The sequence below is a fragment of the Cajanus cajan genome, chromosome 3 (genome assembly GCF_000230855.2).
Source record: "Cajanus cajan strain Asha chromosome 3, NIPB_CcT2T_4, whole genome shotgun sequence".
NCBI classification, from domain to species: Eukaryota; Viridiplantae; Streptophyta; class Magnoliopsida; order Fabales; family Fabaceae; genus Cajanus; species Cajanus cajan.
Window position 1 is genome coordinate 72,052,090 of NC_138519.1, and position 288,358 is coordinate 72,340,447.

General features: G+C 32.1%; 19 protein-coding genes, 3 long non-coding RNA genes, 2 other non-coding genes and 1 pseudogene across 29 annotated transcripts; 17 read left to right on the forward strand and 8 right to left on the reverse strand.

Annotated features, from left to right (window-relative positions):
- Positions 1–6,505: 6,505 nt before the first annotated feature.
- Positions 6,506–9,203, reverse strand: LOC109816410 (omega-3 fatty acid desaturase, endoplasmic reticulum). Its single transcript, XM_020381423.3, has 8 exons — positions 8,810–9,203; positions 8,622–8,711; positions 8,347–8,413; positions 8,116–8,208; positions 7,737–7,922; positions 7,576–7,656; positions 6,966–7,103; positions 6,506–6,847 (listed from the first exon to the last, which is right to left on the reverse strand). The coding sequence occupies exons 1-8, from the start codon at positions 9,103–9,105 to the stop codon at positions 6,656–6,658; spliced, it is 1,143 nt and encodes a 380-aa protein (XP_020237012.1). The 5' UTR covers positions 9,106–9,203; the 3' UTR covers positions 6,506–6,655.
- Positions 9,204–31,240: 22,037 nt separating this feature from the next.
- On the reverse strand, positions 31,241–37,508 carry LOC109816409 (U-box domain-containing protein 44). Of its 2 annotated transcripts, none has more exons than XM_020381420.2 (5): positions 36,910–37,508; positions 35,902–36,699; positions 34,200–34,506; positions 33,531–33,995; positions 31,241–32,544 (listed from the first exon to the last, which is right to left on the reverse strand). In XM_020381420.2, exons 1-5 carry the CDS (start codon positions 37,348–37,350, stop codon positions 31,430–31,432), a joined length of 3,126 nt encoding a protein of 1,041 aa, XP_020237009.1. In that variant the 5' UTR covers positions 37,351–37,508; the 3' UTR covers positions 31,241–31,429. The 2 variants fall into 2 exon arrangements, with proteins under 2 accessions (XP_020237009.1, XP_020237010.1); XM_020381421.3 differs by having other exon boundaries at positions 35,902–36,729; positions 36,910–37,049.
- A 6,227-nt stretch (positions 37,509–43,735) lies between these two features.
- Positions 43,736–47,672, forward strand: LOC109816400 (jacalin-related lectin 3). The gene is made up of 6 exons (XM_020381409.3): positions 43,736–43,957; positions 44,343–44,795; positions 45,723–45,950; positions 46,048–46,419; positions 46,682–46,903; positions 47,232–47,672. Exons 1-6 carry the CDS (start codon positions 43,736–43,738, stop codon positions 47,523–47,525), a joined length of 1,791 nt encoding a protein of 596 aa, XP_020236998.1. The 3' UTR covers positions 47,526–47,672.
- Positions 47,673–48,287: 615 nt separating this feature from the next.
- On the reverse strand, positions 48,288–52,941 carry LOC109816420 (internal alternative NAD(P)H-ubiquinone oxidoreductase A1, mitochondrial). 2 transcript variants are annotated; one of them, XM_020381434.3, is made up of 9 exons: positions 52,391–52,941; positions 51,486–51,699; positions 50,920–51,080; positions 50,741–50,806; positions 50,417–50,580; positions 49,657–49,771; positions 49,239–49,418; positions 49,002–49,164; positions 48,288–48,638 (listed from the first exon to the last, which is right to left on the reverse strand). In XM_020381434.3, the coding sequence occupies exons 1-8, from the start codon at positions 52,844–52,846 to the stop codon at positions 49,012–49,014; spliced, it is 1,509 nt and encodes a 502-aa protein (XP_020237023.1). In that variant the 5' UTR covers positions 52,847–52,941; the 3' UTR covers positions 48,288–48,638; positions 49,002–49,011. The 2 variants fall into 2 exon arrangements, with proteins under 2 accessions (XP_020237023.1, XP_020237022.1); XM_020381433.3 differs by having other exon boundaries at positions 48,288–48,689; positions 52,391–52,940.
- A 10,847-nt stretch (positions 52,942–63,788) lies between these two features.
- LOC109816427 (nuclear transport factor 2B) lies at positions 63,789–66,096 on the reverse strand. The gene is made up of 2 exons (XM_020381441.3): positions 65,950–66,096; positions 63,789–64,378 (listed from the first exon to the last, which is right to left on the reverse strand). Exons 1-2 carry the CDS (start codon positions 66,050–66,052, stop codon positions 63,942–63,944), a joined length of 540 nt encoding a protein of 179 aa, XP_020237030.1. The 5' UTR covers positions 66,053–66,096; the 3' UTR covers positions 63,789–63,941.
- A 20,532-nt stretch (positions 66,097–86,628) lies between these two features.
- On the reverse strand, positions 86,629–89,406 carry LOC109816425 (nuclear transport factor 2B-like). Its single transcript, XM_020381440.3, has 2 exons — positions 89,287–89,406; positions 86,629–87,331 (listed from the first exon to the last, which is right to left on the reverse strand). Exons 1-2 carry the CDS (start codon positions 89,387–89,389, stop codon positions 86,829–86,831), a joined length of 606 nt encoding a protein of 201 aa, XP_020237029.1. The 5' UTR covers positions 89,390–89,406; the 3' UTR covers positions 86,629–86,828.
- Positions 89,407–90,280: 874 nt separating this feature from the next.
- On the forward strand, positions 90,281–91,464 carry LOC145956453 (F-box/LRR-repeat protein 13-like). The gene is made up of 2 exons (XM_083072052.1): positions 90,281–91,207; positions 91,291–91,464. The coding sequence occupies exons 1-2, from the start codon at positions 90,281–90,283 to the stop codon at positions 91,462–91,464; spliced, it is 1,101 nt and encodes a 366-aa protein (XP_082928178.1).
- Positions 91,465–92,558: 1,094 nt separating this feature from the next.
- Positions 92,559–95,110, reverse strand: LOC109816405 (uncharacterized). The gene is made up of 3 exons (XM_020381416.3): positions 94,796–95,110; positions 94,062–94,139; positions 92,559–92,770 (listed from the first exon to the last, which is right to left on the reverse strand). Exons 1-3 carry the CDS (start codon positions 94,875–94,877, stop codon positions 92,688–92,690), a joined length of 243 nt encoding a protein of 80 aa, XP_020237005.1. The 5' UTR covers positions 94,878–95,110; the 3' UTR covers positions 92,559–92,687.
- Positions 95,111–100,081: 4,971 nt separating this feature from the next.
- LOC109816417 (PHD finger-like domain-containing protein 5A) lies at positions 100,082–103,084 on the reverse strand. Its single transcript, XM_020381429.3, has 2 exons — positions 102,937–103,084; positions 100,082–100,614 (listed from the first exon to the last, which is right to left on the reverse strand). Exon 2 carries the CDS (start codon positions 100,590–100,592, stop codon positions 100,260–100,262), a length of 333 nt encoding a protein of 110 aa, XP_020237018.1. The 5' UTR covers positions 100,593–100,614; positions 102,937–103,084; the 3' UTR covers positions 100,082–100,259.
- LOC145955874 (uncharacterized) lies at positions 103,057–103,784 on the forward strand. The gene is made up of 2 exons (XR_014432616.1): positions 103,057–103,162; positions 103,619–103,784. It is a non-coding gene; the product is annotated as an uncharacterized LOC145955874 (long non-coding RNA).
- A 12,938-nt stretch (positions 103,785–116,722) lies between these two features.
- Positions 116,723–123,117, forward strand: LOC109816424 (gibberellin 2-beta-dioxygenase 8). Its single transcript, XM_020381439.3, has 3 exons — positions 116,723–117,303; positions 121,444–121,768; positions 122,623–123,117. The coding sequence occupies exons 1-3, from the start codon at positions 116,837–116,839 to the stop codon at positions 122,851–122,853; spliced, it is 1,023 nt and encodes a 340-aa protein (XP_020237028.1). The 5' UTR covers positions 116,723–116,836; the 3' UTR covers positions 122,854–123,117.
- A 7,222-nt stretch (positions 123,118–130,339) lies between these two features.
- LOC145956454 (uncharacterized) lies at positions 130,340–130,948 on the forward strand. Its single transcript, XM_083072055.1, has one exon. It carries the CDS (start codon positions 130,340–130,342, stop codon positions 130,946–130,948), a length of 609 nt encoding a protein of 202 aa, XP_082928181.1.
- An 11,145-nt stretch (positions 130,949–142,093) lies between these two features.
- Positions 142,094–149,255, forward strand: LOC109814771 (uncharacterized). 3 transcript variants are annotated; one of them, XM_020379281.2, is made up of 11 exons: positions 142,094–142,686; positions 143,114–145,294; positions 145,446–145,563; positions 145,677–145,759; positions 146,491–146,735; positions 146,878–146,964; positions 147,098–147,197; positions 147,717–147,924; positions 148,042–148,114; positions 148,802–148,856; positions 148,940–149,255. In XM_020379281.2, the coding sequence occupies exons 1-11, from the start codon at positions 142,600–142,602 to the stop codon at positions 149,081–149,083; spliced, it is 3,381 nt and encodes a 1,126-aa protein (XP_020234870.1). In that variant the 5' UTR covers positions 142,094–142,599; the 3' UTR covers positions 149,084–149,255. The 3 variants fall into 3 exon arrangements, 1 of the variants encoding a protein (XP_020234870.1); XR_014432617.1 differs by lacking the exons at positions 148,042–148,114; positions 148,802–148,856; positions 148,940–149,255 and having other exon boundaries at positions 146,906–146,964; positions 147,717–147,748; XR_014432618.1 differs by lacking the exons at positions 147,717–147,924; positions 148,042–148,114; positions 148,802–148,856; positions 148,940–149,255 and having other exon boundaries at positions 146,868–146,964; positions 147,098–147,134.
- Positions 149,256–154,254: 4,999 nt separating this feature from the next.
- On the forward strand, positions 154,255–159,584 carry LOC109814784 (protein PMR5). The gene is made up of 5 exons (XM_020379293.3): positions 154,255–154,663; positions 155,129–155,300; positions 155,779–155,957; positions 156,439–156,597; positions 158,991–159,584. Exons 1-5 carry the CDS (start codon positions 154,320–154,322, stop codon positions 159,331–159,333), a joined length of 1,197 nt encoding a protein of 398 aa, XP_020234882.1. The 5' UTR covers positions 154,255–154,319; the 3' UTR covers positions 159,334–159,584.
- A 1,152-nt stretch (positions 159,585–160,736) lies between these two features.
- LOC109814772 (asparagine synthetase [glutamine-hydrolyzing] 2) lies at positions 160,737–165,884 on the reverse strand. Its single transcript, XM_020379282.2, has 13 exons — positions 165,618–165,884; positions 164,501–164,639; positions 164,077–164,172; positions 163,725–163,866; positions 163,422–163,612; positions 162,824–162,985; positions 162,641–162,721; positions 162,315–162,536; positions 162,080–162,214; positions 161,908–161,988; positions 161,736–161,822; positions 161,511–161,618; positions 160,737–161,223 (listed from the first exon to the last, which is right to left on the reverse strand). The coding sequence occupies exons 1-13, from the start codon at positions 165,695–165,697 to the stop codon at positions 161,008–161,010; spliced, it is 1,740 nt and encodes a 579-aa protein (XP_020234871.1). The 5' UTR covers positions 165,698–165,884; the 3' UTR covers positions 160,737–161,007.
- Positions 165,885–193,479: 27,595 nt separating this feature from the next.
- LOC145956455 (uncharacterized) lies at positions 193,480–200,022 on the forward strand. The gene is made up of 6 exons (XM_083072056.1): positions 193,480–193,972; positions 195,688–196,712; positions 197,175–197,299; positions 198,671–199,039; positions 199,237–199,331; positions 200,016–200,022. Exons 2-6 carry the CDS (start codon positions 195,689–195,691, stop codon positions 200,020–200,022), a joined length of 1,620 nt encoding a protein of 539 aa, XP_082928182.1. The 5' UTR covers positions 193,480–193,972; position 195,688.
- Positions 200,023–213,190: 13,168 nt separating this feature from the next.
- LOC145955875 (uncharacterized) lies at positions 213,191–220,553 on the forward strand. The gene is made up of 3 exons (XR_014432619.1): positions 213,191–219,740; positions 219,857–219,961; positions 220,331–220,553. It is a non-coding gene; the product is annotated as an uncharacterized LOC145955875 (long non-coding RNA).
- LOC114916933 (small nucleolar RNA SNORD25) lies at positions 213,676–213,760 on the forward strand. The gene has a single exon (XR_003805603.1). It is a non-coding gene; the product is annotated as a small nucleolar RNA SNORD25 (small nucleolar RNA).
- Positions 214,114–214,202, forward strand: LOC114916934 (small nucleolar RNA snoR31). Its single transcript, XR_003805604.1, has one exon. It is a non-coding gene; the product is annotated as a small nucleolar RNA snoR31 (small nucleolar RNA).
- A 2,848-nt stretch (positions 220,554–223,401) lies between the features above and the next one.
- LOC145956595 (uncharacterized) lies at positions 223,402–226,043 on the forward strand. Its single transcript, XR_014432836.1, has 3 exons — positions 223,402–223,726; positions 223,850–223,960; positions 224,618–226,043. It is a non-coding gene; the product is annotated as an uncharacterized LOC145956595 (long non-coding RNA).
- A 10,022-nt stretch (positions 226,044–236,065) lies between these two features.
- LOC109814789 (putative protein phosphatase 2C 25) lies at positions 236,066–238,171 on the forward strand. The gene is made up of 4 exons (XM_020379297.3): positions 236,066–236,546; positions 236,813–237,151; positions 237,474–237,653; positions 237,788–238,171. The coding sequence occupies exons 1-4, from the start codon at positions 236,166–236,168 to the stop codon at positions 237,938–237,940; spliced, it is 1,053 nt and encodes a 350-aa protein (XP_020234886.1). The 5' UTR covers positions 236,066–236,165; the 3' UTR covers positions 237,941–238,171.
- Positions 238,172–248,703: 10,532 nt separating this feature from the next.
- LOC109814774 (mitogen-activated protein kinase kinase kinase 18) lies at positions 248,704–250,164 on the forward strand. The gene has a single exon (XM_083071229.1). The coding sequence runs from the start codon at positions 248,873–248,875 to the stop codon at positions 250,157–250,159; it is 1,287 nt and encodes a 428-aa protein (XP_082927355.1). The 5' UTR covers positions 248,704–248,872; the 3' UTR covers positions 250,160–250,164.
- A 434-nt stretch (positions 250,165–250,598) lies between these two features.
- LOC109814788 (clathrin heavy chain 2) lies at positions 250,599–263,984 on the forward strand. The gene is made up of 30 exons (XM_020379296.3): positions 250,599–250,734; positions 250,839–251,043; positions 251,174–251,262; positions 251,384–251,462; positions 251,578–251,705; positions 254,866–254,964; positions 255,059–255,167; positions 255,448–255,527; positions 255,603–255,830; positions 255,917–255,982; positions 256,581–256,697; positions 256,855–257,052; positions 257,248–257,364; positions 257,477–257,536; positions 257,857–257,943; positions 258,551–258,634; positions 258,738–258,872; positions 258,950–259,012; positions 259,089–259,193; positions 259,305–259,417; positions 259,544–259,796; positions 259,889–260,025; positions 260,103–260,381; positions 260,472–261,474; positions 261,717–262,202; positions 262,326–262,496; positions 262,614–262,799; positions 262,981–263,103; positions 263,209–263,319; positions 263,406–263,984. Exons 1-30 carry the CDS (start codon positions 250,693–250,695, stop codon positions 263,565–263,567), a joined length of 5,115 nt encoding a protein of 1,704 aa, XP_020234885.2. The 5' UTR covers positions 250,599–250,692; the 3' UTR covers positions 263,568–263,984.
- A 6,767-nt stretch (positions 263,985–270,751) lies between these two features.
- LOC109793197 (putative xyloglucan glycosyltransferase 12 pseudogene) lies at positions 270,752–273,081 on the forward strand (annotated as a pseudogene). The gene is made up of 2 exons (XR_014432837.1): positions 270,752–272,734; positions 272,870–273,081. The product of XR_014432837.1 is annotated as a putative xyloglucan glycosyltransferase 12 pseudogene (transcript).
- Positions 273,082–274,228: 1,147 nt separating this feature from the next.
- On the forward strand, positions 274,229–276,376 carry LOC109812927 (uncharacterized). Its single transcript, XM_083072057.1, has one exon. The coding sequence runs from the start codon at positions 274,229–274,231 to the stop codon at positions 276,374–276,376; it is 2,148 nt and encodes a 715-aa protein (XP_082928183.1).
- The last annotated feature ends 11,982 nt before the right edge of the window (positions 276,377–288,358 follow it).

The window sequence follows — 288,358 nt, forward strand, 5'->3', positions numbered from 1 at the left end:
TTACCGATTAGATTTGTGAAGTATCATTTTTCACTCGGAAAATTTTCTAGCATGTTATAAATGGATCGGAATTTTACCGAGTGGTTTCGCGAAGTTTCATTTTTAACTTAGAAAATTTTCTACCATGTTATATGGATCGGAATTTTACCGATTAGATTCGCGAAGTATCATTTTTAACTTAGATAATTTTCTAGCATGTCATATGGATCGGAATTTTACCGATTAGATTTGTGAAGTATAATTTTTCACTCGGAAAATTTTCTAGCATGTTATATATGGATTGGAATTTTACCGATTGGTTTCGCGAAGTATCATTTTTAACTTAGAAAATTTTCTAGCATGTCATATGGATCGGAATTTTACCGATTAGATTTGTGAAGTATCATTTTTCACTCGGAAAATTTTCTAGCATGTTATATATGGATCGGAATTTTACCGAGTGGTTTCGCGAAGTATCATTTTTAACTTAGAAAATTTTCTACCATGTTATATGGATCGGAATTTTACCAATTAGATTAGTGAAGTATCATTTTTAACTCAGAAAATTTCCTAGAACGGTATATGGATCGGAATTTTAACTTGGAAAGTTTTCGATTCTTTAGTAGGAAATTCAAATCTAGTTCTAAATTGATTTATTGCTTAGAATCGTAGAGAAGAATTAGAGCGAAGTAAAAAAGGAAATATTAAATTTCAAACATCCAGTTCAACAACCTACAAATAGGAAAGCATAGAAGTTCCAACATAAGCATCACCTCGTACAAAACACTCGAGGATCACAAAGGTAGAAGACTACATAAACATCATCAATCATCTTCAGGAGGATTCACCAACTCCCCGTTCACAATTTCTTTAAAATAACCGACACCTCCAAGGTCCAGATCGCTGTGCAGAAATTTCACTTGAGTCGTCGTGGCATCGAAACCCTGCACGAACTTCTTCAGCGCATCCATCTTAGCAGCTTCAAGGTCGGCCTGCAACTTTTCAATCTCAGACTTTGCCAAGGCCAAATCGTTCTCGAAGACTTGCGCTGCATCCGCATTGTTGTCTCGAGCTAGTCGAACCCCCTCTAATTCTTCCTCAAGGGACGACTTCTCGGAAGCCCAAGCCTTCTTCTCCTCGTCAAAACCATGTCGAGCCTCAAGCAATTTGTCTCGTTCATTAGATACCCACTTAAAATCGGCTTTGCTCTTGGCCCAGCTCTCCTCGAGGGACAAGATCCTTTTTCCTTGCAACTTAGTTTCCCGCACCAACCCGCGGATCTTATCTTCGTTAACAAGTGAAAGAGCAGAGAGGCGATTAGACAATGATTCGATCCCTTTAGCAATGGAGAATGAACTCATTTTCTCCAAGTCCCCCTTATCGCCGTCGAGCAAGTCGGTGCAGCGAATATGAGCAGCATGGTTGAACTTCTCATCCCAAAACGACGCGACGGTGCTACGCTTGTGGCCATGATCCACTGGATCCCAGTTTTCGCCGAGGCAAGCACTAATAGTCCTTTCAGTAGATTGGACCTCGGTATCACCCTTGTCAACCTCGGTGGCTACCACTGTTTCCAGGTTCACTACCGAGACAGATTTCTCGCCCTCGCGCCGACGCTTGTGGGAGGATTCGCCAACACCCCTAGCCACAGTCACAGGCCTCTCGGTCTCCACACCCTTCTCGGTCGCCGATTCGCCGACCCCAGCAACTTGGGAAGCTTTCTGTTGCTTCCAGAGCTTGGCCAATTCCCAATTGCTCATACTCGCCATCTTATCTGCACAATAATCAAATAAGAATTACGTTCTAGCGTAAAAATAAAGCATCACAATAACATACAAAGGGTGATCGGCGAGGGACCGATTACCTATATATATTTTCAATTCATGGGGCCTACTTTCTAAATCTAAGATTTTGGCGGTGTTGAAAACCGTTTTCAACTCCTCAAGTTTCCTAACATCCTCTTGATCATTCTCAGGAACCTTCTCGGGACTTAACCCACCACAGGGGTTAGTTTTCTCGTTCCAGTACAAGGGATACCCTTTAAATAAGTCCTCGTTGCCAGGCGTACAACGAACTCGAAAATAAGATTTCTTGAAGTCCTTATAGGACGATTGAAAAAGGGTCAAAATTCCCCGACCTGATACCCCATGGACGGACACCCAACCACTGCGTTTATTGACATGACTTTCGAAGAAATAAAAAAACTTCTCTGTAGTCGGTATTATACCGAGACCCCCACATAAAACTTCAAAAGCTCGGACAAATGCCCAACTATTGGGGTGCAATTGAGTAGGTGCCACATTCAAGGCGCTCAGGACCCCCTTTTGGAAATCAGAAAGTGGCCACCTAACCCTAAGTTTAGAAATTAAAGTTGCATAGCAAAATGTAAAAGTTTCAGTAGCATCACCCCTAACACACACAGGTTCCCCGTCCACACAAGGCTCACAAACAAGCACATTATCCTCAATGCACACCACATGCTCCCTACCAAAACTATCCATTTCGGCCCACGAATTCATTAAAGATGTGCAACGAAGCACATCACCTTTAACCCACTTATACATATCCCCATAACTTATGGCCTCCATGGCATAAGCAGATTTGGACTTAAAAGGGGAACTAAGGGCTCTCTATAAACAAGAAAGGCCAAAGGGGGTTAGATAGGCGTACCTAAAGACACAAAAACAACTCCTTTTCACTTAACAAAGGCCACCAAAACGCCGTACACCACTGCGCACCACCGCAGTTCAAAGCGAAGCAGAGGATCTCACCGGAGAAGAGAGTGCAAACAGAAAGAAAGGCAAATGAGTTAAAAAAAATGAAGGTCACCCCTATTTATAAGAGACCAACGATCGCGTGTGGGGGGGAGAACCCAAGGGTCACAGCGCGCGTGGAACGTTGCGACCCTAAGCCCAAGAGACCAAAGGGGGGGTCCCACACCATTAACTTGAACAATACGTTCCGCCACGTGGCACAATCATTACTCACACCTCTGCGACGCCGGCCTTGCAATAAATGCATGTCCTTTCTCGAGTAAGGTGAAAAGACACCTCTTTTAGGGTTCCGGGAAACCACGGTCCCACGTGACGACTTGATTCTCGGCGTTCTCCCGACACCTATTCTCGGCCCATGGCCGTGGAGGCTGTACCGTCTAGATCAAAATCCGACTTGACCTTCTGCTCGGACAATACCCGACCAGGTTACCCGGCTACAAGCCTTCTCGCCTTACAAGCTCAAGGCTGGAAGGCAAGTGTACCGTCCAGGTCGAACTCCGAGTTGACCTTCAGCTCGGACAATACCCGACCAGGCTTCCCGGTTACAAGCCTTCTCGCCTTACAGGCTCAAGGCTGGAAGGCAAGTGTACTGTCCAGGTCAAAATCCGATTAGGCTTTCTTCTCGGGTATTCCCGACTAGTGTATCAGGCCACAAGCCCTCTCGCCTTCTCGACTCAGGGCTAGAAGGCAAGTGTGCCGTCCAGGTCGAAATCCGACCTCCACCTCTATTCGGCAGTAGGGCGACCATGCCTACTCGGCACTAACCCGATCGAGAGCTCAGCACAGACCTAGTCGGTCATGACTCGACTCGACCTGGGGAACTCGACTCCTCTCGCCTATAATGACTAAGGAGGCTACTCGGCATTAACCCGACTGGGTCCTCGGCGCAGACCCAGTTGGTCAGAACCCGACTAGACTTATCCCCTTTTACCCCGCACCATCAAGATAAGAACGGTTAGGGAAATTCCGTCATTCTCGGGGCCAAGAGGCCCGTGAACGACGTACCATAAAACCCAAAACCCTAGAGTTGAGAAGACAGATTACACTTTTGAATGTTCTGGCTTTGAAGCACGATCTAGGAAAAAATTCTAGTCCACCTTTTGGCCGGAACATATTTAAAACATCTAAAATAGAATGAGAGTATTAAAAATAATTATTTAGTTGTCTGTTTCAATCCTCCTCTTCCCTTTGCGTTAGAACAACATTAACTTTACATGAATGCAAAAAGAAAGCAGTGTCAATGTGTCGAGATTCTCTCCAAACGCGGAATCGGTCACACTTTTTCTGTTGTCATACCGAAATGGATTCTCGCGATCCAAATTTTTATCTGGATTTTTTCCAAGAAAATTTTCATGGTCAAAAACTCTTTTTTTTTTTTATAATTTTTTTTTAGTATTACTATTAGTTAAATTCTTTCTCTATTATTAAGGTGCAAATTTTAGTAAATAGAAATGTCGCACAAGAAAATCTAGATCCGTGAGAAAGATTAAAATCTCTCAATTCAGCTGTTTACTTTTTTTATATATATATTTTTTATTTTTTATAGATAAAATCTATCCACCAAAAAAGATATATATTTGAAATTACATTATAAATTTGTAAATAATTTTTTTTTAGAAAATAAACTATTTTCATGAAGTTAGAAATTTAAAATTTAAAATTATTTCACAATAACTTTCATTTTTAGACTAATTTACTACATAAAATTGATTTTTTTAGTTGTATCTAAATGAAATTAAATATCTTAAAATCATTTTTCAACCAACTTATTCAAATAACATTTTATTTTAATTATAATCAATTATAATAATAATTGGTTAATTATTTTTATAAATTAATTGATTATTAAAATAATCACTCATGATAGGAATTAGCCTGATTTAAAAAAAATCAACATTTAAATTTTTTTCTTTTTATATAAAAATTAAACATGGAGACACTGACAGTGTGATCAATCCCTCCCAGGATATATCCTTAATTAGCTCTGAACATGTGATCTTTGTCTTACCCAAATTTGCAAGAATATATCGATCTTTAATTATATCCCTGACAACTAGGCCACCCATGAAAGTAATTAACATTATTAGTCTTGGGAGAACCAGAAGTATAGTGGTTAATTTTTGGTGAATACCCAATTCTAATCCTTGAAAAAAAAATTAGGAACTTTTATCTCTATATAACTGACTATTTTTTAGTCCTTCAAGAATAAATATATTCAATGAATTGAAGGACTAAAATGTCTCGCATTAATAATCTTAAAGGATTATTTGATAATTTTTCTTTAAGAACTAAACCAGGTTGAATAGTTTTTTTAAGAATTTAATTAAGTATTTCTTCGTAAAGTTTGTAAAGACATAAGATACCAACCTGTGTGACGAAGGAAAACTAAAATTAGAATAAAAAAAATGCAGATCAATTAATGAAAATGGGGTTTGCTATAGTAACTAATCATCTCCACTAATAGCACTATTTATGGGCCTGAAAGGTAACCCTCTTTCTGCAACATTTTGTCGTTACTATTGTGCTTTTTTTTTGTTTTTGTTTTTTTTTTTTAAAACAAAGAATGAGAAAGAAAGGAAAGAGGAGAGACAAAAAAAGCATCAGTTCCACCCTTTGGTACGTTTTTTAAAAGGGAAAGATGGAATAAATAAATAAAATATCCAAAGGTATATATAATTAATCCAGTTTTTAATGGAATGAAGAGGAAAAATCTTCTTTGTGTAATAAAAACACAAAATTATCTTTTATTTTATTTTTACTTTTCTTTTATTTTTTACTAGCTAGCATAAAAAATTTACTATGTGTCTCCATATAAAAGTGAGCAATTAATAATAAAAGAATTTGAGCTGTGAGCCATTTTTAGATAGTTGTAATTGTAAGAGTGGTTTTTAGTTTTGAAGAAGTAAAAAAGGAGAAAGAATAAAAACTAAATAATAAAAAAATGATAGAAAGAGTGGTTAGAGACATAGTTATAAGCATAAAATTGTTTAAAAAATATGTACATGAAATGAGTTGTTATTCTCTTTATCATTAGTATAGATACAATTAAATAAGAAAAAAAAATATCTTTCTTCTAAAATAATCTAACAACCATTTTATTCCTTTTCCCTTTTAATTTCTTTGAATTCCTTTTTTGAACCAAACATATATTAGCTAGGAGTAAGTAAAGGATTTCAGTTATGTTTAACTGTAACCATATCTTATATTCAAATGAACTCCATGATCTTATACATTCTACATGTTCCCTAAAACAGTATTTGGTATCCCAACCTTCAATCACTTTGTGTGATTGAAATAAAAGTGACATTGCTGTAAGTCTGTAACGTGATTTGTGGCAGTGCTTGATGCAGACATGCAGTACTACGTTAGTTATAACGTCATTTCACAACATCTGTCTTTTGTACTGTCAAAACCACAACGTCGAAAAGTGTTGGGTTAACATTCTGAACATATTATGGAATTGGAAAAGAAATTTTGATTACAGTACTCTTCCCTTCCTTTCTAAGGAGCAAGACACACTTCAAAGAGTAAAATTAATTCCCTCTAATAATTGTTACTTTCAAAAGGTTGAAATTTTTAATTTTATATATATGTATATCATTTTATCGCATTACTCTTACTTTTCTCTTTAAAACCAAACCATTAATTAGCTAAGGTGTATACTAATCTGGTTGGGCTTTGTGGGTGTAATTTTTGAGCGAAAGCGACGTGATTCTTGTGTTTCCAATATATGCACACAATTGATGGGGGTATATTGAAAGATAGATTCTCATTTCTAAGATATAGTTGATGAAAGCATGACCTAATTGATTTCATGAGTAGGTAACAATATTCTGATTAAGCTACATTAGCAATAATATTATTCTAATGTGAAACTGGTGAAACTAGGTAGCTTCAAAACTTTAGTTGGATTTGGTCCAAGAATCTTTGCGGAGCTCAGGATCAGTCTGGTAGTACACAATGTCTCCAGAGTCGCTAACGAAGTGATCCTGACTTATGCTGTGAAGCAAGTACTTCACCAAATGGACTGGCACTGGCCCAGATTTCTGAGGCTCACGATAATACTTTCCAAGCACTGCTTTTGCTGAATTAGTCTATAGTAAAAGTAAATAAATAAATAAATAAAATGGGTCAATTTAGGATCATAGAAGAAGAAAATTAATTAATGTGTGAATTTTTAGAATGTGGGGTGTGAAATAGATGAGAAAATACCGCTTCTACCAAATGATAATGCGGAATTTGAGGGAAAAGGTGATGAATGACATGGGTGCCAATGTCATGGTGAATGTTGTTGATCCAACCGTAATCACGATCTATGGTTGTAAGACCACCTCTTAGATAACTCCATTCCTGTCAAATTACATGAAACAAAATATAATGTTTGACACACTTTTTATTAATTAAAATTATAAAATTATTGTGATTAATTAACTAAATAGATCAGCCAAACTAAAAAAAGATGTTAGAAAGAGTAAATTATCAATATTTCTTTCCTAAAGTGAAAAGGGTGTACGTTAGAAAGTAAAGTAAGATAATAAGTAATAACTATTAAAAAATTAACTGTTGAGGTTTTAATCATTAAAATATATAAAGTTGGTGAAAATAGTTAAAGGAGGAGAATAGGGTCATGACTCATGAGTTCGACGTTAAAGTAAGTAAAAACGTAGATCTAACTGCTTTCTTGATATTCGATTAATCTTGGACTTTTTAAAAATCTCTTAAAATTTAATTAAAAAATAAATTGTATCAAACATGCAATCCTTTGGACTCGGGTTAATTTTCGGTATTGAAGATAAAAAAAATGAGGTTGCACTAATGTTACCTTGCCACGGTACCACGGTAGTTTCTGACTGTAACCATGATGATGCAAGTACGTGACGAAGTCCAGCCACATGACGAAGATCTACACATGTTTGAAAAAGTGAATAAAAATTGGACATGTGTTCATAATTAATTGTGAAGAGTGTGTCAGAGTGAGATTACCAAATAGGGTACCCCATAGAGCTTGAACATAAAAATTGGACCCATTACGATTGATAGATAGACAAGAACACATAGCATGATGCTCCAACACAGAGTTGAAGTCGCCACATCTTTTCTCTCACCAGGGGAGAACAAGTTGCTGTAGGGGCTGAAGTGAGAACCTTCTTTTCCAGGGCTTCTACCCCACTGAAAGAAAGAAAAAAAAAATGGTTCATAGTTCATATAAAAAAATTTAATTGTGAATTGAATGTGCATAGAATGGTTCAAAATTCAAGGTGAGGTTATTACGTTAGATACTAGGAATAAAGAAATTGAGAGGAATGATTCTGTATATAGCAAAATAAAATAATGGTGTGATTCTGGAAAAAGAGGCTCTCACCAAATAAAAAGGGTATGCAAAGACGGGGAAAGGAACAGTGAATCTCAGCATTCTTGTCATGTTGTCTAGGCTCTTGTAAACCTTCTCTGTCAGCTGACATAAAGTCACAAAGACACAATCATGAACCCCCTCACATCTCTAGATTCCCCTTTCTCTTCAATTGGACCAACCAAATCTAACCACAGATTATTCAAATTAAAATTAAAAATGAAAAACAAAGCATACTCATACCGGAACCCATGATTCATCATTCTCCACATGTCCATGGTTTTGGTGGTGAGTCCTATGGCTAATCCTCCTTCAAAACCCGTGAATTATGAAATGGTTAGGGTGTTATCAAATCAGATTAATTAAAGATTCCACATTCCAAACAAGGATCACTTGAGAATTTACGCATAAACAATTAATTGTTACTTTGACCGATTCATATCTTAAAGATTGACCTGAATCTAAATATGTTTTTAATAAGCAAAATGAAGAAGAAAAAGTTGGGAAAAGAAACGAACCATCCATGGTATGGTACAAGAATTGAGGAATGCAAGATGTGGCCCACCAGGCTATTCAACTTGAGACTGTTTGAAAAACTTCCATGGCCACTGTTCAACAAATGCATGGAATTAATTAATTAGCATTGAACATATGAAAAAAAAAAAAAAAAAAAAAGAGTCATAATATAATAAATTAATTAGCATACCAATCATGTCCAAGGACAAAAAGGGCCCAAAACATGGTGCCTTGAGCAGGCCAATAGAGAGGCCAGAAGAGCCAGGTATTGAATCGAATTGCAGCATAGAGCAATGCAAAGACTATGAACACATCCCTCACAACATAACTCACAGACCTCCATGGATTCTTCTCCCAACAATGCTTGGGAATTGCTGCTCTGATATCTGCAATCTTAAAGGGTGGTGGAGCACTTGGATCAAAACATGTTTGATCCTCTAGAACTGCCCCATTACCAACATGTTGCAGAGACAGAACCTGAACCATTTTGGCCTTAATGTCTCTCTCCCTTACAATGTTTTTGTTATGGAGAGGGATTCTAGCTGTTTATATAACACCAGTGTAGAGCCAGATGTTGATGAATTCTTTCAGATGGACACATGGGCTCATATATATACAACACTAAAAAGTAACAGTAACAATATTAATAATTAATAATAAAAATAACACCAATTATACTTTAATTAATTCATTTACTTTTATACCCTTTATTTGTTTTGCTTTATGAATCTATGTTCTATCGCTGTTCAGATATATGTGTCCTTAATGCCTTGGTTACACCAATCAAGGATGTTAAGATATATATACTAAATTACTAATTATGGAAACATTGAAACAAGAAGTTGTTTTGGATGCATCAAATTTAATTTATATCACTTGTTTAAGTCGTGATGATTTCGAATACATATCAAATTAGACAGAAAATTTGTGGATGTTATTTCTTAATAACGTAGATGCTCTTAATAACAAAAATATAAAAAGCCTTATTTTGTTCACCACTTTCGGATTACGTAGTCAAAGAAGTGAATTTAAAAAGGACTTCAGTTTTTATTTTAATTATTATACTACTTTTTCTTTTTGAGTTACTTGTTTTTTTTTTGCATGTTTAAGTTATCTATTTCGTGACTCTTTGAATATGGTGACATGTGGTTTATTGATTATCTCGTTCATAATGAGTAAATATAGTAATTTTTGAAGATGCTTAATTTGGGCCGGTATTAAAAAAATTATACTTTAAATGTATTCACAGAGATATACAATTATATGAGTTAATAGTGTCATGTCACTTGCTTATTTAATGAACTAAAAATAAAATAAAATAAAATAATTTAAAAAATATGATTGACTGTCAGTGTAAAAAACTTTACATTGACAGTGTATGAATGATTAACTATATATATATATAGTAAAAAATATATATTTATATATATATATATATATATATATTTTTGTAAAGATAGGAAAGATTATAAAGATAGTCGTAGTGAGAATTGAACCTAGGTCCTCATGATTCTAACTACCCCAACCCCTCCTCACCTAACCACTAGGCTATATATATATAAGTTTTCACATAAAAAACAAAAATTTTACTAAAATAATATATTTAGGATGAAAATATAATTAATATATGACATATTTTTTTATTTCAAAACAGAAAAAAAATTTAAAATATAAATAAAATATATCCTATATACTTTTAGTCTTTAATAAGCGAACAAAAATAAAATAATTTTTAATAGGAACTAAAATAAAAATTAATTTTTAAATACCAAAAATATATTTAAATTTTGAGAAAGGTGTACCTAGAGTCTTTTATATTAGTTCATGATGTGTACCTGGAAATTTTGGAATTTTTATTATTAATTTATGACTTGGACTTGTGATTTTCGCATTCTGATGAACGATATAACTATACTACTAATATGACTTCTAGAAAGAGTTTTGACATTTTAAAATAGTTTTATAATATTTATTATATTTTAAAAAAATTATTTACTGTATCCTAATAAAATAAAATAATTCAAATTTAAATCATTTTTAATTATAATTCATGAGGTCAATTTTGAATATATAACCAGATTAATTAAGTGATAAAAAAAATTATATTGTTTCAAATGAATTTTTCTCTTAAAAAGTGGCCAATGTAACCATGATAACTGGACTTCCTTGAAGATGAATGCTAAATCTGCATGAGTATCAGAGTATTTGTAACGAGCATAAGGCTAAGGAGGGGAACCATCCCTCAAAAGCCGGCCCAAGAGGTTGGAGAACCTCCCGCCTTATAAGGACTCCTTGGTGAGGAGACCTCCCCGATGTGGGACTTGTTACATTACCACCCCCTTCGAAAGCCAGCGTCCTCGATGGCTGCACTCCACGGTACTTCACTCACCGGCACTTCACTCGGCCTTCTTGCCGGTCAGAACCCTCCGATGGTCAGAACCCTCCGTGGGTAGCCCTTCTCGATTTGGCTGGCTCTCAATGAAAGCACCATTGTAACGAGCATAAGGCTAAGGAGGGGAACCATCCCTCAAAAGCCGGCCCAAGAGGTTGGAGAACCTCCCAAGAGGTTGGAGGCTAACGAGCATAAGGGCTACCCACGGAGGGTTCTGACCATCGGAGGGTTCTGACCGGCAAGGGCCGAGTGAAGTGCCGATGAGTGAAGTACCGTGGAGTGCAGCCATCGAGGACGCTGGCTTTCGAAGGGGGTGTTAATGTAACAAGTCCCACATCGGGGAGGTCTCCTTACCAGGGAGGCCTTATAAGGCGGGAGGTTCTCCAACCTCTTGGGCCGGCTTTTGAGGGATGGTTCCCCTCCTTAGCCTTATGCTCGTTACAATGGTGCTTTCATTGAGAGCCAGCCAAATCGAGAAGGGCTACCCACGGAGGGTTCTGACCATCGGAGGGTTCTGACCGGCAAGAAGGCCGAGTGAAGTGCCGGTGAGTGAAGTACCGTGGAGTGCAGCCATCGAGGACGCTGGCTTTCGAAGGGGGTGGTATTGTAACAAGTCCCACATCGGGGAGGTCTCCTCACCAAGGAGTCCTTATAAGGCGGGAGGTTCTCCAACCTCTTGGGCCGGCTTTTGAGGGATGGTTCCCCTCCTTAGCCTTATGCTCGTTACAATGGTGCTTTCATTGAGAGCCAGCCAAATCGAGAAGGGCTACCCACGGAGGGTTCTGACCATCGGAGGGTTCTGACCGGCAAGGGCCGAGTGAAGTGCCGATGAGTGAAGTACCGTGGAGTGCAGCCATCGAGGACGCTGGCTTTCGAAGGGGGTGTTAATGTAACAAGTCCCACATCGGGGAGGTCTCCTTACCAGGGAGGCCTTATAAGGCGGGAGGTTCTCCAACCTCTTGGGCCGGCTTTTGAGGGATGGTTCCCCTCCTTAGCCTTATGCTCGTTACAGTATTACATTTACAAGGTTAATTAATTTGCATTTCACTAATAGTAGTATATATGGTTAATACACCTACTAGCTTATTCCTTCCAAATACTTGTACTTGTTACCTTTTTCCCATTCATATTCTTCTACGGCTTTTTTCAACTTTACCTCATTTTCAGCTTCAGTTTCATGCCTTTTGAATAGGCAAAATGAATGAACTTTAGATATATATAATATTTTTAATAACATAACATGCACCTTTATACCAAATTCAGTCATAGTTGACTTCTAAACTAATCTTTCAAATTGTTAGTAATATTATTTTATAGCGGACTTTTACATATGACGTAATTTGAGTATACTCGGTAAAATTTGACGTATATGTTAATTGAAAGCTTATGAGTTAAGATTAAAAAAAATGGATATATATATATATATATATATATATATATATATATATATATATATATATATATATATATATATATATATATATATATATACGAGGAGGGTTCAAACGACACCGGTGTAACTTTTACTAAGTGTTACACCGCTCAATAACTTTATATTAAACGTAAATTTTGAAAATTCAACCGTTAGATTGAAAGTTCATATCTGTTAGATCATACATGTCAAATTTTATATTAATTTAAGATGATTTGATACTTCATTCTTATAAAACAAAATTGACGTAATATATACATTTTAAAATATACTAAAATATGAACACTTTGATTACCTTCAAGTTGTTCAATTTTAACAAAATTTGACATATATGATCTAAGAGATATGAACTTTCAATCTAACAGATATATATATATATATATATATATCACTACAATAAAATTGTCATACAGTGACATATATCCTATAATAACATTATATATATCACTAAAAATTACTTTTACCCACATAATAATTGTAATATATGTTAGTATATTATTAAAAAAATATGGATATAAACTATAGTGACACACAAAATATGTTGTTAAATATCATTTAAAATTAACATTAAAATTGCATGTAACTATATGTCAAATAGACATATACTTACATATATTGTACCTATAGTGACATTTTTTGTATGTCATTAAATATAACATTTCTTATATATATATATATATATATTGAATTTAAATATTTAATAAAATTAGTTGATAAATATAAAATGACATAAAAAGAGTTTTTATAATAAGAGTGACAGAAAGATATGATAATAAAATGATTTATAAATTAAAATGGTACAAAAAAAAGTTCAAGAAAATTATTGAGGATAAAAAGGGAAGAAAGTTAAATATAAGTTTCTTTGATTTACTCATGAAAATAACATTTAAAATTACATACTAAATAAATTTATTTTAATTAAATTATCTTTCAAAATAGTTAGGTATAATTTTAATTAATAATTAATAACTTTATATAATAAGATTTGTATCTAATTAATACATAATTAGTGGTTAGGTATAATTTTAATCAATAATTAATTATTATTAAATATTATTTATAATATGTTTTAACCTTTTCTAAACCAAAATAATTGACCAAAAATATCTTTCATTTTGGCTGATTTTTCATTTTCTTTTGTTTCTGAGAAAAACTCTTTCATTGTTTATAATTTTATATAATAAAATATTTATTTGTTATGAATTTTGACAAATTCAATTGTGGTTAAACTAATGATTCATAAATTAGGACGTGTATTAGATTATGATTTCAATATATTTTAAAAGATTTTTTTATTATAAAAATAAAAGTTTTGTGTTATTCAATAATTTTTTAAATAAAAAGTTATGTTATTCAATCAAGATAATGGGTATTTTTTTTAAGAGTTTAGGATTGAGGCTTTTTTTAAGAATCAGTCAAAATATGGTGGTATTCAATCAAGACTTTTTTTACTTAAAAAAAAAATTGTTGCTATTAAAAAATATAAAAATTTCAATGAATTATTTTCAATATTGAATTTTGTGAGATTTTTAGTATAATTTACATATAATACACTCACCAAAACTTTTAAAATTTTGCATGACTTTTTATTTTTACCTTTTATTTCTACTTCCTTTCTTTTTCTCTCTCTTAAATCTTTTATCTCATTTTTCTTGTTTCTTTCTCATATTTTATTTTTCTTTTCTTCTTTTTTCCATTGTCTCATTTTCACTTTATTCATCTATCTCATTTATCTTTTTTTCCTTTTCTTCTCATATTCTTTTTTTTTCTTTTTCTTTATCGTCTTTCTTGCTTCTCTCTCTCTCTTTCTCTTTTTATTCATATCTCTCATTTACCTTTTCTTCATCTTCTTCTTCTTCCCTATCTTTATTTATATATATATATATATATATATATATATATATATATATCAATTGATATATAATTTATTAATTTTTATTTTTTTAATTATTAAATATTTTAGATGATTTTCGTGTTATTAAATATTATCCATTGTTAAAATTTTTAAATTATTTAAATTTAACTACTTATTTTTAATACAATTTAATATTAAAATATAAATTTTTGAAACATATATTAAAAAGACTTTTGAAGTTATGGTAATGACCCTCAAATAAAAATGAAAATTTCAATTTATGTCATACATTCTTAAGAAATGTGATTGAGAAGATATTTAACTATTAAATCACACTTTATATTTTTTAAGTCATGACCTCTATATCTATTTAAGATATAAGTTGAACTTGTATTAACATGTAACGTAACTTTTTTCTCAAAGAATGTCGTTCCGATGAATTTCTAATTAAATTAGTTGATGAAGCGTCATCTTCAATTGTAACGACCCAGCTAGTCACTACACACGGCACAACACACCGGAAACACCAGACAGATAGAACAAGCATATAATATAGGATCTAGAATATATGTATATACAAGGTTCCAATCCGACTAGAGTTAGAGTGTACAACAAAATACATCAAAGCTACTACACCAGTAGCTAAAACAACAAAATGTCTAAAACAGATCAGCTTCATCAGCCCGCTACAGACCTATCGCCAACCACCAACCTATCCCTGCTCTGCTCCCATACAAAGTATGATCATTGCAGTCCAAACATCAAGGAGACAACAAGGGTAAGCTAGTGTAAAGAAATCAACATACCTATATAAATATGTGAATAGAAACATCTACAGCTATCAGCACACTCGCACAGCATATACTACACCACAACAATTTAGCAATATCAGCATCGCTCAGCGGCTATAACAGCACCACAATAGTGGCTAACAGCACCGACATAGCGGCTAGAACAGCACCACAATAGTGGCTATAACAGCACCGACATAGCGGCTAGAACAGCACCACAATAGTGGCTATAACAGCACCGACATAGCGGCTAGAACAGCATACAGCTCCGAAATTATACAGCACAGCACAACAAAACAGCATACAACACAACTAGGTAGTATTCAACACAGCCTACTACTCACACCTCAGCTCATCATTCTAGAGCACAGCAAAATCATATAATACAGCATTTAAATTCATCAATAACAGCCAGCTCAGCACAGCATTAACATTTATTCAGCACATCATAATCATCATTTTCAGCAAAGTTTAACGAATAAAAGCATATCAATTCAACATTCTTCTACGCGCCCGGCGCACCCAAGGTCGCGCCCAGCGCAGCTCAAACAGAGAGCATCAGGGGCCAACACGCCCAGCGCAAGACTGCTCGCGCCCGACGTGGCCCCTCATGCACCTGGCGCAATTGAGAATTGTGCCTAGCGCTTTCCAGGCAGAGACTCCATGGAGTCCCACGCGCCCAACGTGCCTGGACCCGCGCCCAGCGCAGGGAAGGCAGAGACCTCCCCTTGGTCTCACGCCCAACACAATTTGAATTGCGCCCAGCGCCCTCCTGGCAGAGACTCCCAAGGAGTCTCGCGCCCAGCGTAACCAGGGTTGCGCTCAGCGCAGAACCACCACCCAAAATGTTGCCTGCGCGCTCGGCGCGATTCCTGACCCGCCTAGCGTGGGCCAACCAGAGGCTCACCTTCTCAAGCTCGCCCGCGCACACATCTTTGCGCCCGGCGGGATTGTCAAAAGGAAGCCCCCAGGTGGTCTCGCGCCCGGCGCGAAGAACGCGCTCAGCGCAAGGCTCAATAGCAACCCATCCAAGTTCAAAATTTTGCCAAAAACCCTACGAGAATCAACAGAAAAACCACATGCATTCCAGCCAAAGTACCACATTTTCAACCAAGAATTCAAAAACACCAACCTTTTTCACATGCAACCATAAAACAAGAAAAACCCAAAATTTCTTCAAAACCCCACAAAACCCGAAAACCCCAATTCATCATTTTTCAGCAATCTCAGCCCAAGATCATCCATCAACAAGCAGCAAATGAATATCTAAGACTCATTCCCAACCAAAACAGCAAGATAACTAGCTTCCCTTACCTCGGTAGAAGAAATCCGAGCTTCGGGACGAGAAGACAAAGAAGAACGAGCAGAAATGAAGCTTGAACGGAGAACAACGGAGGAATGAGAACTTCAACTAGCTTCTAACACCAAATCAGCACCTACACCCAAGAATCCAGGAAAAACGGAACCAAGGCAGCAAGGGTAGGAAAGTGAGTAAGAGTGAAAGAGAGTTAGAGTGGGGAAGGGTGGAATGGGAAAAGAAAAGATAGGGGTCTCACATCAATGCTATTCGTCAATGAAGACCATAATTTTTAGCCTAGTGGTTGGGTGGGAAGGGGTTGAGGTAGTTAGAAACATGGAGATTTAGGTTCAATCCTCATTGCGATCATCTTTGTAATATTTCCTATCTTTATTAAAAAAAAATGAAGACCATAATTTTAAATATATTATTAAGATTCAAATGCATAAAAGAGAATATATCAATGTATGAATGACTCATATAATATATGAAGAAATATTAATTAAAAAAATCTGAATTATAAAATTTTGATTAGAATCCATGTTTTAAAAGTTCTTTAAGAAAATCTTAAAAGTCATAATATTTTTATAAATTTTTTTTAAAATTTATTAAATTCTAAAAAATTATATTAAATTTATCTTTGAAGATTTCAATTCAATTCACCTCTTAATATCTTTAATTATTAGTTTGACAAGGGTTTTGATTTAAAAAAAAATGGTAATTAAACTACAACCCATAATCTATCGTCACACGAAAAACATGAGTATCAGCGGCATTAAACTCAGGTAGGGTAGTTACACCCCTTCTAAGTCCAAACAACAGATAGGCATACAATGTTATCATGAATCAGACACTTGTATGTGATTAAAAGTCATGCGAAAGAAACACTCAAATATATTTCATTTCATTCAAATTATATATAACTTAATAATAATATGTGAGTCTAAATAATAAATATTCCTTACTTATACTCTTTGTTCTATTTTGTCTTACGTTTTGATGTTTTTATTTATTTATTTGTAATATTTAATATTTTTTATTATATCATTAATTATTATTAATTCATTTTTTTTAAATAATATGTTTTTCTTTTTAATACTTATTTTATGGATAAAAATCTAAAAGTTTAAGAATATATTAGAAAATTACATAAAATATATATAAAATAAGACATATTAATTGTATTTCTTTGGTCTTATGCCAAAATTTTAAGGACTCAATGTTTTAGTGCACATCAAAACAAGATAAAATATGAGTGTAGAATGGGATAAAAGTAAATAAACTTTAATCATGCTCGATGTTTGGTGCACATCCTAATAATAAATCAGATATCATTATTATATATGCTTTGTATTTAATATATAATAATAAAATATTATATAATTATATTTGAGTAACAAAATTTCTGTTTTATTAAAATTATATATATATTTTTAGAAGATATGTATTAATTTAATATTTTAATATTTAAATTTAAAAATATAATTTTGATTATACAATATAAAATTATTTTTTATTTACATAGTTACTTTTATTAAAATGTATAATATTTTTAAAATTATAATTACTCTCATGCTTTTCTAAAAATCATTTAAATAATAGTTTTTTTATTTAATATTCTAGTTAATAATGTACTTTATATTAACATGTCAAAATTATTATAAGTATATATAAAATAAAACATTGAATGTAAATTTCATAATATATGTTATATAAATTAATATTTGCATTATAATATATAATTGTAGTTAAATGTTTTAATTAAAGGAGGGTTAAGGGAAGGTTATGGTTTTTAAAAGAATAGTTTTCTAATCAAATCCTCTTACGCCTCTATTTTCACGTACGCGTCTTAGAATTCATAGAACGAGTATGAAGAAAATATTTCAGAGTCATGCACCCGTTATCTAGAGATTATCCAACTAAAAGGGAGTGAGAAACCTTGCTCTAAGTGTGGGTTTGTATATTGGGTAATGGGATTGACTCCCAACCTTGTCTTTGTTGTATGCTCACGTGTGAGAGATTTTTCCCAATTGTGTTTGTTTCACTTTTTGTTCTTCTTGTATGTATAATTAATTGTATGAATTGCTTGAATGAATGATTAATATTAATTTTTGAATTATTGCATGATTTGAGATCTCTGAGTTTCTTGGGAAACCCTAAGGGAATGCATTTGTGATTGTACAAGGAAATAATTGGGTATGTAGTTATATGTATAAATTGTGTCTTTTAGAAGTGTAACATAACCTATAGAAAGTTCTTACAAATTTGATTCAGAGAAAAGAGTTTAGGTGTGAATTGTGTCAAATTCTAAAATTTTTGGTATAAACATATATTGGTATTTATTTGTGTGTGACTAATGAAATTGAGTTATAATTATTGTATTAGAAAGTAGACATTTAGAGCTACATTTTAAACTCAAAAATCACATAAAAATATTAAGGAATGACCAAGTTATGTGAGTTAAAAGATGAATCTCATATTTTATGTGTGAAATGTAGCGTGCATATGTTGCAAGCTTTTCGAGTAGACTTAAATTGCATAATTAAGTTTTGTGATCTTCATGAAAGTTGTATCCTAGGATGCTAGCTTTCAAATGTTGTTGGAATCACCTAAAAAGGAGATAACTCAAGTTATGGTCAAATTAGTGCATAAAGGTCTGGTTATCAGATTTAGGTTGAAATGTTGCGGTTTTGTATTTATTTAAAATATTAGATGGCATATTTAGCCCCTGAGGTCAACATATATAAAAGTTAGAGACAATATTTGTATTAACTTCCTAATAAAATTAAGATCAACTTAATAGCATTTATATAATTCTAGCTAAGGTGTTTGGACCATGTGATATCGTAGAAGATTAAATTATGAAAATGTAGTATGAGTGTACCATTGATATGACAAATTGTGAGCTATGTATAAATTGATTGATGTGTTTTGACATTGATGCATTTGATGTGTATGGATCTTGTGAGGGTCATATGATGAAAAGTCTAAGCGAGGCTTAGCCATGATATGATATGATAAGATGTGTGATGTGTTATGGTATAGGACCAAGTGAATGTAATGCATAGAGTTTGTTTGACATGCATCATATGCATAAAATGTGTAGGGTACAATATGGAATACACCATCAGGGAAGGTCCCTTGTGCAAAAACTTGGGACCAACCTTGGGGATAGCTCGGTTCGGAAGTCTCAGTCCTACCCTTGTGAGCAAGGAATGTATCTTACGTGACTGAACTCTCTCGACCAAACCTTAGTAGTATGTCCTTCTAGTGAGAGTGCACAGAGGGTGTGATTCGACATGTACTCTTAGACTACTCTACATGTATTGCTAGCGACAATGCATAAGTGTGATATGTGATGTTTTACTGGCGCTACATGCATGATAACATATAGTCCGTGTCCATTGCATAAGAATTATATTCATATCTATCATTGATTACTATGCTATGAATGAGTTAAATATGATGATGTGTAACTATGTATGTTATATCACGTTTTATGTATTGTTTGTGTTTGGCTAGCCGGTTTACATTTTTGCACCATGAGCCAGAATGAGATGTTTATCACTTTCTTTTCTTTTGTGTTGTCTTGTGATTTTTGTAGTTAATCATCAGCATGGTGTTGAGGATGTCAATGATGAAACTTAGTCCTCAATGTTGGGTTTTGCTTTGATAGGACACATGACACAGTAGAATTAGTTATGACTAGTTAGGATTTGATTCTTGCTATTTACTTTGAGTAGTTTGATTTGTATTTCCATTGTAATTGTTATTTTCGCTAAGTCTAGTTTATGTTAAAATGTGATTCTCTCTACTTGTGTGAACTTTGAGTTTATTTATTATATTGAGGTTATTCAATTTTATATTGTATTATAGCATGTGAGGTAGAGGATGTCACAACAAGTCAACATAATTCTTAGTTCAATTCACAAGCAACAATGAGTCAAAATTTAATTCACAATTCTCAGTCTACACAACATAAGCCTTAAAACATAAAATAACATACCTAATATTTTGCAAGAGTTGGAACTAGGTACAACACCAACAACGGGCAATAAAACAACATATAATAATCGAAATGAGATAGAAAAATGTCAAAGTAAAAAAAAAAAAAAACTTATTAAATAGTAAATATATTTGAGAAGTTGAGTAATGAAAATCATATCATAAAAAAAAGGTTTGAAGTGGTACTTTGTATTTCCGTAGTTTGAATGGTGAAGGTGAGTCGTTATTGTCACTCTGTGAACACATGTACAAGTGTGACTACATTTTTGTCTTCGTCAACTAACAGAACAGAGATGATAAGTCACAAAATCCAACCATTAATGTGACAATAAGATATGGAAGCAGAGAAACTCTCGCAAGAGCTAACCTTAACTCTATAAACTTGTAAGCATAAACACACACACACACACATATACATAGACTTACTCCATTCAATAACTCATGTTCTATATCAAATTTTAACGATCTAATCATTGAATTTAAAGCTCTTAATGCATAGATCAAGTCTGCATTAAGAACTTTAAATTCAACGGTTGGATTGTTAAAATTTGATGTAAAAAATAGGTTATCGAACGAGGTAAGTCTAAGTAGACTTATTCTTAGAGTAAACGGATCCCTTCTCTCTCTATATATAATTATTATATTTTAATATATCATTTTATAACACATTATAGATTTATATTAATTTAAACTATTTTAATTATTAATTTAATAGACTAGTCTATAAGTTTGTGGACTAACTTGACCTGAGACCATTTGACTTGTCAAACTTAATAGATCGGCCCAAAATGACCTGATTTTATTTAATTCATCATTCTTAAAATTTAATACAACTACTTTTTTAGTTGGTTGAATTAGTTCATAAATTATATTCAAATTGCCAGCTCAACCTTATTTTTAATTTGAATAAGTCTTTGCATTTATTATGAAAGTGTTTCTTACGTGAAAGATTTAATTTGAATAAGTCTTTGTATTTATTAAAAAAGCTATATATGTTTGGAGATTTTTTTTTTGGTGTGTGGAAGATTTAATTTGAATAAGACTTTGTATTTATTACATTCGTGCTTGATGCATTTACAATAAAACAAGGAGTGATTTGGTCACAGAAAATCTTAAAATGTCTCCATCATTTAATTTGGTTTCCATCCATTTGGATAAGTGGAAAATGTATGTGTGTTTCACCTTTCCCATCAAATATGTAATGTAAGAAGTACCAATGTCTTACGAATAAATTAAGGATATATATATATATGTATATATATTCTCGTTTTCATTATATATACTTATAGGAAAAAAAATGTATAAAGTACATGTGTGTATCTTCCCACGTGACAAACACGAAATACTAGTACGAAAATTGGAGGAGACTTGATCATATAAAAAAAAGAAAATTAATTACTATTTGTTACGAAATACATGTACAAAATAGCAATGCTCTATAAAAAAATGATGTTTACGTTGTTGAAAATGAATAGGTTCACTCGTGCTTGATGCATGTACAATAAAACAAGGTGTGATTTGGTCACTTAAAATGTCTCCATCATTTAATTTGGTTTCCATCCATTTGGTTAAGTGTAAAATGTATGTGTGTTTCACGTTTCCCATCAAATATGTAATGTAAGAAGTACCAATGACTTATGAATAAATTAAGGATATATATATATATATATATATATATATATATATATATTCTCGTTTTCATTATATATACTTATAGGAAAAAAAATGTATAAAGTACATGTGTGTATCTTCCCACGTGACAAACACGAAATACTAGTACGAAAATTGGAGGAGACTTGATCATATAAAAAAAAGGAAATTAATTACTATTTGTTACGAAATACATGTACAAAATAGCAATGCTCTATAAAAAAAATGATGTTTACGTTGTTGAAAATGAATAGGTTCACTCGTGCTTGATGCATGTACAATAAAACAAGGTGTGATTTGGTCACTTAAAATGTCTCCATCATTTAATTTGGTTTCCATCCATTTGGTTAAGTGTAAAATGTATGTGTGTTTCACGTTTCCCATCAAATATGTAATGTAAGAAGTACCAATGGCTTATGAATAAATTAAGGATATATATATATATATATATATATATATATATATATATATATATATATATATATATATAAAGGGAGAGAGGTTATAATAATCCGGTGTAACTTTTATTAAATATTATATTGTCTAATAATTTTATATTAAATATGAATTTTGTAAATTTAATCGTTAGATTGAAAATTCTTTACACTTAAATTATACATACAAAATTTTATATTAATTCAAGATGATACTATTTTTATAAAACAAAATTAACGTAATATATTCATTTCAAAATATACTAAAATATGAACATTTTAATTATTTTCAAGTTGTTGTTGTTGTTTAATTTTAACAAAATTTGATATACACATATAAAGTGGTATGAACTTTCAATCTAACAGTTAAATTTACAAAATTAATAATTAATATAAAGTCAGTGTATTTTTTTTTTATAAAAAAAGTTATACTTCCACCTTAAATTCAATAAGGTTTGATAAACATTGCACTATCCCCTCAATATAAATGGCATTAGCCGCCTATAGCAAAATATATTTAAAAAAAAATTGTAATGGTAAAAAACCTGGACCAAGTATTTTTTTTTTTGTTTTTGTTTTTGTTTTCATAGTTCATTGTTTTTAGAAAAGAAAGAGTGTGTGACATGTCGTCCTCTCCCTGACTTTATTTAATCGGTGCAGCTAAAAAGCAGTACAAGTTCCTGCAGCTGCTACCATAGAGAAGGGCAGTGTCCGTGTTTTCTTTCTTTATTTACTTTTTTATTACAATATGCAGCCTAATGCCAAACCTCGTGGGGGAAATTAACAGACCAAACCTATTTTGGTTTTGAATGTGTGTGATTAGGGGGGTTGTATATGCTTTTTCGATTCCCTTTTCATGTTTATTCCCTCTCAGATATTATAATCAGGCTTGCCCAATCATGATGATGTCTAAAGTAAATTTATAGACATGACATGGTTATATACTTGCTTTAAGAATGCGTGTCGGAAGAATTACTTTATTGAATTTTAGTGATGTAAATGTTTAATTAATAATTTTTAATAAATAAGTTAAGTTTGTAAAATTTTATCAAATTAAAATTGTTTAATATTTTGTTATATTAATTTAAATGGATGGTTAATTATAAAAGTATAATTTGAATTTATATAATAAAGTATTAAATAATTTTTAAATTTCATTAAAATATGTAGAGTTCAATCAATGCATTAAAATTTTTTTAATTCAATGGTCAGATCGTTGAAATTTAATATGAAGAAAGAATTATTAAGTGAAGTAGGTCTATGTAAACTTATTTTTGAAGTAAGTATATTCCTCCTCAATAATTCATTGTTCACATCAATTTTCAATGATTAAATCATATCAACTAGGTTCATTGTCGACTAACAAGGAAAAACTATTTGAGTTTTCAATGTGTAATTATGGTGGATGTACATGTTTTTCTTCTTTTTGTTTCCATCTTCAACTTTACAACAATGGTTGATACATTAGTAAATGATAATTAAAACAAAATTTGAAGTTTTTTTTATTTTATATTTTAAATAAGAATTTAATGTTATATCATTTTGATAATATATATATATATAACTTTTTTCTATAAAAAATAAGGTTTAAATATGTTTAAAATCTCTTAAATATGTGATATATTTGTTTTTTATCTCTTAAATTTAAAATTAATTTTTTAGTTTATATAATTTGATTTGAAAAAAAAAACTTATTTTTTTCCTCGGTTCAATTGTTGTTAATAATTTTGTCAAATAAAACTTGGATTTTACTAAATCTGTCACACAAAATTCACTTGTATCTTTATTATTAAAAATATTACATTAAAATTAATTAATATTATATAACTGTCTCAATCAATCATTATCAAATATACTACAATAATTTTAAGGGATAAAAAAACAATTTCTTTTAAATTATAAAACTAAAATCAATTTTAAATTTAAAGAACAGATAAATTTACTTTAACTTTAAAAAATTGAAAATATATTTAAACCTAAAAATAATAGCATAATATATGTTTTTCTAGTGTAAAACTTCAACTTTACTAACTTTACCTTTATGCAAACGTGTGTGATCATAAAAACTGAGCTCATTCTTCACTTATCAGGAAAGTAATCAGATCAAAGCAATCATCCTTTGCCTTGCCTCTTTTACCTTTCCTTTTGTAGCTTTTTCCGATTTTTTTACGGAAGTAGAATTTTTATAAAAAAAAATTACCAAAAACGTATCTGTTACACTTTATTTATACATCTAGCATCATTTACTGTTCACACTCAGAATTCAGTTCCTGGGAAACCGAATTCTGAACTTAATTTTTTTTTGTGATCAGAATTCGGTTTCCCAGAAACCGAATTCTGAGAGGTTTTAAATTTTTTTCATTTTTTTTTGTTTGTGGACCAGATTGCACGAATCTTGAAACTGGAATGGCCTGTTCTGGAAGCAGAACGGGCCGTTCCAGTTCCAAGATTCGTGCAATCTGAGCCACAAACCAAAAAAGAAATTAAAAAAATTAAAAATTACTTAGAATTCGATTTCTTGAAAATCGAATTCTTATCATGAAAAAATAATATTGAAGCTCAGAATTTGGTTCCCGGAAAATTGAATTTTGAGTGTGAACAGTGAATGATGTTATATGTGTAACGACCCGACAGGTCACCACACTTATAACCGCAGCACACCGGAAACACTAGACAGAATAGAACTAGTATATAAATATAGGATCTAGAATATAAATATATACAATGTTCCAACCCGACTAGAGTTAGGGCATACAATATAAAATACAATCCAAAATAGCCAGATAGTGGCTTAAAGTCCAAAACATCAGCCAATTAAGACTCCCCGTCCTTTGCCAGCTATAAGTCTGCTCCTATCACAAATCTAGCCCTGCTCTGCTCCCATACAAGTATGATCATCGCAGTTCAAACACATGAAAACAACAAGGGTAAGCTAGTATAAAAAGAACAAGATATAGGGAGAATTTTAAGTAATAACAACAATTACAACCATCAACAATTAATCAATAAACATCCTGTCAGTTATTACCACATAGTTTATCAATACACACAAAATGCGTCGTCACGCATATCACCTCAGAGATCTCCTACAACACCTCAGCCTTTCGGCCTACAACACCTCAGCCTTTCGGCCTACAACACCTCAGCCTTTTGGCCTACAACACCTCAGCCTTTCAGCCTACAGCATCCAAAAGCAACACACAGTGCAACACAATTGTTCAGCTCAACATATCAACTTACAACACAACACTACTCAGCAACATACAACACAACTCAACATCATCAACTTCATTATCTACTAGTCACCCCATCATATTCATTTCAACTCAACTTAGCATATAGTAAAATTCCACCTTCGCGCCCGACGCACTCATGGTTGCGCCCAGCGCAGCACAACCAGAGAGCACCAGGGACCAACATGCCCGGCGTAATACCTATTGCGCCCGACGTGAGGGAAGGCAGAGACCTCACAATATCTCACACGCCCGGCGTACGAACCTGCGCCCAGCGACGGGTATGCAGAGACTTTCTCCAAGTCTCACGCTCGGCGTAATATAAATTGCGCCCAGCGCCACCTCTGGCAGAGACTCCCATGGAGTCTCCACGCCTGGCGAGACAAAGCCAAGCCCGACGCCACACCAGAACCTCAAAACTTGAGTCATCCACTGATATCGCGCCCGGCGCGGTTCCACCACGCCCAGCGAGGGCCATCCAGAGACTCACCTCCTCAAGCCCGCCCGGCGCATTCACCATTTGCGCCCGGCGTACTTGCCTAAATGAAGTCTCTGATGGTCACGTGCCCGGCGCGAAGAACTACGCCCGGCGTGCTATTCAGCAACAACCCTCAAACTTTCGAAAATCTCATCAAAACCTGCAAAATCAACTCCCCAAGCACATGCAATCGGTTCAAATTATCACATTTCCATCCAAGAACCCAAAAATACTACCTTTTTCAACATGCAACAACAAATCAAGGGTTTCCCCAAATTTTCTCAAAAACCCCGAAACCCCCAAAAACAAGTTCTCATTCAACACAGCCACGAATCAACCATCAATAAACGTCTAATGAGTTCCTAGAACTCATCCACAGCCAAAAATAGCGACAAAATAAAGAAAATTACTAACTTCCCTTACCTCGGGTGAAGATTCCGAGCTTCGGGACAAAAGACGAAGAAGGAGATTGAAGAAGGCTTAAACGGACGGCAAGGAACAATCTTTAGCAGCTACGGAGGAAAGAAAAGCTTCGGATCACCTACTCAGTACCACCACCTTTGGGACAACAAGAATGAAGAAGAAGAAGAAGGTGAGGGTGAGTGAAAGAGAGTAGAGAATTAAAGGAAAAGTCTTCGGGGAGTGAGAAAAGAAAAGAGAGGGGAAAAGGGTTTCACAAGATGTGTAAATAAAGTGTAACATGTGCGTTTTTGGTAAACAATTTTTAAAAAAATTCTACTTCAGTAAAAAATTCAGCTTTTTCCATCTCCTAGATTAGATAGGAAGTTGCAATGTATGACTTTTAACATTCACTAGTTTGTAATAATTGTACATGTTAGGTTTTTGTTTCACCTAGGGATGATCATGGGTTCATGGAGTGGATAGTAGACTTCAATGTTTCATCAAGGAAAATCTGTTATATACTTATTTTATATTTGTGTTTGTATTTATTAAGTAAGTACTTATAAATTTTATAAATATTTGTGAATATTTATAAATACTTATAATTTTTTTTAAAATAATAAAAATAAAATATTATAAATAAATTTAAACTTATATTTTATATTAATTATAATAAAATATTAAGGATAAATAATTAATATTAATTTTTAAATTTTTATTTAATATTAATTTTGTTGAAATATTAAAAATAATATAAAAAATTACAAGATAAACATATGAACATTTTGGTAATTTTATTTAACGGATACTTACAAATATTGATACTACTATACTTGTTCCCGCTCCATTTATAAAGAAAGAAAAATACTATACACAATTCTTGCGAGTATCCATTTAGACTACGCATTTTTTATCTATGACAAATTTTATTCATAAATATTTAAGAGTACAAATTTTTTTATCATCCATAGTTTCACTAATAACAATTATTTCCAAGAGGAAAGAGGATCCTGAATGTAATTTTTATTTTTATGTACTAACTTTTAAAATGAAAACAGTGTAAAAAAAGAAGATAATAGTTCTATACTCATTAATTTTTTTTTAAAAAAAACAACGGAATAATCCTAAGATTTAAACATCTTTTTCCTAAAATCGCAAAGTTTTATTTGATTTAACTTATTTTGAAAAACTCTAAAAAAAACTTATTTTGAAAAAACTATCACTTAATTGTGTTTATTAATTTTTAAAAATAAGTAGTTATTTTATTTACCTTTTTAGATTATATAAAGATAAAATAATTTTTTTATTTTATAAACAGATTTTTTTTTATATATATAATTTTATTAACGCCTTTGCTATCAACTTATCACGGCTTAAGTTTTGTGAGTGCAAATCATACAAAAGTTTTTATAGTGTGTTTGGATGAAGAATTTTACAAATTCAAGGAATTTTAAATTTTTGGTATTTGAATTACTTTGATTTCAATTTCTATCATTTTTAAAATATTTTGTTTGGATGAGTTAATTCAAATTTCTTAAATTTTAAATTGTTAGGTTGCATATGATAATTTTATTCCATCATAATAAAATTGATTTTAAAAATATATTTATATGTTGAAATTTTTAAATTAAATTTTATAAAAATAAATATTAATCCATTTTTAAATATTTAATAATTTTAAAAATTAATATTAGATAATGTTTAACAATTATAAAAATATTTTTGAATATCCAAATAATTAAAAGAATGAAGAGATAAGATAAAATATATAGGTGAAATAAGAAAAACAAATATGAGGAATTTCAAATTTTCCCATTTTTGGGAGAATTTGAAATTCTACTATTTTAAAGAATTTCACAAATGTTTGAATTTCAAATTCTTTGTAAATTCCTCATCCAAACAAAACATTTCACCTCAAGGAATTTGAAAATTTTCAAATAAATGAATTACCCTATATAAATTTCTCATCCAAACACACCATTAGTGTATTCCGAAGGAAATTAGTCTTCAACCCAAATTGCATACAAGTTTGGTACTGACGAGAGTAAATGAAACCTAAAGAAAAATGTTTATCCATGTCCTAAATAAATTGTACATATTTTCCTTCTAATTTCTTCTTTTATACTCTTTAAAACAATACGCGATTCTTTATAATAAAGAACTGTTGAGTTTTATAGTAACAAACTTGTACAAAAATTAGATCTCACACATTACTTTTTAATATATTAACACTAATAAATGAAAACAATCAAAAGTTGTTTCAACTTAAATAGTAATTTTAAATTTAAATTTAAATATGTAATTATGTTAAATAATCAAAAGAATGTTTGATGTCGTGATTTTACCTGCTTTGAACAAAATTATTACGAGTTGAAAATATAGGTTGTTTACACAAGAAAGGAAAATAATTAATTATAAAAAAAGGGTAAATGATAAACCAAATGGTTGTATATCATAAAGGGATTATATGGACGGATTTTTGGCCAACTCGGCATTCTCAACTACTAAGACAATTAAAATAGGCCAACCATACAACATGGTTATTGATCTGGTTGTGATGGTCTCATCACCCTCGACTATTAAGATAACAATCATAGTGCATTTTTGACCCAGTTATGATGGTTTTGGCACCCTCAACTATTGAGATAGCAATCATAGTGCATGGTCAACCCAATTAAGATAGTTTCGACACTCTTAACTATCAAGATAGCAATCATAGGGCATGATCGACCCGAGGTGATATCGACACTCTTAGCTACCAAGATAGTTGAGATAGGCAACCCTAATATATAATTGACCTAATTGTGGTGAGCTTGACATTCTCAGTGGTTGAAGAAGTCGAGATGGTTGAAGTAGTTGTATCTCTGAGACATCACAATGTGGATTAGATAACTAGTGAAGAGAATAAACAAGGTTAGGAGGTTAACTTGTCATTAGCAACCACATTACCTAAATGGTAATCAAGAACCAAAGTTCATCATATCTAAGTACCTTATGATCAATATAAATAGTTACACAAATCGAGGTAAAATTATTTTCATTTATTGTTTACTTAGATATTTGTACTAAACCCTAACTTGAGTATTAGAGTACCTTTTGTAGGTACTCTCCTTTCAAAATTGCAAACCACAGTGGAGTTAGAAGACCTTAGATTGTAGAGACCTATTAGTGTATCTTCGAGCAAGTACATTTTGGCATCCACTGTGGGGTCCGAAGACAAAAGGCTCCAAGCAACGAACACCACAACTCAAGATGGTTACTACATAAAAGAACACAATTGTTGAAGATTCCCGTACATGAAAGAACACAATTTCATGGATAAATTTAAAAAGGTGGGTTTAGAAATCCAAGATTCGAATCTAGTTGTTGCCTTACACCACCTTACAACGACCTTAAAGCCTGAGTCATTCATTAACAGTCTTTACAAGAAATTGCCCCTTAACATGGATGACCTTAGTCGGTGTGCCAACAAGTATATGCAGATGGAAGAGCTATTGAAATTTCATAATCAAGCTCGAGCTGAAACATCTACAATCAAAGGTTGAAGATTTGATTAAGCAACAAGATTGAAGATTTGATTAAGCAAGGACAGTTACAATAATTCATCGACTGACCTTCATTGACCTAGGAAAATGATCAACCTCGAATCCAAGACCAGGATGACATAAGGAGAGGGGAAAACAAAGCTTCAAGAGACAAAAAGTTGGTTGAGAGAGAGAAGGGTGGACAATCCTCCATAACAAACTCAAAGGATAATCAAGATAATAGTCAGAGGTTTTGCAGGAAGAGACTCAACTTAGCCCATAAGAAACATTTGAGGATCGTTTAGAATATACTAGCTGTTGAAACCTTTTATTACCAGGAAATTGGAATAAACTTTATTAGTCAGTTTTTTGTTCTTGACCTTAATACAAGATTGTTTAACAAACTTCACTAAAGAATTGAGATTTCTCTTAAATAACATAAAATTTATCGCCTAAAGAATTAAGGTTTAAATATAATTGGAGACTATTGAATTAACGGTATAATTTCTAATATTAAATAAAAATTGGAAAGGATTTATATGAAAAAGGTTAATGAAATCAATTTATGATGGCTCTTATCATTATATATGTTCAAATTCTTTATTGCTTTGTTATATGCTTTTCTATAAAAATTTTGCATTTCATTCTATACAATTTTTAATTTCTTTTATTCACTTATTTAATACCAAAGTTATATTAAACAACTATAAACTCAAATCCTTGTGGATTTGATATTTGAATTTTTATTTTTTTTATTACTTATGACAATTGATATATTTGTCAAATGTGTATCAATGATCTTAAATGATTTGCAAGGAAAATAATTATATTCGATAACTAAGAACTTTTGGTTAAAAATATGTTAAGGTTATAAAAATTATATGTTAAAGTTAAAATTTCTCTATATTGGTTAGCAACATTTATTCAAGATTATCTAAAATCTATTTGAATATAAATTAGAAGTACTTTTAATAGTTTTTATATTAAAAGAAAAGGAAAAACTCTTTATTTTCGGAAGAAAATATTTTAAAATGTTTACTATATTTGTATCCAACCAAGATCTTAATCAACAGAATTCCCTTAATTACTATGTAGATATTCAGAGTACCACATTTATTCAGATCTAACTTGATCACAAACAAGCATACACTTGTTCAATTTCTTCCTCACTCTTGTAAAATGAATGTTTACAATAATGACATTACATAGTTAGTGTGTAGAATCATTCTTGCGGATAAACTCTTTCCGACTTCTATACAAACAATAGGGAAGGGTTGTTGTTTAATTACACAATATTTGAATGAGTGCAACTTTTTGCTATCTCTGAGCTCGAGTTTGACTCGATGTTTTTCCACTAACTCCTGATAACTGCTTTAGAAGGGTGAGAGCATCTTGAGCATGTTTCCTTGTGTTGGTATTCCCATGCTTGAAGGCTTCAACCAAACCTCTCACAAGAGAATGATTCAGTGCATGCCGATTGCTCATGCTTTCCACTCTTAATATCTTTTCTATCATCCAAATTGTCTTCTCCCTAAGCTCCTCAGTTCTAACCTCAGTAAAAAGAGTGATGAGAGAATCAACTGCACCCAGTTGCTCAAGCTCATCAACAACCCTTTTGAAACTGCGAGATGTGTAATCTGATACTAGAGTAGACAGTGCATCCACTGCAGCAAGCTGAACATCAGTGTCATTGTCATTGAGGGTATCAACAAGGGGTTTGATACAGTTGCTCTTGAGCAGGCACAGCTGACTATCTTCGTCACATGCTCCGTTGTGAATAGGACATGTGGAGGGTTGACTAGCACCTCTCCCACACACGAGCACAAGAGAAGAGCAGAACCCACCAGAAGATGGTGGTTTAGAGTCTCTAGCAGTAACTGACATTCCAAATTCTGACAAGTTCTTCAATCCAATGGCAGCAAGTCGTTTTACCTTCGGTTTTGAAGTATAATCCAGCTGCTCACAGAAAATCGCCATGAGACGATTTTCTCTGACCATATTAAGAGATTGTTGATCAAGATTCCTTGTGAAGTGAAGCAAGAGACCTACAAGACCTTCCTGCATGCCTGATGCAGTATGAGAAAATCTTGCATTTGGAACACGCCGCTGGTTCTTGAGAGTAACAGCAGTCCGTTCCACAAAATCACCTCCTAAAAGATTCTGTACTTCACCTGCTGAGAGGGAAAGATTGGAAAGTATCTGTGCTGCATCTGATCTCTCATCACTTGTAGATTGGTTATTTAACAGTTTTTCTTTGAGTATTGTAAGTTTGTTTGACAGTCTCAACTCATTTGCAATATTTTGACTAGACCATTCTGATAGTAATCTTGTAAGCTTAAAAGCAACCACTCTGTGTTCAACTTCTGGATGTTCAAGAAATGGTAAGACCGTTCTAAACCCACCCTCGGACATGATATGACTTGCTACTAACTCTGAATAAGATAAGCAAAAGTAAAATATCATTCACCTTTATGTCAGTGTGAAGACTGAAGATGGATATTTCTACTGCACATGGCTACAACAATAGATGCGATTTCCCACCACAAAAGCAGGGTGCATATCATTTTGTTCAACTAGTCTAATCTAAAACTATTTTGCTTAAGATTAAAGGCTAAAAAAAATGTGCTAAAAAAATATTAAAGCATCATCTAGAAAAAAGAAAGGAAGGGGGATAAAACAACTTCAAAATTAACAAGGAACTTTACCTGTGGAGTATAACTTCAGATATATGGATTTGTTGAAAGTTGAAACTTAGGTATAATGCAATTTGAGTTACTTGATGCAAAAAAATTCTATCATAAAGGTCTAATAATTACTACAGATATTTTGAGTTTTGACATTAAGAAACCAAAAGGAATAAAATGTACCTAAATATGTTGAACAGGGCTACACACACAAACTCTGGACAAATAACAAAAACTTTAGATCTTTGAATTTGTTGAAAGTTGACACTAGTACTTTAGAGGTAATGCAATTTAAGTTACTTGTAACTTGTAAGTCCTGCAGATATTTTTCTACCGCAAAGACCTAATGGTTACTGCAGTTACTTTGACATTAACAAAAAAGGAATAAAAAGTACAAGAAATAGAAATCGAAAGGAAGTGAATTATATTTGAACACCACAGGCACATTAACAGTTGCACACACACCAAAATCAAAATGCACCATCTCAAAAGAGGTAACTGCTTTCTTTCCAATGATATAATCTCCGAAAGCTAACTTCTAAGGAAGTTGCCCAAAACAGCCTGTATTCTATTTTAATGAAGAAACTGAAACCTAATATCAAATTAAACAGCTTAAAGGTTGAGGTTGTGAAATCAACTTGATTTAGAATACAAGAAAGAGGTGAATGAATTTGTGAAGAAATACAAGAGATCAGAACCACCTTATTAACTTAATGCAAGTTGATAGAAGTTACCTGATGCCTGAGGAGAAGATGCAATACCACAAAGAATGCGAAGAACTGTCACTTGACACTGGGAGGACAAACAGTTTAAAAGCCCCAAAAGTCTTAAAACAATAATTTCTGACTGCATTGGGTTTCCGTTTTTGTCAGCAGATGCTAATTCCCAATGCCCTGGCTTAGATACAATATTCGCAATTGTTGAAGCAGCTAACGACTTCAGATCATATGATGGATCCAGCTCGTCAAATAAAACTTCTATAAGAGGTGCAAGGACTGAAGACTCAATAAGGATGGTTGCATTGCCATCCAATGCTGACAAGTTATACAATGCCTGCAGACTTGGTCCCCTTCCTTCTTGACTAGACAGAAGTTCAACAAAAACTCTGGCACCTTGCCTTGCAATTTGTTCTTTACAGCTATTTGTCAGGGTCATCCTTCCCACCAGAGAAGCCATATCTATCTTTACACCAACAGAACCTGCTCCAGATTTCAACCAAATTACAATTTAATATATTTACTCTTAAATGCTTACCCAAAACGGTATACAAACATCACCAACATTCTATTTTGGGGCTCTATAGAAAAAAAATAAATGTCTGCAGAGAATCCTTTAATTGATATATTTTTAACATATAATCATCAGCATGTACTCCATCTGGAAGAGGCAGAAGTGATACATACCATCATGTAACCGTGAAATTAATGGTCCAAATCTTCCAGCTGCTGCTAAACATTGAACATTATCCTCTACCCTCTCAATCCGACTTAAGACTTCCTCAGCTGAGTTAGACAAAGATGGATACTCCATATTTCCAGCTATACTCGAGAGAAGAACTAATGCACCTTTTTCTGATGCAATTCTCACACAACAATCTTCATCATTGCAGAACTCTAGTAATAACTTGATAGCATATTCTCTCTCTTTCTCAGAGCTCCCAATAAGACTATGTACGGCCAATCTAGTGATACCCCGTTCAAGCATTATTTTCTAGCAGTAAGTAAATTTTTTTATCAGGAGCAGTAGTAATAGTACATGAACCAGAGTAGTTACCAAAAACAAGCATATGTGCCAGAAACCAATGGAAAAATATAGCCCAAAAAGCAAGGGTTAGCACTTAGCACAAACATCAAAGAAAATAATTTCTTACCCCTTTTTTTTTGTTGGATAATTTGTCTTTGCCACTCATTGAAAATGCAAAATTATTACTCAGTTTTCCACAACAAAAAGGTGAAAACAGGCAATTTTTGCAAGAGATACAATTTGAAGAACAATTGAAATTGAAATCAGCAGAACAGCTACCTGTTAATGTTTTCTTACTTTCTCACGTAGTCATGCATCAAAGTAGTTAGAATTAATATATGCTTAATTGTACTTTAGTCTCTTTAGTTTAGACTTGTGCGACTTTTGTCTCTCAAATTGTTTTATGTCAATTAAGATTATTTTTAAAATTAAGCAAATTTGATCATGTTGTCAATTTTCTTCTAACTAAATCCCTCAATTTTTCTTTTCTCACGCAAAATCTTCACAAATTAAATCAATTAATTCGTTTTAAACATTCTTTTACTTAAAACTCATCAATCAAAACATCAAATTTCACCCAAAAAGAAATCCTCAAATTTTCCTCTCTTCAAAGTTCAAACCCAAATATTACATGCTATACATTCCAAAAAAAAAATTTATCAAATTTTCACTAAATTTGACTACTAAACTTTTTTAATGTTATTTCGTATCTCAAACCTTCTGTAAAGCCCCAAATATTTGAATATAAAACAATAATTTGAGAGTTTAAGACAGAAAAAAAATGATGACAGAAACAAAGTGTTTAATTTTAAAAATAGAACTTAATTAGCTCAAAAAAAGAAAATTAAGAGACCAAAATTGCATGAGTGCAAATTGAAGGATGAAAGAATAATTAAGCTTTTAATTTGCTATGCATGCTTGAAGTTGAAAATAACACGTAGATGCCTAGATAGTACATAGTGACAGCAAATAATAGGAAGAAAAATAGTTTAGAAGGGTGTAGACGGTGACTGTTTTACATAACCAGGCATGAAGTATGAGAATCTAAGGGAAAATACTCTTCCAAATTTAGCAAACTTGTTTTCTTACACCCAAAAAATAATTTTAAGCAATAAGAGTCTCTGGTAAAGATAAAAAAACTGCAGCAAGCAAAATTTGTATGATTTAAACAAACCCATTAATTCAGAGTTTTGCTATCCAAGTTAATTCTCTTGCCATAGTCCTATTTTCCTTTTCCAGACCTCGACATTGCACTCGACATATTGGTTGGTGAGACTTGCGTAATCTTGTTTTGTTCATCAGTTGAGAAAATTGAAGACACAAAAAGCTCGGAAATAAGCATAGAAAATCAATAAAACTGACCCTGCTTTCTTCATCCTTGGCTATGCTAAGTAAGGTCATTAGAGCTTTGCTTCTCAAATGTGATCCAATAGTTTTAGAGTTATTACTGAGCACAGTCACTATCAACAGCACAACACCAGCATTCCTGATTATGTATCTTCTAGTGGGGTGCTCTTCAGAAACCTTATAAACATGATCCAGAGCACGCTCAACATGATCAACAGACAAGGGTTCCTCACTCAGATACTGCACTGCAGATTTGATTTGATACTCAACAACCCTGCCAACCCACTCTTCAATTGCCCCAGCCAAACCAATGTTGGGCTTAAGCTCCAAGGACTTAAGAACCGTGCCGGTGATTGGACAAGTGGGCTCACGGCCGTCCTGGATGCAGCGTTCAAACCAGTACTCAATAGCAGTCCTCTCATACGCCTGAGAAGACTCCAGCACAACCACAGGGTCCCTCATGACTTCCTTGGTCAAGGGGCAGAGGAAACTCTTGAACGCAAAAACAGGAGCAGCGGCATCATCAACAATTTCAAAGTCCCAATTGGGGGTCACAGTGACTGGCTCCACAGACCAGTTACTAAGAATCCTCTCCAAGGACATCAAGACCCTTCTCTCGGGCACAGAATGGGATCTGAAAGGATCATTCTTGAAGAGCTTGACTTGGTTACAAAACTCAGCGCGATCACCAGGGTCAAACCCCAAAGCACGAGCCAAATCCATGACAATGCCACTCTGCACAGCTTTGCTGCTCTCTCTCCCTTCCCCTTCCTTTTCCAGGGTACACCGAACCCTCTCTTCGTTCTCTGTGACCTATCATCAAATACCACAAGGTTGGTAGCACTGTTGCATCATGAGTTAAAAATTGCATGTAATATTGCTTGATAATTTTAAGATTAAAATAATAATTTTAAGAACTAATAAAGAGCTGAGTTGGTTTCAGAGAGTGGTATAAATTATAATTATAATCTCCCTTAATACAGAGCATACTGCAGCATTTTGTATAACAGAGAGAGAAAGTACTTTGAACTGTGCGAGCTTCATGTCCCGGGAGAGGTCGGAGGCCTTCTTGCGGAGCTCGTCGTCGCCGGCGTCGGGGAGGGCGGAGGCCAGGAGGGTGAGCCAGGCGGCGAGGGCGGTGGCGCGTTGTTGGAGGGCGGAGGAGAGGGTTTTGCAGTTGACGAGGACGAGAATCTTGCTGCCGTTGTTGTAGACAGAGACAGTTTCGGCGGCCTTGGAGAGCTCGGCGGCGAGCCCCTTGAGGGCGGTGTGGAGGGGCGGGGAGTGCGGGGGCGGCAGGAGGAGGAGGAGGAGGTGGGAGAGGCGGTGGGCGAAGGCGGCGAAGCGGCGGGGGGCGTCGAAGGGACGGTGGTCCGGCGGCGGGGAGGAGATGTCGGAGAGGGAGCGGCGGATGGAGTGGAGGGCGGGCGGCGGGGACGGGGACGGGGAGTAGTGGATGGACATTGTGTCATTGTTTGTTGTGTGAAAATTGAATTCAAAGGTTCACAGAATTTGAGGAAGAAGGTGAAGATGAAGAACCAGCAAGAGTCAAGACTTTGACAACTTCGCTTCCATTACCGTTGACTTTTCAAAATTAACTCACTTCTTTTTTAAGACCACAATTCATCCACGAAATATGTTTTATAACACCCACTCTAAGGTACTAGTCATTAGTGCTTATCTTAAAATTAAGGGACAAATTTTTTAACAAATTATTATTGGAATGATATGACGTGATAAGAAGAGTTGAAATTAAGGGACAAAATGACGTGATAAGAAAATTGAACTGCGTAACAACAGCAATTCATTTGTTAGGAGTGTGTGCATTCAAGATTTACTCCATTTATGAATTACTTATAAAAATTTCTATTTTGGCAGAAATTTAAAGTTTTGGTATAAGATTTAAAAAATACAATTATTATTCTGATTAAATAAAAAATATATTTAATATTATATTAATACCGTAAAATGATAATCAAAGTGAAATAGATTAAAAAAATATAAAAATATTAGAAATATCAAAGTAAGTCAATTTGGCTATATGGGTTTATATTTTAAATAAACTAATTTAATCTGACTCACTTTTTGGTAAACTGAAAAAATGTTGACTTGACTCAATCCACTAAAAATTGATGGATTAGGTGAATCAACTTACCATATTTATAAAAAAAATAAAAAAATTAGTTATATATTCTTATTTTTAATAAATAAAATAAAAAATTATGATTCTTTTTATCAAGAAATCAAGTCTATCATTGATTCAAATATAATTACGTAAGAAAATATCGATCAAAATTTCAAATGTTCACTACAAAAACATAATTGCAATGGGTTAAATGGACCAATCTGACTCTCTCAGGTTTGTAATGGGTTAAACATTTTTTTTTGTATCTTCTTATCCTTTCTTTTGACCACAACTTGGGACTACAGGTACATGAGATCCTTCTATTTGGTATTTTTTTTTAGCTCTTAAAGTGGTCATAAGAACCACTACTGAAAGAAGAAGAAAAAAATCCAAGAAATATCGTTGCTCGTTAGAAGGATCTACATTTATTAAAAATAATTGTGAAGAGTTATTGAATATTTGGATGTAAAATTCCGCAAAAGGTTTGAAGTAGTTTTTTTTATTTTTGGGTGAGGGAGGGGAGGAGAGGAGTGGGTTGTTCTGTAGACCTACCCATAAGCATGAAAACACTTTTTTCATTTGAAAAAAAAAATGAAAAGTATAAAAATAATATACAAAATAATTTTTATATCATCACACCAAGTGTGATTAAAATTAGGAGTTCTCAACTCTAATGACATTAGGTGTAAAATTGGTAGCATTGAAAATGAAAAGATAGAATTGCATATGATTTTGTCACATCAAACATGGGTTCAATGACATCAAGTGTGAGGAGAGAGAATTGTTTCTACTTGAATTGACGTCGAGTGCTAGTGTTGTGGCGTTGAGTATGAGTTAGGCCCGTTAAGGTCGAGCGTGGATTTTTGACACACTAGGCATAAGAGACTTAGAGACTCTATACCTTATCCACTTTGGGTGCAAATGTATTGATGTTAGGCGTGAACGAGATAGAAGGCCCATGTCTTAATAGTGTTAGGCACATTGGGAATAGTGTCGGGCATGAGTTGTTTGATAAAATGTAATGTTTTAAGTTGATTTATAGTTGAAGAATGATGACTAAATTATATGATAAATGTTGTATGAATATAACTCAATATGTATTCAATTGATATAATGTATAATGATGTTTAGGTTGCAAAGATGTAAGCTGATAGATGATTAAGTTACAAAGTTGTATGATGTTATAATTTGATTAAGTTGTTAGGCATGTGGTGAAGATACATGTTTTAGTTGAGATACATAAAGATTAGAGGAAATATGTTGTTTAAGCTGTTCCCTTTAGGATTTATGTGGAACAATATGGAGGTGTGGTCAATCCATATTGTAGTTAAAATGACCAACTGAGTAAGGTACAAAGTTGGGAGCTTAGTCCCTAACTGAGTACTAAAAAAATAGTATTTGGAAAGTAGTATGTAGGCTAATCTCATATAAGACAGTGTTGCAAGATAATGTCATGGTAAGCTTATACCCAAACTATTCTACCTTAACAATAATACTAAAATTCCTAATTTAAGTGTAAAACTTGAGAAATCAATTTATGTTGTATACTAGACACTCTAAGAAGCCTAATGTTACTTGACTTGATTATGATAGGTCAGGCGTTGTGGTTCAATAGGTCTAACCATTTAAACTGCTCATCTCTATTGTAAAAGATTTCCTTAATTGATATGCATGATGACATATTAGTGCTCATTATTGATTATCGTTAATATATATATGTACAATTATATGCTAAAGTTGTTAAGTTGTTGTATTGTAAGTTGCCGAGTTGTTTGTATGATGATGTTGTTAACAAGTTGAAAGTTGTGAATGTTGAGTTGCATTGAATATTGATGAAGTTGCCTATGTTGTATTGTTTAAAGTTGTTTGTTGTGAATACTATGTTGATTCTTTTCACAAGTTTACTCTTTCTTTTATTTGTGATTGAAATTGTAATGTCATATTTTGTATGGAATAGGACAAGGTTAGTTGGATAACTTGTTCAGCTGGTGGAGGGTCATGCAGTTGATAACTCTATTTTGGAGATGTCACTCTAATGTGATTTAATGGTTGTATACACACTTGACCAATAATTAGGGATCTTTTCTATACAGTTATGTAATTCATGTAGATTATATATGTGTACAAGGTGTGTATCTGATCCCATAAGGGAATTTTATATTTTTAGTGTTGTATTTGTTGTCCTATACATGTATAAATTGCATGAATAATCGGGTAATTGTTGCATGAGAGAATCCTAAGGTAGTTAAAATTTGTTTGCTAATTTTATTGCGTAGTAATTAAACTATAATAATTGTAATGATTTGTCGAATTGTTAGACTTACCAAATATAGTGTTACTAATTAACAATTTTCACAAATTTTATTTAAGTTTCTTTATTAATAAGCATGTAGATAAATCAATAAAAAAAAAAATTTGGTTTAACCTATTGTGGTCCTAATTGAAATAATATTATAACTTGAATAACATTATCTCTAATAAAATATATCAAAATTTAAGATTTTTTTAACCACAAGTATTTTTATGAACCATAATTTTGTTTAAGTTGACAACTTACAAAAGAGATATTAGTTCTCTCTATTTTTTATATGTTTTACATTTTATTGGATATTCTAAAAGGTTAATATCTCTAATTAATTAATTTAGAAAATTAATTTAGTGTGTTTATTCAAAATTAGAAATTTGTCTTGTCATCTATGATTTGATTTCACTTTATTTTAAAATGCCTTTTGGTACTATTTTAAAAGTTAACTTTACAGACTATGATAGAATTTCAAAATACTATTTTTTATTGTAAATATTTATATTTTGCAAGTTTTTTGTGTGTTGCTCTATCTTATATATATATATATATATATATATGTATGTATGTATATGAGTAAAGATTCGTTTATTCCAAAAGTAAGTTTATTCAAACTCATTTCATTTAATAATTCATGCTTTATATCAAATTTTAATGATCTAATTGTTGAATTTAAAGTTTTTAATGCATAGATTAAGTTTACAAATTTTAAAAAAATTTGAAAACCATTTGATACTTGATTTCATTAATTCAAATTAATAAATAATTATAAAAATATTTTATACGTTGATTTGAATTAATGAAAAGAAGTATCAAATGATTTTCAAATTTTTAAAAATTTACAGATTTTATCTATGCATTAAGAACTTTAAATTCAATGGTTAGATTGTTAAACTTTAATGAAGAACGTGAATTATTAAACAGGGTAAATTTAGATAGACTTACTCCTACATTAAACACACGAGGAGGGTTCAAACGACACCGGTGTAACTTTTACTAAGTGTTACACCGCTCAATAACTTCATATTAAATGTGAATTTTGAAAATCCAACCGTTAGATTGAAAGTTCATATCTCTTAGATCATATATATCAAATTTTGTTAAAATTGAACAACAACTTGAAGGTAATCAAAGCGTTCATATTTTAGTATATTTTGAAATGTATATATTACGTCAATTTTGTTTTATGAGAATGAAGTATCAAATCATCTTAGATTAATATAAAATTTTGTATATATGATCTAAGAGATATGAATTTTCAATCTAACAGTTGGATTTTCAAAATTCACATTTAATATAAAGTTATTGAGCGGTGTAACACTTAGTAAAAGTTACACTGGTGTCGTTTGAACCCTCCTCTAAACACACACACACACATATATATATATGTGTCTAATGGTTAGATTTACAAAATTCAAATTTAATTTAAAGTTCTTGAGCGATGTAACACTTAGTAAAAATTATACCGGTGTCGTTTGAACCTTCCACGTATATATATAATCATATTTAAATTTAACGCCCTATACAAACTATTAAAAATTCTCCGCTACTAGGCAAAAAGAAAATGAAGAATGAAAAGGAGGGTTGGAAATTCTATTATTATTATTATTATTATTATTATTATTTAGTTAGTTAGTTAGTTAGCGAGGAAGAAAAAAGTGGATTTAGAATCATAGATCGAAGCCCAAAGAATATGTAGCAAAAATATATGTACCAAAAAACATAAGCCCAAAGAATATGTAGCAAAAATATATCTACCAAAAAACATAAGCCCAAAGAATAATACTGTATAACGATTCACACGTTATACAACAATACAACTGCCTTTCTTTCTTTGTTGACGCTACAATTTTTATTTTATTTTTTAACCAATTCACTGTAGTGGGTCTAATGATTGAGAGTTTAATTAATTTGTATAATAGCATGAGCTCTTAAGCTTTAAGTGTAAAAAAAACTAAAAAAAAACTTTTTTGTCCCTACTACTGTATTAAAAAAAATTACATTCATTTTTTTTTACGAGAAAACCATAAATTTTTTTTTATCAGTTGATTATAATAGTTCAGCTAAATGGGTGAACAGATTATCTATTTATTAAGCAATGAGTATCACTAATATCTCAGCTTTGTAATTATTTTTCCTATCAAAATTTAAAATTAATTTACTAATTTATCTTCTTCCAATCTTATATTAATACATGTATCTCCCATTTGTTTTTTACATTATGCTTCAATTAATAAATTTGATATGAGAATGAAATTTCAACATTTAATTTAAAATTTAAATATTAAAGTTGGTTGGAGGCCATCGAACTCTAATCCAGTATTTGTCATTAATAGTTCTATAATATTTTTACCACTCACAATTAAAAAATAATGTGATACAAAAATAAAGTGGTAAAAAAATTATAGAAATTATTTAATTTTATAAAATTAATTATTTTTTAAAATATTAAAGTTACAAAAATGAATGTTATTAATCTTTATATAACTTATTTGATATAAAACTTTTTAGAAGTTAATAGTCATTTTGAAAATAATTTATAATATTTTATTTTTAAATGTATAATACCTTAAATAATATCTATTTATATTAATTTTAAAATTAATTAATTAACTCCATTTAAAAATACATACGAGTGCACAATCCTACAACTATGCCAATATCAAATGCCCATAATAATTAAATTAGAATGATTCAAACAAGAGACATTTAAGTTCTAAATATACATAAAGTGATAAAGAATTGTTAAATTATTTATGAATGCGAGACTTGTTTGTATCCCAACAATATCACTTATATAAGTCTTACTAAACTCTAAGTGAAAAATACACGTGTCTATATATAATATATATATAAAATTATATCATAGATGGACCGCACCTGCTTCATGCTTATAAATATTCTAAATATAAAATTTATGGTGCGTAACATGGAAAGTTCTATCCATTTCACTTAGAATTTTGTCGTGAAAATGGAGAATAATATTGTGTGAAAACACTGTTGGTTATGTGACTGTCACAAATGCATGAGACTGTCTGTGTCAAAAAAGAAACATGAGACTCATTTCTATGGGGAACCTGATTCTCTTGCCTTTCAACTCTTTCCCTCCATGGTGGGTTCCAGTTAACTTCTTCTACATCACGCACAAACATATACCTTTTTACTTCCATGAACTTCTCTTAAGCATTCCTCTAACACACCCTTTTGCTGCCATAAATTTCTCATAACACATACCCTTTCCATTCACTTCACTTCTGGTTTCTCCATCCAAATTCTATTTGTCTTTCCCCACAAGCAGAAGAAGATGGTACTCCATGCATAAGCCAGTTTTCGTTTGTTATGAATCAACTCATTCTTTTGTTGTTGAAAAGTATGTGTTGAGCTACTTTTTTTGCCTTACTTTTCTAACACCTTTGAATTAAATGATGTTTCGAGTGCAGAGTTTTGAGGAGAAGCCTGTATGTGTTGGACCATGGGGAGGCAGTGGAGGATACCGTTGGGATGATGGTATATATTCAACAATTAGGCAATTGGTGATTTCTCATGGGGAAGGAATTGAATCCATCCAAATTGAATATGACAAAAACGGTAGTTCTGTTTGGTCACTGAAATATGGTGGAAGTGGAGGCTATAAAATTGACAAGGTAAATTTTCCATGCCCTTCTTGTTCTTGTTGAAAGTACAAGTAGGCTAATTGATACCTAGAAAAGTGACATAGATATGATACAACATGAACATGGGATACGACAAATTCTATGGTTATAATACAAAGTACAAATTAACACAAGACATCAATCTTAAATCAAAAGAAAGAATTTTTAAACATTATTAGTTTAAGGTACCTTAGGTACGTGCACTTTTTTTACCTTTTCAACTAATCAGAAATCATTCTTAATATTACTTTCAAAATACACATCTAACATGGTTACAACACATCGAGTTGACAATCATGAAGTTTTTATGCTTCTTTGGTTGCTATTTATAAAATTAGTGCATCATATCGATTCTATACTTATGATTGTGCTGCAGATCAAGCTTGATTACCCAGATGAGTTCCTGACATCAATTGATGGATACTATGGTAAGTTACGTCAATTTGGACCAAACTTCATTCGGTCGCTGAGCTTTGCGAGTAACAAGAAAATCTATGGACCCTTTGGAGTTGAACAAGGGACATATTTTTCGTTGCCAATGACTGGTGGCAAGATTGTTGGGTTCCATGGCAGGTACGGTTGGCGCGTCGATGCCATTGGAGTCTATCTGAAGTCCTCTCTGCAACTAAGCCCTTCCAAAGCTTTGTCTTATTCACAGAACTACATGACTAAGTCCCCTGAGAATGGTAGTTATTCTGTAATACAAGGAAGTGTTGGCCAAGGCTATGATATTGTTCTTGCTTTAAAACAGAAAGATGATTTTGGAAATTCTCCAACTGCGAAGATTTCTAGCTTCAAAGAACCAAAGAACATTGAACCAAAAGAAAAGGTTAGAAAGATAAAGTGACCATTCATGAATATTCTCTCTTTTAAGTGTTACTTTTCTTCTCAACTTCAGCTATGTTAGGAGGATATCTAATGGTGAGCAAAAGGAATGGAATGAGGTAGAATGTAATAGAGTCAAGTGGGTTGGAACAAAGTTGCTATATTGCCATTTCATTATGAATAGAACTTAAATGCAGTTCTTTAGATATTTTTTAGTGATATTTTCTAATGAAAATTGAAATATGATCTCATTAATGTATGTTAACCTTTATTGCAAACTATCATTAGTGCATTAAGAAAAAATTGTTTTTGTCTCTCCAATTTTTGGATAAATTTGTTTTTAATTCCTTAAATTTATAAATTTAGGATAAATTTATTTTTAGTCTTCAAATTTAAAATAATTATTTTAATGCAATATTAGCTTAGATTAATGTGATGAACACCAATAGGTAAATTTTATATGACAATATTTAATAAATTTTCTAATAAAATTTGAGTATAAAGACTAGAACAATTTTTTTTTTGGAAATTAAACAATAAAAATAATTTTAAATTTGAGGAACAAAAACAAATTTATCTTAAATTTGAGAGACTAAAAATATATTTAACTTTTAATTAGAAAATACCACCAAAAGTACATAAGTAACTGTATCAAGTTTTTTTTTTCTTTCATTTTTATGATGGACAGAGAAAAACAGAATTATTCCATGAAACCATCCACATTTGGCGGGTGAGACTAGAAAAGTATTTGATGGAATGGGATGAAATGCATTCCATCAGGTTTTACTTCATTTCATATTTTCATTCTATTTTAAACAATCCAAAGAATGAAACATAGTATCATTCCATTCCACTCTATTTTATACATTTTCCATAATCCAAACATGGCCAGAATTTGCATCAAATGAAACTGAGAATATATTCACTTCAGATAATTTACGTGGAGAGGGAACCATCAATGGTTGAAGGTGTAGTGACATACGGGCCTTGGGGTGGCACTGGTGGATATGTATTTGATGATGGACCCTACACAGGAGTTAGGCAAATTGACTTGTCTCGCAATGTTGGAATTGTATGGATTAGAGTTTTGTATGATCTAGATGGGGAGGCTGTATGGGGATACAAACATGGAGGTGCAGGAGGATTCAAACATGAAAAGGTAAACTAAGAGTTAACAAGCCTTTGTTGTGCACTTTTACCTAATAAACTAGGCAATAAGATTGATATGTTACCATTTTGTGTGCACCATGTTGCAGATAGTATTTGATTTTCCATATGAAGTCTTAACACATATATCTGGCTACTATGGATCTCTGATGTACATGGGACCTGCTGTTATAAGGGCACTAACTTTCCACACCACCAAAAGGTCCTACGGACCATTTGGAGAAGAAAGTGGAACTTATTTCACAACAAAGCTGAAAGAAGGGAAGATCGTTGGAATTCATGGTAGAAATGGCTTGTTTCTAGATTCTCTTGGTGTACATGTGGTGGAAGGAAAATTAATAGTGCCAGTGGCAACACCTCCTTCCATGGAAATCATCCCAAGAGGACCAAGTATTTCTGATACAGACAATCCTCAATGGCCAGCCAAAGCTGTAGTTGCCAAATCAGTACCAATTGAACCGGTATTCCTTAAATCATTTTATATTCAGAAATGATACTTATACAACAAAATTGTACAACATTATTTCTTATGTCTGTCTCTTTATCATTATGTTCGTTAATGATAAAATAGAAAGAGGTAAACACAATAAATGATGTTGTGTGAATTGTTGTATGTGTATCATTACTTTTTAATATTTTACTTCTTGATACATCACCTTTTAGCATGTATATTGAAGTGAAGAGGATATTCTATTCACTTATGCTCCTTATTTCACATTACAGGTTTCTCGTGGTGTGATTAAAGAACCAGCTCCATGTGGACCAGGTCCATGGGGTGGGGATGGAGGTAAGCCATGGGATGATGGAGTCTTTTCTGGGATTAAGCAGATTTACTTGACAAAAGCACCTGAAGGAATTTGCTCAATTCAAATTGAGTATGATAGAAATAAGCAATCTGTATGGTCTGTAAAGCATGGTACTCATGGAGGAAATACCATGCATCGGGTATGAATCTGAATTCATTCTCATTTTTCCCACTTTCTTTTACAGTAATTAGTATATGCACATATAATAATGTAAAAAGTTTTTACACTATCTTCTAATCACAAATTGTAGTGCCTGTTGACTTTTACAATAATCATCTTAAAAGTCATATCGGTTATTATCTTTTATTGATTTACAATATAAAGATACTTAGATTTTAAAGTCTTGTTTTAAGCACATTCCATTTGTTTCATACTAGTCATTTATTTTCTTGGATTATGCATGATTGCTAACAAAAAAGGACTAGACTAAGCATTCTTAGTCTTACTTGTGCCTATTGTGATTTTAGATAAAATTGGAGTATCCACATGAGGTACTGACTTGCATATCTGGCTATTATGGTCCAATCACTGCTGATGAGCAACCTGTAATCATAAAGTCGCTGACATTCTATACTAGTCGAGGACAGTATGGTCCATTTGGTGATGAAGTAGGGAAATATTTCACTTCAACCACAACAGAGGGCAAGGTGGTAGGTTTACATGGGAGGAGTAGCATGTACTTGGATGCCATTGGGGTCCATATGCAACACTGGCTAGGAAGTCAGAAAACTTCAAAGTCATCCTTCTTCAAGATATTTTGATTTGTGAAGAGCAATAATGTGCAGAGTGATGAGATGATATAGCATGATTACTTGTATTCTATATAAATCATGTTTGGTAAATGTTCCAACAACTATAGATTTGTTATCCAATGTGAATGATGTTGGTGTTAATTTCTTACGCCTCAAGGTTTGGTTTCAAATTTCATTTAATATAGGTTTAATTGCATTTTTTTTTTCTTACAAAGTTACACAATCTCACAAGCTTCAAAGATTTTTATTTTCACGAATTTTGACCCTAATTTACAAAATATAGCAAATTTTGCCTTGAGATATTTAAATCGCCACGATTTTGTGGCAATTTTTCCTTTAAACTTCTACAATTTAGACAATTTGCAAAAAAAAAAAAATTAAATTGGGGGACAAAAATCGTGAAAAACTTTTTAGGGGCAATTCGTGAGATTTTGTAATTTTGGAGATAAAAAGTGTAATGAATCCTTTATTATATTTTCAATGCAAATGCTAAGACCTATGGCACTAATAAAGGAACTAAGTTATTTTTTTAGTATGAAAAATTTAGTCTGTGTTCGATTCTTTTCAAGTTGAAAAAGTATGTCTCCTTCCACTTCTGGTAAACACCTAAATGATGTTATCTAGTCTAAAATTCAAGTGTTATTTCAATACTTCAACTAAGAACTCTATAAGGCACTTGCAATTGGAGGAACTAGTTCCAATAACAAGAATGACCTATAACAATTCTTTTCCCATTTCAATAATCTTCTGACAGAAAAGAGATCAGGCAAATTTAGGTAACTGAACTGGTATTATTGCAACCACAAATTTTATGAACAGTATTTGCAAATGAAAATTGATTTCTTGGTTTTCAATAGGTATAGAAACACTTAGGATTTCTAGATTTTTGATTAATAACAAGCTACAGGAAAGAAAAAAGTGTGGACAAAATATTGCATCGGCTTCAAGATGCAACAAGTTTCATTGTCTTGTCCTTCAAGCCCATTTCTCAACATCCTCTTTTATTTGCCACTGTTTTTAACAAATGGAATAAACGGAAAATGTCATGAACTAGTGCAGTTCCATGCTGTCCAAGTCCATTGTCCAGTAAACTGAAATTCATCTCATGATAGTTCCTGGCTTCTAGGAAGAACCCTCAATGCAACCAAGCAAAAGTGTTATCATATTAAGATCCTACCAACAAGTCCAAACCCGAACAAAATTACATAAAACCTTAGGAAACAACACTTAAAGTATGATTGGATAAATTTCTTTAGATACTTTTAGGAGAGAAAAATTAAAAGAAAAAATGAAAGAAATTTTTATATAATCTAAAACTAACTTATCATAAGTTAAAAATAAGTTTTTAAAGAAGCTAACACGAAATAATTTTTACAAATTAGCTTAAAAGAAAACTTATTTCATTTTTCCATCCTATTCTTCTATGAAAAGTGTCTTTGGAGAAATTTATCCAAACAAATCATTAGGCATGCGGGAAGTGATTACCTCAAGATCTTCATAATCTGCTTATATCGCGGCCAAATACAACAGTTGTAATCCAGTTGACAAAAACATAAAATCTGTTCCTCCAGCTGATAACACGTGTGATATATGCCGAGCGCCAAATAAAAAAACTCAGAAATCCTGCAAGAGCCAACCCTTTTGCCTCCTGCAAGAGCTTGGTAAGTGAGTCACACCAAGTTTTTGAAGCACCAACAATATCTCAGGAGTGATAAATATTACCTTGCCCTGCCTAAGGTCAACAAGGGCCTTGTATCTTCCAATTGTTGCCATGCTTCCAAGGTGCTTGTAAACAAATGGATCCCCAAATTCTATTTCTTTTGCCTTATTTGCATGGCCTGCACCTGCTTTACCAATTTTGTTTAATAGAGCTGCTAAGTATTTACCTTGCCTCTCTGCCACCTGTGGAATTCAAATGGCAATGTGTCAAATGACCAACAAGCTTTCTTGCAAAGAAGAAATCAGTAACATTACTTCATATTGATGAACCATAACAAATAAGATAAAAGAAACAGTAACTATAAAATGTATCATATTCAAATCTTACCTTAGCCTAAAACCAAAACTACAAATGGCAAGAATTTAAGGAATGAACTCAATGAAGGAGTGTGCAGGAGAAACTAATGAATATATCACTTACTTGAGCTAGTGCAGGAAGTGTTGGTCTTCCAGTACTTTCAACAAATCCACTGCAGTCACCTATTGAGAACACATCTTGTACGGAAGGAACACGAAGCCACTCATCAACACCAATCCTATGAAACATAAACATTCAGAATTTGCTTTGGGATAATTGATATAGAAAAGTTTGGTCAGTGGTCACTAATCTCTATAGATACCTGATCCAACTTTCCTTATATGACATATAAATTCTAATTCCAACCACAAATGATATGCTAATTTTGTAACTTTAACAAGGTTGTCACGGGGAAGTGAATGTGATAACTATGAAGCATGAAACCTCCCTTGTTTGAAATGTCGCAGTGTCAGACACATTTTTGAACACCGACCCTTGCAGACACTTCTAATTAGGTCTCTAATTAAAAAATATATTTTTTATTAGCTTGGACACTTCTACAGACACTTGAGTTGACACTTCCTTTTGAATGGACACAGTATTCTAATTATAAAAAAAAAGTCTTTTTTAAAATAGAAAATATTAAAAAAAAAATGTCTTACTTTTTTTAGGCCTATTCTGGTAGAAAAAATATAGAAGGTTGGTTTAAAAAGGTGAATATACCATCAATTTAGATACCTTATTATTTTATTCATATTTCATTTCATTAGTGTCCCTCTCTTTGTGTGTCTATGCAATGTCTCGCTGTCTTTTTATTTTAAACATTAGTCGTGCCAGAGTTTCAGTGTTTCTTAATGTAATAATGTTGAGTAACAAGACTAACCTTCCACCAGGAGCTTTTGGGAGATCCAAAGATTGAATTATAGGCAATGGACCAACACCAGTGGACCACACCAACAACCCATATGGAACCTCAGAACCATCACTAAGGACAATATTCTGAGGTTTAACATCTTTCACAATGCCACGAACAAGACGAACTCCTGACTGAGAGAAACTACAACATTGGCAAAATATAATGAAACTAATACAGAAAAGTTTTAACAACTAGCTAGCTTTTCAACCAGTTTCACACAGTACTACAATGATGAAATATTCCAAATTAATGCTGAAATGCCTTTGCAATTTGCATCAATGTGTAACTCACCTTTGTCAATTGCTTGGTAGCATAGCGCCTAAGCCGGTCATCAAAGGAAGACAATATCTCATTTGCCTAACAAGGCACGAATAATTTGGTTAATAACATAAACTACCTCTTATAAGACAATTTTTGGCTTACATAAGTTCACATATCACATATCTGATGCCTGATGGTACTTAGCATACCTCAATTAAAGTGACACGGATGTAATCCTTCACATGGGCATATCTTTGACGAACATCTTTCATGATAAAATCACTAAGCTCACCACTGAATTCAACTCCAGTTGGACCACCCCCCACAACCACACAGTGCAAAAGCCTATGTTTTTCCTCTTCTGAAATCCCTGAATACAAGTAAAGCACAAATAAAAGTGATGTACAACCAAAAGTATAAAATAATAAAAAGGCTAAAATATACTTGGGTCCCTCGTCTTATATTCTTGGTTTCAGTTTTAGAAGTTGCACTTAAATTCCTAAAAGTATTTCTATAATAACAAGTTGGTTTTTCATCAGTTTACCACATTAACTCGGTAACACTTGGCAAACTGTGAGAGATGCCATGTCAGATGGGAGTTTGTCACGTCCATCAAGATTAATTTAAGAGATCAAAGTAAATCTTTTTAAATACAAGAGAACAAACTGAAACTAGAAGATAAAGGACCAAAAATGTACTTTGGCCTAATAAAAATAACTGTGATAGTGTGATGGCTAAATATTTGCCTAACATGTAAAACTATAGTTTGGCAAACCTGGAACATCAGACAGCATCAAGTTTAGGAGCAGCTTCCTACGAATTTCCTGTGCATGGTGAACTTCACGAAGAAAGATGGCATGTTCTTTGACTCCTCGAATTCCAAAAGTGGAAGGTTGTGATCCTAATGCAATTACTAGTTTATCATATGAGATTGTGAATTTCCAGGGAGCTATTGTCTCTACTCCTTCAGTCACAGTCTCACAGTGAACCTTCAAAACCAAGATTCTCTGTAACTAAGCCACACTGATATGCTACCAATACTCCTAGTAAAACCTATAACAGTAGCATACCAACAAAAAACTTTCAATCTAGTAAGTGGCAAATTTTCATCACTTAAGGTTGTCCACACATTCCAAAATCCATGCATCCTAAAGTTTTATTTTATAGTAAATTTCTATGTAACAAAAATCACGAAGTTCCTATAGTTGGGTGGAGGAAGTTGTAACACACGTTGGCATGAACAAAAAGAAACATTGGTCAAACATTTCCATTTAAAGTCATCAAATTACGTAACCTTTAATCTCAGAAAAAAAAAAAAAAACTAAAGAAAATCATTCATCACCCTAAAGTCTTTTTATTTTTTTATTTTTTAAGCAACATGAATCCAATAGTAGTTGTAATTAAATAATGTTAACATTTCCAATTGAAGAGTATGCCCTCCAATTGTAAGCATACCAAATATTGTTGCATGGTTCGAAATCATATGGTCCAAAGCCAATTTCCATGTAACATGTAACCACATTTTTCAATTAATAACTTGTTACATGGAGATTATCCTGGTAATTATCCCTAATCATGTAATAATTTATTGTAAGCATGCCCTTCACGTGCAAACTTAGAAATTGGATAATACCATAGTGCTAGAAAATACTTGTAAGGAAACAAAACTAGCTAACACACCATATGGTTATGTGCATCAATATGAGTACAATTTGCGAGGAAGAAATAAGACCCGGGCTCTCTAGAAATAGCTGGTTGGATCCTTCCAATGGGTTCAGCAACGGATCTAAACTCAAGAGTTCCAACACATGTAGAGGCCAACAGGGGTGTGAAGACCATGTGGTTGCGAGGTGAGACACAAACAATGTCATACAGATGAGGGTCCAAGCCCTTCATGAGTCTGCACCCAGCCCATCCTGAGCCCAGCACCACCACACGGGGCTTCTCATGGGCCCTTGTTGGTTCCAAACCTGAATACTCAACGGGCTTTGCACAAGGCTTCTCCTCAACGGGGTTGGAGCTGAAGTGGGAGAGGAAAGTGAAGGAGGGCAAAAGACAAAATGGGTCAGTGTTTTTGGGACGTTGAGATGATGCTTTAATGGTGGAAAACTTGGAGAGGTTTCTTAACCAAGACATGATGATGCTCCTTCTAGTTAGTTTGGTCTCAACCTCAAATGGGTTTTAGTGGATTTTGTGTGTGTAAGAATGTGTAAGCATTAGATATGCATCACAAAATTTAGATAAAGTGAAATAAGTGTAAGAAAGTTCCATACATGTGGGTTTTGTTTTCGGTTATTAACTTGGTGTAAGGGTGGGCCAGGTTTGTGTGCTGATGTTTGGATTTAGTTGCAAGCATTGGCACCTCATGTTATTGACAAATGTCATGTGATTTTTCGTGAAGGATAATAAGAATTTTCCATACACACAAGAGGAGTTGTTTATCTGTTTTTTTCAAATGAATATCACATAATTAATAGATGGTATTCGCTTGGATTTTTTCCCCTCATTATCCAACAAGAAAGTTTGAAAGAATAATCTTTTGCTAACTATTCTATGGCATTGTAAAAGGGGCATATGTGGTCTGTAGCTCCAGTAGTTTGCATAATCAGAATTAACAACAGCACAAGTAATACCTGAAGTCTCAAAAGCCTTTAAAGTGCTAAGTTCTTGCCGCAAACCTTTTGAGTTTTGTCATTTTGTGTAATATTCAGTGATGGAAGTATTGTTAGATTCTAGAATAGATATATATATTATATAAGCTGCACCTGCACCCAAAAACTGAGGAAGGAGACGTGTGACTTTCCAATACAAGAATTTCCTTGCTTTTGCATACTGATTTCCCCCATGCAAGTCACCCTTATAATTTTATCATGGAGATCATGGGGGAATATGTTTAAATATTTTTAGGAAAATATATTAGCTTTAATAAGAATTTTTTATTTATGTTTTAAATATTTAAATTTAATTTTTTTATATTATTTATAATTTATTTATTTATTTTTGAATAGGATAATATCAATATTTAATTCTTATATTACAATTCTATAATAAAAACAAAATATTAATTTATAACTTATAATAGTAAAAATATATCTTTTGTAGTTATTATTATTAAACTATTAAACATGTAGTAATATTTAGATATTTAGATAAATAGAAAGAGTTTTTCTAGTGTTTGCTTTTCTTAAAGCATGTTTGATAAAAAAAAATACGTACCACAAATCCTTTTATAAATAAAACTAAGAACCCTCTCTACACTACAATAAAATGGACTTTTAGTGGCATTTAATATGATTTTTAATGACAATAAAAATTGTTACAAAATCTTCTACCAGCATTTCACATATTAGCCATTGTTTATAGTGACGCTAAAATATTTACCGGCAATTATTCTATATGCTGGTAAAGACCCTCACAATGGTCGGGAAAATTGTATAACTTTTTGTGTCATTTGTTACTACATTTAAAATTGCTGCTAAAAGTTTAAGAAAAGATTATAATACTCTTTAATTATCTTATTTCTAGTCGATGTAGGACTTGTAAGATAAGTACAAATACTTTTTAATTACCTTATTTCTAATTGATGTGGGAGTTAGAAGATGAAGGTTATGTTCTAAGTATATATTCTTTAATTTTTTTAATTATCTTATCTCCTAAATACCAACTTAGAATAGTAAGTTATAGGCCTAACTCAACCTTATAAAACATACTTGTAAGGTGAGAGTTATCATTTACTTATATACTCTTTAATTATTTTATTTCTAGTTGATGTGGGACTTAAGTTTTTTCTAACAAATAATTGTTGCTAATAGTAAATTTTGATGTGATGTAAATACATTTTTAGTGACTATTATAATAGTCATTAATATTTTTATTAAATAATAAAATAGAGGAAATTAATTTATTGTCATTAAATAATTGTCGGTAATACTAAATTTTGTTGTAGTGCTACCTTATTATCATAATAGTCTTCTATTAGTTTCTCATTAAAAATTAATGAAATATACTTATTATAACTCTTAATAACTCTTATTATTATTATTATTATATAACAGTACCTCATTATCAAATAATTAATTAAATTAATAGGATAATTAAATCAAACATGAATTATATAATAAGTCACGTAATATATTTTTTCCAACAAATTCTTTTATATAGAGAGAGTTCATGAATAAAACTAGATCATATTCCTTTGACAAAAATATATCTTTAGAAAATACAAATAAAAAATAACTCAACATTGATATTTAGAGTCAAGGTTCTTACAACCTATGAAAATGGAAGTCGAAACAAATTTTTCACAATTTTTTTCACTTATCTTTGATAGAGAAAATTATAAACTTTAGACGGTAATAATAGACGCATATCTAGAAACTCTATATCTTATGAAAGTCATAGGAGAAGATTATGACATTATACATACTAATGTAAAAAAGACACTTCATACCTCTTTGTATTTTAAAAATAGAAATCACTTAAAAATGAAAAAAAAATAATTAAGATTAAATAATAGTTGATGATTAATAATAAGAAGTTTTGAACGATTTTTGAGTAGTTAAAAAAGATAAAATGAAATATAATATAAATATTATAAGTACAAAATTGTCTAAAATTTTCTATATCAAAAGAAGATATCATCTTTATTATTAGTATAAGTATATAAATATAGATTTGCAAATCATCATTAAAATAAAAATTTATTAATTAATTATTTTTTGAAATTTTAAAAATTAAACTTTTAATATTCTGTTTTTTCAGTATTTTTCTTTGTTTTATTATTATTGAAATAGTTTTACCTAATATGTTTTTATATAAATATACCTTTTTATTAGACATGATAACTAATGTTATATAAATTAGAGGGTTTTTTTTATAAAAAAAAAAAAGTTAAATAACTTGTAACTTATAGAAACTTTTAAACCAGAAAATGAAATTTAATAAAAACAATTTTACTTTTTTAAGTCTTTATTTTTAACTTCAACTTAAAACTTATTTTTAAGTGAAAAAAACTAGTCAAACATTAAAAAGTTAATATAATTAATGTTGCCTAGGGTTCATACACGTGACATGCAGACAAAACGCTTATGGATAGTAGTAATTAAATTTATTATTCTTCATTATATAATTAATCTCTTATTATTTTATTGTCATGACTGTCCATGTATTTCTTTTATAACAGGGCACGTGAAAATATTTTATTAATTTTTGAACGATCAAGATGTTTAAACCATTCCTTTTCTTTTTATTCATCCACAGTTTTTTACTCTTCCTCTAAAATCAAAATACATTGTTTATAATTAGTATAATGGTCTCAATTCCTTTAATTAAGATATCGTTGTTTCAAATTTAAATCTTGTGATGAAAAATACATAGTTAAAAAAGTTAGAAGTTTTCGAAAATTAGTTAAGTCATTTGATATACTTCACACCAATAACTTGCTATAAAAAAAACCAATTAATATAAAGTTTCTTTTTTCATAATTAATGTAAATGTTTCTTTTCTTGAGAACTTAATATAAATGTTAAACATCCCATTGACCTCATACATCAAACAAAAAGGATGCATTAACTGAAATAATGTGATCTAATTAACGTATTGCCAGTAATCTCTCAGCCATTTCTTCATGCATTTCCTCCCCATCTAGCCCCATTCCATGGATCGTGCTCTTGATTTGCAGTTGTTTCACTATAGTCTTCAAGGTTTATTGCTTTCAATGACCTTCCCACCATACTCGGAGCTTCATGATCTATACAATCCAAGTAAAACAATGTTTAATAGATATGAAATATAATCACACTGCTATTTACCATTTCTCATAGTCAACATTAAAATTAACCAAGATGTTATAATTGCGATATTAAGATGGAACTAATATCATGATTTTACTCATCTTGAACAATATATCAAACAAAGTATTAATTCCTTTTAAAGTTATCCATCAAAGGGTTAGGGAGATATAGAAAATAATATATATGAAATGAACAGGAAACTCACTTGAGAAGAAAATAGGGCTCCGAGCTGTGGCAGAACATAGTATAAAGAGCAATGAAGTTATAAAAAAGAAGAAGAAAAAGAAGCACATGCTTATGCGAGTTCTAGATGCCATTTTTTTCCCTACCCTAGCTATATGTCAACAGAGATATTTATAGACGAGAGTGGACTATGTTTAAAGTCTTTGGGACGCGTGTGCAAATACAATTGGAGGAAGAAGTTGAATCTCATTAATTCGAATTACGATGTGCAAGTTGCATTGCGTTGGATTCACCGACATGTTCGATCACGTAAGGTCAACGAGCCCACCAACACACGGGTGCATTCCTGTATAGAAAATGAAAATTAACGTTGTTTCTTTTTCAATTTCAAAACATGTTTTAAAGATATACATGCAAAAACATAAAAATAAAAGGAAATGAATGCAATGTTTCCTGTTTAAATAATAAAATTGTTCTTGCACTTATAATTTTTGTTTTCTAAGTGTGAGGGTTTAATTTTGAATGTGTTTGGATATTTTTATTACTTATATTAATATATATGTATCAGCTATAAAAAAAATGATGATTTTTTTTCCTTCTATACATCGGTGAAAAATCCAAAAATTTTAAATTATTTGTAATAATCAAGTATTTAAATTAGTGCGAGTAATATTCATATATAATATAACTTGTTTTTTAACTGCATTTTCAATTATGGAGCAACTTTTGTATATTATATTGAGAAAAAAGTATATAAATGTCTTGTTGAGACTAGGGATGATAAAACTAAAAACACCTATATACATGAACATCTACATATAAAATTTGTTATGAATTATAAATGAATAATTATATAGATACTTACTTAATAATGAGACAGAAACAAGTAGTGAAATATACGTATTCATGAGTATTCTTACTTTAAAAATATTTTTAATTATATAAAATAATTTGATTTATTTTTATAATAAGTATATATCATAAATTATTTATTTTTAATACAAATATATGTTATCAAAATATTTTTTAATGTAAGTATGTATTTTAAAATTATTTTTTTAATTTAATTTTATTTCTCATCTTTTTATTTAAATCTTTATATTTTAATAAATATTTATTGAAATTCATAGATACTTGCGAATATAAAAAAACTTATAATGCATTAAAAGAAATGGGTGACAGGGAACTACTATTAATTTGGCCTGCCCCACCCAATTGTCATTCATAAATGCAAATTCATCTTTGGATACATAAATTAATAAAGGTACTTTAAATATGTTATTTTAAATATTTGAAACATTATGATTAAAAACATTTAAAATTGTAATGACTTAATTTTTTATTATTAATTTTTATATTTTTATATAATTTTTTAATATACAAATTTGTTCTAATTTTTGTAATTTACATAAAATAGATAAATTATTAAAACGAAAAACAATTAATAAACTTGCCTAAGTAAATTATAGATTTGATTCCTCTAAAACTAAGGTACTTATTTTAGAGAATGAAATAAATAAAATCAATCATTGATTAAAAAAAATTAAGTTGGCAGTACTTGAAGCTCTTACCTGATCATGGAATCGGCTACAGTAGAAACGGGTTGTCTTAGAATGGTTCATAATGCCAAGTCATCCACTTTTGATGAGACTGAATACGGAGATATCATTAAAAAATAATGTAAAGAGATACTTACCACATTTCCAATGGAAACGACTCATTTGAGTTGCTTTATGCATTGAAAAATGAAAAAAGTAATTTTTAGTGTACCATGTCAGCATTAAGTAACTAAAACAAAAATTTACTCCAATAATAAAAAAATTTAAGAAATTCAACTTTTAGAATTTTTTTCAAATCATTTATGAACCAAATTAAATTTTTTATTAAAACGGACAATTACACTACAATAAAAGAAAATAAATTATGAGAAAAAATATACAATAAGTAGATATTAAAAATAAAATAAAGTAATAGTAAATACATAAACATTATACGAAATTAATTTTCATCATTATTATTTCCGAAACGTTCCCAAATATGTTCAATAAAGATCTGCTTGAAGTTGGCGGTGTATTCGTTTGTCATGAATGTCTGCTCTCCTTTGAAGGTAGGTTGTTTTAAAATTAGGATGAGCACCTATAGATATTTCAGATCTTGACATGTCATCATCTACACCATCATAATCAATATAATTTTGATAGGTGTCTTGCTCGTCCTCGACAATCATGTTATACAATACGATACATGCATAAATTATATTTTTCATTATTGCGACATCCCAAAAACGTGTCGTACCTCGTATGATTGCGAATCGAGATTGAAGCACTCCGAATCCACGTTCTACATCCCTTCTCATTGATTCTTGTTGTTGGGCAAATAATTTTCTTTTTTCCCCCTGTGGCATGGAGATGGTCTTGACAAATGTAGCAAAGTCTGGATATATGCCACCTACTAGATAGTAACCCATATTATATTGGGTTCTATTCATGGTGTATTGCACTGTCGGAGCAGTTCCTAAAAGAACTTCGTTAAATACATTAGATGCATTTAACACAGTAATTTCATTATTCGAACCTGCAGTTCCAAAAAATGCATGCCCTAAATCCACAAGTCTTGTGATGCAACAGCTTCAAGAATGATTTTTTTATTTTAGGTTTTTTTTTTAATTTTTAATTTTTAATTTTTAATTTTTTTATTTCTTTAACCCAATGTCTCTTTTTCTTCTTCTTGAGAGTTTTTTTTTCTTTTTCTTCATGCTTCCTTTTCTTCAACTCCTCTTTCAAACTCCTTTTGATGTCGCCGCCTTCGCCACGCGCGCCAGGTCCAGACAGAACGTCCACCCGCTCGCAAAGCTCAGGAACGTCCACCCGCACGCCTTCGCCGTCCAACCGCACCGCACGCCTCCGCCGTCTAATCCTGCGCATCTGCCGTCCAACCACTGCCTCACCACCGCGCCTCCTTCTGTTCACAAAGGTAAAGAATGGTTGTTTTACTAAGCAACCCTCTCTCTTCTGCAAGAAACTCCTATTGTCACGTCACACCCCTCCAATGGTAAGAAACTGAGATTAGAGTTGCTTGATGGGTCAAGCAACTCCCATTAGAGTTGCTCTTATAACATGTTTAAACTATGATGTTAATTTTTCTCTTACATAACCAAATTTAGTTGTCCTCAATTTAGCAAGAACCTCTATATCAAACTCATTTTTATTACATCTCCCATTATATTGTGTACTAAATTATTAATGATATGGGTTGAATATTTTCCATTAAAAAAAGTTGTCAATATAATATATACGTAGAAATGCAACAAATCTTTTCCATATAAATGAGAATAACTATTTTAAAAGTGAGAATTTTTAATAAGTAATTTTTAATGATTTTTTAAGAGTTTTTTTTATAATAAAAGTATTTTATATGAAATTTTCTTAATTTCTTATATTTTTAATTAAATTTTAATATTTAAAAAAATCAATTTAAAAATAATCCTATATAATCAAATTAATTATTTACCAAAATTTTAAAATATATAATTTATTATTTATTTATTTTTATTTTTTATTATATATAATTTGTATTTTTTTTATGACAGGCTCTCTTGATGCTAGAATATCAATGTTAATTTTTTTTTTCACTCAAATTACTTATTTTTATCTTCATTCTATTTTGGAGGAGTTAAACTAAAATATTCATCCTTAAACGAGAATAAATTATTTATTCTTTACGAATAGGGTATAGTGTTGGACTCAATTTTTTAACAAAGGTATTAAGTTTAAATTTTATAAATAAAAAAATATCGTTAAGAAGAAATTTTTTATTAAAGATAATCAATCATGTTTTTTTACATAGATTATTCATCAACATCAATGAATACTTTATACTAAATAACACGAATTAAAAAAAAATAGGATACCAATTTATTGAATTTGGATCTCAACTAATACAGCTGGGTCCAACTAGCTGATCAATAAAAATACTCCAAAGATTTATTTATTAATAATTTTATAACATCTTGGACGATCGGTTCATTTGATAGATCTATTTATTTTTATTCAAGCCCTGTGAGTAGGATAAGACTCGACACTATATATCTATTTTCTTTTTATATATTGCTATTATTGGATATGTGATTAGAATTGTATATTTCTATTAAGTAATGTAACTTTTAATCTTTGGGTATGGATATTTCACCATTAATATTTGTCTTAATATTATATTTTATATCACAAAAATATTAGTCTGTTTCAAAACTTTTGTTATTTTAACCTTTTACACACAAATTAACAAACATTTAATTTATATAAATTTAGACTACATCATCCTATTTATTTACTTACAAATATTTATAATATTTTTAACTACTTCATTTATATTCTTACAAAGTAAATGTTCTACTCAAAATAATATTAATTAATGTTCCACTTAAACTAGTCATAATTACTTGATTATACATAAAAAAAATTATACTACCTCTATTATTTTATAATGATCGTTTAACGTTGTTTTACACAAATTAAAAAATATAATAATTTTTTTTAATTTTTATGGAATGATTTGAATATTTTTTTATTATATCCTCTTTTTTTTACTTCATAATTAATGTATAATAGTTATCCTGTATAAATTAATTAAAAATTAGGTGAGATATAAGTGTATAATTGATAATATCACAATTAAATGTTGTTTTAAATTTTAAAAATAATTAATAAATAGAAATAAAATTTTACTAAAATTTCGATAGATAAAAAAGGATGAAGGGAGTATAAAGTAGTGTTGAAATACTTAGAAAAACCAAAATGTTGAAACAAAACTAAAAGTTAGAAGAACCAAAGATTTGCAACGAAAATAGTAATTGTAAAATGGCCAACTATATTAAGTCAATCCTAGTAAAATGTGTTAACACAACCTAACCTAAATTGGTTATGAGAAAAAAATTTTGTGATCAATTAGCTTGTTGAATAAAGTTAAGCTTATTTTTTTATATTCAATTTGTTTTTATAAAAAGTAATATTACTTTCAATTCTTATTATAAAATCCAAATTTTAAATTAATGTGATCCTTTTTAAAAGATTTGATGGTGAGATGTTAGGATCCAATTGTAAGATATGAAACTTAAGTCACATATTAGAAGTATGAAATTCTAGTGTGGAATTTATAAGTTCTTAGAATCTCTAACAACAATAACTAGGTTTTATAGTGCGCTTCTCCCCAAGGACGTTCTCTTTGTTTGGTATCAACACCTTTCACCATGACTCGATCCCAACTATAAATGAGTGACAATGATGACAACAATGGAATGTGTTTGCTTGGGACTAGTTAAAGGGGTTAGTGCACAGCCAACACACGTGGACGTCAAAGTTGCAAAATGTTGTAGGATGTTAAAATCCAATCGCAAGGTATGGGACTTGAATCCCAAATTGAAAGTACAAGATTCTACATATTTTAGTGTGGATTTATAAGGTCTTAAGTTCTCTAACTACGATAGCTAGCTTTTTAGTATGATCCTCCCAAGGTTGTCTCAAGCTTTAATTAATTTTTTTTCTTTATAAAAATACTCGTATCAAAAGCATTTTTTAAATTTAACAATTAAGTGAAATTCATTTAATTTATGTCTCTTAAAATATAAATAATCTTATTTTGTTAGAATGCAAAAACTGTAGAAACATATAATAAGTATATCATTAATTTAGGGATAATTTTAGAAAAACATAATTATTGATCTTAACCAGTGATTTAAAAACCGGACCAAACCGGCCGGTCGGACCGGTTGGACCGGGAACCGGTGGTCCAGCCAGTCTGAATCTTAAGTTAGATCGGTTATGCAGTCGACCCGTTTCAAACCGGATTGAACCGGTCAATTTTCTGGTTCAACCGATGAACCGGTGGGTCAAACCGGTTCAACCATTTTTTTTTTTAAAAAAAATTTAAGGAACCATAAACTACAAAAAATAATAATGAAAATTGAATCTCTTAATAGAAAAACAAGGAGTCTTATTAAATATAACAATGACTACTTGTTCTAATATATTTGTTTGCAATATATACAACTTAAATAACTTTTATAGTATATTATTAATTTTAAATTATATATTTAATAATATAATATTTATGTAAATATTACATATATTATTTTGTGATATTAATTGCAAGCATATTATATATGTACATATAATTTATATTTTTAATTTGTATTAATATACCGTTTAACATGTAATTTTTTATGTATTTTTTTACAAAATAAAAATAAAAATAATTTTAAATAAGATAGAAAAATTGAAATTTAAAATAAGATATGAATTTATTAAATATTATAAGTATAAAATATATTTAATGTGAATATTTTTTTAATATAAATAAATAAAAATCGAGTCATGCGGTTCAACTAATGACTCACCGGTTCAACCTTTGACCCACTGACCCAGTACCTTAACCGGTTCGATGACCGGTCCAGTTTTTAAAACTACGATCTTAACAAAAAAAAAATTAATTTTTATTAATTAACCTTTGTGAATAAATTATGTAAATCCTCATAGATAGTATCAACTTTAATAGATATGATAGATTTTGAGTTTGAAAATTATCAACAGCCTAATCCAACTCGTACTATTATTTCTTTTAGATCACTATTTTAGTTTCTTTTAATCTAATATAAAATGTTAGACTATTGAACCAGTTTGTTAGAGTAAAGTATTTTTAACACTTCTAATAAACATACCTTCCCATTCTTTTTTATCTGTTGAATTTTTTGGTAAAATTTTATTTTTATTTATTCGTCATTTTAAAATTTAAGAAAATATTTATTATTATATTATCAATTATATTTTTATATCTTATCTAATTTTTAATTAATTTATATATGATAATTAATATATATTTATTATAAAATAAATATAAAAGATGGCATAATAAAAAAATATTAAAATTATACTATAAAAAAATTAAAAAAATTATTACATTTTTCTCTTTTGTAAAATAACCTTAAACAATTAAGCAACATATGTGACATTAAAGTTTTTAATCTCTATTACGAGATAATCTTTCAGCAATTTATCCTTGAAGGTGTTTTCTTTAACCAATTAAAAACAAAATTTTTAAATACAGTATAGTATAGTAACATATACAATTACCAAGCAAGCATTCAACAATCCAATGAAAAAGAACCCATGTTGGGTCTTAATTATCAAATGAAAGTTTTAAACAAGCTTTTTCTAGTGACTTTTCACGTGTCATTTAATGTTGGATATTAGATGGTATTGCGTTCATGCATAGTTGATACGGAACATGTCATTCATCACATAAAACCCTCCTCCTTGCGATTTTGGCATCAAATGGAACACCTGACTGAACTTGAGAGATTGCTCCACAGTGGAGACGGAATGGTAGTGCAGTTGGAAAGGGAGCGAAGTGAGTTTGGTAACGATGTTGGAAGTGCTTCGGATTTCCTGTCCTTCCAAGGTGAGCATAGAATCTTCCTGATAAAGATTTCCTAAGCCTCCTCGATTGGTGTCAAAGGTGGTGTAGTAGTGCTCCACAAATGTTCCTACCAAAGTTTCCTCTTTGTTGGAGTAGTAATCTTCTACAAATGTCTTTGCCAAAGTTTGTGGATCCATATTCTCTACCTCTCCCCTTCCCAAACCATATTTAATGGCGGAAGGTATTTTAAACCTTTTTACAGCTAACATGTGTGTCTCATGACCTGTAAGTATGATAAAGATCTTAAGAATAAATTATTCAGACACTTTTGAAGTTTCATCATATTACACACAATTCTTTACTTTCTTTTAAACATTTCCAGTGAGTGTTCAGTTTATTAATGGTGTTGTTATGAAATATCATAGTAATATTTACCAAACATTCCGTTTAAAAATAATTATAAAAAATGATATGTTAAGAAAAAGAGATTGATTTAAAATAAAATTCTAAAAATATCATTGATAGATAATAGTTTTTAAAAGTATTATTATTTAACATGTCATTATTCTAATTTATAAAGAGAATAATATTCATTATCATGTGTGGAAAAAGCTTTTACGTAATAATTAATTTAATTAAAGGTTACATCTAAGACAATTTTTTATTAATATATAATTAAAAATTTATACATGGATAATATATAAAAAATTAAAATCTTAAAAGTAATTAAAATCTACACAATTAATATTATAATTTAATTGAAATACAAGACTATGTAAAGATTTTTCACATTGCCTTTCAATCATAAAGGAACATATACAAACCAAATTTAGCACAAATCAATTTAGAATTTCATTCGTCCATTTTTTTATATGTTTTAGAGTAAATTACGGTGATACTTTATGATGTTTCACGAAATTATAAAGGTAGAAAATGTAAGAGATTTTTATGCAATTTCACAGAATCTCAGAAAGTGTCAATAATATTTACTCAATATTCTAAGGAGACATTTGTTTCAAGTAATAAATTTTTTATTCTTGAGAATATGAAAATGTGAATATTTATTCGTGTGTTTATTAAAAGATTATAAAAAGATATTCTTGAGTATATTTTATTTTAGTAATGTAAAATATTTATATTTGACATGTTTATTATTCTCATGCTGAAAGATGGCATGGGTATCGTGTATATATTATCATGAGAATGAAAGTTACTTTTTTTTTTTTTTTTCTAATAACCACCTGTTTTCACTTATTATTCCTCATTTCTTAATTTATTTTCATTTTTTAATTAAAAAATATATATTTTTCTCTAAAACTAATCAATGTCCATGAAACATGTTCATGAGAATAACATTTTTAGGTATAATATTCGGAATAAGATCCCTAAAAATACATTATACCTTAAAATAAACTCTCTCAAAAGAAAATAGTTTATCCACTAATTTTATATTGTCGTCACATAATTAATTACTATATATTAAATTTATTAATTTTTATAATAATTATTTTAAAATTCATTTTTATCAAGACTGCTCATATTCTAGTTACATGTTAGGGAAAAAGAGAATGTAATATGTAATTAAGTAAAATTGTTATAAAAAAAAAAGTCATTCATGATAAGAGAACTTTGTGTTCTTTGATTAATTTACTTCCCTTCCTTAGATCGAGCCTTTCAAAAATGCAGCAATATGACTTTTAATTAATAACCACAAAAAAGGATCATCACGAACTATATCTATCAAAGTCTTCCTTACAAAGTTGGAGCGTTCCCTCTCGTATACATATAGTTTATAAATTACCTATCAAGTTAAAGGGAGATATTTAAAATAAGATGAAATGAAGGGAAACTCACTTGAGAAGAAAATATGGCTCTCATCAGTGGCAGAACATAGTACAAAGAAAGTTAACAGAATGAAGGAGAAGCCCACGCCATTAATTCGAACTCCAAATCCCATTTTTTTCCCTACCTCTTTATCCTATTTGGGTCAACTAATAGTACTAATCCATGATTGTATTTATAGACGAGAGAGGAATATGCCTCTAAAGTCTCTAGGACACGTGTATCAAGACTATTGGATGGGGAAGTTGACTCTCCTAAATGCAAATTAAAATGTACAAGTTGTGATGTGTTAGGTTCATCAACCTCTAAACAGACAAACATGACAATATCACACAACTTTAACGTAAGGTCAACGGCCAAACAACACACAATGATGGTAGTTCTAGTCATACATTAATATTGGTACTTGTAAAATTTTATTCGGACCTTTTTATAAGGATTTTTTTTTATATAAACAAAATGGTAATGGATTTTATATTAATACTTGGATACCGGTAACAGATGTAGGTAAATATACACTCAATTAAGATATAGTCTAAAGTCAAGAAAAAATTCTGCAAAATTTCATGACGATAAATGCAAGTATAAGTACTAAAGCTCCATTTCTCTCTCTTTATATATACAAATATATTTGATAACATACACTTACTTTTGTTTCTTAGTTGGAATAAAGTAACAAAGTTACCACATAATCTCCTTTCACCGTTCACCAATGATTTAGGAAAATGACAGAAAACAACTTTAGTTATTTGAAACAAATGTAACTGGAAATAATTAAATCACAGGAGTTTGTTTTTATAATATTGATAAGAAGAGTATAATGTGACTGATTACAAGTATGGAAGGTGAATAAATGAAACTTGTACGGGTAGGGATGTTTAGCCACCTTCTTATCGGTTGTCGAAAGGCCGAATCAGGTGGCCGATCGCCAATCGGTTACCTGGTTCGGCTCATCTCTATTAGTTATCATTAATAAACCATCAAAGGTTAATTAACTGATTAAGAAGTATTACCTAACACGGTAAGGCTTTACAGGGCCCATAAGGTCCAGGGCCCACGAATGTCAGTATAAATAGCTCAGGTCAAAAGGTAACGTCACTGTTCATTAATTACCCTAGATTTCTGTGCCCGTGCTGACTTGAGCGTTGGAGTACCTTTTGCAGGTACAAACCCTTTCACTCATATCGGATTGGAGCGTTCGTTCGGCCTTCAGAACTCAGGAAGACTATCGGTGTATCCTTATACAGGTACATTTGGCGCCCACCGTGGGGCCGAACGAAGTTGGTTGGAAGTTTGTTGAGAAGAACGATGCCGATAACTAGGAGAACAAACACGCAAGATCGTCCCATTGAGGAGCATGTGGAAGTGGTGGATGAGACCGATCTCTCTGAAACAGTGCGTTTGCTGAAACAAGAAATGGAATTAATGAAACAACAAAGAGAGAAGGATGCAAGGGAGCTTTCGGCTTTGAGGGCTGAGAATGAAGCATTGAAAAGTCAGGATACAACATGGAAACCTACTCATGTTACTAAAACACAAACTCAAGGATCGTACCAGTCTCATGCGGTACATACGTCGGCTCCTCATGCTTCGGCAGTAGCCCCTGAAAAGTTTCCTTCAGCTTTACCCACAGTGGGTCGTCCTGCAGATATGACCACTGTCGGATCACACCGGCACCCTTTTACCCCTTCCATTATGCAACTCCCTTTAATGGATAATTGGAAGGCTTTGCCCATTGACAAATATGATGGTACTACTGATCCTGATGAGCATTTAGATGTTTTTCTGACACAGGTAACCTTGAGTACAACAGATGATGCTGCGTTGTGTAGGATTTTTCCTACGTCTCTTAAGGGCAGAGCTCTCATTTGGTTCACTCGTCTCCCACCCAATTCCATTGACTCGTTCAACACATTGTCTTCACAATTTACTATTCAATTTGCGACAAGTCGCCCTCATAGTCTAACATCTTTGTCTCTGGTTGGTATCAGACAGGATAAGAAGGAGTCTCTTCGGACATTTATGGATCGGTTTAATAAGGCTACGTTGGAAATTCGAGATCTTAATCCTGCTGTTGCATTACATCATCTCACAACCGCATTAAAACCAGGACCGTTCGTTAATAGTATCTGTAAAAAACCTCCTTTGGACATGGATGATTTAAGAAGAAGGGCTGATAGATATATGCAGATGGAGGAATTGGCAGAATATCGTAGTCAGGCCCGAGCTGAATCTTCTGGCAAGGTAGACAAGCAGATAGAACAACCACACAGGGGGCGAGGGAAGGAGATATCTCTTCGGGATCGGCCTAGTCGGGGCCCAAAATACACCCAATACACTCCACTTAACACTAGTCGTTCGGTAGTACTTGAACAAGCTTTGGCTTCCGAAGTGTTAATAATTCCGAAGAGAGCATCCACTCCCCCACGGGCCGATACTAGTAAATCTTGCCGATATCATCGTAATCGGGGACATTCAACTGATGAATGTGCGGCCCTTAGAGACAAAATTGAAGATTTGATTAAGCAGGGTAAGTTGCATAACTTTGTGGACAGGTCAGGTTCGTCCCAAACTCGCACATATCAACCCAAATATCAAGATCGGTACAAGCAAGACCGTTCCGGTAGAACCTCTGATAGAGCTCGGCGTGAAAGAAGTAGATCACGCGAACGAAAAGATGACTCGGCACCATCGCATAGGAGAGTCATTAATACTATTGCAGGAGGATTTGCAGGTGGAGGCACAACTTCTTCGGCTCGGAGGAGGCATCTTCGAGCCATTCGATCGGTGAATTCCATTCATGGACAGCCTTCTCGGCGGTTACCAACAATAACATTCACCGATGCTGACTTCAAAGGCATTGATCCAGAGCAGGACGATCCGATGGTTATTAGTGTAGAAATACACAATTGCATCGTCAAGAAAACATTGATCGACCAGGGCAGTTCAGCGGATATATTATATTGGAACACATTCAAGCAGTTGGGTATTTCTGAAAAGGAATTGCTCCCTTATGATGATCCGTTGGTCGGCTTTGCAGGAGAAAGAGTCAGTACCAGGGGATATATAAAACTTTTCACACGATTTTGTTTTGATGAAAAGGAAAGTAGAGAGGTTCAAGTGAAGTATATTGTGGTCGATGCTAACACTTCGTATAATATTCTCCTCGGCAGACCATCTTTAAATGCAGTAGGGGCCATTGTCTCAACGCCACATTTGGCAATGAAGTTTCCGTCTGACAAAGGAAATGTAATCACAATTCATGCCGATCAAAAAGCTGCTAGGGAGTGTTATTATGCTAGTCTACGTGTCGAACAGATGGAAGAAAGGAAATCGAAATCAAAAAGAGCAAACGACGTGAATGTTTCGGCATTAGTAGAGCAGCATGTATGGGATCTTGATCCAAGAATGAACAACGAAGAGCGTGTGGAGCCAGTAGAGTCAAAAGTACATTTTCAGATAGGTGCAAATCCTGACCAGGTTACGTACATTGGTGCCGATATGAATGAGGAACACTGTTTGGCCCTATGTAGGGTTATAATGGAAAATAAAGATCTTTTCGCATGGACGCCTTCCGACATGCCTGGAGTGGATCCCAAGGTCATGTGTCATAAGTTATCCATCTGTGCCGAGGCTAAACCAATTGCGCAACGAAAAAGGAAGATGGGGACAGAAAGAAAGCTTGCAGTTGAAATGGAGGTTGCTAAGTTACTTGATGCCGGATTTATTCGGGAAGTCCACTACACTACTTGGTTGGCGAATGTAGTGATGGTAAAAAAGTCGAATGGGAAGTGGAGAATGTGCACTGATTACACAAGTCTCAATAAGGCATGTCCTAAAGATGCCTATCCGCTCCCAAACATAGATCGATTAGTTGATGGCGCCTCGGGTCATGGAATTTTAACTTTTCTTGATGCTTATTCGGGGTATAACCAAATCCCCATGCATACCCGAGATGAAGAAAAAATAGCTTTCATCACTGATTCGGCCAATTACTGTTATCAAGTAATGCCTTTTGGGTTGAAAAATGCAGGGGCAACATATCAGAGATTGATGAACAAAGTTTTTCAGCACCAAATAGGTAGGAACATGGAGGTGTACGTAGATGATATGGTTGTTAAATCCATAAATGTCGATCGGCATGTGCTAGACTTATCAGAGGCATTCCAGCAGTTACGCAAGTATGATATGAGACTCAACCCGGAGAAGTGCGTGTTTGGAGTGTCTGGAGGAAAGTTCCTCGGCTTTATGCTGTCGGTAAGGGGTATTGAAGCTAATCCCGACAAATGTATGGCAATCATCAACTTGATAAGTCCTCAAAGCCTCAAACAGGTCCAGCAGTTAACAGGTCGGCTTACAGCATTGTCACGATTCCTCCCTTGTTTGGCCGAAATAACCAAACCTATTGTGGCATTGCTGAGAAAATCAAAAAAGTTTGAATGGTCTGACGAATGTGAAGGGGCCTTTCGAACTTTAAAGGAACGTCTCGGTTCGCCGCCTATACTGTCAAAACCCGACTTGCAGTTACCGATTGTGGTCTACTTGTGTGTTTCTAATGATGCAATAAGTACCGTTCTAGTTCAAGAAAAAGATGGACAACAACCTATTTATTTTATTAGCCGAATGCTACAAGAAGCTGAAACGAGGTACCAACTTTTGGAAAAGGTGGCACTAGGCCTTGTCCATACCGCTCGGCGTCTCCGACAGTATTTTCAGAGTCACCACGTTGTTGTTCGAACCAATTGTCCGATATCTAAGGTATTGCGCAAACCAGAATTGGCGGGAAGAATGATGGCTTGGTCGATTGAATTATCAGAGTTTGACATTGTATTTGAGCCTCGAGGGCCGATCAAGTCTCAATATTTGGCAGATTTTGTCAATGAATTACAGCCAAAGGGCTGTTTTGAGAATGATTTATGGACGATGCATGTGGATGGTTCTTCTAATAACCAAGGTAGTGGAGCTGGTATAATTTTAGAAGGACCTACAGGATTAGTTCTTGAACAGTCGTTACGATTTGCGTTTAAAGCCTCAAATAACCAAGCTGAATATGAAGCACTGCTGGCAGGGTTAAGGTTGGCCCGAGAAATTGGGGTTAGCCGGTTGGAATGCTGGACAGATTCAAAAGTTGTAGCCGAGCAAGTGAATAATAATTTTCAAGTAAAAGATGCAAACTTATTGAAATATTATCACTTGTTTCAAAGAATGCGTGACACAATTGAAGAAGTTCAAGTAAAGCACACGCCCAGAGAGCGTAACGGAAGAGCAGATCAGCTGGCTCGGTTGGCAAGTAGCACGCGAAAACCTGGTCAGCTGAGAACCACGCTACACTTAGATCTTGAAGCTCCAAGTATGGTCACTGCCGAATGTTTGGCAACCGAGAGGTCCAGTCACACCTGGATTACTGATATGGTAGATTATCTTCAACATGGAAGAGTGCCGACTGACTCATTGGCCGCTAGAAAGCTTCAGACTCAGGCTGCTAGGTATACCATGGTGGGTGGAGAGCTATATAGAAGAGGATTCTCGGTCCCATTGTTGAAGTGTGTTGAGGCCGAATAGGCTGATTATATTCTAAGAGAAATCCATGAAGGCATATGCGGTTTTCACTCAGGAGGAAGAACTTTGGCTGCCAAGGTGCTTCGCGCTGGATATTATTGGCCTACTCTCCGGAATGATTGTTTGAAGTTTGTCAAACATTGCACATCTTGCCAACAACATGGAAACCTCATTCATGCTTCGGCTGAAGAACTTCACGGCATAAGCTCACCGTGGCCATTCGCGATGTGGGGTATGGACATTCTAGGTCCCTTCCCGATCGCCAAAGGACAGTGCAAGTTTCTATTAGTAGCTGTGGATTATTTCACAAAATGGGTCGAGGCCGAGCCACTTGCCAGTATCACAGCTGCCAATGTTCAAAAAATTTTATGGAAAAATATCATTACTCGCTTCGGCATCCCATATGCACTTGTTACTGATAATGGTTTACAGTTCACTGATCAGAAACTTAATCGGTTCATCCAGGATCTCGGTATCAAGCACAGGTTTACTTCGGTTGAACACCCGCAAGCTAATGGGCAGGCCGAAGCAGCAAACAAAGTAATACTCGGCGAACTGAAGAAACGGTTGGGGGATGCTAAGGGAGCTTGGGCGGAAGAGTTGTTGGAGGTTCTATGCGCTTACCGGTGCACGCCCCAGTCCACGACTAAAGAAACACCATTTCGGCTAACATACGGTACCGACGCCATGATACCTGTGGAGGTCGGAGAACCATCTTTTCGAAGAATACATTTCGATGAAAATACTAATGATATGTCTCTCCGAGCGGAAGTGGATATGGTGAACGAGGCTCGTCTCAGAGCAGAAATCACAGCTGAAGCTTGCAAACAGAGGATGGCTCGTAGATTTAATTCTAATCTTATCAGAAGAAGTTTTAAAGAAGGCGATCTGGTATGGAGAGCACAAGGATCGGCGAGGCGTAATCCGAAAGAAGGAAAGTTGGCTGCTAATTGGGATGGCCCATTTCGGGTCCGGCACAGCTTGGAAAACGGTGCATATAAATTGGAAGAACTTTCGGGCAAGATCATTCCGAGAACTTGGAACGCATCTCATTTAAAGACATATTATAGCTAGTATATGTTGTAACAAGATCTTGTGTAAATAGATGGTGTACTCTTTTCCTTGATCGGTCTTTTCTCCCCTTATAAAAAAGTGAAAAGGGGTTTTGGCCGATGAGGTTTTTAATGAGGCACCTGTTAATGAAATCTATTCAGTTCTTCCATTCTCATGGTTCAGTTTTCGTTTCTTCGCTTCTCAATCAACAACAGGCTTCCCTCCCGAGTTGTTCAACTCGGCCAAGGACGTGCCTTAAAAAATATCGCAACAGGCTTCCCTCCTGAGTTGTTCAACTCGGCCAAGGATGCGCCTTAAAAACTATCGCAACAGGCTTCCCTCCCGAGTTGTTCAACTCGGCCAAGGACGTGCCTTAAAAAATATCGCAACAGGCTTCCCTCCAGAGTTGTTCAAACTCGGCCAAGGATGCGCCTTAAAAACTATCGCAACAGGCTTCCCTCCCGAGTTGTTCAACTTGGCCAAGGATGCGCCTTAAAAAGTCTTGAAACAGGTTTCCCTCCCGAGTTGTCCAACTCGGCCAAGGATGCGCCTTGAAAAATCTTGCAACAGGCTTCCCTCCCGAGTCATTTAACTCGGCCAAGGATGTGCCCTAAAAAATATATATGTATAGTGTAACACGCTTTCCGCACAAAGTACAAACCGAAGCATATCCGTTCAGTTTTATCAAAAGAACATGTACAGGCCGAAGCGTATCAGATCGGTTTTTATCAAAAAAGCTGTATAAACCGAAGCATATCAGTTCGATTTTATTCAAAAAAGTGTTACAAACCGACGCATATCAGTTCGGTTTGACCAAAAATGAGTTTTAAACCGAAGCAAATCAGTTCGGTTTTATCAAAAAAACTGTATAAACCGAAGCATATCAGTTCGGTTTTATTCAAAAAAGTGTTACAAACCGAAGCATATCAGTTCGGTTTGACCAAAAAATGAGTTTCAAACCGAAGCAAATCAGTTCGGTTTTTATCAAAAAAAGGTATACAAACTGAAGCACATCAGTTCGGTTTTATTCAAAAAAGTGTTACTAGGCGAAGCTTATCAGTTTGGTTTGACCAAAAATGAGTTTCAAACCGAAACAAATCAATTCGGTTTTATCAAAAAAGTTGTACAAACCGAAGCATATCAGTTCGGTTTTATTCAAAAAAGGTTACCAGCCGAAGTTTATCAGTTCGGTTTGACCAAAAATGAGTTTCAAACCGAAACAAATCAGTTCGGCTTTATCAAAAAAGTTCTACAAACCGAAGCATATCAGTTCGGTTTTATTTAAAGAACATATTTCTGGTGTATATCTCTTTGGTTTTATTAAAGCGAAATTCGAAACAAACTCGTTCAGTTTTATACGCACACAAATGGTTACCCATTCGGTTCTAGATACGAATGCAAGTGGTAAATCTATTCGGCTTTGTGTAAGAATTCAAGAAGTGTATCTTTTTAGTATTTGTTAATAATTAGCGAATAATAATTCAAGGCAAACTGCTTAAGAAAAACGATTTCATTCAAAAGAAGAAGGCTCTATCGGCCTTCAAATTACAAATAAAGCATTTCTATTACAAAAGAAAAATAATTACTCTTCCGGCGTTCGGGTGGACTCAACTCCCATAACGGTATCGGGATTTTCCTCGGTATCGTTAGTAGGGACAGGATTCTCCTCATCCAGTGTATCTTCCTCGGAGCTCTCGACACCATCTTCCACTTGGGGGGCAGTGTTAGGATTATCATCATCCAGTTCGGCTCCTTCAAGCATATCGGCAAAAGACATCAAGGACCCTTGATAGAAGTCCTGAGTCATGTCAAACTCAAAACCTTCTTCAAATTGACCGAAATGCTTAGCCTGACGAACGGCCTGTTTGAATCCAGCCTCATGTTGAGCAATGATTTTTTCTTTAGCTTGCTCTTTGAGGGTGTCATATGCAGCCTCAGCCTCCTCCAATCGGCGATGCCCTTCATTAGTTATTTTTTGAAGTTCCAGACGAAGGGTATCATTGTCACGCCGAACAGCATCTAACTCGGCAGCAAGATCCCTATTCTTAGCAGTCACCACTTCTTTGAATGAAATCGCTTCGGCTGCAGTTTTTTCGGCCTCTTCAAGATTTTGTTTCAAAGTTTGGACCTCGCCGAGAGGTTCCATGGCAAGGTGATGAGCCAGAGCTAAAGAGCGTGTCTGTACCTCGCAAAATAATCTCCATTTTGTTCTCACATCCAAAGATGATAAAAATTCTTGCCCAAATGGAGAGACAAGATCAGACCGAATCACCGATTCGGAGGGAGTATCCTCGCTCAGAAATGACCGAGACATCAATGGAGGAGGCACCACAATAATGGTTCGGTTCGGAGAAGATTCAGGCATTGATTTAGTCTTCTTGGATCGCTCCGGGTGATCGTCAGAGCCCTTCCTTTTCTTGTGTTCTCGGGCGACTTCCTTCCCCTTTTTGCCCTTCTTTTTGCGTTCCGGAGGAGGGGGCAATCGGTTATCAGTGTTGGGACGGGGGGAAGATGCAACAGCCGAAGTGCCGATTTCCCCCGACTGCCGAGCCTCCTTCACTCTTGCAGCAAGAAGATGTCGAATATTCAGGTCATCAGCACCACTCTTAGTCATGATTCCTGCAAGAAAAATTAAGTAAACATCAATAGGAATTATGATGATAAAGGTGAGAGGACAGACAGCATACCAATTAGGTCGGCCCACCAACGAGGAGACACTATCAAGTTGATAAGCGACCTAGTTGGCAAACGCTGAGGAAGGCGCATTAATAATTTTAAGTCTATTCGTTCTTCGGCTGTCAGCATCTTTTTCGGCACTACATCGTATGGCCGAGGGGTACGGGTCCAGTATAAAGGGAATAGGCTCTTCCCATCATCATCAAAAAAGAAGCGTCGCCCGTTCGGCCGTATGGTCACTCGGAAAAATCCGGCCTTGAAATTCTTATACGATGAAGTAAAACTATCCAACAAAAGCCGATCGCTTACTCGGCTTAGGGAATGCCATTTCGCCAAAATAGTCGGTCGGGACGAATAGAAATATAGAAAAAGAAGTGGAGAAGGTTTAATATGGAGACATTTGCACAGGTGTTTGAAGCCCTGTAGTTGCGCCCAGCTGTTAGGATGCAATTGAGTAGGGGCCACGTTCAACACTCTCAGCACTCCTATAGTAAACTCGTCAAATGGCAATTTGACTTTGAGATCCCGAAGAAGACAGTCATATATGTAGAATGATTCCATCTTTCCACCACTTTGATCAAGGCAGACCATGTCAGGGTTTGGAAAGGCATTATTTCGGCATGACCGAATCCCAATCGGATAGGGATTTTCGTTGGTAGCAAAGTTTAGACAGTTTGTGTAATCTAGAAGATTAGTAATCATCTGTGTATCTTGATACCGAGAATAATAAGAAGTGACTTCCCCGTTCACCCATTCGTATCCAGGCACATCGGAGGGGCCGTATCGTTGACGGGTTGCTACCTGAGTTGTTTTTTCTTCGACTTCTTCACTTCCACTAGTAGAAGTCCCTTCTGAAGAATCGTTGCCTTCATCTAGCATTTCGGCATCAATAGGGGACTGAGTCATTTTGGAGTGGCTTGATCTACTGGACGAGGACCCCTCGGAGGACGATGACCGAGAGCTGTCAGCCGAGGAACTTGAAGTATCAACCATGGTAATAAAAACTTACCAATCTCCTCACAAAAGCACGAGGGGCAATCGGATCGGCTCCTAAGCGCTCGGATTAGCACAACTCGGATTAGAATAATGCGTGCGAATGGCCCTACAATTTAACCTATTTATAGATTTGAAGGAAAGCGGGAAATTTTAAAAGTGTTGAAAATTTATAACCGTTTGATTTCCGAGATTCAACGGTTATAAATGCGCGCCTCTTCATCTTACCCTAACCGCCATCTCCATTTTACCCTTAAAGAAAAATTCGTTTTCCTTCAAGGCTGGGGGGCAGTGTACGGGTAGGGATGTTTAGCCACCTTCTTATCGGTTGTCGAAAGGCCGAATCAGGTGGCCGATCGCCAATCGGTTACCTGGTTCGGCTCATCTCTATTAGTTATCATTAATAAACCATCAAAGGTTAATTAACTGATTAAGAAGTATTACCTAACACGGTAAGGCTTTACAGGGCCCATAAGGTCCAGGGCCCACGAATGTCAGTATAAATAGCTCAGGTCAAAAGGTAACGTCACTGTTCATTAATTACCCTAGATTTCTGTGCCCGTGCTGACTTGAGCGTTGGAGTGCCTTTTGCAGGTACAAACCCTTTCACTCATATCGGATTGGAGCGTTCGTTCGGCCTTCAGAACTCAGGAAGACTATCGGTGTATCCTTATACAGGTACAAAACTCAAAAGACTTAGGTCTCAATACAAAATAGAATAGAAATTTAACAAGGACTAGCAATCACGATCCGGAAGACCATTGTCGAAATCACATAACCTGATTCAATAACAGTAAAGAATTCAAAAATAGAAGATACAGAAGGAAACAATCAGGGAGAAATAGAACAGATAAATTTTTAGAGAGAAACATACCACGTGCATAGCCTACCTCAAAGCTCGTAGTCCTTCAAAAATACATTCACTCTCTTACGCCTCATGCTTTTCCTTCACCCTTTTCCTTGCAGATCACGTGCCATGTGGCCTTGTGGTATAACTAACTTTCCCTCCATATCCCGCTTAGCATTTCTTAGATTCTCATTTTTCTTGCACGTTACAATACTCCCTCCATTGCAAACAACCTTGTCCTCAAGGTTGAATTCTAGAAACGACTCTTGTATCTCATCTACATCTACATCTATATCCTCCCAAGTGGCAGCAACAACATCTATAAAAAGTGAAAGACTAATTTTTATATAATTATCTCAAATAATATTATATAATTGTCTCAATATGTCACTTTTATATACATGTTATTAATGACTTGAAAAATTAATTATTTTTATAAAAAAAATATAAAGACTAAAATTATTGATTTTAAATTTGAAGAACCAAAAATAAATTTAATCTAAATGTAAAAGACTAAAAATATATTTAAATCATAATTTTGTTTAATTCAAACCTGACATGACATGCATGTGAGTTGGATATGACTCGAAACTATATATTTATTTTCTTTTTTTATATATTTTTATTATTGAATATGCGATTATACTTTCTACGTAGGTCAACGTTGTAATTCCATTTTAATATAGGTTTTTTCTTTTCTTTTTATATTTATTTGAATAATTATTTTAAAACAAAATTATTATTTTCATTTTTAAGTATTGTAACTTTTAATCTTTGGGCATGGATATTTCACCATAAAATAAAACTTTGGTTCTTCTATCTTTTTACATACAAGTTAAGAAACATTTCTATTTATATACATTTAGATTAAATTATCCCGTTTATTAATTTACAAATCTTTATAATATTTCTAACTACTTCTCATTTATATTCCTATAAAGCATAATGTTTCATTTAAACTAACAATATTGAAGTAGTTTTAATTACTCAACCACACATAAGGATATAATTAAAAAAAATATTTACATAAAGTTGTGTTAGAATACTAAAAGAATCAAAATTATGAAATAAAACTAAAAAGTTAGAAGAACCAAATATTTAAAATAAAGAGTAATTGTAAAATAGATATGATGTCAATCCTTGTAAAATGAATTAACTCGACTTAATCCAAATTTTTTTATGAGAATTTTATTTTTGTGATTTGTTAGGTCGTTAAATAAAGTTAAACTCACTTTTCTTTCTATTTAAATTTTGCAAAGGAAAATAAAAAGTAATATTACTTTTTATTTTTATTATAGGATCCAAATTTTAAATTGGTCTTGTCCTTTTTAAAAGACTTGATGATTTAATTTGCAAGGTATAAGACTTGAGTCACATTAAAAGTATAAGATTTAATTTTAGTGTGAGGTTTATACGACTATAGAATCTCCAACAACAATAGCTAGATTTTGTGATGTGCTTCTCCCAAGGTTCTCAATTGGTATATATCACAGCCTTCCACCATGACTCATAGCTACAAACGAGGTAGTAACAATGACAATGCAATGTTCACCGAGGACTAGCCCACGTTGGCACTGGAGTTGCAAAATATGTGATGGGGATCAATTACAAGATAAGAGACTTGAGTCCGAAGTATGGAATTGTAAGAAATTTTTATAGGGTTTTATACTCTTCAATAGCTAGCTTTTGTGGTGTAATTCTCTCGAAGTTTTTATTAATTGGTATTATGTTTCCGGCTTTAATTTTATAGTTTTTACAAAAATACTCTTAGCACTAACATTTTTTGAATCTGACAATTAAGTGAAATTCATTTAATTTATATCTTTTTTTTTATCAGCAAAAATAGATATATTATTGTACTGGTATGGCTATTCGGCCACCTGGCTCGGCCATTCGGCCACCTGATGGCCGACACGCAATCGGTACCCGAATGGCCGAACCAGGTGGCCGATTCCTGATCGGCAACCAGATGATCCATAAGTTCAGATTCCTACTAATAAAGAGCTAAGGATTTCCCCTAATTAAGGATTAAGAGTTAATCACACCAATAAGCTGATTAGAGGCGTATTACCTAATATGGTAATCTCGTTGCAGGGCCCATGGGAGTCCGGGCCCATAAATGTCAGTATAAATAGCTCATGTCACAAGGTAACATCACTGTTCATTAATTATCATCGATATCTGTGTTTTATCCTGACTTGAGCGTCGGAGTACCTTTTGCAGGTACCTCTCCCTCATCGAAATATTCGATTGGAATGCTCGTTCGACCTTTAAAGTATGAGAAGATTATTAGTGTGTCAATCAAACAGGTACAATTATAAAGGTACAAGGGGTAAAAAAAAAACTCGTCCACGAATAGAACGTAATACAAAGATATAAAATAATACATAATAATACATAAATAGATGTTTATGTATGATCACCCCTATCATTTAATATTGCCAACTAAAACTGAGTTGTATATGCATGTAGAATATAACTCGTGATCTAATACCCCCTCACTAAAGCAAAACTTAACTCACGTAAGCCTTTTGCTACTTTGTCCCCTAGTGCACAGTGGGGCCCAGTGATTAAGCTTAGAGTTTCATCGTGATGGATATGAGATATTCCCTTCACTCTCCATCCACTTCACGTTACTAACCCATATTCCCATAGCATTTCTTTTGGTGCAAGTTTATTTTAGAGGGTACTAAAATCCTCTATGACTAGGACCACATAAAGAATAACACGTGTTAATTTTGTTAAAAATTATATTTTTTAAGAATATTTTAATATTTACTATTTAACCCTCATTAATTATATCATTTTAAATAATAGTCCCCAGTTTATTTAAAGGTGGGATCTATGATACACCACTTTAACAAGTAGTGCATGGTAAACCATTAGTTTTGACCATAAGATTCATCTAAATAAAAATTTTCAAATTTTCTACTGAAATATTTTTTTTAAAATTACCCAAAAAAAACACGTGTTACGATGTACTGACACAACTATTACTCACGTTCAGAACGGGCCGTTCTGATTTCAAAACGGGTCGTTCCAGATGAAACAATAACACATGAACAATGGATCAGCACGGGCCGTTCCAGATGAAAAAAAAAACGCATAAAGAATGGATCAGAACGGCCCGTTCCGAAATCAGAACGGCCCGTTCCAGATTCAAAAATAACACATGACTAGTTAAACTAGAACGGACCGTTTTGAATTCGGAACGGGCCGTTCTACCTATATATTTGTCATAAGACTTTTTTTAAGCAAAATAATATTTTTTTTTCATTATACTAAATTACATTTAAAATTTAAGTATAGTTTTTCAATAGATAATGCTTTTCTATTAGAATTAGAGGTTTACATTAATTATATGCGTAAATTTCTAATTCTAATTAGAAAATAACACCAAACAAAACTTTCTATTATAAATATAATTTTCTCTCATTTAAATTATTGCAAAAATTTGTTAGTTTTAGTTATATATCTCAACATTTTTGTCTTAAAAAAATGATGTTACCAAATATTTTTAAATTTGATTTACATTACACTAGTACAAAAGATCCCTTTTACGTCGGGTATTTGAAGCCTTTTACGTCGGAAAAGCATCAGACGTTAATACGGGAGATGTAAAATTTACGTCGGGGGTCAAAAACCGACGTAAATTTACGTCAGACATGCCAAGGTCCGACGTAAAAAAGTCATAAAAATTTAAAAAAAAAAACGAGTGCAAGTAGAACGGCCCGTTCTGCTCGGAGAACGGCCCGTTCTGCTCGGAGAACGGCCCGTTCTCCTTGGAGAACGTCCCATTATGCTTGGAGAACGACCTGTTCTCCATGGAGAACGGCCCGTTCTGCTTGATAGACCCAGGCAGTGGTCACTTCCTTCTGCAGCTTCACAAACACGAAATGCAACACAAACATTATTACGAAAAATACATCCCAGAAAACACAAACATCGGTTAAGGAGTGGTCACTACCTCATAGAAAAATAGATGGATGTATGGTTAAGCCATTTCCATCAACACGCGAAGAAGAAACAACGCAACTCCGAAGAAGAAAAACAGAAAAACGTGAAGATGAGGAAGACAACCACGATTTGAGGAGGAGGCGGAGGGATGAGGAAGAATCCACAACGCGCGGGAGAACGTGAAGATGAAGAAGAATGCCACGATTTGAAATCTGTAGTGCGCGCCCTTCATTTAAGGAGTTATTTACGTCAGACGAAGATGGGTCCGACATAAATGAGATAATTTATGTCGGCTGCTTTAGCTGTCCGACGTAAATTATCTCATTTACGTCGGACCCATCGATGTCCGACGTAAATTTCCTCCTCTTATTTATGGAACTGCCACCGCGTTTTTACAACGTCGGGTGTGCTAGTTTCCGACGTAAATGAAGAGACGTAGTAGCTCCTTTTTCCACTAGTGTTAGTTTAATTGCTTTTAAGGTGCATAAACTTTCGTGGTTTTGTTGCCAATGCCACAAACATTAGGCGTTGATTAAATGTCACCTAGTGTGAGGAGAGATATTCATTTTTTGTTTGGATTTGCATTTGGTGCTAACGTATGTGGCGTTAAACATAAGTTACACAAAGGCCCTCTGCCTAATTAGGGTCGGGCATGAGTTTTGTCATACCAGACACGAGAGAATAGGAGACTCTTTGACTCAATGACATTAAGTAAAGAGAAACCTAGGCCCACCAAACCCATTGAGCTCGCTGAGCTCAGAAGCAAACAAAAATCCAAAGGCCCATGAAGCCCAAAACTAGGCCCAATAAGCTTAAAACCTAAAAATTCTTATACTAAGGCCCATAATACAAGACCAAACAATATAAACTCCTACACTACCAAATATATGAGAAAGGTGGTCATCAATGTAAAGCCCAAGTAAAGAGAACCCTAGGCCCACCAAACTCATTGGGCTCACTAAGCTCAGAAGCAAAGAAAAGCCCAAAGGCCCATGAAGCCCAAAATTAGGCCCAATAAGCTTAAAACCCAAAAGGTCTTATACTAAAGTCTTATACTAAGGCCCATTAGACTTTTTGGGTTTTAAGCTTATTGGGCCTAGTTTTGAGCTTCATGGACCTTTGGGCTTTTGATTGTTTATGAGCTTAGTGAGCCCAATTGGTTTAGTGGGCCTAAGGTTCTCTTTACTTGGGCTTTACATAGATGACCACCTTTCTCATATATTTGGTAGTATAGGAGTTCATATTGTTTGGTCTTGTATTATGGTTTTAGTATAAGACTTTTTGGGTTTTAAGCTTATTGGGCCTAGTTTTGGGCTTCATGGGCCTTTTGACTTTTGATTGCTTCTGAGCTTAGTGAGCCCAATTGGTTTGGTGGGCCTAAGGTTCTCTTTACTTGGGCTTTACATAGATGACCACCTTTCTCATATATTTAGTAGTATAGGAGTTTATATTGTTTGGTCTTGTATTATGGGCCTTAGTATAAGACTTTTTGGGTTTTAAGCTTATTGGGCCTAGTTTTGGGCTTCATGGGCCTTTTGACTTTTGATTGCTTCTGAGCTTAGTGAGCCCAATTGGTTTGGTGGGCCTAAGGTTCTCTTTACTTGGGCTTTACATAGATGACCACCTTTCTCATATATTTGGTAGTATAGGAGTTTATATTGTTTGGTCTTGTGTTATGGGCCTTAGTATAAGACTTTTTGAGTTTTAAGCTTATTGGGCCTAGTTTTGGGCTTCATGGGCCTTTGAACTTTTGTTTGCTTCTGAGCTCAGCGAGCCCAATGGGTTTGGTGGGCCTAGGATTCTCTTTACTTAATGTCATTGAGCTAAAGAGTCTCCTATTCTCTCGTGTCTGGTATGACAAAACTCATGCCCGACCCTAGTTAGGCAGAGGGCCTTTGTCTAACTTATGTTTAACGCCACATACGTTAGCACTAAATGCAAATCCAAACAGAAAATGAGTATCTCTCCTCAAACTAGGTGACATTTAATCAACGCCTAATGTTTGTGGCATTGGCAACAAAACCACGAAAGTCTATGCACCTTAAAAGCAATTAAACTAATGTAAATCAAATTTAAAAATATTTGGTAACATCATTTTTTTAAGACAAAAATGTTGAGATATATAACTAAAACTAACAAATTTTTGCAATAATTTAAATGAGAGAAAATTATATTTATAATAGAAAGTTTTGTTTGGTGTTATTTTCTAATTAGAATTAGAAATTTACGCATATAATTAATGTAAACCTCTAATTCTAATAGAAAAGCATTATCTATTGAAAAAATATACTTAAATTTTAAATGTAATTTAGTAGAATGAAAAAAAAATATTATTTTGCTTAAAAAAGGTTTTATGACAAATATATAGTTAGAATGGCCCGTTCCGAATTCAGAACGGTCCGTTCTAGTTTAACTAGTCATGTGTTATTTTTGAATCTGGAACGGGCCGTTCTGATTTCGGAACGGGCCGTTCTGATCCATTCTTCATGCGTTTTTTTTTCATCGGCCCGTTCTGATCCATTATTCATGTGTTATTGTTTCATCTGGAACGGTCCGTTCTGAAATTAGAACGGCCCGTTCCGAACGTGAGTAGCAGTTGTGTCAGTACATCATAACACGTGTTTTTTTTGGGTAATTTAAAAAAAAATATTTCAGTAGAAAATTCGAAAATTTTTATTTAGATGAATCTTATGGTCAAAACTAATGGTTTACCATGCACTACTTGTTAAAGTGGTGTATCATAGATCCCACCTTTAAATAAACTGGAGACTATTATTTAAAATGATATAATTAATGAGGGTTAAATAGTAAATATTAAAACATTCTTAAAAAATACAACTTTTGACAAAATTAACACATGTCATTCTTTATGTGGTCCTAGTCAGAGAGAGTTTTGGTACCCTCTAAAATAAACTTGCACTAAAGGAAATGCCTATTCCTATATGTCCCCACCCCCACATGCCTTTTTTATATGGCTTCCACTACCAACTCATAATCTCAGCCATTTGTCCCCATCCTTATTTGCCACCTACACTCCTCTTTCCTCCTTCCTTTATCAAATTATCTCCTTCCTTCCATGCATCTAGTTACATAAGGCTTGAATGCATCAGGCCAATTCAAGCCTTAAGACATGTAGCTGGGCTGACCATCCATTGATCAAAACTATAGTAAAATAGTTCGTTGTTGATCTTTAGCTATGACCAGACCATGTAATCAATGTTATTTTTCAACCTCTTCACATCTACATTTTCCCCTTTGAAAATTTTGTTGTTCCTACAACGCCATATGCACCATATTATATCACTCCTTATAATATCCCACTTTGACCTTTCTCGTTGGGTAAGACAGAGATATGGGTACTGACATACATTTTCAAGCGTTGATAGAGGAAGAACAGTTGATATTGAGATCCAAGACCAGCAGTGGTTCCATACTTTATCAGTAATCCGGCAACAGAAGAACAAATGAGAAGAAGTTTCTTGTACTTTGTGAAGTCCCACATCGGTTAGGAAGGAGAACGAAGCATGCCATATATATGGGTGTGGATACCTTCCTTGTGTGGACGCGTTTTGGGGTGGCATGCGTGCCATTGCCAGAAGCAAAATCGTGAGGGCTGCGGCCAAAGCGGACAATATCCACATGCGGGTTGCTGGGCTGTTACATTTGGTATCAGAGCCTGGACTCGGGCCGGTGTGCCAACGAGGGCGCTGGACTCCCTTGAGGGGGGTGGATTGTGAAGTCCCACATCGGTTAGGAAGGAGAACGAAGCATGCCATATATATGGGTGTGGATACCTTCCTTGTGTGGACGCGTTTTGGGGTGGCATGCGTGCCATTGCCAGAAGCAAAACCGTGAGGGCTGCGGCCAAAGCGGACAATATCCACATGCGGGTTGCTGGGCTGTTACATACTTCATTACAAAATGCACAACGCCCTTGAGAGTCGCTTAACATAACACCTCTCGAATGCAAATTTTTTATTGTTGGTAGGGTGTTTTGAACCAATCTCCACATTAGAACTGCTGCTGTCGGTGGTATTTTCAGTTGCCAAAGCCCTCCACATACTCTGTTAGTTTGGCCAATATGTTGTTAATTATGAAAGGCAGTATATGCAGAATGAACTAAGAAATCCCCCGTGCTATCAGCCAACCACACCCACTTGTCTTGATCTTGTTTTACTAGGTTTACTTGTGATAGTAGTTGCTGGAAGGTAGACCATTGTATTTGGTCTCTTTGAAGCTAAGTCCTCCTCCAATAGAACTGCCAATTCCACTCATTCTCTACCCAATTACCCATGTCTACCAATTTATTATGCTTTTGGTTAGAGTTGATATAGAACCGAGGGAATGCATTCATTAAGTTATCACCTCCTAGCCACGAGTCTTGCCAGAACCTTATCTTTCTACCACCACCTATTTTTCACCTCACTAATTTATCAAACCATTGTTGCTGGTCTTGTCCGCCACAGGTCTTTTTCAAGTCTGTCCACCATTCTGAAGAGAATCTTGCTTGTCTTCCATCACCCACATCAGCTAGGCTAGAATATCCACCATATTTTGAGGTCAATACCTTTCCCAAAAGGCTATCTTCATGGTTAAAAAGGTTCCATCTCCACTTAGCTAGAAGTGTTGTGTTGAAACTCCGTAAGTCCTTAATACCCAAACCTCCCATACTCTTTGGCATTGTGACTTTATCCCACCTAACCCAACAAATTTTCTTCACATTTTCATCCCTACCCTACAGGAAATTTCTTTGGATGCTCACTATCTCCTTAAGTACTATTGTTGGTAATCTGTAGAAAGATATAAAGTATAGAGGGGTGGATGACAAGATAGAGTTTATCAATGAAATTCTTCCAGTTAGAGAGATTGATTTGTTCTTCCATGTTGCAAGTGTGTTCCTTAATTTTACTAACATCGAGTGCCATGTGGAAGTTTTCCTTGCAGTCGCCCCTATTGGCAAGGCTAGGTAGGTGAAAGGAATGGTCATAAGTTTACAATTCAGCAGATCAGTATACCTCTCCAATGTGTGCCTGTCCACTCCTACTGCTCCAAGTCTACTTGTATAGAAGTTCACCTTGAGCCTAGAGATTAACTCAAAACATCTCAACATACACTTTATTGATATCACATTTTCCACTAAGTGTTCTCCCAAGAAGACTGTGTCATCAACATATTGGAGGAGATTTACTAGAATCAAGTTCTCACACACTAAATACCCATAAAACTTTCCTTTCTGAATTACGTTTTGCATTAGACCTGTGAGGCCTTCTATCACTATTGTGAAAGGAAAAGGGGCGAGTGGATCGCCTTAAAATGTAAAAAAATTTATTTTTAGAATGCAAAAAATTTAAAAATTAAGTTAGAGATGGTTTTAGAAAAAACATATTTATTTATCTTAATAAATAAAAATTAATTTTTCTAGAATAAGTTATTTCAATCCTCAGAAGTAGTATCAAGTCAGATAGATATGGCAGATTTTGAACTTAGAAAATTACTGGCGCAGATAATCCAGGTTGTAACTTTCTTCTTTAGTCTGATATCACATGTTTGACCATCAAATCAGTCGTCAAGGCGAATAAATTTAAACACTTCTAATACCATAAATATATTAATTAAAGTTTTTAATCTCCATTACCCGGTAATCTTTCAACATTTATTCTTGAAGGTGTTTTTTAACCAATTACAAACAGAAATTTCTAAATACAACATATATAGTAACATATACAATTATGAATTATGAAGCATTCAATGGAAAAGAACCCACGTTGAGTCTCAATTATCCAATGCTAGAATATTGGATATGGCATTATGCATAGTTGATACGGAACATGTCAGTCATGACATAAAACCCTCCCTGCGATGTTGAGACCAAATGGAAAACCTGACTGAACTTGAGATGTTGTTGTTGTTGGAGAGGGAGTTGGATGCTTCCGGTGACGAACACAAGCAAACCGTCATTGACGCCGGAGGGCTGCCAGTCGACGGTGGAGACGGAGTGGTAGCACCGCTGGAAAGGGAGGGAGGTGAGTTTTGCAACAACGTTGGAAGCGCCTCGGATCTTCTGGCCTTCGAAGGTGAGCGTAGAATCTTCTCCATAAAGATTCTGTAAGTTTCCTCGGTTGGTGTCGAAGGTGGTGTAGTAGTGCTCCACGAATGCTGTTACCAAAGTGTCTCCTCCGTTGGTGTAGTAGTGTTCTACAAATGCCTTTGCCCAAATGTCTGGATCCATATTCTCTATATCTCTCATTCCCAAAGCAGATTCAATGGCCGAAAGTATTTTATGTCTTTTTTCAGCTAACATGTCATGACCTGTACGTATAATAATAATAATAATAATAATCCTATAAGTAAATTATACAGATACTTCTCAAGTTATGATATTACACAGCTATTTACTTCTTCTTTTTTAACATTTATGATAAGAGACATTAGTGTTCGGTCTAACAAATGATAAGAAAATCTAATCCATATGCATCATAATAAAATTGTCATGCAATCTATAGTGATACAAAAATTATTATTAAAAATTATTTTTATTTACACAATAAATATAATATATATTAATATATTATTAAAAAATATGAGTATAAATTATAATAACATATAAAATATATTATTAAAATTTATTTAAAATTAACATTAAAATTATATATAGTTATATTTCAGATAGATATATACTTACATATATTATACTTATAATAACACTTTTTATACATCACTATATATAATATTTCTTGTATTGACGTAATAAGAGATATTTATCAAACACTCTGTTTAAAAATAATGATGAAAAATGATGTATTATAAAAAGATTAATTTAAAAAAAAAACTTTATAATTTTTTTTAAAATAATATCATTGATGGATAATAGTTTCTAAAAATATTATCATTTAATATAATTATTTTAATTTATAAAAATAAAAATATTCATTATCACGTATAAAAGATTTTTTTGACTTTTATAATAATTAATCTAAAGGTTACATCTGAGAATTTACTTATTTATTAATAATATGAAAAATTATACATGAATAATATATATATATATAAAATTAAAATCTTAAAAGTAATTAAAACTCACAACAGCACATTGTCTTTCAATCATATATACCAACATATACAAACCAAATTTAGCACAAATCAATCTATAATTTCATTAATATGTTTTCTATATGTTTTAGAGTAAATTACGGTGATACTTTCTGATGTTTCCGGAAATTACACCGAAACATCTTGCTTTTTTAATATTTGCAATAGTTTCTCCAAAAGTCATAATATAATATTTTTCAAATAATTAAAGGGATTTAATATTGTAACGTTTGAAGGATGTTAGTGTAATAATGCTTTTCAAATAATTAAGAGGGTTATTATAAAGGTAAAAAATGTAGGAGGAGTTTATGTAATTTCACAAAACATCAAGAAGTGCTAATAAAATTTATTCTACATTCTAAGGAGGCATTTGTTTCGAGTAATAAATTTTATTTTCAGAATATAAAGGTAAGAATATTTATTATCGTATTTATTAAAAGGTTGTAAAAAAAAATTTCAAGCATATCTTATCTTAGGAATGTATATAACATTAATTCATATTTGATATGTTTATCATTCTCATGTCGAAAAATGGGTATTATTATCATTCATGTTTTTCTTTTTCTTATAAAAACTTCTATCCATTTATTATTCTCCCTTTCTTCATTTATTTTCATTTTTTAATTAAATAAAAAATAATTTTCTCTAAAATTAATTAATGTCCACCAAACATATTCATACGAATAACATTTCTAGGTATAATATTTTTGGAAATGAGATACTTAAAAATACAATTATACCTTAAAACAAATACCCTTAAAAGAAAATAGTTTATCCACTAATTTTACATTGTCATCACATAGCTAATTACTAAAGATCAAGTTTATTAATTTTTACACTAACTATGTAATAAATCATTTTTACCATGACTATTGACCGCTCATATTCTAGTTACATATTAGAGAAAAAAAAGAATGTAATTAAAAAAAGTCATTCATGATAAGAGAACTTTGTGTTCTTTGATTAATTTACTTCCCTTCCTTAGATCGAGCCTTTCAAAAATGCAGCAATATGACTTTTAATTAATAACCACAAAAAAGGATCATCACGAACTATATCTATCAAAGTCTTCCTTACAAAGTTGGAGCGTTCCCTCTCGTATACATATAGTTTATAAATTACCTATCAAGTTAAAGGGAGATATTTAAAATAAGATGAAATGAAGGGAAACTCACTTGAGAAGAAAATATGGCTCTCATCAGTGGCAGAACATAGTACAAAGAAAGTTAACAGAATGAAGGAGAAGCCCACGCCATTAATGCGAACTCCAAATCCCATTTTTTTCCCTCTCTTTAAGCTACCTATTTGGGTCAAGTAGTAGTACCAATCCATGATTGTATTTATAGACGAGAGAGGAATATGCCTCTAAAGTCTCTAGGACACGTGTATCAAGACTATTGGATGGGGAAGTTGACTCTCCTAAATGCAAATTAAAATGTACAATTTGTGATGTGTTAGGTTCATCAACCTCTAAACAGACAAACATGACAATATCACACAACTTTAACGTAAGGTCAACGGCCAAACAATACACAATGATGGTAGTTCTAGTCATACATTAATATTGGTACTTGTAAAATTTTATTCGGACCTTTTTATAAGGATTTTTTTTTATATAAACAAAATGGTAATGGATTTTATATTAATACTTGGATACCGGTAACTGATGTATGTAGGTAAATATACACTCAATTAAGATATAGTTTAAAGTCAAGAAAAAATTCTGCAAAATTTCATGACGATAAATGCAAGTATAAGTATCAAAGCTCCATTTCTCTCTCTCTTTATATATATAAATATATTTGATAACATACACAAGTTCCATTTATCTCTCTTTATTTATATAAATATATTTGATAACATACACTTACTTTTGTTTCTTAGTTGGAATAAAGTAACAAAGTTACCACATAATCTCCCTTCACCTTTACCAATGATTTAGGAAAATGACAGAAAACAACCAGTTATTCTTTGTGTTGCTACTATGCCAAGTACTATATATTTCTAGATTTTCACTCCCCACTTTGGCCACTGACCAAAAACCCCTTTTGGATTATCACGTTCCAAAAGATTTTCCATTTGATTCTAAGAAAAACTTTGGAGAAATCATTAATTTCTCGATACTATCTAATGAAGTATGTGTGTAACTATGTTGGGATATATATCGATATGGAAGGAAAACAAAGAAAGGGGAAGTTGGTGACGAAGATGAAGAAATTGAGAAGAGACGAACTGATTGAGTTGCCTGACTCTGTTCTGCTACATATAATGAAATTCATGGACACAAAATATGCTATTCAGACTTGTGTTTTGTCAAAACGATGGAAAAACCTTTGGAAAAGTCTCACCAATCTCACATTCAATTCTTCACACTTCAGCACACTAAACAAGTTTACCAAATTTGTGTCCTTTGTTCTGTCTAATCGAGATGACTCAATTTCCCTTCTTGATCTAGATTTCAAGCGCCATGGTTCGGTTGAGCCCAAATTCCTAAATAGACTCATCAAATATGTTGTGTTGCACAATGTCCAACACTTGACAATTGATGCAAAGTTAAGTTTCAGAGCAAATTTTGAGTTTCCCTCTTTCATCTTTAATTGTCAATTTTTGTCATCTCTTAAGCTTTGCATTAAGGGTGTTGCTTCAATGAAAATGCTTCCCAAATCTCTGCAATTGCCAGCACTAAAAATCTTGCATCTTGAGTATTTCACTTTTACTGCATGTGACAATGACTTGGCTGAACCATTTTCATCTTGTTACATGTTGAGTAGTTTGGTCATGGGACATTGTTCTTTGCATAATGATGCAAAACGTCTCAGCATATCTAATTCCAAACTTTCTAGTTTGACTATACTCAGTTCCTTTGAGGGAAGAGTTCGTGATACTTCACTTTCTACTCCAAATCTTGTTTCACTCACTATCATGGGTTATTCTAATCAGCAACTCTCCTCCACATGCAATCTTTCTTTCCTTGAAGAAGTGAATATTCATGTGGTTAGGAACACTGACTTTGTTACTATAATAAGCTGGTTGCAAATGTTTGCTAATGTAAAAACAATGACACTCTCTTCAAGTACCCTTGAAATATTACTAAAGGTAAGGTTTATGTCAAATTTTTTCCATTACTCAATATTGAATTGCAAGAATATATCCATCAAATTATGTCTCCAATTTTGTAGGATCTCTCAAATCCGGGTTTGGTGAAAAGTCAACCTCCTTCCTTTGCTAGGTTAGAGTCACTGAAAGTGGAAATGAAACAATATTCAAGAATATCTGATAAGAATAAAAAACTGACATCGCAGTACTTGCTTCAAAACTCTCCATTCGACACAATTGATATCATAAATTACTGAAAGTGATATCTTTATAATAAAGTTTGTGCTTCATTTTCTCCTTATCGACTATTAGATCAACAAATATTAGTTTTCTATTTAGTTTGTTTTTGGCCTTTATATGTTGTTCTATAAAGACCATCTATCTTGTATTTGGTACGCAATTATCATTCTATTATAGATGTATTCAGTTTTAGAAGTTTTCTCCGATAATATTGACTTCATCTTACAGAAAATTAACTATAGGGTGCTTTATTGTGAGAGTGATGTTTATACCATTCATTATGATGTTCTTATTTACTATTGATTGAAGAAATATTTGAAGTTTAAGAAATTATCACTATGAAGAACAATGTGTTTTGAAACATAGTTTTTTTATTCTTTTGACATTAGAGAATGATAGTAAGTAAAATCTTCTGCAACTGAATTGATCCATGCGGCATAAAAAACTACATCCAAATAAAAAACAAGCTCAACCTGTATGAACTAGCTAGAGTCCATGTCCATCCAATTATTGCCAACTAAATGAATCCAAAAATGACCTCGAAAATTTTTAACCAGATGAGATGAGCAGCAGTATAAATCACCAGGTTTGACATGAAAGCCACTTCTTAATAAGTTAATATTTATAAGAAAATGTTAACATTAGTTCTTAGCTTGATTTGAAGCAACAAAAAAATGTTAAGATTTTATAGGTACATAAAAATTTTGTTCAAATTTAATTTGTACATAGGAGCAAATATCTATACTAATTCAAAATTATTTCTTTTACATATTGAACGCATGAATTAACTAGTCTGGAATTTAAATATTAGATATATAATTGTGTTAAATATTTATAGAAAAAAAATTGTCAACTCTAGTTATTTTATCTAACTTGAATATTACTAACTCTGATAAAGGATACATGTGTTATAGACAAAAAAAATATATTATAGATTTGATTTAAATATTTAATGTAACGATCTAATTAATATATTTATTTATCATAGTATTTTTTTTAAAAGTTATATCTTTTTACAATATTTTTAATTATTATTTTATGTTTTAAGTATTATTTTTTATTTAAAATTAATACTTTTATATTATAATTTTTAACTACATAATGCACAAATCAGTGAAATCATCATAGTAAGGAGTTTTCATATATGACTTATTCCTTTTTAAGATGAAGGTTGATTTTACATCACCATTAATCCATGAGATGGATTAGATCACAATGAATTCTAAAAGAGGGTTTTCTTTCATTCACCAAATGGGAAGGGCTTAGGGCTAGGCCCTGTTCCTGGGTGATCATCATCCACACTGATCTTCATCTTTCGGTTCTCTGTAAAAGAAACACCCAAATTACATCACTATTCTATTACCTATGTATGTATTGGAAAAGAAATAGGAATAATAAATAAATAAATAAATAACTGCAATAATAGAAGAGGGGAAAACAATGCAATGCTCTTAGTTTCCTTTAAATATCTTTCTTAAAAGAAATTCCTACTTAAATATAATTGGAAACAAAATATGACACTATATATTTGAATTATGATGTACAGTTTCTATCTTTATAATTCAACGAGTGTCTTTAATTACTGTTCTCCATTAAAAATAAAAAGATTAGACACTAATAGTTAAACTTAATATTTTACTTTAGATAATTAGATAACTAGTTTTCTTTAGAAAATAACTTCGTATTAAAGGAATTTTTAGAAACTTGAAATTATCAAATTCAATTAAAGAAGAAAGCTTGAATTTTAGAGACTTGTTTTAAGAATAAACACCAAATTTGGTCTCTAAAAAACAATAAAGATAATCTTGAAGATTTTTTGTGGCATTTGAAATTTTTGTAGTCGATGGGAGAGAAGTTAACTATTACTTGTTGTTAGCATTCTTAAATTTTGAATATATATATAGGGGAGAATTTGACTCTTTTCTGGCTTACTTTAATGCAGAAAAATAATATTTATTGTCTTATATATATATATATATATATATATATATATATATATATATATATATATATATATTTGTATTTTCAATTATTTTTTAAAAATTTCATTTGATATTATGTATTCAATGATATTTTAAACAAAATTATTAATAATAATTTTATAAATTTAAATTTTATTTCAAAATGACATAAAATTAAATGGTTTAAGTAATAATTATATTTAAATTTGATGACAATACTTGTAATTCAATAAATACTTTCAAGATAAAAAAAATGTTTTCATTTGTTTTTTTTCTTCTTTTAACTGCATATTTCATTTGATCTTTATATAAAGGACAATTTTTGTTCCTTTATTTCCTAATTAAATAATCAGTCTATTTTAAAAATATTGAAAATTACATTTGCTAAAATTTTTATCCTTTGAATAGAAAAAGTGTGGCGATGTGAGATTCATAATTATAAAGAAACTAAAATTGATTTTTAAATTCAAATTTACCTGATAATAAAAAATATATCATGTAAAAAATTGTGTCTGACATTATATTAATAGTATTTATTTTTTTTAAAACTAGCTGGGAACATTGACTAACCTGTATAAGATGTTTTTCCTAGTATATTAAGTGTGAGATTTAATTAAAATGTATAATAAAAAAAGATAAAAATAACTACTGACCTGGAGGAGGAGGTGGATGAGGATTATGTTTAGGATTGGGCCCTGGGTCTGGGTAGTCATCTGTGTTGTTTAGGTCCTCTGTTTAAAATTCAAATCATTTCAACTCTCAATATTAGCAAATTATGTGTTCAAATTCATGTCCCCAACACCATAAACTATTTCAACATTAGAAATGTTGTGCCTAATAGCAACCAAATGTAAAACTTGACCAAGATTCTCTTTTTCCTTTTTTCAAGGTTACATTCATATGTTTCAACTCAAATTTTGGAGACACAAAATAACAAGTTGTTCCGAATAATAATGTTTTTGATTATTTTATGAAGGTTTTGAATTCAAATTTTGTAGATTAAAAAAATTAAAAGAAAATACCCCATTAAAAATAATCAATTCAAATTTTTTATAAAAATTAATCATCAACAAAATTAATAAATATTTCATCTCAGTATGTTTATAAAAAAATATCCCCTACAGTCTATCTCTTGAGAACAACAAAAGGAAAAGAAAATCTCCTACAAACTATTTAAATCTCTTTTTCCTTGACTTATGAAGAACCACCATTCAATTCGAATCATAAAAAATACTATAATGTTTAATTTAACTGGGAAAGATATCAAACATCAGAAAATACATAAAAACAAATGGATTTTAATTTTTTTTTTAAAAAAAAACTTTTCTAAAGAGGTGTGTTTTCACTTGTTTATGCAAAAACTAAAGAAACTCATAAGAAAATTTACCTTTAGGGTTGTTCGTTGCAAAACACATATCCGCAGATGTGAGCAAAAGGAAGAGCAAGCACAACCGTGCAATAAAAGCCATTTCTCTCAAAAACTCTGCCAAATTTTATTCAATGAATGTAGAAGAACACAAAATTGTTCTACAATTTATAGATTAGAAAATATGTTATTGCATTTATTAATTTTTATTGCATCTTCAACGTTTTTAATGATTTTCCACGTATATTTGGAATTTGAATCCTTTCCTGCACGTTTTGCCTCCAACCCATTTTTGAAACCGTTGGATTAATCCAACAGTTTAGATTAAAAATATAATAAATTGCCAACTTTTTTTATAAATAAAAAAAAATTGCCTACTTTTTAAGACCAAATTGCGTGAATTTAATTAGATTGGGTGTATGAATTAGCTTTTTTTTTTTTTTTTTCTGAATCACTCCCTCTGCAAGATTGCAAGATTTGATTTTGGTTGAATCTCATAAGCAAGTGCTAAATTAGCCATAGGTTACCTTTGGGTATTTGATTTGCTTCCTTCTTTCTTGTAGGGAATTTCATGTTGGAAAAAGAAAATAAAAAGCAAATGAATCATTGATGTTGTTTACCTTTCGGCATATGAGAGAATTGTGTATTCTATAAATAGAAGGAAACATGGTGAAATGCAAAACATTATATAACATTAACCATTAGATTCATTCAAGAGTGTATAAATATGCCAAAGAGAATTTTGTCTTCAACTTTAACATTAACCGTGAGATCAATCCAACCATTTAAAAGTGTGTTAGAGAGGATGGAGACAACAACAATCAGGACAGGATCCGGAGTAGGGGAGAAATTTAGTTTCTTGGTTTCCCATATTTTGTATTTATTTTTTTTAAAAAAAATTCTAAGAAATATTACTTCACAGAAATCAATTTTATCTGACATTCACACAAAAATATTCTTATGAATGGAGTTGAAAATCCAACTTTCCTAACTTAAAAGGAAAATTTTTAATTATATAAAAGATCATATGATATTTTTTTTTAAATAAAAAATATATAGTTGAATTTTATTTTTTCAAAGTATCTTTTTCTCTAAACTACTAGGGTTAGCCTAGTGATTAGATAGGAAGGAGTTAGGATAGTTAAAAATATGAGGACCTAATTACAATTATCTTTTTAATTTTTCATATCTTTACAAAAAAAAAAAACTCTTTTTCTCTCTCCCTCCCCTCCCCCTCTCCTTCTTAACTTGTATAAATATTTCTAGTAACTTTTATAAATAATCAAACAAATTTTAGTTATTAAGAATATATCATGATTCTCATGAAAACTTCTCACCTTACCAGACATATCCTAAATGTCATTTAAAAAAAAAAAAAAAAAAACTACAAATCTTTAATAATTCTAAGGTAATAAAGGAAGGTTTTTTTTCCTATATTTTTATAAAATAAATGTCAACAAATCATATCTTAATAATTTATTAAAATATCAGTATTAGGAAAAATCAATTGTTTTATTCGTGTAATGTCCAATATATTTAATAATCATTTATAAATTTAAATAAAAAAAAATAGATTGTCTTCCTATCCACACCTTAGACATATACAATTCTTTTATATTGATAGTTTTAGATGAGAAAATCTAATAATGAAAAAAAAAGTCATTTAGTATTATTAAGATAATGAATGTTGCAATTCTCATTTAATTAAAAAGTCAACAAATAATATCTTGACGATTGATTAAAATATCAATATTAAGAAAAAAAATGTGTTACAAATTATTAAAAAGTCAACAGATAATATCTTGAAAAATAGTTTGATTGGAATCAAATGTGTTTTTAACAAAGTTATTTAATATCATTTAATTATATTTTAAAGAAATAATTTTCTAAATTACTGTTGGAGAGAAAAATACACACTAAAAAGGGGTTGAATAATGTATATAAAAAATTTGTATTTTTTTTGCAGTGATAGAGTGGAGAGTACAAATAGACGAAGTACTAGAGAGTAATCAGATGAAATAATGAAGTACACGTAATGGCACAAATATTTTTATATTGGTTTTTCTCCAACTCAGAGACTATGTCCAGTTTTTAATCTAATTAGATTGAGTTTCACTATCTTATCTAATATACAAGTATTCTTTACAAGCCACTTGTAGCTAAACAACAAGTATTCTTTATAAGTCAGTTCTGGCTAAAACTCAAGTATTCTTTCAACAAGTCTCTCCAAACTTAAATCTAAGTATTCTTTCAAACAAGTCTCTTCATGATTAACCACTAAGTATTCTTTTAAACAAGTCTATTCAAGCTTAACCCTTACAAATATAATCAATAAGAGTTACAAGTATATTTTCGCCTCTTCTAAACGTGATGCTATCAAGAATACAACACAAAAAGACTACAAAGATCTAAATACAATTTTCAAATGTGATTTTCTTTGCAGTGCTTCAACTTGATATTTTGATAACTTTTTTAGAATGAATTGCTCAAGAAATATTAATCTCTTGGCCCTTTTTCTTTGTGTATATACAATATATATCCTTTTTCTCGCTCAAAAGTTATTATGCTTGTAGTTTTTGAAGACTTGATCTTTATATAATAATTTTGGAGAAGATGATCGTTGTAGAGAGTAATGTTGATGCATTTAATGTGTACATTACATGTTTATCAAGATGTGTGTACCTCTTATTTGATCCAAGCAACTACTTATCATCATTTTCTTCTACTTTTGAGTGTAATAGAGAGTGTCAGCGTAGAGTTGTTGGGGATGGTGCAAAGAAGTCCTTTTCAATCTCTTTTCCGTGATATCCAGGATTGTGTTTTTGGCTTCTCACATAGATTTTGTCTTTTTCCTTATTAATGCTCTTTGAGACTTTCAAAGTTCCTTTTTGCTTGATCTGTTGAGAAATAACACATTAAAACAAATGCAATGTCAGTCTTACTTATTTAGTGTAAGTTAAATAAACTATATATTTCATCTAATTTCTTTCATCTTATAGATGATATGTATTATTTTCACATTTCGTCTTATATTTTCGAAGAATGTCGATTGTTACTTTAAAGAAAATATTATGTTTGTCAACATTAAAACTTAAAGAATCATATGTTATCTTAAAGATAATATTTTTTATCTAACAATTACCCTTTCTTAAAACTTAATATTAAATAAAATTAAAAATTAAAAATACAATCTCAAATATTTTAGAAAAATAATATTAAATAAAGTAAATTTAGTTTACATTTGTTTATATTTAATATATATATATATATACATATTTAATATATATATATATATAACATATATATATATATAGATATTCAAAATAAAGGGAATTCTTAATCATATTTTAAAAGTGTATTTAGGAATGAATTTTAGAAGAAAAAAAAGGGGGGGGAAAGATTTTTTATTTTAATAAATAGATTATTAGATTGCAATTTAATTCTTTCTTAAAATAAAAAAACATAAATCCATTTAAAGTCTTAACCTTTTATTAATTTATATTTTTATTAATTAAAAAATAAAAATATTAAATTTAATAAATAATATTCAATATTTTAAAAGTGTATTTAGGATTGAATTTTAGAAGAAAAGCATTAGAAGGAACATTTATTTATTTTAATAAATAGATTTTAATTTAATGCTTTCAAATAAAAAATCATTTCATGTTGTAATTTTTTTTATTAATTTTATAATTTTCTTGGTTTAAAAAGAAAAAAGTTATTCATTTTAATAAATATTATTAAATAATACTTTTAATTTATGAACACTACCACTCAATATGTTACTAAATCATGTGAAAATGGCCCATATTTCTAAGTTGAGTTTTAAAATTGATTTTTGTGGATCGACAAAAAATTGTAGTAGAAGAGTTAACTAAAAGTGATTAATTATATTTCTTAACAATTATTAATTATCAAAAATATCGATAAATAATTCATAATTATAATATGTTAACTCTTTAACACTCTTTTACTAATATTATATCTATTGTTGGTTGAAAATCACAAATATTGGTGGGTTTAATAAATTTTGTCCAATAAAAAAAGCATTAAGCTCAAAAGGCTATATAAACAACCTAGAAAATTCAACGACTACTTGATGGATACTTAGGATCAGTATTTTAAAAAGTTGATCGGACCGGCTAGTTGAACCGAGAACCGGTGGTTCAACTGATCCGAATCTTGAATTGGATCGGTTATGCATTTGACCTGTTTCAAACCGAAATGAATTGATAAATTTTCCGATTCGACCAGTGAATCGATGGGTCGAACCAGTGAATCAAACCGACTCAACAAAAAAAAATTAATTTTTTAAAATATTTTTTATACAAAATAAAAATAAAGATAATTTTAAATAAGATGAAAATTGAAATTTAAGATAAGATATGAATTTATTGAAATTTATAAGTATAAAATATATTTAACATTAATATTTTTAAAAAAAAATTAATAAAAACTGAATCATGCAATTCAATTAGTGATTCACTAATTTAACCTTTGACCTACTAACTTAGTACCTTAACCGATTTGATGATCGGTTCAGATTTTAAAACTATGCTTAGTATTATGCCAAATGTATGGGTTCTTTAATAAGACCATTATCTTTTGGTTCTTTATATGTCAATAATTCCTTGGATGTGGATGAATAATTATTGAATTTCTACTTTCTTTTATCTTACTTAGTCCGATAGGCTTCTTCCCTTTAAATTGGTGTTCTTTTTTTGAGCTTACAAAATGCCTCCCAAACTCATCCACAACTATCGCCACCAAATTTTCTACTAGCTACAACGAATCTCTCCATTTACTAGCTAGCAAATTTAACATCCTACAAACTAATTAGAAAACAACGAATTGTCCAGGATAACAATTCTCTTACATTTATCATGGCAAGCGTTTTAGATCAAGTAACCCTTCTTGAATCCAATCACATCCCTGCAGCTTCATCTGTTACCACTTTTGGGCCATTAACTACTCCTTTCAACTCATCACCACTACTAGCCCTACCTCCCCCTCTTATTCCTCCACCACCTCCTTTTCTTCCTCCCATACAAGGAAATGAACCACCAGAACTATCCTGCATCAGGAAATAACCTACCTTAGCTCTCAAACCAACAAAGTGTCTTGTTATGTTAGAGCTAAACAACCCACACACCATCACGCAGGGACAGGATGTTTCATCTAGCACCAAGTGGGAAGAGAAAATAATGGACAATAATAGCCCTTCAACAAGCACAGAAGCTAGCAGAATTTATCTTAATAAACCAAAAGCACCAACAAATACAAACGATAGTCTTATTGTAGTCCATGTTGATACTTCCATAATGGCTAAATCTTTTATCAGTAGCCAACTAGTCATGCATTAAAATAATTATCCAATGTAAATGTTTATGTTCACAGGGTCTCATATCCTATATGGTTCTTACATCCGAGCAAAACACATCCAAACATTTTTTAGTGAAATACAAACGTCAGTAATCTACCCTGATCATCTTTTCTTAAAACCATACTTTTTGCGTTCATAAAATAAATCAGTTTTGGCACTCCCTAAATTAACAATTTTGGGGCAACCATCTCTATCTTTCTCCTGCTGTGTGCATTCCTTGCAGTAGTAGGCATCAGATATTCCAACTCCTCCGCATATGACACATCTACCCTGAAATGATCCGTAGTTGCATTCATCACAAACTCGGACAAGTGTACAAGGACGCACATAAGAGTCACAGATCACACATTTGCCATCACATTTCTCACACAGCCGTCCAATGGCAATCCCTGGCTGCTTCCGGCACATAATCAAATCAGGATGATGCTTGGCCATATTTTCAACAACCTGCTAGATGCTGAACAAATATATATAACCAGTAATTACTTTCTACATTTTAAAGTTCAACAAGATATAAAGTAAATCAGTAATTTATGCACTAATATGCTACACCGTGTGGGAAATATGGATAAGGGAAGAGATTTTGGTTGTAACAACATTGCTTACATAGCAAGGAGAGAAGGGGAAACCATTAGAGGCAAGGATAACGGGAGAGAAAGATAGGAGAGAAGGAGGCAATCTTTTGGCTATTTTTGGCTCTACCACAGTGAAGTGAAGGGTTACCTTCTCTAACATATTCTTTCTTTTTCTAATTTTCCTGCATTTTCATGCTAAATATAGAGTTCTGTTCTCTGAATTTTACTATAATTTCTATAGAAAATTCCAGTTTCTATCACAGTAAAACACTGATTCTTCAAAACAACTTATAACACAATTTTGTAACAAATACTGAATAGCTTCCTTGTAAAAATAAGCAAAATGCCCAAATCATAAAGAATTACAGAACCAATTTTTGGTAAGAAACAATATTCAACACTTGCAGTGTCACTTTATTATGCGGCATGGCATTACTGTAAAATTGATGGTTCAAAAATACCCATTAACCCATAAAAGGACAATCAAAAGTGTCATATGCCTTCTCTATTATAGACTCCAGAATCTATTTTTGTCTATCCTCCTTGGACATAAAAAATGACAAGGGTAATGACTAATTTTGCAGACCTAGCATACTTGGAAACCTAGAATTCCAACATCCATGAACTGATCAACTAAGCTTTGCCTCATAACGAATAAAATAGTTAAAGCTACTACAGCTTACACCATATATGTTACAGCCAGAGACAGAGGGACCAATCCTAAAAACCATTTACTTGTTCTTTATGTAGTTTGAATTTATAATATGTCTTATGTGTAGGCTAGAGGCTCACTAGTTTAAACGATGACATTAATTTCCCACTCTTTGTTGTTTGATACATACCCCAGGAACCTCACAACAGTCTGATATTACTGACTCCTACCAAAAACTTTCACACCACCAGTATGCTCTAACTTCAAGAAGTGTTTTTTTTTTTTTTTAATTCTTTACCATTCATGCAGTTGTGATTTCTATAGCATGACCCCATAACAAACATGCATGCGTTTATAGCTAAACTAATTGTTATCTAGCAAGCTTTTATTTGGAATCAGGACTTAACGTTATAGAACTTACTCAGCCCACAGAACTCCCCCATATTGTAAAACATGTTGGTACAGGTCTAGAGCAACTCCTAATTCATAACTTGTAAGACTAAAAGAAAAAAAAACAAAGGCAAGTTTCCATAGACCTAGAGGACGAAAATTTAAGATCTTACAAGGGTGTCGATAACAAACAGTGAAATAAGCTTATCTTGTATCCATCCATGTCAAAAGACTAATTAGAGGATGAAATTTTTTTTTTCCAAAATGTTGGACTTGCTAATCACTAGTTCAACCTAGAGCTGTGGCTCACCAGAGGTTGTCAAAAGTTTCAGCTCACATGGGTTGCCTAACTTTAGTGCTAGCAAGAAAAAATTTAGCCAACCTGACTCAACCCACCATGAGAATGAATTGGCTCACCGTAAAATAAAAGGCAGAACCGCAGAACATTTAAATTAAAAATAAATAAAAACAGAAACCATAATAAAAACAAGGTAATATATATATATATAAGACTCGCAGAATTGATCAAAAAGAGGAGAGGAGATTTAAATCACCTTAGAAAGGGCCAGTGATTAATAAAGTATCAGCAGGTCTCAAATAAAGTTCCAAAGAAATCATAATTCAATATGCCAAATCCCAATTGGTTTTGTGACAATTAACCAACTTCATAGAACAGTCTAACCATCTGACTAATATATCGGTGATCATGCGTATTACTAACAGAACTTACAGGTGCTACATTTAAAAAACCTAACACCAGCTAAGGATCCCCTTAACTAAGTATACCAAGGTTTCAGAAAACCCTATATGTTCACAATTTCCCGCAAAATAAAAAAAAAATGTGATGAAATAGCCGCAAATTTAAAACCTTGCGTCATGGGTATACTTGTGCAATACTGGTAGTGTAGTAATCACTAAATAAGGACTCATAAAAAATAGATAACGGTTCACGGTTCGGTATAGATTGCAAAATGAGCGTATTAATAGTGAGTGAGCTCTGAAACTGATTTTAATACTGGACGGAATCTAGGGTTACGTTTCGTTTCTTCCTTTGTACTATTCGTTATACGATAAAAGATAAAGATAAATAAAAATGAAAATAATTGCAGAAAGAAAATCACAACAAGAGAGAGAATAATATGAAGAAAAGGGGTGAACTCACCTGTGCTGAGAAGAAAGTGCAAAACGGTGTCGCTTCGTCTGAGCACAGAACAACAAGGGTTGTGTTGCGGTGGAAGAAAGAGAGAAACGAGAGAGAATGGAGCATAAAAGGAGAAGAGGGAAAGGGAATGGAAGTTTTGAGAATAATACAGAATCAAAAAGCCCAAGCCCAACCACAAATTACGGGTTTCAAGTTTTTAATGGGCCAAGGCCCTAAAATATTTGAGGTAATTTTCTTGCATATTATGTTTCATCTAGTACTTCATTTCCTAAAATTAGCTTCTCTATATTTTTTTCCCTTCTTTTATTTTTGCTAATTTGTTTGCTTTCTTCTTTTTATATTGCTCAAATGTTTTTTCTTCTTTTTCAAATTCAATCATTTGTGACTTGAAGGATTTGTTCCCTTCAAAAACACTTAAATGTAAATAAGGGTAATTTTTTTGGTAAATCCTGTCAATTTTTCTTCTTCAGTCTCATTTCTTTTTTCAGTAACTGGATTTTGGATATTAAATTATTTCAAGTGCACATATCTCAAGGTCAAATACTGGCTTGTTAAAAGAGTTTGCGATTTTTCAGATTTTTAAGGATATTTATGAGTAAGTCCCATAATTTTTGGTGGTTGTATTGAATTTCATCATCATTTCAGTTCTTTGCTAATGTAAACATATACTTCCTAATTATAGGCCTTTGAGGAGGAAGAGGCAGTAGCAACAACACCACCAGCTCCCAAACCATAGACAATTCTTGTACATCTATTGTCTCTTTCTGTTGATGTATTTATCTAGATTCTGTACCAGCTTGTCATAGCTGCTATGTGCTTGGGGATATATGTTGCATTGTTGCTTTTCATTCTTGTCTATTAACTCATTTTTTTCTTATCGAGAACTATTACAAATAGTTTAGTCAACCATCTTTATAAAAGAATATTTACAAAAATTTTATTAATAATGATGATATTACAACATATAAGTGATATATTCAGAATTCTCTTCTTTTTTATTTTTTTTATTTTTTTTCTCTTTCTTGTATACATTTAAGAGAACTAAGTGATTCTATTTATAGACTCAAAATAAAGAAAAGATAAAATATAAGCTAACATGACTAAAATGCCCCTTCAGTCAAGTATCGAATTATACTATACCTTTACTTTGTCGGATCAAAATCATCCGTCTCCAACCCTTGTCCCCAAACCCTGTCCCACCAATCCGATGCAGAGAGGAGTAGGTGCATTGATGCCGCCCTCATGTGGCTCCTTGCATATTTCTTTAGCACCCACCTCTGAGCACATATGTTTTCTTCTTCTCTTTGGTAAAGAAAAAATCATAACAGAGTTGGTTACACTTTTTAAAAATTAAAATTAAAATTAAAAGTAATGATGTGGTAATTTGTAATTGGGGAGACAGAGTTTGGGGACAGGGGTTGGAGACATAGGATTTTGATCCTACTTTGTCACCTGATAAAAGAATAGATTTGAAATAAAGCATATTCTTTGTTAATAAGATATCTTATTTTACTTTATACTAAATTTCAGATTATTAGGCCATATTTTAATCATTTATAAACAATTCATTAATTTTTTGTTTTTATAATAAAATTTGAAGTCATCATTAAATCTTTTTCCAAGTATAATTTATTGATCTTTTTTCTCTTTTCTGAATTTGATTGTAATTGATGGTGTAAAAATGATTTTTCGTTCATAAGATATGAAACTTAAATTTAAAATATCTTTTATACTATATAAGCCGACTTTAATGAAAAACACAAATAGACACAATTGCTTTAGATGCTCTAAAATACTAACATTGTTGATATTTTTTACTTTTATTTTTCTTTTGTAGTTATAACACATAATTCAAATTTGATGAATAGTTGTTGGGATAGAAGTGAAGGAATTTATAAGGTTGGAAAACGTCAAGTTGGCGGTATAGAGTGAGAGCCACAGTAGTTTTTATTTTATTTTATTATTATTATTAACTTCATTTTTAAAATTTATTCATCATTTAACCTTTATTTAGTTTCATATCATTATTTATGACAGTAATGACACATAAATTTTATTCTATTCATATATATATATATATATATATTGAAACAAAAAATTTAGATTACAACAAAATATGATTTTATATAAAGGTAAACTCAATCGCTAACTTTTTTTTTTTTAAGATTTTCAATAAAATTATAAATTTTCTATTTCATTTTAATATATGTTTATATAAAATAATATAAGATATGTTAAAAAAAATTAAATTTGTTCTCAAACTTTAACTAATAAAAATGAAAAAACTTAACCAAATATATAACGCTTTATTAACTTATATATATATATAAAGTTTATAAGAATGCAAAAGGCTTGGCCATCATTGATCATGGATGAAAACGAGAGATGTGTACGATTGAGGTTTACCGGAAAATTCTTATTCCTGTACGGTGGGATTGGGAATGCAACTGTCCCAACTTCATTGCTGAAAGTCAAAATGTGAGAATTACCTTACAAAATTATTTTAGGAATAAATTTTATCTAGGAATATTTTCTTTTCATAACTTAAACATTTAGGAATGTTTCGTTAGGGAAAATGTATAAATGTAAAGTTTCAAGCAAACGCCTTCTTATTGGTATAAGATGGAATTTAATCCACCAACAAAAACTATAAAGAATTCTGGATGAACTCAAAGTTAATTCTACACTCAATAATAAACTCGATCAATTCATTCATTAAATAAGTTGAATTATTATTTAAAATTGACATACTTGAATGAGTTGAATTTAAATGAAATATAATTTGATTTATTTAATTAATTTATATATCTATATACACACATAAAGTGTCTAAAACATGTATGCAAGATATATAAACATACAAATATGATTTATAATATTTATGTAAATTATTTTATTCAGACTCTTGTTCCATTTAATTTGAACCAATTTTGTATAGATTTAAATAATATGTAAAACTTAAATTGAATCGAAGTTTGTATTTTTTAATAGTGTATTTGGATGAAGTAATTCAATTTTGTTTTAAAAAAATTCAAATGCTTTGGAGTAAAATGTTTTGTTTTTGTAAAATTTACAAAAAGTTTGAAACCTATAATGTACAGAATAGGTCCCGAATTCTCATGTGAAGAACTTATTGATTCTCGATCTTACCTCATATTTCATAACACTCATTTAGACGGAACAAATTATTTGGTAGGTTGAGTTTTGTGTCTTGCTGGATACATTCCTCCACGATTAAGCTTTGAAGAAAGTAATGTATGAAAATTACATAATAATAAAAAAGTATTAAATGCACACAAATGATTGAATCTTTAATAGTAATATTTTCTCATTTATAAATTTTTGCACCTCACCTTCAGAAGGAATTTTTTACTCAGAAATATAACCGAACACTCTAAACACCCACTAACTTGGGCTTTATAATCTTTTTTTTAGGTATAACCACTGGTTGCAATCTTAAGGACTATGGCCAAAGATTGAAGATCGATGACTTTGGATGAATACTTCTTAGCATGTACATTTGTCATCCATCGTGCGGCCATAGAAAATTTATTATTACAAACTCTACTAAGTAGAACACAGATGATTGGAGCAGGAGGATAATCCAACAGATATCTCGAAACACCAAATCACATTCATATGTTGACGAATTTTCATAGGAGATGGCCCTCCTTAGGCAACAAAATTCTAAGTTACAATAATTGGTTGAGCAGTTGCAAACCAACACCTAATTAAATCATTACTCCTAGCATTGACCCCACTTGGCAATTGAGTTCATCTAACTTTTCATGTGATTTTGTTTTCCCTTTCGTAATGTCGCAATCAAGGTGCTGCAAACTAGAGAAGTTCGAGTTACCCAAGCCCCTTGACAAGAAAGGACATCAACATTAGGGTCTCGTCTAGATGGGACATCAACACCTCACTTTTTTGCTATACCAAAGGAGTTCCACAAGCACCCCTTAATTGATGAGATCATAGGTCCCTCTTCCAAAGGGATGGAAGAACTTGGGCATAGACAAGTATGATAGGACCTCAAATCCTGATGATCATTTTAACCTATATGTCTCTTAAGAAACCATGCTTACTAGTACCGATGCAATCATGTGTCAAATATTCTCTAGTTCTTTGAAGGGAGTTGCGTTGAGATGGTTTACCCATCTGTCGTCCCGTTCATTTAACTCCTTTCAAGTATTGATTTCCCAATTTATTACTCAGTTAGACACTAGTCGACCACACACCATGACATCGACTGCCTTAATTATCGTCAAATAAGGTATGGATGAGTCTCTCTACATTGCTGATAGCTTTAAGGTTGGGTCTTTTTCTAAATAATTTATACAAGAAGTCAACATTTTCTATGGAAGAACTTCAAAGGAGAGTAGAAAGTATATGCAAATGTTTTAGGGAGGAATAGAGTAAGGCGAAAATGGACTCAAAAGAAGACGAGAAAGAGAGAGAGAGATCAGTCCAAGCGTATGAAGGAACATAAACAACCTTAAGATGGGATGGATAGAGGGCAGTGTACTAGTATTGGTACACAAGTTAAAGTGAAAGATAAGACTTTGTTGATCAACACTTTAAAGTAGAATGTTGACTTGTTTACGTGGTCGACATTCAACATGTTTGATCTATTTTTTCACTGTCATCACCTATCAGTTTGTCATGCAACTTGACTCATAGCCTAGAAGAAAAGAAAAATGAGTGAAAGTGTCTAAACTATTAAAAGTTGGTTTCCTACAGGAGGTGTAGTATACCACTTGGTTAGTCAATGTGGTTTTGGCCAAGAAAAGGAATGGTAAGTGACAAATGTGCATCGATTATATTGACATTAATAAGGCTTGCCCAAAAGACACTTATCCTTTGCAAGGTATTGAAAGACTTGTAGATGGGGCAAGCAAACACCAAGTATAGAGATTTCTTGATGTGTACTCAAGATATAATCAAAACCCTAGAACTTTCCTAGTAAGCTGAAAATTTTCTTCATAACCAAGGAAACCAACTTCTATTATATTATAAAAATATATTGAAAAGAATTTGGAAGTGTACGTGGATAACATGGTGGTCAAGTCCAACAGTGTGACTGAGTACATGGATGATCTTGTTGAGGTCTTCTCGGAGTTGAGAAAATATAATGTGTCTAAACTTTGAGAAGTGTGTATTTTGTGTAAATTATGGGCTTCATGTTGACTACAACAGGCATCGAAGCCAATCTGGCAGGTACCAAACAGTCATCGACAAGAAGAGTCTGACAAATCTTAAAGAAGTTCAATGACTCATAGGACAACTAGCTTCTCTTTCTTTAAATTTTGCCTTTTGTATTCAAGAAAGTGAAGCCAATGTTTACCTTGTTAAGGAAGAAAAAATCCTTTAAATGAATGTCGAAATGTGAAGTTGCTTTCAAGGATTAAAGGAAATCTTGTCGGCACCACCAATTTTGACGAAATCCAATCGAGACCTACCTTTTCTACTCTACTTATCTACTACTAGTAAGAAATTGAAATCATATACACAAGATTTTAAGTACAAACCCAATATTATTATTTTTATAATTTTAATGTGTGAAAATTTCAATTGATGTAAATCATTTTAACTTAATAGGTGATATCAAATTTCAATATTGTATATACAATTAAATTAAAGTAAATAATCTAATAAAAAATTTCATAATTTATAATTATTTTATTTTATTAAAAAGAAATTCATTCACAATTTCTTTCCTAACAAATAATTTATAAAAATTTGAGTTATACATGTTTTATTATTATTTTTCCTTCTTCTCATTTTCTTTTCTTGACCGAACCTGTAATAATTCCTGTTCATTCTTTCCATTATTATTACAATTATTCTTTTGATCTATTATCAATATCTCACGACATTAATTTATCGTTGTTGGTCATTCTTTAATTTTCAAATTCCACCAATCCTCCCCTTCTTTATGTGTATATCTCCCTCGGTTAAAATTTTCAGCACTAGATAGATACGATCCACACATGTCTAATCTACTCAAAGTAAAAATGAAGTTAAACAATTATATAAAAAATTCCTTGTGCAATTAATTGTTGACTTCAAAATAATTGATACAATTTTGGTAATTGCATCGATCAATCATCATCTTCTACATTCTGAAGATCTTATTTGCGAACCACGACAATTGCACCTATCAAACCATGCAGCTAAAAGAATTATTAAAGTGAATTTAAATGGAAGGGAGGAAATTAGTTGATAACAACAAATTTCAATTTGTTGAGTAGTACTTATCATCAAGTACTGCTCTATAACATGGTTTGTCATATTTGGTCTTGTGTTCCAATTAATTCCATGCCATGATACATTCAGAATAACGTGAAGTTCCCGTGCTTTCATGTGGCCTTGACTACACTACACAGCTTAAGACAATAATTACAGGTACAATAGTAGAACATATAAGACTGAATGAATTAAATTGAGAGAAGCAGCTCTACTATATATAGTAACAACAGATAAAGTAAGCTGAATAACAAGCAGTGGCATGTGAATCGAGTCATCTATGTTAAGTGCATGTTTGGAATTATTGGATTTTCTGAATCACCTGTCACTACAACAAAATAGATTTTTAATAACATTTAATATGATTTTTAGTGACAATAAAAATTGCTACAAAATTTTTTACCAGTATTTTCACATTAGTCATTGTATGCAGTGTCGCTAAAATATTTAGTGACAATTATTCTAAATGCTGGTAAAAACTCTTATAATGGTCGAAAAAGGTGTATAACTTTTTGTAACATTTTTTACTTTCTAGTCAATGTGTGACTTGTAAGATAAGTAAAAATACTCTTTAATTATTTTATCTGTAGTCGATGTGGGACTTGTAAGATGAAGGTTGTCTTCTACTTATATATATTTTTTAATTTTTTTATCTTTTTAATTACCTTATTTCTAGTCGATGTGGGACTTCTAAGATGAAGTTTGTCTTCTATTTATATTTTTTTAGTTATCTTATCAATAGTTGATCCCCTCAAGTTTAAAGATTATTGAGTTTAATAATGGTGAGTAATCTCATACCAACTTAGAATAGTAAGTTATTGGTTTAACTCAACCCTACATAACAAACTTGTAAAGTGAGAGTTATTATCCATTTATATACTCTTTAATTATTTTATTTCTAGTCAATGTGGGACTAAAATTTTTCTTAATAAATAATTGTCGCTAATAGTAAATTTTGGTGTGATATAAATACATTTTTAGTGACCATTATATATTAGTCATTAATACTTTTATTAAATAATAAAATAAAGACAATTAATTTATTACCGTTAAATAATTGTCGATAAAAATAAATTTTTGTTGTAGTGTGTGTTGACTTGGTACATGTTTGCTAATTGCATTTTTTCTAACACCTGTGTTGAAATACCAATTAAGCTAATTTTGGGTAAAATTTTACATTTTCTTTTCATATTGATAATTTGACTTTGGATTTATATTTGGTTATAAATGGTTGGAGATGTGATATTGACTAGTTATATAATCAAAATAGTATATTTAATAGACAGATTTTGTTGAGTTGAATTTAATATGTTCTCTTAAAATGATATTAGAGTTATTTCAACTAATATTATTGAATTTATTAAGTTAATTGTTAGCAAATCAATATTAGACCACATATTAGATGATTATTTATGTAAACTTTACGTCTGATGTCCAATCATTGATAGGGTGAAAGTATGTTAAAATTCTCATATTGACCAGTAATACTAGAATGACTAAAACAATGTATATAAGTGAAAAATGATATTCACCTTATAATTAAGTTTGATTTGATTGAGTTAGGCTCGATCTATTTTCTTAAAATTAAATTTATTTATTTATTTATGATAATTAAACTTAGTATTAAGAAATTTAGAACTCTGACATACCTAATTCTAGATTCCATTGGTAAATTAAAATAAATTTAAATAACTTTTACGATGGATAAAAAATTGTATACTAAATTGTAGTGCTAACTTCTTTCCATAGTAAAAAAGAAATATAAATTACTTTACTTAAAGATAAATTTTAACTAAGATTAATTTCATTGAAAATTAATTTTATTAATGAACTTTCGTCCAAAATCACTTAATATGAAACCTAACTCAACGTGTATAAAATATATGATGAGTTAAGTTCAAATGACAAGAAAGGCATACTTAGCAGATCATATTCTGGTCATATTTATGGTACATCTTTCCAACACATGTTATGCCGTTTACATTCATAGTGATATTGTGGCCATGGAATAGTAAATAGTTGTCCTGATATTGTCTGATTTCAATAAGGTTGTAGTTACTCGATCAATCACTCTTGTCTCAACTTCAAGTTGGTTCTATATATATTCCGTTATCTGCAATAATTTAAAGCAGAAAGAATAGATTCAAGTGAGTGGCTAAAGTGATTAGGAAGTGTCATATGGCTGCATATATAGCTAAGGGTGGAAAATCACTGTTAATTCGCTTTCTTACTACAGAATCATGTCACTCGATCATCGCTGGCAAAACCTTCCCTTGCTTTAATGGGATTCACCACTTGTTCAGCATTATACAATTTCCTCTCAATCCACACTGCCTCATTTATTGCAGATATTCAATTTGTTTGTGTCTTTTGTGTGATTAAGTGATAGAAAGATCTATTTTCGCAATTTTTTAATTAAGAGCATAAAATAAAAATTTAAATTAATGTTTTATAAAAATTACAGATGCCTTATAAGAAGGATTATCAATTTCTTCTAAATTGTTTCTTATAATAAAATCTGGAGAGAGTACTTTTATAAAATAATTTTTAGGAATTACTTTTAGAAAATATAGAAGTGAAGGATGAACGTGTGAAAATACAAGGAAAAAATTGATAGAACAAATAAGAATAGAAAAATAAAATAAATTAGAGTTGTTTAAATTTTCCGGTTTTAAAACTAATTAACAAGTTTGGAAAATAGTTTTATACACCACTTTTAAAATAATAATTTTACTATCCATAATAACTTATGAGAAAATATATGTTATGCATTAAAACTTATCTAATCTGAAATTACTATGTAAAATATATAAATTTGTTGACTTATATGAAAACAACATAGAACTAGCTAGAAATTATACCAACAATATAATAATATTTGATTGGTTGAAATTAATAGTTTATATAATTAAATGAAAGTACAAAACTCCAATTTAACTAAATTCATAGATATCAAATCAGAATGACAATAAGTACAAAGATCTTATAGAAAATTATTCTTTTGTGAGAGCTATGCATTTATGCCACTTGGAGAAAAAGTTATCTCTCAAAAGTTGAAAGATGATCACTGATCTCGTGATTGCACCAAACTAGTACGTACCATTAGTAAATCAAATGAAATCATTTCATTTCTGCAACGCACATTTTCATATATTCCTAAGTGTCCAGCTACATCGGTATTAGAACAATGTACATTGTACATGTTACTTCAATGAATTTTCTGCAAGTTTGACCCTTACTCTCTCAATTTTTGCTAGGGATATAGTGGCACATCAATCTGTTGCCAAAATTCTCAGTTTCGATAGAATCAATATCAATAGGGGCCAAGTGCACCCCATTACACATTCCATCATTTTCGATCGTTATATCAAATGAACACATTTCAAAAACACCACTTAATTTAACTTTATAACATTGATTTATATAATAAATTTTTTTCTTCTTTATATACATGATTTGGTTATATCTCTGATTCACATAGAATCTCCAACAAAATCAAACAATTTAACAGCAAATTCTTGGTTCTTTTACAAGGGTAGACAAATCTTGAGCAATTAATCAATTTAACCATGTTTAAAAACCTAGTTCCACAAGCTCAATGAACAAAACCAGATCCACCCCATACAAGTATGTATCAATCACACCAAAAGTGCACTCACACTGCAACAACATGATTAAGGTATGATAAAATTGGAGTGCTCAAAATCAAACCAATCTAAAAGAAAAATTATAAATTAATGAAAAATCACGAATTAGTGATTTGGTTTAGTTTTTAAGTTTTCAAAACCAACTAGTTTAACTTGATGTTTGGACTGAAATGTGCAATCGTTCTGAACCAAATCAAATCACATTTATATATAAACTAGTATTTTATTTTATGTAATGTACGGACTAAGTATTTATTATATATAATTAAAATTTATAATAAATTATAAACACAAATAAATATTATATTTAAATATAAATTATATTTAAAATTTGTATAAATAAATAATTTTAAACATATAAATTATATCTTATGATAAATAATTTATATTTAAACACAATATTGTTGTTATTTATTAATAATTTATTATAACATACTAAAATGTGTTTTTCTCTTCAAAATATACATTATAATATTTAAAAGGTATTTTATTAAATGGTAAGTTACTAAACCGAATTTTAAAATGAAACATTATGAATTATTTATAACGTTTGAAAATATATTTTTTATGTGACAAATTATATATATATATATATATATATATATATATATACAATGTTTAATATGATAACTGAAATTGTATTAAAGAAATACTTTTACTAAAATAATATAATAAAATTTGGTGTTAAATACATTAAGTGATTAAAATATTTTAATATTTGTATACTTTTAATTTTATTTTTGATGTACAATCTTAAAAAAACAATATAAGATTACATATTTTTAATTGATTTTAAATAATAAATTTAAAATATCACAAAAATCAAACTAAATCAAATCACAGTAGATTAATTTGACTTGAATTTTATAATTTATTTCAGCCACTACTAAAATTCGCAGGAAACGTTGTTCCTGCAAATTTTTCTGCAAAATTTTATCTGCAGATAATACCTTTGTGGATAATATATTTTTGTGAATTTTAAAATTTGCAGGAAATTTTCCTGCAGAATTTCTTGCGGAAAAAATTCGTAGGAAAGTTTCTTGCAAAAATATTTTTTTAAAAAAAAATTAAAAAAAATTACTATAAATTCTATCAATAATTTTTCAACTTTCAAATGCTAACAATGAATTCATCCGAAGCATTTGTTTTCATGCCTCCAACATGTGATACATAATCTTTTAAATTCTAAGATTGTAGATTATAAACTTAATACTCAACCATACAAATCAACTTGTAAGGTAAGTGTTGCCCCAACTTATATACTCTTTAATTGCTTTATTTTCAATCGATGTGAGACTTGAAGTTTTTTTTAATCCGCAGGAAAAGTTACCTGCAAAATTTTTCTACCAATTTAGTAAACATTACTTGCAAATTTATTTTTGCAAGAAAATCTGCAAGAAACAAAATAAAATTCTTACAATATTTTCTGTAAATTTTTACCATGGAAAAAAATTTCTATGATTATTAAAATTGTAGCAAAATTTGTAAGAAATATCTGTAAATTATTTTTCGCAAATAAATTCACACAAAAAATTTGTAAATATTTTTTTACAGGAAAATTCGTAAAAAATTTTGCGAATATTTTTTTCAGAAAAATTCGCAAGAAAATGACATTTTTCTAGTAGTGAACAAAGACAAATTCAATCACACTTAATTTTTTTTATTGAATTTAAATAATTTTTAAGATAAAAATTAAACCAAATCACATTACTAACACTCCTAAGTATATGATAATAGTAAAAACACTTGAAGAATGCACCCACTTTCCTAGTTTCCTCAAGTTTCCCAATTTCAAAACATCGATTTCTTTCTGACATAGAAAATAATAAAATTTAAAAAAAGTAAAGAAAGCATTGGCGTTTTTTACCGAAATAAAAAACAAAAGCAGAAAAGTGATGGATTAGACAGACAGACAAACAAAATAACGTCATGCAGCAGTACACTGCGACGCATTTTTTGGCTGTAACTGTAACTTGGGTCCCCAAACGTGAACTCACTTGCAGTGTAAAATTCTTCAAGAATCCATTTTTCCGCAGTAACTTTTCTTTTCACAAAATCCACAAGCTTAAACTAATTAAATGTTGTACATGTTATATATCTATTATCACGATTATCATATGATTAATATTTATGATTACACAATATACAAAAAGTATAAACAGAAGACGATTCATAATTAATAATGAAAATTATGAAACATGTAGAAACACACACCAAGAAGGCATATATAACCAAACACATGGGGCGGCAATGATATGATATATAGCATCTGATTTGTTGATTAATTTGTTGATGATAGATATCCTTTTGAGTTTTTGAATAGCAGAGAAGGGAAGGGTTGATGGACCCCAGAAGCAAGTAGATATGTTAGATGTTTGGTAGTAATGTTTTTTGACACAAGTCCATGCAGAATACTTAATCCTTGACACATGGGTCGGTGGTGATGCATATTATGCATCTGATATGGTCATTTGTTTACCATCCCTTTGGAATTGGGAAGAGGAAGGAGGTGAAGGGAAGGGGGGTGCGTACAGTGGGCCCCACGACCAACATGGGACAACCCCCCTCTTGTTTGGACCTTTGCAAAGAGGGGTCGCATTGACACTTGTCGACTTGCATGTATTTTTGGTCACCTAACCAACCATTGCAGAATCGTGCAGAATCACACTCAGTATATTTTCTCACTTATTATCTATCCATTTTTTAATCAAATTTCTTCTAACATTTCTCATCGTCTAATTAATATTCATTATATGTAATGTGGGTTGAGATACAAGTTGAGTTTGTGTCATCGAGATTTTGTTATTGTGTAATCATTAAAATTTTATTTTAATAGTTATGTTTATTTAAAGAGATTTTTTATTGTCAAAGATAGTATTCATTTAGAGAGTTTATTCACTTGTAAATAAAGCCTTAAATTAAATTAGATATTACTTTTAGTTATTCACTAAATAGATAATAATGTAAAATTCTTAACATGTCATTTTCTTCTTATATGATGATACAGAGTTACATCTTTTATATATCATTTTACTTATTAAAAATAATGTTTATCATTTTATTGAATGTATGAACCAACAATACTAACATAACTTAATCATTTTATTTTAATACAAGCTTTAGTCATGCAACTTTCTTCTTTTATTATTAAAGTAAGATTAAAATATTATTTTAGTATATATAATTTTATTTATTTTACATTTTAGTATCTATAATTTAAAAATATACTTTCTAATTATAGAAGTTCTTTTTAATTCTATACTTGCAGTATTTTAATTTTTTAATCTTTATCATTATTTTTTTGTAACATTATATATTTTTGTATTAACATTGTAAAAGTCTTGAATTTTGTATAAAAAAAGTAAAAAGATTGTTTTAATTAACAATGGATAACATCACACATGAAGATACAATTAATACTTCTATATATTAAGTCAACTCAAAAGAAACAATATTACAAAAGAATATACAAAAGGGATTACAAAGATTAAAAATAACAAATATAGAGATTAATTAACAAGATCTAGTTTAAAATATAAAATAAATAAATAAATTAATTAATTAATTAAAATTTTCTATTTTAATTTATAGAGACTAAAAAGTAAAACAAATAAAATTAAAATTTTAAAAATATTTTAACCTTAAAATTATTATCACAACAATAAATAAAAAATATTTTAAAGTAATTATTATAAAAATTAACAAAATTATTAAACATATAACATAGCATGGTTGAATAATAATGTAAAAATATTAATAATAATGCAAAAGTTCTTTACATATATGGAATATTTTGTGTTATAATAATACACAAAAGTTAAACACTATATAATAAAACTTGGATTAAAATAAGGAGTCACTATCATTTCTCTATCATAGTTTCATATAATATTGTTTGAGAGCATCATCGCTCCACTCTCTTCCAGACTGAGCAAAACGTGCATTTATTCATAACCTATTCTCAGTATTTCTGAACCTTATTGGAGAACATCATCACACATATTCACATGATATATACCCCCAACAACATGAACAACATAGAGTCGTACCCTCCCGTCCTCCGCCACCTAGACCACCACCGGCCACCAAGCCCCAACCGGGTTGAAGAGTTGGACCCGGATCCCATACCCGTCATAGATCTTGAGGGCTTAGAGTTAAACCATGGGGAGACCAAGTTGGAGGAAGCTTGCAAGGAGTGGGGGCTATTTCGTTTGGTCAACCACGGGGTTCCGTTGACCCTTTTGAAGGAGCTTCAAGAGGTGGCTAAGGAGCTCTTTTCCTTGTCCTTTGAGAGCAAAGAAGGTGCATGCAGTGGCACACCTGTCTCATACTTTTGGGGCACCCCTGCCCTAACGCCATCTGGGACAGCCCTAATGAGAGGCCCCCTAAACATCAATTGGGTTGAAGGGTTTGATGTACCCTTGAGTCAACTCTCGCACTTCAATCCTCAACTTCCCACGCTTCAATCCATCAGGTAAGAACAAATTTTGCCAACTTGCATTATTGTCACTTTGTCCCCTTCCTGATTTTTCTATGCCTTTTGTTTCCCTCTCCTTTATTGTTTTTTCTGTTTCTTTCATATCATTTCTTTTAAAAAAAAGTTATTAGATATTTTAAGACCACCGAATATTCATAGTCTATTGATATATTTGATTTCGGAATCAATTTTGTTGTGTGCTAAATCATAAAAATTTCTTTTGCTTAAATTTATAACTATATACTTAAAATCAATTTATCATTTATTATCCAAATAAAAATCACGTTAAATTTGATTAATATTTACTTAAAATCAATTATGTAAATTCGCCTTGATTTTTTATATATCCAAACACACATTGAATCATTTATTATTGATAAATCCAAATTCACCTTTAATTCTAAATCAATTGTATTAATATATATTTTTAAACACACACTCAATCATTCATTATTGATAAGTATTTAAAATTTTTAATTAAAAAATTATAAATATTTAATTACATTAAAAGTTAGATGTTTAAGAATCCGCTAATAATTTTTCATGACCCCGTCTATTTTTTATTTTTTACTTTTTGAAGTTTGTGTGTTGTGTGCATGCATGTCGAAAAAAAATATTAATTAAGTAAAGGAATATTAAATGTTTTTTGTGTTTGTTGAATTGATTTTTTCATTATTTTTATATTTAAAGTTTTTTTTATATATAAAATTACTAGAGTATAATACTATACTCTGTTGAAAATTGGGATCATGGGTCCCTTATGGTTTTGGTTGTGAATGTGGGGTACCCGTCACCTTTTTGAGATTATGACATTCGATGGCACTACAAGAACGGGTGCTTCGACCAATGGGATTATGTTATTCCACGTAGAGAAAGATGATCAGATTTGATGGATTGTTTAACGTATAATTTCCTCAATTAGATAGGGATCATCATCAAAATTCAAAAACATGAACTAACATATATAACTGAGAAGAAGGAAAGTGAGAAGCTTGAAGAAAGTTAAAACTGAAATTGAAAAAAGTGGAAGATTTTTTCTTTTAAGTTTAATTTTTTTTCTTGATTTTTCTTTCACTTTCTCTATAATCATACAAAGAAAAGTATATTGTTACCCGTGTTTTTTTTTTTATCTTTATTTTCTTCTTTTGCTACTTTTATTTCTTCCAAACACATGACTATTGATTGTATATGAAAACTATTGGCAATCTCATTTGTGCATATACAGGGTAGATCTAGACGGTGGTAGTGCTTGACTCCCCTTCCTAGGAGATTTTTTTAATAAGATAGGATATATAAGGTTGAAGTTGAATCATTTTAACATGTTTCTTAGCACGATCTAAATTGATTACTTGAGGACCACAAGGATGGAATGTCATAGGAAGTTTGTCATATTCTTAAGTGGAAAAACAATTTTTAAAACGTGGTGATTGGACTAATATAGAAGACCTCCTTGCAAATATATAAACTTAAAAACATAAAATTCATTTAACTTGTCATTCCTGATTAAAGATCGAGATTGAGTTATTATTTTGAGTATGAAGTTGTGATTAAAAGTACTATTTTATTTTTATAAGGATTAACTACCTCCTTATCAAAAGAAAATATAAACTACAAAATTATTCATTAATTATACTATTAATTTGAATATTAAAAAATTCTAAAATTAATATTAACTTCGCTAAAATTAGGAACAGGCCATGTTTTTTTTTCTTCATTAAATTAGGATAAGGTATAACTCCATATAAGTTAAAAGTCAATCACTAACCCCTTAAAATTTTTGATAAAATTACAATTTGTCTATTTTATCTCCCGAGCAAGTATGTTTGAAAGGATATAAAATATAAAGGAAGTTGAATTTAATTTTAAGTCCTAGCTATACTAAAGACAAATTTAAGCAATGAGAATGACTTTGATCTTTCTCACTTTTTTTTTAAAAGATTATATATAACATTAATTTTTTTAATGTAAAAGTATAATTTTATAATTTGTTAATCAATAAAAGAAATTGTTTTTTTTTTTCAACTTCTTCCTTGCATACTTTTTATATCCGACTATTAAAATTAATTAATGTGTTATATACCACCGTATGTGCTACAAACTTATCAATATTTCTCATCATGTTTGTGTCCTATTATGATTAGAATATTTCCAAAGGCTTTAGTCCTGGTGCTTAGTTTTTATTTTTATTTTTTTTATTACAAGTCATGTATTGTTTGTTTAGTTGTATTTTTTTAAGTCTTCATATTTTAATGTTTCAAGAGTTTTCAAACAAATAAATAATAGTATTTGTTTTTTCTCCTCTTGTACCAAAAAATCAAATAAATAGTAGGCCCAAGCTCACGTGCATGAGATACGGTTAAGTGATCTACAGCGGTGTAAATTCTCATTCCTCCTTATAGTACTAATTAAGCCTCTTGAACTTTTTATTCTCACATTATTTGATGAATATAATTATTTTCAGAATATCTACTAAATAACGTGCAGTTATTATCCATCACATTCACAGTTAACGTATATCATTATCTAATTTTATTTGAAAAACTCGTTTGGTGCTTTTCCATTATTTTTTCGAAACCACCGTATTTTTTTGTTGACTTTGTTGTTCTCTGTGTCATGGAACATCAACCAAGAGTGAATCTGAAACTTAGGTGGGCCAATGCATTCTCCAAAAGTTCTTGAAAATAGATTATTCATCAACTCATTCATTAAACTGTTATGGGAATAAAATCAGCAACTGACATGATATCGTAACTAGAAACTGTTTGGTTGATTTTGTTGAAAGGAGACCGTTTACAATATCATAGACTTTCCTCCAAAAATCACTTCCCCAGTAAAGATGACTGAATCTAATGTTTCATGAACCTAACATCTTACAAAATACTATCATTGTTTGACTTAAAAGCTTAATGACAACAATATAAAGACTACGTTTTGTTTTACTTCAAATTCAACTAATAAAGCACTACAATAAAATAGACATTTAGTGACATTTAATATAACTTTTAGTGACAATAAAAATTGTTACAAAATCTTTTACTGGCATTTCACACATTAGCCATTGTATACAGTGTCACTAAAACATTTACCGACAATTATTTTATATGCTGGTAAAGACCCTTATAATGGTCGAAAAAAGTGTATAACTTTTTGTGTCATTTGTTATTGGCATTTAAAATTGCCCCTAAAAGATTAAGAAAGATTCATAATACTCTTTAATTATCTTATTTCTAGTCGATGTAGGATTTGTAAGATGAGTACAAATACTCTTTAGTTACCTTATTTCTAATTGATGTGAGACTTAGAAGATGAAGGTTATCTTCTAAGTATATATTCTTTAATTTTTTTAATTATCTTATCTCTTAAATACCAACTTAGAATAGTAAGTTATATGCCTAAATCAACCTTATAAAACATACTTGTTAGATGAGAATTATCATTCATTTATATACTCTTTAATTATTTTATTTCTAGTCGATGTGAAATTTAAGTTTTTTCTAACAAATAATTGTCGCTAATAGTAAATTTTGATGTAATATAAATATATTTTTAATGACCATTATATAATAGTCATTAATATTTTTATTAAATAATAAAATAGAGACAATTAATTTATTGTCATTAAATAATTATCGGTAATACTAATTTTTGTTGTAGTGAAGCCATACAAAAAGTTACAAGTCTTGGAATAATGGAAGCAAACTATTTCTATTTGAAACCATGCATTATTTTAATTTGGAATAATATTATATTCATATAAATTTTTTCATAAATACTTAAATTAATTTTTTTATAAGATTAAATTGATTTATATTTAAGCTAATTAGTTTTAGTGTTGGAAGAAACTTATTTAATTTTTTTATTCTTTTTTCCAAAAGTATTTTTCGATAAATTTATCTAAACATATCTAAATATTTATGCTAACTCATTTCTCAACACATCATGTATTACATCTATAAATTTCTCAACACATCATGTATTACATCTATAAATTTCTCTTACTTTTTTTTTTTTTTCCATTTTTCCACCCATATACCCCAATAAATTGGGAAAATTGGAATGCATGACTATCATTAATCTTTAATTTGTGGTTAGATGTAATTAACACAATATGTGCATGTTTGTTTATTGCTTTGCAAGACTACTGCTAATGGACTATAAGACCCATTTGTCGAGAATTGCCACAACTTTATTCAAAGCTATGGTGAAGAACCTTGAGTTGGAACTAAAACCCTCAAAGTCATACTTAGCAGAAAACACTGGGATGGTGCGTGTGTATCGGTACCCACATTGCTCTGATACCAATGTTGGTTGGGGCATGGATGCGCATACAGATAGCTCAGTGATGTCTATATTGAACCAAGATCATGAAGTCAGTGGACTTCAGATGCTCAAAGATGATCAATGGCTAACTGTTAAACCCATTTCCAACACATTGATTGTCAACCTTGGAGACATGATGCAGGTCCAAATTCTACTCCTTTTTCTATGTTTATATATAAATATATTTTTAGTCTCTAATAAATGAATGAGTTTTGTTTTTATTCCTTATAAACAAATTTCTTTTGTCTTCTTTCCTAAAATACTAGTAATGTGACACTCACTAATCATTTATATGTTTAACCAAAAGTTAAGTGATTATGTAAAGTAATATTAATTACTTGTACTTGTAGTACTATTTTTGTGGTTAATACAAGATATTTCTAATAAATTTTAGATATTTTATTTACTTTAAAATAACTATTAGGGATAAAAAAACAATGATTTTAAGTTTTAGAGAGATAAAAGTGAGAAGAAAAAAATATTTTATAGAGATTAAAACTAAAATTTATTTATTTTAGAAAAAAATAAAATTTTAAAGAATGAAAATATAGGGAAAAAGTTATATGGACCAAAAGCAAATGTTATTTAGATATGCAATTGTATTAAATATTTAATAGAAGAATTCTGTTATATATCCATAGTTAACTGATTTGAATAAAATTGTCTTTCATGAAAAATAAGTTTTTTGCCAAAAAAAAATATATAAATAATTTGCCTTAATTGCTATCAATCTTTCCCAAGGAACTTATGAACTAAATATCAAGAAGAAGAATAAAACGGAAAAATTAGATTTTTTTTCTCTCTATATTACAATGAACAAAAATAAAAATAAAAAATAAAAAACAACCCTATTAAGAAACTAAAATAAAATAGCACTTGCCAAAAAAAAAACTGATTTTTATGAGGATTATTTTAAGAAAAAAGTTACAAAACCAAAAACATATTTAAAGAAATTGTATTTTGACATTACTCTTGGCAATGGCTGTTATGGTTTAGGCAATTAGCGACGACAGATACAAGAGTGTCTCACACAGAGTAAGCATAAACAATCACAAAGAAAGGATTTCAATATGCTACTTTGTTTTCCCCGATGAAGATGTTGTGATCGAGAGCTCCAAGTACAAGCCTTTCACATACAATGACTTCAGAGCACAAGTGCAACAAGACATCAAGACCGTAGGATATAAGGTTGGGCTTCCAAGATTTCAGCACAACCAGAACCAGTGAACTTTTGTTGCTGCTACTCATAAATTTGTCTTCACTTTGTTTGTTAATTATCTTCAGAAATTGGGTAATTGCTTAATTAATTTGTAGAAAATAAAGTCCAAAGCATCAAGTGATAGTACGTAGATCTAGTTACTTAGGTTTGTAAAAGTGTTCTACTTTGATTAATCACTCCAAAATTTATCTTAGCACTGCTGGTGAGTAAATGACATTTTTAGGGTTTAATATTTTATTAAGTTTTATAAATATGATTAAATTTTAATTTAAGGTTTTTTTTATGAGGATGAATTTACTTTCTCTAAGTCAACTTTTGATAAAATTATTTCATCTAATAATTTATGGTCTGTATTGAGTTTCAATAATCTAACTATTAAGTTAAAATTTCTTGATAAAATAATTTTTAAATTTTGTAAAAGTTTGTAAATTTGATCCATTTAATAAAAGTTTTTATAGTTTTAAATTTTTAGAAATCAACGATAATAAGAAGAAGAAAAGGAAGAAACCAGGAAAATTTCTTAGAAAAGAGGAAAAAAATTCAAAGCATGAATCAACAATTATTTATAGTTTAAATTATTTTTGTATATAAGCTGATTTATCTACTAATAAATTAAAATTTCTTCGAAACCTAACATAAAAAATGAGAAAACCTTCTTAATAAAATTAATGCAATTAAAATTATACCAATAAATTTAACATAATTAAAAAAAATGATTTTTTGTTTTTGTTTAAAATGAAGGTATAACTCCTTCTTATTGGATATTGAGCCTTAAAAATAAAGTGATACATCAGATCGTGACTCTATGTTCAAGGTAGGGAATGATGCAATTAAAAGAAAGGAAAGGAGAATTGTTAAAATTATGTATCAAATGAAATAATTAATGATGTTATAATTAATATAAGAAAATAAAATAATTTATATAACAATTAATATATAATTAAAAATGATTAGCATGAAACAAAATAATTATTGTTAAAATTAATATAATTGATTAAAAACAATTATATCAATTAACATATATTTGTCTATCTAGTGTATAAAGTTATATTATCTATCATAAAGTTATTTCTAAAAACCCTAGAAGAACATGTAGAGGAGAATCTTGAGGAGTGTGTAGAGTATTTTTGGATTGCAGAGATCGTACATATTACCTTGGAGATCATCATCTAAAGTAAGAACGTGAATAGGTTTGCCTCACCTTATAGACATGTATGATGGGTATGGGTAGTGAGATGATCTCTAATTCCCCTTAGGATTTATAATTGCATGTCTTTGTTGTTACATTTTTTTCTTTTATGAATGAGGATGAATCTCATGATTTATGATGTTGGATTGTGTTATGTTATGCATTTGAATATTTAAGGATTGGAGTTGCATGATAATTAGGAATTTTGTGTGATTTGAATGTTTAAACGTTAATTATTGAGTTATAAATATGTCGTGAGTGGATTAAAAGGTTTCTACTTAATGAATTAGAATAATAAGTGTTAAAGATGGTTTAGAGGGCATGTGAAACCCTTAATCATGATTTGTGAAGTGTAGAATTCACATTCATGTTGAACTCAAGTTTAAGGTGCACAACATGACAAGGGCAAAAAGGCTTTGTCCTCTCTGTGTTGAACATGGGAGCCATCGAAAGGTCCTTAACCTTTTGGCATTGGGCAAGAACAAAGTGTACTACAAGAAAATTCACTATTACAGACGACCAAAATTCGTGGGAAATGCCAAAAATTCGTGGGTAATAGTGCATTTCCCACGAATTACCGACGGACACTAATCCGTCGGTAAATTGCTCGTCTGAAATATTTACCGACGGATTTTTATTCATGGGTAACTTTCCGACAGATTTTCCCACGGATTTATCCGTGGGTAATTTACCCACGGATTTACCCACGGATATATCCGTGGGAAATTACCCTGAACGAATTTTTTTGTCAAAAATTATAATTTTTTTTAATTTTAATAAATTTATTAATGTAACAACCCTCATAGTTGGCCTCTCAAGGGTTCTATTTCACGATATTTCATTGTTTAGCGTGTTTTATCCTTACTTGTGCAATTTCTGGGAAACTTTCCAGAAGGTCACCCATCCCTGTACTACTCTAGGTCAACCACGTTTAACTGTGAAGTTCTGATGAGTAAGCTACCGAAATGTATATGTATGTTGTCAGTATAACTTGTACAAATTAATTCATTTAAGTCATCCTCAAATATACAATCTCATATTTGTACTATAATAATAATATATAATAGTTTTATATTACAAATAATAATAATTAATAATAATAAAATATTTAATTATTATTTATTTATATGTACTTACTTTTATAATTAACATCTATTTATTTTTATTTAAAATTATAATTTAAATTATTTAATTTTATAATTTATAATGGTAATATAATTAAAAATTATAAATATTTATTTAATACATACTTATAAATTAAATTTTAATATTTTAAATAAATTATTAATTAATTTAATATATTTATTTACCTTAAATAAAATATATAAAATTCAAAAAATGTATTTATCCTTGTTTTTTTCTTCTAATTATCAACTATTAATAAAATACTAACTTAAAATCTTATCTAATTATATATAATATTCTCATATTAAATTTAAAACCAGATATTAGTTATACAAAAATATTAAGATCATATAGTAAATTGTCAATAAGATTTTAGTTAAATAATTTAAAATAATTAATGTTTCAATTATATTGTTAATTCACAAATAATTTATTCCAAAACTAATTAATTTTTATTAATTATTAGTAAAATTTAATAACTTTTAATTTAACAATTAACTAGATCGATAAAATTCGACACACACCATGAGTTACTGAGCGGAATAACTTTACCAAGAGTTATTTTATAAGGTATCTTAAATCAAACATATAAAATTCAAAAAATGTATTTATCCTTGTTTTATATTTTAATTATCAACCATTAATAAAATACTAACTTAAAATCTTATCTAATAATATCATAATATTTTCATATCAAATTTAAAACCAGTTCTTACATTTTTGACAAATATAAATTTGTCTGAAATATTTCATCAATAATATATAACTTTTCCTACAAAAATTTTCTCATCGAAAATATAAATTTTCCAACAAATTTAATTTTGTTTTATAAGAAATCATATTCGATTAATATAATATTTTGTATATATGATTTAAGAGTAAAAGATTTTTAATTTAACGGTTGAATTTACAAAATTCACATTTAATATAAAGTTATACGTCATCTTGTAACTGATTTTGTCTAAAAAATAATAGATAATCATACCCTTAACTGATTTTTATTTTATATATTCTAATTTTATTTGTGATAATATGATTATATATTTAAATAATTTAATTTAAATAATTTTTTAAGTATATTTTTGTCTTTTCACTTAAAATATTTGAATTTCCATATTTTAATTTGAATTATTTTTTAAGTATATTTTTGTCTTTTTGTCTTAAATTTTTGAATTTCTATATTGTAATTTAAATAGTTCTTTATTTCTATTATTTATTAATTCTTTTCTTTTTTAATGTTTTATAACATTATTAAAATTTTATAAATTTAATCTCTCTAATTTTATCTTACTTTTTATTTTATAAATATAATTTGGATTATTCATTTTATAATTAAATTAATTTTTTTAAATTTTTTATGAGTTTACATTCTAAAAATGTATTGAAACTCCTCAATCTTTGATTACTAGATACCAATTGTACGGGTAGGGATGTTTAGCCACCTTCTTATCGGTCGCCGAAAGGCCGAATCAGGTGGCCGATTGCCAATCGGTTACCTGGTTCGGCTCATCCCTATTAGTTATCGTTAATAAACCATCAAAGGTTAATTAACTGATTAAGAAGTATTACCTAGCACGGTAAGTTTTTACAGGGCCCATAAGGTCCAGGGCCCACGAATGTCAGTATAAATAGCTCAGGTCAAAAGGTAACGTCACTGTTCATTAATTACCCTAGATTTCTGTGCCCGTGCTGACTTGAGCGTTGGAGTGCCTTTTGCAGGTACAAACCCTTTCACTCATATTGGATTGGAGCGTTCGTTCGGCCTTCAGAACACAGGAAGACTATTGGTGTATCCTTATACAGGTACATTTGGCGCCCACCGTGGGGCCGAACGAAGTTGGTTGGAAGTTTGTTGAGAAGAACGATGCCGATAACTAGGAGAACAAACACGCAAGATCGTCCCATTGAGGAGCATGTGGAAGTGGTGGATGAAACCGATCTCTCTGAAACAGTGCGTTTGCTGAAACAAGAAATGGAATTAATGAAACAACAAAGAGAGAAGGATGCAAGAGAGCTTTCGGCCTTGAGGGCTGAGAATGAAGCGTTGAAAAGTCAGGATACAACATGGAAACCTACTTATGTTACTAACACACAAACTCAGGGATCGTACCAGTCTCACGCGGTACATACGTCGGCTCCTCATGCTTCGGCAGTAGCCCCTGAGAAGTTTCCTTCAGCTTTACCCACTGTGGGTCGTCCGGCAGATATGACCACTGTCGGATCACACTGGCATCCTTTTACCCCTTCCATTATGCAACTCCCTTTAATGGATAATTGGAAGGCTTTGCCCATTGACAAATATGATGGTACTATTGATCCTGATGAGCATTTAGATGTTTTTCTGACACAGGTAACCTTGAGTACAACAGATGATGCTGCGTTGTGTAGGATTTTTCCCACGTCTCTTAAGGGCAGAGCTCTCAGTTGGTTCACTCGTCTCCCACCCAATTCCATTGACTCGTTCAACACATTGTCTTCACAATTTACTATTCAATTTGCGACAAGTCGCCCTTATAGTCTAACATCTTTGTCTCTGGTTGGTATCAGGCAGGATAAGAAGGAGTCTCTTCGGACATTTATGGATCGGTTTAATAAGGCTGCGCTGGAAATTCGAGATCTTAATCTTGTTGTTGCATTGCATCATCTCACAACCGCATTAAAACCAGGACCGTTCGTTAATAGTATCTGTAAAAAAACCTCCTTTGGACATGAATGATTTAAGAAGAAGGGCTGATAAATATATGCAGATGGAGGAATTGGCAAAATATCGTAGTCAGGCCCGAGCTGAATCTTCTGGCAAGGTAGACAAGCAGATAGAACAACCATACAGGGGGCGAGGGAAGGAGATATCTCTTCGGGATCGGCCTAGTCGGGGTCCAAAATACACTCAATACACTCCACTCAACACTAGTCGTTCGGTAGTACTTGAACAAGCTTTGGCTTCCGAAGTGTTAACAATTCCGAAGAGAGCATCCACTCCACCACGGGCTGATACTAGTAAATCTTGTCGATATCATCGTAATCGGGGACACTCAACTGATGAATGTGCGGCCCTTAAAGACAAAATTGAAGATTTGATTAAGCAGGGTAAGTTGCATAACTTTGTGGACAGGTCAGGTTTGTCCCAAACTCGCACATATCAACCCAAATATCAAGATCGGTACAGGCAAGACCGTTCCGATAAAACCTCTGATAGAGCTCGGCGTGAAAGAAGTAGATCACGCGAACGAAAAGATGACTCGGCACCTTCGCATAGGAGAGTCATTAATACTATTGCAGGGGGATTTGCGGGTGGAGGCACAACTTCTTCGGCTCAGAAGAGGCATCTTCGAGCCATTCGATCGGTAAATTCCATTCATGGACAGCCTTCTCGGCGGTTACCAACAATAACATTCACCGATGCTGACTTCAAAGGCATTGATCCAGAGCAGGACGATCCGATGGTTATTAGTGTAGAAATACACAATTGCATCGTCAAGAAAACATTGATCGACCAGGGAAGTTCGGCGGATATATTATATTGGAACACATTCAAGCAGTTGGGTATTTCTAAAAAAGAATTGCTCCCTTATGATGATCCGTTGGTCGGCTTTGCAGGAGAAAGAGTCAGTACCAGGGGATATATAAAACTTTTCACACGATTTTGTTTTGATGAAAAGGAAAGTAGAGAGGTTCAAGTGAAGTATATTGTGGTTGATGCTAACACTTCGTATAATATTCTCCTCGGCAGACCATCTTTAAATGCATTAGGGGCCATTGTCTCAACGCCACATTTGGCAATGAAGTTTCCGTCTGACAAAGGAAATGTAATTACAATTCATGTCGATCAAAAGGCTGCTAGGGAGTGTTATTATGCTAGTCTACGTGTCGAACCGATGGAAGAAAGGAAATCGAAATCAAAAAGAACACACGACGTGAATGTTTCGGCATTAGTAGAGCAGCATGTATGGGATCTTGATCCAAGAATGAACAACGAAGAGCGTGTGGAGCCAGTAGAGTCAAAAGTACATTTCCAGATAGGTGCATATCCTGACCAGGTTACGTACATCGGTGCCGATATGAATGAGGAACACTGTTCGGCCCTATGTAGGGTTATAATGGAAAATAAAGATCTTTTCGCATGGACGCCTTCCGACATGCCTGGAGTGGATCCCAAGGTCATGTGTCATAAGTTATCAATCTGTGCCGAGGCTAAACCAATTGCGCAGCGTAAAAGGAAGATGGGGACAGAAAGAAAGCTTGCAGTTGAAATGGAGGTTGCTAAGTTACTTGATGCCGGATTTATTCGGGAAGTCCACTACACTACTTGGTTGGCGAATGTGGTGATGGTAAAAAAGTCGAATGGGAAGTGGAGAATGTGCACTGATTACACAAGTCTCAATAAGGCATGTCCTAAGAATGCCTATCCGCTCCCAAACATAGATCGATTAGTTGATGGCGCCTCGGGTCATGGAATTTTAACTTTTCTTGATGCTTATTCGGGGTATAACCAAATCCCCATGCATACCCGAGATGAAGAAAAAACAGCTTTCATCACTGATTCGGCCAATTACTGTTATCAAGTAATGCCTTTTGGGTTGAAAAACGCAGGGGCAACATATCAGAGATTGATGAACAAAGGTTTTCAGCACCAGATAGGTAGGAACATGGAGGTGTACGTAGATGATATGGTTGTTAAATCCATAAATGTCGATCGGCATGTGCTAGACTTATCAGAGGCATTCCAGCAATTACGCAAGTATGATATGAGACTCAACCCGGAGAAGTGCGTGTTTGGAGTGTCTGGGGGAAAGTTCCTCGGCTTTATGCTGTCGGCAAGGGGTATTGAAGCTAATCCCGACAAATGTATGGCAATCATCAACATGATAAGTCCTCAAAGCCTTAAATAGGTTCAGCAGTTAACAGGTCGGCTTACAGCGTTGTCACGATTCCTCCCTTGTTTGGCCGAAATAACCAAACCTATTGTGGCATTGCTAAGAAAATCAAAAAAGTTTGAATGGTCTGACGAATGTGAAGAGGCCTTTCGAACTTTAAAGGAGTGTCTCGGTTCGCCGCCTATACTGTCAAAACTCGACTTGCAGTTACCGATTGTGGTCTACTTTTGTGTCTCTAATGATGCAATAAGTATCGTTCTAGTTCAAGAAAAAGATGGACAACAACCTATTTATTTTATTAGCCGAATGCTACAAGAAGCTGAAACGAGGTACCAACTTTTGGAAAAGGTGGCACTAGGCCTTGTCCATACCGCTCGGCGTCTCCGACAGTATTTTCAGAGTCACCACGTTGTTGTTCGAACCAATTGTCCGATATCTAAGGTATTGCGCAAACCAGAATTGGCAGGAAGAATGATGGCTTGGTCGATTGAGTTATCGGAGTTTGACATTGTATTTGAGCCTCGAAGGCCGATCAAGTCTCAATATTTGGCAGATTTTGTCAATGAATTACAGCCAAAGGGCTGTTTTGAGAATGATTTATGGACGATGCATGTGGATGGTTCTTCTAATAACCAAGGCAGTGGAGCTGGTATAATTTTAGAAGGACCTACAGGATTAGTTCTTGAACAGTCGTTACGATTTGCGTTTAAAGCCTCAAATAACCAAGCTGAATATGAAACACTGCTGGCAGGGTTAAGGTTGGCCCGAGAAATTGGGGTTAGCCGGTTGGAATGCTGGACAGATTCAAAAGTTGTAGCCGAGCAAGTGAATAATAATTTTCAAGTAAAAGATGCGAACTTATTGAAATATTATCACTTGTTTCAAAGAATGCGTGACACATTTGAAGAAGTTTAAGTAAAGCACACGCCCAGAGAGCGTAACGAAAGAGCAGATCAGTTGGCTCGGTTGGCAAGTAGCACTCGAAAACCCGGCCAGCTGAGAACCACGCTACACTTAGACCTTGAAGCTCCAAGTATGGTCACTGCCGAATGTTTGGCAACCGAGAGGTCCAGTCGGACATAGATTACTGATATGGTAGATTATCTTCAACATGGAAGAGTGCCGACTGACTCATTGGCTGCTAGAAAGCTTCGGACTCAGACTGCTAGGTATACCATGGTGGGTGGAGAGCTATACAGAAGAGGATTCTCGGTCCCATTGTTGAAGTGTGTTGAGGCCGAACAGACTGATTATATTCTAAGAGAAATCCATGAAGGCATATGCGGTTTTCACTCGGGAGGAAGAACTTTGGTTGCCAAGGTGCTTCGCGCTGGATACTATTGGCCTACTCTCCAGGATGATTGTTTGAAGTTTGTCAAACATTGCACATCTTGCCAACAACATGGAAACCTCATTCATGCTTCGGCTGAAGAACTTCACGGCATAAGCTCACCGTGGCCATTCGCGATGTGGGGTATGGACATTCTAGGTCCCTTCCCGATCGCCAAAGGATAGTGCAAGTTTCTATTGGTAGCTGTGGATTATTTCACAAAATGGGTCGAGGCCAAGCCACTTGCCAGTATCACAGCTACCAATGTTCAAAAATTTTTATGGAAAAATATCATTACTCGCTTCGGCATCCCATATGCACTTGTTACTGATAATGGTTTACAGTTCACCGATCAGAAACTTAATCGGTTCATCCAGGATCTCGGTATCAAGCACAGGTTTACCTCGGTTGAACACCCGCAAGCTAATGGGCAGGCCGAAGCAGCAAACAAAGTAATACTTGGCGAACTGAAGAAACGGTTGGGGGATGTTAAGGGAGCTTGGGCGGAAGAGTTGTTGGAGGTTCTATGGGCTTACCGGTGCACGCCCCAGTCCACGACTAAAGAAACACCATTTCGGCTAACATACGGTACCGACGCCATGATACCTGTGGAGGTCGGAGAACCATCTTTTCGAAGAATACATTTTGATGAAAATACCAATGATATGTCTCTCCGAGCGGAAGTGGATATGGTGAACGAGGTTCGTCTCAGAGCAGAAATCACAGCTGAAGCTTGCAAATAGAGGATGGCTCGTAGATTTAATTCTAATCTTATCAGAAGAAGTTTTAAAGAAGGCGATCTGGTATGGAGAGCACAAGGATCGGCGAGGCGTAATCCGAAAGAAGGAAAGTTGGCTGCTAATTGGGATGGCCCATTTCGGGTCCGGCATAGCTTGGAAAACGGTGCATATAAATTGGAAGAACTTTCGGGCAAGGTCATTCCGAGAACTTGGAACGCATCTCATTTGAAGACATATTATAGCTAGTATATGTTGTAACAAGATCTTGTGTAAATAGATGGTGTACTCTTTTCCTTGATCGGTCTTTTCTCCCCTTATAAAAAAGTGAAAAGGGGTTTTGGCCGATGAGGTTTTTAATGAGGCACCTGTTAATGAAATCTATTCAGTTCTTCCATTCTCATGGCTCAATTTTCGATTCTTCGCTACTCAATCAACGCAACAGGCTTCCCTCCCGAGTTGTTCAACTCGGCCAAGGATGTGCCTTAAAAAGTATCGTAACAGGCTTCCCTCCCGAGTTGTTCAACTCAGCCAAGGACGTGCCTTGAAAACTATCGTAACAGGCTTCCCTCCCGAGTTGTTCAACTCGGCCAAGGATGTGCCTTAAAAACTATCGTAACAGGCTTCCCTCCCGAGTTGTTCAACTCGGCCAAGGATGTGCCTTAAAAAGTCTTGAAACAGGCTTCCCTCCCGAGTTGTTCAACTCGGCCAAGGATGTGCCTTGAAAAGTCTTGCAACAGGCTTCCCTCCCGAGTCATTCAACTCGGCCAAGGATGTGCCCTAAAAAATATATGTATATTGTAACACGCTTTCCCCACAAAGTACAAACCGAAGCATATCAGTTCGGTTTTATCAAAAGAACAAGTACAAGTCGAAACAAGTCAATTCGGTTTTATCAAAAAAGACATACAAACCGAAGCATAATAGTTCGGTTTTATCAAAAAAGATGTACAGGCCGAAGCGTATCAGTTCGGTTTTATCAAAAGAACAAATACAAGCCGAAACAAGTGCGTTCGGTTTTATCAAAAAAGGTGTACAAACCGAAGCATATCATTTCGGTTTTATTCAAAAAAGTGTTACCAGCCGAAGCTTATCAGTTCAGTTTGACCAAAAATGAGTTCCAAATCGAAGCATATCAGTTCAGTTTTATCAAAAACACACGCCGAATCAAGTCAGTTCAGGTTTTATTTAAAGAACATATTTCCGGTATATATCTCTTTGGTTTTATTAAAGCGAAATTCGAAACAAACTCGTTCAGTTTTATGTACGCATACAAATGGTTACCCATTCGGTTCTAGATACGAATGCAAGTGGTTAATCTATTCGGCTTTGTGTAAGAATTCAAGAAGTGTATCTTTTTAGTATTTGTTAATAATTAACGAATAATAATTCAAGGCAAACTGCTTAAGAAAAATGATTTCATTCAAAAGAAGAAGGCTCTATCGGCCTTCAAATTACAAATAAAGCATTTCTATTACAAAAGAAAAATAATTACTCTTCCGGCGTTCGGGTGGACTCAACTCCCATAACGGTATCAGGATTTCCCTCGGTATCGTTAGTAGGGACAGGGTTCTCCTCATCCAGTGTATCTTCCTCGGAGGTCTCGACACCATCTTCTACTTGGGGGGCAGTGTTAGGATTATCATCATCCAGTTCGGCTCCTTCAGGCATATCGGCAAAAGACATCAAGGACCCTTGATAGAAATCCTGAGTCATGTCAAACTCAAAACCTTCTTCAAATTAACCGAAATGCTTAGCCTGACGAACGGCCTGTTTGAATCCAGCCTCATGTTGAGCAATGATTTTTTCTTTAGCTTGCTCTTTGAGGGTGTCATATGCAGCCTCAGCCTCCTCCAGTCGGCGATGCCCCTCATTAGTTATTTTTTGAAGTTCCAGATGAAGGGTATCATTGTCACGCCGAACAGCATCTAACTCGGCAGCAAGATCCCTATTCTTGGCAATCACCTCTTCATTGACTGAAATTGCTTCGGCTGCAGTTTTTTCGGCCTCCTCAAGATTTTGTTTCAAAGTTTGGACCTCGCCGAGAGGTTCCATGGCGAGGTGATGAGCCAGAGCTAAAGAGTGTGTCTGTACCTCACAAAATAATCTCCACTTTGTTCTCACATCCAAAGATGATAAAAATTCTTGCCCAAATGGAGAGACAAGATCAGACCGAATCACCGATTCGGAGGGAGTATCCTCGCTCAAAAATGACCGAGACATCAATGGAGGAGGCACCACAATAATGGTTCGGTTCGGAGAAGACTCAGGCATTGACTTAGCCTTCTTGGATCGCTCCGGTTGATCGTCAGAGCCCTTCCTTTTCTTGTGTTCTCGGGCGACTTCCTTCCCCTTTTTGCCCTTCTTTTTGCGTTCCGGAGGAGGGGGCAATCGGTTATCAGTGTTGGGACGGGGGAAGATGCAACAGCCGAAGTGCCGATTTCCCCCGACTGCCGAGCCTCCTTCACTCTTGCAGCAAGAAGATGTCGAATATTCAGGTCATCAACACCACTCTTAACCATGATTCCTGCAAGAAAAGTTAAGTAAACATCAATAGGAATTATGATGATAAAGGTGAGAGGACAGACAACATACCAATTAGGTCGGCCCACTAACGAAGAGACACTATCAAATCGATAAGAGACCTAGTTGGCAAACGCCGAGGAAAGCGCATTAATAATTTTAAGTCTATTCGTTCTTCGGCTGTCAGCATCTTTTTCGGCACTACATCGTAGGGCCGAGGGGTACGGGTCCAATATAAAGGGAATAGGCTCTTCCCATCATCATCAAAAAAGAAGCGTCGCCCGTTCGGCCGTATGGTCACTCGAAAAAATCCGGCCTTGAAATTCTTATACGATGAAGTAAAACTATCCAACAAAAGCCGATCGCTTACTCGGCTTAGGGAGTGCCATTTCGCCAAAATAGTCGGTCGGGACGAATAGAAGTATAGAAAAAGAAGTGGAGAAGGTTTAATATGGAGACATTTGCACAGGTGTTTGAAGCCCTGTAGTTGCGCCCAGCTGTTAGGATGCAATTGAGTAGGGGCCACGTTCAACACTCTCAGCACTCCTATAGTAAACTCGTCAAATGGCAATTTGACTTTGAGATCCCGAAGAAGACAGTCATATATGTAGAATGATTCCATCTTTCCACCACTTTGATCAAGGCAGACCATGTTAGGGTTTGGAAAGGCATTATTTCGGCATGACCGAATCCCAATCGGGTAGGGATTTTCATTGGTATCAAAGTTCAGACAGTTTGTGTAATCTAGAAGATTAGTAATCATCTGCATATCTTGATACCGAGAATAATAAGAAGTGACTTCCCCGTTCACCCATTCGTATCCAGGCACATTGGAGGGGCCGTATCGTTGACGGGTTGCTACCCGAGTTGTTTTTTCTTCGACTTCTTCACTTCCACTAGTAGAAGTTCCTTCTGAAGAATCGTTGCCTTCATCTAGTATTTCGGCATCAATAGGGGACTGAGTCAATTTGGAGTGGCTTGATCTACTGGACGAGGACCCCTCGGAGGACGATGACCGAGAGCTGTCAGCCGAAGAACTTGAAGTATCAACCATGGTAATAAAAACTTACCAATCTCTTCACAAAAGCACGAGGGACAATCGGATCGGCTCCTAAGCGCTCGGATTAGCACAACTCGGATTAGAATAATGCGTGCGAATGGCCCTACAGTTTAACCTATTTATAGATTTGAAGGAAAGCGGGAAATTTTAAAAGTGTTGAAAACTTATAACCGTTTGATTTCCGAGATCGAACGGTTATAAACGCGCGCCTCTTCATCTTACCCTAACCGCCATCTCCATTTTACCCTTAAAGAAAAATCCGTTTTCCTTCAAAGCTGGGGGGCAGTGTACGGGTAGGGATGTTTAGCCACCTTCTTATCGGTCGCCGAAAGGCCAAATCAGGTGGCCGATTGCCAATCGGTTACCTGGTTCGGCTCATCCCTATTAGTTATCGTTAATAAACCATCAAAGGTTAATTAGCTGATTAAGAAGTATTACCCAGCACGGTAAGTTTTTACAGGGCCCATAAGGTCCAGGGCCCACGAATGTCAGTATAAATAGCTCAGGTCAAAAGGTAACGTCACTGTTCATTAATTACCCTAGATTTATGTGCCCGTGCTGACTTGAGCGTTGGAGTGCCTTTTGCAGGTACAAACCCTTTCACTCATATTGGATTGGAGCGTTCGTTCGGCCTTCAGAACACAGGAAGACTATTGGTGTATCCTTATACAGGTACATTCAACATGGATATTCTGATTATTAGACATTATGTTATAATTCTACTGATCGTACTATATGTTATTTTTAAATTTGAACTCCTAAACTTTATTTGTTATGTATGACATTTTATTTTGTATGAATGAACTTGTTTTGATTTACATAATTATGATTGATTTAATATCTTTAAATAGGATAATTATTTAATACAATTTTGAATTTTAAAAAAAATAATTTTTCACAGAATTTCCCACGGATTTATCCGTGGGTAATTTCCCACGGACTAATCCGTGGGAAATTCTGTGAAAAATTATTTTTTTAAAATTCAAAATTTTGTTAAATAATTATCCTATTTAAAGATATTAAATCAATCATAATTATGTAAATCAAAACAAGTTCATTCATACAAAATAAAATGTCATACATAACAAATAAAATTTAGGAGTTCAAATTTAAAAATAACATATAGTACGATCAGTAGTATAATTATAACATAATGTCTAATAATCAGAATATTCATGTTGTTGCTATCTAATAATAAAAAATTGAGGGATTTCAATACATTCTTAGAATGTAAACTCATAAAAAATTTAAAAAATTTAATTTAATTATAAAATAAATAATCTAAATTATATTTATAAAATAAAAAGTAAGATAAAATTAGAGAGATTAAAATTATAAAATTTTATTAATGTTATAAAATATTTAAAAAGAAAAGAATTAATAAATAATAGAAATAAAAAATTATTAAAATTAAAATATAGAAATTCAAAAATTTAAGACAAAAAGACAAAAATATACTTAAAAAATAATTCAAATTAAAATATAGAAATTGAAATATTTTAAGTGAAAAGACAAAAATATACTTAAAAAGTTATTAAAATTAAACTATTTAAATATATAATCATATTATTACAAATAAAATTAGAATATATAAAATAAAAATTAGTTAAGGATATGATTATTTATTATTTTTTAGACAAAATCAGTTACAAAATGACGTATATTTCCCTTTATCTATTACTATAGATAATCAAACAACTATATATTTAACTATTTTTCTTCCATTCATTTTCTCTGTCTTTATCTCTACTTTCTATATATAGATTCATTGAAGTTTTAAATACTCATATTTATACTCGTTACTTTGTATTTTTCTGATTTACTTAAATATAAAATTCAGAAATCAATAAAATGTAAATTTAAGAAATTATTACAACTTAAAGAGAGATTTTTAAATCAATCAGTTATTAGGAACAAAAATAATTATTTAGTGTAATTATTTTAACTTTAATGTTTAAAGTTTTAAATAAAGAAGATTTAATCTAGAAAAAATTTCATTAACCCTACTTGAAGTTTTTCTCAATAACATCATACATATATCTCTTCTCAAATTTTTAAGTGAGTATTAATTTTTTTATTTTTTTATTTAAGTGGCACATACAACTACTTATATAAGATAATACTGTTTATATACTATTAAGAGAAAATAATTTATTAATACAAATATCAATAATTAAATGAGATTTGATCTCTTATTTCATTATTTCAACTTTTTTGAAATTTATTTAAATATCATGCACACTGTGATTTAAAAATATATATATATATTAAATTTAAGTAATAATTTTAAAAATGAATTGAAAAAAATCTTATTTTCAAAATTGAAGATCAATGAAAGTTTTCATCAAAATGACATAGTATTGAATGTAATTTAGAAATAGATGATAGATACATATATATGATTTGCAGAACATAATTTAACTTTTTTCCTCCTTATTTAATTAATAACGTTATTTTTAAAGAGATGAGTGATTTTTAAAAATTAAAGAAAAGATATGACATTCTTAAATTTGGACGTCATGTGTTGGTATTTTTCAAGATAAGTAACAAAAAATACATTTACGCTAATTAGTTTATAATTAATAATAACCTAAACATATAATTATATATAGGTAATATAAGTCATACCTCACACACTTTGATTTATATTTATCTTATTTATATTTTGAAAACACCCATATAATAATGAAAATATTATATAGTGCATTGTTGTGTGTATCGATGCGATCAGGATTGGTTGCATTTGAAAAATAATTGGCTTAAATTTTATTTAATAATTTCATATGGATTTAAATCCGTGGGAAATTTCGTCAAAATTTTCAGACGGATTTAAATCCATCGGAAATTTCGGACGGGTTTAAATTCATCGAAAATTTCGTCGGAAATTCCATCATTTAAAAATCCGTCGGAAATTCCGTCGGAAATTTCCCACGGATCTAAATCCGTGGGAAATTTTCGACGAATTTTTGTCCGTGGGAAATTATCTGTGGAAAATTTAACTTTTTCTTGTAGATGTCATTAGGCGCCATTTATGTCGATTTTCTCAAGCGTCTTCTTCTAGGCATGGTCGTGGCTAGGTTAGGCACGAGAATACTAGAAGGGTCTTTGATCCCTAGGCACTAAGTGTGGAAGGTGCTAGAGAGGTCTCTTATCTCTTGATGCTAGGCACAGGTGATGATGCAACAAGTGTGATAATAAAGATTGTGAAATACAAGAGAGAGAGAGTGAGAGATAGAGAGAGAGAGAGAGTGAGAGACCTTAGCCTTAAGTATTGAATTTGAGAGTGTTTATAATACTTGTATTAATAATTAAAGGAGAGAAAAAAGTGAGCAAGAGGTATAGTTATGTAATTGGAGAAAAGAAATGAGATTAATAATTATTGAGAGATGAGATATTATAAGAGATTATGACACATGGTAGTATGAGATATATGATACGAGATGTGATATAAGATGATGATGCATGATATGAGAAAGTCTAAGCAAAGGCTTGACAACAAGAAATCCAAGTGAAGTTTGGTCATTTGAGAAGTCCGAACACAAAGGTCTAATAGTATGATGGAGAGGTATAATGATGCTATGTGCATTTGTTTGTTGTGTGTTGTGTTTCTATGTGGGAGAGTTTCTATGGTCTTTTATCTTGACCCCTCTAATATTGTAGGGAAGTAACCACAACCAATTGTGATATCTCGACTGACTCTTGATAGAAATTATTCTAGTGAGAATGAACCATGAGATAGGTGCCCATTGTATGGTGACCTTTGTGATTTTTCCATGTGCTCCTATATTGCTTCATCTACAAGCACCTTGTGTGATTATTGAGAATGATACCACATTCATATAAAATTAAGAACATATAGGTTTGCATGAGTCCTTTGCTTCATGATTTTCTTTTTTCTTTGGGTTAACGTTATTTTTAAGAGTTGGTGAAATAGTTGAGTTTGAGAAAATGAGAAATAAAGTTTAGGCTTTTGTTTTATGTTTTAATGAGATTTTTCTTATTAGTATGACATCATGGCTTAAGGATTATAGTTTATGTTCTTTTTCTTTCTTTTTTTTTCTTCTAAGAATCATATTTTTGGACTTAGAGTTTCTTTTACCATATATGCTTTGTTTTTATTAAATTTCCTTTAAAAACTTGTAAAGACGGATGTGCTTTTTTATTTCCTTTTTCTATAACTTATTTACTATTAAAATAAACTGAGTTTTTAATTTAGTGAAAGAAAAGATGAGAATCTATTTACCTTGAATGAAAAAAGAGATTTTAATTCCAAAGAACATTTTTTTTATTATTATATTATATTAAAACATTTTGTGTAGAAGGATTTCAAACTAAGGTTTTATGTTTTGGTTTTATATTACATATTTCTATATAAAATCATTTAAATGATAAAAAAAATACAAAAATATAAATATTTATAATTTTAACTTTTAAAAATTTTAAAAAAAACTTTAGTTTATAATATTTTATAATAATTTACACAAAAACTATATATACTTTGATGAATGAATATACAAGGAAAAATGCTCAAATTTTATATTATTATAATAATAATGCTGCTTAAACTAGCTTTAAAAAAATGTTAATCCGATAGATTATCGTAGTAGTTAAACATGACATGCTCATATGTTGTGGTGACCAGAGATGAACCAAAAAAATTTCTTAGAAAAGGACAAAAATTTAAAGCATGAATCAACAATGATTTATAGCTAAATTATTTTCATATATAAACTAATTTTTCCACTAATTTAAAAAATAATTTGAAACCTAACATAAAAATTTAAAAAGCTAGTATATTTGAAAACGATAAATGCAATTAAAACTATACAAATAAAATAAAATATAATTAAAAGAAATGAATGGACAATTGCTAAAACTGTATAACAAATGAAATAATTAGTGATGTTATAATTGATATAAGAAAATAAAATAATTCATATAATAATTAATATATAACTAAAAACAATTAACATAAAACAAAATAACTTAATTATAGCTAAAGTTAATATAAACAATTAAAAGTAATTATATCAATTAATATATACTTTATCTATGTAATATATAAAGTTATTGATATAAATAAAATCTTTAATATATATATATATATATAGAGGTAATTATGAACCATCATTATCATAATTAAGTCTATCATTTTTGTTCTTATCTTTGTTATTAGAATCTTTCCTACCACTATCTACACTGCAATGCTATTACATTATCATTGTTGATGTTATCACTATCATCGTCATTGTCTTTTCTACCACTATCATTATTGTCACCACTATTGTTATTATTATTACCACCGCTACTGTTAACAATTGTGATAGTGATAGTAGTTTTAGTGGTTACAGGGGTGGCAAAATAGGCCGGTCCGGGCCAGCCCGCCAATGATAAACGGGCTGGAAATGCTGGCCCGCCCTGCCTAAGAGTGGGTTGGCGGGCCGGCGGGCCAGCCCGCATAGTCAAAAAAAAAAATTGCAGAAAAATGAAAAAAAAATATTTTATGTTTAAATAAACAACTTCTATCTCTTTTCATTTTTAATTAGTTAATCTATAATATCTGCATGAATCGTTTAGTTTAATTAGTCTATGCAAGAATGTATGCATTGGCCACAAAAATGAATCACATAAAAAGTTATGTTATATATATATATATATATATATTGCATGGAGAAGTGTAAAATTATGGCAGTGTGAAATACATCAGAATCAAGGTAAAATCTGCGTGAACTCAATTGCCAATTGATTTAAGCTATGCAATCTTGCTTCTGCTTTACTGCTGAAAAAAAAAAGAATTAACTTTGCAAAGCAAGCTACATGCATGTAAGGATATGGGTGTGATGGGAAAGCGAAAGGTGCTCTTCGGTGTGATGGCTAGAAATGTTCCCAATCTCTTTACCTGTTGGGCCTGATTTTTTTATATTTTTATATAAAGCCCATTATTTATACGGAAGCCTAATCATGGAATTACTTATGCGGGTTGGCGGGCTGTAACAGGTCAGCCCGCTATTTGCGCCGCCAGATTGGCAGGCTTGGCGGGACGGGCTTGGCAGGTTGACGGACTGAAATGATGGGCCCGACCCGCCAATTTTTGGTGGACTAACAGGCCGGTCTGCAGGCCACGACCCATTTTGCCATCCCTAAGTGGTTATGTAATGATAGTAGAAGTGTAGTATAGGTGAAACAATAAAGTTAATAATAATAATAAATATATAAAAACAATTATCATAATAGTAATATGTGATAATTTTATATATAATTTTTTAATTTAAATTATTTATCTTAATCTAAAAATTATTATTAATTACTCTCATATTCACTTGAGTGGTTTCATATTATATTATATTATATTATATATATATATATAATATAATATAATCATATTACTAGTTATTTTAAGTTTTTAACATGAAAGCAAGATTATTATATTATAGTAGTGTTTTATAAGGGGCAGAAGTTAAAAGAGGTTTGAGAATTTAGGGTAGCAAAAAACTATTTAGCAAGAATCTCATGTTCAACGTATGCAAAAATCATTCAAATTAACGACTGCTTACAATAACATTAATATGATTAAATTTAGCCCAATAAATCGTGAGTATAAAAGAACTGTTTATTTTATTAAAAAAATAATAATAAACAAAGAGAGCATAAAGTTGGTGACGTTGACATATTGACTTAGCAATGTGGGTGAGTGAGTGAGTGAAGCCCTTACTTGGGCACCAAGATTCGTTCTGGTCATGTTTGGTTTCCCTCAAATAAGCGTGGTCGTCCTTTGAATTTCGTCCCACTTTTTTCAAAACCCTCTCTGCTCTATTTTTCCACTCATAAATTATAATAATATTCATTCCAAAACCTCACCCACCGGAAAACCAAATAAAGAAACTCATAAAGTGTCGTCTCTCAACTTTTCTCTCCAATGGAGGCGGAGGGTTTCGATAATTCTCAGACCAAGAAACGTAAAAAGGGCTTTTCAAGGAAGCTTAATGCCGGTCAAAAAGTGGAGGTAATGTCGATTCTTTTATCATCACGTCAAAAAGAATCATTTTTTTGGATGCCCTATTGCTGCATGATGATTTTTATTGCTTTTCTATGTATGTGCATGTGTTTTCTATTTTTGGTTTTGGTTGGTTACTTTTTCATGATCGGTTACTACTATGTTGTTTGAGGTTTTTTAGGTATATTACCTAGTGCACTGTCGCTTTCCTTATTGCATTCCCTTTTTCGCGGTTTGATCATCGATGTGCCCTACATTGTCACTGTTCGCTAGTTCATGCAGAGTGTTTTGATTTGTGGCTTTGTTTGTTTTCTGCTAACGTAATTCGGTGTCGTTTTTGGTTTGCAATGTTCGTTGTTTTTTCATAATGATCACACTTGCTTTAGTAGTAGTGATCATGCGTGAGTGATTTTTTTCTTTTTTTGAAATTTTGCAGGTGAGGAGTTTAGAGGTGGGTTTTGAGGGATCATGGCACCCTGCGACAGTTCTCCAATGCGAGAAGTTGAAGCGCCGCGTCATATATGATAGTGTTTTGGATGATAATGGGGTGGATTATCTTGAGGAGGTAGTGAGTGTTTCAAAAGCTTTGGATGGTGATGTTGAAAAGGCAAACTTCTACGAGCGTGGGATCATTAGGCCGGTGCCTCCATTGGTTGATTTTCAGAAAGCGGACCTTAGGTTTGGTCTTTGTGTTGATGTCAACCATGAGGAAGCTTGGTGGGAAGGTGTTATATTTGACCACTATAATGGAATGACGAAGAGGAATGTGTTTTTCCCTGATTTGGGTGATGAAATACAAGCTGAAATGCATCAGATGCGGATTACTCAGGACTGGGATGAAGTTACAGAGGAGTGGGGGCGGCGAGGGAAGTGGGTGTTTCTTGAATTGGTTGAGGAGCAGAAGGGGAAATTGTTTGTTGCAGTTTCAGCTAAGCAAATTTGGTATGATGTGCGCATAAAGAGGGAATTTGAGATGATTAGAGAGTGGACATGTAATGTGGAGTACTTGTGGAGAAAAATGGTGGTGGAGGTAGTTAATGACTACTTATCTGTGATGGTAAAAGAAGTTATCTCAGCCTTAAACCTTCCAGGGAGTTTATTAAATGAAGCACAAGAGCCGGAATCTGCTGAAGCTGTGGCTGGTGTTGACTTAAATACGACCTTGCCTGATAAGGAAACTCATGTCAAAGAGATCTTACCTGAGTTTCTAAAAGAAATTGGCCCCAATGGTGGTGCTTGTGAAGTGGTTTCAGGTGCTAACTGTTTTGAAGAAATGACAACTTCCGACTGTTGGATACCTGTGAAGTTCTCTGAAGTTGAATTCTGCCCCGATGCTGTCATTGAATATCCACTGGCTTCCAAACGTGCAACTAAGGCATTTTGGATGGAACGATTGCAAAAACATCTTGTGTATCTTGGATGGAAAATTGAGTGGACAAATAAACTTGGCGTTAAACGCTATAGGTATCATGATAAACCAGGCCATAAACGTTACCTTTCACTCCTTGAAGTTTGTAAGGTTATGAAAAACAACCCTAACTCCTTGCAGTTCCAAAATGATCAGAGTATAATGCAGCATCCTGCAGTTGACTGTCATCTTTTAGAGGTGCCTCTTAATCCATCAGAAAATATTTCAACTGTGCCATTTTCTCCTGTTGAAGATGGAGTTGAAGATGAACCTGAGTTTTGTCCTCAAGCTGTTTTGCAATATTATTCTGCCCATATATCCAATAAGAATCGGGTTGATAAAAAAAAATGGATACCGAAAGCAAAGAAGCATCTGTTAGCAGAAGGATGGGTTTTTGACTATCCACCTCCAAATAATAAGAAAAGGGGAATAATATACATGTCTCCACAAAATCAGAAATTCCCAACACTCCATGCAGCATGCCGATTTTGTATCACAAAAAATACTCCTAAATGGGCTATGTCTGGCAATCAACCTTTAAATGTCTCAGGCATGAATGAGGAAAATGTTGATCAGCTACCCCAGTTGCTTCCAAAAGACGCTGAGTTGCAGGCTATGGATGGTGCTGCTGCTAGTAGATCAAGTGCAATTCGTAAGCGGAAAAGCTTGAGGGATTCAAAGGCCAACATACCTAACTGCCAAAGCAATGGATTGCCTCTATGGGTGCTAAGATCAAAGAAGAGGGTGCAAAAGGTGCCTGCCCCTTCTTTTTTACAGCAAAAACCTATAAATGTTCTGTCTTGGTTGATAGACAGCAACCTCATCTTACCAAGGTCGAAGGTTTACTATAAGGAAAAAGGCAGGTATCGTGCAGTCCGTACATTGGGTGAAGGTAAAATAACTCGTGATGGAATTAAGTGTAATTGTTGCATGAAGATATTCAGTTTTGTTGGCTTTGAAAATCATGTTGGTGGCAGTAGTACCTGCAGACCCTCTGCTAGTATCTTTTTGGAAGATGGTAGATCACTCTTGGATTGCCAGATAGAAATGATGCAAGATCATAACACAAGGGAAACTAGCGGAAAGTCCCTCAGTGAATTGTCTATAGCTGAGAATGACTACATTTGTTCTGTTTGCCACTATGGCGGTGAACTTATTTTATGTGATAAATGTCCATCTTCTTTTCATAAGACGTGTCTCGGTTTGGAGGTATATTAACCATTTTCTTTCTCAATCATGCTGTATTTGGTGCTATCTTGTTTGTTTACTTATTATATGACTTAAATTGGGTACATTGATACCAATAATTGGTCTTGGATCTGAGTTGGTTCCTTCAGCTTTTTTTTCCCCTTCTTTATAGGAAATACCTGATGGTGACTGGTTTTGTCCATCTTGTCGCTGCGGGATTTGTGGCCAAAGTAAAATTGATGGAGATGAGGTTGGACATTCCCTAACTTGCATTCAGTGTGAACATAGATGTAAGTAAGCTACCCTATATCTTTACTTTAATATTTCATCCATGCCTGAACATCTTGAGTGTGTATTTGTCTGCATATGTAAATCTGGTGTCATCTTTGTCAAACTCGTGTAGATCATGTTTGGTGCCTGAAAGATGGAGCTGTAGATATATCGGGATATCGCGGAAACTGTTTCTGTGGAAAAGACTGTGAAAAGGTACATTGCATCCAACTCCTTTATTTCTTCTTTTTTTAGCCATAATCTGCATGAAAAAAATATTATTCCTATTTGTTTGCCTTCAAGCTTTTTGTTTGTGATTTGATGAAAAATAGGAGTCTCCATGATCATTTGTTTGGTTCTAATGGGGTGAAACTTAGTTGGTCAATCAATCAGCAGATTGCTCTAGGCATGGCTACGGGGTTGGCTTATTTGCATTATGAGGCTGAGCCCGCCATTTTCTATTTTTAATTTAAAAGATTGGATGAGTGCAAACAGCAGAGATAATATTTGGTTTTCATTGGCTGTGGCTGTTGGCTGTGAATAGGAACAACATTATCATTTCCATCTTAGCTTGAGAATCATGTAGCATCAATAGATGCTCTTTTGTTTAAGGTTTTTTTTTTCTTCTCTTTTTTAAATTTCTGCTTAAAAAGCCAAGCCAGGTGCACATTTATTCTTCTTACACTCGTTGGAATCATTATTTTATATTTTTAACATCTGTTTATTGAAACAGAATTATATTTAATGTGATTTTGGTCAATAGTTACTCATGAGATTTCATAGAATTAGTGATGTTTGATTTTGGTGATTTTACATGTTATGACTTGACAAACAGATAAGATATATGTTTTGTGCAACAGAAACATTTTTGGGTTGAGTGTCTTAATTGAGTGAGGGTCTTTTAGTACAGTGGTTCTACTTTACATTTTGGTTTCTATTTTTTGCAGATATATGAGGGCCTTCATAAATTATTAGGAAAACCAATTTCAGTGGGTGCGGACAAGCTAACTTGGACCTTGGTGAAGTTCATCGACCCTGATCATTGTGACATTGGTAGCATTAAAAGTGACTTATTGGCAGAAAGTTACAGCAAACTCAATCTGGCTCTTTCGGTGATGCACGAGTGTTTTAAGCCCCTAAAGGAATCTTTGACTAGCAGAGATCTCGTGGAAGATGTTATATTCAGCAAATGGTCAGAAATTTTTATCCTTCAAGATATGATCATTAATGTTCTATTGTTGCTTGTTGTATTTGTTATATACTAATGGATTTGTTTACATCTACCTTATTTACTTTGTCCATAATCATGATATCTGTGCTTCAGAACATTTCAGGTCAGAGCTAAACCGATTAAATTTCCAGGGTTTCTATACTGTGCTACTTGAGAGAAATGAAGAACTGATCAGTGTTGCAACTGTTAGGTGAGTATAGGATCTTTTACTATCAAGTATTAGGCTTTGCTTGATTGTATGAATACATGTTCTATTTGAGTTGTTTTTTATGTTTTGTCATGTTGCGGATGGTCATATTTCATTTGCTATGTCAATTTGTTAGGGTCTATGGGAAGAAGGTAGCAGAAGTACCTCTTGTTGGTACCAGATTACAATATCGTCGACATGGAATGTGCCATATCTTAATAAATGAGCTTGAAAAGGTAATCCACAAAACACACATTTGTCCTTTTTTATTCTCTTTTACCTTAGTTGTAAGCCTTCTTTTTGCCAATAATTAGTATAGTATACCACTATAACTGCTCGGCAGGCACCCCTATAAATGGTATATGATAGCTGCACTGTAGACGCGAGCTTCTCACCTTTCTAATATATGTACTTTTGGGCAATAACTCATAAATTATGGTAAGGCATATGGAGTGGAGTAATTTGCCTGAGTTCAAAAGATATTCTCCAATCATACATAACTTATATGCACGTTTTGTTCTCTCCAACCAACCTTAATGTCTTGATCATTCTTCAAATTGGAATTTGTATTAGTACATTTTGTTTTTCTATATTTAGATCAATTCCTATGATGACTATTTTGTTTCACAATAGTAAATATCCTAGGTTGTTGATTTGTTAAATTTGGTATCTTACTTTTTTCTTAAGATAAAGTCCTATTGTTAAAGTCATTTTTGAAGTTATTACTTTCTAACTTGTTACTTTTCTTTCTTCAGAAGCTCACACAATTAGGTGTGGAGAGGCTTGTTTTGCCTGCTGTTCCTAGTGTGCTAGAAACATGGACGGGCTCTTTTGGCTTCGCAAAGATGACTAATTTTGAGAGATCTCAATTTCTGGACTATACTTTCCTAGATTTTCAGGGTACCATCATGTGCCAGAAGCTGTTGACAAATATTCCACCTCGAGATTTAGTTTTGTTAATAGGTCCGTAATTATTTTTATAATTATTTCTATTTGTTTTTGTAAATTGTCAAGGAAGAGACAATTATTTAAGTTTGTGCCACACAAAGAGGATTATAACTTTAATGTTTTCATTTGCAGAATCACAACCAAAATGTGATGTATACCAAGTAGAAGAGATTGATGAAGGAAGGATAGTGGATCAACAAATAGAGTAAAGTCTAACTTCTGTCTATTTAATCCCAATCATATGAGGAAACAAAAATATAATGAAATTAAATGCTCTCTCTCTCTCTCTCTCTCTCTCTCTCTGTATATGTATATATATATATATATATATATATATATATATATATATATATATATATATATATATATATATATATATATATATTGACACCAGGAGTCACACTTCTACACTTGTAACACTTACTAATTTTTATAGAATATTATTGAAATTAGGAAGTTCAATTGCTATCAAATTAAGTTCATCTTTCTGGTCGTTCCTTTGTAAAGATTATTTTGTCTGTATTAATGTTCATGTTGATCTACTTGGAGGTATGTGATTCACATGTTAAACCATTTATTAATAATTAAACTGGGTTTTGGTGATGTGATTAATGTCTTGATGTCTCAGTGGATGTCTTGGGGATTCTATGTAGTATGTATGTATGCTGCTACTAAATAATAAACTTATTAAATGGCGGGTGAGACCAGTTAATGAATGATGCATCATTTGGAAAAAAAAAAAAAAAAAGAATTCAAAATAGATTTCTATTCTCGTCATACAAGAGTCATGCTTAATCAATCTCATAGTAAAATACTGTGGATACTTTTACCTCATCAAAACTGCAGAGATTTTATGTTGAGAAGTGATGACGTATTTTTTTTTTTTGTCCAGATCCTGTGCATGCGACAATGGCCATGCTATTGGTGCTATTGACCCGATCACTGTGGTACTTTCTTTTTCCAACTGTTTTAATGAGTTACGCTTTGTTTCTTGTTTCAGTTAAGACGTTAATAATTAATTTTTTCTTAGGTGGAGCAACCGAGTTCTGGGAATCAAGAGTGCCAGAATGAAACAAGCAGATCACAGGGCTCTGTTGATAAACAAGTTGACCCGTACAAGTTCTTCTATACACGAAGGAAAAGGAAGAAGACATGTGAAGAGGAATCAAGATGATTCATTCTTCTTCTGAACACACGACATGAGAAGTAGAATTTTTGTGCAAAGCATGAATCACTTAACTTGATAATTTTTTGTACAAAGACTACTTTTGTTACAACCTTGTTCAATTATACTTTTGTCTTCATCTGTTTTTGTAAAATAGAAATGATAAATTTGAGTGAGGTCACTTAACTGATTTATTTTGTTATGTTCATATTAATATTGATTAACGGACCAAGACAAAGTGGAGCGTTGATGCACGTGACAAGGTTGTGGACACGAAAGTTTACTTTGGGCCTTGCTTCCAAGGAGAGGTGGAGCATGTTTATATTGTAATGTAATGTTCCTCCCCTGCATCGAATGCTTGGAATAGTAGTTGCTGCTCAACTTTACTAAAATATATCATTGTGGGTTTTCAAATTGTTATTTTCTGTTCAATTATTTAGGATTCTCCAATGCATATACACTTCGCTATAATCCCCATCTTCTTATTCCTGCACCAAGTGTCGTATGGGCAAAGGTGAATAAATCTTGGAAGAAAATATTACGGCATGAGAACGGAGGAGGGAGAAAATAAAGAAAGAAAAGAGAAAATAATAATAATGTAAAGAGGATATATAATAAGATTGTATGAGATAAATATGATAGTTTATAATAATGATTCACCATATTCCACTTGTTAGACTCGATCACCATAACCCTTATTAGAGATACATAAAATTAGAAATGAAGGTAGCTTATGAGTGATTTTTTCTTTTTTTGAAAATTAAGTATACATGGACTCCATGCAAGAAGATGAAGATGACATCCAAGTTACTGCAAGATTTAAAAGGTCATCATCATTATCTTCAAGTGAAGTCACTTTTATTACTTTCAAGAAAGAGCCACAAATGCTCTATTTATAAGGAATGCAAATGCTTCTAAGTATAATAAAATTGATGAGAAGGTGTTTGGACTTTTAAATAATTTTGAACCAAAATTAACTCAACTCAACTTATTTTTAGTCTTAATGCTGATGTTAAATGAGTTGATTTTTTTTTATGATGTTTTAACTTATTAATTGCTTTGTTACCATTAACATGGTGATATAAAATTTTAATCAAAATGTCTTTATTAACAATTATTCAGAGCAATTTTTCCCTCAAATATAAAAAGTTATTCTAAAACATTTGTTAGTAGACGATTAATCATGTACTCCAAGTGTCAGTATGATATTGTGAGTCTTAAGCAACTATATATTATTTTTCAAAGTGACCATGCGATATTGCGAGTCTTTGAGTAACTATATATTATTTTTCAAATATTTTAACTATGCAATATTTTAAAAAAAGAAATTAATTTAAATATAATGGAAATATTTTTTTGATAACGTAAACAATTACCCAATCTTAAATATGTATTGAATAACCCGTGTAATGCATGGTAATAACTAGATCGAAAGATTAAAAAAATTATACCGAGGAACTTGAGCAATTGGCTTTAAGTTAATTCGCCTCAATAAAACATTGTTTGTAGTTATAATTTTTATATATGTTAATTAATTTTTGTTCATTTTTTTTTTGAAAATTATTCATTGCAGTTAATATAAGATCTTAAATTACAATGATAATTATAATTTAGTGTGTTTAGACCGATAGTCATTTGAATTTATCGTAATGTTTAGAATGAACAAGTAATTGCTTTTTATAATGATCTGATAATGATTTTATGTATGTTGCTTTCAAAAATCTCATCGAGTTGAATCCATTACCAATCCAAACACAACGGATATCCCCTTAAATTTTCAGCCAGAAGACCATAATGATCTATATATTATAGTTATGTGAATATAAGGTAAGAAAAGCAAAGAACATATGCTTTATCAAAATTGTGTTCTTTCATGGGAAGGGGAAAAAGGTTCTTCTTTCTCAGAAAGGGGCAAACCAACTTTTTTGGCTTATACATGCTCTCATATATTAGCAAATATTCTTCTCATGACTCCTTTTCCAAATACAAGTTAGGATTCTTACACAATAGAGATACTAACCCTACAAACACAATGCCACCAAGTTCTATTTGGGAAGGGAAGCATCCACAAATCCCCACCCTCTTACCCACCTATGTTACCTTTGGTGACTTTACTTCTAAGGTTTTACTTGAGGTGACACTCTTTGTTCATCTAAGATTATTCAGTGGTTATAAACTAGAATTTAATTAGAATACATTTAGTGTCTGATTGCTTGAGCTAATTTTGGAGAATTAATCTTTTCTCTTTGCTAGTTTTTAGAAAGGGCTTTTGGTTTATTAAAAAAAATTACATTAAAATTTTGTATGTCAATTTTTGAATTCGTTATTGTGCCTATTATATTACTATTTTAATTTTTTTCTTAACATTTCTCCCATTAACTAAGAGATCTAACTTACTTAACTAATGTACGTGAGTTATTGTAAATTTTTATATTAAATGTCATTTATATATATATCAAGAGAGATTTATTTATTTTAAGAGTAAGTTTATTTAAACTTATTTTATTCAATAATTTATGTTTTATATCAAATTTTAATGATCTAATCATTAAATTTAAAGTTTTAATGTATAAATCAAGTTTGTAAATTTAAAAAAAAATTAAAAATTATTTGATATTTCGTTTCATTAATTCAATTCAACGTATAAAATATTTTTATAATTATTTATTAATTTAAATTAATAAAAAAATTATTAATTAATTTTCAAATTTTTTAAAAATTTATAAATTTGATGGATGAATATATTACTTAATATGTTTTTACATATCGATATGAACTCCAATACTGTTTTTACAAAATATGTTTAATTTCTCACGAGTTTGAATAATTCAGTTTTATCTTTCTTTTTCTTTCTATATTATATATATATATATATATATATATATATATATATTTCCTTCTATATATATATATATTGTCATTTTCAATTCACACTTCTAATTTTTAATTTTTAATTTAACTGTTAAATATTTATCCATCAATACTAAAATTATAATATTAATTATTATATAATATTAAGTTGGTGTGGTAATTAATATTGAATGGTTGGATCAAATTTACAATTTTTTAAATTAAAAAATTAAAAAATAGGAAAACAAAATTACAGAAATTTTATCAAAGAATAAAAATATAATTTAAATTATTAATTATTAATAATCAATAAAATAATATTAAAAAAATATAGATGATATATTAATGAATAACCAGGTTCAATAATAGTATGCAATAAACACAAGTTGTAGTTGATGCACCCTCTTCTCTTTTCTATCTCACCTTGCCCTGGCCCTCAAGAAAACCTCCAATTACAACTTTGTAGGACCCACCCCAATCCCATTTGGCCTTTACATGACTCAAGTTTTCTCATCAAAGAATCTTCTTACATCTGACATGAAAAGTAAGTGACTTTTTTTGAAAAAAATAAAATAAAAATAAAACTACAGCTACAGCTACAGCTACTAAATCTTGTTCATATTACAACATACAGAGATAAGTTGTTTAGGATTCCAATATTAATTTTAATTATAAAATAGTCCATCTCAAAAAGATAATATTTATTTTGTGTATAGAGAAAGATTATTCATTGTTTGTGACTATAGATGCAAAACACTTGCTCTCTCTTTCTTCCCATGCTTGGGAGAATGAATAATCTTTCATAATTTTATTCATAGTTTCATGTTTGGAGGTCCAAGTTCAGCCACCCAAATATCAGATCCGCATTGCATGTATTGCACATACACCTAGCAATGAATTGGATGAAAATCATACAATTCAAATTTTACTTGCTTGTTTTAATTATAATTTATTGAGATAAAATATGAGTAAAGCCGATATTTATATTTTATGTTCAAAATATTCTCAAGTGAGCAAATGAGTTAAAATATAAATATGTACTAAAATTATCAACGTATGTTTGGATAAATTTTTTAAAAATACTTTAAAGAAAAAAACAAGAATAAAATTTAAAATAAATTTATTTATAAGTTAAAACTAGTTTATATATGTAATAATAAAAATAAAATTTTAAAAAAGTTAATATGATAAAACTGAATTAGAATTACTTATTCACACCGAGTCCAATCACTTATTTTTAATCTCCCTTTAACCATATATTTTAGAGCATGTTAGATTTTATATTGAATCATTATTGTTAAAATAAATTTAGATAAATGTTCATGCAATTAGTTTCATGTCAAATAATTTATTATAAGTTTGAAATTAATTACGAATTGATTTTTTTAAAATACTCATTTTGATGGATAAAAAGATTTATATTGTACTATTATTTCACAATTAATTTTTTTAAGAGGAAAACAAATTTTTAATTAAATTACACTCGATATAAAGTACAATATATAACCATACAAAACATAAAAAATATAAAGATTGTATAATAGAACAAATTACATGCTCTTAAACACGTCTAAATCTCAAATATATGTATCAAAACGTACATAACTTTTCACTATTATTTTTTTTATATAACAAGAATAAAACTTACACACATTATTGTAAATATTGTTAATATCATTTTTCAATTGAATTAGAATTTTATTTCAATAATATATATCATACTTTTTATTAAATATTAATATGCATTATTGAATTAAAATATTAATTTTGAAAAGAGAATAATTATTATAATACAACTTAAGTTTTATCCTTAAAATAAAATGAAAATCTAAAGTCAAGTATGGAAACATAAATTCATTTTTAGTTATTAATTTTAAAATATTATGTAAATTAATCTATATCATCTTAATTATATAAAAGGATACTTCTTTCATTAAGTGTTTTGTCTCCAATTTTATATAAATCATTTTACTCTCTTTTATTTTGCTAATAAATTTAAATTATTTTTTTCTTTCAATTTTTTTTTAATTTTTTTTTATCCTGTTTAAATAACTGCTCCTATAACTATTCATTTCATGATTTGTGTACTTTTTAATTTATTTAAATAAAAAAAAAAAGAGAAACAGGTGCTAACTTTTTTTAGTTCTAAATTTTTAATAATTAATAATAATAATAATTATTATTATTATTATTATTATTATAATAAATGTGCCCTCCATAACATAACCTTGTGTTCACATGCAGACAGCGAAACAAAAACCCTTGTCATTATTGTAATAGTTTTTTTGAGACAGCCCAAAAACCCCATCCTTTATATATTCAGATTTTTTCAAAACAGTCCAAACATCCTTCTTCCCTCTCCCTTTTTGTCTTCAACCTTTTCTCTCTTTCTCTAATGGCACTTGTTCTTCCCCAACCTCCCACTTCCACCTCCACCTTAACATACCTATTTCCTCTTCTTTTCATTCTTTCCCTCCAACACCACACAGCCTCTTGTGCCCTTCTACTAAGCCTAAGACACCACCACAACTTCCTCCACCAGCAGAAACCCATGATCCATGCCAACCAAACTAACTGTGCATTGTTTGCTGGAACCTGGGTTCAGGATGACTCTTACCCTCTTTATCAATCCTCTAACTGCCCCATCATAGATCCACAGTTCAACTGCAAAATGTTTGGACGCCCAGATTCTGATTACCTCAGATACAGATGGAGGCCCCTCAACTGTGAGCTCCCAAGGTACCCCTAAATGCTTCAAAGTATGAATTTTCTCATAAAGTCTGCATTTTTGTCATTTACAAGCTCAAAACAAACACTTGTGTCACAAAGTTGCCATTTTTGTCATTTACTCTACAGGGCATTTTTCTTCACAAAATGGGGTGTTAAGATGTGATTGATTTCTATCCTTAAAAAAAAAAAAAAAAAAACTGTTTTCTTGGTTTTTTGCAATGTTACTAAACAAGGTTGGTTCAGACATCTGATGGAGGATGATGTAAGACACATTGAGAAAAGTAGAAAACATCTCTATGATGTTTATGTCATTTTGACTTTAAAACATTTATTTTGGATGAGTAATTGATTTTTGAGTAGTGTGAAATTGTTTTAGAAAATAGTTTTTTTTTTTTTTAAAGAGAATGAAATAGAACCTACTATTCTGTATTTCTATCTATGCTTCTAAATGGTTTTGTAGCATGTTCTTGGTAGGTTCAACGGGGAGGAGTTTCTGCTGCAAATGAAAGGAAAAACTGTGATGTTTGTGGGTGACTCACTTGGGCGCAACCAATGGCAGTCACTGATTTGTATGATATCTGCTGCAGTTCCTCAGACACAAACACAATTGGTCAGAGGAGAGCCTCTCACAAACTTCAGATTCTTGGTCAGTGTGAACGCTTTTAATTTCTTCTGAGAAATCATAACCATAATGTTCACTCACTTGACATTTAAACAAATTTTTAATTTTCCATTGAGATTTTAGATTTAGGCCATGACGATATCAATTATTTACCCCCTATTATTTCCTGGCAATTTTTGATTCACAAGGAAAGGGAAAGTAAGCGCTATGGTTTTGCAGCAGCAGAACAGTTTTGTGTCTTTGTTAGGGTTCATTGAAAATCAGGGGAGTAGGTTCAGGATATTTTCAATGTGGGACAAAGTATCTGTTCAAAAAGTTGCTGTGATAGGGACCCAAATGTACTATTAAGCCATTATTTGCATGGGCTAGTTGATGCAAACTGGAACACTAAATTATGTTCATGCTTTTATTTTCATAAAGTAGATTTGTGTGAAAACAGCATTTTACAGCTGCCAAGAAAAGAGGGTCCTGAGCTGACTGGGTTTTGGCATGGTGTGTGCAGGACTACGGTGTGACCATTTCATTTTACAGGGCTCCCTATTTGATGGAAATTGATGTGGTCCAAGGGAAGAGGATTCTGAGGCTGGAGGAGGTCGATGGGAATGGTGAAGTATGGAAGAGTGCTGATGTGCTTTCTTTTAACACTGGACATTGGTGGGAGCATATAGGGTCCCTTCAAGGGTAGGAAGCTCTCTCTTTCCTTTTATAACAAATAAAGTATATTAAGGATAAAAATGTTTAAGTTCCTTAAGATTTGGTTAAAATGGTGATTTTGGTTCTTGTATTTTTGAAAATGTAGTGGATTTCGTCATCATCAAGTCAAAATGACATATAGAGAGATAGATATGAAGAAATCCACCATTTTTAAAAAGTTTAATGATCATGTACTATTATTTTTAATAATTAAAAATTATTATTGGTAATTTATGATAACAATTTTACCATATATAGTCATTTGTGATCAAATAACAATATACAACTCGGTGAATAGTCAATTTTCTCTTTTTAAGATATAGGAAGTAAAACTAAATTTGACCTACCTAAAACACAATTTACCTAAATATTAAATATCCCCTCCAAAAGATGAATAACTTCACTTTTCTCTTTTTTCCTCTGTATTGTAAACTTTGAAGTAATTTGGTATTTGGGATATTAAGTGCAGGTGGGATTATATAGAATTAGGAGGCAAATACTACCCAGACATGGATCGTTTAGCAGCTTTGGAAAGGGGTATGAGAACATGGGCTAACTGGGTGGACACCAATATTGACAGAAGCAGAACCAAAGTGTTCTTCCTTGGAATTTCTCCTTCACATACCAAGTATGAACTCTCACTCTCTCTTTCTCTCTCTTACATTATTGTACTATAAGTCTGTAACATAGTGTGGTATGTCTACTCTCTTCATCATTGTGTTTGTTCGATTGGAATAACAATACATCGATAACATATAAATTTGCCTCCACCTGAGAGTTAATGGTTGGGAACCACTTTTCTTTTAATCCATTACTATTTATAATTTAGGGTCGGTTTTAGACAAATTTATCCATCCATAAGTACTTATAGGAAGTAAAAATGAAATAATATTCAATTATTCATCATAAACTAAACTAACTTATGTAAAAGTTAATAAGTTTTTGAAGAAATTATTATGAGAGTTTTTTACAAATTAGCTCACAATTACTTAAGGAAAAAATTTATCACATGGACCCTTACGATTTACAAGTAGAGTCTTGCTTGACTCTGGAGTTACCAATATTAGGGATGAAATTCCTTTGTCCTATCTCTATCAGTTTAGCAGACACATTTGCATTATTGGATAGTTACCTTAGGGCCTAGTGATGCCTCATATTTTGAGACTAGTCATTCTATAGCTAAGGAATAATTTTCCTAAAGTTTTGAATAATGCAGTCAGTACTATTAATCACAAATTTGAACATAATATCAACTATTAATTTTCTCGTCAACGTAAATTACTTAATTTTCTCTTTAAAATTGAGTTACTCGTTTTAGTGGAGCTGGATCCGCAGAAAATGTACCCTCTTGGCTAAAGATTTGGGGTTTAATGAATTGATACCTTGTGCACAATGCTTAAGAGTATACACTATAGGGACTATTCATAAAAATGCCTTTTTGTTATTTGCTCATTGTGTGATTAGTATTAATCAACTTTTCTTTAGTTTGTATAGTATATATGTATAACTAAACGTATTTTTCTGATTGATATAATCAAGGGAAAAAACTATGTATACATTTTTTAAAATAGTAAATGAAAAATTGGGGCTATAAAATTTGTGCAAAGGCACCTTTTTGTCGCTTTCGTGTCACATGTAGTGTAGTTGGCACTTTATGGCACTTCCACAATCCCATATTCCGATTCATTTGTTTTCCTCACGCAGGATCATGGTGATGCATGTTCTGAAAATTTTTCCTTTTTTTTTTTATTGTGTCGGTGAAATAAAACGCCTGCACCATCCTATTTTAATTGTATACTAAATACTTTTTGTACAAAAGAGTAAAGACTACTATTATTTTGTGTACGATAGGGGCTTGGTGGATGTGTGTTGCACCACATTTTTTAGTTAATGGCGTCATTTCTATTTTTTAACTGTTATTTTAAAATTACCCTTATTTAAAAAATGATTTTCTTTTTTTTTTATTTATTTTAAAATTTAATTCCAAAGCCCAAATTTTAGAGTAATAGTTAAAAAAATAAGGGATTGTGGTATGGTGCCATTTAAGAAGCAGTGATTTAAAAAGTAAGAATCTACACTCTAGAGACTTTAGAAAAAAATAAAGAAAAAGAATCTAGAGACTTTATTATATTTTAAATTGGATAGGCCAGTCCGTTAAGATGGTCTTGATCTGTAGCCCAATACAGATTATGTACTTTTGGGGCTTAATCACATCTTTTTGGGGCCCAAAATAACAAAAATCAGATTTGTACTTTTTGGTGCTTAACAATACAGATTTTTTTTATTGTACACCAAATAAAAATAACAAAAATCACACAACTATTCGACCAATATTGCTAATATTGTCCTTTTTCCTATGAAAGGCTTCAAGCAATTGCCGAAGGCCATAACGCCTAAGTTGAAAGTTTAGTTTTGGAATTAGATATTAAAAGAATTAGCTAACAAAAAGAGTTTAATCTTTTTAATCGTCACTAAAAAAGTTACCTAAACTTGATTGAGATAAATTATGTTAAAAGTTATATTGAATGAATTAGTAATAATATTTAGTATTAGTCATATTTATCAATATATCTTCTTTTTTAACAGCAATTATCAATATATCATTTAAGAGTTAGAACCGGTTGATTATAAAATTGACAATTTTGTAGCTTAAAAAATTAAAAGAATAAAATGATCATTTTATATTTAGCCAACCCTTGCACAAAAAGTTGTCTCAGTCTCCAAAATTTTTAAACACAAGCCGTCCCATTTTAACATGGATATGCAACCATAAAACTTGTAGCATTAATAAGTAGTACAAATGAAAAAAGATTGATCCGTGTTTCACTAATGTTACGTTTAACATAAAAGTTAATGGTTATACATTGTTTGGGTAAAACAATTTTACCCATCTTAGAATGTCAATGCCTAACCTATATTATAAGATATCCATTAATGGTTTGATTATCCTAGTTTGACTTTTTTGTACAAATTTCCCTATAAAAAAAAAGTGTGGTTAAACTTGATGTCATTGATATACAGCCCAAATGAATGGAATTCTGGAGTGACAGCAGGGCTAACTACAAAGAATTGCTATGGTGAAACTACCCCAATTATTAGCACTGGAACATCATACCCTGGTGTGTACCCTGAACAGATGAGGGTTGTGGATATGGTAATCAGAGAAATGAGCAACCCTGCCTATCTTCTTGACATCACAATGCTATCAGCATATAGGAAGGATGCACACCCCTCAATTTATAGTGGTGATTTGAATCCTCAACAAAGAGCTAACCCTGACAACTCAGCAGATTGTAGCCACTGGTGTCTTCCTGGATTGCCAGATACTTGGAATCAACTATTCTACACTGCTTTGTTCTACTAAATTTTGTGGTTTGCTAGCTAACTAATTAACACATCTTCACTGTTTTTATGATTATTATTAGTAGGTAATGCATTTATTGCATTATAGCAGCAACTGCTTCATATGTAAAGATATGCTAATTGAATGAGAGAATTTTTTATTTGTTTTAAAATTTTTAGGAAGAAAAGTCTACCTTATCAAATGTAACCTATCAATTATGAAACCTCCACTTGGTCAATTCTTTGAAATTACATAAAGAGTTTTCTTTGTTCCATTAGTGTAAGCAGTAAATTGTAGTATACATTTCCAAAGTAAAAGAAAAGGTTTAGTACACTTTTTTTTGCTTTGTTTTGGAAATTAATTTCATGGATATGTAGTTCAAAATATGTTTGTGTTCTTGACCACTATAATGAGTATTTCTACGCTCATGACGAAATAAGAGAAAAGTAAAGCAAGCATGTTGATCCTAAAAACCTCAAGGTCCAGTACACAAATCTTTTGACATTAATCTAATATCCTCTTATAGAAGAATCTTATTAACACTCTACAAGGGTTTGTATGGGTGCAAAAAAAGTGGAACATAACCCCTATCTGTTAACAATGATCACTTGCAAATCAAGATACTATGACACTCGTCACACACCATTATGCAGGAAGCACTATCCTAGTTCAAACAACTTGTAACCATTACTCTCGTGTCACGATTGGATAGCTTTCAAACACTTGCACAAAGGGGAAAACATGAGAAAGAATAAGAAATTTTAACATTTTTTTTTTCAGTAAAAGAGTAAATAAAAACAAAATTCTAGATTTTAAAAAAATCAATTCACGCAATTAATTTAAATTAACTTTTTGCAGACATGTCAAGGGTGTAATTGAGTTAATTTTTCTCTTTCCTGTATATAGTTAGACCCTTGAATATGTTTTAATCCTTTGGTTAATATTTTAGGTTTTTCTAATTTTTCTTAAATAAATTTGATAACGATTCCGTATTTTCATTTTTATTTGTCCATTCATCTCTATTCAGGTCGTGATTCTTGTTTTAAGGCTTAATTATTTGTTCTGCTTCGGTGCTCATAAAACATAATAAGTAAACTTCATAGTCTCAAAAGTATACCTGTGGCTGGCTGGGCTACCCAGTAGTTCTATTTAAAACGTGTTCCACACTATCAAATGGGCTTATTTTTTGAACCAATCAGCCTATAAGGCCTAGTTGAACATTTTTTTTTATGTTGGGCTTTATTGTAAACTATAAGAAGCTCTCCAATCATTTTTGGTTCAAAAGTCCTACAATCATTTGTAGAAGTTAGCATATAAATAAATCTTCATGCTTACCAATGTCATGTTCCTTTTTATTTTTGTCTGCTGTAGCATAAAGAATATGCTTAAGTTATGCTAGTCAAGAATTTTGGTAATACACGGTATTGAGAAATAGTGGACCCTGTATTCAAATTTAATTGAAAAGAAACCCAAGTAAACAACATTTTTCTTGGAAAGCCAATACATTATGATAGTGTTCAGGTGACAGAAATTGAAAACAAAGACAAGTGGGATAGCACAACACTTAAGACAGCTAGGTAGGAACAGCCTTATCTATATGTTTCATTGCCTGGATAAAATACACATCAGGCAAAATTTTCATTAATGTTGACTAGTATAATATATATGTTGGTTCTTGGGCATCTAGTCCTTGCTCTAAATGGCAACTCCTAGGGGAGAAACTTTCATCTTGGGTATGATCTTCTCTGGTTCTACAGCCTTCACCTGCTCTCCATAAGCTGATGCATGCACTCCAAGTGCTGCTCTACCCGATGGATCAAGGTTGTTAGACCAAGCAGCATCCCACTCAACAGCTTTTGCTGTGCTACATGCAACACTTGGTCCTCCAGGAACAGTGAGCCTGGCTGAGTTCTACAAAACCAAACACGAATTTGAATCAGCCCTTGTTAAATCAACATGAATTATGTTGCCACCTAGTAACATATCTAGGTATGTTAGATTTAATTCAGGAAAAAACTTACATTCAGTTCTGTAAGTAACATTGTGTTTTTTTCTGATTAGAATTAAACTTTTACTTTAGTGATCTATGCAGATCATAATATCTAAGGAACTGGATATAAGGTTTATTCTTAAATTTTGATTGGAGAACAATACTAGTAACACCGATGAAACTAGACGCGTTTTGTTGTTAAATTTACCTGAGGGAAGAACCTCTCAAATATCATTCTATAGTAGTATGCTTCTTTGGTAGTTGGAGTGTTGAAGGGGAAAATGTTAGCAGCATTGAGCATCATTCTATCGGTCACCTATAGGAAAATTTCAAGAACCAATAATTAGCAATATGAAATGTCATGTCATGCCATGTCATGTCATGCATGATAACATGAGAAAAAATGGAATTAGAGATTTTATTGAAGTTTTACATGTTTTTCAGCATGGGCTTTAAGGCCATCAATCCAACCGTAGCCAACTCCATCACTGAATTGTTCTTTCTGCCTATACAAAATGTGCTGCACAAAATTTAACTCTTAATATGTTAGTTTAACAAATTAATTTTGAAAAGTTCTAAATACGTTGCTGCAAATCACATGGTACCTTTGGCAGATAAGGATGCTCTTCGTCATCAAAGGCCCTCCTCAATACCCATTTCTCAATCCTCCCTTCTTCTCGTTTAATCTGAAAAGATTAAGTAGTAAACCACTTTATAAAGTGTAACATTTTTTTAAAGTTATGACGCATTGCAATTTGCAACATTCTGCATCCATACCATTTTATACTCAGGATCAATGTTCATTGCAACTTTGATAAACTCTTTGTCCAAAAACGGTACTCTGGCTTCTAGGCCCCAAGCAAAGGTCGATTTATTGGCTCGCAAGCAATCATATTTGTGGAGTGCTTTAATCTGCATTAAAGAGGAAAGGAAAGCATCTATTAGCCCTTTTACTTCAACAATCCAAACACTTAAATTGTTCTGATATGATCAAGCATGATAACTCTATGACCTTGCGGCACGTTTCTTGGTGAAACTCTTCTTTGTTGGGTGCCTTGTGGAAATATAGATACCCTCCAAAGATCTCATCAGACCCTTCTCCAGAGATAACCCATTTGACTCCTAGTGACTTGATCTTACGAGACATAAGAAACATGGGAATGCTGGCTCTAATTGTGGTCACATCATATGTTTCAATGTGATAGATAACATCCTCAATGGCATCTATTCCATCCTGCATACACCATATATATAAAACATTTACTAGTTATGATTTTGTACATCAAAATTACCCCAAATTTTGAGCAGTAAAATACTATATCACACACATATATATACCTGAACAGTATAGTGAAACTCGTGGTGCACAGTTCCTATGTAGTCTGCTACTTCTTTTGCAGCCTTCAGGTCAGGTGCACCCTACTCAATATAAAATGACTAAAGATTAAGACAAAACTTCATGGTTTCTTTTTCATATTAGATAAACAAATCCACAAAATTTGCTAGAATATGTACACACACCTCAAGGCCTACACAGAAAGAGTGTAGTTTTGTTCCCCATTGCTTGGCAGCCTTTGTGCCAGCCAAGTAGCGAGCCGTTACAGCTGCAACCAATGAGGAGTCCAAACCTCCAGAGAGTAAAACACCAAAAGGCACATCAGTCATCAACCTTTTTGTCACAGCCTGCAATACCATTCACTATATCAGCTATGTTGAAATAAAAATTTATATGCAAAGGACATGGATAAACAACTTAATTAGTTTCCCTATTAAATAAAAGTTGACCACCTTAAAGCTTATTTGTAAATATCATAGAGAAGCTTGAGAGAAAGAACATGTTTGAATATAAGTTTAGAAGTGTTTTTAAAGATTTATCAACCGGAAAAAAACTTTTTATTTTCAATAGAAAAGTTCTGAAAAACGTTTCTAAGTTTATATCCAAACAAATTCTAGTTAAAATAACTTATTTTGAGAAGCTTCTTCTTGAAGTTTATAAGGGTACAAGCTAGTGTTATAAGTCCAAATAAGTTCTACAAAAGTTTTTCTAAAGCTTCCAAAGTAGATGTTGTTAGATAAACTTTCAATTACAATTATGTGATGAGTCTTCTATGAATCTTACCTTCTCAAAGGCATGCCTCAAAGCTAGAGGATCATAAGGGGCTGATGGAATAGCCTCAGAGAACCATGGAGGGTTGTACCATCTACGGAACCCTCTCTCTTTGCTAGAGTACAAGTGACCAGGTGGAAAAGACTCGAAATGTTCACAATCATCATTCAGCCCCTTCAATTCTGATGAAATCCAAACAGAGCCTGAACAGAGCATGCAAAATTTGTCACCAATTGTTCAATCCAATTCTCTCGTTTGAGTTCAAAAAGAATACATGAACTCAATTCAAAAGCAGGGCATATAAAATAACATTACCATCTAGTCCCCAACCAATGTATAAGGAAGTGACACCAATTGCATCCCGTGCCACTATAAAACTGTTGTCACGGGTATCCAGCAGAACAAATGAAAATATACCATCCAGCATGTCCACAAAGTTTTCTCCGTGCTCCTCATACTAAAATAACACCAACAAGAAGTCCAATCATGAGTAACAGCCATATTCTATATGATAAAAAGTATGGAAATTCTTATCAAGACTTGGAATAAGTATAGTTAACGAATAAAACAAAAAGTTTCTAAAATTTTCTTTTGGTTTGTATATATCTAGATGATGATCAGGCTAAAATTTGTTGAAAACTACTCATAAAGATAAAAGATGACTAACCAGATGAGCAATAACATCACAGTCACTTCCTGTACGGAAAGTGTGATTAGGCAATTGTTTCCTGAGTTCTTCATGATTATAGATCTCTCCATTCACCTGGATTTCAGTGGATGATTTTTAAAACGAGTCATAACTTATTGCAGTTAAATTGATAAGATTGGTAAATAAAAGCAACAAAAATTATGTTACTAATATTATTTTGGATCATATAGTTCTTAATTAGTCTCTACATAAAATATAATTATAGTTTAAAAAACTTAAATTCATGTTATGTAGTAATTGTTGAGGCTATAAAAATTCAATAGTTCTGATGTATATAATAATTTCTTGTTACTATGCGTTACGTTCGAGTTTTGTATATTACAACTTATGTATTACCATAACATAATAGTATGTGTAAATCATTGAATATCACAAGACTTACTGTAACAACAACAGATTTGTCTTCATTGAAGAGGGGTTGATCACCAGAAGCTGGATCAACTATGGCTAACCGTTGATGAGCCAAATAGTTATCACCAAATTGGTGGAGCCCACTCCAGTCAGGACCACGGTGCTTCAATCTGTGACATCAACAAACACAAAAACAAAACCATAAATGGTAAATTACAACGACTTATTCCAACTGCACTTTCTTAACTGACAACCCTTGAAAATTTTCCTTTTGCACTTTCAAGACCAATTAACTCCTTTTCATTACTAGTTTCCATCTTCTTTTCTTTTGTTGTACTTTTCTACCACAAAGTTGCCAACAATTTCATAGCAAGGTGGGCCCACATCCCACTTTGTTTATCTCAATAGTTAGTAATCTAAAAAAATAATTGTTTTTCTAGAAATCCACTTAACTTGTCAAAGCCCAAACATGTTTATCCTAAAATAATTCGTTAAATCTAAAAGATGGGCACCGGGCCCCAACATATAGCAATAATTATAATTTCAATTCTTACATATCTTGTTGGAAATATGACAACATTATTTGCTATATTAACACTTTATTATTTTTTTATTATATCATATTTCTTTCTATCTTTTTTTTTCTTCTCTTCTTAGCTATTAACTAAAAATTGGTGTCCCTAATTTTTTTTCCTAAAAGAGACCACCATGACAGTTAAAACAAAGAGACAAATCATAAGCCCCACACATATTATAACCACCGTTTTGATGGTTTTTCCGGCCTCCTTTTAGTATATAAAATATATAATAATAATAATAACAACAACTTTTCCAGTTGATTAAACTATATTTCAGTATATTAGTTACTAAAGATACTGTTTTACCATCATGATGAATTTTCCACTCTTCATTCTCCACACCACACCATCACTCAATTCTTAAATATTATCATATAAATTAAAAAAAAAAAAAAAACTCTAGTGGGGAAGAGTTTGAGCATGGAAAATATGAAACTCTGAATACAAACATCAAAGTTAAGTAAAGGGTATTTGAAAAGAAAGAAATTCTTGAATTCTTGCTAACTTGTTTTTTTCTTTGACTTTGGTAAATATATGTGTTTAAGAATAAGACAAGGAGAGAATCATTGCCTGCGAGAAAGCTGAAGGACACGGACCCTTTTGGCTTGAGAGGAATCAGAGCAACCAAGCACAGCTAGTATGCCACACATTGTGACACAATATTATTATGTGAAGTATGATCAAGAGAAGTGAGTTTTGGAAGCAAAAAAAGAGAAAAGAGAAAGTGAAATGTGCAAAATGAGAAGATATAGAAAGGAAGAAGGTAATAATGAGAAACGAAGATTCAGGAGTAACAGAGGGAAGGGACAACACGTACAAGTGTTACAAGTTGAAAGAGTTAAGTGCTCCACATAACATGCTACACGTATTTATACGCGGAGGCTGGAGGCAAAGCGGTGTCGTTTTGTCTGACGTCGCTATCCACGAAGAGTTCACCGGCTACCGGCTGGTCCCGCTCGCTCACACCGGGACCACCGCCTCTTTCGTCTTGCGTCGCGCCACGTGGTGTGACGTGGTTTGCTATGGCATATTTTTGTCACTTCATTTAATTATTAGCATTATATTATTACACATTTATTTTATTTTATTATTTGATTCTTTTTCTTTTTTGTGCCCAGCGATTTGCTGCTTCCCGTTTTGTCTTGTCTCCCAATTCTAGAGAGAGATGATTATCGCTTTATCCTTTATACCTTTTTCTTTAATATTTTTTTTTGTTAAATTCTTTAAGGCTTTGTTTGGATTTGAGGATGGAAAAGGAAGAGTGAAAAAGGAAGGATTTAAAGGGAAAGTGAGTAGAAAGTGAGGTTGTTTGGATTAAGGGAAAGTGAGTGGAAAGTGTAGAGAAAGTTTGTGAAAGTTTGTGAGTGAATTAATTGATGTGATAAATAAAAATAAATTTTTTAATTGATAATTGTGTAAGATTACTATTTTGCTCTTTGGTTAAAAAAAGGTTTTTAATTATTATAATTAAAAGATAAATATATAAATTTTAACTAAAAAAATTATAAAATATTAATTTAAAAATAATTTAATTTAAATATTTGTTTTAAATTTAATGATAGATAAAAATTAAAAATTTAATAGATGAATATATAATTTACACTTTTACCGTTGGATTAAAAAAGAGTATAATATTATTTATTGTAAATAATAATAATTATAATAAAATTATATTAATAGGTATAATTTATTAAAAAAATAAGAAATAATGATAAGAATAATAATAAATATTAGAAAAATGATAAGAATCATAATAAACAATAATGATACTAATTATAATAAATAATAATAATATTAATAAAAATGAAAATAATAATATTTATAATAATAAATAATAATAATAAAATATATTATGATAATTATATTTTGTAAAACAAAATTTGATACCCAGAACGGGCCGTTCTCAGACCAGAACGGGTCGTTCTGGGGTTACAAATTAACCCACAACGTCCATCTATGAAACGGCCCGTTCCAAAACTGGAACGGCCCGTTCCCAAAGTGGAACGGCCTGTTCTGAGTTCGCATTTTTCACATAAAATTCATTTTTGGAATGGGCCGTTCTGGGTTCCACTGGAAGCGAAAATATCCCAGCATAATCGATTATGCAAGGCCATAATCAATTATGTGGCCAACCATAATCGATTATGGCATTGCATAATCGATTATGCTCAGCCATAATCGATTATGCAAGGCCATAATCGATTATGCTTCCTTCGTATAATCGATTATGCATGCATGGGACAGGGGCATTTCCGGGTTTTCACAAATCCTATGTGGCTTTCTTCTCCTTTCTTCGTTTTTGTGCGAGGACGCGAACCACGCTTCTCCCCCTCTTTTCTTCGCCTTTCCGTCATCGCAAATCACTGGAAACAAACAACAATTTTATTCGCCTTTCCTTGCTCGTGAACAGTAAATCCCTGGAAACAAACACTACCTAAGGGTTTGTAAGGATCAATCAAGTGTGTTACGTCACCTTGTTTCCGGTTTTCAAATGTAGTGATTAAATAGTTGGAAAATGTTTTTAAAAAATGATTCTTCTTTATGTGTATATAAATATTCTAGTTAACCCTAGTGTTAAGATTCTTAAAACGATTATTAGATCTTGGAATCGGATTTTAATCGAGTTGTTTTATCGATGCTTTATGAATGAAAATGAGTAATTATGGAAGTGACAAGTTAAATTAAATTAAATTAAAAAAAGTTTTTTAATGATAAAAAAAATTTCTTCAAAATATATATAAGTTAATTAAAAATGATAGATATTTTATCATATCAAATTAGAAATAAATTAAAGAGATAAAAGCTTTAAAAATAGTAAAAATTATGTTTAAATAAATTATTTAAATTAGGATATATTTAACTTTATGATATGGTCTGATGATATTTAAAATAGAAATAAGATTAAATAAAATCATAATAATTCTAAAACATAAGATTAATTTATAACTTATTTAGATTGTGTTAAAAAGTATGTTGTCATAATAAGATGTAATATAATTAATAAATAATTGAGTATCTTAATCATATGGACATTGTTTAATTACCTGACTATATGTTCATGTTAAACTTTAATTATATAGAAAGACAAAACTCACATCAGTATATAAAAAATGTATTTCTAACACTTCTTATGTGATGCCCCATAAACCATTTCTTACTTTCCCTTCTTCATTCCTTTTTTTTCAAAACTTTTTCATTTTTGTTACATTTTCCTTTTCTCAAGGTTGAACCATTGTGGAGTAGGGAAAGACTGAAGTGATCCATTGTAGGAAAGATTATTGCTTGTTTCATTTTCTTCTTCCTCTGTTCGTCCGTGGTAGCGTAGAAGCTCTTATTCTTCACTTCTTGTCTTGCTCAAAGCTTCATTTGAGGTTAGGGAAGTTTGCAAATTCAGTTGGTGTTGATTGAATGCATGTAGTTGGAGGTGTGGGTATTGTGTGTGGATTGATTTGAGTTGTTGTAGAGTAGGGAAAGTTGGGTTTTCGGTGTTGTGTTGAAACTTCCAAATGTAAGGAAAATGTTGGTTGCATTTTGAGGTTTTTGGCTATCCTAGCTGCTTTGCATTGTTGTTAATGTTTGGAAACTGGTTGTATGCATTGAGATTTTCTAAAAATGCAGGATTTCATGAAAAATCGAAGTTCTTGTGTGCTAGTTTTGAGCACGCGTCGGGGGCACATTCATGGTGGCGAGCAGGCCTTTAATAGAGAGTCAAATCTCTCATTCGCGTCTAGCATGGGGTTAGTCACATCGGGCGAGAACTTGAATTTGAGCATGTGGTTGAAGGGCGTCAAGTGTGGGTTGAGGCACGACGGGCGCGATATCAGTAAGTGGTGTTGTGGGTTCTCTACTGAGGTCACGTCGAGGACGAAGAGGAATATGTTGGGTACAACCCTGGCAGAAAGTCACACCATTTTATGCGTTGAGCGTGGGGACTCCCATGCTGGGCGCGGATGAGATAGAGTCTTGGCTTGATTCACGCCAGGCGAAAAGTTAATTTCGCCGGGCGCATTTTAGATGGTGAGTCTCTGGCTTGCCAACAAGCACTAGGGAACACCCTATTTCCCTAACGTTGGGCGTGAGTTGTTTGATAAAGATGAGTGGTGTATGTGTGGATTTAAGTTGTGTATATGTTGCCTATGGTTGATGATGTAGAAATATATAAGTTGTTATGCTGTAAAGTTGTTAAAGTTGATTAAAATCGTAAAGTTGTTTGAGAGCTGTAAAGTTACTTATTCAAGTTGATATTTTGATGACTATAGATGTTAAAGTTGTTTATTTAAGTTGTTATATGATGTTTATTGTTATAAATTTGCAACGTTGAGGGCATATGGTTGATGATATATGTCCTAAGTTGATGATACATATTACTAAGGTGATAAGTTGAAAGTTGTTTTGAAGTTGAATCCCTTAGTATTGTGTGGGTAACATGGAAGTATTCAATCCATGTTATGGTTAAATGACCAAGTGAGTAAGGTATCTAGTTAGAGATGTAGTCTTTGACTAGGCACTGGAGGGTGCGTGGTACTTGGAGGGTAGTGGATGGGCTAACTCCACATGTGGATTGGTGATGCAAGTCAAGGTCGTGGTAGACTTATAACTAAACCCTTCTACCTTGACAATAGTACTAGACCTCCGAGTCTAAGTAGCACACCTGAACAATCAACTATTGTTGTCCATACCTAGTTTTTTTTTGGGTTCCTAACGTTGTCCTATACCTGACCTAGTTGAGATAAGTCTAAAGTTGGATTCTGTAGGTTTATTGCCACCTAAACTGGTCAACCTCAATTATTGGAGATCTCCTAAGTTGTATATACGTGACAACGCATTAGTTGTAGTTGTGTGTTGTGTATGTTTATATATGTGTATGATGTGGTTTAAGTCAAAGTTGAAAGATGAAATGTTTCCTTAGTTGCTTATTATATGATGTTGATGCTATATGATGGTTGTTTTTGTGAGCTTACCCTGCCTGTTTTCCTTATGGTTGAAATTACAATGATCATACTTTGGTATGTAAGCAGATCAAGAGTAGATGCAGTGATGTGATGGACAGGCAGGCTTCTAGCTGAGACTCAATCGAGGAGTCAATTATTTTGTTATTCTTTTTGAAATCAACTGCCTAGTGGTTTTGTATAAGATATTATATCATACTTTTAGGGGTATATATATGTATATGGGATCTTTAGTTGTTTATTCTCATTGTGTATATAGTTGTCTAGATGTGATATTTTATTTTATACATGTATCTTGTATGGTATGGACTATGTTACTGATACATTGTTTATTAATGTTATAAATTATGTGAGACTTATAAGATCGTTACATCCTATACATAAATATTGTGAAATAAATTAAAAATAAATTCATTATTTCAAGACAAAAAGAATAAATTTCCAAGTTTTGTTTGTTATAAGAAATGATTTAATATTTTTAATAAGCTAAGAGGAGAATAAAAGTTTATCATATTTAATAGAAAAAGTTAAAATATTTCTTAACTATTATATATTCTTAAAATATCGATTTAGATATAAGTGAAAAATCAACCTTTTTAATATATATATATATATATATATATATATATATTATTTTATTTTTTTGTTATAGGGTAATTGGTAATTGACTGTGAAAATATTAAACTTTTTTATAGTAATTGAATGAAAAAAATGTGTTTGTTTTTTAAAATACAGTTGAACAAACATATTAATATATTCTTTCGAAAATTTTGTTTTTACAAATCTCATTTTTAAGAAAGTGATATAAATCTTTAGAATCATCAAACATGAAATGTAACCCATACAAACACAAATATACTATTTTAGAGATACAAGGTAAAAAGAGAAATACAAGTTGATGTTAAGAGTATCTTTTGCAACAACCCAGAATTGATTTTCTTTTTTAAGTTAACGTGTGCATCGATCGATTTTTTTTAAAAACATCACATTGGATGGTTTAGTTTTTTAAAAATAATAATAAATTACATTGTACTATTTTATCAAACTAAAAATGTTTATAAATTATTTGAACCACATCAATAAATTAATTCAAAACTAAACCACTTTTATAAAAAGGTATAGAATTCATTTAAATCGGTTTTAAGAACTAAAACAATTTTAAGCTCTTCTTTTAAAAGAAAAAAAAAAGTAGTTTTTTAAAAAAATTATGAATAAAATCATAATTAATGCACTCGACAAATACAAATTTCTTGTTAGTTAGACATTTAATTCAAAGACTAATTAAATAGATAAATACATTATAAAAGGTATAAAATTCTTTATTTTATAAAAAAAATATTCTTTATTTTATAAAAAAATTCTAAAGAAAAAAAATTACACAAACAAACATACAGAGGTCAACTCAAAAACATTGAAAAACTAAATTTGTCATGTGAGAAAATTAATTATGAAACATGATTTGATAACTGATATTTACTTTAATAATCTAAAAATAATAATAATAAAATTAAAAAAAAAAGCAAAAATACAATAATTGTAAACAATGCTCAAATATTTTATGTGATATTGTGAATCACTAGAGTGTGAAATATAATAGATATAAATAAATTATTTTTATTTCATTTTATTCATCATTTAAAAAATAAGACACTGATGCAACAAACCTAAGTATTAATGCGATTTAATTTTTAAAATCTTTTTTATATAAAAAATGTAGTTTAAGTTTTTTTAAAACAGTGCAATTTAATTTTAAATTTAATTATGATCATTTGATTCTTTTTACACCCTAATTTTTTTTTTAGGTACATCGATCTTTGCCTATTCCTTCTCAAAACACAGAATGGTTTGTTGAAGAAAGCCTTCGAGCAATCTGTGCTTTGCTTTGGGTTTAAGTTTACACTCCTTTCTTTTTACATTTCTTCTTAAATATTTATTTTTTCAACTATATATTGTAGGTTAGCTTTGCTTAATCCACACATAGATGAGCAAGTGTAAATTACCTAATTTGGTGATTACATACCTAAAATTATTTTTACTATTAAATTTTTAACAATATTTTGATAAAATATTATTTTTCTAATATGTGTTCTCTAAACAAGAATTACATTTCTTTAAATTAATGTTTACATGCTTAAGTTATTTCTATAAAATTATATTGATTCAAAATCCAATTTACAAACATATATGGAAACGTATGTACATTAATGTTTTTATATAATATATAAATATTTTAAATATAAAAATATATTATAATGAAAACCTATGATAAATTAATATATCTAAATATATAAATGATATTTTATATTTATAATCTACAGTTTAAATTATTACATAATATTTTTATTAATAATATATTTTAAAATTTATTTAAAGATAAAAATTAAATGAGATAAATTAAATTGAAAGAAATAATTTGTAGAGAAAATTGAGATTTTTTTCCTAATTGCAGGTAGTATATATATGAAATGCACTGTTGAGAATATCTTATGAGAATAGATAAAGGGCTGATTGACCAATTTGGGGCACTTTCCTAAACTATTTACGTAAATGGGACTGTTTTTAAACTATGTACACCTTTGGGACATTTTTTAACGGTGTCGCTATGGGTCATAGCAACACCAGTGACACGTGGATTTTTTTAACTCCAAAGAAGCCATAAAAGTCATATTTACAATGTCGCTACAGCCTATGACGACACAAAACGGCTTCAATGAAGTCGCTATAACTTACAGCGCCACATTTTTAATATAAAATAATTTTTTTTTAAAATATAAGTAAATAGTTTTAAAAAAAACGAAAAAGGAAGTTTATAAATATAAATTTAAATGAAATTCATAATAAAAATTAAAATTTGAAAAAAAGAAATTAAGTTAATAATTTAAATAAATAAAAAATGTAAAAAAATAGTGGCGCTATGACCTATAGCGACACAATGTCGCTATAGGCCATAGCGCCACTTTTATAAATATTTAAATAGATAAAAAGGGGAAAAATGTATAAAATAAAGAAATTATAGAAATAATAAATTTATAAATATAAATTTATATGAAATTGATAATATAAATTAAAATTTGAAGAAAAAAAATTAAGTTAATAATTTAAAAAAATAAATTACTGTAATTAAATAAATTTTTGTAAAATAATTTACTGGAATGTTGAGTATATAATAATTTTTAACAGATATATTTTATTTAAAAATTGTGTATAGTGTATAATAAAAAATGAAAAAAATAATTTTTTTCTAGAAACAGAATTTATTTATATAAATAAAAATAATAAAAAACACAAAAAAAATGAATTACAAAATAATTTTCTTTAAAAAAACTAGTACAATAAATCTGGAAAAAAAAAAAAACAAGACCCAATAACCCAAAAAAATGAAAATTTTGAAAGAAAAAAAAGAAGGTTGGTGCCGGGCAGCAACACAATGTCGTTATGGCCCATAGCAACACCAATTTTTATTTTTTTTTCGTTTTTTTTCTACCTAAAGTCGTTATGGGCTATAACAACACAATGTCGCTATGGCCCATAGCGACACCAGCCTTTTTTTTGTTATTTATTTTTTTTGCCTCAGATTTTTTTTTTCAAAATTTTTGTTTTTTTTTGTCATTGGGTCATTTTTTTCTCCAGATTTATTTTACCAGTTTTTTTTAAAATTTATTTTGTAATTCATTTTTTTGTGTTTTTCTACATTTTTTCCCTTCACTTTTTTGTGTGTGCGTTTTTTATTTATATTTCTTTCCTCATTTTTTTTTGTTTGTTTTTTTTTATACTAGTTTATTAAAAACAAGCTTGGCATTTTTTTTCTTTTTATTTTAATTACTTATTTTTTCTCCAGTTTTTTTAAAACTAACATGTAAATATATAAATTTAATTTAATTTTTTAATTTGTGTAGTTTTAATTAAAAATATAAAATCAAAATTTTTGAAATAAAACGTAAATATTTGCAAAAAAAAAAATATACAAAAGGTGTCGCTGCCCATAGCGACACCCATTTTTGTTTTTTATTTCTTTTTTTAATTACTTATTTTTTGCCCAATTTTTTTAAAAATTAACATATAAATATAAAAATTTAAATTAAATTATTTAGTTTGTGTACTTTTAATTAAAAATATAAAAACGAAAATTTAAAAATAAAACGTGATTATTTTTCTTACACAGTGTCGCTATTGGCTACATTGTCTTTGTTAATCCATCAGGTGTGTTGATCCAGCCTATAGCGACATTGATGTGGCTCATTTCACGGGTGTCGCTATGGGCCATAGCGACACCGTTGTAAACAGTCCCAAAAGTATAATTAGTTAAACAGCCCCATTTACGTAAAATATTTTTAAAACAGCCTCACTATGGTCAAAAAGCCTTATAATTTAAAAAAACTAAAATTAGATTATGTGTCATTCAAGTCTTCAACTAATTAAATATGTTTAAATTTAGATTCTTTGTGTTTTTCGCATTCAAACTTAAAGGATTATGTATCATCAAAACTTTCAATCGTTCGAACAAACTAAGTAAAATATCATATGATTTTAACCTACAATCTCTTATGATGACAGTCAATCATCGATTAACCTTTTGTTGAACAAGGTGTCTTGATTTATAAAGACTTGAACAATTATGATCATAAATATTAAGATTCATAAAATATTTTATTATTAATAATAATGATACAACATAATTTATGAAATTATAGTAAAAGTGATTGATTTATTACTTCAACAATATAACTCTTCCCCTTCAATTTTAAAGAAAATTAGTTTTATACCCACTGAATATTCTAAACCAAAACTATTTTTAGGATTTTATTAAAGAAGGTTTCATGGCCAAATAGATTCATATCCTTTTAAATTGTTTTTCATGAGTCCTTATACCTTAACAATAATTATTTTTTGTTAAATTATAGTAATTTATTTAAAAATCTAGTTATGATGTTTATAAAATAAGTTGCTAGAGTTTGTTTTTAATTTTTTTTAGATAGGTGCATGTAGTTTAGTAAATAATGACTTACTAAAAGAAAGTATTTTCGAAGCATATGAACCAAATTTTTAACATAATTTGTGCAAATGAAAAATAGGATAAAGGGAGTTGGAGAAAGCATTAGCCAAGAAAGTCAATAGCACAAAGTTGGATTGAGAGGGCAGATTAAAGTAAAAGTAGATGGGAATGGTGGTTGTGGTTGCAGGCAAATGTGAAATGAATATATACTGAATTTGTGGCGAATTTTAGAATAAAGTTTTTGGTAATAGAAACACAAACGTCGCTTCAGTTCTTGTTTTCTTCGCAATCTCAATATTGTTACTGAAAAAGCGACTTATTGATCAATTTGGGGGTAATTTTCTAAATTATTTACATAAATGAGACTATCTTTAAATTATGTACACTTTTGAGATATTTTTTAACGGTGTCGTTATGGGCCATAAACTTTAAACCCTAAACTCTAACTAATTATAAAATAGTCTCATTTGCGTAAAATATTTTTAAAACAGCCCCACTATGATAAAAAAACCTACATAAAGAGTGAATTTTCATTTATAATACAAGCATATATTGCATTAGAATTTAAAATAAAATATAGTTACGCCAGGAGAGAATCAATTAAAATGGTGACGAACGAACCAAACTTAAAATACATTTTTAAGTTTAAAAATAAAAAAGGTATAAACTGTCTTTTCTTCTACTAGTTCTAGTTTGTATGAAATGAATAAGTTTTATTTCCATTAATTTAAAGAAATTATATTTATCTTTTATCATTCTAAAATTTGTTGTTAATATTTTGAGTCCTTATAAAATAAATGAATTCTAATATATTTTTTTATAAAATATTTCTTTTTATTTTCATCTTTCAAAATTTTGAAATAACTAATTTTTAGTTTCTAAGATTCATTTCAAAGAATAAATACTATTTTTTTATTAAAAAAAAATATTGCATGCTAAGTGCTGACATATATCATAGACATTAGTGTGTCACTTAGAATAGTCTCTTGAACTTCCATTAATCATAAAAACTTAAATAAGTCTCATATAATATATAGTACAAATCAAAACAATTATTTCAGATTTTTTTTATCACAATAATCTCAGTTTTTTTAAGAATTGAATAAAATATAACTATAAGTACTAAACTGAAAACTCACTTATTTTATGAGTATGTAAGCCATTTTTTTTATAAGTATACATTTTTGGGATATTAAAACTGTAAATAAAACCAACCATGTTTTGTTTCCGTCAAAGTTCTTGTTTCTAATTTGTTGTAATTTAATATTTTCTAATAACGTGTAAACACGTGGATTTTTAAATACATTGGTCAAAAATGGTTTCATGACATATTGCTGAATTGAAAATCGGTGTACTAAAGAAATTGGAAGAAAACTTGTACCAAATAAAAGTATGACTAACGTGCAAATTTATGAGATTTCTGTGTGTTTTTGTAGAATCATTCGGAGTGAAGTTTTCTTCGAAGAAGTTATATATGTCTTGTGTTATTAAAAAAAAATTGTATATGAGTTCAATTACGAATGAGAAAATGCAATTTGATCATGGATGATTAAAAAAAAATGAAATAGTCAAAACTATTGGGTGCATATTTTTCCACAAATTCTGGTGGCAGTAACTTGCGTGATACTTATACAAACCATTACGCGTGTGATCCACGAGACATTGATTAGTGACTTCCTTTTGTCACATTATATTAAATGGAACCGAATAAACTTTCATTACATGCTATCACACGTTTGAGAATTTATGCCCATGTTATTTAAAATTAACGATAAGATGTAATTTTTTATTTTATTGTTTAACTTATTTTACTTTTTTTTCTATTTATAATTTAAATATGTTTTTTTTAGTTTTTATAATTATTTTTAAAAAAATTCCTATCATTAAGTTTTTTTAACGCTTAAACGTTATTTTTGTGAGAGTAGTATAAACTTATTAAATGGTTAAATCCAAGTGGTGGTGATGTATTTGAGATCTAATTTAGGATAATTTCTAACAAAACAAATTTTATATAAAAGATGTGGTTGAAAATTTCTATAACACCGACATAAAAAAAGATAACGTTACGAATAAATTTATAATAAGAATTAAAATGGATTAAAAAAGATAAATATAGGGACACAAATTTTTATTTTGAATTATGGAAATTAAAATGTATAGAAAGTGAAACTATAAGGAGAAAAAAAATATATTTTAACCAAAAGTTAATTATTCAAGTAAACCTTATAATTTTCAATGTAAACCTTGTAATTATTTATTATTGCTAATTTTAACTCATACAAGTGTCATCTATTTGGCAAATGTACCAATTCACACAATTCAATGATGAGTTTGACTATTATCTTCAAATGAACTTACATAACACAAATTACTAATTATGTTGAACTAAATTATGGGGAATGAAAATTTGGATAGATTGCAAAAATAAATAAATTGTTGAAACAAAGATAAATGTTTTAAGAAAACTTTTTGATATTTTTATGAACACTTGCAAAAATTATTCTTAACACAATAATGAAATATTTTAGGTTTTACCTTCACCAAACCTTCATCTTATGCATTCAAACAAACCTTAATTTAGTTATAAGTTCATAAATTACCATTCAATTCATAAATATATTAGAGCATTAATTCTTTGCAAGTCAAAATTTGAGTTTTTTGATTAAGTTATCAATTCCTCACATAAATTAAACAAGAACCCAACTTTAAGAACACGAGTTTATGAATGACTAGTAACATTTATTTCATTTGTAGATATAAATATCATTAGTTGCTCTATTTTAGTTCAAATGTTCATAAACATTTTTCAATCACTTTGAACCTTTTACCATTAGGAAAAAATAGTTTGATCCTTCAAGCTCAAGATGGGAAACATAAGAAATTGTGTATATGTTAACCTTAGATAGAAACTAGTATGTTTTTTTTGTCACTAATGATTAAACCATTAAGTATAAGGATCGTGTCAAATCGTTACAATATATTCAAGCATAATAATATTTTTTAATTTATTATAAATTCTAGTCATATAATAAACATTTCACATGTGCATAACAAAATTTATTATATTTTAATTTAATATTTTAAAATGTGCAACATGCTAAAATATTTGTAAAATTTAAATCATAGTAATTTAAATTTTAAAAAATTAAAATCACCTAAAATTATAAAATTGTCCATTCACTCTAAAAAATTTAAATAACTTACATAAAATATTGGGTTCAAATTTATTTTATTATATAAAATAGAAAAATAAAAGTCAAACATAAATTTTATTTTTTATATATAATCATAATATTGGTAAAAATAAAATATTTGTAATAAAAAACAGTAATTATTTTTTATTTTATATTGAAAATCGTAGTGAGAATTATTCTCCTCACAAATATTTGGTATGTTATCGATGTTATCTTGAAATCGAGATATTAAAATTTATATAAATAGTTGAATTATTCCTGTTGTCTTCTTTCCCAGATCCCACACATCTCATTCAATCAACTTTTAGTCCATTCAATGTTTATTTGCCGCGTTTTCTCGTGTGGAGTGGAAGTGGATAAGAACCTTAGCCAACTGGATTCATCTTCTTTTATTCTTTCAAAGGAATAAGTTTTTTTTAAAAGAAAAAATAAAGAAAACAAAACATTTCCAAACGCCAAAGTCCCTTTCGTCCAAACCTCAAGTTGAACACTACAATACGCATAAGAATTCTCACCCATTACCTTCTTTTCTACATACTATTTTAAATTTCCCATTCACGTATTCTAAGGTTTCTTTACTTTTGCTTTTAGAATTCAGGATAGTAAAAAAATAAAATCCATATTATTAAATAAGGTATTGGATTTAAGTTTTTTTTAATAAAATTTTATTACCATATTTTAAATAATTTTTTTATTTTATATAATATCGTATTATATATATATAATATTTTGTCATTTAATTAAATAGAAATTAATTAGGTAAAGAATGATTTTCTTAGAAAAATATACGATTAAATATTAGTTGAGTGAGAAGATATTATAAAAGAAAATATATTTATCAAAATTATTTTAATAATAAATTTAAATATATATATATATATATATATATATATATATATGAGGAATTAATTTAATTCAAAAGTATGTCTAGTTAGACTTACTTCGTTCAATAACTCATGTTCTACATCAAATTTCAAATATCCAAACGTTGAATTTAAAATTTTTAATGTATAGATCAAATCTGCAAACTTTTTAAAAATTAAAAATTATTTGATATTTTTGTTTCATTAATTCAAATCAACGTAAAAAATGATTTTATAATTATCCATCAATTTAAATTAATGAAACAAAGTATCACAATGATTTTCAAATTTTTTAAAAATTTACAAATTTGATCTATGCATTAAAAATTTTAAATTCAACGTTTAAATCGTTAAAATTTTATGTAGAACATAAATTATTAAACGAAATAAGTTTATATTGACTTACTCCTAGAATAAACAAATTTTTATCTTTCTTTCTCTCTCTCTATAATAATAATAATAATAATAATATAATAATAATAATAATAATAATAATAAAGTTAACTCACATATATAAAAAGAGTTGTTCAAATGAAAAGAAAAACTATAATAAAAATACAATAATAACAACTCTTGAATTAAAAATAATAGATTCTTAAGATTAAAATATAATTATAAACATGTGATGAAGGCGATCGAAAGTAAGGACGATAATACTAATAATAGGATCTAATTATTTTTTTATATATAAATATTAGTCTATAAATATTAAATTTAAATTGGCATAATTTTGTGCGTCAACTTGAATTGCTAAAGTCTTAAAAGGCTATAAAATAATATGTATTTATGTTTGACAAAGAGATTTAAGAAGAAAGATTTTAAAATTATTTATAAATTAAGTGATTTTTTTTGTATGATATTTGTACTAGGAAACACCCCTTAAACCGTCAAAGAACACATCTACCATTTCAACCTCAAGCATGACCGAGCACCCTTTTGGCCTCAAGCATAACCGGATACCCTCTCGGCCTCAAGCATAACCGGATACCCTCTCGGCCTCAAGCATGACCGAATACTCTTTCGGCCTCAAGCATGACCGAATACTCTTTCGGCCTCAAGCATGACCGAATACCCTCTCGGCCTCAAGCATGACCGAGCACCCTTTCGGCCTCAAGCATGACCGAACAACTACTCTCGGTCAGAGAAACCATAGCATTCTAAAGCGAACAAGGAATAATCACAAGCACCCTTTCGGCAATGAACTCAACCGAATGCCCCTTTCGGCCTCGAGCTCAGCCGAATACCCCTTCGGCCTCAGGCCTGGCCGAAGACTCGTCTCAATGTTGGCCGAGCACCCCTTCGGCCAATTACTTGCCCGAAGACTCGAGGAAGTCAACTCATGAAGGACACGTGGCAGATTAAGGTATCTATTAAATAAGGATTAACACGTCTAATTAAGAAGAATAAGACTAATTAAGACATTTCCCGTCTCCCAAGGCATAAGGCCCATCAGGCCCAATTATGTCACTATAAGTACACAGGTGATGTGACATAAATGAGGTATGCTTTTGTCCAATATATAAGCCTTATTGCTCTGAACCGAATACTCACTTGATTGTCGGAGTGCCTTTGCAGGTACCCTCCCCCACCACTCGGAGACAGTATTCGGTCGGTACTGAAGACTAAGAAGATCGCAAGGAAGAAGTTACCAGAGGAGTGTTTCTACGCAGGAACATTTTGGCGCCCACCGTGGGGCTGAAACCAGAAAGGTTCTCGACCTTGAAGCAAGATGGTAACAACTAGAAGTCAGCAGGAGAACGCAACCGATCACCCTTTCGGGATGCCCCGATGCACCCCCATACGACAAACCAATCAGAACGACGGAATGGAAGAATCGTACGTGGACCGGTCTCATCAGCCTAAATTGGCATAATTTTGTGCGTCAACTTGAATTGCTAAAGTCTTAAAAGGCTATAAAATAATATATATTTATGTTTGACAAAGAGATTTAAGAAGAAAGATTTTAAAATTATTTATAAATTAAGTGATTTTTTTTTGTATGATATTCAAATTAATTTTAATTTAATTCAAATTTACTTTGAATTCCTCATGTTAATGAAAAAATTATAATGATTTAGATTTAATTGGTAGTAGTAATATTATTGTAGTTAAATAAAGTTAAAGTTTAACATGATAATTATAGAATGCTAAATTTAAATGATGAACAAAATTTAATAAACAATAATGTTATTTAAAATGGAAAAAAAATATGATTTTAGAGAAATTCAATTAGTTTGATTCAGCTTTCAAATTTTAATTTCTAAGAACCAAACTAAATCAATTTATCTAATTAAAAAAATATTATATTGTTTATTTATTATTAATCATTAGGTTTAATTTAGTTCATAAAATTTTGATTTTTAAGCATTAATAAAGTCAAATTTTTATTTTAACTTATTCTAACTCATGTTTAGATTTTAAACATGTTATATTGATTGAAATTAAAATCGATGTTGAAATGTTTTTACATCAATTTTAATTTAAATTAATGTAGAAAAAAGTTTGTTATATTTATTACTTTAAAACTGATATAAAAAATAACTTTATATTATAAAAATATGTCACGTTACTTCATGCAACGATGTGTAGAAAAATGATATAAAATATATTTTTCACTAGTATGTGTAATAAAATTTTCTTTATTCATATTGTTATGGGAATCAAGAGTATCTTTTCTCTTACATATTATAAATGGACGCTCTTACATATTATAAATATTGCTACTTGATGAGTAGTGGAAGTAGGGAAAGCAACCGGGTCGCGCGGGTATGAGTTTCATGATACTCGTTCCTGTTCATGTGAGTTAAACTCATCCCCGTTCTCGTACCCGTACTTGTCGAGTATTTGATTTTCATTTCCATCTCCGTCCCCATCGGGTATCGGGTATAACGTACCCGTCAAATTTTTTATTTTTTATTTTTTTAAAAATATAATATTTTTAAATTATTTTTTTAATTATATTATAATTATAATTAGGTTATTTCTTTATCTCATATTATAATAAATAATCACACATAAAAAAAATATTAAAATTCTTTAATATAATTATATTGAAAGTGGGTATTAAATTAAAAATGGGAACGAGGACGAGTATAGGTACGGGGCGGGTAAGTACATACCCATACCCGTACCCGATTTAATATATCGGGTTTTACCCATACCCGTACCTGTACCCGGTCAAACCAAGTATTCCTCGTCAAAGTCGGGACGGGTTCGAGCATTACCTACGGGTACGAGTATATTTATCATCCCTAAGTGGAAGTAGTTAAGAAAGTTAGCATGACAGAAATATTCTTTTTACATCAAAATATTGTGGGGTGAGTGCTAAAATATAACAAGTGGGGACTTTATATTTCATTTTATAGACTGTTGATGTAATTTATGATCATATTATAAAACTAAAACGTTTCTGATGATTTAAGATATTTAGTGAAGATTCACAATAAATTATTATATCTGTAAGACTGTAAATCATTGTTTTATTGGGATTAAACTTTTATTTACAGTCGAAATTGATAATGAACGAAAGATTAGCTCCTTGCTTATCAAATTCTAGTCTATTGTATCGAAAAATATTTTTTCTTAAATTTCAAATAGTTAAATATGTTTTTATTATGGTAAAATGCAAAAAACAAAAAGAAATAGTTTTAGCTAGTTAATTATTATAAAAGTTTTTTTAATTTCTTTAAAATTTTAAATTAATATTTTTATCTCTACTATTGTATGACATGGTTAACTTCTTATATGTATAAATAATTATCATGTGATGTTGAAAAGAAAAACTTCTTTTCTTTTATTTACATGTAATAATAAAAGAACACACAAAAGTATCATAAAAAAATATTAAAAAAATCATACAAGATTTATTTTATGTGATTTGACTATTGATGTGCCTACATCTCCAAGATATATTCATTACTTTAAGAATTGTACAAGTTTCTTTTTGAAAATCTCTTATTAAAATTTTACAAATTGAAACTTTAAAATTCTCCACACAAGTTTTATATATGATAGAAGAAATAGGGAAACTCTCAATACAAAATTTAAAGCGAAATTTGGTAAACACTCCTAAGTTTTACTAACAATACTTGATGAATCCTTATTCACAATTTTTTTTTAGGTGAAACTTGAAAAATAATTATTCACAAGTTTTTTTTTTACAATATTTGGTAAACTCTCTTACATATATGACACACTCTCCCATTTATTAGGATCTACAAGTCAATTATTTCTTTGTATATCAAGAACTTTTATTTATTGATCTCAACATCTTAATTTTAAAAAATGAAATAAATCTCTAAAATAAATATAATATATTTCAATTATAAACAATATTCTAAAAGAAGAATATTAATAATATTTTGTAAACCTAAACAATATGCTATAATTTTTGAATTTGAAAATTTAAATTATTTTTTCAAAATGTGACCATCTCAAGTGACATCTAATAATGTGTATGTTGTATAATGTCAATATTGTTACTCTCAACTTGTTTTAGTCTTGAAAAAATTATTATTTATTTGTCTTAAAATGAATGTTAAAAATTAAAAAATAATGATTTTAAAGAAAGTATAAAAATCAAAGGAAAAAAAAATTAAGGATTAAAAAAAGTGCTTAATTTTGCAAGAAAAAAACTATACATGATTTCATTTTTTTAGAGGAATAAAAAAATAAAAGACCAAAACTTAATTTTTTTTGTTACACTAAATTTATTAGTTTTATAAAAACTTAAATATATCTAACTCAATTACTAATTATTAAGAAAAAAACTTGTTTAAATAGAGAAAGGGGAGGGGATCAAGTTACGCACCCATTAATTAAAATAGGATAAAACTTATATGTAGTTTTGTAGCTATTTTTAATATATGTATGCGTGTCACTACCATGCTAGTAGTTTATATATCCATTTTTGTCAATATTCCTATATAAGAAATCTTTCTATATCTATATTTCCCTGACAAAATATGGAGAGAAATAAACTTTGCACTCGTCATTTCTAATCCCGATTCAGACAGGTTATATTTGAATTCTAATTAATTCAGAATTATAATAATTTTCTTTCTTTAAATATATATTAATTATATGTAAACCAAAGTTAATTCATGTCACTATATGTATAAGTTAAATAATATAGTTATATTTATCAGCAATGTATCTTTTTCTTCATTTCGGTATCGGAAAAGATGCAAACATACATAGGTCACACCAAGAAACAAAAGAAAGAAGATAAATACATATGCGTGCATTTGTGATAAAATGAAAAAGAGAGCCTTTAAGACCTAATAATTTTTAATAGATTAAGTGCCCTTTTGGAGATCTATTAGGGTTCATTTCATTGTGTGTGTGTAACTGGTTTGAAAATCATGTTAATGCTACACACTATAAAATATTCATCAACTTTATTAATGGTTGATTATTAAAAAAATTGGTTGATCACTTTTAGTAAAATATTTATTTTTAATCATATATATTTTTATATATATACATAAGAATTAAATCTAGCACTTTACTTAAAAGAGATCAAGTCAAATATCACTAAGAATGATACATAGTTAGTTGTTTACTATGGATATATGTGGTATTGGTTTATAATTAATAACTTTCGACTAATTTAGTGTCCATAATCGATTGATATATGACTTGATATTATGTTTTTCTTGTACAAGCAAGTATAAAAAACATAGAAAAAGAAAAGAAAGGAAAAAACCTAATATTTGATGTCATTGTCCATAGAAGTCATCTATGTATGGTGGAAACAATCGCTTCAGAAAACAATGTCGTTCTTTTGCATCTAAATCTTACTGACTTTTAGAGGTTACAAAGAGTTCCTTTTTGTACTCATATAGTGACAGTGTAATGGAATTCACATCCTTTTTAGTTTAGTTTACGACTTTTGGTACCTCCGTTAGGTCGTGCTTTCATTCTTGTATATTTTTTTTCCTCGTAATTTCCTAATCCACATAAGTGAAGAGTTTGATTGACGACGACTTTTTAGTAAAATAAGTTAAAGCACCATTATCTTTGAATTTTATAAGTGAAAATCACTAAATACATTTAATTAAATCAAGAATAAATATGTTTGTGTTTGTTCACTTTAGAAGAGTTTTGTCTCTTTCTTTTTCTCTTCTTGCGTGCAACACTATTCTTTGATTGTTTTTCTAATTAACCAGAGTGCTACTAAAACTATTTGTTAAATAAACAAAACCATTTTTCTTGTATAATCATTATTAAAACATAATTTCGTGTCGTAACACGCGTATCATGGAGACTTAATTTAAAACTTATGCTTAATTAAAGTATTGAATATACGATTAGATTCTAACGATAAACCGGATAATATATACCGAAAAACTTTGTGTGGTGAATGTGTCATGGCGTGAAATAAAATAGTTTAATTTGCGATGACGCTAGTCTTAATTATTGAAGCTAATAGGACAACCCTATGTTTGTTAAGACGCGTTTATTTTAATATGATAAATACATGATCGCGATACGTTCAATAAAAAAGCTACAACATGACTTATATAGTGGATATATAGTTAAAAACTATGATATTTATTATTTTATTTGATGGTATATATAGTAGTATTATTATGTATAATTATGTAAGTTCGATGATTAATGAAGCAGAAGATACCGATGACGGCACTGTTGGTGAAACCCCCAACACTAGCATTTGAGAGAAACACCACGCTTTATGGGAAACATGCACTAATCAGTCAGCAATTATTTCCTCTTTGTTTTGTATCTTTTAAATTTTAATCCATGTTAGTGGGTAGAAACATTTCATATCTTTATAGGTATAATTGTAAAGAGTAAGTAATCATAAAATATAAATAATTATTTAATTAAAAAATGTATAAAAATGAGAGAGAAAAAATATTTAAAAAATAGAATAGAAATGAAAAGATTTATTAAATTTGTGTAAAAAACTAGGATCAAAAAGTCTTTAAAAGATAAAAAAAAAATAGTTAAAAGATTGAGTATTCCTTTATTTATTACTAGTAAATTAAATTGAGATATTTCTTATTTCTATATATTTTAAACCATTCAAAAAATAATGTTTGATCGCCTATAATTATTTGTAAAAAATGAAAATTAATTAAAAGAACTGTTAGTAAATTTTTGGCACTTAAAAAATAAGCAATTTAAATATTTAATAAAATAAAATTTAAAAAGAAAAAAGAAAAAAAAAGTCCATATAAAAATGATAATCAAGACGATTACCGAGAGAAACATTCTTTTATATAATGATATAAATTACGGTTATATAAGTTATAAAAATAAGTTTGAGCTAATATAATATAAAGATTTTACGGTGCTACCGCTATTACATTTTTTATGTACCTTTCTTTAATTAAATTTGAATAGTAAGTAACAAGGTATTAATCATATGGACTTTTTTTTATTAATAACTATTTGGATTACTAATTATTACTTGAAATCAATCTCTATATATTCTATTGTCGTCATTCTTATGAAAAAATACTTTGCAAGGATTCAATTATCAAATCAATTATATTTCAATATTACTATAGATATTTTTATTATAATTTTGATATTAGAAAATAAAATAATTACAATGGCAATAGATCAAATTTTAACAAGTTTAAGTCTGATTTACAATAAAATTAATAAGTTTAAATTTAACCTATTTATTTGTGATTTTTTTTTTTTACCGATTAGTTTATGAAAGTATGCTATTTTATATAAGACTTATATATTCGTCTAAATAAGCCAATAAGCCTATATACCATAATAGAATAATAGGTTGAAATATTAAATATGTTATTATATATTAATAATTATATATTAAATAAATATATTAATCATAAATTAAAATATACTATATAATACTTTTATATTTTAAATAGATTGATCTATCGCGAATATAATAAGTTTTTTAAAAAACTTAAAATTTGATCTTTTTGGTTAATTTTTTTATAAAAGCCTAGGTGATAAAATTACGTGGAGTGAAAGTTAAAGTTGAGATAATTCTAAGTTTAAGCCATTAAGGATATAGCTTAAGTATGTTAGAGTTGGCAAAAAGAAAGTTGAGGGTGTATAAGATGCATTATGAGAAATAAACTTCATAAGTTCATAATTATAGAATTTTAGAGAAAAGTGCTCTAGAGCTAATAGAGTTCGATCCTCGATCTGATTTTCATCGGAAAATCTCTTTTCTTCCATTGACATTAGTCGGTATGGTAGAAACTAAGATTCAAACTGAAAAGTTAAAAATCTTAGAGAGAAGTTGTCATACAAAAGTTTAAGGTTCTTGAGTTTTCTTCCCTTGTTTTCTGAAGTAATTGAGGTAAAGAAAGCTTATTGATTGAATGTTGTAATTGTTGTTTGCTGCATGAAATCACCATTTTTGTTGAGATTAATTGGAAATCACGAGATGGTGATGTTGTTGAATCTGTTGCTCTTAAAATTGCTTTTGGGAGATTTGGGTGATTTGGTGTTTGATGATTGCATGTAGTATATTGTACTGAAAATGTGTTTTATATGTTGATTATATGTAGAAAGTGGAATTACAAATTGGATTGGGTTGTATTCTTTGGAGGTTTTAGCCAAATGAAGATTCTACCAGGTGTAGAAATCTTCATCACATTGGGCAAGCCTTCATGGCATTGGACTGCTTGGCTCAAGTTACAAGCTCTTTACCTTGATCACATTGAGTGCAAAATTGGTAGTGTCAAATGTGGATCAATGAGGAGTTTTCTAACTTGGTTACACCAGATGTGACAATGAGAGACATTAGATGTGATTGCTAGAGGAGCTTGGTGAGGTTGAACGTAGGTGGAGAGGTACTAGTGGACAACGCTAAGTGCAAGTTTAGTAGCATCAAACCTGAGTTAGGTAGAGGTTCCTTGCTTGCATGAGTTTAGGTGTAGGTTTATCTGTGCCAGGGGTAATTAACATAAACTCTTGGCCTCATCCACGTCAAGTGCAAGTGATTTGGCGTTAGACGTGAGTGAGTTAGAGGTTCTCTAACTTAATGGCTCTCTATCTCAATGGTGTTGGATGCTAGGAGAATGGCTTCAAGTACAAGTTGCTGAATGAGAAACTTGTTATTATTTGACCAAGTGGCGTGTAATGGCCTACCATGGTCCCTACACTTAATGATTCAACTACTAGTAGCGAAAAACAAAGCTAAAATTACCTAGGATTAATATATATAATATCTAGATATATGCACAATACTATATATATATGTGTGTGCGTATGTGTGTGTGTAAATCAATTGGAGGAATAAAATATATATATATATATATATATATATATATATATATATATATGTGTGTGTGTGTGTGTGTGTGTATAACAATCAAGTACTGAAAATAAAAATCTTAAGTAGTTGGTCAAACAACAACTACACTAGCTAGTTACATTAAAGTAATCCAACAAAACAACAAGTCATCCACCGACAAAACCTCATAAAACCAAATTTTGCCTCCAACCTATCCTTATCCTGCATCTATGTAAACATGATCATCGTAATTCAACCATAAGAAAATATGCAATGGTAAGCTAATATTCAAAAGAATAATCATATGACAAGTATAAGAGTAAAAATTACTATACTACTAATCATTTATATGTAAGCCATACAACATAGCATATCATGACCTACAACATAGCAATACAATAATAACACCTCAACATGACACTCAACAACATTGCAAAGGTAGACAATTGAACAACATACACCAACAACAATACTACACAACATATGAACAACACCAAAATCACCACATCTATGCATAACACCTCAACTACAAGTGTTGTTACACATTCACTTACAAAGATCTCCTACAACAAAGGTAATCAATTTACATGACTTGACCCTACCAAACCAATACAATCCTTTTACACTTACTAGATCAACAACTATGTTGGATACCAATCTATAACAACATTATCCCGAATCAAAATACACATATTAATCGTCAATACACATTATTCTAAATTAATATACAAAGAACTAACAACATATATCATCATACAACAATATAATAGATTTAACTAAACTACACATGTTCACTAATTTCTCAACCAAACAACCTATTTTCACAAGGAAAACCCCGCTTAATGCCATTTGCCTTGTATTCGGCATCATTGAGACAAAGAGTTATCTATTTCGTTTATGTTTGACGTCATTCAACTCTCTTGCATGGATGAGATTAAAGAACTCCTAGAACAATCATACTTGACGTGATTAAATTCATACTCGACCTCAGTTTAGGAAGGGTTAGCAAGAGTACTCTTTTTCCATTATTTTTTAATCAAACATATTTAATTAATTTACAATTTTTTTAGTTAATAATTCATATATTATAAATGAATGAAAATTAAGGAAAATGAGCCAAAAGTTATTAATTAATTTGGATGTAATTAAGTTAAACTATAAGATGATCAATAAGTCTCAATAATTTAAAAGTGATTTTAAAAAATATTATTAATTAAAAAAATTTAATATTAAGTAATTAACTTATTCATGTAAACTTAAATTGATAAAAGGATCTTTTATATATAAATAAATGTAACAGTAATGTAGTACTAAAAATAAAATAAAATAAAATAAAATATTATTATAATTTTTTTATAATCATATTATTAATATGAAATATTTATAATTTTTAAGACTCAATCTTAATTTAAGAGAATTAAGTGTAGTATTATTTATATTAACAATTTTTTTAGATTAATAACTTGTTAATATATTATTGTAATTTTCTATCATATACTTCCCTATTTAAATATATATATATATATATATATATATATATATATATATATATATATATATATATATATATGTGTGTGTGTGTTAATTATTTTATATACATTCTCTAAACGTCACATGATTAGTCACTTACTAAGAAGGATATTAGATTGAGATTTCAAAAAATTTTAAAATACTTTTTTATTATAAAAAAAGTCATGTAGTATTCAATTAAGATAATTAATTTTTTAACAAAATACATCAAAATTTGGTAATATTCAATTAAGACTTATTTCACTTAAAAAATATTTATTTTCTCTCTTTAATAAATATTTTTTAATAAAATTTAATATTAAAATGTCAAAATTTTAAACATATATTTTGACAATTTTACCAATTGATGACTATCATAAATTTAAATATATTGTTCAAATTCTATTATGAATGAGAAAATATAAATGTATAGAGAGATGTATGTAAAAAAAATATTATTTAAAATGATTTGAAATCAGAATCAATTATTTATTAAAACTTTGAAAATTTTACTGATTTTATTTTCTTCATTCTTTTGTTTTAAGTAAGAGGTTTAACGTACTAAGTATTACTATAAAACTAAAGCATTCCAACAAAGTTGACATTCAAAAGTTTATCAATCATCTACAACATACTAAAAAATATATATCAAAAAAAGAAAAATAGTAACAATAACATAGGAGGATTATACTAAAATTCATGTAAGAATTAACAAAAACGAAAAGAAGATAAATTACAACCATCACAAAAAAAAAACCTCCTAAACTAAAGAAGACAGAAGAAGTCACTGCTTATAAAGAAACTTATGTTTTAAGTGAAAAGCAACTAATTTGACTCTATATTGATTTCCCTACCTATAAATATGAGAATAAAAAAAATGTATATGAAAAAAAAAAGAGATAATATCATCATTTGTATTATTTTTTTTTATCAATTATATTATTTTTTAAAATTCATATTATTCTTTAAAATCTAATAAAATCTTTTCAAATCTTATAAATTCATATTTCAAAATCCTAATTAATTGAAAAAAAAATAAAAAAAAATCTTAAAAATCATTAAATTCTTTAAAAAAATTAAATTTACAAAAAGAATTACTTAAAAAATGTCTTATAAAATTTTAATTTAATATACTGCCCTAAGTCAATAAATATTTTATATCAATAATTTAATTATTAAAATTGATATAATTATTCATTTTTCATCGTTTATATACGCTAAATTTTGAATTAGTATCCTAATTAATTGAATTATCAACCTAATTTAAAAATATTAATTTTGCGTTAAGTTCGAAAGTAAATTAATTAAATAATTAGTCCACAAATATTTTAATTTTTTTAACTTGTCTCTACATGATTTTTTTATGTTTCTAAAAATATTTAAAATTGAAATAGAGAACATTTTAGATGCTTAATTTTATTTTTATTTTAATATTTTATCTTTTCTTAATTTTTTTTATTCAATTAATAAAATCCATTAAATTAAGGAATAGAGTGGATTGACGTTTTCTTAACTTATTAGAAAAGTAGGTTAGATTGAGTGAAGTGAAGTGATTTGACAGCTCCACCGGAGAAGAGTATTTTAAATTGAGAAATTCTAATTCCTCCGAAAACTTGAGCCGAAAAAACAGTCGATCCATTCAAAAACTTACACGTGTCATTGCATTTGATTATAAATTAATTAATTTTAAATTTTAAAAACTTTTATCTTTGGTCGGAGTCGGAGGCTTATTTGATTCGGAGGATATATCAATTCTCTTTTAAATTTTATCCTAATCCTCTATGGATAAACACTGTTTCTCTTTTTTACGATTCTTCATAATTGAATTCTGGTCTTACAAGATTTTCCACACAAACGACAAAACCAAGTACTTTTCAAACAATCATGTTTTTTTGTTCCATATTAGGGCCGAGCAAGAACCCTTTCAATGTAAGATTAATTTTAAGGAATTTGGATATTAAATTTATATATCATGTGTTATGAGAATATATAATTTTAAATTTAAACTCTGTTATCTTTATTATAATTATATAAACCTAATAAAATATATGATATATTATAAAAAATTAATTGATATAAATCAAATAAAATAAATGATGTATTATGAAAATAAATTTGAATTATGTTTTAAGCCATTATAATCTAACTTAGTGTTAAAATAATATACCTTTTAAAAATTGTTTATTCTAATTTTTTGATTTAATAGATGATATTTTATATAATATGATATGATATTAGTTATTTTAAAATATATTTCATAAAATATAATTTTATATAAATATATTTTTAATATACAATTTAACTATATCTATATTAATATTGATATATTATATTAGAAAATCAAATTAACACATTATTATTTTATGTATTTTAAATCATTTTATTTGAATTTCAAAAATAATCTAATTAAAAAAATGTTTAATAAAAAAATATTTAAATATTAGTTAAAAGTGCTAAATTATTTTTTATAAAAAAAATATACGTATATTTAAACAAGTACAAAATTGATGGCAATTTCTTTTTCATACTAACCATGTATTTTGACCCAATTCAAGGCTAATAATTTTTCTCTTTTCGAAATAAATTTTATTAAACACATTAATTTACTTTTTTAGGTCAAATATCCAATAAAATTTGAAGACGTGTGTCAAAATTGAAACCAAGGTATATCTAAACTCATGTTATAATAAATTTAGAGTGCATATAGTGAATTAATAATGACAACTTTCATTTATTATTTTTTATGATTGGTGGTATTTGCTTAAAGATGTGATAAAGATTAAAATATACAATGAATTTTTTTTTTCACTTGCAATGATGATTTGGTTAAATATTTTTATTTTCATAAAAGAGAATGTTGCATAAGGTGTGATAAATCAAGGTGCAAAATACAATAAAACCGTTGTTGTCAAGGTGAAGTACATTTTAGTAATTAACTAGACATGAAATGCTTCTTATAGTCAAATATTAAGCACATTCAATAATTTTTTAGATAAATTTTGCTAACAATTCTATTTTTTTTTGCCGGTCTCTCTCTTATGTATTACATGTATTCTCTGCATGATTATTCTTAGTCAAACCGTTAGCAGGTAATAACATTATAAATAATAACATTATTCTTTTGAATATTTAATGTATGTAATTAATTAAAGTAGAACAATTTTCTTCAATTATATTCATATCAAATGATCTATTATTACTTTATTGTAATATAATATAATAAAATAATGTGATTCCAATATAAAGATATGTTTATTAGAGTTTAAGTGTGAAGGGAAGTCCTACATTAGTTAGAGTTATGCATGTTGAGTAATATATAAGTGACAAATACTCATCTATCTATTGCTTTAAGGTTTTAACATATGTTGTGATGTCAAACTCACTTGTGTGACTTACTCACTATCTATTGTGTAGAGTGTTCATTATTGTAAAAACTCTCTAACAGTAATATCAAGAGTTGATAGTTCAATCAAGTGACTGGTGACTGGTTCAAACTGTAACATTGTAAAAAAAAAAAAAAAAAAAAAAAAAAAAAAAAAAAGGCTGATTCAGTAGCCCAGAACGGGCCGTTCCCAAACTGGAACGGGCCGTTCCACACTACTGAATTGAACTACATATTGTAGTTGAGAACGGGCCGTTCCGGCAAGGAGAACGGGCTGTTCTAGGAAGGAGAACGGGCCGTTCCGGAGGGAGAAAGGGCCGTTCCGGAGGGAGAATGGGCCGTTCCGGAGGGAGAACGGGCTGTTCCTGAGGGAGAACGGGCCGTTCTGGATGAGTCCCGGAACGGGCCGTTCTGTTTTCAGAACGGGCCGTTCTGGGCGTGGATTTTGTGCGTGATCTGGGAGTTCAGAACGGGCCGTTCCGGTATCGGTACGGGCCGTTCTGGCCACTCCGGATTGCCTATAAATAGGGGTGAAGGGGGGGCCGTGAGGAGTTATGGTTCTAGAGAGAAGTTTTAGAGAGAAGGTCTCTGGGTCAGTGAGCTCCTTTCTCTCCCAAATTTCTCTGTTTAACTCCTTTTCTCCTCTAGATCAATAACTCCTTCTGTCTTTTCTTGAATTTCATATTAGAAAGCTTGTTTTGGGAGGACTGAAGTTTCGAGTTGAGCCTCGAGGGGAAATTATACTTTTGATTCAGTCTTTGGCTATCTGAGCCAATCTTCAGGTAAGGGAAGCTAGATTGTTTGCATGTGGCTGAATTTGTTAGTTTGGATGAGAATTTTGAACTCTCTGAATAGTTTTAGGCCTGGCGCAGGTTGAGCGTATCAGGCGTGGAAGAGCTTAGAGCTCTTGGGTTGGTGTTAGGCCAGGCGCGAGTTGACGGCACTGTGCTTGAATATATTTATGAATGAATTGATGCTTATGCATGTTTAAAGTTGAAGTTTTAGATCATGTATGTATGATATATGATGTATGGTGAGGTGTGATTCATATGTATGCTTTGTGATGATATATATGAATGTTTGAATATGATACGTTCATATGGTATGTATTGATCATAATGGTAGGTAGACCATTTATGATGTATGATGCATTATTGCATGTGATGTCTTATGACATGTGTATGGTTGTTGATCATGATGGTGGGCAGACCATTATGATGTATGATGCATGATTGCATGTGATGCCTATGGCATGAGTCTAGCCTAGGACTTGAGGAGAGGAAAAATATTTCGAACTGGAAGAGCTCACATAGAGTCTCTTGAGAGTGGTGCTTGGATAGGCCACTAATATATGAGAGTGGTGCTCTGGGAGGCCACTGGATTTGGGAGAGTGGTGCTCAGATAGGCCACTGGGTTGGGTGAGTCTCCTCTAAGTCCTTAGCTAGTGTTGGAGCGGGGTATGAGGTCGAGGGTTATTCCCTTAACCAAGTACTCGGGAAGGTGCGTGGATCCTTGCGGATAGTCGGTGGGCGAACTCCACAATTGACTTGGTTAATGCATGCCAAGGTCGTGGTAAGCCCGTACCCAGCTGTGCTATACCTGACGGTGGATCTGGACTTCCAAGTGTGTAAGTGACATCATCCGAGTAAACCCGAGTGAGGATTATATATCCTGTTTAGCTGTGACCGAGCGGGCGCATTGGGCGTGAAAACGGTTGGGATGGTTTCGGTAGGATGGAATGTCATTTATACAGCTCTATTGTTATGGAGATCTCCTAGGTGTATGCGTGACGACGCATTAGATGATTGATATGTATGCCTATCTGTCATGAGTTGCATTCATTGCATGATTATTAATATGATGAAGTGTGGTGTTTGACTTCATGTTTGGTGAATGAATGATTGATTGAGATGAAAGGTTCCTTAGGGACAGGATTTGGGATGCATGTGTAGTATAGAATTTTTATTCTGTGCTTGTATTATTGATCTTTGAATTCTAGCTTACCCTTCTGTTTTCCATGTGGTGGAACTGCGATGATCATACTTGGTATGGGAGCAGGTCAGGGATAGCTTGGGAGTAGAGATGATCGTTGTGAGACGAGGAGCTGAGTCTCGTGTTTTGAGTTACCATTCTGGGTAACATTTTTTTTGTCAGTGCTTGACCGGCACTAAGGAATATTTTGGGATGACTGTACATATATGGTGCTATATTTTATATACAGAAACTTAATTATTTCGATCTTTATATTTATGCCTGTATGTATGTGTTATCCAGTTTAATATTCTCTTAGTTAACTAGTTGTAGTGCGATTCCACTAAGTGTAAAGACCGTGGCGGGTCGTTACACTTTTATGGTATCAGAGCCGGTCGAGTCTTTTAGGATACTATGTGGGGAGTGATCCTTCTAGGTTTCTGTTGTGTCATATCTCTGATATGTGTTAGCCTTTGGTGAATTGTGGGGGTATTATGTTACTAATAGGATGTTTGAATTCTTGTAGTATGGTGAGACCCCAGTATGACCAGATTGCTAGGGCCATGGAGATGATAGCCATGGCGATGCAGCAGCAGAGTGCTCACTTTGCTCATATGGAGGCAGGTAGAGCTGCGGCTGAGGCAGCTAGAGCTGCGGCTGATGCAGCTAGACCGGTGGTCTCTCAGGAGGGGAGAGATTTAGCAGAGTTCAGGGGATGTCAGCCTCCTCAGTTCAGAGGGGATTCAGATCCTGATGTGGCGGATCAGTGGTTGAGGGATATGGAGAAGATTTTTAGTGTTTTAGGATCTTCTGATGAGAGAAAGTTGGCTTATGCAGTTTACATGCTGGGGGGCGAGGCTGAGTACTGGTGGAGAGGCACCAGGCAGATGTTAGAGAGCAGGGGTGTGCCTGTTGACTGGGATTGCTTCAGGAGGGTCTTTTTGGAGAAATATTTCCCGGATAGCGTTAGATACGCTAAGGAGGCAGAGTTCATGAGATTACATCAGGGGAGCTTGTCTGTTTCTGAGTATGCTATGAGGTTTGAGCATCTAGCTCGTTTCTACTCTCAGGCCATATCCGAGGCTTGGAGATGTAGAAAGTTTGCGGAGGGACTGAGGCACGAGCTGAAGAGGGTTATAGTCCCCATGTCCATAGTAGAGTTTCCTGCCTTGGTTGAGAAGGCAAAGACTGTTGAGAGTTTGGAGAGTGGTGGTAGCAGCGGTAAGGCTGCTAGAGTTCAGGAGGGATCATCTGGGTCCAGGAGGGGAGACCAGCAGAGGGGACCTTATGACAGACCTGTACAGTCTCAGAGAGGAGCTATTAGTAGGGGACCTCGACCTGTTACTCCTCAGGGCGGAGCACAGTCGATGCGGTGTTATCGATGTGGAGGAGCACATATGGTGAGAGATTGTTCCCTTCCGGGGAATGTTTGCTTCAGATGTGGTAGGCCAGGCCACATCTCTAGAGATTGTCAGACACCGGCGACTTCATCTGGGAGTGCCCCGAGGCCACCCAGACCTACAGTTGCGGGGAGAGTGTTTGCATTGTCAGGTGCAGAGGCTTCTACTTCATCAGACTTAGTGAAGGGAAAGGGGAAGGCAGCAGGTGAGGATGTTTTATTTTTATTCGATTCTAGAGCCACGCATTCTTTTATTTCTGTTGATTGTGTGAAGAGATTGGGTTTGTCAGTATCTTCCTTGCATGTTGATTTGTTTGTGTCTACTCCGGCTTCAGTTTCTGTGGTGACGTCGGAGATGTGTGTGAGATGCCCGATAGAGGTGTCTGGTAGGAGGTTCCGAGTGAACCTGATTGTGTTGCCCATGGTGGATATCGACATAATCTTAGGGATGGATTGGTTATCTGCCCATCACATCCTTATAGATTGTGCTCGGAGAGAGTTGATGTTTCCTCAGTTGGAGGATGAGGTGTTGGTATCAGCGGGTCAGGCTGAGCAGTTGATGAGGGATGGAGCTGAGTGCTTCATGTTGTTTGCAACTTTGAGTATTGAGACAGAGAGAGCTATCGCTGGGATCGAGATTGTCAGTGAATTTCCTGAGGTGTTTCCAGATGATGTGTCAGGATTGCCACCCAGGCGTGATGTTGAGTTTAGCATTGATCTAGTACCAGGTGCAGGACCGGTATCAGTGGCTCCTTATAGGATGGCTCCAGCTGAGTTGGTAGAGCTGAAGACACAAATTGAGGATTTGTTGGAGAAACAGATGGTGAGGCCCAGTGTTTCTCCTTGGGGTGCTCCGGTACTGTTAGTGAAGAAGAAAGATGGTGGGGCCCGTTTGTGTGTTGATTATCGGCAGCTGAATAAATTAACGATAAAGAATAAATATCCCCTTCCAAGGATTGATGATTTGATGGATCAGCTGAGGGGAGCTTCAGTATTTTCAAAGATTGATTTGAGATCCGGATACCACCAGATTAGGGTGAAGGAGAGTGACATACCGAAGACTGCCTTTAGGACTAGGTATGGTCACTATGAGTATGTGGTGATGCCTTTTGGTGTCACTAATGCTCCAGCAGTGTTCATGGATTACATGAACAGGATCTTTAGACCGTTCTTGGACAGATTTGTGGTGGTCTTCATTGATGATATTTTGGTGTATTCTAGATCATTGGAGGATCACCGTGAGCATTTGAGGTCGGTTTTGGAGGTGTTAAGAGAGAGACAGTTGTATGCCAAACTGTCCAAATGTGAGTTTTGGTTGTCCGAGGTGAGATTTTTGGGGCATGTGATATCGGCAGAGGGGATTGCAGTAGATCCAGCCAAGGTGGAGGCTGTGATTCAGTGGGAGCGTCCGATGACTGCTACAGAGATTAGGAGTTTTCTTGGGTTGGCGGGTTACTATCGGAGGTTCATTGAGGGTTTTTCTCGAATAGTAATGCCTTTGACTCAACTGACTCGAAAAGATCAACCTTTTGTTTGGACGGACGCTTGTGAGCAGAGTTTTCAGGAACTAAAGAGACGGTTAACCACTTCTCCAGTTTTGGTGTTACCTAACACTGGTGAGCATTTTGATGTGTTCTGTGATGCTTCTCACCAGGGGTTAGGTTGTGTGTTGATGCAGGGAGGGAGAGTAGTGGCATATGCTTCGAGGCAACTGAAGACCCATGAGAGAAATTATCCTACTCATGATTTGGAGCTTGCAGCTGTGGTATTTGCCTTGAAGTCGTGGAGGCACTATCTGTATGGTGCGAGATTCAGTGTATACAGTGATCACAAGAGTTTGAAATATCTGTTTGATCAGAAAGAGTTGAATATGAGGCAGAGGAGGTGGATGGAATTTCTAAAGGACTTCGATTTCCAGTTGATGTATCATCCTGGAAAGGCGAATGTGGTAGCTGATGCATTGAGTAGGAAATCCATTCACATGTCGGCTATGATGATTAGGGAGTTGGAGTTGATTGAACAGTTCCGAGATTTGAGACTAGAGGTGGAGGTTGTTCAGGATCACATTAGCTGTGGTATGATCACCATAACTAATGAGTTCTTGAAGCAGGTGGGAACTAAACAGTTACAGGATCCAGAGTTGTTAAGGACTTTGGGATTACTTGGTACTGAGAGGGCAGCTGGTTTTGAGCTTGGTACTGATGGGATTCTAAGATTCAGAGGTCGAATTTGTCTGCCTTGTGATTCAGAGTTGAGGAGAGTTGTTCTAGAGGAGGGACACATGAGTCGTCTTAGCATACATCCTGGTATGACTAAGATGTATCAAGACATCAAGAAAAGTTTTTGGTGGCCTGGTATGAAGAAGGAGATAGCAGAGTTTGTAGCCGCTTGTTTGACTTGTCAGAAGGCGAAGATTGAGCATCAGAGGCCCGGAGGGGTTTTACAGTTGATGGAGATTCCTGAGTGGAAGTGGGATAGTGTCACTATGGACTTTGTGGTTGGATTGCCTAGGACAACTAGGAACAGTGACTCTATCTGGGTGATTGTTGATAGGTTGACAAAGTGTGCTCATTTTCTTCCTGTCAACAAGAGGTGGTCCTTGGAGAGGCTTGCACAGTTATATATCCGAGAGATAGTACGGCTGCATGGAGTGCCTTCCAGTATTATTTCTGACAGAGATCCAAGGTTTACTTCAAGGTTTTGGCAGACTCTACATCAGGCGTTGGGAACGAGATTGAGGTTGAGTTCCGCCTATCATCCACAGACAGATGGTCAGTCGGAAAGGACAATTCAGTCACTAGAGGATCTTCTGAGAGCTTGTGTGTTGGACCATCTGGGTAGCTGGGAGGAGGTGTTGCCATTGGTAGAGTTTACCTATAATAATAGTTATCATGCGAGTATTGGCATGGCACCTTTTGAGGCTCTATATGGCAGGAGGTGTAGGACTCCATTATGTTGGTATCAGGAGGGTGAGTCAGTAGTGGTTGGTCCAGAGTTAGTTCTTCAGACTACTGAGATGGTGAGACAGATTCAGGAGAGGTTGAGAGCTACTCAGAATCGACAAAAGTCTTATGCTGATAAGAGGAGGAGACCTCTAGAGTTTGAGGAGGGAGAGCATGTGTTTCTCAGGGTGACACCCACTACTGGAGTGGGAAGGGCTGTAAGGGCCAAGAAACTCACACCGAAGTTCATTGGTCCTTATCAGATCCTTCGTCGTGTAGGTCCAGTAGCTTATCAGTTGGCGTTACCTCCGATTCTGTCCAACCTGCATGATGTGTTTCACGTTTCACAGTTGAGGAAGTACATCAGAGACCCGAGTCACGTGATAGAGATGGATGAGGTGCAAGTTAGAGAAAACTTGACTTACGAGAAGAGACCGATAGCTGTAATTGATCACAAGTTGAAAGAGCTTCGAGGCAAGTCTATTAGCTTAGTGAAGATTCTTTGGGATGCAGCTACTAGTGAGGCAACCTGGGAAGAAGAGAGTCGGTTCAAGGAACAGTATCCATTTCTCTTTTCAGGTAAGCCTATTTTCGGGGACGAAAATTCTTATTTGTTGGGGAGTATTGTAACATTGTAAAAAAAAAAAAAAAAAAAAAAAAAAAAAAAAAAAAAAGGCTGATTCAGTAGCCTAGAACGGGCCGTTCCCAAACTGGAACGGGCCGTTCCACACTACTGAATTGAACTACATATTGTAGTTGAGAACGGGCCGTTCCGGCAAGGAGAACGGGCCGTTCTAGGAAGGAGAACGGGCCGTTCCGGAGGGAGAAAGGGCCGTTCCGGAGGGAGAATGGGCCGTTCCGGAGGGAGAATGGGCCGTTCCGGAGGGAGAACGGGCCGTTCTGGATGAGTCCCGGAACGGGCCGTTCTGTTTTCAGAACGGGCCGTTCTGGGCGTGGATTTTGTGCGTGATCTGGGAGTTCAGAACGGGCCGTTCCGGTATCGGTACGGGCCGTTCTGGCCACTCCGGATTGCCTATAAATAGGGGTGAAGGGGGGGCCGTGAGGAGTTATGGTTCTAGAGAGAAGTTTTAGAGAGAAGGTCTCTGGGTCAGTGAGCTCCTTTCTCTCCCAAATTTCTCTGTTTAACTCCTTTTCTCCTCTAGATCAATAACTCCTTCTGTCTTTTCTTGAATTTCAGATTAGAAAGCTTGTTTTGGGAGGACTGAAGTTTCGAGTTGAGCCTCGAGGGGAAATTATACTTTTGATTCAGTCTTTGGCTATCTGAGCCAATCTTCAGGTAAGGGAAGCTAGATTGTTTGCATGTGGCTGAATTTGTTAGTTTGGATGAGAATTTTGAACTCTCTGAATAGTTTTAGGCCTGGCGCAGGTTGAGCGTATCAGGCGTGGAAGAGCTTAGAGCTCTTGGGTTGGTGTTAGGCCAGGCACGAGTTGACGGCACTGTGCTTGAATATATTTATGAATGAATTGATGCTTATGCATGTTTAAAGTTGAAGTTTTAGATCATGTATGTATGATATATGATGTATGGTGAGGTGTGATTCATATGTATGCTTTGTGATGATATATATGAATGTTTGAATATGATACGTTCATATGGTATGTATTGATCATAATGGTAGGTAGACCATTTATGATGTATGATGCATTATTGCATGTGATGTCTTATGACATGTGTATGGTTGTTGATCATGATGGTGGGCAGACCATTATGATGTATGATGCATGATTGCATGTGATGCCTATGGCATGAGTCTAGCCTAGGACTTGAGGAGAGGAAAAATATTTCGAACTGGAAGAGCTCACATAGAGTCTCTTGAGAGTGGTGCTTGGATAGGCCACTAATATATGAGAGTGGTGCTCTGGGAGGCCACTGGATTTGGGAGAGTGGTGCTCAGATAGGCCACTGGGTTGGGTGAGTCTCCTCTAAGTCCTTAGCTAGTGTTGGAGCGGGGTATGAGGTCGAGGGTTATTCCCTTAACCAAGTACTCGGGAAGGTGCGTGGATCCTTGCGGATAGTCGGTGGGCGAACTCCACAATTGACTTGGTTAATGCATGCCAAGGTCGTGGTAAGCCCGTACCCAGCTGTGCTATACCTGACGGTGGATCTGGACTTCCAAGTGTGTAAGTGACATCATCCGAGTAAACCCGAGTGAGGATTATATATCCTGTTTAGCTGTGACCGAGCGGGCGCATTGGGCGTGAAAACGGTTGGGATGGTTTCGGTAGGATGGAATGTCATTTATACAGCTCTATTGTTATGGAGATCTCCTAGGTGTATGCGTGACGACGCATTAGATGATTGATATGTATGCCTATCTGTCATGAGTTGCATTCATTGCATGATTATTAATATGATGAAGTGTGGTGTTTGACTGGATAGTCGGTGGGCGAACTCCACAATTGACTTGGTTAATGCATGCCAAGGTCGTGGTAAGCCCGTACCCAGCTGTGCTATACCTGACGGTGGATCTGGACTTCCAAGTGTGTAAGTGACATCATCCGAGTAAACCCGAGTGAGGATTATATATCCTGTTTAGCTGTGACCGAGCGGGCGCATTGGGCGTGAAAACGGTTGGGATGGTTTCGGTAGGATGGAATGTCATTTATACAGCTCTATTGTTATGGAGATCTCCTAGGTGTATGCGTGACGACGCATTAGATGATTGATATGTATGCCTATCTGTCATGAGTTGCATTCATTGCATGATTATTAATATGATGAAGTGTGGTGTTTGACTTCATGTTTGGTGAATGAATGATTGATTGAGATGAAAGGTTCCTTAGGGACAGGATTTGGGATGCATGTGTAGTATAGAATTTTTATTCTGTGCTTGTATTATTGATCTTTGAATTCTAGCTTACCCTTCTGTTTTCCATGTGGTGGAACTGCGATGATCATACTTGGTATGGGAGCAGGTCAGGGATAGCTTGGGAGTAGAGATGATCGTTGTGAGACGAGGAGCTGAGTCTCGTGTTTTGAGTTACCATTCTGGGTAACATTTTTTTTGTCAGTGCTTGACCGGCACTAAGGAATATTTTGGGATGACTGTACATATATGGTGCTATATTTTATATACAGAAACTTAATTATTTCGATCTTTATATTTATGCCTGTATGTATGTGTTATCCAGTTTAATATTCTCTTAGTTAACTAGTTGTAGTGCGATTCCACTAAGTGTAGAGACCGTGGCGGGTCGTTACACAAACGAGTATTAGTCAATAGAATTGGCAATGGATGGATCCAAAGAAGGATCCCGAATGAAATTAGCAAGAAATCCAAGAGTGGAATCATCCCTTGTATTGAAAGTCTTCCTACTATTGAATACTCGCTTGAGGGTGAGCATGACCATGTGAAAGGGGCTCACACTTGAGGGGGGAGTGTTGGACTTCAAATGTTAAGTGATATCTCACATTAATTAAAATTTGACATGTTGAGTAATATATAAATTGTAAAATCTCCCCAACAATGTTGATGATACTTTGTTTTTAAAAGTAAATATTCGTCAATAAATTTTTTTTAAGTGTTAGTTATTTTATTTAAGTCTATAAATTTTATTATTTATTTCCATTTAAATTATCAATTAAAAATCTTAAATATATATTAATATTATCATTTAAATTACACTTGTTTTTTTTTAAAAAAAAGATAAAAACGAGGGACATTTATATTTTTAGATTTTAACATACACTTTCAAAAAGACGAACATTAATTTACTCCATATAATATATTTTTATCAATAAAAAATAAACTTAATACCAATTTTTTTTATAACACTCACATGTTCATTTAACCAACTAAGTTAGAGCTCGATGGCATATTATTATCGCAATCTCTAATGATATTTGAGATGTTTCCAATTCAAGAACGTTCTTGTTATAATTTAAAACATTTTGAATCTCATCATTATCCGTTTCACTCTTATGTCGTAAGATGATAATTAGCAAAATGCTATATTTAGGTAGCTTATCAATTCGTTGTCTTAAAGGACATATGGTGCATTTTCATAGGGAGGGACACCTGTTTATGTAGGGCACATCTTTGTTGGTTTCTTTGTGCTAAGCTCGAAAAAAAAGCTGATTAAGAAGCTTATTCATATGATCCCAAAGGAATGGAAAGGCATAAAGACGAAGATAACACATCCCAGAGCAAATAATGAAGGACACACATTATTGCTTGGGCCATATGATATGAACATGCCAAGATAATAATAACAAGCATATCCCAAAACACCCACGTGTACATATTCTAAAGGTACATGCCTCACGTTTTCTAACTTATTATCCTTTTCGTCTTTGGAACTTTTTGCCTTTGTAATTCAACACAAAAGAAAAATGTGTAGTGCTTTCTTTAAAAATTATTGAGATTATGAATCACGAAAGAGAGTGGAAAGCCCGTGAAAAAAAAGAAGAAGAAGAAGAAAATACTTAATGTTGTTTTAACTTAATTAAGGAATAATCTCGAATTTAAATTTTAGATTTGTAATTGTGTTAAATAAGAGTTTAGTTATTCATAATAATTGTGTTAATTTTTAAAAAATTTTATAAAACTAAAATATATATTAAGAATTTTTAATTTAAGATGTACAATATAAATTATTAAATAAAATAACTTATAATAAGTAGGTCCAACTTATATATAAAAATATAAAAGTCTTAAAAAGAATAAAAATAATATCGATATACCCATCATTATTTATTGCAACTAAACTTAACTCATTTAAACATGTTAGACAGGTTGAACTATATAAAGAAAAAAATGAGTTTTGATTATTGAAAATTAAAGTCGTATAAAACGGAAAGGAATCTGACTTGCAAAAGTTTAGTTGAAACATGCGAATGAAATTCATGGCTATGTTAAGAATAAATTTGTGAATCAACAGAGGGTAAAGAATTATTCTATTATATATGTTCTATATGCCGAACAACCAACAAGATTTTACCCACGATTTTTTTAAAATATTAAAATAAAAAAAAATAGTAAAGAGGAAAGCGATCTGTATGAACACGATCAGAGCGGTGACTTTTGCACAGGAATCAAAGATCCTATGCCAAATACCCAATAATGGAGCTCATAAACCTTTATTTCTTTTTTTACTTCTAAAGTGAGAATCTATTAGATAAGACATTCTCAACCAATTACCCTTAAAATTATAAAATTTTGAGATGAATAAAATTTAATTCAATAATTATTATTAATTAATTTTAAATATAATTTTATTATAATAAAATATAATGAAATAATATTAATAGATAAAATATGACAAATGGGATATTATATTATACATAATATAATATGTAAGTCCCCAAGATAAAATGGGATATTTTCAATACTAAATTAAGGATGAAAAATGACAAGTTTTTAATAATAAAAAAATAGAAAAAAGAGTAGTATTTAATAACTTTATTACTCTAAGTATTTTATATTAAGGGATACTGAAGATTATGGTTATAATTAATTATGATAATTAAAAATAATTAATTTTAAAATATTTGATAAATAAAAATAATAATTAAATTACTATATTTTATTAAAATTAATATTAATTAAATTTTTTGTAATTGATAGTTACTTTAAATTTAAATTTAAATTCAAAATAATTTTATAAATAAATTAACCTTTTAAAATATCTTAAAAATATACTAGAGTCCCACATTTTAAGGTCATAGGCACACATATATATGTGTGTGTATGAGGAGGGTTATAATAACATCGGTGTAAATTTTACTAAATATTACACTACTCAATAACTTTATATTAAATGTGAATTTTGTAAATCTAACTGTTAAATTGAAAGTTCATATCGCTTTATATGTTTGTATCAAATTTTGTTAAAATTAAACAACTTGAAATGTTCATATTTTAGTATATTTTGAAATATATATATTACGTCAAATTTGTTTTACAAGAATGAAATATCAAATCATCTTAGATTAATATAAAATTTTGTATGTATATATAAGAATAAATAACTTTTCATTTAACGATTAGATTTACAAAATTTATATTTAATATAAAATTATTGAATAGTGTAATACTCAATAAAAAATTATACCGATATTATTTTAATCCTCCTACATATATATATATATATATATATATATATATATATATATATATATATTATTTCTCAAGGCAACCAAATGCATGGCCAGCACCCAATTCTGTGGGCCCACTTAGTAAGGTGAGTAACACAAGAGTATAAAAGACATCAAAATATCATCCCACAAAGATTCTTGATAACTACTTGAACCAATTATTTGGTTACGTAAGGAATATTAATTTGAGTTTAATTCCGGAGAAAATAGAAGGAATGATAACAAAAATTATTTCTATTAATATCTTAAATGGTTGTTTTATGAAATGATTTTGTGTTTTTAAGAATTACATTTTCAATAATTTTAAACTCTAACCTATAAATCTTAAATATTATAATCAGAAATGTTATATTTAAGGATATTTTGAAAATTATTTCTGGTTAGATTTAATATTCTTAAGATTATTTTTAAAATTTAAAATAATTGAAATAAAAACTAAGTGTTGGAATGAGAGTTACACGAGTTAAAAAATAACTTCTAAAATCATAATTTTAAAGAAATATAACTTTTTCTCCCTTGAAAATTAGAAATGAGTTAAATAAGGATATAATTTCTTAATGATAAACAACACCTGAGAAGTATTTTTAAAAACTCATAATAAACTTGAAAATACACAACATCCCTGGTTTACATTTTTGGAAATGTTTTTAATCAATGAATAAACACGCTCTATGATATTTAAAATAAGATAAATAAAATGATGATTAATGAAAATTTAATATCTAATTAATGTTTTGTTTTTTTAATAAATATTAAATATTTATTTTAACTGAAAACAAATAAATAATTTATTTTCAAAAATATTTTTTTTCAGAGCTAGTTTTTAAGTTGTGTTTGGATAAGAAGTTTTAAGATTTAATTAAGATAATTTGAAATGCTTAGAAAGTTGAATCGTTTTAACTTAATTCTTTTTAAGTATTTTGTTTGAATAAATCAATTTAAAATTTTAAAATTATAAATTCCTATTTTAGATAGGAAAATTTAATTTATACCGTATATAAAATTTATTTTTTAATTTAAATATAATTTTTATTCGTACAATTTACCGAATGTTTTTGTAATACTATACGTTGTAAGCTAATTGTTTAGGATTTGATGGAAGTTAGAGAGAAATCTATATAAGGTTCTTTTTTAGAATAGAACCTCTTAAGTTCATTCTTAAGAAAACTTAGAGAGAAGTTTTAGAGAGAAAAACTATAGGTTTGTGAGCTCCTTTCTTTCCCAAATTTCTCTATTTGATTTCACTTCTTCTCTAAATTACTATTCTCTTCTATCTTTTCTTTGAATTCAGGCTAGAAAGCTTGATTTTGGCTGATTGAAGTCTGTATGTTGAGCTTCAGGAATTCTTCTCTTTCTTCTTTTTATTGGCTGATTTTGTGGCAATCTTCAGGTGAGAGAAGCTAGGATGTTGTTGATTGGTTGCATGTGAGTTTAGAAACTCAATTAATGGATGATTTGGGATTTTTTCTGTTGGATTGAGGGTTTTAGCATTTTTGGGCTAAAATGGGGTTTTGTGATTTTGGTGCATCTGATGAATGTATGTTGATTTTTAAGGTATCTTTGGAGTGTGTGAGGTTTGTTTGTTGGGATATATGGATTGCATGTGGTTAGTGCTATTGAAATTACATGTTTTGTGCAAATTTTTGAAATTGGAGTGCCACTATATGAATTTATGTCGGGGCACCTTCACGGTGCTGAGCGAACATTTATCAAGGGTAGCTATTTCGCATTCATGTCAGGCGCAAGGTTAGTCTCGTCAGGTGTGAATTAAAATTGGGACCTCTAGATGAATAACATTGGGCGTGAAGAAGGTTACGTCAGGTGCAATATCAAATGGTGGTATAGGTAAGTCATTACTGATATGGCGTTGGGCGCAAGGCTGGTTGCACTAGGCATGAATGCCCTAGGGATTCTCTAACTTTGAGACGTCAGGTGCAAGGTAAGTTATGCCGGGCACGATTTCTTAGTGGAGTTTCGGCCAGACTGACGCGGGCATGGTACCCTGATGTCGGGCGTGAGAGAGCTCTAGAGCTCTCAAGTTGAGCTTAGGCTGGGCGTAAGCTAAGCTTCGTTGGAATTGAATTGTATTTTGTTGTTTTGGTTGAGTTGTGATTCTTTTGCATGTTTTGATGTTTAATAATTTATTCATATACATGATATATGTTTCAAAATGTTGATTGATTCATATGTATATTTGGGAATGGTATATATGAATGTCTAAACATGATTTGATATGTATGTATGTGTATATGAGGATGATATTGATCATAATGGGGGATTGACCATGTATGATGTATGATGCATTGTTTTCCTATGATGCCTTATGGCATGTGTCTAGCCTAGGACTTGAGAAAAAAGAAAAAAATATTTTTGAACTAGAAGAGCTCACATAGAGTCTCTTGAGAGTGGTGCTTGGATAGGCCACTGATTTTGGGTGAGAGTGGTGCTTGGATAGGCCACAGGTTTGGGTGAGTATCCTCTAAGTCCTTAGCTAGTGTTAGAGCGGAGTATGAGATCGAGGGTTATTCCATTAACTAAGTATTGGGGAAGGTTGTGTGGTTTTTAGCAGATAGGCAGTGGGCGAAATGTATAAGTGACTTGGTAATGCATGTCAAGGTTGTGGTAAGCTTATACCCAACTGTACTATTCTAGACAGTGGAATCGAACTTCTAAGTGTGTAAGTGACACTATCTGAGTAAACACCTAGGGGGATTTGATATCCTGATTTGTTGTTGACCCAACAAGGCGCTTCGAGTGTAAAAATAGTCGAGGTGATTTCGATAGGATGAGATGTCACTTATACTACTCTATTGTTAGGGAGATTTCCTTAGTGAATGCGTGATGAAGCATTAGATGATAGATATGCATTAATATCTTTCATGTGTTGCTCAATTGCATGATTATTTTTATGATGAAGTATATGGTGTTTATCTTCATGATTTGATGACTCGATAATCGAGTAGCATAGATGTTTATTCTTATTCTTGTATGGTTGTTTATTGAACTCTAGCTTACCCTTTTGTTTCCATGTGGATGGATTGAGATGATTATATTATATATGGGAGTAGGTCAGGGTTAGGTTGAAGTTGATGCAGCCACAACTAAGGCTAGGGATGGCAAAACGGGCCAGCCCACCCCGTTTTGGCCCGCCAAAAACGAGCCGGGCCAGGCAGGCCCGCCAACGTAAAACGGGCTAGAGATGCTGGCCCGCCCCGCCTAAGGACGGTCTGGCAGGTTGGCGGGCCAGCCCTCATACAAAAATAAAAATAAAATAAAATGGAAAAAAAAATATTTTATGTTCAAAGAAAATTTTTTTGCTACAAATAAATAAATATAACCATATGAAATTAAAAATGCATACATATTGTACATAATATATGTTCAATAAAAACAAATTACAAACTTAGAACAAAATCAAATAGAAATTAGTCCATTTACACCAAAATCAAAACCAAATTATAAACTTACACAGCTAAATTTTTTGATAGTTCACAAAACAAGTTTAAATACAGTTAATTAACTTTAAATTTTTATTTTAAGAATATTAGAAGCTCTCTTAGAAGAAGATGTCTCTACTTTTTTTCTTGATCATCTTCATCCTCATCTTCTACATCAAAATAAAATAAACATAAAAGTAATTAAATTTAAAAAAATATATATGCTGGCCGGCGGGTTGTGGCGGGCCGGCCCGCTATTTGGCTCGGCAGGTTGGCGGGTTGGCAACTTGAAATGATGGGCCCGGCCCGCCAATTTTTGGCAGGCCAACGGGCCGGCCCGCAGGCCACAGCCCACTTTACCATCCCTAGCTAAGGCGTTGAATGTTTTGTCATAGTGTTAGAGTCACTGTTGGAGTAACTGACTAAGTGTGCTTGACCAACACTAGGATAGTATTATTTTGGATGACTGTATATATATAGTACTATAGTTTTATATAAACATTTAATTTCTTTTTATCACTTCCTTTATATGTATATTTTGTTATTTAGCTTAATATTTTATTTTAGAAGATTAGTGTAGTTAGCGCAATTTTTCTGAGCATAAAAATGATAGCGGCTCGTTACAATTTTTTTTTGGTAATTATAATTTTTGGAAATAAATTATAATTTTTATCCAACTATAATATCCAATCCTCAATTTTAATTTTGTAAAATCTACAATTTTAATCTAGCATATTTAATGTTCATTACTTAATTAGTAAAATTATAATATTGATTCTAATTTTCACATTAATTACGATATAATATTAATATTTAATATTATTAAAATTAAAATTTTATTTTTAATTTTCATTTTTAACCTATAAAATAGTAAAACGAGATAAAAAATAGAGAATAAATGATTACTTCACTACTGCAAAAGCATGATTTTCCATCGTTCTTCCTGTATTGACAATTTAACAATCAATGTATAGAAGGACATGGTAACATTTTTTACAATTTGAAACAACTATTTTACGTCAATTTTAAAATAATGGATGTAAAAAAACATATCTTACATCTGGGGACGGAGCTAGGGGAGCAATTTGCAAAGTTACCATTTACTGAACAAAGATATAAAATATAAGTATTATATTTTACGTGTTTTTTATAAAACAATTTAAAATGCATGATAAAAAATACATTTACATTAAAAAATAAATTAACAATAAATGTAAATTGTCCTTATTACATAGGTTCAAAATTTGAATAGATATAAATAACTTTTTTTTACATCCATTTAAATTAGAATATGTGTTTTAAATTTTTATATCGAAGAGTTTAAACTTAAAAAAAATATTTTATCGCAGAGAGGTGGGTCACGAGAGAAAGGAAAAAAAAGTATCATGCCTAGATTTGAAAGTGCAAACATGCGAAAGAAAAAAGAAACATTTTACTCTAAAAATGAGAACAATAATCAAATGATTAAATAAAGGTAAAATTAAAAGATAAGTGTATGAAAATTTTTATCGTGACATTAATATTTGAGAATATTTGAATATTGTTGTTGCCATCGTCTAAATAAGAAAAACAATAATCATTTGTGAATTTAATATCTCATATTCTTGCAATTAAATGAGTGGATTTGTTTATTAATGCTTTTAGCTAGCTAGTGGATGACATAATCTGGGAAATTGGATAATTAATAGGTTACATTATATAAAACCATATAGTAATAAACGTTATGTGGCGTAGGAAGGCGCGTGCATCGTAAGCATTGACAATCATATTAATTTTCTTACTCAAAAACATCAAGTCATTGAAAACTAAATCCATCTTTTTCCGTTTTAATATTTCCCCTCTCCATACACAAATAATATTAAATTCCTACAAAAAAATTTTCTTCTTGATCATGAGATATGAACAAAAGGATAAAGAAAATTTTAAAATATATACTAAATATCATAAATAAAATGAAATGTAAATAAAAAATCAGTAAAAGAAACAACCCTATTTATTTTTAATCTTTTATAGTTATTTTTCTCACCCAGTTGTTGTGTTGTGTCCATAAAACAAAATTGAATAGAAAACGAATAACATAACTTTGGTGGGTTTGACAAACTCCAAAGCAATCCCTCTCATTCCAAGTCACTTCAAAATTGGAAGATGAGAAAAAAAAAGCCTCAAATCATTATAGCGTGCGGCGACACGACGCAGTTGCGTGTAAAAGCACACAAAACATTTAAACATTGCAAAGGGGATTATTACTTTTCCCCTTTCTCTCGACAATGACTTTCAAATATTTAATACATTGGTTACAATCATGGTCTACATAACCCAATAGGGTGTGCTTTTAGTTCAACTTCAACTTTTTCATATTTTATCCTCTTTCATTACTTAACTCTTGTTGGTTAATTATTAACATTTGTATGAATCCCATTAGTTGGGTTAGATGGGCAGGAGATAAAGTTTGTTGGGAATTTTATTAAATCCGTGACTTGATTTGTGAAAATGAAGCAATTCATTAATTAATTGGGAATGAGTTGAATCTCAATCATACTCCACATCATGTTTTCCATATGAAAGAGTAAATAATTTTATTCCTGTTCACATCACATGGTGCAGGAAGATGTGCAATATATTTATTCTTCAAAACCTTTGAAACAAAAACCTAGGTTGAGTTAAACCGAGATAAGAGCCTTTGAAATTTAATGTTGTTAAAAAACAATAGTTCAACATTGTGGGGGCACTTGCCGTGCAACATTAAGTATTGGTTTCTGCATCAGTTCCAGAAGATGAAAATTCCTTGCAAATTAGTAGTAAGATGATATTATTGTGTAGACTTGAATTTGCACCAAAATATGGTACACATTAATTGGTGGTTTGGATAAGGTCAAAACAATTTGGCTGAGGCAATATATCCCCCCAATAGTTTGTACTTGCTTAAGATATTTTCAATTAGTGATGTTGGAAAATGAGTCATTTGACCACTTTTTTGGTTTTGAGTGTTATTCTTCACATGCTTATAGCTAAGGAGGCGTTTAGCATTTTGCAAACCAAGTCATGAGGAATGATGGATATTCCAATAAAATACCAGTAATAATTATGCACTTTGTAAGTTTTTTTTTTAAATATTACCATTTGCTTTATTCGGTCATAACTCAGTCAAAATCAAATTTCCATCTTTAATTAAAAAATACAAATATAAATGTCATACTACTTATATAATTTTGAAAACTCATTACTTATTTTGCTTTTTGGGGGCAATATAATGTTATATATATAGTCATGGACTGTGCTTTTGTCATGATATGGTTATACTATTCTTTCGTGTGTTTGGTATACATCATTTTGTTCGGTTGAAAGGTCAACAGATTATTATTTTAAAAGGATTTCTTATGCTTTGTGCAACATCAATAGATAAATCAGAAAATTACCTAATTCAAACTTAATGTTAAAAAAAATTGTTAAAAGCCTTTATATACTCTCAAAACAATAACACATTATGTAAATTCAATGATGATATGATTTTTTAATATAATTTATTTATATAATGCTATCGAACCAATAATTGAATTGATAGCATTAGAAAGAATACATGTTTACTTCTTTAATCACATTTGGTAAAGGGGCGTTATGGGTTGATATGTTAATCTACTGAGTACCAGCACTGGTAGAATTGGCCCATTTGAGAAAGAACAAAAAATGTTGGGCCCATGATTTTTTGTATGTTTATTACCACATAAGAATTCGAAGTATAACAGAGCCCAGTCCAATAGATGCAGCAAACTCAACAAACATTCTTTGGACCAAAATAAAAAATAAAAAACAATACTAACTTGAGAGATATGATAATAACGTACTTTTGAGTTTTGACATGCTTTCGGTGTATTCTTTCTCTTCAATAAATTTCATTTATGCTTCGTTAAAAAGAGAATAATATTATACATTTTACAGTATAAGTCATGAAATTTTTTAATTATAAAAGAATATATCGTTAAAATTATTATAACCTTAAGAGGGTATCATTTAGTGAGTCAAGTAAAACAACCAGTTTTATGAATCATTAATATGTAGCCTAAACTGTTTCTTTGACATAGCTGATTTTTTTTTTTTTTGAGAATCCGATTTATAATTTAAAAAAATCAATAATTAACTCAGAGATTTACTCGTAAAGAAAATACTAAATCCTTCAAATGGTTTTGGGCCATGTGTTCGTTAGAATTGTAAGAAGAAAACAAAAGATAACAGGGTGAAATTTCGTTGGGCCGGATAGAAATTTCGTAGGCCCAATTACATGAAATTTCTATAAACTCAAAGCCCAAATTATCCCTATAAGTCTGTGGCCACCGAAGCTGAAATTAGGGTTTTTGGTTCCAACCCTTTGAGATGTTGGTGTTGTGCTTTTTTGTATTCTCTCGCAACGTTTGTTCTGAATTTCAAATTATAGCAGGAAATCCATAGTATTTGTGTTTCCCTTTATGTCCTTACCGAAAACCCTTTTTCTCTGTTGTTTTGGGGGAACACTGGAGCTACTAAATCTCTTCTAAAAGATATAATTTTTATTTCTGGTTGTTGCTTTTTTTTTTTTTTTTTTTTTTTTTTTTTTTGCAGAATGATGAAATGGGTTTGCGCTATGTTGAACTTTGATGAGCCCTACAGACCTGTAATGATTTGCAGGAATGATTGCAACCTTTAATGAACATCTAAGGGACTGAGTTATGTTTGTATTGATTGAGTTTTTCAATTGTTGTAGCATTTCAACTGTGTATAAATTTTTGCCTTTTTTTATCTTCAGTTTGTGTGTTGTTGATGGAAGTTATAATGGTTTCGCATTTAGGCAATTGCTTGCTCAAATTGTGTTTCACTTTGTTTGATGATGCTTTGGAAAATTTAGGGTTGATGATTTGGGATCAATGTATTTTAATAATCTAGGTTGGTGTTTTGAATCACTTGGCATTGATTTGTCATTTTGCAGATTATTCATTTTTCTTTGTTGTTTGATGATGTCTTGAATTGGACCGCGGTTTTATGAAATGGGGGTATTGAAATTTTGCATAACGAGTTATAGCTTTGGTAGATAGTGATGAAGCAAAGATTATAATCCAACACTTGATCTGAGATAACAAAGTGATTGTAAACCTTCCTTTTTGCTTCTGAATCTACTTGGCGTATTATCTTTTTCACTTTTTCAAGAAATGCCAAGCTGTGTTTAGTGAATGGAAAGGTTTTCCGATTTAAGAGTTATCTTGTCTGTTTTTCACCCTAAATAGTAGTACAAAGTATTAGCGTGCATTTGGTATTTTGAGATGTGTTTTTAGATTATATTTTTTATTATGCTTTTTTGGCTTGCATAATTGCATCAGCATCTACTACCTATGTGAGTCTTTCTGATTGACTTGTCTATGCTTTGTAGTAGCTGGATTTATGTATGTGGACTTGCTTTCAAGATCCTTCCTTTTTCTTGCTTTTTCTATGATACTCATCAAATGAGAAAAATTACAGAACACCTTTCCACAAGGCAGATATCGATGAAGATTAGAACGAATTTTCCATGAGTTGGATTTGATAACTGGATATTCATTTCATACACTTACAATTTCCAAATTCCATTATCTTGAACTTTTATTATTGTCTGTATGAATTATGATCTGTTCTGTCTGATCTAACATTCTACATCTCATTCAATAGGAGGTTGATCTGAAAACTAAATTATTCTGCATTCCTTTGCCACCTGTAGCATCTTTCGACACGAATGTAGCATATTTCTCTATGTTACAGTATTAATTTATTAAAAAAATTATTTAACAATATCTCATGGTAATATTTATGTTTTCTTCCTTTTACTTTTCTAGTTTAGCAAACGTTCTTCTTCTTCAAGACAACTTGCTTATACATAAATTTCAGCTTCCATTGTAGATTCACATTTAACGTGCGAAATGTTAGCACAAACTACCCTTTTGAGACTTTCGTCAGGAGTTCTTTGATTCACATTTACGTTAGAACTGTCTACAATTAATTTTTCCTCCTAAATGTATAGTATTAGAGCTAATAATTTTACTATGCAAACAGATTTAAAAATAAATTTATTGAATACCAATTATTTTTTTATTATTTCAACATCACCTTATTAAGAAATAAGTATGTTCTGAATATTATTGTGTATTTTGATTATTTTACGGATTGCATGAACCATATGATTATCATTGTCTAAGATGAATATTGAACAAACGTTTTTTATTTAAAATTTGTCTAATTTGGTTATGTGAAAATGTCAAATTTTCATGTGGTTTATATATTATTACCGAGAATTCAAAAAGGCTATACCGGCAGATCTAGACTAAGATTTAAGAAGGTCCAAACACACATGAATTGGTACACCCACGCATAGTTGATGGCACTCAATTTCATTTCTACTACCAACCATGACCCGAAGTGGATTGAGGGGTTATTTCTTGTATAAAATTGTGTGTTGCCCCCATCAATAAGGATGATTGGATATGCGGCCCACCAATTGTAATGTCTCAGATGCCAATTGACTTGCTAACGCATGGAGACTAATTTGGGCTTGGGTGTGATTAATGGGGTCCAATTTCAGGTTAGAATTCGGGGACTAGAGACATCCTAAGAAGAAAAAGACGAGGAAAGAGATAATACTTTTTTGTTGTCTCTCCATGCATAATATTTTTCGTAAAGATAATAAAGATTACAAAGATGATCATAATGAGAATTGAATCTAGGTCCTCATGCTTCTACCTCAACTCCTCCCATCCAACCACTAGGCTAGGTCTCCTCATGCATAATGTTTACAACTGAATATATAGCATACCTAAATGAGAAAATAAAGTGACAGAATGTAAAATAACATATTCTTGGCATGTTCATATGGCCCGAGCTATAATGTGTGGACCATAGTCCTTATATCAGCCCACTTCCTATCACAAGCTTTGTCTTCTCATCCCACAGAATATTGACTGTAAACATTGTCTTCTCGATTGGAAAAAAAAAAACAAATTGTTATGCCATAATTTTAAGTTTTTGTATGGCTAATGTCATGCAAAAAATATTCTCGTGTTATCATAATGTATATCAGTTAGGATAAGAAACATCATGTTTACATTTATTTTTCATAAATAAAGATAAGAATTTTGGAGGATAATTATGGTCTGGTCTTTCAATAAGATGAAAAGTAAGAGATGAGAAGAATGCAATTACTTAAGTTACAAGATCAAGTCTAGATTAAAAAACAAAAGGTTTATTTAGATAAAAATAAATAAGTTTTTTTTTAATGAAAATTTTAAAAGATAATGGTCTCAATCAAAATAGAGACCATTGGTGGAAAATATATCACTTTTATTTATTATTATAGACAACAAAATTGTGTCTAATCCAAAATTTAATAAGAAAATATTAACCTAAATATATTTATACAAGAGTTTGCATCTTTATGACTTATTTATATTTAATGATAAATAAGTTTATTTGTATATGTACTAAAAAAAATTAAGTATGAAGCCCTATTAAATAATATGTCATAACCTAATATTGTTTCATTAAATGCTACTTTAAAATAATGAAAAAAGGATCATCCAATGGAATTTAATTTAGTGATAAAAACTAACCTTGGAACATCCTATTTTTCATAAAATATAATATAAATATTTATTAAGAATTTTGATATTTTTATTTTATTAATAGGAGTAATCAAATATTTATTTTAATTATGTAATATATTTTATAATATATTATATGATATTTTGTTAAAAAATAGTATAATATTTTATTAAAAGGGGAAAGGATCTTTGGATAACTTGTGCTAATATGTTTAACTAGAAGGTTAAAAGGGGGGAAGGGGGGTTAAGATTTTTAAAAGAGAAGTTTTCTGATCAAATATTTTTTACGCCTCTATTTTCATGTATGCGCTTCAGAGCTCGGAGGATAGAAATAGAAAGGAAGTCACTCTGATGTCGCATACCCATCAATCCATCATCTATAACTTATTTAATTAAGAAGGGAGTGAAAAAATCTCGCTCTGGGTGTAGATTTATATGTCGGGTAGTGAAATTGACCCCCAATCCTATGTATGTTGTGTGCTTATGTATGAGGAGTCTCCCCTAATGTTTCTGTTATGTTTCCTATTCTTCTCACTCATAATTAATTGCATTAATTACTTGAATGAATGATTAATTTCATGTTTTGGATGAAAAATTGTATGATTTAAGGTCTTTGTAAGTTTCCATGGAAAATCCTAAAGGAACTTGTTGTGATGATAGTGAAAGGATAGTTGTTGTGTATGTAAATTGTATATTTTAGAAGTGTAATGTAACCTATGTAGAGTTCTTACCGATTGGATTGAGAGAAAAGAATTTGGGTGAGAGTTGTGTCTTGTTATGAAAATTCTAATATGAATATACTTTGATATTTATGTGATTTCTCTGTGTGTGATTAATGAAATTGAGTTCCAATTGTTGGGTTAGAAATTACACATTTGGGGCTACATTTTAGACTTAAGAATCACATAAAAATATTAAGGAATGACCAAGTTATGTGAGTTAAAAGATAAATCTCATATTTTGTGTGCAAAATATAACGTGCATATATTATAAGCCTTTTGAGTATATTTAAATTACAAAATTAGGTTTTGTGATCTTCATAAAAGTTATAACATTAGATGTTAGCTTTCAAATGTCGTTAGAATCACATAAAAATGATGTCTAGAACTCAAGTTGTGATCAAATTTATGAGCAAAGGTTAGACTGCCAGATTTAAGCTGAAATGTTATGATTTTGTATTTATTTAAAATAGTAAATAACATATTTAGCTCTTGAGGTCAACATAGAAGTTGGAGATAATTGTCTTATCTTTCTAATAAAATTAAGATAAACTTAATAGCATATATGTAGCTCTAGCTAAGGTGTTTGAGCCACACAATATTGTACAATATTAAGTTATGAAAATATAGTATGTAAGTGTGGTATTCATATGATTATGAGCTATGTATGAGTTTTAGTGATGTGATCCCTTATGACACTTCTTGTTAATATTTAATTGATATAGTTGAATTGTTAATTTCTATATTAAGAATGGTTGATGATTTTATGATATGGGATTAGTTGACAATGAATTAGTGAGATCATGTGAAATGTTATACATAGAGTCTGTTTGACATGAATCATGTACATAAGTGTTTTTTTAAGGGTATGATATGAAACATGCCGCTAGGGAAGGTCTCTTGTGTAAAAGCTTGAGAGCTAACCTTGGGAATAACTCGATTTGGAAGTCTTAGTCCTGCCTCATGAAAATGCGCAGAAGGTGTGACTTGACATGTACTCCTAGACTACTCTAGTGTGTTGTTAGCGACAATGCACAAGTGTGATATGTGATATTTTTATTGACACAACATGCATGATAGCATGTAGTTCATGCCCATTGCATTTGCATTATAATCTTATATGTTATTGCTTACTATGCTATGAATGAGTTAGATATGATGATGTGTAACTATGTATGCTATATCATGTTATATGTGTTATTTGTGTTTGGCTAGCTAATTTATATTCTTGCATCGTGAGCCAGAGTGAAATATTTTTCAATCCCTTTTCTTTTATATTTTCTTCTTGTGTTTTTGCAGGTAATAATCAACATGGTATTGATGATGTAGGTAATGAGACTTAGTCCTCAATGTTGGGTTTTACTCTGATAGGACATGTGACAAATAACTAAAAAAGGGAAGATGAGAGGTAACAAAAAGAGAGAAACAAAAAAAGTGGGAAAAAAAGAGAAATAAACAAGAAAACAAAAGTCAAGCAAAATCTCAAAGATTTTTATGAGATTGTTGAATGAGTTAATTGTATGTAAATTTTACTAAAAAGTCTCACAAAATCCATCATTCAAAATAATCCATTGAAATCTTTATGTTTTTGAATATCAACAAAAAAAAATTAGTGAAAAAATCTTAATTAAATATAAAAAAAAATTTATGTACTCCTAAAAAGATATTAATTGTGTTAATTAAATACCATTATATTTTGATATAATCTTAAAAAAATCTTAATTATTTTAATTAAATACCACATGAATTTTTATATTAAAAAAAGTCTTAATTGAATATCACAAATTTTTCTTGTAATAAAAAATCTTTTAAAATTTTTTAAAATCTCAATCCAATATACTCTTTTAAAATTATGAGTTAATGGACACAATTTTTTTAGAAAATATAAAAATTAATAATAATTATCATCTTATATATATATAAAATAGTAAATCATAAATATTCCCGGAAAAATTATCAATGAGTTCATTATATAAATATAAGAATATAAAATACAAAATTTTAAACATATAATATTAATTTAATTAAAGTGAGATGATACATCTCTCTACTAATAAGAAAAACTATATCTCTTATTAGAAATTAAAAAAATGTAAAAGAAAACGGTAATATTTAGTTTTTGCGAAAAATCTGGTTTGAAGCATTAATACTTAATAACTATACCCAATAAAGAACGTAACACAAAGTCAAAAACCTTATTTATATCTCCTTATGAGTTGATTAAATACACCATTCTACATTAAAGTGAAGCAACAATATCTCATAAAAACTAGAGATGGCTTCTTCAGGTTTTTTATGCATATGCTTCATTTTTGCTTTTGCTTTTGCTTTTGCTTTTGCATGCTCTGCTCGTGAAATTCCCACAGGCATAGGTCTATTTCAGTCCTTTATTTTTCTTCTTTATATTTATTATTATATGATTAGATATTATTGCTTTTATATTTTAATTGTAAGAAATAATTGCTATTTCTTCTTACCAAAATTTCAGAGCAATATGAAGATGCACACATGAGCATTCACCATCATCAACCATTACTGCCAGAGTACCAATACAGAGTCACACACCCAATTCCAATACATTCAACTTTTATGGGTATTTTCAATTTTCATCTCAAAATATTTCTTACATTATTATTTATAGATAATTTATAAATTCAAATATATTATTTATATATAATAAGTATTTAACACGTGTAGTGTACAAGTTAAAATATCTGTATTTGTTAATTAATAATATACATAAATTCAAAACTCTAATAAATATTATTTGTTTTCTTTAACCCTTTTACAAATTGAAAAACTTGTTTCACCTTTTTTTTTTTTTATAAAAAATTTTAGAAGTGTTTCAAAGAAATTTATATTTACGATTCTTATGGAAACAATCATGATGATGAAGTCTTGCAATTGTTTAATTTGACTTATTTTGGGGCAATTGTTTTGACATAATTGTTTGGTTTTACAGAGAATATAGATTATGAAGGCGCACATACTCACCCTTGTCCGCCGGAACACTCATGCGCACCTCCACCTGTGTGACAAGTTACCACCAATAATTCTAAATTACTCATAATTAGCAATAATAGTTATATTTTATAATAAATATTGTGTATTCAATGATGTGTATTTGTGTTCTTTAATTAAATATTATAATTTATTTTTTATCTTAAATATAGAGTTGTGATTGAAGTTAACATTTTATCTTTATCTATACACTATAGAGGTTGACTTTATAAAAATGACTTATACATTCTTATGATTTTTCTTTTTTATATTAATCATATTTATTACAACACAAAAATAATAAGAGAGTAATAACCTACTTGACTTTTATGATATCTATCTTGATTCCAAACATAGTTCAGCCGATAAGGAATGTTTATTTAAATGTTATTATTATTTTAAAAGTATTTTATGCCTTTAATTAAAATTTTCAGAATAATCGAATGATGAAAATATAATAAATTAGGCTTTTGTTTTGTTTATATATTTTTAAGATTTAATTTGGTCTTATTATTTTTAAATCTTTTTATCTAAATTAATATTAATGACATTAATAAAATCGGATACTATTGAACATTATTTAAAATTAAAAGTCTAAATTAAATATTTCATAAATAAAGAAATTAATTTGAATAAAAATTTATCTAACATTTTTTTTCATATAAATTTAAATCTTATTTTACCTATTCAATAATCTATTTTTTTTATTTATAATTTCAAGTATTTAATATGTTATCATTTACGATCTTGTTAAGATTAATAAAAGAAAATTTGAATTCATCAACACAAAAAAAATAGATAAATTATTATTCAATTTGATCTTACTATTTTAAAATCTTCAATTTAGTTCTACTATTTTAAAAATATATTCAATTTAATTCTTTAATTTTTTTAAAAAATAAATTTTATTTTTTCATATAATTTCATTAACTATTAATGTTAATTTGAATGGAAAGGTAATATTAAATATTTTTTAAAAATTAAATAATTAAATTAAATATTTTAAAAATAGTAAAATTAAATTAAATTTTAAAAATGAATGGAGAGACTAAAAATATAATTTAAATTTTTTCATAATGATTTTTATGATTTTAAATAAACATAAATTAAAACTTACCTTTTTCCTATAAAAAAAATATCTAAAAAATAATCATTAAATTATTTTACGTCAAATTCACTTTATTTATAAAAAGAAAAAAAATAAAGATGTTAACAACGAACACCTACGTTAAAGCAGCGGATTTAACACAGACTAAAAGTTTTAGTATTTTAACTTGCACATGCAGAAATATATTTATTATATATAATATAATTAAAACTTTTAAATTTTTTTATATATAAATAAATTATGTTTATATATATACAATTAGTATACATAATTATTTTTAAACATATAAATTATATTTTAGATAAATAAATAATTTATATTATAAAAAATATTTTTAATAATTGATAATTTATTTTAATAATTAACATTTAATTGATAAATAATTATGATAAATAAAAATTGAATTAGATAAGAAGTTAAATTTTTTTTACAAACCCTTTCATTAAAGAAAAACTTCCTGAAAACACTTTTGTGCAAAATAGATATTTGTATTTAATATATATGGGATTAATGGTCAATGGAAGAAAGGGTTCAAGAACTAATAATTGTAATAACATGCTTGGTCACTACAATTTCTACAGTTCAATAACAACTAAGTGGAAGCACAAGCATCGAACATTTGCCTAGGATATTGTGTAACAAGCAGGTAAATTTCATGCAAGCAGTTAGTTATATATATAAGAAATAAAACAAAATGTTCCTGAACATATATACATTCTTCATACAAAAGAAATAACTACTGTTTACAAAATAAACCTAGTAGCTGGTCAAAAACATATATATAAGACCTAGCTACATTAGGGTAACAACCTACAAAAGAGAGCTACCTCCAGCGTGACTCACCACTGAACAACATCACTCAATCCGCTAAACCTATCCTGCTCTAATACCAAGTATGATTATAGCAATGTCAAACTACAAGAAAAAATACAGGATAAGCTTGTGAAACAAAAACAATGTCATATAACAACATGCAACATAAATAGCTCAAAATGAACATCATTCATTTCATCATGTCAGGTCTTGTCATACAACTTAAGGCACTCAAACAACGTGTGCGACTAGGTAACTTCATTATAGATACAATATAACACATAGTCATTAGACAACATCACACTCACAACTTTCATTAGATAACAACCTATACATCTGTACACCTTTAACTTAACCACTTTTAGCATGCATATATACATATTACCAAACAAGTACATTTATATCATCAATACATTACAAACAACATAAAACAACACAAACACTCATTCGACTATCATCCGCCTCAACACCTTCAATAGAATAACATAATCTACATATATATAAATACAACTGATGTGTCATTATACATATCAATTATGAGGATCTCCTACAACTGAGTTGAACAGTTTAAGTGACTTGACCCTATCAAATCTAAATGTTAGATCCATCTCAACCAGGTCAGGTATAATACAACGTTATGCCTCATAAGAGAACAAGGTATAAATAACTTAATTTGACTTCTTAAACTTTCTCACTTAAATAAGGAAGTATGGTACTATATATGTCAAGGTAGAATAGTATCAATATGGATTTACCACAACATTAGTCTGCAACACTAAGCCATTTATGAGATTAGTCCATTGATTACCCTCTAAATACCACATCTCTCTGGTACTATGTTAGAGACTAAGTATCCGATCTGGTACTTTTTTCGGTTGGTTGCTTTATACACGTATGCATCGACCTTGTCCATACATAAAATACAACATAAAACCTAGAAGAAACAAATAAAAACAACGTACTCATTCAAAAGTTAATTTACTGAAAGATTTAATACATAACGTATATCAATGAAATATATTAATTAGTTAAAATTTGTTGAAAACACATATTTAATACTTAATATTTGGTCAACTTTACGAAACACAAATTTAGTTAAATATATTAGAAAAGTATTTTTGACAACGTATTACTAATACTTTTTATATCTCTTTATCATAAAAAGAAAAACGGTAATATTTGGTTAACTTTACGAAACAGCCAGCGAGAAGCATTAATACGTAATAAATATAACCCAATCAAAAACGTAACGTAAAGTCAAAAACCTTATTTATATCTCCTAAAGAGTTAATTAAATACACCATTCTACATTAAAGTGAAGCAACAACATCTCATAAAAACTAGAGATGGCTTCTTCAGGTTTTTTATGCATATGCTTCATTTTTGCTTTTGCTTTTGCTTTTGCTTTTGCATGCTCTGCTCGTGAAATTCCCACAGGTATAGCTCTATTTCAGTCCTTTATTTTTCTTCTTTATATTTATTATTATACGATTAGATATTATTGCTTTTATAATTTAATTGTAAGAAATAATTGCTATTTCTCCTTACCAAAATCAGCAGAGCAATATGAAAAGGCACACATGAACATTGACATTGACCATCATCATCAATCACTGCCACAATTTGAATACGGAGTCACGCACCCAATTCCAACATATTCAACTTTTATGGGTATCTTCATCTCAAAATATTTGTTACATTAAAATAAGTCAAAGAAAGTGTTTTTTTTTTTTTTAAAACAAATATTTTTGTTCGTATTTTATTTAAAGTCACTCCTATATATTAAATATAATTAGTTATTTTACACAAAATATTTTTAGAGACCTTTAACAAAAATATTTTAAAGCATTTTTCTATAATAAGAAAGATTTTAGAGATTCTTATATTTCCCAATTTAATTTAATTTTTATTTATCATCTTTATTTGTAAATTAAATTATAACATTTTTCATAAAATATCAATAATTTTATGTCATAATACAAATTATTTATTATAACTATAAAATATAAATTATACATAATAAATATTTAACTTGTGTAATACACGAATTAAAATAGTTGTATTTGTTAATTTACAATATACATAAAGTCAAAACTGACAAAAGAAATATAATAGAAAGAGTAACAAGAAAATTCTTTATTTGTTTTGCAAATTGGAAAACTTATTTCACTTTTTTTTATATATATATTTTTAGAAGTGTTTCTAATAAATTTATATTTACGGTTCTTATGTAAACAATAATCATATTGAATTCTTCCATTTTTTTTTTTTTTTTTTGCAAGTTTTTCTTTTTGACAATTGTTTTGACATAATTGTTTGATTTTACAGAAAATTCAGACACAATGATAACAGATGTAAATATAGACTATACTGGGGTACGTACTCACCCATGCCCACCAGAACATGCATGTCCACCTGTGTAACAAATTACCACCAATACTTGTAAAATACTAATCATCAATGATAATAATAATAATAATATTTTATATAAAAAAATTATTAGTTCAAATAATCTAGTATTTATCTTTTTTTAATGAGAGATTGAAATTTAATTTTTGTCTTAAATATAAAATAGTAATTAAAAATATTACTTTATTTTTATAATAACTAATCCGATTAAAAGAAATTATACTTTCTTATCAAATAAAAATAATTATTATATTTTATATTATCATATTTATTATAACACGAGAATAATAAGATAGTAATAACTTCCTTGTGTTTATGATGTGTATCTCGATTGCAATCATATTTAAGACAATAAGAACTGCTTTTGAAAATATTATTTTAAAAGTTTTTATGCCTTTATGTCAATTTTTTAAAATACTCAAATGACAAAAAATATAAATCTAAATAAAATTAGAGGCTATTTTTTTAAATAGTTTTTCATGTTTTTATAATGATTTTTATGAGTTTAATTAAATGAACCTGAGTTAAAATTTACCTTTTTTCTATAAAAAATTCTAAAAATTAAATAATCATTAAATTATTTTACATCAAAATTATTTTATTTACAAAATGAAATTTTTTTTTACAACTATAGCAACCAAGGTTACTATGAGACGATGAAAATAGATTAAAAAAATAAGGAATAACCATCAATGCTTATTTTATAAAAAATAAAAAAAAATTTATAAAATAGAAAGTAGTCTATGAAAACAGATTTTATATTTGAAGTTAATTATATCATCTTACAATGTTTGTCGTACAAACAATTACTTTTAATTAATTTAACAAATTATTTATAATTTTTAAAATATTTATCTCATCCTAAATTAATCAAAATTAACTATAATAATCAAAGATATTTTATTTAACAAGTGTGCTTATTTTATTTTAATGAGAATTAAAATTATCATTATTATTGTTATAAAAAAGGGAGAGTTGATATTGTTAATTTTATTTTTTATTCAACAAGAATGATTTCCTTCTTGTACATATCTTCATGTATAATAGATCAACTAGAATTGCATAATTCTTTATATAGAAAATATTTGTATATTAGTATTTTTTTTAATTAAATTATGTTTCTATAAAATTTAGAATTCTTATGATTTTAAAGTATAAAATTAATATAAGTGTATATCAAAGTTGATTTCAAATTATAATTCAGTTATAAATAACAAGTTGTTATAACTTACATCTTTAAACTCTAGAATTAAGAGAATATCACATTTAAACAATCATTTGTCTATTAAATATTACTTGATTTTAACTAAATCACTTTCTTTATAATTAGAGCTTAAAATACTTTATTTTAAAAGAGTTTTGAAACTACCATGTTGTCTCAACGTCTTAAAACTTGTGAAGTTAAAAAAAAAGTCATATTAATATATATCTTTTTTATTAAAATAAATAATTAGCTTATAATAATAATAATAATTAAATACATTATTTTGAGATTTATATGCATCATTGAATTTTTTTTTTAATTTAAAATATGGAAGCAAAAAAGTTAAACTTGCATGCATAGATTCACTTTTCCACATATTCATTGCATGCATCAAAAGCTTGTCATGACACATAGCCTCGGTACTTAAAACTCACATGAACAACAAATACAAAAAAGAAAAAACAAAAGGTGGAGCACATAACACAACATCTACCCAATACTCACAATAATGAAACAAAATATAATATGAAGCTTAACTACACGCACTGAATCGTGACATAAACGGAACAAAGATAAATGCAAAACAAATGTGCACAATTTTGACGCAAAAAGGGTGAGAGAAAAAAGAACTTAGTTGAATATAAGAAAACTTTCATTGGTGTGATTAAGTGCTGGTTCCATGCATCCGTTGACGTGAAGTTCACCAAGATTCGTGTTTCCCAGTGGTGACTTCACATTGGTGATCACGGTGTGTGATTTGAGATGATGAGGGAAAATTAATTAATGCGAGGGTTCTTTTTTAGAGAAGGAGGATGAAAAAGAAAGGTAACCCAAGTGTTGTATGTTGAGAGGGTTTATTTATATGGGTTGAGTTGGTTGTGGAAGAGGTGATATGTGTAAAGCTAGCTAGAGGCTTATGTGAGATGGTTACGGAAGATTTGAGTGGTTTGAGAAGCTTCTCATGGGCAGAGGCTTGAGCTGGTTTTCAGGAGTCTCTCTTATGGGGATAGGGTGGTGGTGGTGGTGATAGTGGCTGAGGTTGATTTTTATGGGGTTCATAAGTTATGAATGACATGTTTTTCTTCTTGTGATGTTTCTTAATTATCCAAAAAGAAAGTGGTGAGTTAATTGCTTGGCAGTGATGAGCTAAGAGAATGACTACTTCGTGGTTACTCATACGCATATTGTTAACAATGAATAGTAAGTAAAGAACATAACTGAGCTTATAATATAATCTAAGATCTTAAATTATGTATTCATTAGATAAATGAATTTTTTTATTTATATATTATTTAACATGTTAACTTATTTCACACTTGAATTAAGAAACATGACTTTAGAGAGGTGAAAAGTTTGGCATATATATATGCATATGGTTTTGTGCCAAGAAAGTGTATAAGTTTGTCTTTCAAGTAAATAATAAATTACCCACTTAGCCATTCTGCCCCCACTCTGGCGAATGCTCCATCACCGCCCTCCCCCTCGCCGTCAGCCGCCACTCCTCCGGGTCACTCCCGGCAGCGGCAACTAAAAGGCTTTCTTGTTGAATGATATGATGAATGTCAAGTATTTAATGTTAATTTGTTTCCTCGAGTGTGTTTTTCTTTTTTTTAATTATTTGTTATATTGTATTGCCATATTAAATAATTTCGTCCAGTGTATCAATAATTAATACTTGACTGTATCTTTCTTATGTAACGTTAAATATATATAATTATTTTCTCTATAGAGAAGATAGAATATGATTGAGAATGGTTTATTATTTTTCAGTAAAGTACTAGTCTTCTTCATCCGTAAGTACAGATAATCAAATTCTTATTCACATAACATACTTAATAATATCAGCTACACCTTTCATACTAAAGTATATAAGTATTTGTGCGGTACATAAATATTTTGATAACTCGTATAATTTAATATCTAACCTTGTTTTTAATGATAGTTTTCGTATAAATTGAAACATTTATACTGTATATGATCTAGAAAATTATGGTTAAAATGATATTTTAATTTCTTTATAAGAAAATAATATTATAATTTAAAAGTTAATTTTATTTCATTAACACAAATTAACCTCATTATTTTTTATTAAATAATACAATAATTATGCATCTTTTAAATAAAATCAATTCAATTAATTTAATATTTATTTCAATTTATTATAATTATTGTATATTTTATGCATTCAATTTTTTAGTTAAACATTTCATATTTTTTTCCTAAAATAATTATAATACTTGTTATAGTGCATTCCCTTAAAAAAAACATTTAGATAGTATTAGTGTGATATTAAATATTATCGTATTTCTATATATGTTTTTATTAATATTATATTATATAATTTTAAAAATAAATATAAATATAAATATCATTCAATTGGTATAATTTTAGATATTATTATTTTATGTAATCAAAAAATAATATTATTTTCTTTCGACAATCATCTTAATTATTAACTAAACTTTAAGAAATTAATCCTTTAAAATGTTTGAAGACAATCTAAAATTTTTGTAACATTATATATTCGCTATAATTAAGGAGAAATATTTATTCTATTCGGGGTTTAATAATTTCTTCCTTCCCTCCAAATCTTCTTTTACATTATATATATTATAAATAAAAAAATATTAAAAATAGTTATAAATAAATAAATATATAAAAATAATTAATATCACAATAATTGATAAAAATAAAGATTTCACCTTTATAATTAATAAAAAAATTATAATGTAAATGATAAATGGAACAAAATAAATGAATAAAATTGAATAATAACAACTATAAATTTTATGTCAAAAAATAAAAGAATTAATAATTTATTAAAAATTCCACAAAAATAACTAAATTAAAACAATCAAAATCTATAACATTAATCAAATTAATTTCTTAAAACATATTTGTTAAATCAAATTATTCTCCTAAAGTATATTTTCTTAAGAAATATTAAAAAAAATTCATGCAATAATTAACAATTTTTGCAATAAAAAAATGAAATTGGTTATGATTTAATGAAGGACTGAATAATTCGAATATCAATTTAAGCATATAATCGTAACTAACAATTTGAATTTAAAGTTATAACTTATATATCTCTGTATTTTTGGTAAATGGATAGGTAAAAGTGTTACACCTCTTTATTAAAAAGGAAACGGTAATATTTGGTCATTATGAAAAAGACACGATAATATTTGGTCAGACACTTGTAACATATAACATTAATTCGTGTACTAAGTATGAAGACGTAACATGAAGTCAAGAACCTTATTTATAACCCCCTAGAGCGTTAGAGAGAGCATCATTGTTCACCAAAGTGAAACAACAGTATCTCATAAAAATTAGAGATGGGTTCTTCAAGGTTTTTATGTCTATTTTTGATTTTTGCTTTTGCTGTTGCATGCAGTGCTCGTGGCATAACCACAGGTATAGATGCAGTAGTCTTTTTTTGTCCTCTATTTTTATGAATATTAGATTTAAAAAATGTTTTATATATCCTTTAATTTTGTATGTATTACAGATAATTCTGAAAGTGTAGCAGTAGACATAGACAATAAAGGGCCAGACACGCATCCAAACCCCCCTCCAGGACCACCCCCCCCATCTGAAGGACTCATTGATAAGGAGAGGCTTTGACGAGCCATACAGACCCCCAACCCCTCCTAGTCCCTGATTGCCATTGCTACTCCATCTCATATTCTCATGGATAGTACTACTAAGAACATGCTCATAGTATATACTTGTCAAAACTTTCATTTTACTATCTTAATCTCCCAATAAGAGAATGTGATATCATGTTACCATTTTATGCCTGGCCCTAATTTCAATAAGAGATTCTTGGTGTACTCATCTATATCCAAATATTAATTTCTCTCTACATGCACAAGCTTTTTTTTTTAACATATCTTTTATAGTGATTGATAAAATTATCGGTATAAAAGTTATTTAATTAAGAAGTTCATTTATCAACTGCCAATCCACAATATTTCATCCAAAACGAAATGAACACCATATATGCCCCAAAATAATTTAAGACAATGTTGATAAACTTTACTTACAACACACCAAAATCACCAATCTCACTATACAATGATTGGGAAATGTAATTGACCAATCTCACCATACGCGTGTTTACCATATATTATCTCACACTTTTTTTTAATACAAATTCTATTATTAATATACGTTAAAATAAAATGATATAATTAATTACCAAGTATTTTAAAGTTGTAAACAAGTTTATATATTTGATCTAATTAATATATATCATCAAATATAATGATTGGATATATTGAATTTGCATTCAATAAAAAATCATTGAAAGTGTCACTTTGACATTATGGTATCAACATTTTATATATATATATATATAACATGACAATCACAAAATAGTAAATATTAAAACATAATATATAAAGGGGAAAATTACAAAAAAAATATATATTACATTTGAAATGTGAGAATATTAATCATTTTAAGATATTTTCTAAAATGATAAAATCTAATATTTTGGAAAAAGGAGTATTATCAAATAATAAATTGTTATTGTATTATTTTAATGTTAGTGATTTTTATAATAACATTGAAAAATTTATTCATGAAATATATTTCAGTTAATTGATAGTGTGTTATAATATTTTGATAATGGTGTTGAGAAACATTGCATTAATACGCATAAGGATTAAACATATTCAACTAAAGATAATATTAATTATATTTTTATTTATTTTTTATAAATTTTTAATGAATTACATAAGATAATAATTAATTGCAATAACTTTATAAATATTAATATCATATGAATTTTCATAATCAGTTATTGCATAAAATGTTTTAAAAAATTATTAATTGAGAAAATTTAATTACATGAAATAAATTATTGCTCAAAACTTTTGATTTGTGAGAAATTAGATTTGCCGGCATGTTATTACATTTGTAAAAAATTCTCATACAATATAAATTAGGTTTAATACATCATTTGTCTTTCAATTTCTTAAAGATTTTCAATTAGGTTCTATTGTACTAGAAAATTTTGTAGTTAGGTCCTTTAACCAATTTTATATATATTTTAATAGTTTATGTACTTAGAAATTCATTTAAGATCTGGGAAATTTTACAAAAATATTCTTAATATCTATAATGGATTATGTGTGGTTTGGGACAGAGGGTATAAGAATATCACCTGTACCTCAGATTCTTTATTACACATGCTTTGTCACTCATTAATTAATGGGGATTTTGATCTATTTCATAGATATAATTAACAATATTATATTAACTATTGTGGAGATGAGACAAAAAGGTTAGAAAGTGGAGTTCTTACACATTCTTTACGGGAGGGGATGAATCGGTGTGCAGATTTCCTATCCAAGATGGGTTTGAACTCGGGAGAATCTCTTCAAATAGTTACTCATATGCCTGCGCCAGTTGAGAGGTTTGTTGTTAGCTGATGCAATGAGTGTTAGATTCTTTCAGTTGTAATTTCTTATAATTTCTTTGTTTTTTTTCTTTATTACCTTCCTGTACAAAAAAAAGATTATTATTCCATTTCTTCATTTATATGTATATTTTCTGGATTGTAAAGAAATTTCTAACTCTAGAGAATTATAAAAATATAAAAAGATGCAAAACCTAATTATAAATTATTTTAATTTAGAGACTAATTAAAAAAATTTTAAAAAAACAAATTTAGAGACTAAATAATATATTAAATCTATAGTTATAAGTTAATAATTTTTTAATATTATTTTGCTTCATTTTTTAAATTGCATTAATGTAATCAAATTGACTGAATTGAAAAAAAAATTATATAAGGAACTACTCCTTAGTAGCAATACCTCAAAATATTAGAGATAAGTTGTTCAACTTTTTATGTTGTTATATAAGATAATAATTTGTTGCAATAATTTTATCAATAGTAATATTGTATGAATCATGAAAATTAAGTTTTAAAACTTTATTAATTGAGAACATTATATGAAATAAATTATTGGTCAAAACTTTTGATTTGTGAGAAATTATACTTGCTGACATGTTATTGATTTTGTAACAAATTTTCATATAATAATTAATAAGAATTGTTAATTAGTCAATATTATTTTGTTTCATTATTTAAAATTTCATTAATATAGTCAAATTGACTAAATTGAAAGACTTTATAAAAACACCACTTCGCAATAGCAAAACCTCATAAGAAAAATTAGAGATGGCTTCTTCAACTTTTTTATGTTGCCTCTTTTTTGCTTTCATTGTAGCTTGCTTTGCCCGTGACATCCCTACAGGTATACATGCAAAATAATACTCCAATCATGCATGCCTTTTTATAATAGATTATTACCTCTTTTAGATTTTGTAAAAATTGTTAAATCTCCTCTAAGTGATGAGGATTACTAGCTTGCATAAACACATTCATTTTCCCCCGATTCCAACACATATGAAGCCTACTTTAAGAAATAAGTGATGAGAGGAGACTATTTTGTTCTTTTAATTATTACCGAGAAATATGAAGGTTAAGACTATTACTATCACATTATTGTGCACCGAGAGTTACCACACACATGTACATGTCTCTACATTGATAAAATATTGTCCGCTTTGAGTTTAATTCTCACGATTTTGGTTTTAGATACTACCCAAAAAATCTCTTAATTAGTGGAGACAACTGTGTGTATATAAACCTATATTCATCTTTTTGTTTGAATGATGTCGGACTTTACTTGCATCTTAACACTCATTAATTATTTTATAAATTATACACACCATATGATTATTTAATATTATGCATGAGCAAAATGCTAGAAATTCAATATTTACTATTGCAAAATTTTATTCAACATTAAAGTTTTTGTGAATTCTACTTCTTATTTATTGAGACTGTGCCATGATTTCATAATTTTAAATAAATTTTAAATATAGTTTACATATATACGGACCAAAACTTTTTTTTTTGTTATATTAAAAATATTTTATCTATTTAATTGTGTAATTACAGATAATTCTGAAAGTCTGGTGGCAGAAATAGACTATGAAGGTCCACACACACATCCAACCCCTCCACCCCATCTCAAGGAGTCACTGACATATGTAGGAATTAACGACCCTTACAAGCCAAGCCCTCCTCCGCAATCTTCACCACATCTCAAGGAACCGTTATTACATGCAGGCTATCACATCCCATATTTTAAAATTTTCAAATAAATTTATTATACTTTATATAATTTCTAAATAAATCTCGATTTTTATATTTATGTTTATAAAATTCGTGTCATACATAATTTTTTTTTTATGTTATGATTGGTAGACTTTAGAATGTCAATCTTATTGGGATATTTTAGTTTTATAGTGATGTTTAACATGGTAAATCTTTAATTTTAAAAAATTATTATTTTAAAATAAGAGAAATATATAAATGTGAGGAATTGCTATATCGTATGGCGAATGTTTCAAAGAACTCCACGCAATGGAATACAATATTGCTTCTTTTTTTTTTAAGCAATGAAAATATTGCTACATCATATGATATCTGGCTAAGTTTATCATATGCGAATGTTTCAAAGAATTAGACGCAATGAAATAAAATGTTTTTTTTAAAGCAATGAAAATATTGCTACATCATTTGATATCTGGCTAAGTTTCCAGAGTATGATTGATTAATTGACCTTCTCTAAATGACGCAAAGAAACATAAGCTGCATAAAAATTCTAATAAAAACACTAAACTTTTGATTGACTATATCACATTATAAAGTGTGAATATTTACTTTTATCAAAGAGAATTTCATTTTGGGTTATTATTTAGTAAAAAATTAATATATCTAATATGATTATTAATTTTATAATAATTACTGTAGCAACCTAGGTTGCTATAATTATTTTAAAATTTAAATAAAATAAATTTTAATTAATTGATAGTGTTAAAATATACCAGAATATATTCAACAACAGTTAGATTCTTTACTTAATGATGTATGTCGTCTATAATTAAGTTACAAATTATATTGGCTTTGGATTTAATTAACAATTAATAAAAACGGTTGCGTTGTTTCTTATTCTAGGAGATGCTTAAGGAAACTCATTCCACAAACATTATAAATACAGGTGCCAAAGGTTACATAAAAAATTTATAATAACATATATCACTGACTTCTTCATAAAGAATAGTAGCCGAGTCAAAGAGAATTAGGAGGCAACAAAGCAAAGGTAGTGATAGAAGTGATGAAGGAGTTAGCTACGATTTTGATTTGTGACGTTAACGTTGGGAAATCATTAACTAAATTAAGAATGTTTCATAGCAAATAACAGAATAGAGATGTTAACTTTTGAAAATGTCCACATCAGTAGCCAGCAGGTAAAAGATGAGGATGAGATGGAATTGACCTCGCCAACATGCACCAACCCTAGCTAAATAGCTATTGCCTGCGCTCAAAATTGAACAAATATATTCAAGTCTTAATTATCAATGAAGTTGTTCTTTTCTTCAGAAATATACTTATTGATCAATGAAGTTGAATTTTTTCGTGTTTTAAATAAGATTGTGTTTAATTTGATGGGTTAATGTAATGATTAAATATATATTATATGTTTATATAATTGTGAAGATAATCTATTTAATAAAAAATCTGAGTTTGATATATATATGTTATGTTTGAAAACTCACCAAGTTACAATAATTACAGTATCAGAAGTAGGATTAGTTTGTGATTTAGTAGACTATAAATTTTGTCAGTAATTAAGATTGTTTTTTTCTTGAAGAAAATTATATATATAAATTAGCAAAAAAGAGGGCAGTGCTTAAGTCAAATCTTAATAGATTAAAAGATGTTCCTAGAGTACACATTCAACACAATTATTTAATTATGTATTTAATTATTCTTTTCCTATATTTTTATAAAAAGTGGTCACTTGTTCTAGTCAACGTTTAATTGTTCACAGATTTTGATGCCGGTTTATAAGCAGTCATGCAAACCATTTTTAAAAAGTTGGGTACTACTATTGGTAGGCCATGCTTAACAATTCAGAGAGAAGGTTAAGGAAAAGGATGTCTACTTATATTAATAATTTTCTCGAATTTTTGACACATTCTTGCCTTCTTAATTTATCTTCTATACTTTATTGGGGTGCTTTCTTATAATTCAAGTTTTTATTTGAGATCCAAGCAGTGACAGTAAATGTTAATTAAAATAGCCAAAAATTTACTATTTCGGTGATCACATTTTATCCATTCATAAAATTAGAAAGAACAACTTTATATTCTAATTCTTTACTAATTATTTCACTGATTTTATAAAGAAAATACTGAATAATAATACATTAAATATATTTATATTTAATTTAATTACTTTTTTATTATAAAATATTAAGAAAAATAATATACTTAATTGTACTATTGTCATCCCATGTTTCACAATTTCATAGATCCTTGCCCTATAATTAAGGCAAAACAATATTTCTTCTAATTTTTTATACAACACTCGATTGCCTAATCTATCATAATTAGAAAATAGTTAATCTAGTTTACAATGTTAAATTTATCTTAATTTATATATTTTAAAACTACCATAAACATTACTATCATAGAAATCGCCGACCTATTTTACACAGCACAGACACAGAATAGAGAAATAGTCCGTAGACATGACTGTGCTAATTCCAAAATTCTAGAAAACCGGCCATACAAATTAGAACGTGGGGTATCCACGGGTGCCACCAAAAAAGATGCGGTCAAACACCATAGAACGTTTTAAGTTTTATCATTAACATTAACATTTGACCATTCCCCAATATTTTCTCAAACCTTCCTTTCTCTCTAAATATTTTCTCAAAATTTATTTAACATTAATTCTCGTTAAATTAATTTACCAAATAAAGCTCTCTTATTTGAACCCCGGGTATATATTTTCAATTCATTAAACCAATTCTATATTAAATAATTCACACGTTTGACTATGGAATTATTACTTTTGACTGTGTATGACTATAATATATATATATATATATATATATATATATAGTATTTTTTATGAAAATGAAAATCCATATAATTTATTAGGACTAAAAATATATGAATATTGAATCCAAATAAAGATATTTGAAGTCCTACTTTGACCCATACTCGAATGATGATGGTCTCCTATAAATACCCGCTCCTTTTTCTCTCCCCCTCTCATTATTATCCAAACAAACACAAAGCAAACGCAATTAGGAAGAAGAAGAATAAGAAGAAGCTTGCTCCATAACAACGTAGTTCCAACGTTATCATTGTTATTGCAACATGTCTTGTTCCGTGGCAGTTCCCAGTTCCCCGGTCTTCTCTCTCTTCCACAACAACAACAACAGTAACAACAACAACAACAAAAACAACTCTTCCGCAACCGCAGAACATCTCATGCTTTCTCTTCCCATTACGACGCCGTCTTGTTCCTCAACCTCTCCACCTTCCTCTCCCTTGCTCAAGAAGAAGAGACCCGCCAAACTCGACATTCCGGTCGCTTCTCTCGCCTTTGGCCTCCCCGTCACGGCGCCGTCGCCCGCCAGGGACGCCGTCGTCCAAGCTGACGGAAGTGCTTTCTCTGTGTATTGCAAGAGAGGAAGGAGGCACCACATGGAGGACCGTTACTCCGCCGCCGTTGATCTTCGTGGTGAACCAAAACAGGTAATAATTATTAAATCAACTCTTATTTTTGGCTTTTTTTTATTTCTAATTTTTAATTAATGACCATTTAAAAAAAAACTTTATTTTAATTAAGATTTATAAAATTGAATGATGCTAATTAACTACATTTGCTATTTATCATTTGATTTCGAAGTATATAGATTGTTGCTTAATTTTTGTTCTAGTGATTTGTGCATCTATGCATGATGGATATATGCAAGGGCATTAGCAATGAGTTTTAACATGCAATGTTGGTTACTTTTTAGGCCTTTTTCGGGATATTTGATGGGCATGGGGGCACAAAGGCTTCGGAATTCGCTGCACACAACTTGGAAAAGAATGTGTTGGATGAGGTGGTTAGAAGAGATGAAAGTGACATCAAGGAGGCAGTGAAGCATGGGTATCTCAACACAGATTCTGAATTCTTGAAAGAGGATCTTCATGGTGGTTCATGCTGTGTGACAGCGTTGATTAGGAATGGTAACCTTGTTGTGTCCAATGCTGGTGATTGTCGTGCTGTCATTAGCAGAGGTGGTGTGGCTGAAGCCCTCACATCTGATCACAAACCTTCAAGGAAAGATGAAAAGGACAGAATTGAGACTCAGGTAATTAATTGATTAACCAAGTCACCATCCTCTTAGAAATTTTTCTTTCAAGCATTTTCTTTATTAGAAGAAATTATTACATCATCTTAAATAAGATTTTGAGTTATAATCTTATATGTATAAGAATGTAATTAGAAAAGATTCTTATTAAAGATGATGGTAACAAGATTTCTCAACAGATATTAGATCCACTAATTATTATTTCTCTTTTGAGTTCTTAATTAATTTGACTAAGACTATATATAGATATTTGGTGATTTAAGAGTATCTAATAATTTATCCTCATTCGAGTTCTTAATTTGACATTTGTTAATTTGTATAGGGTGGTTATGTTGATGTGTGCCGTGGTGTTTGGAGGATCCAAGGGTCATTGGCTGTTTCTAGGGGAATTGGAGATAGAAACCTGAAACAATGGGTGATCGCTGAACCTGAGACCAAAGTTCTCAAAATTGAACCGCAGCATGACTTGTTGATCTTGGCTTCAGATGGGTTATGGGAAAAGGTATACATATTAATCAATTAAAATGCATGTTAATCAATGGAGTAGTTTTATTTTGATAATTCTTGCACCATGATATTATTATTATTATTCGGTTACATCAACTAATTATGCTTCTATTTTGAATCTTGTTTCAGGTTAGCAACCAGGAAGCAGTGGATATTGCTCGAGTAGGGAACAATAGACAGCAACCGTTGCTGGCTTGTAAAAAGCTGGTAGAATTATCTGTGTCACGAGGCTCTGTTGATGATATAAGTGTTATGATTATCAAATTGCAAAACTATGTTTGAAGTCTCATTGGTGCAAGAAGAAAGGTTGGGAGGGTATTGGCATGGGGCCTCCACCTATTTTTTTCATATTCTTAGCCTTCAGATGTAGAATCAGTCAGAAGATTATGAATGTGAGCATGGTTAATGGAAAGAATTGAAGCTGCTGAAATTAATTAAGTTTACTTAAATTTTAATCTGTAATATATATATATATATATATATATATATATATATATATATATATATATACATCCGACGAATGACATCGTTTCGTTGAAGATATTAATTAGCACTAACTTTAAGTAATTTTTTGGTAGAATGATCTTGATCTAATGGGCATCTTTTTTGGGTGTAAAGAAGGGTTGTATTTGTATTCTAATTCTAATGCAAACTATATATCTCATATGTTGTAACAAGTGTTAATTTATTGTGTATAATTCATATTTTAAGTTCAAGTTATCATCATTCTTTCTGGATCGTTATACTTGAACTACTTAATATATATCTTACAAGAATAAGAGCCAAACCAATAAGTGATCCTGTTTGTTTACCTGACTATGCTTATGGATATTGAAGCTGTGATTAATTGTAAGAGAAGAATATGATTTTTGCGCTTCCACAAGTTAATTTTGAGTAATTTATCACCTAGTTGGTTCCAAATCCCATGATGCACATCTCTTATATATATAAGCATAGTCTTCTATATAAACATACAGGAGTATGATATCCCATTTACAAATGTTGTTATTATTTCCATTTAGATTTTTACTTCTCAAGGTAAATAATAATTAATAAAGTTGAGTTAGACATTCTTCTTTTATTATATCCCTCCCTATATATATCCTGATAATTTTCTGTTGGTCAGCTTTCATTGTTTAAAATAGGATTAAAATAAAACAACTTTTCATTTTATTTTATTAATTAATTCAATCTTCTGAGTTTTTCTTCTTCTCTAATTTGAAAAGTAAACAGTAAATTAAATAAGTGTTTTTTGTTCCATTATAAAAATATTCAAATAATAAAACTATAACATTATTTCTTTTCGTTACATTATATTTATTTTCGTCTATCGATCGTTAGAAATATAAATGTCAAAGAACTTGACAATTTATTTATTTTTTCCAAATAAAATTAGGGTGTGTGTGTGTTTTATGGTTGTAAATGAACTAATGAAGTTGGATCAAACATTGTCCAAGTTTTGGATTAATTTTATATGGATTTTTATTGGTAGGAGCTAAGTAATTGTACTATTTCTTGAGTTTAATTTTTTGTACATGCAAGATTAGGTGTAGAAGTTGCTAATTTCAACACCATATATAATCAACATGCTACCGATAGTATACGTCAATACGTCTAGAACGTATGATATGATGTAACAGGTTTTGGATTACAATAATAGCTCCGTATCATAAAGTTAAATTCTAAAGTTAAATTGCTACATGAAAAGTACATGTATTCTACAAATTTTTGGTTGAAACTTGGAAGTGCATAAAGTCTTCTCATGTTTTTGATCTTTTCATCATGAGACTGAAATTACGTGAAGAGTATAAAATTTATATCGCAAATTAATGGCTAGCCAGCTTCTGACTTTTGATCATACTTTTCCTCTCTCACGCACGAGTTGATTTGGGAAAGCGTTGAAAACGAAACAATGGGATGTGTTGTTGTTTTGTTTGGTTAATTACGTGTAGCTGAAATAGGGATAATTAAGGTCAAACATACAAAAGGTTGATGAGTCCACGGAAGAGAATAATTCTTCTAAGAACTAGTGGGAACGCGATTATTTGGAACCATATGTAAATCATCACCATTTTTTTGTTTTTTTTTGAAGGAATTGACCAACTTTCGTGGCCATTAATTAGAAACATAGAAAATGTCCACTAAGAACGGTCGATAATAAAGATCTTGATGAATATCATACCATATGTGTTGCGCAGCATGCACTCACTACTTTTCTTTAGGGCGATCCATGAATATGGTTGAATAATGAACCAACCTCCTTCCACCACAAAAACAATATGTAGTGACTTTAAATTATATATATGTCAGCTATTTCCATGTAGGATTCATACAAACTTCAAGACTCAAGTTTAGACTTTGAATGAAGCAAAAATTTTAAACTTTTACAAAGATAAAACTAAGTTGAGGTGTGAGACTTTAATTTAGAACTAATGAAGTTTCAAATTAATTTGTAAATTGCGTGTCATCGATTCTTCCAAAATTGAAATTAAACGGATCATTTGCCATTTTTTTTATGATGTAACAAGTAGATTTCATTTAAAATTTTCAAAAATAATTGGATTAATTTTGACATAGATTAATCCTTTCACATAATTCACTTAATTACATAAGAAAAGAATTTCTAATGCGCATTTTTAATATATTTATTTTTTTGTTTTAGTAAATAACGTATATCCTTAAATAACGGATAACATATTGAAATGTATTGCATCATTTAATAATATTTACATAAATTTAATTTAATGATAAATGACCCACCATCTTTCATAGAAAAAAATATAGTTTTAATTATATTTTTAGTCCTCCAAATTTAAGTATATTTTTTTTAGTCTCAAAATTTAAAACTTGTATATTTAGTCTAAAAAAATATAAAATAAAAACTTATTATTTCAATCCTTCAAATTTAAAACTTATCTTTTTTAATTTTTGTATATATTTTTTTGGTTTATCAAATTTAAAACATGTGTTTTGAGTTTCTAAAATATACAAAATAATTACTTCATTCTTTGTAATCGATATTATTAATAAATATGTCACACAAAAATCTTTTATTAGGATTATTGTCAATGAAAACATCATATTAAGTTGATTAATATTATATAATTATTTTGATATGTCATTATCAATTATATCGTCAGTGGCCATGAAAGACTAAAACAATATATTTTATAAAATTATAGGAACTAAACAAATAAATTTTAAATTTGAAGGACTAATAATTTTTTATATATATTTTAGAGGTTAAAAATATAGTATTTTAAATATTTGAGAGATAAAAAATATATATATAAAAAATAAAATAATATTTTTTTAATTACGTGGACTAAAAATGCAAGCTTTAATTTTGAAGGACAAAAAATAATTACCTAAAACTTTGAAGACTAAAAGTATAATTAAGTAAAAAAAATATAACCGAAACACATGATATATAGTACGTTAGAAAACTCATTGAGAAGAATGAATCGTGAAAACTATAATTATTAACTTCTACATATCACAGTCAAAACATAAAAAAACACATCCGAAGCATGGAACAAAATATATTAATATTATAGTTGACAAATAATTACAAAACGATATTCAAATTTTAATATAAAAAATAACATTAAAATGTGGACAATGATGAAGTGATGATGACAATATGATATTTTGTATGGTTTTTGACTTGAGGTTGACTCGTGAGGGATGATGGGGTCAAAGGTGGCTTTGATGAACCATCACTTTTTTTTGTAGGCGCAACTTGTTTCTATAAAGCTTAAACAGTGGTGCGCACCAAATTTGTGTGTGGTGATCCTTCAAAAATGGTGTAATAAATAGAAGCATATGTATGCAAAACCAACACAAATATCCAATCACAACCAAGATATGTGATGTTAGTGGACGTACTCTTGTACTGTATAGTTGTTTTGATTAGTCATCGTCTCATGAATATGTTTCTGAACTTTCCTTCTTTAATAAAAAAAACCATAAAACTAGCGTCTTATGTTGAAAGAACTGGATTTGTGTGTCGTCGTGATGAAATTTAATGTGTTGTTTGGTAACCAAGAATGAAATATTGGCCATTTAAATGCTATTTAATGTGTGTTCGATAAGGTTATCAATCATTATAAAAATTACATCTATAATATATAGAAAACAACTTAGAATTCAGATTATTCTTTTCAAAATACAAGTCAATTAAATATAAATCTATAGAAAGGGAATTTCTGAATAGTGAAACAGTAATAACAATCGAATTTAAATAAAAAAAGAAAATTAATAAAAAAATTGAAAGAATTCTAATTGAAAAAGACATCAATTTAAGGTTTTAATCTTTACAATATAATTCTAATAGTTTAATCATAATATAAGAATTTAAACATCTTCTCATCAACACGAATCTAAATAAACTTTAGATCTAAATTTAAATCTAAGAATTTCACAAAAACGGAATCGATAATTATATATCCCAATTTCTAGAAATTCAAGAATGATAAACGTGTTGGCTTAAACAATTAATTAATTACCTAATTTTTATTTAGATTAGATTAATCAATTTTAATCAAATCTGGATCCAAAAATGTAATTTATAATCACAAATTGTGAAATTAGATCTAGAAAATAAAAGAAAAAAATGAAGAATTCATATAAAAAAATTAAATTGAAACTCAAATTTTACCATAATTTTTGAAATCTTGAATTGATAAGCGGATTAACCAAGCATCTTCATTAGATGTTGAAACAAAATCAGCCAAGAGATATAGAAGAGAAATTTGTGTGCGTGAGAGAGAGAAAGAGAAAAAATTTAAAGAAACTTGAAAGAGAAGAAACTCTAAATCTAAAAAAATGAGAGAAAGTGTACAAAGTAAGTCTCTTAACACCTATTAATGAGCTAAAATAGTGGGCCTAATCATATTTATTTTAAGACCTGACCCATCAATTACCTAATAACAGGATTAAACTACTTCTACAATAATTTCCTAAAGAAAACCCAATACAAAGTTCATAGATGTAACATTGTGGTGCATTTTTGACCCTAAGACGTCTGAACCAGATGAAACTTCCAATAAATAAGTTGTAAAACTCACTAACACAACTCATTCCAACAACAAAAGTTGCTAATGTCTTTGATCATATCATAATGGGTCAATTGATTATTTGAAACTCTAGCAAAAATAATATATAAACAATATGTTAAAGTTCAAGTGTGAATTGAGTCTCACATTGGTTAGAGTTGAACATGTTGAGCAGTATATAATAAGTGAAAAAGACCCACCTTCCTAATGCCTTAAGGTTTTGGGTTATGTGTGTCATGCTTTCTTATGTGATTTACTCACTACCATGGATGAAGTGCTCCCTAATGTAAAACTTTCCAACAATGGTATCAAAGTCGATGGTTCAACTAAGTGATTGGTGACCAACTCAAACGATTATTGACCGATAGAATTGGTGGTGAAATTAAGAGTGGGATCCTCTATTAGCAATGAAATTGGTTGTGAACCCCAAGAGTGATCAATTAGTGTAGGATCCAAGAGTGGGATTATCCTTATGTCGAAAAGTCTCCCTAGAGGTGTGGAGGATGTGTCCCGTTGATATACAACATCAATGTAAGTAGGTCACCATTGAATACTCGTTGATAAAAAAAAGATTTTTGCTTAAAAAGAGAGCATGACCATGTGGAAGAAATTCACATTTCATGGAAAGTATTGGAGTTCAAGTGTGAAGTGAGTCTCACATTGGTTAGTACATATATTTGACATGCTGAGTAGTATATAAGTGAGAAAGATCCATCTACCTAATATCTTGAAATTTTGGGTTATAATGTAATGTTAAACTCACTTATATAATTTATTCACTAACTATGAATGGAGTGCTTTCTAGTGTAAAACTCTCCAACACAATCAATTAACAAGGAGAAATAATCAATTGCATATGAAGTTGTTTGAATGACATGGAAGAAGAGTAGAGGACAATTGACTTGGAGGTGCAATGAGTCTAGGTTGGCGGAGAGGGGTGGTGGCCACTTGTAAACACTCTTATGTTTAAGTCACTAAATGATCTAGTAGAGTAACAACAAGGAAAGGAGAGAAAGTGAGAGACTATTTATAGTATTTAGTGAAACATACAAAGGGAGAGAAAGTCGTTAGTTTTACATGGGGTTTTTTTTGGTTGCGCTAAGTTGAGAAAGTCGATTTATATGTAACTATGCTAGTTTATTTGTGATGAAGTCAGTGCATGCTTACCTATATTTAAATGGCTATAAGTGAGTCAATTTTTTACTATGCTCATGTGAACTAATTTGATATTATTGTAATAATGTTGACCTTAAGTTTTGATAGGTTTGACTATGGATGTTTCTAGATATTTTCATTACAAATTATGAAATTGAGTTTAAGAATGGAAAAGATTAGCTTAGGAAAGTTTAGTATGCCATTTTTTAGCCTACTTTTCTTTACTTCGATGAATAAATAAATCACAATTGGTCCATCATGTTTAAACTTCTTTCCACTCTACTTTTTTTTACATAAAAGAAAAAAAAAACAAAAAAATTGAGTTCCTTTTGCATATGTCAAAAGCATAGACTAAAAAGTTGTTAGGACATCATCTACCAAGTGAAACTCCAAATTTGAACTTAGGCATAAAATTTGTACACATAAGGAATGATTTAAATCAACTTTCCAACTTTTTTTTTTTTTATCACCATCTTCATTTCCACCTTACTCAATTTCTAATGTATTTCTATGTTACCAAACATAATGTAAAATATATTATTTATACAATAAGCTCATTTTATTTAAAAAAATTTATTTTATTTATACAATTTTTTAATATTCATATTTATTGTACAAATATAATCTCTCATGGATGAGTAAGGTGTATGAATTGTTGTAAACACCAGTAGTACCATCTTTGGTTCTCATGGATAAAAAAAATCTCTCAAATAAAAAATTATTCATAAGGTATCAATATGAGTTAAGGTCTAAGTCTCTCCTCCAATATCAACATTATAAAACTTCTCACTTGCAAGTGATATTCACCCTAAATACAAACAAACAATAAAAGAGTGAGATACATCTCACTCAAGCTCTTAATGTGAAACAAAGGTGAACAATTCACTTATATTAACTCATCTAATTTAACAAAACTATAAACATAGAATTACTCATGGGCCATATGAAGATCTCAAACTAGCTAAGTTTACTCCCAAATATCAAATCTAAAGATCTTTAAGAGGACCTTCCTAACATAGGATTTAGTTTCACTTTCATACATCCAAATCAATGTTATATGCATATCGTGCATGGTTTATACAATATCAACAATTTGATTCTTAAGTTTTATTATTAAAGAGGTGGTGCACATCAAATGTCATTACAAACTTTTTATTAATCATATCATCATTATCAATTAGGAGTGACAAACTAATTAATTTATTTATCATTTATTTAATTCATTCATGAGTAAATCCATTTAATCAATCTATTATCTATATTATTAATAAAGGGAATTGACCTATCAGATGTTCATATTTTAGACAATTTTACCCTAATAACTATCCTTTTATTAATTACATTTTTAAATTTTTTTTTCTATAAACTTCACTTCATAATTGTATGTATTTTTAATAATCACCCAATATTATATAATTTTTGTTATTATTATTATTTTTTAAAAATAATTCGCAGAGACACGAAATATCTTTTATATGTTATTACAAATATAATAATGATTGATTAAATTCAATTCATCCATTTAATTTTATGAATGGATAGTGAACTGAACCATCCACTATTTTTAAAATTCATTAGATTATTACGGTAAGCAGATGATATTAGATTGAAATTTTAAAATACTATTTTGGCATAAAAAAAGTTTATTTTTTTAATTTTTAAATATTATATATTAATGTAATGGTTTGTAATAATTTATCAATTTTTTTTAAATTATTTAAATATTTATTATAAAATGCAACAATTTTGACGCAAAATTGTTTATATCATTAATGTAATACAAGTAAAATTATAAAATTACGTTTTTTTAGGACATTATGAAATTAAGTTAAGAGGCTTAAAAGTACGCAATCATGTTCAAGAATCAAGACCGTGGTTCTTTTCAACATGTAACTGTTTTCTAAATTTATTCATGCCAAATCTTGCCAATAACTGTTTTAATTACTCTTACACTTATACACATATATAATTTCAAAGTATATCTCAGCATAATAAACAAAGTTTAATACTTTTTTTTTAAAGCTAAAAATGCCACAGGTCTTCTTTGTGAATGATTGATTCTAAGAATCTAAAATCCAAATTAATTTTCCTTTTTCCTTCAATGATATCTTCTTTCTTTAGCATGTGAACAAAATAAAAAGTGTACAACTTATTTATTTAATATTTGATGCATCCATATCTACAAAAAGATGATTAATTAATTGCGTCACATAATATGGAAGTCAAAGTCATGAAGCACTTTGCTTAACCCTCGTAACAACAACCTCATCCAAAACCAAACATTTGTTCCATACTTTAACTTGATGCATATTCTGATATTCCATACATATTCCAAGTGATTTGATTTCTCCTTCGTGTCGTCGTGTGAAAATGATCCCAATTCAATCGAAGTTACTTTGAAATTATTTATACGCGTCACTAGCTGCAACCTCGCAAATGCAATCTGTGATGTCACTCATGGTAACTTCCATGGTGGTAGCCACCCCCACCCTCGTAGTTGTTTCTACGCAAGCCAAATGGCAATCCACTAGAAACTTTGTTGAATATAATCTTATTTTCCTTTTGAAACTTTGTGGTTTCCTTCTACATATCCAGTTATGTGTGAAAAGTGATTAGGTATGACAACAGGACGAGTCGGGTACAAGTTTCATGATACTTATCTCCATTTTTGTAGTTCAAATCCATCTCTGTTCCCGTTCTTGTATCTATTAAGTATGTAATTTTCATCTCATTTCTGTCTCCGTCAAGTATCGGACATATTCGTACTTGTCAAAAATTAATTACTTTTTTTTTGCATAAAGAAAACAAACAATATTTTTAACTTATCTTTCCATTATATTACAATTGTAGTTGTGTTATTTGTTTATCTCATATTTTAATTAAGGAACTTCTTAATAATTAAACAACCACAAATATTTTATATCATAATAAACAATCACATATAGTTAAATATTAAATTTTTTTAAAATAATCAAACTCAAGACAAATATTAAATCGAGGATGAAAATAGAAACAGAGACAGAGACGAAGATATGGTGGGTAAATATATACTCATTCCCGTCTTTGATCTAATATTTTAGATTTTATCTATATTCATATTTGATCAAATTAGATATTTTTTATCAAAGTCGAGACGAATTTAAATATTATCCTAAAAGGTGATGTTGTGTGGACGACCCCTCCCTTGGTTTCCCTTTCCCCATGCGTAACGCTGTTGTCCATTATTTTATAATAATCCTTTTGGGTCAATTTGATTTCAATGTCCTTCACAAACACTCACATGATGACAAGTGGAGCAAATCCAATCCGAACTTGAGTTTGCATGCACGAAACCAATTAGTGGAAAGAAACCAATTAATAATTCATAAGAGGGCGTGATTATCTTCCCCTCAGCTATTTTTTCTTTTATAATATTCTGTCAAAAGGGAAAATAGGAATGTTGAGTGTTCCAAAATGAAATGCTATGTCATCTAGCATGATTGGCTTTCCACTGAAAAGCTTCTAAAAGTTTGTTTCAACTTTGAACCAAAAAATACAAAGAACATTTTTATTTAAAACTACTGTGAAAATGCTTATAAATCCCTAAACACGTGGTTTAATTCTAATAGATACAAAATAATTTAATGTTAATTAATCTTATGCAAAAATAAACTCATAATTAACAATATAGTATGTGCACGCATACATGTTTATTATATAGTTAAAATTTATAATAAATTATATATATATATAAATAAATATTATATTTAAATATATAAATTATATTTAAAATTTATAAAAAAAATATTTTTAAATATATAAATTATATTTTATATTTATTGATAAATAATTTATATTATAATACAATATTTTTGATGATTTACTTCATAATATTAATATTTAACTAATGAATAATTATGATAAATAAAATTGAATTAGATAAAAAGTTAAATTTTCTTTTACAAATTCTTTTGTAAAAGAAAATATCCTTAAGAGCACTCTTGTACAAAATAATAATTCATATTTAATATAAAGGGATTAATATCATGTATCACATGCTTAAAATAAATAAATAAATAACTATAAGAATGCTAATAGCAACAAACTCTTTTGTATATTTTTAAATTTGTAAGCAACAATTATACGAATTACACTAAATAGTTTGCATATAATTTATATTTGGTAAAATTAACATAAATATTATTTATTGAAAAATAAGTATATTATTAACATATCAACTAAAGACTGATACCAAGTAGCAAAATTAGTGTTCCAATAATATTGTCCAGGATAAACACAGAAGGAGATAGAGCTAAATTTTGGGAGCTTATAGAAGAAGAAAAAATAAAGCATCCACATGCAACAAATTTCTAAAGAAAAAGAAACAAAATAAAAATATTTTTAAACATTGTGTGGCTAAGAGAAACAAGCATGTATCATGGAAAGGGCATCTCCTCTGCCAACCTCACTTGCCCACTTCTATTTTACTGTGTTCTGTTTTCCCTTCCCCAAAAATAATACCACAAAAGGTCCCATTCCTCATTACAGCCACATGTTCTAATTCATAATATTCTTTAACTAAACTAAAAAATTAACCAAAGAAATACATGGAAGGTAGCAAAACCCAACCCGTCACTAATGTTTCATGTGTGTGTCTAAGTATTATTTTACGTTTACTTCATTAAAAAAGAAGAAAAAAACAACATGTGTAAAGTAAAATGGGTAAAGTTACTGTAATTCAGAAAAATGGATAAGGATTAAAACACACAAAAAAAAAGAAACTCTTTTCAATGCTTTTCTTCCCTATCTATCACCGTTTACGTCATTTGAAACTTCTTGCGAATTGCTACCACCGTTTTTGTTAATTATCCACTTCCACTAAATTCCACGTTGGACCTAAAGTAAACAAAATTACAAATTCGAGTGCGAGACCAAAAAGCAAACACCCACGATCATTCACTATATATAGTGACATCCCCTCAAAAAAACCAACACACGCAAAATTTGAACTAGAAGCTCTAAAATGGGTTCTTGGATACGAGGCAAGTGCATAGGTAAGGGCGCGTTTGGCAGCGTCAGCGTCGCGTTTCGCAAACGCGATGGTTCGATATTCGCGGTGAAGTCCGTGGGCCTCAAAACGGGTCTCCCGGGTCAGCTGGAGGCCCTGGAGAACGAGATTCGGATCCTCCAACGCGTCTCGTCCTCGCCGCACGTGGTAACCTTCCTCGGCCACGACGCCACGTGCGAGCAACGCAACCTCCACATCGAGTACCTGCCAGGTGGCACCCTCGCTGACCTGGACGCTGACGTGGACGAGTCTTTACTCAGAAAATACACGTGGTGCCTCGTCAGCGCGCTGCGCCACGTGCACGCCAACGGCGTTGTTCACTGCGACGTCAAGGGGAGGAACGTCCTCGTCGGCGCCGGCGGTGCCGGCTGCAAGCTCGTCGACTTCGGATCCGCGGCGGAGTTCTCCGGCGAGGGGCTCCCCGCGGCGGCGACACCGCGCGGGAGCCCGCTGTGGATGGCGCCGGAGGTGATTCGCCGCGAGCGCCAGGGGCCGGCGGCGGACGTGTGGTCGCTGGGATGCACGGTGGTGGAGATGCTCACCGGAAAACCGCCGTGGCCGGGGAGCGCCGCCGTCGAGGCGCTGAGTCGGATAGGTTTCTCCGGCGAGGTGCCGGAGTTTCCGAGGCGGTTGTCGGAGCTTGGCCGGGATTTCCTGGAGAAGTGTTTGAGAAGGGAACCGTGCCGGCGGTGGAGCTGCGATCAGCTGCTGCAGCATCCATTTTTGTTAGCATGTGGTAAGGATGTGGAATCGTCGCCTCGGTGCGTTCTGGACCGGGTTAACTCGGTGTTCGAGGACGAGGAGGAAGACGAGGAAGAAGAAGAAAGTGGAATTGAAAGTGAAGTTTGGGCGAGGGGTAGAATTGGAAAATTGGAGAGTAGGTTAGGGGTAAATTGGGAAACAGAGGGTTGGGTTGTGGTGAGGGAATTGGCTTGGGATGCGGAACCCGCGGTGGCGGTTGACAGTTGTGAGGACGTTAATGAAGGGATGAGGAGGGCAGAACAGGGAATTCACTTTGGGACAAATTTGGAATGTTTGGGTGAGAGTGTCAGTGAAGAGTGTGGTTGGGAAGATGTTGATAACAAAAAAGGGCAAAAACTAATAACAGAAACAAACATTTGCATGGTGTACTGTAAATTATTGAAATCACAGTGTTTATTATTGGAGTATTTAAATATATATTTATATTTTGTGTTTAATAATTTTGAATTTCCATGGCATTGTGAGAAAAATTTGATGTGATTGTGACATATTGCGTACTTGCAAATGTAGATGCAGTTAACATCAAGAGAATGATGATTGTACGTTGAACCAAAGGATCATTAATACGGGAGAGACATTAACGAAATTCACGTATTAATAATATGATTATAAATAATTTGAAGGAAGATTGTCACCACTCACCAGCAGTCTTCTTATGTAAATGCGTATCACACCTTCTAACTAACACATTCTATTCTATGTTATCAACCCAAATTCCTTCACAACAAAAATAGATTAAAATAGATTGGGCCTAGTAGGCCGAAGGCCCACCACCCTGGCCCGCCGAGTCCGAGGATGAGACAGCAAAAAGAAAAAAAAAAAAAAAACATTTTTAGAAAGGATCCTTGCATTTGCATTTCCACATTCCACCTGGTGGTTGTGGCGTGTTCCTTTGTTGTGTTCATTCCACACACTCTCCTTCTTCTTCTCCCTCTCTTTCTCTCTTCTCTTTCTTCTCTCACACACCATTCGCTGCTTCAGATCTCCCTCGCCACTCCAATTCCCCTTCGATCATGGCCGCCAACGCCCCCATCGCCATGCGAGAAGCCTTAACGGTCCGCGTCTCGCCGCTCCCTCCTCCTTTTTCCGCCAATGCCGCGCCGCATTGCGCATTCTTTCGACGTTTTCTCACTCTCCGATGCGCTCCTCGTTTTTGCAGTTGGGAAGCGTCGGAATCAACCCGCAGTTCATCACCTTCACGCACGTCACCATGGAGTCGGACAAGTACATTTGCGTCAGGGAAACCGCGCCGCAGAACAGCGTCGTCATGATCGACATGTCCATGCCCATGCAGCCTCTCCGACGCCCTATCACAGCCGATTCCGCTCTCATGAACCCTAACACCAGAATTCTCGCGCTTAAAGGTAGCCAGCCATTCGCACCTCTCGTTACATTATATGTCATATATGATGTATGATATGATACTCATACTGTAACCATTCCAATTCGATCTCGTTGTTTGTGTATTCAATGCGCCGTTTGTTCTCCGTGCAGCTCAAGTTCCAGGCACCACGCAGGATCATTTGCAAGTGTTCAACATTGAATCCAAAGCCAAGATAAAATCGTATCAAATGAGCCAACAGGTGCAGATTTGTAACATTTTTTTTTTTTTATGATTTTGATTCCCTGATAATATGTCTGTCTTTATTAACTAATTAATGAATGAATTAACTGATTGATTGAAATGCGATCCATTTCCTTTAGGTTGTATTTTGGAAGTGGATAACCCCAAAGACACTAGGCATAGTCACTCAGTCATCTGTGTATCATTGGTCAATTGAAGGTAAAGTTTCATATTTATTGCTTTTTATTTAAGTTTGTCTGCGAGTAACATACAATGTTATGATCCATTGGTGGAACTTTTATGAGTTTAACTTTTTACCTTTTCTCTTATTTAGGTGAGGGTGAGCCAGTGAAGATGTTTGACCGAACAGCTAATTTGGCGAATAATCAGATTATCAATTATCGTTGTGATCCTGCTGAAAAGTGGTTGGTTTTGATTGGAATTGCCCCTGGTTCTCCGGAGGTATGTGCTTCCTTTCATGTAGCTACTTCTAGGCCTTGAACTTGGAGTTATAGGCAGCAATTCCCCTTATTTTTATCCATGTGTTTGTGTGTCAGCTCACTTACAACTTGAAAAATTTGTCAATCTTATCATGGGTTGCTTGATTGTGATGATTTGAGGAGGACATTACAATAATCTCTTGAAATGTAGTCAATTAGTGCTATCTGCGTAGACATTTTACAAATTATGAGGTTGTAACTAGGGATGTAAAATGGACAGTTTTGATAAATTTTGGATCGAATTATGGTGGATGAGTAAAAATTAAATCATTAATCCATTTTATAATATTTTGAAAATGCATGTAAAATCCAATCCATCCATGACCCATTTAATAAATCATCCAATCCTTCTATGTAAAACTGTATTATGTTTTATAAATTTATTCATTACTTTTTTTGCTTATCAAAGAAAATTGCTTTCTATAAAACTTTTTCCTCGTAGTTCTTTGCCCCTTGAATTTCCCTGTTAAGTAAAGCTTAGGCTGCCCAGTTTGCTTTTTTTTTTGGTAGAAATGGTACATATTGCCAATTTTTTTTTTTTGAATGAAATGCAATATAAATAGGATGTGGTTATAGGACTCCAAAACCTTGATTTGACTTGCTGTGATTGTTTGTGCATCTAACCTGATTGGTTTATCTATTTTATTGTAACAGTTCCATTTGAGGAAACTTTGTCGCTTTGTTTTATCTGAGTCATAATATGTTTATGATCAGCATGAGTTTGATACTTTAAAATATAAAAGATTAAGAATATGTGTGTGTGTGTGTGTTTGAACCAAAGAGAATACTTTTTGACCAACAGCTATATAAACACATTACATTTTTCTCCTGTTTGATTAAGATTTAAGAATCAAATTTGTGCTTAGTGCTGTGGCTCAAGTACTGTAACGTGCTGTAAATTCTGGCCTGAATTGTATTTTTTTTTTTTCTGTATATATATAAGATAGGTTGTATCCTCAGGAAGTCATTTTATATGAGAGTGAGAGGAGCAAATTTGAGCAATGCAACTATACATGGACTGCTATGATGCATAAATATGATACGGGCAATACGATTATTTTAAAGTATATCATATTCCTAAAACATAATAAATATATAATTAGTTTTGATTAAAATTCATAAAATATAGTCAATATATAATTGCAATTTTGCAAATCTAAATTAAGAACATACTTCTTGTACATTACTAAAAACAAAAAGAAAATATAAATCATTGTTATCATAAATAACTTATTATTTACAAATAGGAATAATACTATCAAACTCATCTCTTTTGTGAAATCATCCATAAAGAGAATAGTTTCCATTTTTGGTTCATTAAGAGACAATGTTTGTATGTTTCTGTATTATACATGTTTATATGTCTCATGTAACTGTATTGGATTTTTATTATTTTTTAAAGGTTTGAATACTTTATTGATACGTACCGGTATAGTGAATTGGTGAAGTATCCAAGAATATTAGTATTGGATATGTATCAAATACAGATACCTGAAATAAATTTTAGTATTGGTGCTTCATAGATGGATTGTTAAGATTTAAAGTTTTTTAAAGTTACGTGATCACTTAAGCAAGTCATATGATTATTTATAAAACTCACATGACTTATCTGTTTTAATCTTCACTATTCATGACAAGGTCTAATGCTTCTATTTATTCCTCACATAATTATATTTATAAAACTCACATAAAAAAGGTACTTCCACTAGATTCATCCTTTTATATATATATATATATATAAACATATTACGCCGAAGTAATCTATAAGCATGCAATATTAATACTTCCTGGTATGATAATTAATGATTTAGTCATTTAGTTTTACCTCTATTGTGTTTTCTATTTTTGGTTGATACTGGATATTATAATAAGATATATATATATATATATATATATATTCATTTTTTTGTATTATTTTTATTTAACCTTGTAATTAGTATGTACATTGGATACTATGAAGCACCAATAATTCAATTTGCTTTGTGTATTCTTATTTGATACGTATTTGATGTGATACTTTGGTATATTTCATTGATACTTATCAGTAAAGTATCTCAATCTTTAAAAATATTATGAAAATTTTATTCATTCCTGATTTTCTTGGATACTTCACATATACTTATTCGTGATACGTCGATAAAGTATCAAAATTTTTAAAAAATTATTAAATATTCATTATAGCTAAATAAGACATATAAACATGTTTAATATAGAAACATATTGGCCCTTGATGAACTATAAATGAAAATTGTCTTATATATAGATAATTTTAAGAAAGAAATGAAATTTGAAATATTATTTCTATTTGTAAATAATAAAAAGTAATTTATGATGAAATGATTTGTAATTTATTTGTTTTTAGTAATGTACAATAAGTATGTTTTTAATTTGGATTTGCAAAATAACAATTATATATTTATATATTTAATGTTTATGAATTTTGATCAAAATTAGAATTACACATTTATTATATTTCATGAATATTGATACATATGATCTGACATATATCTTATATATTTTAAAATAATCGCATCGCCATATTGGATACGTGTTGTATTTGACATGTGTATTGTTTAAATAAGTTATCTTTAAGAAACATGCAATATTAATACTTCCTGGTATAATAATTAATGATTTAGTCATTTAGTTTTACCTCTATTGTGTTTTCTATTTTTGGTTGATACTGGATATTATAATATGATATATATATATATATATATATATTCTTTTTTTTTGTATTATTTTTACTTAACCTTGTATTTAGTATGTATATCGGATATATTTTTTCCACTTTAAATTATAGACGGTTTTCCTTAATATGTGTTCTAAATACAAAGGTTTATGACATAGGGTTAGGGGTACTCTTGCTTTTCAACCAATATGTCAAATGTTATCTTCTAATTTTTTCCATGCCTTACTAATAAAAGTATTTCTTACATAAATTAATTTGTTTTGTACTTATGTTTTATAATTAAGATTTGTGATTTTTTCTTTTTGGGTTGAGGGGTTGTGTTTAAACTTCTTGAATTTTTCATCTTTTGACATTATTCTGACTGCTGAACATTAAATCTTCTGGAATTATTATTTGTTGGAGTGATGGTATTTTATTTTGTTGGTTGCAGAGACCACAACTTGTTAAAGGAAATATGCAACTCTTCTCTGTGGATCAACAACGGAGCCAGGCTCTTGAAGCACATGCTGCCTCATTTGCCACATTTAGAGTAATTCTGTCTTCTTTGGGATTCATTAACATGGATTTCAGCTGTGTGGCTTGTAGGTTGAATGCTGTTTGATATTTAATTTTGCAATATGTAGGTTGCTGGCAATGATAAGGATTCAACTCTTATTTGTTTTGCATCAAAGAGCATCAATGCTGGACAGGTTGTGTCAAAGATGCATGTCATTGAACTTGGTGCCCAGCCAGGTATTAGTATGGCTAGATTATCATTATCCTTTATCAGCCAATTGATCCATTACTACATATTGGTATAAAAAGTTTCTTTTTTAATCTTCAAAGTAAATAAGATTTTTTTATTAATTAATGAAAGAGGAGATGATGGGATATATAGTGATTAATGTATAAAATAGGAGATAAAAAACAGAAGATGTAATTATAGAGATTCATGTGTCTATCATTCATAGTATATATTCTTGCCTCTAACTCATGCTTAACTTGCTACCTTCTGTTATATCATTGTTATCAGGCAAGCCATCATTTACAAAAAAACAAGCAGATCTCTTCTTCCCTCCAGACTTTGCTGATGACTTTCCTGTATCAATGCAGGTATAAGTGTAAACTTGAGGATCCTAGATTCCCAATAAACATTATGTTGAAAAATTGACTTGTTTTGATGTGCAGATTTCAAATAAGTATGGCTTGATATATGTTATTACAAAACTTGGGCTTTTATTTGTCTATGATCTGGAGAGTGCCACTGCAGTTTACAGAAATCGAATCAGTCCCGATCCTATATTTTTGACTGCAGAAGCATCATCAGTAGGGGGCTTTTATGCTATAAATAGACGTGGCCAGGTGTTGCTTGCTACTGTGAATGAGGCAACCATTGTACCCTTTGTTAGTGGCCAGGTATTTGATGTGTTCAACATGTTTTTGGCTGCATGGATACCTTTTTATGATATCTACTTCTAAATTTTTGTTTGGGTCTTTTGCAGTTAAATAATTTGGAACTTGCTGTTAGTCTTGCTAAAAGAGGAAACCTCCCTGGTGCAGAAGAATTGGTAACTTGAGCTGCATTTGATAATTTTGTATTGTCAGTAGTTTTAAAGTTCATAAACTTCATGTATTGAATTTTCAATTGGCTGACATTTTTATTGACAGATTATTGCTTGACTAGAATATTTACTGAATGCCTTTTGTCTCAATAGACTGTAGTTGTCCTAAAAGCATTCCAGCTGTGTCATCTAGAGTAGACCAATTATCAGCAAGACAATTAAAAATTAGAGTGCAAGAAAATGATGAAAATATATAATTTATTTCTGTAGCATCTACTTGTATTTTTTGATAGAGAATACCATAATGGACAGGTAACAGTTTGTAAGCCATTATTACTTGAGGGAATCTTGATCAGAAGTATGTGCAAAGAAGTATAATGTTGGTGTGAAATATGTGCACATCAACCGTAATTTTTTATCCACTTTTGATTTGAAGATTATTAACTTGAGTTGTTTTGGCATAAAATTTGCCCCAGCCATCATTTCTTTTTCTTCCTAGTTGATTTGATCATTGGGAAGCATGGGTTTCCTTTTCAATTTTTACATTTGTTTTTATTTACCTACAGCTATTGTTAAGTTTGTCTTCTTTTTTTTTTTTCCTCAGGTTGTTAAGCGTTTTCAAGAATTATTTGCTCAGACCAAATATAAGGAAGCCGCAGAGCTTGCTGCTCAATCGCCACAAGGAGTACTTCGTACTTCTGATACGATTGCAAAATTTCAGGTATACTACGCATCACACATGTTGTTCCATTCACATTTTTTGGTCTTGTTAAGTTAATGCATTCAGTTTAGGGTGCGCCTACTGAAATTGTACCACACTATTATGTTAATATGCTTTTATCTCATGTTCTTGAGTTGCCTTTGTCAATTTGCTTCAGAGTGTACCTGTGCAAGCTGGGCAAACACCACCACTGTTGCAATACTTTGGAACTCTGTTAACCATGGGAAAACTGAATGCTTTTGAGTCGCTGGAACTCTCACGACTTGTTGTAAATCAGAACAAAAAGAATCTTTTGGAAAATTGGCTGGCAGAGGATAAACTTGAATGCAGCGAGGAGCTTGGTGACCTTGTTAAGGTCCTGACAGAAATTAAAATTGTTTTCTCTTTTTCATTTGGACTTGTTTATTAATTTTATTTTATTGATAGTTTTGGGGAGTAACATTCTAATTGTTAAGTCCTTTTGAATAAACTCATTCTCAATTCTCTTATTTGTTTTTTGCACTTTTTCTCATTGTTTTCCCAATTTTTATGAGGCTTGCACATAATGCAGACAGTAGATAATGACCTTGCATTGAAAATTTATATCAAAGCTAGAGCCACACCGAAAGTTGTTGCAGCTTTTGCGGAGAGGAGGGAATTTGACAAGATCCTGATATATTCTAAGCAGGTAAATATTTTTAGTCTAGTAGAATCATAGTGATTTAAATGTTATTGTATCATTTAGTAGTTTTTCTCAATACTATCTTTCTGATGCATTCTTCTCTTTTCCTTTGATGAAGGTTGGATATACACCTGATTATATGTTCCTTCTTCAAACAATTTTACGAACAGACCCCCAGGTGAGCAGGTTTTTTCTGAACAAATGCTTGATTCTATTATGCTTTATCCGAGTTTCTTCACCTTCATGATGCACTTATTTTTGTTCTGAAGTCTGAGCGTAGTATAGCTTGCTTAAAATAGATTCACCTCATGAATGGACATTAAATGCATCCAATTGGAAATGGTTTCCTCATGCTTATGTGCCTTTCATTTTAAGAATATTTATTTATTGCTAATGTATTCTGAAATCTGAATTGTTTATTTTTTTGACATCCAAGTTGATTTTTTAATTTTATTTTTATTTTTATGTATAGTATAATTCAAAGTTCCTCAATTGCAGGGTGCTGTAAATTTTGCTCTGATGATGTCTCAAATGGAGGGAGGATGCCCCATTGACTATAACACGATAACTGATCTCTTTCTTCAGGTTTATTTGCAGTTTGCTCTTAGTTAGTATCTTCATGATACTTTGTTCATTGTGTTATAATTTATTATTCAGTTGTAATTTTAAAAAGACTGTATCATGTACAATCTTGTTTTCCTTTTGTCGCACTTCTTTCTTTCTGACCTTTTTGAAAATTTAAAATAAAAATAAATAATAATAATTATAATAATAATATGAAACAATCCTTTCTTTCTTAAAGCTGGTTTTGTTGAGGCTTTTTGATAATATGAAACTATCTTGCTTAGGCTAACACTGTTCTCTTAACATATACAATTCAGTTGTAATTTAAAAAGACAGTATCATGTACAATGTTGTTTTCGTTTTATCCCACATTGTTCTTTCTGTACCTTTTTGAAAATTTAAAATAATGAATAATAATAATAATAATAATAATAATAATAATACAAAACAATCCTTTCTTTTTCAAAGCTGGTTTTGATGAGGCTTTTTGATAACTATCTTGCTTAGACAAACATATTTTTCTCTAATTTCAACTGAAATTTATTTGTTAAAATATGAACCACGTTTACACTCTTTTGGCTATTTGTGAACTGGAGCTTTTGTTTATGTTTTTTCTCTCACTTTTTAGAGGAATTTGATCCGTGAGGCGACAGCCTTTTTGTTGGATGTGCTGAAGCCAAACCTTCCTGAACATGGATATCTTCAAACAAAGGTTCATTTATTTTGTGTGCCATTATCTCTGTCCCTGAATCAGATAGTGATATATTGATTTTCTTTTCTAAAACGAAATTATAATTTTTTTGTATCATTTTTAGGTTCTGGAAATTAATCTTGTGACCTTTCCAAATGTCGCTGATGCTATATTAGCCAATGGCATGTTCAGCCATTATGATCGCCCACGTATTGGACAACTATGTGAAAAAGCCGGCCTTTTCATACGGGCTCTTCAGGTTCTTTGCTTCTTAAGTTCTGACAGTATAATGTCCTCTTGTCAGAATATTCCTTGAATTTTGTGTGTATTGTGCAGCATTATACCGAGTTGCCTGACATCAAACGTGTTATTGTGAATACACATGCCATTGAGCCACAGGTTTTGATTGCAACCACTCTAATGACCCATTCGATCATAAAATTGTTTTGTATTCTTACTATATGATGTATTTCAGGCTTTAGTTGAGTTCTTTGGAACCCTTTCTCGAGAATGGGCACTTGAGTGTATGAAAGATCTTTTGCTGGTCAATCTTAGGGGCAATCTTCAAATAATTGTGCAGGTACTGTTACTAGAAAATGTTGCTGCTAGACTACTGTTTTTTTTAAAACTTTTTTTTTTTATAAATTTATTATTCATCTGTAAGAGAATCTTAGTAGTGCACAATTTGCAGACAGCTAAGGAATATTCTGAGCAGCTGGGAGTTGATGCATGCATTAAACTCTTTGAGCAATTCAAATCCTATGAAGGGCTATACTTTTTCTTGGGTGCATACTTGAGCTCCAGGTATTTCTTTCTTATTGGAGAGTGAACATGGCCTCAGTTCACTAGTTGGCCCATTCCACTGTTCTAGTTTTTTTTTTCTTTCAATTATTGTAATTTTGTTATTTTTGTTCTTTCGGTCTTTTAAAGTGAGGATCCTGATATTCACTTCAAGTACATTGAGGCTGCTGCTAAAACTGGACAAATTAAGGAGGTAGAGCGTGTAACTAGGGAATCAAATTTTTATGATGCTGAGAAGACAAAGAATTTTCTTATGGAGGCCAAGCTTCCTGATGCACGTCCATTGATTAATGTGTGCGATCGTTTTGGTTTTGTTCCGGATCTCACCCATTATCTTTATACAAGCAACATGCTTCGCTATATTGAAGGTTATGTTCAAAAGGTAACTTTGTTTTCCGAGGTTGTATTTGATTTTTGTGATCCTTGTATCATATGGTGTTAAAATTGTGATCTAAACTTTGTACTTGCTTTTAGGTCAATCCTGGAAATGCTCCTCTAGTTGTAGGACAGTTGTTAGATGATGAATGCCCTGAAGATTTTATTAAAGGTCTTATACTTTCAGTTCGTTCTCTTCTGCCAGTTGAGCCTTTAGTTGAAGAATGTGAGAAGAGGTGTGCTACTTTTTTCTCTACCTTTCATCTCCACTATCATTTTCATGTTCTTTTCTCATTTAAATATTTATGCATAGGAATCGTCTCCGCCTGCTTACTCAATTCTTGGAGCATCTTGTAAGTGAAGGAAGCCAGGATGTGCATGTACATAATGCCCTGGGTAAAATCATTATTGACAGCAACAACAATCCTGAGCATTTTCTCACAACCAATCCATACTATGATTCACGTGTTGTTGGTAAATATTGTGAAAAGAGGGATCCTACCCTTGCTGTTGTTGCTTACCGAAGAGGGCAATGCGATGATGAGCTTGTTAATGTTACCAATAAAAACTCCTTGTTCAAACTCCAAGCAAGGTATGTACTATGACCTTCATCAAGAAGTTGTCATTGTATTTCATAATGCTAGTTTGAGACACTCATGTTATTTCCTAATGTTCGTGTCAGATATGTAGTGGAAAGGATGGACTCTGACCTCTGGGAGAAAGTCCTAAATCCTGAGAATGAGTTTAGAAGACAGTTGATTGATCAAGTGGTGTCTACTGCTTTGCCTGAAAGCAAGAGTCCTGAGCAAGTTTCAGCTGCAGTGAAAGCTTTTATGACTGCTGATCTTCCTCACGAGTTGATTGAGCTTCTTGAAAAGATTGTACTACAAAATTCTGCTTTTAGTGGAAACTTTAATCTGCAAAATTTGCTGATCCTTACTGCAGTCAAGGCAGATCCTTCTAGAGTTATGGATTACATAAACAGGTTGGACAACTTTGATGGGCCTGCAGTAGGGGAGGTGGCTGTGGAGGCACAACTATATGAAGAGGCATTTGTTATTTTCAAGAAATTTAATTTGAATGTTCAGGCTGTTAATGTCCTGTTGGATAACCTTCAGACAATTGATCGGGCCGTGGAGTTTGCTTTCCGGGTTGAAGAAGATGCTGTTTGGAGCCAGGTGGCTAAAGCACAACTTAGAGAAGGCTTAGTGAGTGATGCAATTGAGTCGTTTATTCGTGCAGATGATGCAGATCATTTCCTAGAGGTTATAAAAGCTGCTGAAGATGCAGATGTATACCATGACCTGGTTAAGTATCTTCACATGGTTAGGCAGAAGACCAAAGAGCCCAAGGTGGACAGTGAGCTTATCTATGCTTATGCTAAGATTGAACGGCTTGGAGAAATTGAAGAGTTTATACTGATGCCAAATGTTGCCAATTTACCAAATGTTGGAGATCGCTTATATGATGAGGCTTTGTATGAAGCTGCCAAAATTATATTTGCTTTCATTTCTAACTGGGCTAAGTTGGCAGTCACATTGGTGAAGCTTAAGCAGTTCCAAGGTGCTGTTGATGCTGCCAGGAAAGCAAACAGTTCAAAAACATGGAAGGAAGTTTGTTTCGCCTGTGTTGATGCTGAGGAATTCCGCTTAGCCCAGATTTGTGGTCTCAATGTCATCATTCAGGTGACACCCTTTTCTAGTTTATATTTTAACTTTTGGAATTTCTACTTGCAAGGAATGCTTGCCCTCTCCTTAAATCCAAAATAGTTTACACAATTTTCCCCCACATATATTGGAAATCCTTTAAATGCAAGTTAATGGATGCTACTAGCAAAGTACTAAAAACAAGTGACAGAAAAGTTATTGATTGCTTTGTCTGAACCTATTGCCGTTGTCTGACTACTTAATTGTCTGTTATAACAAAGGTGGATGATTTGGAGGAGGTTAGCGAGTTTTATCAGAACAGAGGATGCTTCAATGAACTCATATCTCTAATGGAGAGTGGGTTAGGATTGGAGCGTGCACACATGGGTATCTTCACTGAGTTGGGAGTTCTTTATGCAAGATATCGTCCTGAGAAGCTAATGGAACACATTAAATTGTTCTCAACTCGGCTCAACATTCCAAAGCTTATTCGGGCATGTGATGAACAGCAGCATTGGAAAGAACTTACTTACCTATACATCCAATATGATGAGTTTGATAATGCTGCAGCCACTGTAATGAATCACTCTCCAGAAGCATGGGACCACATGCAATTCAAAGATGTTATTGTTAAAGTTGCAAGTGTGGAGCTCTACTATAAGGCTGTTCACTTCTACTTACAAGAGCATCCAGATATCATAAATGATATGTTAAATGTGATTGCTCTCCGTGTGGACCATACTCGCGTAGTAGATATAATGAGGAAGGTCTGCAATTTTCATATCCTAATTCCTAATGCTTACAGTTTAAATCTTATTTGGTGAGGTAACTTACTGGTTTCAAATGCTATTCTGTAATAGTATTTTTTATTTATTTATTTTTATTTTTAGGCTGGCCACCTCAGATTAGTTAAGCCTTACATGATTGCTGTTCAAAGCAACAATGTGTCTGCTGTCAATGAAGCTTTGAATGAAATTTATGTCGAGGAAGAGGACTATGACAGACTACGAGAATCAATAGATCTGCATGACAATTTTGATCAGATAGGTCTTGCACAGAAGGTGAATGTCACTTATCTTCTGTCTTATTTTGACAATTAGCTAAAATTGAGATCAGAATGTTACTGGGAAATTTAAAATGTTTGAATTATTATTGATTGACTTTCAATACACAAGCAGATTGAGAAGCATGAACTTCTTGAGATGAGGCGTGTTGCTGCATACATTTACAAGAAAGCAGGAAGATGGAAGCAATCCATTGCTTTGTCAAAGAAAGACAATCTTTACAAGGACTGTATGGAAACATGCTCTCAATCTGGTGACCGGGAACTCTCAGAGGATTTGCTTATCTACTTTATTGATCAGGTGTTTATTTTCTTGTCCTTTTCCTTAAAACTCTGGTATTTGTAGATCAGATACTAACTAGGTTAGGCCCTTTTTGCGTAGTGCAGTTTGAACACTTCACTTAGAAATTGCCGCTTTCTTTCTTCACTTCCAGAACCAGTTATTTTCTCTTAATTAACAGAGGGATTATATTGATTTGCAGGGAAAGAAAGAGTGCTTTGCGTCATGCCTCTTTGTGTGTTATGATATTATACGGCCAGATGTGGCTCTTGAGCTAGCTTGGATGAACAATATGATTGATTTTGCTTTTCCATATCTCTTACAGGTATTTTTTGTTTTTGGCTTTGGTAAAATTATATTCATCAAACAGACGAAATATACATATTCTTTTGTTAACCATTTTAAATTTTTTTTTTTTTCCTGTTTGAAGTTTATTCGAGAGTATTCAGGCAAGGTAGATGAGCTTATCAAGGATAAAATTGAAGCACAAAATGAGGAGAAAGCCAAGGAAAAGGAGGAGAAGGATGTAATTGCCCAGCAGGTACCCTTTTTTCCAAACCTCCTTTTACAAGACAATTGTATTGTTGGTTTGATTATTGAATTAACAATGTTTTCAATGTTCTCCAGAATATGTATGCCCAGTTGCTACCTCTTGCTTTGCCGGCACCTCCAATGCCAGGAATGGGAGGAGGTTATACCCCTTCCCCACCTCCACCACCTATGGGTGGAATGGGGATGCCACCAATGCCTCCTTTTGGCATGCCTCCGATGGGGGGCGGCAGCTACTGATCCTGCCCGAGGAGAGAATTTTGCGATAGTTTAGAACATCTCATTTTTGCATTCAAGGTTTAGGGTTAAAGAATTTGACGTGGTGGCAGCAAGCATCGGTCTTCTAGTCGGATACTACTTTTCAATGATTGCGGCTTTCTTCATTGAAAGTTTGAGTTACTTATTTCTTTTGCTTCTTTATTTTGGGATTGTTTGTGGTCATTCTGGTGAGAGAGCCAAGATGGCCAAATGATCCTGATTGTATCTTTTTGAGGTATTGGCTTGGTTGCCGCCTGTATAGGTTATTTTCTCTAATTATTATTTGTTTCCATAGTTGTGAAGTCACATAAATGTATTACTGATTAGGACTTAATTTTTTTGTTCTTTCGTGGTATATAAACGACTTTCATATAATATTTAAAATGTTCTCTTACTGTATGTTGGTTTCTTTCAAAGATACAAGTTACCCTTAATTTTATTATTATCCATTACAGAAGTCTTGAATGTTCTGAATTGTTCGTTTTGGTTTCAGCGATTCAAATCTCAAGTATCATCATTATTCATGATTAAGTTTTCAAATATTTGAGAAGCAATTGTTGACATAATACAAAGGTTGAACCTTTATTGCCAATCACGTGGCAATTTACACTAGGGTAACGAAGATAGCCCGATCCTTATTTTTCCTCAGGCGATGCCTGGATAAGGAAAACAAAGGCGAGAAATATAATGGAAAAAAAAATGTTTGGATGGATGGTAAAAAAGAAACTAGATTTGTATTTTTATTTTTACTAACATTTGTTTAGATGAGCAAGAATTCAAAATAAATAAGTTGTCGATAGACCCTTTTGTAGAAAATTTGTTGCAATCAACTTAGGACCACAGATTGATTAATGTGATCAATAATACAGATAGGTCATGTGAAAAAGGACATAAATCCATTGATACAATTACTTGAATACAATCATTTCCAAAATTAGGTTTCCTCCTGCCTCTCCAGCCAAAAAGACACAAATGGAGAGGGGTGGGAAGTACTGCTAGAGAGATCCAAATCCATGATTTCCCAAAGACAACCTCGTGATATTCAAACGAACCCATTGAGTAATGCTTGGTGCTGATATTTTAAGTTTGGATGAGTGGCAATAGTAGATATCAAATATATATAATTACAATTACAATTAAATATACAATATGCCTAACACTCAATATGTAAGGAGTGTAAGTGCAGAAGGTTACTTAAGGAAACTGGTTTGTAGTAAAGCCTTGGAATTATACTTTGGAACTAACACTACTATCAATAAAGCCTTCACATAATACATTATCAAATTCAAGCAATGAATTTATACTTGTTGGTTGTGAAAATTATGAAACTAGGGATTGCACGTTGCACTTGCACAAGCTCTAATCCAATAGCCTCAGATTACAGATATCACAACAGCTGGTCACTCCGAAGATGCAACACGCTAAGTGGCCAATAATTAAATTGAATGAAACAGGCATTTCTAAGGTGTAACTGACAGTATTTTGTGCAGGAACAACCGAACAAGCAGTTGTGACCGTGAGAATTACAAAGACTTGGAAGCTAAATTACGCTGTCTTAAAAATCCCACATAAAGGTTGCTCAATAACACCACTTGCCATGGACAAAAGCAAAAGCATGTCACCACACATTGGTTGTACTGGATGCACTTAACTTCAATAATAAAACCTCAAACGTGACAGAAGGCATCCATCTATTTACACGTCATAGAGATTCATTTGGTGTTCTCTAATATAGGAGAGCACTGTGCATGCATCACAACTGGTCACATATTTGCAAGCCAAATACTGTCAATGTGGTCCAACCCCATGTAGTTATGGTTGGTCTTGCTACCCTTTGAACGTGACCCTGTCGGGTTGGTTCCGCAAGAAAAGAAAAAAGAGTAAAAGGAAGCAGTGCCTATGGATCAAGGTGAGGGTGAAGGAGGGACAATAGACTACATTGCATACTGGTTAATAACCTCAAAGGACTTCATCTTCATCATTATGTGGAGCAGCTTTTAAACAATACACACACATTTACAATATTGCGTGAGCTCTGGAACATTTGAAACTGTTATATACAAGTTATTTTCTTTATTTTGATTTGTAGTCATATTTTAATATTTACTAGGTTTAATTGTACGTTTATTTTCTGTACTTATACACGTGCAATATGTATGTTCTACACCTAAAAATTATTTATTTTTGTTTCAATATGGAATCACTTTTAAAAAATTTAGTGATTGTCTAGTTGAGAGTATTCAGCGAATGTAACTTATTTAATCCTTTCATAATTTTAGTCCTTCCATAATTTATATAGAGGAGGGTTCAAACGATACCGGTGTAACTTTTACTAAGTGTTACACTGCTCAATAACTTTATATTAAATGTGAATTTTGTAAATCTAACCGTTAGATTGAAAGTTCATATCTCTTAGATCATATATACAAAATTTTATAGTAATCCAAGATGATTTGATATTTCATTCTCATAAAACAAAATTGACGTAATATATATATTTTAAAATATACTAAAATATGAACACTTTGATTACCTTCAAATTGTTGTTCAATTTTAACAAAATTTGACATATATAATCTAAGAGATATGAACTTTCAATATAACGGTTGAATTTTCAAAATTCACATTTAATATAAAGTTATTAAGCGGTGTAACACTTAGTAAAAATTACACCGGTGTCGTTTGAACCCTCCTCATTTATATATATATATATATATTAAATTTATTTGTCTTTATAAAAATACTTTATGATCTATTTTAATTCCTTTTTTTTAGTGACAATGACAAAAATAGATTAAGAAATATGTGTATGAACTAAACTGAGTATTTTGTAGGTGTAAGGATTGAAACGTAAAGATGATACATCTATAAGAACGACATAAGTAATAAATTTTTTATACATTATTTCCTATTATTTTATTGAGTACGTGGACAAGTTCTGCAACATTTTGTTTGTTTATTCGTATTATTTTATGAGAAATTCTATAGTACCCATCTCATTTGAAAGGGTACTGGTACAATTTTTTATATTTTATATTTTTAATAATTTATTTAAATAATATTTATGATATTTTATTCTTTCAATTTTTAAATTATTTAGTTATTTTATTTTTATTTTATATATTCTAATTTATTTGTAATAATATTACTATATATTTATATAATTTAATTTTAATAATTTTTTAATTATATTTTTATTTTTTCACTTAAATTTTTTAATTTCTATATTTTAATTTTAATAATTTTTTATTTCTACTATTTATTAATATTTTTTCTTTTTTTCTAATATTTTATAATATTATTGAAATCTTATAATTTTAATCTCTATAATTTTATCTTACTTTTTATTTTATAAGTATAATTTAAATTATTTATTTTATAATTAAATTAATTTTTTTAAATCTTTTATGAGTTTATATAGAAAAATATATTGAAACCCCTCGATCTTTGAGGGTACCGTAGCAACTCCCTTCTAAAGATAAATTTATCGTACTGTAAAACAATTTAATAGATGTGGTCTCGTTGTGTTAAATATTTTGAGTTTAATTTCTATGGAGTGTTAAAAAATAAAATAAAAAATAACTAATTAAAATTATTGTTAATATATATATTTTTAAAATAATTATTGTAAAAATCAACAAATTTGTTATATTTGACGGTTTGTATTTTAAAAATTATTATATATTTTGAAATATTTTAAAAAGTTAATTTATTCATGAAATTATATTTTAAATTTAAATTTAAGTTCAAAATAATTATTTTATTAAATATTAGTATTAAAATCTAATTAATATCGATTTTAATGAGATATGATAACTTGATTATTATAATTTTAATGATAAAATATTTTAAAATTAATTATAATCACAATAGTCCATATTTCTTGCTATAAATATCGAGAATGGGAGTCCAGTTTTTTTTTTTTGTTCGTCCCTAGAGTATCCACCGCCGATAGTAGTGATTAATCTCCTCGTTACGTTTGAGGCATCTAAAAGAGTGTGATAGCTGACCCCAAGATTTAAGTATTGGAAGATCATTTCATATTCTTAGCATCATAAACATCAATCTAAATGACTTATTTCTTTTAATGTCCATGTTAATTTTAATAATTATGTGTTTTATATTGATTCTTAATTATTTTTCCCAATCCATGCTTTGAGAATTGTGAGAAAAGAGAGGCAGAATGAAATTGTAATATTGCTGATGATAATAATGATATTCAAAGTGAGAAATATGGATTGATACAATTTTGGTCAGAATTTTTGTTCATTAAGGAGATGGACTTCATGAGCATTGACACCTTTTAAGGCGTTGTAGAGATAGTTGTGGCTTCCTTTGCAACTTGATGTAAGAGATGTCATGAGTAAAATTGCTGATACTTTTAATATTCTTTTTAATTTGAATAATTAGAGTTAATGGTCAAGCACACAACACATCTGCAACTTTTGGGAGTTATGTTTGTTGTTAAATGATAACTCTGCTATGCTTCTATATTGATCACATTATAGTTATACTTACCTTCACACACTTAAAAACAATGAACACGAGATGGCAATTTTATTTTAATTAGTGTGACTTTGATTTGGATTTCTAGATCCAAGCAGTATTGATCTGTGCGTGAAAATTAATTGTTGGTGTAAATAAATTGAAATCACTGATTTGTTTTGGTACGGGTGTTTGCAAGAAATTGTTGAATTTTGCAAGAAATTGTTGAAAGGCTCGTTTTCCATTTTGCTCAATTTTGAAAATTCTTTAGAGAAATTAGATCTATTGTTGGAGCTTTGATCCACTGCGTCAAGACCAAAGGCGGTGCTAATGCAAATTGAAGAATTATAAATGGAACTACTAATTTATTTGTAGAGGTATCTTTATTCCTTCAATTTTTGAGTGTTATATATATTGTTGAAGAGAATGTTGCATTCGAATCTTTGTTTATAATACATACTTCGGGAGAAGGAGGATGTTCGATGTGCCCACAACTCACTTGGGGTCAAATCACAAAATTAAAATAGTTGGAATTAAAGGTCAACAAGTAATCATGTTAATATTCAGATAGTTGAATCCAAATGCTTTTAGAAAAAATGTTATGATGCTTCAAGTTGAGGTACTCATATATCATATATCATTTTTTTTTATAGTGAAACTCAAATTAACCTATAATAAAAAAAGTGTGGTCACGCAAAATAATTGGGGGGCATTATTTGAGAAATGATGTAAGTAATTAATTTTTTTTAAAAAATCAGAGTGAAAAAAAATCCTATAAATAAATATGATGAATATGATAATTTTAGTTTGCATCAATTTATATGATGATGAACAATTTTTGCTCTATATTTTTTGAGATATTGGTTTCTAGATCCCCTCATATTTTGTTGAATTGATTTAGTGATTATATGTTTTATATACTTTTGGGACAATATGTTAATTTATATGACATTACTTGAGAGATATAGTTAATGACAATTGAGGGTAATTTGAGTTTCTTAATGAGGCTTAGTGATTGAACCTCTTGACAAATATATTCTATTAGGAATATAAAATTAAAAACTAATATGATATAGCAATTGCTTAAAAAAAAGATTGAAAGTTATTAGGTGTAGTCAATGATGAATTTGACCAATCCATTGACTTTAAACCCCTGAGCAAAATATATTATTTACGAAATATTGTGTTATCTATAAACATTGAGGGGAATGAAGTGTTATTAAAGCTATTTGAAACAAACAATGATGGTAACCTAACCTTTGTGATTGTAAATCCCATGAAAAAAGGTGCAATGAAAAAATAAGTCACTTATTAGTTCTATGAGCACTAAAATTAATTTTAATCTCTTTCTATATGATGTGAGAAAGTGTTAAAATTGCATTAATGAGAGGATAATCTTTATAAGATTTCTAATTTTTTTTAATAATTTTCATATTCCTTTTAGGTGGTGAATGATTTTGTATCATATACTTAATGAAATTATTTATATGAATGTCAAGTAAGGTTGCTTGCATGAAATCTTACGGGATCTATAAAGCACTCATAAATATAAGGCAAAGCGCAATATTGTGATTGGTTAGCCTATGATACACACCACACCAAGTGTGTTGGACTACATTGTATATTAAGCATTACATCCTATATGAGAATCCAGAATGTTTTTCTATACTTTTTAAAATATGTGAGAAATTGTTATATATTTTGAGATATTTCAAAAGGTTAATTTATTCATGAAATTATTTTGAATTTAAATTTAAATTTAAATTTAAAATAATTATTTTATTAAATACCGATATTAAAATCTAATTAATATTAGTTTTAATGAGATATAATAATCTGATTGCTTAATTTAAATTCTTATTTTTTTTATAAAAAATAATAAGAGGTTTGGACCAATTTAAGACGAAAAATATTATTTAGAAGGATTAAGAGTTGAAATTTTATTAACTTTGATATATTTTGCGAGCCTACATTTTAAAGTCTAAAGAACATATCATCAATGTACTATATACTTACATTTTGTTAAAAGAGGAAATTCAGTAATACTCTTTATTATTAATTAAAATTTGCTAAAAATCATAGAATAATGAATATAATCAACTAAATTTTAAAAAATTTGAAACTTCAATAGTTTTTAGTCACCAGTAAAACGCATGTTTAAAAGGATATATTAGAAAATATTTTATTAACATTTATTTTTGTGATAAAAGACACCAATTTTTTTTCTTAAAGATTAATGACACTACTAGAAAAATACTATTCTACGTCACCATATTTACATCGGTTCCTTATAAAACGATGTAAAAACAATGTACGGTGGCAATTTCGTAAATAACTTGAATAAATAAGAATATTTACATCGGTTATTCTAAGAACTGATGTAAATATAAACAATTCTACATCGGTTATATGAGTGACCGATGTAGAAATGAAAATAGTGATCTATTCTACATCAGGTTTTGTGTTCACCGATGTAGAAGAGGTGACTAAATTCTTCCCCTCCCCGTGACAATGATGTGCGCTCACTCCCAAACCTAAAACACTCTCAAAGCTAAAGCGCTCTTCTCCAAGCTCTCCCGCCGCGGCCGCCTCCCGGAGTCCCTTGCGCGCTGCTACTTCGCGCAGCTCATCTCCGCGCTCCGCTTCTGCCGTCGAGACGAAGGTGAAGGAGGTTGGCTTGAATTTGGGGTTTAGGGTTGAGGTTGGGAAGCTTCTCCAGGCTCCCCTTCCGCGCTTCGCCTTTAGGGTTTTTCACGCGATCTCTCATCCGCGCCGGGGAAGAGGTTCCACGCGCTGGAGGGTCCCAAAGAAGAAGACTTAATCATAAGCGAAAAGGAAGAGGCAAAAATGCCAAACAGCTCACATGGGTTCTCCTCCTCAAAGCGCACCGCGCCGCTGGCTTCTTGACCTCCCTCGCGCCGGCATTGTGGGGGCTCGTCTCCGCCGTCAAGCACCGCGTGGCCGCCAGGAAAACCAACGCTGATACTAAAGGTGGCCGGGAGAATGAGAGCGCCACCGTGAAGACGCGCTTTTATTCTTGCATCAAGCTCTTCCTCTTCCTCTCCGTTTCCCTCTTGTGCTTCGAGGTCGCTACGTACTTCAAAGGCTGGCATTTCGGCGCCGCGACTCTTCAGTTGGAGTCTTTGCTTTGGGCACCTGGGTTTGGAGTTAAGGATTTCTTCGATTGGGTTTACTCGCGCTGGGTTTTGGTTCGCGTGGAGTACCTCGCTCCCCCTCTGCAGTTTCTAACCAATGCGTGTATTGTGTTGTTCCATATCCAGAGTATGGATAGGCTTGTTCTGTGTTTGGGCTGTTTCTGGATTCGGTTTAAGAATATCAAGCTTGTCCCCAAGGGTGGGGGTGTGGTAGATCTTGAATCCAGAGAGAAGGGTTTTGGTTTTTTCCCAATGGTGCTTATGCAGATCCCTATGTGTAATGAGAAAGAGGTAATAACTTATAATTACTCTTATTTTTTAGTTTAATTTGTTCCGATCTAATTTATGTTTTTGGTTTTTTAGGTTTACCAGTAGTCAATTGCTGTGGTGTGCAATTTGGATTTGCCCAAAGGGAAGTTGTTGATTCAGGTTTTGGATGACTCGGATGACCTAACCACGCAGTTGTTGATAAAGGAGGAGGTTCAGAAATGGCAACAAGAGGGTGGCAACATTTTGTACTGCCATTGCTTCATAAGAGATGGCTACAAAGCTGGGAATTTGAAATCCGCCATGAATTGTAGCTACGTCAGAGACTACGAGTTCGTTGCAATTTTTGATGCAGATTTCCAGCCTATGCCGGATTTCCTCAAGAAAATTGTTCCTCATTTTAAGGTGGGTGTCATTAATGATTCGCTGTCCAGTGTCGTTTGTAATTTATTATGAGTTATCATAACAAACTACAAAGCTAAGGTTTTCCTTTTCTGTGTTTGTTTGTTGGAGCAGCAAGTGAATGGGATTTTTATTAACTTCTTTGGGTTCAATGGAACAACGGGATTGTGGAGGATAAAAGCTTTGGAGGATGCTGGTGGTTGGCTGGAGAGGACTACTGTTGAGGACATGGACATTGCCGTTCGAGCTCATCTTCATGGATGGAAATTCATTTTCCTCAATGATGTTGGAGAGGGCGGAGGCGAGCTGTATATGTGATTTTGACAATAAGAGGTTTTTTTTTCTCTTCCCAAAAATTAGATAAGACAGGGAATTGGCTGCTGGTGTATGTTGGTTTGCCTTTGCTTGCAATCATACCAGGCAATGAGCACTGTCTTCACTAGTATTAGGTTTATGTTTTTACTTATTATTCATGAATTTTTACTTTTATGTATCTTGGTTGTATATAATATACTATATTTTATTATTGATAATGAATCCCAGTTCAATTATCATGCTCTGAAATGATTCTAAAAATACGTGATCTTTCACGAAGGCATTGTGGATATTTGTCCAATGCATATGTATTCTTTATTTATTTGCATTGTTGCCAACTTTTCCTTGTTCAGGTTTATTGTTTTTGCACTTAAATGAATTATTAATTTCAAGGATCTTTTCTTTACCATTATATTTTATTGAACCAGGCCAAGCTTGCAGCTATGCAAGAAAGATTTGGACGAGAGATCCACGTTTTTGAAACATTAGCTTTGGCTTCATCATCAAATGCTCCATTATCCAATGGTAATGGCATCTTATCTTTGACAATCCCAAGGCGCTAGTTAAGTTTGCATTTAAAATTTGAATTATTGATATTCGTATGTTGAATTTTTCTCAAAAATCCTGATTAAGATTACATTTCTTGTTGGTATGTTGTAGGAGAGGAGACCGATGACTTCTATGACCTTACTAATATTTTTAGTTACATGGAAAGTTTGTAGTTCATGTCAGTGGGATTTTTTTTAGGAATTGGAAGGTCTTTAACTTCCTTGTATGTATTGTGACAAGTTTTTAAGAAGAAAAATTTACTTAATGGATTCTGCTAGTCAAACATTATTTTATTTTACTAAACAGTGTATGTATTGTGACAAGTTTTAAAACTGCTATCCTTTAGGACAATTAAAAATTAGTCTATGTTTGTAGAGCTTGCTGTTATTTGATTTCAGGTACTGCCAAGCACTATTGAAATCCTTGAAAATGGTCGTGCTCATAAGTAATCATAAATAATCAAAAAAATAAGCATGTTTTTTTTTTAAAAAAAAAACTGCAATCTACATCGGTTCTCTTGAGAACCGATGTAGATTTAAGCATAAATCTACATCGGTTCTCTGGAGAACCGATGTAGATTTATGCTTAAATCTACATCGATTTTTCAGAACCGATGTAAAAATGTATACATTTTTTACATCGCTCTATTCTACATCGGTTTTAGAACCGATGTAGATACCTTTGGAGAACCGATGTAGAATATGCATCTTGTAGTAGTGTGAAAAAGATCAAAGTCAAGTGTTAAAGAACTCATATATTATAAAGAGTGGATTTGTTGACAGCAAGTATAAGTCTAAAAAATTTTACCAAATTTTATATTTTTAATAATTTTTTTATGTAATATAAATTTAATGAACTTAATTATTGAATTATGTAATATTATATTTAAGATTATATATATTAAATTTTATATAATTTCAAAATTATTTAGTAATTCATCATAATTACATTACTTTATTTTAACGTATAATATAATACTTAAAATATATATAAATATTTATGTACTGACCGCATTTCACACTCGGGCTCTCAGCCCGGGTTGACATTATAAGGGTCATCCCGGACACGCGTTGAACAACGTTAGCCTGGAATCCGGACAGACCACGCCCGAGCCCGAAGATCTCGTCCCAGGCCAAAACCGTTCTCCCGTTATGCCATATTATGTCACAACGTGATCATATCATATGATAGGATATCGTATCATATCATATCTTATCTCAGGCCCAAGACAACCCTAACTGACACAAAGGTATGTGCATTACATATATACGAGACTCATACTCATACAAACCCTAACTTTAGCATCGGAGTCTCTTTTGCAGGTACCTCCCCCATCTCGGAGCACCAATACACCCAGCGAAGGAGGCTCATCAATCTTACCCGGCGGATCAGCTCTACAGCAGATTTCCGGTAAGAACATTTGGCGCCCACCGTGGGGCCGATCAGACCAAGCTCTCATCGGCCACCTGCATGGTTTCTACCAAAAGCCATATTAGACGAGCAACAGATAACACGAGCAACTCAACTACCATGGACAGCGATACCGCGACCCTGAGGCGTTTGGTCAAACAAGTCGAGCAGATGCGGCGACAGCACGACGCCGACCTCCAGAATATGCGTGCCCAGCACGAGAATGACCTCGCGGCGATGCGCACCGCTAACGAAGCAGACCTAGCGGCGCTACGCGCCGAGAACGAGCGCATCCGCGCCCAGCTCCCTCGGCATCGCCACGGCCAGCCACCGCACGACAGCGGTGATCATGAGGAGGAGGCGCATTCAGCCCCCCATTCCCAAGCAACCACCAGGGCACCACATTCGCAGCCCGCCACGCACCGGTCTCATGCATCAACACACAGATCAGGGCAGGGCACCAGCAAGGCCCCCACTCACGTCTCCGAGGGCCAAGAGCCTTTCCGCCGTCATCCCTTTGTGAACGACATCATGGAGACTTCGTTACCCCGCGGGTGGAAGCCCCTCCACCTCGACCGCTACGACGACACTACGGATCCCGATGAGCACGTCGACGCGTACACGACTCAGGTAAACCTTTACACTAACAGTGACACTATACTGTGCAGGGTCTTCCCGACCTCGCTTAAAGGATCCGCGCTCCATTGGTACACCCAACTGCCGGCAAGGTCCATTGACAGTTTCTCCACCTTGGTGCGGCGGTTCACGGCACAGTATGCCACCAGCCGACCTCACCACACAACCTCGGCCGCCTTGGCCAACCTCAGACAGAATGACGACGAGCCTCTACGGGCCTTTATGGAGCGCTTCTCTAACATATCAGTCCGGATCCGAAATCTAAACCCGGAAGTCGCCCTACACGCCATGCTCATGGCACTGAAACCCGGATCGTTCGTCGACAGCCTATGTCGCGACGCCCCTCGCAATATGGACGAACTGCGCGCCCGCGCCGCCGGTTACATTCAAATGGAGGAGCACGCGGCCTTCCGCGACCAGGTTCGCGGTAAGGGCCCCGCAAAACCAGAACAGGGCCACAAAGACAAGGTTAAAGTCAACAACGACAACCAATTCAAGAAGACAGCCAGGACAAACAGAGCCGGGAGGTACGACTTCTACACCCCTCTGAACGCCCCAAGAGTCCACATTTTGGAGGAAGCCAGTAACAGCAACCTGCTAGACCTCCCCCCACCCGGCCACACACCAAACAGTGCTGACAAGTCCAAACACTGTCGGTATCACAAAAACTATGGCCATACCACAGACGAGTGCCGCACACTTCAGGACCGCATCGAGGAACTCATCCAGGCAGGACACCTCGGCCACTACATTCAGCGACAGCCAGGCTCCCGAGGTGGCTCCGGAGGCCGGGGACGCGGGAGAGGCCGCGGATCAGGAACTCGGGGGGACCTACCCACAGGACCTCAGCAAAACGCCAATGGCGCAGTACAGGTTGAAATAAGCCAGGAGACCGAACCAGCCCCCCTGCGGAGAATAATCAACACAATTGCAGGCGGCTTCGCCGGAGGAGGTGCCAGCAGCTCAGCCCGAAAAAGACACCTCCACAGTATCAACTGCGCCCATTCCACTGCCTCGATCCCCTACAAGAGCTCACCACCAATCTCTTTCTCCGATGAGGACTACGCAGGGATCAGCCCCAATCAGGATGACCCCATGGTCATCGGGGTAGAAATCGCAAACTGGGAAGTCCAAAAGACACTCATCGATCAGGGGAGCTCAGCAGACGTCTTGTATTGGCCAACTTTCCTCAAGCTCGACGTCCCCCACTCTCTCATCCGGCTGCACACAGAGCCCGTAGTTGGCTTCGCCGGTGAACGGGTCCACACCCGCGGATACGTGGACCTGCTCACAACCTTTGGCACACCCCCGGACGCCAGAAGAATCATGGTCCGATACCTCCTCGTGGAGGCCAACAACTCCTATAACATCATAATAGGGAGGCCGACTTTAAATCATCTCGGCGCGGTGGTGTCCACCCCGCACCTCACCATGAAGTTCCCAGGAAAGGATGGAAAAATTATCTCCGTCAGAGCAAACCAGAAGACAGCTCGGCAATGCTACGCCGAAAGCCTGAGGATCTCCGTGTCCGGCAAGGAGGGCAAGAAGAGTCCCCCCACTACATGCCCCTAAACTCTAATTTCACATTTGTAAAAGCGAAACCACGCACTCTTTTCCCGCCTCCGTCCTAAACGGAGAGGGTTTTTAATGAGGTACGGCAGGATTATCTAATAATATTCTCCTTTTCGCTCACTCATGGCATTTCCTTAAATGTTACCGCATCAATTACTGTAAACACGAAAATAGAACCCCCGTAATCCAATCGCGCGCGTAAAACCCGAGGTTGAGCACGAACCCCGGTATCCTTGATAAAAGGTCGAGTTCGAACCTTAAAAATGCAAACCCGAGGTCGAGCACGAACCCCGGTATCCTTGATAAAAGGTCGAGTTCGAACCTTAAAAATGCAAACCCGAGGTCGAGCATGAACCCCGGTACCCTCGATAAAGGTCGAGTTTGAACCTTAAAAATGCAAACCCGAGGTCGAGCACGAACCCCGGTATCCTGGATAAAAGGTCGAGTTCGAACCTTAAAAATGCAAACCCGAGGTCGAGCACGAACCCCAGTACCCTCGATAAAGGTCGAGTTCGAACCTTAAAAATGCAAACCCGAGGTCGAGCACGAACCCCGGTACCCTTAATAAAAGGTTGAGTTCGAACCTTAAAAATGCAAACCCGAGGTCGAGCACGAACCCCGGTACCCTCGATAAAGGTCGAGTTCGAACCTTAAAAATGCAAACCCGAGGTCGAGCACGAACCCCGGTGTCCTTGATAAAAGGTCGAGTTCGAACCTTAAAAATGCAAACCCGAGGTCGAGCACGAACCCCGGTACCCTCGATAAAGGTCGAGTTCGAACCTTAAAAATGCAAACCCGAGGTCGAGCACGAACCCCGGTACCCTTGATAAAAGGTCGAGTTCGAACCTTAAAAATGCAAACCCGAGGTCGAGCACGAACCCCGGTACCCTCGATAAAGGTCGAGCTCGAACCTTAAAAATGCAAACCCGAGATCGAGCACGAACCCCGGTACCCTCGATAAAGGTCGAGCTCGAACCTTAAAAATGCAAACCCTAGGTCGAGCACGAACCCCGGTACCCTCGATAAAGGTCGAGTTCGAACCTTAAAAATGCAAACCCGAGGTCGAGCACGAACCTCGGTATCCTTGATAAAAGGTCGAGTTCGAACCTTAACCCAATTAATCGCATGAACCCCCATCAGCCAGTATATAAACCCGAAGGGGTATACGAACCCCCAACACGCAAATTCAAGGTCAAGTACAAACCTTGATGTCCCCGCTTAAAGGTCGAGTCTGAACCTAACCAAATCGCCTAATTCAAATCCGAGGTCGAATACGAACCTCACCACAGAATACGAACCTTAATCCGATCATTCACTTAAGGTCGAGTCCAAACCACTAACCTGAGGACAACTCTGAACCCTGGCAAAGCACACCCCACTCTCGATACCAGGGTCGAATTCGAACCCCGGCACGACCGACTTAGGGTTGAACTCTGACCTTGACTCCGGCCTAGGGTCATTCACAAACTCTCACAACAATTACTTAGTCAAAATTCGAGATCGAATACGAATCTTAACACAGTCATTTACGGCCGAGTTCGAACTCCCATGAAAAACCAACAATTACTTAGTCAAAATTCGAGATCGAATACGAATCTTAACACATTCATTTATGGTCGAGTTCGAACTCCCATGAAAAGCCCTACCAAGCAAAAAACTAAGGCCGGCCTCGAACCTCGACTTCACCAGCTCAAGGTAGAAGTATCACCCGATACAAAAGCATATAATAGACACCAAACATGTGCCTCAAACAGCGTGAACAGCCAAAGCTGAACGCAAAAACGAACAAAATAGAGCAACATACATATATGTATACAAACAAAGTTCACAAAATCCAGTACATCAATTCAAGCCAGAGAAAAAGGAAACAAAAATTACAAAGAAAGCCTAGGCGGAGGCATTTTCACTGGAACTGTCGTTAACATCGTCCTCCGAAACAATCCTCCCACGACGGACCACCTTCTCCACATGCATTGAAGAGAAGTCGAACCCGGGAGCAAGAAGTCATGCCTGACGAGCAGCCTTCTGAAAGCCCCTCTTATGCTCCGCTACGACGGAGCGCTCCACCTCGGCGAGCCGTTCTTCCACGGCCGCCAGCTCTGCGAGCTCTACTCTCAGCGCAGTAATCTCATCCTCTCGACCGCCCAGAATGGCCTCATTGCAGAGCCGCTCCTCAGCCGCCGCTGCCAACTCCCCCTTTAGAGAGGCCACAGCATCCTCTAAGACTCGCACCTGGTCACGGGAGGATGTCACCTCGTCCTCCAAAGAGCGGGCCCGCGCCCGGGAGAAGGTGGCGAGTTCTTGCAGCTCCCCCACCCGAGAAGCATAAGCCTCATTGGACCGCAATGCAATCTCAAGAGATTTCTGCACCGCGCAAGGTCGCTACGCGCGGTCCGGAGCTCAGCCTCCCGCCGCTTCGCCTCATCAAGAGCCGCGGTGAGAGCCTTGTTATCCTCCCTCAGGATCTTGTTCGCCTCCTTCCATGGCTGGAGCCGGCCCTTCACCTTAGCCAGCTCCTGCTCTTGCTTGGCCAGCTCCTGCTCCCGCTTAGCCAGCTCCTGCTGCTGCTCGGCCAGGTCTTCCCGCTGCTGGCCCCACTTGGGTTTTCAGTGACTCATTATGCCTATCACCTTCTGCAGCATGACCTGGGCAGCATCAAAACTGTCCTCGGGACCGACCCTGTCAATCAATCCCTGGTCATCGGAGCTCAACGAACCCTGAGGAAAGAAGCTCTCCATGGTCACCCCCGCGCTCCATAATGAATCCATATCGGCGGACGCGCTCACGTGATCCAGCCGCACCGTATCTATCCCCTTCTCAAAGTTGATGGAGGACCATCCATGGTACTTCATGTGAAACCCATCACATGGTCCAATGCTATGACTAATTTTGAGTAGTGTAGGATTTATTTGGTTTATTCCAATTTTACCCTTGTATTTTGGGGTATTTTAGTCATAGGATTTATTTTCTTTGTATTTCCTATTTTACCCTTGTATTATGGGGTGCTTTAGATAATTAGGGTTTTCAATTTTTGGGCTAGGGTGTTTTAGAGGAGGTGACGCAATTTTTGGCAAAGTTTGGACCTATTTTTGGTGTTAGAAAGGCTTAGGCCCAAGTGGAGGGCAAAGGTTGCATGGTCTTATCATGCACCTTGTTATAGCCAATCTAAACCCATAGATTCCAAACTTGGCCACCAAGTTGCATCTAGGGTTAATTTGGCATTGCATTTGGAGTGCATTTGGCCTTGGCATTTTCGGCCATGCAACCCTAAATGCAACTCCTCCTATAAAAACCCCACACCCCACCACTTGTAAACACTTTGGATTATATGAATTTGAGAGAGCATTTCTTTGCCTCAAATCCTATCCTTAGTCCCTAGGTTGCTTCGGCTAGCCTTCCTTCATTCTCCACCCTTGGAGAGTGAAACCTAGAGTGGCCTCCACCTACCTTGGAGTGAGCCAACCTAAATCACCAAACACCATCTCCTAAATAGCTTCCGCCCAAACACCTCCCTTTTCACGCCAACCTCCTTTCCTTCACCATATATCCTCCTTTTGTCCACCTTGTTGAACCTAGATCAAGGGCAAGGCTTCCTCTCCTTCATCCCTACATCATTTCATGGAGAAGGAACCCATCAAGTGGTATCAAGAGCCAAGGTTCTACAAGGGTAACATCTAATCTTTTTGTGTCTCCTTTGAGTCTTTTGCTTTCGGTCACTTTCCTTCTTCTTGTTTTCTTTGTGTGGCCGAATAGCTTTGGGGTTCACACCTTGTTCTTTGTGAGCCTTCCTTGCAATTTTAGGTTTCCATGTTTTTAGGGTTGCCATGTTTTTCATTTTTCTTGAGTCTCATATGAAAATGCCATGAACATGCTTTTTGATTTTTGAATCCACCTAAAGTTTTGTCTTTGTATGTTTCCTATATTTTGTCCATATAAATTCTATGTATGTGCCAAACACTTTGCATGAAACACATCAACAAAATATGCCATCTTGCATTACATAGTGGGCGTGACATATATGAACCATCTAGGAGTCATTCATGCATGCTATTTAGTCCTAGCATGTTCTAAGTGATTTTGTGATTTCCATGTGTAAACATTTCCTTGCACATGCATAACCGCCCACTCTCCCTTGCATTCTCACTTGATTTGGTTGTCTTTCTATGCCAAAAGAAACCCTAAAAGAATCTAAGAGGTGTGATGAAATTTGGTGTATAACAACTTGTGCTAAAAAGAACAAAACCAATTCCACTCAAAAAAAATATTCCCTAAGGACCTCTAAATTCACGCCACTTGTCCTACTCTTTCTCTCCTAAAGTTTAACCTAATTTTTGACCATCCACAAGTGCAAAACCTAAGCAACATTTGGGCTTAATTTAACAAAAAAATTTCGGACCCAAGACATATAAAAGAAAAATTGCCGTGAAAAGAAAGAAAAAGACTAGAACAAAAAAAAAAATTCTTGGACCAAAAAGGACTTGTTGCTAGACTTGTGGACTTGGACAAATACCTATGCATTTGGGAGTTGGACTTATGACAATTTGACCTTATTTTTGGGACTTTCCTTTGGCTGGACCGAAAAACAAAAAGAACTTAATCAAGTGGACTAAACACTAACCTAATTCTAGTGCCTTTCTAGGATTACTCTTTGTGTGCTTCCTTTCTTTGATTGAGTCTTAATTTTTTGCTTGTCTTTCTTGGCCTCTTTTTTTTTGTCATCTTAAATTCTCTTTGAGTTTAGCCTTTCTTAATTGTGCTTTTCAGTTTTTATTTCTTGGACTCTTGCTTTGGGTTGGCTTTAATTTCATTGTAGGTCAAAACCCACTCTAGTCAATTTTCACACCTTTGGTGGATTTGAGTGGAGGGGTGAACCGAATCCAAGCCTAGCCTTTGGAGGGACTTACACCACACATAAAGGAGTGAACAAACACTTGGAGAGGTCTAACACGTTTGTTCATTGTGAAGGAACCCATTTGGAGGAGTTTGAAGACTTGAATCTTTGTTTTACTTGATTTTTGCTTAATTTTTCTCTCTCGGCCTCTTTGTGTTTTTGGCCTTAGCTTCTTTATTTTGGTTTGTAATTTGGCCATTATTAAACCTCTTCAACTTGGTTTTAGTTCGTGTAGTTGAAGGTGATTTGAAAACCTTCACCTAGGACCTCGACTAGAACATGTTTTAAGTGCTTTCCTTTTGCATGTTTTAAAGCTTTTAGTAGTATAATTGCTTAGGACTTTATCTTTGTGCAATTACGTTTAGAAGGCTTGTTTTGCCTACTAGGGGTAACGTGCACACACTCACCTTTGATTGTGCCAATTCGTTTTTGTAAGAAAAGTAGCAAAAGGCTTAGTGATTTTTACTTGATAGGGCTTGGTTATTAAGTGATTCATTGTAGTCCACCTCCCCTTGAAAGTTCACTTTGTGCACTTAGGCCTTTCCTACCTATCTTGCACCTTGAAAACCTTTAATTTGTGAAAACCTTTTATCACTCACTCTTTGTGAAAACCATTTTCAATCCCTTTTTGAAAACAATTTGTGAAAACCTTTTCTTGATCAAAGATGAGTGATCATTCTAGTGTCCATGGTCATAATTCTCGTAGCACTAGGTCTAGTGTTAGGGATGAACTTAGGGAATTGAAAGAGTACCTAAGAAAAAAAGAAGAGGAAAATATAAAAAGAGAGGAAGAATTAAGAAGAAAAGAAAAAGAGTTGGAAAAGAATAATGATGAAATAAAAAGATTGCTAGAAAGATTAGTTGTGGGAGGAGAGGCTAGTGGTTCAAGACCAAAAGTCACTTCTCCTCAACCCTCAAGAGGTAAGGGGCATATGTATGCAAGTGATCATGAGGAGGAAGGGCATCACACCCAACCTCTAAGTGATACCTTCATTAGTAGCCATCACAATGATGGTTACTATCAAAGACCCCCAAGGCATCATAGACATAGGGAGTCTTCCAATAGGGAACCTAACATCACTCTTCCCCCATTTCATGGCAAAGATAATGTTGAAAATTATCTAGATTGGGAAATGAAAGTTGAACAACTTTTCTCTTGCCATGGAATAAGTGAAGATAGGAAGGTTTCTTTAGCAACCCTTAGCTTCCAAGGGCATGCTATGTATTGGTGGACCTCCTTAGAAAAAGAAAGGAGAATAAATCATGAGCCCCCAATCCAATATTGGAATGAGCTCCGTAGTGCCTTAAGAAGGAGGCATATTCCTCCATACTATGACCGAGAGCTTATGGACAAGCTACAAAGATTGAAACAAGGGTCCTCTAGTGTGGAAGAATATAGGCAATCTATGGAGTTGCTAATGATGAGGGCTGGGATTAGGGAGGAAGAGAGGACCACAATCTCTAGATTTCAAAGTGGTCTTAATCTTGAGATAAGAGACAAAGTTGAACTTTTACCTTATAGGGATTTAAATGAACTAGTTCAACTTTGTTCAAGAGTGGAGCATCAACTTACAAGAAAAACTTTTCGAAAAGAATCCACTCCCTCTTATTCCAAGAATTTTAAGAAGGAGGGCCACTCTTCCCTACCTTATCCCAAAGAAGAAAAAGAAAAAGAAAAAGAAAAACCATCTTTTAAGGCATCTTCCAAAGACACTAAAACAAGTGACATCAAGTGTTTCAAGTGTCTTGGCCGTGGGCACATTGCTTCACAATGTCCCACCAAAAAAACCATGCTTTTGAAAGGCCAAGATCACTATAGTAGCCTTGATGAAGCTACTTCCTCATCTTCAAGAGATGAAGAAGAAGTTTTAGAATCCGAGGAAGAAATCTTACCTTGTGAAGGAGACCTATTGTTGGTTAGAAGGCTCCTTAACAATCAATCTAGTGAAATTGACCAATCACAAAGAGAGAACTTGTTTCAAACAAAATGCAATGTCTTAGAAAGTACTTGTTCTCTCATTGTCGATAGTGGGTCTACTTCAAATTGTTGTAGTACTAGATTGGTTGATAAGTTAGCCTTGACTACAAAACCTCATCCTAAACCTTACAAAATGCAATGGATCAATGAGGATAGAGGTGTTGTAGTTAACCAACAAGCAAGCATACCAATCTCTATTGGCAACTATAAAGAAAATGTTTTGTGTGACATAGTGCCATTAGAGGTTAGTCATGTCTTGCTTGGGAGGCCATGGCAATTTGACAAGCACATAATCCATTATGGCCTCACCAATAAAATAAGTTTCCAACACTTAGGTAAGAAGTTTGTGTGGTGTCCTCTATCACCCTCTCAAGTGAATGAGGACCAACTCAAACTAAAGGCTAAGAAAGATGATGAAGAGAAAAGCAAAAACAAAAACAAAAAGAAAAGAAAAGAAAAAAAGAATTTTTCCTTTGAAGAAAAAGGGCTAGGTTCAAGTGAACCTTAACCCTTGTGCCATCCTCTTTTCTTTGGTGCCAAAGAAAGATGGCAATGGAGGATGAGCACCTTTTTAAAAGCCATCATTGAATAAAAGGCACCCAATCCTAAGTTAGATGATTTGGTGAATGAATTGCATGAGTCAATAAATTTTAAATGGTGATGCCTCTTTGGCTCTTCCCTTTTGCCCTAAGCACCTTCATTCAACAAATTATGTACTTAAGGATTGCATAGTTAAGTTTTAATATTTTACTCCCCTAATTGTGGTTTCACTTCTTTTGAAGGATCAATGAAATGGAAGAACTTGAAGATTTGTGGTCAAATCATTCTCAAGAAGGAGGGTATGATGGAGGACCATCCATGGTACTTCATGTGAAACCCATCACATGGTCCAATGCTATGACTAATTTTGAGTAGTGTAGGATTTATTTGGTTTATTCCAATTTTACCCTTGTATTTTGGGGTATTTTAGTCATAGGATTTATTTTCTTTGTATTTCCTATTTTACCCTTGTATTATGGGGTGCTTTAGATAATTAGGGTTTTCAATTTTTGGGCTAGGGTGTTTTAGAGGAGGTGATGCAATTTTTGGCAAAGTTTGGACCTATTTTTGGTGTTAGAAAGGCTTAGGCCCAAGTGGAGGGCAAAGGTTGCATGGTCTTATCATGCACCTTGTTATAGCCAATCTAAACCCATAGATTCCAAACTTGGCCACCAAGTTGCATCTAGGGTTAATTTGGCATTGCATTTGGAGTGCATTTGGCCTTGGCATTTTCGGCCATGCAACCCTAAATGCAACTCCTCCTATAAAAACCCCACACCCCACCACTTGTAAACACTTTGGATTATATGAATTTGAGAGAGCATTTCTTTGCCTCAAATCCTATCCTTAGTCCCTAGGTTGCTTCGGCTAGCCTTCCTTCATTCTCCACCCTTGGAGAGTGAAACCTAGAGTGGCCTCCACCTACCTTGGAGTGAGCCAACCTAAATCACCAAACACCATCTCCTAAATAGCTTCCGCCCAAACACCTCCTTTTTCACGCCAACCTCCTTTCCTTCACCATATATCCTCCTTTTGTCCACCTTGTTGAACCTAGATCAAGGGCAAGGCTTCCTCTCCTTCATCCCTACATCATTTCATGGAGAAGGAACCCATCAAAAGTGATGGGACAGATATTGGGTCCGGGAAGGCCCCTGCGATGAGCCCGCCTGCAAACACCAGTCCCGCATCACAAATAGATAAGGAGACATGCGAGAAAGCCACAAAAACAAAAACAAAACAAAAAACCAGACTCACCCCAGCAGCCTGGGCGGCCAGCCTGGAAGCCTGCACCTCAGGCTCGGCGGCTTTTCCCGCCTGTACCTCAGGCTCGGCGGCTTTTCCCGCCTGTACCTCAGGCTCGGCGGCTTTTCCCGCCTGCACCTCAGGCTCAGCAGTTTTCCCCGCCTACAGCTCAGGCCCAGAGGCATTTCCTGCCTACAAAAAATCACCCAGATCAAACAAGCCAGGAAACATAGCAAAAAGCCAGAGTGAAAAGTCCGAAAATACAATACTTACCACCTTGGCAACTCGGACGGTCTGCTCGGAAACGCAGACCTCCACCTCAGCAACGCCAACCCCGCCCTGCAAAGGGATCCATAACGCCTCAAGAAACAAAGACGGGGAATTAACACGGAAAACGCGTGCATATGATAAGCTACTCACCTCGGCGTCCGGTGCAGTAAGCCCAACACCCTGCACCACCTCCGCCGCAGCCACGGGCGAGGCCTCCTTGGCCGGAGGGCTGTCGGTGAGATCCACAGCGTCCACAACCCAGGAGGTCGCCTCCTCGACATCGTGAGAAGCGGAGGTCCCCCCGACCTCCTCCTTCCCCCTCTTCCTCTTCCGGTGGGTCTTTAGGGAGACAGCATCCTCCTCCGGAGGCTCGGGAACCTCGAGCTCGGAAACATTGTAGCGGTGTTTAAGCTGACGCCACAAGTTTCTGCCCATAATGCCTGTAGAAAAGAAACAGAAACACATCAATAACCGGCAACTACACAAGTCCTAAAAACCTACCAGAGCACATAATACTCACTCTCTAGGCCCCTCTCCCTGAAAGGCGAATTCGCAAGCGACAAGACGAGCTTGCAATCCAACGGACGAGGGAGCGCGGCAAGATTCTTGATGGCGGCCGTCTCCGCGGCCGTCACCTTCAGATCCCCCAAACCGTGAAACCGGGACGACTTGGGACACCAATAGAATGGAAACCTCGGCAAACCGCCGAAGTAGAACACCTCGTCTTCCAAAGGGTCAACACCCACAAGGGCGACCCGGAAAAACTCCTGCTTGAAATTTTTGTACGATTGGGAGTAGGGAGTAAACAAGCCCCCATCCCTACTCCCGCTCAGGGACAAAATGCCATAAGGCGGAACGCCTATCTTCAACTAATAAAAATGAAGAAAGACGCGAAGAGACACCTCTATACCTAGAACTGTACACAAGACCTGAAAAGCCCTCAAAAAACCCCAACTATTGGGATGCAACTAGCAAGGAGCCGCGTTGATGAAATTCAAAAAATCGCACTCAAACTGGGTAAAAGGAAGACAGACACCCAAATCCCTAAAAAGGCATTGATATACATAGAAATGAGGGGGATCAGTAGACCTCCCCATATACACGCCCTCATCAGCCTAACAGGGCTCAAGCTGAATCATGTGGGAAATGGAGGAATCGCAAACCCTGTGCGCCCTCCGAAACGCATTCACTTCGAGGAAAGAGCGAAAAATGCTCTGAGCCTCGGCCACCTCGCGTTTGACCCAGTCGTAACCAGGAACGCCCGCTCTGGACCCCTAGGGGGCGACGAATCTTTCTTCTCAATAGTGACCCTTCCTGCGGCCACCACCTTGCCACGCGCCTTGCCCCTGGCAGACACAGAGGATCCGGCACCACTTCCACCAGCCATGAAAAAAGAGAAGAAGCAAATAAAAAGGAAGTACCTGGTACTCCTCCTCAGAAAACAACCCTACCAAAGAAGGGACTACCGGAAACGACGACGGCGACGGAAGCGCAAAAGAGAAAGGAGGTAAAGGGAACCAAGAAAAGCTCTCGTACTCGAGAAGTCAGGAGAAAGACAGGAAAGAGGCGCGAGAAGAGAAAAAGGCTAAAACTCTCCCCGAAATTCAAAACCGACGCGACACGTGTCAGTTGAAAGGCACACCCAACGACACACTTATTACCAAACCATCATTGTAAAACCGTCACTGCCCCCAATACGTCAATCAAACGTCTCCAGAGCATAAACAGTCGCGACACGTGGCGAGCCTCCAGCTAGCATACGCGCAAAGCCACCTCTCCTCTCACGAGCCCGACCTTAACTCCTCGGCCTACGGCCTTCGGAGCTCGGGGGGCTAGTGTACTGACCGCATTTCGCACCCGGGCTCTCAGCCCGGGTTGACATTATAAGGGTCATCCCGGACACGCGTTGAACAACGTCAGCCCGGAATCCGGACAGACCACGCCCGAGCCCGGAGATCTCGTCCCAGGCCAAAACCGTTCTCCCCGTTATGCCATATTATGTCACAACGTGATCATATCATATGATAGGATATCGTATCATATCATATCTTATCTCAGACCCAAGACAACCCTAACTGACACAAAGGTATGTGCATTACATATATACGAGACTCATACTCATACAAACCCTAACTTTAGCATCGGAGTCTCTTTTGCAGGTACCTCCCCCATCTCGGAGCACCAATACACCCAGCGAAGGAGGCTCATCAATCTTACCCGGCGGATCAGCTCTACAGCAGATTTCCGGTAAGAACATTTATTTTTAGACATTATTACTTAGATATTTGTATGATATAATATTATCTAAAATGTTCAAATGAAGTTAACTACACAAATTAAGGATATGAGTCCTTGGGAGAGGATAAAGTAACAAATCTCAATAATTAATAAGAGAAGCATTAATTTTACATGTATAATAATATATTAAATTATATCAACCATTAATTTTCTCTTCAATAATTAATATTTGTTACTTTGTAGTTTGTGCTCTAGAATGAGTTGCACATTTTAAGAAATTGAAATCCCTACACAAATTATTGTTTTTGATTAACAAAAAGATGAAGTTCTCAATAAGAAACCATGTTGAGATCATCTACAATCCATTTTTTAGTTAACATGAAAACTTTTGTATACACTGCAAAGAAGGAGTATTGATGTAAGTGGGGATGCAATAACTATATAAAGAGAGGATGCAAGCATGCAATAATTGAATAAGAACTGATATATATTGATGTATTACAATATTGTGCGATTGAATTTTTGCATCCGGCAAGTTTAACACCATATATATAGCTCGTCACGATGAGATTAATTGACAGCCAAGTGCTTATCTTGTAATTAGCAAAGCTAATCGATCTCAACCACACACATCATATATATATATATATATATATATATATATATATATATATATATATATATATATAATTATATATATAATTATAAACATTATATGTCTTAATTAATATGAAAAAATGAGAAGACTAAATAATAATTTTTTAAAATTATAGATAAAATTAATTAATAATTAAGATTAAAATTCATTAATGATAAACACCTA

Bases quoted from the DNA above. Each gene is read 5' to 3' on its own strand.
- LOC109816424 (XM_020381439.3), top strand. From the start codon at position 116,837: ATGATATATACCCCCAACAACATGAACAACATAGAGTCGTACCCTCCC. The intron at 117,304-121,443 runs GTAAGAACAAAT...TTGCTTTGCAAG, and splicing joins CCCACGCTTCAATCCATCAG to ACTACTGCTAATGGACTATA. The intron at 121,769-122,622 runs GTCCAAATTCTA...GTTATGGTTTAG, and splicing joins ACCTTGGAGACATGATGCAG to GCAATTAGCGACGACAGATA.
- LOC109814788 (XM_020379296.3), top strand. From the start codon at position 250,693: ATGGCCGCCAACGCCCCCATCGCCATGCGAGAAGCCTTAACG. The intron at 255,528-255,602 runs GTATAAGTGTAA...TTTGATGTGCAG, and splicing joins ACTTTCCTGTATCAATGCAG to ATTTCAAATAAGTATGGCTT. The intron at 260,026-260,102 runs GTGTGCTACTTT...ATTTATGCATAG, and splicing joins GTTGAAGAATGTGAGAAGAG to GAATCGTCTCCGCCTGCTTA.
- LOC109816405 (XM_020381416.3), bottom strand. From the start codon at position 94,877: ATGGCTTTTATTGCACGGTTGTGCTTGCTCTTCCTTTTGCTCACATCT. The intron at 94,140-94,795 runs GTAAATTTTCTT...AATTTTAAACAG, and splicing joins TGCAACGAACAACCCTAAAG to AGGACCTAAACAACACAGAT. The intron at 92,771-94,061 runs GTCAGTAGTTAT...TTTCTTTTACAG, and splicing joins TCATCCACCTCCTCCTCCAG to AGAACCGAAAGATGAAGATC.
- LOC109816420 (XM_020381434.3), bottom strand. From the start codon at position 52,846: ATGTCTTGGTTAAGAAACCTCTCCAAGTTTTCCACCATTAAAGCATCA. The intron at 51,700-52,390 runs GTGTGTTAGCTA...TTGGTTTTGAAG, and splicing joins TTGATGCACATAACCATATG to GTTCACTGTGAGACTGTGAC. The intron at 50,581-50,740 runs GTGAGTTACACA...AGTTTCTCTCAG, and splicing joins CTACCAAGCAATTGACAAAG to TCAGGAGTTCGTCTTGTTCG.
- LOC109814771 (XM_020379281.2), top strand. From the start codon at position 142,600: ATGGAGGCGGAGGGTTTCGATAATTCTCAGACCAAGAAACGTAAAAAG. The intron at 142,687-143,113 runs GTAATGTCGATT...GAAATTTTGCAG, and splicing joins ATGCCGGTCAAAAAGTGGAG to GTGAGGAGTTTAGAGGTGGG. The intron at 146,965-147,097 runs GTGAGTATAGGA...TCAATTTGTTAG, and splicing joins ATCAGTGTTGCAACTGTTAG to GGTCTATGGGAAGAAGGTAG.
- LOC109816417 (XM_020381429.3), bottom strand. From the start codon at position 100,592: ATGGCCAAGCATCATCCTGATTTGATTATGTGCCGGAAGCAGCCAGGG.
- LOC109812927 (XM_083072057.1), top strand. From the start codon at position 274,229: ATGGTTTCTACCAAAAGCCATATTAGACGAGCAACAGATAACACGAGC.
- LOC145956454 (XM_083072055.1), top strand. From the start codon at position 130,340: ATGCTACAAGAAGCTGAAACGAGGTACCAACTTTTGGAAAAGGTGGCA.
- LOC145956453 (XM_083072052.1), top strand. From the start codon at position 90,281: ATGGAAGGAAAACAAAGAAAGGGGAAGTTGGTGACGAAGATGAAGAAA. The intron at 91,208-91,290 runs GTAAGGTTTATG...CCAATTTTGTAG, and splicing joins CCCTTGAAATATTACTAAAG to GATCTCTCAAATCCGGGTTT.
- LOC109814774 (XM_083071229.1), top strand. From the start codon at position 248,873: ATGGGTTCTTGGATACGAGGCAAGTGCATAGGTAAGGGCGCGTTTGGC.
- LOC109814772 (XM_020379282.2), bottom strand. From the start codon at position 165,697: ATGTGTGGCATACTAGCTGTGCTTGGTTGCTCTGATTCCTCTCAAGCC. The intron at 164,640-165,617 runs GCAATGATTCTC...TTGATGTCACAG, and splicing joins GTCCTTCAGCTTTCTCGCAG to ATTGAAGCACCGTGGTCCTG. The intron at 164,173-164,500 runs GTAAGTCTTGTG...ACTGAAATCCAG, and splicing joins ACAAATCTGTTGTTGTTACA to GTGAATGGAGAGATCTATAA.
- LOC109816410 (XM_020381423.3), bottom strand. From the start codon at position 9,105: ATGGTTCAGGTTCTGTCTCTGCAACATGTTGGTAATGGGGCAGTTCTA. The intron at 8,209-8,346 runs GTATGAGTATGC...ACTTTATGTCAG, and splicing joins ATGATGAATCATGGGTTCCG to CTGACAGAGAAGGTTTACAA. The intron at 6,848-6,965 runs GTATTTTCTCAT...CTTTTACTATAG, and splicing joins ATTATCATTTGGTAGAAGCG to ACTAATTCAGCAAAAGCAGT.
- LOC109816427 (XM_020381441.3), bottom strand. From the start codon at position 66,052: ATGGGATTTGGAGTTCGAATTAATGGCGTGGGCTTCTCCTTCATTCTG. The intron at 64,379-65,949 runs GTGAGTTTCCCT...TCATACTTACAG, and splicing joins GAGCCATATTTTCTTCTCAA to GTCATGAGACACACATGTTA.
- LOC109814784 (XM_020379293.3), top strand. From the start codon at position 154,320: ATGGCACTTGTTCTTCCCCAACCTCCCACTTCCACCTCCACCTTAACA. The intron at 154,664-155,128 runs GTACCCCTAAAT...TGTTCTTGGTAG, and splicing joins CTCAACTGTGAGCTCCCAAG to GTTCAACGGGGAGGAGTTTC. The intron at 155,958-156,438 runs GTAGGAAGCTCT...TATTAAGTGCAG, and splicing joins CATATAGGGTCCCTTCAAGG to GTGGGATTATATAGAATTAG.
- LOC109814789 (XM_020379297.3), top strand. From the start codon at position 236,166: ATGTCTTGTTCCGTGGCAGTTCCCAGTTCCCCGGTCTTCTCTCTCTTC. The intron at 236,547-236,812 runs GTAATAATTATT...GTTACTTTTTAG, and splicing joins TTCGTGGTGAACCAAAACAG to GCCTTTTTCGGGATATTTGA. The intron at 237,152-237,473 runs GTAATTAATTGA...TAATTTGTATAG, and splicing joins AGGACAGAATTGAGACTCAG to GGTGGTTATGTTGATGTGTG.
- LOC145956455 (XM_083072056.1), top strand. From the start codon at position 195,689: ATGGTGAGACCCCAGTATGACCAGATTGCTAGGGCCATGGAGATGATA. The intron at 196,713-197,174 runs GTGCAGAGGCTT...GTATTGAGACAG, and splicing joins GAGAGTGTTTGCATTGTCAG to AGAGAGCTATCGCTGGGATC. The intron at 199,040-199,236 runs GTCACTATGGAC...TATTTCTGACAG, and splicing joins CTGAGTGGAAGTGGGATAGT to AGATCCAAGGTTTACTTCAA.
- LOC109816400 (XM_020381409.3), top strand. From the start codon at position 43,736: ATGATGTTTCGAGTGCAGAGTTTTGAGGAGAAGCCTGTATGTGTTGGA. The intron at 45,951-46,047 runs GTAAACTAAGAG...ACCATGTTGCAG, and splicing joins GAGGATTCAAACATGAAAAG to ATAGTATTTGATTTTCCATA. The intron at 46,904-47,231 runs GTATGAATCTGA...TTGTGATTTTAG, and splicing joins GAGGAAATACCATGCATCGG to ATAAAATTGGAGTATCCACA.
- LOC109816425 (XM_020381440.3), bottom strand. From the start codon at position 89,389: ATGGGATTTGGAGTTCGCATTAATGGCGTGGGCTTCTCCTTCATTCTG. The intron at 87,332-89,286 runs GTGAGTTTCCCT...TTATACGTACAG, and splicing joins GAGCCATATTTTCTTCTCAA to GTCATGACATGTTAGCTGAA.
- LOC109816409 (XM_020381420.2), bottom strand. From the start codon at position 37,350: ATGTCCATCCACTACTCCCCGTCCCCGTCCCCGCCGCCCGCCCTCCAC. The intron at 36,700-36,909 runs GTACTTTCTCTC...ATTTGATGATAG, and splicing joins TGAAGCTCGCACAGTTCAAA to GTCACAGAGAACGAAGAGAG. The intron at 33,996-34,199 runs GTATGTATCACT...AATCTGGAGCAG, and splicing joins AATTTCACGGTTACATGATG to GTTCTGTTGGTGTAAAGATA.